General features: G+C 43.6%; 1 non-coding gene across 1 annotated transcript; it reads left to right on the top strand.

The window, feature by feature from the left end:
- The first annotated feature begins 272204 nt into the window (after window positions 1–272204).
- LOC122546359 (U2 spliceosomal RNA) lies at window positions 272205–272389 on the top strand. Its single transcript, XR_006310726.2, has one exon. It is a non-coding gene; the product is annotated as a U2 spliceosomal RNA (small nuclear RNA).
- The last annotated feature ends 15969 nt before the right edge of the window (window positions 272390–288358 follow it).

Below are 288358 nucleotides of genomic sequence, written 5' to 3'. Positions count from 1 at the left end.
TATATTAACATAACACATACTGGGGATTGATTTACAGTCTTAAGTCTACTGGAGGTATTTGGGGTGGTTTATAGGGACCAGGGAGTGAGACAGACAGGAGCACTTTGCAAATAGAATAACAGATATCTGGGAGGAGGCTACAGATAGGAAACTAATGGAGGGGACCATGAGTGGTCTACATACAGAATAAGAAATACCTGGTAATGAGATATACATGGGAGTGCACTCAAGGGATAGATGGACTGAGGGGTGACAGATGGGGTTTAATTTAGATAAATGTAAGGTGTTGCATTTTGGTAAGGCCATTCAGGATGGGATGTATGCAGTTAATGATAGGGGTCTGGAGACTGTTGCAAAACAAAGGGACCTAGGGAGCACATGCACAGTTGCACAAGTGGAGTCACTGTGGTGAAGAAGACATTTGGCATGCTTGCCTTCATTAGTCAATGCATTGATTACAGGAGTTGGGATGTGGTGGTGCGGCTGTTGAGGGCATTGAATAAACTATATTTAGCATACTGCATTCAATTTTCGTCTCCCTGTATAAGAAAAATATTGTTATACTTAAAAGGGTGCAGAAAAGATATACAAAATTCTGTGGCTGGGATTGGAGCGTTTGAGCTATAGGAAGAGGTGAATAGGCTGGGGCTATTTTCCATGCAGTTTTGAAGGCTGAGGGGTGACCTGATAGAAATGTATAAACCCATAAGTGGCAAGGACGGGTGAATCGCGAAGGTCTATTTTCCAACAGCAGGAGCGTGCAAAACTAGAGGGCATAGATTTAAGATAAGGGGTGGGGGATTTAAAAGGGACCTCGGGCAACTTTATCATGTTGAAAATAGTGTTTCTGTGGAGTGAACTGCCAGCTGAATTGATGGAGGATTTAAAGGTATTTGGATGGGTATATGAATAGGAAGGGTTTAGAGAAATATGGGCCACTTGCTGGCAAATGGAACTAGATAACTTTAAGATATGTGGTCGGCATGGACATGTTTCTGTGCTGTATTATTCTGATTCAATGACTTTGCTCTGAGAGCTCTGAAGGACGTCCAAAGACATTTAACATTCTGAAAGAACAAAAACATCCTCATCTAAGTCTTAAATTGCCGTCCCTTTATTCTGAGATGATTCCCTTTGGTCCTTGATTCTCCCATGAGGGAAAACACCCTGTCAGCATTTATTTTGTCAAGCCACCTCATAATCCTGCATGTTTCAAAAAAATCGCCCCTCCTTCCTCGAACCTCTAGTCAATGGAGTCGGAATCTGTTTAATCTTTGGTTATAGAATCAGCCCTTTGGACCAGGGATTATTGTTGTGAACTTCTCTGCACTACCACCAGTGAAATAATATATTTCCTTGAACAAGGGAACCAAAATTGCCCACTATACTCTAGAAATGGCACCACTAGTAGCTTGTATAGAGAGTAAAGCAGTAACACTTTCTGACTCTTATACTCCAAACCCTTAGAAATAAAGATCAACATGCCGTAGGTTTTCCAGATTCCCTGATGCAAGTATGTGTAAGTTTTCTCCAAGTGCAAATTACTGCAAATGCTGGAATCTCGACAAATGGTTCTGCTATAATGTCATAGTTGCGTTCAGCGAAACCTCACTTAACAGACGTAACAGGGCCTAAGGGAAAAGTGGGGTTCGGAGCGAACCAGCAAAAAAAACACGCACGATCGCACAAAAATCACCTAAAAGTATAATGCAAAGTGTAACACAGCATAATTGGAGGTTGAAATCAAAATATACAAAGAAACAAAAATACATTTAACACATTAATACATTAAAAATGTAAGAAAGCTACTCTATATAGTACCTCTGACAGAAAGTTGCTCTATTGGCAGCGAACATTGGTGCAAATGCAGAATGGCATAAAGACTGGAGCTCACATGGTGCATCTGCAGAACAGTGCTGAGGTTTCAGCGCGCACATCTGCGCATGTGCAGGACGAAGTGCACAACTGATCCCTGCTCAAATCGTGCTATTGAAATGTTCTCTAAAATACTGTTGTCTAATTCTTCAGCAACGTTATAGCCAAATCGTGCTGCAAAAATGCATGTTATATTGCAACTACCTGGACTGAAAACAAAAGTGTTGGAGATCACTGTGGGTCAGGCAGCTTCCATGGAGAGAAAGCAAGTTAACATTTTGAGTCTAGTTGACTCTTCATCAGAGCTGAAAACATTAGATTGCTTTCCATGGATGTTGTCTGAACCGCTTTGAACTCCAGTGCAAGCTTTCTTTGTTCATTTACACACTTGTGTTGCAGCTTTCCTTCATTTAAATCGTACTCTGTTGCCTTGTTCTTCTTTCAAAAGTGAATGAGTTCTCAATTCTCATATTCTACTCTATTTGTCAATTTTTTGCTCACTTACAGAACCTCTCAATATTTCTCTGAAATGTTTGTATTTCTCTCACAAGTTGCCTTTCCATCTATTTTCGTATTTCCAGCCAATTTTGCTGCAGTACATTCACTTTCTTCCTCCAAGTTAATGATACACACTATATATGATACACACTGAGATCCATGTGAACCTCACTGGTTGCAGTTACCAGTTTGTAAAATACCCCTTACCCCTACTTGCTATGTTCTGCCCATTAGTCATTTCTCTACCTGTGCTAACATACTACCTCCAACGCCTTGTTCCTTGTTCTCCATTAGTGACTCCCCAGATTCATTTTCTCAGAAGTCTATGTTCACTTTGACCTTTCTCTTCCTCTTCATATATTTAAAGAAACTCTTATTGTCAGATTTCTTCACTAGATTACCCTCATGATTTATTTTCTCTCTTTTTAGTCCTTTTTTGCTGGGTTCTGAATTTGTCTCAGTCTTTAGGGCTGTCACTGAATTTTGCCTCCTTTTAAGATTTTTCTTTCAACTTTGTACTCTAGGTAACTTCCTTGGTTAGCCATGGTTGGTTTATCTCTTCCATGGGTCTTTTCCTCCTTCCTGTGATATATTTTTCAGATAACCATGACTTCCTCCGTAAGTGCCTGCTGCAGCTTGCTTACTACTCTTTCGAGCTAATCTATTCACCCAGTCCACTTTAGCTTACCCTATCTCATTTCAATGTAATTCTCTTTAAGTTAAACACAGTTGCTTCCAACCTATGTTTTTCATTCTCAAATGGAATATTAAATTCTTTCATGTTCTAAACTCTATTTTCTGGGAGATTTTTTATACTGAGATCGTTTATTAAACCTACCCCATTACCACATGCAGGATACGCTTCCTGGTTGAGTCCATTTGTCCCCTGCCTTTGTTGTTCTATTTAGTAGAGACCATTAAGTGTAGAGTATTTTCAAAGTTTCTGTAGTGTCTCTTGTAGATTCTACATATTCTTCTCATTGCGCATCAGGTTCGGACAGAGTGAACAAATATGTTGATGAATTTAAAACTGGTCAAGTAGGCTGCTTTATCTTGGATAACGTTGACCTTCTTTGACTGTTGTTGAAGCCACATTTATTGTGGACAGCCATGGGTGTTTGATCACACTCCTTGCATTATCTGCTAGATGGGCAGGCTTTGATAGGAAGCGAGAAGAAAAGACATCTCAACTCAATAGAGAGTTCCAATTTCCCTGCTCTGAATCATGCGATGATCGAGTTGAACTTCTATTTAAATGGAGCAGCCAGGATATAATTCAGGGATTACATGTCCAGGGGAGTTGTTTAGAGCCAGTATAGCTGGAACTTGCTTAATTTAATATTAATAGTCATTTGGTACCCCAAGCCATTCTGCACCAGCATGGACAGCTCAATTTTTAAAACAATCATTCATGGATGTGAACGTATCTGGGGAAAACTTGAAAAAACTGCAGTTGACTTAGAATAATTAAGTTAGAATTGCATACAGCAAAGGGGGTATTCTAAAACTCAAAAAGAATATTGACAAGTTGGTAAAGTGTGAGGGTAAGTTGTAAATGAGGTTCAATATAGAGAAGTGTGAAATGATGCACTTTTGTCGTATGAACATTGAAAGACAATATAAGGCGCCATAAAATTCTGAAGGGATACTGGAGCTGAGGAATCTGAGTGTACACGTACATAGATTGTTGAAGGTAGCAGCCAGGTAGGGAGAGCAGTAAATAAAACATGGCATTCGTGGCTTTAATAATAGGGAAAGCGTGCAACAACAGGGAGGTGATTTTGAATTCGTGCAGCTTGTGCACACATTAGATCTCAAGTGGATTATTATATACAGTTGTGGATGCAACATGATAGGAAAAACGTAAATGTATTGCTCGTGTAGAAGCTATTTGCAAGCATGGTTCCAGAAATAAGAAATGCCAGTGATGAAGGCAGATTGAAGAATTTGGGACTGTTCTCACTGGAGAGAAGAAGGCTGAGAGGAGCTTTGATACAGATTTCCAAAACTTTGAAAAGGCTGGGTAGAATAGGTATGGAGACACTGTTCCCTAATATAAGAAAAGCGATCAAAGGCATTGGTTTAAAGTGATGTGCAAAAGGTACAGTGGTTGGGTGGCACGGTGGCTCAGTGGTTAACACTGCTGCCTCACAAAACCTGGGACCCAGATTCGATTCCAGACTAGAGTGACTACCTGTGTGGAAGTTACTCCTTCTCCCCCAGTTTGTGTGGGTTTCTTCCAGGTTCTCTGTTCCTCCCAAAATCCACAGATGTGCAGGCTAGGTGAATTGGCCATGCTAAATTGCCCATGGTGTTCAGGGATGTGTAGGCTAGGTGCATTAGTTAGGAGTAAATATAGGATAATAAGGTAGGGGAATGGGTCTGGGAGGGTTGATGTGGACTTCTTGGGAGAAAGGGACTATTTCCACACTTTAGGGATTCGACTTAAAAATGAGGCAAGCTTGTTGAGATTTCTTTTTGCACAGCAAGTAGCTAGGATATGGAATGTACTGTCTGAAAATGTGGTTGAGTCAGTTTCAATTGAGGCATTTAAGAAGCCATTGCATAATTATTTAGATAGAAATGGTGTGCAGGGATAATTGGGGAGTTGGGACGCGTAAGGCAGGAAATTGGCACAATAGAATAGGACTGGTGCTGGAACAATGGCCTCATACTTTACCATAGCAAAGCTGTGAAGTTAGATGAAATGCTATGGACGCAAAGTTCTGTTAGGAAAGCAGAGCTGAACAAAATTTAATAAAAGTTTTCCTCAAAAAAGAACAAGTTATGAAATTTCTGGAACTGAATGCTGATATATATCCTTGATTATCTATACTCCAAGATATTAAATCCCATGGAAATGGTGCATGCATGAGTTGTCATCTTTCAAAATTGTGCAGATTCTGGAAATTCCAGCAGTTTGAGTGTCAAATCAAACGGTATGGTTTAAAAATACAACCAAATCAAGACTTTTACAGGACCATTTGATACACTGTGTTTGTAACAGCTCCCATTATCTCGCCGTATCTCTACAGTTCTCTAAATTCATCACTTGGAAATACATATTCAGCTCACTTTTGTAACTTCCTATGGGATCAGCCGTTAACATTTCCCAGGCAGCACACTCCCAAATTCTAACAATTCTGGATAAAGAATTTCTCCTCGTATTACTCCTATCTCTTTTGCTGGCAGTCTTGAAATTGTGGACCTGAGTTTCTGACATTCCAACTCGTGGAAATAGAATCCTGTCAAAAATGTTCATCATTTTGAACACCTCAATAAAGTCACCACTTAACCTTCTCTGCTCCAAGCAGTACAGTCCAATTTCTCGAATCTTTTCTTGTATCTAAGATCCTTTGTTCCTGCTTTCTTGCCAGTAAATCTCCTTTGCACTCTCTTCAGGGCTTAAATAAGCTGCCCAGAACTGAATGCAATACTCCAAATGTGGTCTAATCAATTATTTGTAGAGGTGTGGAATTACTTCCTTGTTTTATAGTCCGTATTTTATTAACAAACCCAAGGATCCTGTGATGCACCTTAACAACTATTTCAACCTGCCGGGACATCTTCAGAGACACATGCATGTGAACCCTGATGTCTCTCCACTCCTGCACACGCCCCAAAGTTGTACCATTGAGCCAATATTTCCTCATCATTTTAACTTGACCAGAATGCATTACTTCATATTTCTCTGCATTGAAATTTACCTGCCAACTTGTCAATGTCCTTGTTAAGTCGCTCAGCAACATCGTCACAATTCATTATTTTATTTGGCTTCATATAATCTCCAAATGTACAGATTTTGCCCTCAAAACCCAACTCAATCATTTCTATAAATCAGAAAAAGCAAGTGCCAAGAAGGGTTACACCACCTTCAATGCCTCACCAGTCTGTGAAATGTGTTATGAAGGAGTAGAGGTGAACTATATCTTTAAGAGAGAGGAAGCTAGCAAGGACCGACTGAATGCACATAGTGCCCTGAACAATTTAAAATATAACACTTGGTCGAAGCCAATGGTAGGAGTTGTGTGGTCATGGAACAAAAACGAATTCAAATTCTGTAAATCAGTTTAAATTATGCCCCCGATACCAAAATCCAAACGAATTTAAATATTACTGTTTGGGATAACATCAAACCAATGAAACGATCCAATGTTTTGGGATATAAAACCGATCATTTTGAACAGCTGGGGGAGAACTGCCAAGAAACCAACCACATAGATTGCTAACCGAATAGCTATCTGAAAGGTATCTGTTCATATGAAAGATCTGTGAAGCAGAATAGTGAAGAAAAGACGACACAGGAAAAGTTGCAGAGGAAGGTACAAAGGGAAGATTCGGCAGTAGGCTGGTTTTGAAATTTGATTTATTTTTAAATCTTAACTGTGTTTTTTTAACAGATCAGTGTTGTAGAGTGGGAGGTAAAGATAGGTTTAAGAGAAAGGAGTTGTAAATTGTTGTTTAATGTTTTCTTTTGGTGTTAAAAATAAAATTGTTGATTTTTACTTTAAATATTGACCTCTGGGATAGTTCTTTGCCTCTCGAAATTTAACGGATTATGGATTGAGATATGCTTTTCTGCTGGTCGGGTTTACCTCATGTCGGAACAAATACCACTTCTGTACTTACCCTCTATTTCCCATATTTTAGCCAACTCATTGCCCAGGACCTATCAATCCCAAGCATTTCTAATTTGCTAACCAACCTGCCATGTGGCACTGTATCAATTGTTTTCTGAAAGTTCACTAACCTAATCTACTGCTTCTTTCCTATCATCAAAGAACTCAATTAAAATTGCAGACTCGAACTTCCCTTGAACCAACCACGTTGACTGTCCAGTTTTAACTTATTTTTCTGTGCATATTTACCCTCTACTGTATGATGGCTTCCATCAGTTTACACAGTATTCATGTCAAGTTGACAGGTCTAGAATATCCTGGGTTATCTTTTGTCTCTTTTATAAGCATTGACGTCAAACTTACTATCTTGGGACTAATTGTGTGTTCATAGACTAATCGTGTCTGGATTCATTTAAGAAAGAGTTGGACAGAGCTCTCAAAGATAGTGGATTCAGGGTTATGGAGATAAGGCAGGAAGAGGATACTGATTAGGAATGATCAGCCATGATCATATTGAATGGCGGTGCAGGCTCCAAGGGGTGAATGGCCTACTCCTGCACCTATTATCTATTGTCTATTGTCTATTGTCATAGGAGACTGGAAAATTTCTGTCAACAGCTCTCCGATTTCTCTCTTACCTGTTTCAGCTATTTAGGATGTACTTAAGACGGCCCTGGTCACATCTCTACCAGAGATTTTTTAGTGCCTCTACTTTCTCTATCATTATACTGCTCAGTTGCTGAAAACCCACAATTTCAACAGGACCCATACCACTATTTTCCAATATGGTAAAGACAGAAGCAAAGCACTTATTTAGTGCCTGAACAATACCTTTGCTTCAGTGAGCAGGTTACCATTACGCGGGTTGTATCTTTTAGGCCTCACTGTACCCTTCACTAATCTTTTACTAATATGTTTAAAGAACCTTTTGCTGTTTGTTTTAACACAGCTTGCCACCCTTTCTCCTGCCATCCATCTCCTGTATCATGCTTCCTCTCAGCCTTTCGTCTTCCAGCCTTAGCACCTCACCTGCATTTGAAATATTGTCCCTGATTTCTTTTGCTATTACTATTTCAGTTTGCATCACATACTTCCTTTTTCTTCCTTATTTTCTCATCAGTGTCCTTAGTTATTCAAGTTGTTCTAGCTTTGGATACCATGTATTTATTTCGCATGGATATGCACCTAGCTTGCAACCTGTTCATCTCCCATTCAAATGTCTCCTATTTTTCATCCACTGCTTTCTACACCAAAATGCACTTTCGGTCATTGAAAGTTGCTCACGTACAACTTTTAGGCCTCTAAATTTAACTTTTTTTCCAATCTGAGATCTCAATCTGTAATTCTATTGTGTTATATATTATTATATTATGATTGCTAATTCTCTAATGATCCCCCATTATGATGTTCTTCACTTGGCCTGCCTTATTTCCTAGAAACTGGGCCAGCTCAGCTCCCTTCCTGATAGGACTGGAAATAGACTATTTCAGAAAGTTCTCCTTCATGCATCACAGGATTTTCTTCCCTTCCATGTCCACATCAAACCTTGAGGGATGGTACCTGTGCAGCTGCGGAGGAGGGACTGTTCCACATATCCTACAAAGAGGCAGGCGTAGCTCGGACCCGAGGCAGGTACCGATTACTATCCATCTGTTTTGTAGAAATTGGAAGTATTCAAAAGAAAAGTTATTAATAGTGATGTTCAGTTCCAAGAGTGTCGGTGGATAGGTCTGGTTGGATCTGCAGAGGAGTGGGATACAGATGTAGAGAGACTGGATGTCCACGGTGAAGGTGATGTTTTGGGTGCCGGGGAATTGAAAGAGTTGGAGAAGATGGAGGGCATAAGTGGTGTCCTGAATGTGGGGTCGGCGGGGTCGGCATCTGGACCAAAAGGGACAGAACACTTTCTCAGAGGGGAAGAGTCCAGTGGGGCAGAGACCATCCTATGACTGGGGCAATCAAGTTTATGGATTTTGAGTAGGAGGTAGAAACGAGTGGTGCAGGGAAGTATAAGGTTGGAGGCTGTGGATGGGAGATCTCCTGAATCAATGAGGCTGTCAATGGTCGAGGAAATGAGTGGTGATGAGAGACGCGGTTATGATCGAGGGGGCAATACAAGAAAGTGTCAGCGAGTTGGCGTCTGGCCTCAGCGACGTTACGGCCGAAGTGCCAAACTACTACCACAACTCCATTGTCAGCTGTTTGGATATTAGGGTTGGAGTGGAGGGAGCAGGACCTGTGCATTGAGAGGGAGAGAGGTTGGAGTGGGTGAGAGGTTGGAGAGATTAAAGCTGTTGATGATGTGACACAGTTGAGGATGAAAAGGTCAATGGAAGGTGGGAGGCCAGGATGAGATGTCCAGGAGGATGGTGCTTGGACGCGGGAGAAGGGGATTTTGGAGGGTGGGTGGCAATGACGTTCAAAGAAATAGGAACAGAGGTGGAGTTGTCAGAAAAAGAGTTTGATATCTTGAAATTTGTTGACATGTAGGCATAGTAAAAAGAAGGTGAGTTGTTTGCTGAGGACTGACCGTATGCCCTCAGTGAGAGAGAAATCTCAGGGAATGTTAAAGACGTGGCAGGGCTTGGGATTGGCGACTAGTGTTGAACTGGAGTTTGAAGTTGGGAAAGAGATTGGCTCTGTGGAGTGGAAATAACAGCAGAAGCAGCACAGTCGGCAGATTCCATGCAAAGCGGCATGGTCAACAGCATAGGTGGAAGTGGCGTGTTTTGCGGCAGTCATGGGGGTGGCCTGGTCAGTGGAGTCTGAAAGACGGTGTCAGAATGGAACCAGGATTGACATTCACAGAAGTGACGTGGTCGGCGGCAGAGGCGGAAGCGGTGGTTAGTCTGTGCAGAGGCTTTGTGGTTGGTGGGATCAGCGGAGGCGGGTTTCGCAGATGTGACATTGTCAGCGGCATCTGTAGGAGTAAGGCTTGGTTTGTGGCAATGGGGTGGCTGGAGTGACGGTGTGGTTAATGGCATCTAGAGGATTCAGGAGGAGGTTGGGTGTAGGGTTTAGAGTGGTCAAGGAGGTCTGGGAGTAAATGTATTCTTACGAAGTGATTGAAGAGCTTCAGAGTGGCGGACATGACCAGGGAGAGGGACTCACTGAGATCTTTGTAGAGCGAGGAGGGAAACCTCTTCAAGGTGGGTATCCTTGGCAGAGGCAGATATGTGGTACAATCCCGCTTCTGCTGCTACACCGGCACCATTCCCCACCTTTTGCTTAACTGCATTGATGACTGTGTTGGCACTGCCTCATTTTCCCACAAGGAGCTCAAACAGTTCATTACCTTCACCCACACGCTCTATCCTTGTCCTCAAATTCATCCTGACGATCTCTGATACCTCACTATCCTTCTGGGACCTCTCAGTCTCCACCTTTGGGAACCGACTTAGCACCAACATCTACTTCTAATCAACCAACTCCCACAGCTATCTCGACTACACCTCCTCCCAGCCCTTTCCCTTCCAAAAATGCGATCACATGCTCTCAATTCCTCTGCTGTATCTGGTCCCAGGATGAGCAATTCTATTCCAAGATATTTCGGATGTCTTCCTACTTTAAGGACTGTAATTTATCCTCTCCCAGTGATCAACAATGTCTTCAACTGGATGTCTTCCATTTTCCACACCTCTACCCTCACACCCCTACTCTCCACAACTACAACAAGGATAGAGTCCCCCAGTCCACATATGCCATCCCACTAATCGCCAAATCCAACACATCATCCTCTGCTATTTTCACCACCTGCAGTCTGACCGTACAACCAAAATGATATTTCCTTCCTCACCCCTATCTGTTTGCCGTAGGGATCGTTCACTCCGCAACTCCCTCGTCAGTTTCACACTCCCATCCAACATGATTCTCACATCTTTCACGTTTCGCTGCGGTAGCAGGAGGTAGAACACCTGCCCCCACACCTCTCCTGTTACTCCCGTCCAAAGCCCCAAGGAATTATTTAATGTCTGGCAGAGATTTACCTGTATTTCCTAATTTGGTGCATTGTTGATCCTGATGTGGTCTCCTCTACATTAGGGAGACCAAATGCAAAGGGAACATCTATGGTCCGTACACTCCTATCAATCCTACCTCTGGTTGCCAGCCATTTCATCCCACCCTCCCATTCTCCTAAAGACATGCTCATCCTGGGCCTCCTTCACCGTCAAAATAAGGCTGCATGCAAACTGGAGGCAGAACACAGGTAAAAACAATGACTGCAGATGCTGGAAACCAGATCTGGATCAGTGGTGCTGGAAGAGCACAGCAATTCAGGCAGCATCCGAGGACAGGCAAAATCGACGTTTCGGGCAAAAGCCCTTCATCAGGAATAAAGGCAGAGAGCCTGAAGCATGGAGAGATAAGCTAGAGGAGGGTGGGGGTGGGAGAGAGTGGCATAGAGTACAATAGGTCAGTGGGGAAGGAGATGAAGGTGATAGGTCAGGGAGGAGAGGGTGGAGTGGATAGGTGGAAAAGGAGCTGGGCAGGTCGGACAAGTCCGGACAGGTCAGGGGATCGAGTTTCTGGAGGTTAGAAGCTAGGATGAGGTGGGGGAAGGGGAAATGAGGAAACTGTTAAAATCCACATTGATGCCCTGGGGTTGAAGTGTTCCGAGGCGGAAGATGAGGCGTTCTTCCTCCAGGCGTCTGGTGGTGAGGGAGCGGCGGTGGAGGAGGCCCAGCACCTCCATATCCTCGGCAGAGTGGGAGGGGGAGTTGAAATGTTGAGCCACTGGGCGATGTGGTTGATTGGTGCGGGTGTCTCGGAGATGTTCCCTAAAGCGCTCTGCTAGGAGGCGTCCAGTCTCCCCAATGTAGAGGAGACCGCATCGGGAGCAACGGATACAATAGATGATATTAGTGGATGTGCAAGTAAAACTTTGCTGGATGTGGAAAGCTCCTTTGGGGCCTTGGATGGAGGTGAGGGAGGAGGTGTGGGCGCAGGTTTTACAGTTCCTGCGGTGGCAGGGGAAAGTGCCAGGATGGGAGGGTGGGTCGTAGGGGGGCGTGGACCTGACCAGGTAGTCACGGAGGGAACGGTCTTTGCGGAAGGCGGAGAGGGGTGGGGAGGGAAATATATCCCTGGTGGTGGGGTCTGTTTGGAGGTGGCGGAAATGTCGGCGGATGATTTGGTTTATGCGAAGGTTGGTAGGGTGGAAGGTGAGCACCAGGGGCGTTCTGTCCTTGTTGCGGTTGGAGGGGTTGGGTCTGAGGGCGGAGGTGCGGGATGTGGATGAGATGCGTTGGAGGGCATCTTTAACCACGTGGGAAGGGAAATTGCGGTCTCTAAAGAAGGAGGCCATCTGGTGTGTTCTATGGTGGAACCGCTCCTCCTGGGAGCAGATACGGCGGAGGCGGAGGAATTGGGAATACGGGATGGCATTTTTGCAAGAGGTAGGGTGGGAAGAGGTGTAATCCAGGTAGCTGTGGGAGTCGGTGGGTTTGTAGAAGATGTCAGTGTCAAGTCGGTCGTCACTGATGGAGATGGAGAGGTCCAGGAAGGGGAGGGAGGTGTCAGAGATGGTCCAGGTAAATTTAAGGTCAGGGTGGAATGTGTTGGTGAAGTTGATGAATTGCTCAACCTCCTCGCGGGAGCACGAGGTGGCGCCAATGCAGTCATCAATGTAGCGGAGGAAGAGGTGGGGAGTGGTGCCGGTGTAATTACGGAAGATCAACTGCTCTACGTAGCCAACAAAGAGACAGGCATAGCTGGGGCCCATACGTGTGCCCATGGCTACCCCTTTGGTCTGGAGGAAGTGGGAGGATTCAAAGGAGAAATTGTTAAGGGTGAGGACCAGTTCGGCCAAACGAATGAGAGTGTCGGTGGAGGGGTACTGTTGGGAACGTCTGGAGAGGAAAAAACGGAGGGCCTGGAGGCCCTGGTCATGGCGGATGGAGGTGTAGAGGGATTGGATATCCATGGTGAAGATGAGGTGTTGGGGGCCGGGGAAACGGAAGTCTTGGAGGAGGTGGAGGGCGTGGGTGGTGTCTCGAATGTATGTGGGGAGTTCCATGGGCACACGTATGGGCCCCAGCTATGCCTGTCTCTTTGTTGGCTACGTAGAGCAGTTGATCTTCCGTAATTACACCGGCACCACTCCCCACCTCTTCCTCCGCTACATTGATGACTGCATTGGCGCCACCTCGTGCTCCCGCGAGGAGGTTGAGCAATTCATCAACTTCACCAACACATTCCACCCTGACCTTAAATTTACCTGGACCATCTCTGACACCTCCCTCCCCTTCCTGGACCTCTCCATCTCCATCAGTGACGACCGACTTGACACTGACATCTTCTACAAACCCACCGACTCCCACAGCTACCTGGATTACACCTCTTCCCACCCTACCTCTTGCAAAAATGCCATCCCGTATTCCCAATTCCTCCGCCTCCGCCGTATCTGCTCCCAGGAGGAGCGGTTCCACCATAGAACACACCAGATGGCCTCCTTCTTTAGAGACCGCAATTTCCCTTCCCACGTGGTTAAAGATGCCCTCCAACGCATCTCATCCACATCCCGCACCTCCGCCCTCAGACCCAACCCCTCCAACCGCAACAAGGACAGAACGCCCCTGGTGCTCACCTTCCACCCTACCAACCTTCGCATAAACCAAATCATCCGCCGACATTTCCGCCACCTCCAAACAGACCCCACCACCAGGGATATATTTCCCTCCCCACCCCTCTCCGCCTTCCGCAAAGACCGTTCCCTCCGTGACTACCTGGTCAGGTCCACGCCCCCCTACGACCCACCCTCCCATCCTGGCACTTTCCCCTGCCACCGCAGGAACTGTAAAACCTGCGCCCACACCTCCTCCCTCACCTCCATCCAAGGCCCCAAAGGAGCTTTCCACATCCAGCAAAGTTTTACTTGCACATCCACTAATATCATCTATTGTATCCGTTGCTCCCGATGCGGTCTCCTCTACATTGGGGAGACTGGACGCCTCCTAGCAGAGCGCTTTAGGGAACATCTCCGAGACACCCGCACCAATCAACCACATCGCCCAGTGGCTCAACATTTCAACTCCCCCTCCCACTCTGCCGAGGATATGGAGGTGCTGGGCCTCCTCCACCGCCGCTCCCTCACCACCAGACGCCTGGAGGAAGAACGCCTCATCTTCCGCCTCGGAACACTTCAACCCCAGGGCATCAATGTGGATTTTAACAGTTTCCTCATTTCCCCTTCCCCCACCTCATCCTAGCTTCTAACCTCCAGAAACTCGATCCCCTGACCTGTCCGGACTTGTCCGACCTGCCCAGCTCCTTTTCCACCTATCCACTCCACCCTCTCCTCCCTGACCTATCACCTTCATCTCCTTCCCCACTGACCTATTGTACTCTATGCCACTCTCTCCCACCCCCACCCTCCTCTAGCTTATCTCTCCATGCTTCAGGCTCTCTGCCTTTATTCCTGATGAAGGGCTTTTGCCCGAAACGTCGATTTTGCCTGTCCTCGGATGCTGCCTGAATTGCTGTGCTCTTCCAGCACCACTGATCCAGATGGAGGCAGAACACCTCATCTTCCGCTGTGGGAGCTTACAGCCATAAGGCCTCAACATAGAATTCTCGAGCTTCCAAATCTCTCCACCCCCCCTCCCCCCACCTAATCCCAGGTCCAGCCTTCGCTCTCCTCCTGCCTCCTTGGCTCAACTTCATCTGGCCAACGTCCTTCCCACCTGCCTGCTCCACCTTTCCCACTGACTACTCGCAATCACCTCCTACTGCATCCACCTGACACCATGCCACCTATCTTCCCCAGCTCCATCCTCTCCCTCTATTTATTTCTCAGCCCCCTTCCTCCTCCCCAGTCCTGATGAAGGATGTTGCCTCAAAACTTAGACTCTCCTGCTCTTCTGACACTGCTTAACCAGCTGTGCTTTTTCAGCTACGGACTTTATTGCTGGTTTTCGCCCTGTCTTTCCAGAAGTTTATCCAGCTGTTCTCTTATATCTCTTATATTCTGAACCCATACACCTGAGAGGCAACAGACCATAAATGACTCATGATTTCGGCTGCTACTGTTTATCCGTCAAGCTATTGAATCACTCACCTTACCACCTTTTGAATCTGCCTACCAGTCTTCCTCTCTTTTTTTTTCCCCAGAGCAGATTTTGGCACTACGGTATTTTGATAAATAAGGTCAATGAAAATCCAAAGAGATTCTACAAATACATTAAGGACAAAACAGTAGCTTGAGCAACTATGTGTGGAACTGTAGGAGATGAGTGAGACACTGTGCGAGTGTTTCACAACTGTATTTACTGTGGAGAACGATATGGTAGCTAGAGAATTTAGAGAAATAAATCGTGATATCTTGACAATTGCAAAGATCAGTGTGGACTTGTTGGGCCGAAGGGCCTGTTTCCACACTGTAGGGAATCCAATCTAATCTGAACAAATTACAGAGGAGGTAGTGCTGGACAGCTTAAAATATACCAAGGTGGATAACTCCTCATGAACTGCTCAGGTATACCCCACAACTTTGTGGGAATTTAGAGATGTGATTACTGGGCCCTTGCTGAGATATTTGTATTATCAATGAAGACTGGAAGGTGGTTAATTAAGTAAATGAGGTGGTAAGAAAAAACCATGGGTAAATTGTTGGAGAAGATTCTGAGGGACAGAGGAGCCTCGATTATTCAAATATGAATTATATGAAAATCGGATTATCCAAAGCTGATCTCGAGGTTCTGATAGAAACACGTGTTTCCAGTAGTGATCGCGTCTTTTCTTTACAGTGATTAAACAGGCACCATCTCCGAATGGTAGCAAACTTTGCCCGCAAACTTTCCTTGGATTTCTACAGAGGTGTGTACCCTAAACACCCTCTTTCCCAGATAATCTCTCCAACATTGTCCTGTACATGGCAGAGGTGGAAAGTCAAAAGTCTTACTGTCAAAAAGTTGCAGTAAGAAGTTCTGTGTGTGTGTGTGTGCTATTTGGAGATTTACCACACAAAGGCAGCTGCAGCAGTCTTGTTGGTGTACAGTCCTGGTACCCCGGTGAGGGGACGGGGACAGACGGGTGTCGGTATTGGACGAGGTTGGGGTGCCGGTTTTGGCCGGGGCCAGTATTGGCGGCGGGGTCTCGAACGCTGTGTGCTTCTGCAGTCTCCTGAACGGGGAGCAGACTTTAAAAACTCCGATCCCCAGAGGAAAGGCATTTAATCGATTAACTGAATAATCGATTATCTGAAAGAAATAGTGCCAGCCCATCTCCTTTGGATAATCGAGGTTTCCCTGTATTTGGAAAGGCAAGCATTGATTACAGATAGTCAATGTGGCTTTATGCATGGGAAATCATGTCTCAATAACTTGATTGAGTTCTTTGAAAAAGCGACAAAGAGGACTAATGAAGGCAGAGTGGTGGATATTGTCTGTCTGGACTTAAGCAAGATATCCGACAAGATTCCGCAGAGTAGGTTGGTTAGCAAGGTTAGAGCACGTGGACTCCAGGGAGAGCTAACCATTTGGACATAAAATTGGCTTGAAGGTAGGAGACAGAGGAAAGTTGTGGAGGAATTTTTTTTGTAATAGAGGCCTGTGCCACAAGGTTCAGTGCTTGGTCCCATTGATTTTCCGACTTTATAAAAATCAGATGATTGTCAATATAGGAGGAATGTTTAGGAAGTTTGCACATTACACCAAAATTGGTGGTGTAGTGGACAGTGAAGAAACTTATCTTAGAGTGGAAAAGTGCCCTGATCTAATGGGCTAAGGGATGGAGATGGCGTTTCATTTATAAATGTGAGATAAATGTGAGACGTTGCACTTTGATAAGGCAAATATAAGCCAGTCTCATACGCTTAATGGTAGGGTCCTGGGGACTATTGCCGAAGAAAGAGACCATGGGTGCAGGTGCATAAATTGTTTAAATTGGTGTCGCAGGTAGACAGAATAGTGAAAAAGGTTTTCGGTAAACTTGCCTTTATTTGTCGTTGCTTTAAGTATAGGAATTGGGACATCATGTTGCAGCTGAATCTGTGTGTGAGGTCAGTCTTGCAATTGGCATGCATTGTGACATGTAACGTGATTTAGTGACACTGGCGGCACACAGCAGTAACAATTTTGTATAAAGACAAAGTATCACTTTGGAGGCACTCTGAATGATATCTCTGATTCTGTACCTCTTGTCTCAATGCTTGCAGAGCTTTCTCACAAATTGTTTAATTTGTGGATCCTCGATCCTTGTTTCTAACCACAGCATGCCCAGCAATTTCATTGCCCTGATGTCATTAACTCTTTTGGGGTTAATCCATTTGCGCTAAGGTACATGGCAGCAGATCTATCCATCTCTGCCCTGTGTTCTGAATGGCTGTAGCTAATGTTCTCTTCACTGTCCTATTCATTCAAACGACTATTCCTAAGATCTGCAAATGGTAGAGGCTGTGGAACCTTTGTTTGACTCCCAGCAACTAACAAACTTCATAAAAGCTTAACGAATAGGTCACTTAGCCTCTCAAGACTGCCCCGCCATTCATAAGATTGTGGCTGATCTGCCCCGGGACATGAAATACATTTTGTGCTAGCTCCTCATAGCCCTTAACTGACTGATATTTCAACTCTACCTACTTTCTGTTCAGATACTTTCAGTGATTTAACCTCCACAACTATCTGGGGTGGAGAACTCCCAACATTCACTATTCCCTGGGAATAAATTATTCGTAATTAGTTTTAAATAAATGTGTCCTATTCTGAAACCATGTCCCCTAGTTTGATATTCCTCCACCAGTGGAAGTATCTTCTCAACATCTAATATCAAGCTTACCCCATACCCAAAATCTAGCATGTTTTAATAAGATCTTCCCTCTATGTTTCAAAATAATAGAAGAAAGCATAATTAGTTTTACCATCCTTGATCAGTCGACAATGCAGCCGACTGAACTTCTCTTGAACTGCCTCTGATGCTGTTATCTCCTTTCTTAAATACAAGGTACAAAACTCTATCCATCGCCCCAGTAATGAAGACCAAAGTTCAATTCACTTTCATAATTACTTGTGGTCTGTTAATGTCTCCTGGATCCTTTAAACCTCATCGTGACCTGAGTCCATTTTAATCATAGTCCCCATCTCGGGGATTACCTCTTCTATTACTTGAGTGACAGTTATGTGTGAACAGTCTCATGTCAAAGGGGCTTTATCAACATTGTAAATAGGTCAATAAGAACCAAACAATAGATCTTTCTCTGATTCTGTGGGGTGGCCTCAGGAATATATTTGTAACTGTTCCCATGGCTCATTTCGGTCGGGCTGGTGCAACATGGGGGCTTTGATTGGTGTGCCCAAGTTATACAGAGCACATACCATGCATCAAAGCAGTGTTTGTCTATGTCTCTTCCCATTCCTTGTCATCACAAGAATCTGTCCAGCCTTTTCAACATGGCTTCCTTACCTTGCTATGCATGTTTCTAGTATTATGAGGTTATGCTGAATGCAGTTTTGTGTGGTCAGCTTTCCTCTCTTCACCATGCTCACAGAGTCACAGTCACAGAGATGTACAGCATGGAAACAGACCCTTTGGTCCAACTTGTCCGTGCCGATCAGATATCCCAACCTAATCTCGTCCCACTTGCCAGCACCTGGTCCATATCCCTCCAAACCCTCCCTCTTCATATACCCATCCACATTCATTTTAAATATTGTAATTGTACCATCCTCCGCCACTTCCTCTGACAGCTCATTCCATACATGCACCACCTTCTGCATGAAAAGGTTGCCTCTTAGGTCTACTTTATATCTTTCCTCTCTCACCCTAAACCTATGCCCTCTAGTTCTGCACTCCCCCACCCCAGGGAAAAGCCCTAGTCTATTTACCCTATCCATACCCCTCATGATTTTGTACACCTTTATGAGATCACCCCTCAGCATCCGGCACTCCAGGGATAACAACTCTAGACTATTCAATCTCACCCTATGGCTCAAATCCTCCAGCCCTGGAAACATCCTTGTAAATATTTTCTGAACTCTTTCAAGTTTCACAACATCCTTCCGATAGGAAGAAGACCAGAATTGCATGCAATATTCCAACAGTGGCCTAACGTTGTAGAGCTTGATACACCTGAATGCCTTGTCAAGTCATTTCAGTGGGCAGCTCAGAGTCAGCCACACTGGTGTGGGTCTGGAGTCATATTTAGGCTAGACCAAATAAGGATGGCACATTTCTTTCCCTTAAGACAATTGACAATGGATACATGGTCATCATAAAAACTTTTAATTCCAGAATGTTAAAGACTTTTTGCACTTTTTGTTTTCTCCCATTGCTTTTTTTGCCTCTTCCTTGTCTTCTATTTCCCTGCTTAAACTTACTGTTTACACTTCCTCAATTCCATTTATGCTGCTATCATTTGTTGCTTGAGGCCTGTTGTTAATGTTTGCTTTGTGCCTGATTTGACCATCAGTTACCTGGCCTTCACATTTTGGCCTGCATCCCAGGACCCTTTTACGCTGCTGCTCTGGGAATCACCCATTCGCTTTGTTACCACCATGGGACTCGGCCCATGCATCCTCCACTCCTCGATTAGATTAGGTTCCCTACAGTGTGGAAACAGACCATTTCGCCCAAGTTCACACGACCTTCCGAAGAGTATACCACCCACACCCATTTCCCACTGACTAATGCAACTAACACTTTGGCCAATTTAGCATAGTCAATTCACCAAACCTGCACATCTTTGGATTGTGGGAAGAGACCACAGCGCCCGGAGTTAACCCACTCAAACATGGGGAGAATGTGTAAACTCCACACAGACAGTCGCCCGAGGTGGGAACTGAACCCTGGTAACCCTGGGTGCAAGTGCTAATTGCCACCCTTCTGCAAACCGACAAAATGGAAATAAAAGCATCCCCTGACAGAATAGAACATTAAAACCAATCTCGTTCACATTGAAGTCACTAATAAACAACTATAAACTCATTTTCCAACAATGAATCATCCACAATGAGGCATAAACATTGTTGATTGTGTTCTCTCCCAGCCACATCCTGTCCTGTGGTGGTTTGAACAAAGTTCATTTCAATTGGGCAATATAATTGTATTTATGCAGTTTCTTTGGGAAACATTTTGAGGGAATATCCTGCAGATTGCCTCAGCCCTGGGGAAATTCAGCCTCCCAGTGCTGAAAGAAGTCAGAATCAATGCGCACCTTGGCCAGTTTTGCCAAGTTCTTCCCACCAAACTCTTGCTCACTCCGATATCAGCCAGTCATCGCTCTCCCTCTGCTTCCTCCCTCTCCTCATCTTCACCATTTATGGTTTTACCTTCCTGGCTTTACATATTGAATAGATGCTGTTCTTTCTACTGGCAATGTTCAACATCTGAGGACCTCAGTGTCCCGAATCAGAATGCCTGCTCTACCTGTCAGCCTGATGCCAACTTTCACTGCCTATTTCTTGCTCCACAGTTAATACATTGATAATGGTGATTCAGTTTCAAAGAAAGTGTGGTTCCTTCAAATGCACCACCCGGTGACTGTGACAGTGGCAGATTAACTGGTTATATTCCTCGACCTGATTTGAGACACGTTCGATTTTTTGGCATGTTTTATTTCCTGAAGTCCACCCTGTTGAAATCATTATTTTCAACCTATGATTGGTCTGACCCGTCCAAATTCAAATTCATCCTTAATTGATCTCTGGCCATTTGTCTTAAAAATGGTTAAATTCAGAGCAGTATGAGTTACTAAATACAGAGCCTGTCCTACGTGTGTCAGTGTATGTGTGTGTGTGTTTCTGTATTTATGTGTGTGCCTGCATATAAGTGTATCTTTGTGTCTGTCTGCTCATAAATGTCTCTCTGTGTGTGTATGTCTTCATAGTTAAGAGTGTGATGCTGGACAAGCACAGTGGGTCAGTCAACATCCGAGGCGCAGGAGAATAATTCCTGATGAAGGGCTTATGCCCGAAATGTCAATTCTACTGCTCCTCAGATGCTGCAAGATCTGCTGTGCTTTTCCAGCACCACACTCTCGACTCTGATCTCCAGCATCTGCAGTCCTCACTTTCTTCTTTATATGTCTTTGTGTTTGTATGTAAGTTTCTCTGTGTTTCTGTCTGTGTGTATGGATCAGTATGTATATGTTTTCATATGCACTTGTGCACCTGCAGATGTGTGTTTCTGTGAGTCTGTGCATGTGTGTCTCACGATCTGTCTGTGTGTATCCCTGCACGTGTGCATATGCATGTATGTGTTTATGACTGCATATGTCTATGTCTTAGTTTGTTTCTGTCCCTGTATGTGTGTGTTGGGTTGTATATATGCGTCCTTGAGACTGTGTGTGTTGGTCCCTGTGTTCCTGTTCACACTGTTATTTGTGACAGTCTCACAATGAACTGATTGATCCAAAGACGCAAGGTTCAAATCACACAACACCAGGTTATAGTCCAACAGGTTTAATTGGAAGCGCTAGCTTTCGGAGTGATTACATTAGATTACATTACAGTGTGGAAACAGGCCCTTCGGCCCAACAAGTCCATACCGACCCGCCGAAGCGAAACCCACCCATACCCCTACATTTACCCCTTACCTAACACTACGGGCAATTTAGCATGGCCAATTCACCTGACCCTGCACATCTTTTGGACTGTGGGAGGAAACCGGAGCACCCGGAGGAAACCCACGCAGACACGGGGAGAACGTGCAAACTCCACACAGTCAGTCGTCTGAGGCGGGAATTGAACCCGGGTCTCAGGCGCTGTGAGGCAGCAGTGCTAACCACTGTGCCACCGTGCCGCCCGTGCTGCTCCATCACCAGATAGTTGTGACTTCCGGAGCAGCGCTCCGAAAGGTAGTGCTTCCAAATTAAATCTGTTGGTTTATAACCTGGTGTTGTGTGATTGCTAACTTTGTACACCCCAGTCCAACACTGGCATCACCATATCAAAGGCACAAGGGGCTGCGTGGTGATGTCACCCCAAGGTAGCTGCTCCTATATGGAAGGACTTAACAAGGAAGAAGAGGGCCATGAGGGGAGGCAGAGTGGCTCCCTCTGGCGGCCAGGTGGAGAACTCAGCAACTCCTATCTGAATGAATGAAACAAGTTTTCAGAGAAATTACCCATTGGGTCCTCTATTCTCCTTTCATCGTTCAGTAACAAGGCAGACACCCACCCCCTAAAATACCAACATGAATTACTACAATTCAATAAAGTTATAAAAACACAACACCAGGTTATAACCTAATGTTGTGTGATTCTTAATTTTGTCCTATCCAGTCCAACACTGACACCTTCAAATCATGACCACAATTAAAGAGGACAAGTGTACCTATTAGAAACTACAGAAGGATGAAACATTTAACATAATTATGCATAGTGGTCAGGGACGTGCGGGCTGGAGTGGGATGCCATGGGAAATACAGGTTGCAGGGATAGGGTAGGGAGGTTGATTTGGGTGGAATGATCCTCGAAGGGGCAGTGTAGACTCAATGGGCCAAATGGTCTCCATTTGCATTGCAGTGATTCTCTGATTCTCAGTTAGCTGGATGGCTGCTTTGTGATACAGAGCTAACTGCAGGGGCTGTGTTACCCATACCAGCTGAGGTCACCAGAAGGCCTTGCCTTCTCATCCCTGTGATGGCCCTAAGCTAAACTCACCACCAGTTGCCTCTCTGTGGTGAGAAATTGACCCTCCAGGGCAATGGTGACTGGGTCAATGACAAAGTCACAGTGAAGTCAGTCTGCTCTCCCCTGGGTCAGTGGCACAGACACAATGGGGTCAGTGGGGTGTCCCCGGGTCAGTGATAGAGACGCAGTTGGGTCGGTATTCTGTACTAACCCTTCCTTGTGTGGATAGGGATGACGATGCGTTTCATCCCAGATTCAGACGTGCTGCCAGAAGGAGTTTTGGTCTCACACACCACAAGCGAGTCATGGCTGGTTAAGTCCCATCGAGGTCAATGCAACTTACTGGTCATTACCCCTGGGAGTTTTATTTTTCTCAAAGTATTCTCCAGGGTTAGTGATTTGTCCAGACACTCCAATATGACATTGTCTGTGCTGTCCAAGATGTCAGTAGGGAGTGGATGAGAGGCTAGTCTGCTGGGGACTTCACATCACACACTTAAACAATTCTTGGATCTCCAATAATGTCAAACTGTGAGGAATAGCTTGCTGGTCCTTTTGCTGAGACAGTTGTATCATCGAAAGCCACGGGTGAGGTGCTGAAATACTGGACGGTGCCTGGTGGTACCATTATTGAAGAAATGTAGTAAGGAAAAGCCAGGGAACTATAGACCTGTGAGCGTGTCTTCAGTGGTGGATATATTTTGACAAAAACAAAATGATGTGCAGAAAAACAAAGGAGGACAGACAGTTTATATACAGAGCTTCCAGAGATGCGTGCACATGGATGGCACTGGGAAGTTTATTTTAATCCAGAGGTTGAAAGCTGATTGTTGGGTTATTTGTAGAGTATTCTTCTTTATTCATTTGTTCATTTCAGTGTTTGATTTTGTTTTAATATTGTATGTTTAATATTTTCTCTGTATGTTTGCATGGTTCACATCAAACCTGTAGTTACGTTTAGTTTTAAATATAAGGTGCTATTGAGAGATTCTTTTTCGGACTAATGTTCTGAAGGCACACAGGAGACACTGAGTGTGATGACGAGTAGATTTAGAGAAGTGATTACACAGCAGTATCAGTCAGATACATGATTGACTGTGAGGAAAGGGAAGAGGGTAGTTCAGAACTCTCCTGCAGATTTCAACTCTCAAACAGATATTCCGTTTGTGTACTGTTGAAAGAGAAAGCCTCTCAGAGGAAAACAGAACTATTCATCAGATCTTGGACACTAAGAATGAATCCTCTGTTAAACGGGTTTGTCAAGATTTAAAAGAGCAATTGTTGCAGGACACCATCCTGTCAGGGGCACAAAGAAGAGACTTAGCAGCACTGGCGTGATCCGAGGATGGTATGTTGCTTTTCTGGTACCAGACAGAGTGAAAGACATTTCAAAATATTTGAAGCAGATTGTCAAAGGGGAGAGTTTGAAGCCGGAAGTTGTTGTATACATTGGGAGGAATGACATCGTTAGGGAAAGGGTTAGGGCTTTGCAAAGAGAATATAAGAGCTTAGGTATAAGGTTAATGGAACAGGAGATCATAAGTAGTAATCTCTGGTTTACTTCGAGTCCAAATTTCGAATGAGGGAAGAACAGGACAGATAAATCACGCTGAAGAGGTGGTGCAATATGCAAGGATTCTGTTTCTAAGATCATCGGGATCTCTTCTGGGACCGAAAACGCTTGTTCAAAAAGGCAGTGTTTCACATGAAATGGGAAGGGACCTATATCCTAGTGGGTTCTAATTCGAGAGGCTGTAAACCTTTTGTTTTGGGGAGGGGGAGGGTGGGGTTTTTCTATGTAACAGTGAAAATAGACAGAAAGATGAGGATGGTTCCGAATCATAAACGAGCAAGTTAGTTAGAAAAGGTAGACAACAGCAATTCGGAGCCCAAAGTACTTCTGAATAATTAAACTGCATTTATTTCTATTTAGATAAGGCTGATGAACTCAGGGTATGTCTGGCAACATAGAACTCGCCTGTCAGAGCGATTACAGAAATGTGGCTGAGGCAAGGACAAGACAGGCTGCTCAATGTACTGGGTTTTAAATGTTATAGGAAGGATAGAAAGAGAGGCAAGAGAGGAGGGGGTGCAGCATTTTTGATTAGATAAACATTACTCTGTACTTTACTACTGTACTAAGCGTAACTATTACTGTGGGACAATTTCATGAAAATCTATGGTTTGCAACTAGAAATAAGGAAGGTATGATCACCTTGAAAGGATCGGATGACAGCACCACCACCCCCCCCCCTCCCCCCCAACCCCAGTACTCAGAGGGAAATTGAGGAGAAAATATGTTGAAATCACAAATGTAAGAATAATAATGTTGTAATAGCAGGGGAGTTTATTTTCCTAATCCGGCACCATTGAGGAAAGTGTGGTAAGGAGAGTTCAGGTCATGTTGCTCCTCTCAGAGTGAAAGGCAAGCTGATAAGATGAGGGAATAATGGATGAATAAAGGTATTGAATTTCTCGTCAAGAATCAAAAAGCATCATGCATTAGATACAGGCAATTAGTATCAACTGGATCTCTTGAAAGCTATGAACAGTTTTGTGGCATTCTTTGGAAAGAAGTCCGGAAGGCAAAGAAGGATATGAGATAGCCTTGGCAGATAAGGTCCAGGATAATCCAAAAATATTGTACAAAGACATTAAGAGCCAGACAGCAACTCCAGATAGAGCAAGACCCCTTAAAGATTAACAAGGTTATCTTTGTTTTCAATCTCAGGAGATTAATATTTTGCATCAATCTTTACTGTTAAGGAAGAAATGGAGGCGAGAGAACTCAGGGAAATTAATGCTGATGTTTTGAAAACAAGGATGACATTGCAGAAGAGAAAGGGCTGGAGGTCTTAGAAAACATAAAGGTAGATAAATCTCTAGGACCTGAACACGTGTATCCCAGGAGATGGCGGGACATTGGGGAAGAAATTGGCGCCCCAGCAGAAATATTTGTATCACCTATAAACACAGGTGAAATACCAGAGGACTGGAGAGTGGGTCATGTTGTGCCATTGTTTATGAAAGGATGGAAGGAAAAGCCAGGGAACGTCCAGACCTGTGAGTCTGATTTTGGTGGTGGATAAGCTGTTGGAGGTGATTCTGAAAGATCGGATTTATACGTATTTAGAGGGGCAAGGATTGAGTAGGGATAGTCAGCATGGATTTGTGTGAGGAAAATCAAGTCTCAGGAATTTAGTCGAGTTTTTTTTAAGGGCTGACCAAAAAAGATTGATGTGGTCTGAGCGGTCGACATTGATTACTTGGATATCAGCAAAGCATTTGAAAAGGTTCTGCATGCTAACCAAATTAGTAAAACTAGATCATATGGGATTTAGGGTGAGCGTGCTAATTGAATCCAAAATTGATATCATGGCAGGAAACAGACAGTGATGGCGGAGGTATATGTTTTGCACGGGAAGGCTGTGACCAGTGGTGTTCCACGGGGATTGGTACTGGATCCACTTTTGGTTGTCATTTATATAAATGGTTTGGATGAAAATATGGAAGGCATTGTGATGGAAGGTTTGGATGAAAATATGGAAGGTTTGTGGATGATACCCAAATTGGTGGTGAAGTGGTCAGTCAAGAATGTTACCTAAGATTGCAAAGAGATCTTGATCAATAGAGTCAATGGATTAAGGAATAACAGATGGAGGTTAATTTGGAAACGTGTGGGGGTTCCATGTTGGTTAAACAAACAAGGACCTTACTTAATGGTAGGGCCCTGGGCAGTGTTGTAGAATAGAGAGGCCTTGGGGATCAAGTACATCATTCTTTGAAATGTGCGTTAGAGGAAGACAGGGTGGTTAAGAAAGCATTTAACATGCTTTCCTTCATTGCTCAGACCATTGAATATAGCAATTGGGTTGTTGTACTGAGGTTTTACGGAGTGTTGGGGAGGCCTCTTCTGGATTAATGCGTGCAATTCTGGTTGCCCTGTTATAGGAAGGATTGAGTTGGAGAGGATTCAGTAAATATTTATCAAGATGTTGCTGGGAATGGAGGGTTTGAGCTATAAAAATAGACTGGAAAAGCTGGCACTTCTTTCACTGGAGCATTGGAGGTGTAGTGTTTAGTTTTTGAGGTTTATACAGCCATGAGGTGCATAGAGAAAGTAAATGACAAGGTTTTTTCCCTCAGGTGGAGGAATAGGAATATCAAAACAAGGGGTCATATTCAAAGGTGAGAGGAGAAAGATTTAAAAAATGACATGGAGGCAACTTTTTTACACAGAGAGTGGTTTGCGTGTTGGAATGAACTGCCAGAGAAAGTGACGTTGAAAAGTTGCTACGTTGCTACGTTGAAAAGGTAGAGAGTCATCGAGATGTTCAGCATGAAAACTGACCCTTTCGTCCAACTCATCCATGTCAGATACCCTAAATGAATCTTGTCCCATTGCCAGCAATTCGCCCATATCCTTCTAAACCTTTCCAATTCACATACCCATCCAGATGCCTTTTAAATGTTGAAATTGTACCAGCCTCCACCACTTTCTCAGCCAGCTCAGTCCATACAACACCTATTGTGTGAGAAAGTTGCCTTTTATGTCCGCTTTAAATATTCCCTTCTCACCTTAAGCCAATGTACTCTTGTTTTACCCCATCCATGCCCACCTAAATTTTATAAACCCCAGCACGCAGCCTCCGAAGCTTCAGGGAAAACAGCCCCAGCCGATTCACCCTCTCCCAAAAGCTCTTCAATCTTTGCAACTTCCGTGTAAATCTTCTCTGAAACCTTTCATTTTGGACAACATCCTTCCTATAGCAGGGAGACTAGAATTGAATGCAGCATTCCAAAAGTGGCTGAAACAATATCTTGTACAGCCGCAACCTGACCTCCCAACCATTATACTTGAAGAGCTGGCCAATAAAGGAAAGCATTGCAAATGCCTTCTTTACGATTCAATCGACCTGCAACTCCACTTTTAAGGCACTGTGAAATTGGACTCCAAGTTCTCTTTGTTCAGCAACACTCCCCAGGACCTTTCCATTATGTATATAAGTCCTGTCCTGACTTGCTTTTCCAAGATGCACATTTGGGTATGTTCGTGAACAGGAAGGTTTTGGAGGGATATGGTACAAGCATAGGCAGGTGGGACTTTTTAGTTTTGGATGATGGTTAGTGTGGACAAGCTGGCCCGAAGGGTCTGTTTCTGTGCTGTATGACCCGATGATTCTATGACATTACATCAGGCAGAAAAGACAGGTCAATATCTGCACATGCTCAATTTGTCATCCACCCCAGGGCTGGGACACGGCATAGGGAGTATTGGGGAGGATTGGAGACACAGAGGGTCTCTGATATAAAGTGGGTGTGTAATGGAGGATTGCCAGAATGGGCGGTTCAGGGGAGATGAAGACACACAGTGGAGGGCAATTAGATATAGACTGTTGAGATATAGATTTTGACATCTTGCAAAATGTCCAGATTACAGAGGATGTCTTGAAATGCATAAACGTGGATAAATCATCAGGACCTGATCAGGTGTACCCTAGAACTCTATGGGAAGCTAGAGAAGTGGTTACTGGGCCTCTTGCTGAGATATTTGTATCATTGATAGGCACAGGGGAGATGACTGAAAACTGGAGGTTGGCTAACGTGGTGCCACTGTCGAAGAAGGGTGGTAAGGACAAGCTAGGGAACTATAGAACAGTGAGCCTGACGTCGGTGGTGGGCAAGTTGTTGGAGGGAATCCTGAGAGACAGGATGTACATGTATTTGGAAAGTACTGATTGTGGATAGTCAACATGGCTTCGTGCGTGGTAAATCATGTCTCACGAGCTTGAATGAGTTTTTTTGAAGAAGAAGTAACAAAGAGAATTGATGACGGCAGAGCAGTGCATATGATCTATATGGACTTCAGTGAGGTGTTCTACAAGGTTCCCCATGGGAGACTCTTTGAGTACGTTGGTACTCCTCATTCTCCTTGTTCCATTATCGCTGCAGCTAATGTTGGTTTTCAGTTACTTGGATTTGTTCACCAATTGAGTAACTTTTATAACTGGATATTTCACGGCATACTTTAACTGGTCTCTGAACTTTTTCTGCATCACCACATAAATAAGTGCATTTGTGCAGCAACTTAGGTTCCGCAGCATATATGTGACTTCATTAAAGAGACGACGATCATAGTAATCCAAGGAATCAGCAGCTCGAAAGAAGTTTAAAACATGCAGAAACCACAGAAGTGTGAAGCTGGTGGTGATGGCAAAGAGTAAAGTCACAGAATTCTTTCTGCTCTCGATCTCTGGGTCATTCTCTATTTTTCCCTGGGCCCTCAGTCCCTTACGCATCTTCACGGCCTCGAAGATGTGTCTGGCAGTCAGAATGTTGAGAAAGAGAATAAAGGTGAATGGTAACAACGGTGTTAAAAAAATTTCAAAGTATTGAAAACTTTCCCACCGGTCACTGTAATAATTGGACCTAATTTTTCAGTCCCATGGAACATTGTTGATAATCTTTCCAGTTATGTATCGAAAGTAGTTGGGAATGTTCTTTAAAGAAAAGAAAATGCAGATTGTTACTACAACTCTCTTTGAAGTTTTCTCTGCACAATACTTAGCTTTCATCTGATGAAAACGAATGACAACAAATCGATCAAAAGAAAAAGCAACAGTTAACCAGTCAGAACAATCAATAGTCAAGCAGACCAGGACATCGATAATACTACAAACAGGAATGATGTCCAGGAAACACCGGGGATAATAATAATATGAAAATCGGTCAAGAACGATGTGAAAAGCAATGAACAGTAGATGCCATGGCCGCCAGGCCGCCAGGTGGTGAGTGGTGAATGCAGAAAGACCACACTTCCGTCGAGCTAAGATCATTATCACCACGAAACTAACTGTAAGAGACAGAGAAATGAATGGACAGACTGGAAGTTACTGAACAAACATTCTCTAACGCTTGAGCCCAGATGAAAGTAATGGTATAAAGATAATTGTTCTTCCTTGTCATATGAAGTTTTTAGGAATTTGAACTGCAGCAGCAACCTCTCTCTGAATGAATCATTTGCACTTTTAATAGACAGAGGGAAAACATGAACAGCAGATTGCTCACAGAAACACAGTCATGTACTCTATTATTTTACTGAGTTGGCAGCGGTTGATTTCACCTCCTTTATAGATTATTCAGACTAGCTGGAGATTCCCCTAAGACCACAAAATCCACACAATGACACCTTGAATCAGTATAACAGCGAATGGGAAACACCTAACATAGAGATTGACTGCAAATTTCAGTATTTGGTTTTGAAGCCTCCACAGCTCAGATTGGGCACAGAATTGTATATCCACACTGTATGAATGACAACACAGGGCAGTGAATCACTCCACAGTGTCCAGGAATGAATGCTGTACACAATGTGGATGAAAACATGATCAGGCATTGAGTCTCTCCCTCATGGACAGTATTGAACATCCTGGCAATCCGTACCATGGACGTATTCAGTAATGAATCCAACCATCATGAACCACGCTGCGTACCCACTGAAATCATAAGCATTGCAACATTTGACACGGACTCTGCCACATGTCCAACACTGTTGACCACAGCCCACACCCAAATAAAACCTGAATCCATGCTGCGTTATTCATTGCAACTGTCTCATTTAGAAGTCACACATTTTACCAGGTATTAAGTGAAGCGTCCTCCAGGCTCATGCTCCCAAACTCCTCTCCTTACGAATAGAGATCCCCCTCTCAGATTCAGAGCGCACACGAGAGCTGGGAATCCCCATCACCTAACCAGCATTCTCCATGGCAATCATCAGAGACTGTTTCTGTGATAGGATCATAGAAACCCTACCGTGTAGAAAGAGGTCATTCGGCCCATCTATTCTGCAGCAATACTCTGAAGAGATTCCTACCCAGACACCACCAAATGAATGTGGTTTTTATCATGACTGACCTAACCCGATACCATGGGCACGAAAGGACAATTTAGCGTAGCCAACCAATCTAATGGACACACATTTGGTTACGAGAGGAAACCCATGCAGACACGGAGAGGATGTGACCCAGACAGTCACCCAATGTTGGAATGGAACCGAGGTCGTTGGCAATGTGAGATGGCATTGCTAACCACAGTGTCACCGTGTCACCCATAGAACTCTGTGATTCATACCATTACTAAAGATGTTGGAGGACAATGGCCTAATGGACTAATCACGAGACTGTTAATTCATAGACGTAGATAATGATCTGGGGAGCTGGGTCAACGTTTCCCATGGCAGATGGTGGAATCTCAATGAGTCGAATGATGATGATGTAACGGTTGACGGTTGTCAGGAATAAAAAAAACGAATCATTCACTAATATCATTTAGAGAAGGCAATCTGCCATCCTTACTTCACCCACCCTACATGTGACTCCAGAGCCATGAAAACCTGATTAACTCTTACCGGCCCTCTGGACAATTATGGAAGGTTGGTAAATGTTGACCTCACCAGCCACACCCACATCCTTCCCAATGAGAAAATGAAAATAGAGTTCACCTGTTGCAGCTATTGCTCCCTTTTTAGATCTTTCTCTGCGTTTGGATATCCCCACACTGGGTCCATTATAACAAAGACGAAATGACCCACTTCAAACAAGATCAGGAATTGGAGGATAATGAGGTATATATCCTCCGGGCATCGGGTGGTTAGGGTTTGACGATGGAGGAGGCCCAGGACCTGCATGTCCTTGGTTGAGTGCGAGGGGGAATTGAAGTGCTCAGCCATGGGGCGGTGGGTTTGGTCCGTGCAGGTGTCCCAGTGATGTGGAGTGCAAAATATGCGCCCACACCTCCCCACTCAACTCTGCCCAAGGCACCAAAAGATCCTTCCACATCCAACAGAAATTTACCTGAACTTCCACCAATGTCATCTACTGTATCCTTTGCACCCGATGTGGTGTCCTCCAGATCTGGGAGACAGGATACCAACTTGTGGATCGTTTCAGAAAACATCTCTGGGACACCCACACCAGCTAACCCCACTGCCCCTTGCTGAACACTTCAACTCCCCCAACGACATGCAGTTCCTGTGCCTCCTCCATCTACAAACCCTAAACACATGACGCCTAGAGGAATCACGTCTCATCTTCTGCATTGGGAGCTTCCAACCGTACGGAATCAATGTGAATTTAACTAGTTTCCTCATTTGCCACCCTACACCTTAACACCCTCCTCCAACTCAGCACCGCCCCCTTGAAATGTCCTACCTTTCCATCTGCCTTCCTACCTATCTGCTCCACCCTCCTCTCCAGCGTATCACTTTAGTCCCCACCTTCGTCTACCTATTGCATTCACAGTTACCTTCCCCCTCAGCCCCACCCCCCCCCCCCATTTATCTCTAATCCCCCTTGGCCCACGCGCCTCATTCCTGATGAAGGGCTTAAGCCTGAAACATTGATTTTTGTGCTCCTTGGATGCTGCCTGACCTGCTGTGCTATTCCAGCACCACACTCTCGACACTGCACCTGCCCAGTGCTCAGTAAGTCAAAGGTTAAATGTATTCATCATGCAGAGCACTGGACCACGCACCACCCGCATCAGTGAGGAGGATGCTCTGGGGAAGTAAAGACTGAACTTCAAGAGAAGAATAAAAAAAAACTTCAAGGACAGCTCATGACAGAATGTTCGTGCTCCACAAAACTCTGTATTTGGGAAAAATACTGAAAGAACTGCAGATGCTGAAAATCAAAAGCAGAATTAGAAATTTCTGGCAAAGGTCAGCAGGCCTGGCGACATCTGTGGAGAGAAATCACAGTAAATCTGTTCCTGGATCTGAAACATTAACTGTGATTTCTCTTCACAGATGCTGCCAGAGCTGCTGACCTTTCCAAGCAATATCTGTTTTTTGTTGTTATTGGCGATGACACAGTTTTCTGCATTGCACTAAAGTCTGTCATAATGGCAGTCACGTTCTCTGAATCTTCCAGTCTTATCGGATACCACATGAAATTTGTTTGATATTTTCCTACCCAAACGTTACAACAATCACATTTTTCATCAGGTGAACTATTTTGGAATGGAAGATACAGAACCTTATTACATCAACGATTTTGATCTACTGTGTCACTTCCCTGATGTAAAACATACTGTGCCACCTAGACTACACCTCCTCCCACCCCACTGCCAGTAAAAATTTCATCCCTTATTCCCAAATCCTCTGGCTCTGACACATCTGTTCCCAGGATGACCAATTCCACCTCAGAAAGACCCAGATGGCCTCCTTCTTCCATGACCGTAACTTCTCTTTCCACGTGGTTGACCAACCCCTCCAGTGCATCTCCTCCACTTCATGCATCACTGCCCTTGAACGCAACAAGGACAAAACACCCACTGGTCCTCAACTGGCACCTCACCAACATCCGCATACAACGTATCATCCTCTGCCATTTCCGCCAGCTCCAAATGGACCCCAGTACCAGACATACATTTCACTCCCACCCCCATCAGTGTTCCGAAATGACCATTCTCTCAGCGACTCCCTCATCAGGTGCATACATCCCGCCAGCTCACACCCTGCTCCTGGCACCTCTCCCTGCCACCGCAGGAAATGCAAAGCCTGTGCCCACACCACTCTCCTCACTTCTGTCCAAGGCCCCAAGGGATCCTTCCATATCTGTCAGAAATTTATCTGCACCTGTACTAATGTCATCTAATGCCTCCGTTGCACACAGTGTGGTCTCCTCTACATCAGAGACACAGGACACCTTGTTGCGGATCATTTCAAAGAACATCTCTGGGACATCTGCACACACCAACCCCACCGCCCCGTCGATGAACACTTCAACTCCCCCTTCCATTCCATCATGGACATGCAGGTCCTGGGCCACCTCCACAGCCAAACTTTTCCACCGATCCATGGAGGAGGAATGTCACATTCTCCACGTTGGGACCCTGCAACCAGACAGGATAAATGTGGATTTCAACAGCTTCCTCATTTCCCCACTCCCCACATTATCCAAGCCCCAAGTCTCCAACTAGGCACCTCCCTCCAGACCTGTCCATCACCCCTCCCGACCTATCAATTTCTCTTTCACATTCATCCACCCACAGATTTCTAAGCCTCCTTTCCCCAAACCCCACCATCTCCCATTTATCTCTCAGCCCCGACCCACAAGCCTAATTCCTGATGAATGGTATATCCCCGAAACGTTGGTTCTCCTGCTCTTTAGATACTGACTGACCTGCTGCACTTTTCCAGCACTACACTCTCGACTGTGCCATATATGTCTCAGCGAGCAGTATTGATGCAGAAGCCCCGATATTTCCTATGCTCTGTGGGAGTGAACAGCTCAGTGTTATCGTTACTGCAAACATTTATGAACATACAAATCCGAACTGGCAATAACAAGTCCCTTCAATACGAACTCAACTCAATTTCCATCCCTCGATAGCCATAAAACAGTCTGGGGTTTACTCAGCAACTAAATGCGACCTCCTGTAAAGCCCAACCCACCTGTAAACCACAATTACTGTTTGGACAGGCATCCTGTGTGATTGTTGGTGCAATGATGTCCCATGCTATGGGCCAAAGAACATCATGCAAACCAGGATCAAGAGGTAGTACAATGCACATGCTTTTTTGACAATAAAAGAATTCAGCAACACACATCATAATTCATATTCTTTGAGTTGTGTGCTGCTGATGGACATGAATCAACTGGTGACCAGATTTAATATCGATCTCACCAAGTCCCTGAGTTCTGAACATTAGATCAATTGACGGTCCCAACAGCAAGGCTAACTATCAGTCCAAACGGCCGGATGTTCTTGATCTCGATTGGACCCTTGGAGCAACACAACAATATCAAATATCCTAAATCAGCCAGCAGTCACCCCAAACCAACTTGTCAGTCATCAGTGAAGAATGCTGGTGAACCACCCAATGTCCACCGTTCTGAGCCCCGTGGACCTGGTCAAAGAACAGAGATTTCAGAAAATTGACGGAGCACTGCATTCCATGGTGTAACACTATAGCTTCACAGTGAATCATGTTTAAAATATATCCAGATAATTCATCTGACAGTACCAACAAAATAACAATAACAATAATCAAAATAATAAGATTTATCCAAACCGGTAGCCAAAGACTAAATAACAATACCAAACGAAGGTACATGGGAACACCTTCACATTGACCAGTATTGTTTCAGGAACATCAAAGGGTAACAACAACAAAGGGCAATGTGGGAAACATCCCGTTGGACAGACTTGTTTTATCTTCGATGTGAGATCTGCTACCACTGCACTCCAGATCTCAGTGTTTGTCATAAAAATGTCCACACCACAGCACCGTCCAACGTTTTTCAAATGGCACAACTCACTCATCTTTTTGACGATCAAATAATTCAACATTACGAATCATAATTGGAATCTTGCACTCAACGCCTCTCCCAGTGAACTGTCCTCACAAATATCATGCCCCCTGACATTCACTGACTGAAAACAAAACAGACAAGATGGTCAAAGCTATCCGTACTGACATTCATTTATCACTCTCAAATGACTTGCTCAACTGGATCGTTGCTCACCTGTTGTGTCTGGGCTCCCATTTGGAGTGAGCTGTCTGAGCAAGATCCACCAAAACAATCCCTTAACATCAAGGAATGGGAAACACCAGATATCACTAAGAGGTGCGTTGTTACAAAACTCATCTGACCAATCGCAGGCTTTTAATTACCATAGCGGGAGAGAGAATTGTCTTGCTAAACACTTGCTAGACCAGCCAGGGCGGGTGCTCAGTCAAACCCCATCAATGTGACCTCAGGGCAAACCCATTCTACACAGTATAGAGAAACAGACAATGCTGTACATTACTGAGGTATATCTTAATCAAACAACTTTAGACTCAGTCAGTGACCATATTGGCATCTGGCATCAGTATTTGCCTTGCTAAATGGAAATAAAACGATTAAGAGTCAAAGAGTCGAATAAGTCAGATTTAATGCAGAGATGTAGCCAACCTAAATTGTTACAAGACTTACCAGGAATACCAACAACAGCAAGGATGGTGTAGTATACTTTGGCGCCCTTTTGTTCTGGACGCTGCATTTTATTATTTGTGAAACAACCTCTCCCTGCTGCTGACAATCTGTCGGAACGGGAGAATTCTCTCAAAATTGGAACTGACACAGTTCCAGTGATGCTTTTTTTATTACGGTATGGCATCTCCACTGGGAAACTGTGATTATATCTTCAATTTTTTTATATCATTTTGAACAAACAGGTTATGACAATAGGTTTATTTTAATGATGTGATATCATTGAAATTTGCCTCTGTAATTGATCACCCCAAAGATTGGGTTAATCTGATCCTATTAGCCATCAAAGTTAATTTCAATTTGTCGTCGACAACAATACTTGTATTATTTCACATATTATCAACACCATAAATATCTAAATATCTTCTGATTTTTTTCCGTGACCCCTTAACTTTACTGCGGTTATTCCGTCAATCATGCTGTTGAGCTCCTTGAGAGCTGTTCTACTGCACACTGTTATCCCACTGCTTTTTTTGTTCATTCAGTTTTATTACTCAGTTAGTTAATTCTCTCTGTAAACGAGCACTCTAATATAGAACTTGAAGCTGATACTGACCAGATCAAGAAAAGGAACTTATACTGAAACAAATACGAGAAAAGAAACTAATTCGGAACATCCCCTTCAGAATTCGAGAATGACGGAATCACATAGATCAGAAGAAGCTGGTCGGCCGATCATGTTTGTCCCATCAAAATTATACTGAATCTCCATTCGTCCCACTTTCCAGCACTTGGCCCATAGCCTTGAATGTTATGACATTTCAAGGGCTCATCAAGTGGGCAGCACGGTGGCACAGTGGTTAGCACGGATGCCCCACAGCGCTAGAGACCTGGGTGCAATTCCCGCCTCAGGCGACTGACTGTGTGGAGTTTGCACATTCTCCCCGTGTCTGCGTGGGTTTCCTCCAGGTACTCCGGTTTCCTCCCACAGTCCAAAAATGTGCAGGTTAGGTGAATTGGGTATGCTGAATTGCCCACAGTGTTAGGTGAAGGGGTAAATGTAGGGGTATTGGTCTGGGTGAGCCGCGCTTCGGCGGGTTGGTGTGAATTTGTTCGGCCGAAGGGCCTGTTTCCATACTGTAAATAATCTAATCTAATCTATTGTTGAAAGGTTGTGAGGTTTCCCGTCCCAACTCCCCTCCCGGTCAGTGTATTGCAGGCCCCTTCCAACCTCGAGATGAGAAGAGTTTTCCTCATGTCCCTCCCCAAGCTTTACTGCTTAAAGTTATCCTGCCTTGTTATTGGCTCTTCGACAAAGGGGAAACAAATACTGTTAATCGCACTGTCCATGTCCCTCATTACACTATATACCCCGATTCCTGCTCTAAAGCAAGCAGCCCGAGCTTATGAGCCACCCTCTTCACACCTGCAATGTAACACTCTCAACAACATTCTAGGTGAATCTCCTTAGCACTCCGTCCAGTCCAGTCACATCCATCCTCTGATACACTGACCGGAACTACACACAATTTTCCAACTCTGGCCTCAACAAAGTCCTCATTGATTCAATTTTTTGAAGTGGTAACCAAAAGATAGATGAGGGCTGTATGATAGCCATTGTCTACATGAAATTTAGCAAGATCTTTGACAAGGTATCACATGGGTAGGTTTTTGAATAACGTTAAATTTCATGGAATCCAGGAGAGCTAGCCAACTGGATGCAAAGTGGGCTTGATTGCAGAAGGCAGAGTGTTGTGGGAGACAATCGTTTATCAAAATGGAAACCTGTAAGCCGCGGTGTGATACAGGTTCTGGGTCCACTGTTATTCATCATTTATATAATTGAGTTGAATGAGAATTTCAGAGGTAAGTTTTGTAGATGACACCAAGATTGATGGTACAATGGGCAGCGAAGAAGGTTATTTGGGAAAGCATCAAAAACTTGATGAACTGGCCAATGGGCTGAGGAGTGGCAGATGGATTTTAATTTAGAGAAATGGGAGGTGTTGCATTTTGGCAAGGACAACCAGGGCAGGACTTACATCATGAATAGTAGGGTCTTTGATGAGTGTGAGAGCACAAACAGTTTTCTGTCATTGGTCACAGCATTCAGTATTGGGATTGGGACGTCTTGTCACAGCTGTACAAGACATCGGTGAGGCCAGGTTTGGAATACTGCATGCAGTTCTCGTCGCCTGACTATATGAAGGATATTATTAAACTGGAAAGAATGCCAAAAAGATTTCCGAGCATGCTGGCTGGACTGCAAGGTTTGCATTTTATGGAGAGGTGAACTGGCCTGGACTTTTCTTCCCTGGATAGTAAAACTGGAGTGCAGAGGGCTAAGGTGAGAGTGAGAGAAACAAAAGGATTTAGGGGGACAATGTTATCACAGTGAGTGTTGAGGATGTGGAACGGGCAGTCAGAGTTGGTGGTGGGAGCGAGCAATTTTATCAGTTATGAAACATCCAGGCAGGTACATGGATGGGTTAGGTATGGAGGGATTTGGACCAGACCCAGGCAAATGGGACTGGTTTAATTGTGAAAACTGGGCGGCAAGAGCAAATTGGGTCAAAGGCCTGTTTCTATGCTGCAGAACTTGATGACTCTATGACGCCTGTACAGCTCTAACTGGACCTCTCAGTTTTTATAACTATGCCTTGACGGTAAAGGCATGTATCCCATATGCATTCTCAACTACCCTATAAACCTGTCCTGCTGCGGTCAGCTGAACTTCACTGTTCCTCTGAGCTTCCTCATGTCCTGCCATTCACTGAGTACTGCCTTATCTTGCGGCTTCTGGTAAAGTGCATCATAGAACATAGAGCAGAGAACATTAGAGCGTAGTACAAGCCCTTCGGCCCTCGTTGTTATGCAACCCTGTCATACTAATCTGAGGCAACATCCGACGAGCAGCAAAATCGACGTTTCGGGCAAAAGTCCTTCATCAGGAATAAAGGCAGAGAGCCTGAAGCGTGGAAAGATAAGCTAGAGGAGGGTGGGGGTGGGGAGAAAGTAGCATAGAGTACAATAGGTGAGTGGGGGAGGAGATGAAGGTGATAGGTCAGGGAGGAGAAGGTGGAGTGGATAGGTGGAAAAGGAGCTAGACAGGTCAGACAAGTCCGGGCAGGTCAAGGGGACAGTGCTGGCTGGACGTTTGAAACTAGGATGAGGTGAGGGAAGGGGAAATGAGGAAGCTGTTGAAGTCCACATTGATGCCCTGGGGTTGAAGTGTTCCAAGGCGGAAGATGAGGCATTCTTCCTCCAGGCGTCTGGTGGTGAGGGAGCGGCGGTGAAGGAGGCCCAGGACCTCCATGTCCACGGCAGAGTGGGAGGGGGAGTTGAAATGTTGGGCCAGTCCTTTTGGAGGTGGCGGAAATGTCGTTCCCTCCGTGACAACCAAGTCATCCGCTGACATTTCCGTCACCTCCAAAAAGACCCCACCACCAGGGATATATTTCCCTCCCCACCCCTTTCTGCCGGAAGTGGCTGTGGGAGTGGCCATGATGGGGGCAGAAGTGACATCATCAATCAGAGTTAGGGGTGGTAGCGAATCGTCTTGCAAGGATGCGTGCCTTGAAGTAGTTTTCCTCCTCTCTCTACAAGAATCTCAGGGAGTCCCTCTCCCACTGCAACTCCCAGGTCATTTCCTCTGCCCTGAAGCTCTTCAATCATGTCGTGAAACAAACTCGCTATCACAGCCACATTTGCTTCCTCAGTACCTGCCTCCGTAACCAACTCATCCCACACGGACTTCAGACCACCTGTAAACAAGCAGAGTTCCGACCCGAACAGGACAAACAGTACAGACTACCGATTCAAAAACACCAGCAACAGTTCTCCTTCAAGATCCTCCGCTCCACGCTTGCAGCAATGCGCCGGCACCTAACCTCTCTACAGTCTGCCCTGCCTCAGCTGAGGGCCACACTCTCTCAGAATTGCAAAGGACCCACTCTGTACTACATCCTCAGGAGAATTCATACTCTCAATTCCTTCTCAAACATCAAAAACTGTAAGTACAACAAACTTTTATCCACCTTTCCTCCATAACCAGCGCTCCTCAAACATTCCAGAAGATTCCCCTGGCCTCGGAAACGCCATTAGCCATGCGGCGGATGCAGCTACCACTCCCACACTGATTGATGATGTCACTTCTGATCCATCATGGCACTCCCACAGCCACTTCCGGCCCTCACATCATCGCCGATGCCACATGCTCAGTGACGTACGCCACCCCTACCGCCGTGTCTGCCACCACTTCCGACCCCACCAGCGCCACTCACCTGCATTCTGCTGACACGCCCCCCATAGACCCCACTGTCACTAGAACCCCGAGGGGAACACTTCCCCTGCTCATACCTCCACCCCCATTCCCCCCACCATCACATCCACTCCAGGTACTTTGCTCTGACCCCACTCCCAGCTCCACACCCACACCAGATCCCAGCTCCCAGCCCTGCCGAGTTTTCACCATCCCTCCAGACCTCCCACTCACTGAGGACGAACGATCAGTCCTCAGTAAAGGACTCACCTTCGTCCCCCTCCGTCCACGCATCAATGAATTTAATGTACGCCATGACATCGAACACTTCTTCCGTTGCCTCCGCCTCCGAGCTTACTTTCACAATCAGGAACCCTGCCCACCTTCCGAGGACTCCTTCGCCCACCTCCAATACACTGCATCCACCTGGACACCCCACGCTGGCCTATTACCTGCCCTCGACCTCTTCATTTCCAACTGCCGCCGGGGAATTAACCGCCTCAACCTGTCGACCTCCCTCCCCCACTCCAACCTCTTACCCTCACAACGCGCAACCATTCAATCCCTCTGCTCTAATCCCAACCTCACCATTAAGCCAGCGGATAAAGGGGGCGCAGTGGTAGTCTGGCGCACTGACCTCTACACCGCTGAAGCCAAATGCCAACTCGAGGACACCTCTTCCTACTGCCCCCTCGACCATGACCCCACCCCCATCACCAAACCATCATCTCCCAGACCATACAGAACCTCATCACCTCAGGAGATCTCCCACCCACAGCTTCCAACCTCATCGTCCGGGAACCTCGCACTGCCCGGTCCTACCTCATTCCCAAGATCCAAAGCCTGACCACCCAGGCCGACCATTGTCTCAGAATGCTCCTGCCCCACCGAACTCATCTCTACCTACCTCGACACTATCCTATCCCGCATAGTCCAGGAACTTCCCACATAAGTTCAAGACACCACCCACGCCCTCCAACTCCTCCAAGACTTCCGTTTCCCCGGCCCCCAACGCCTCATCTTCACCATGGATATCCAATCACTCTATACCTCCATCCGCCATGACCAGGGCCTCCAAGCCCTCCGTTTTTTACTCTCCAGACGTCCCCAACAGCACCCTTCCACCGACACTCTCATTCGTTTGGCCGAACTGGTCCTCACCCTTAACAATTTCTCCTTTGAATCCTCCCACTTCCTCCAGACCAAAGGGGTAGCCATGGGCACACGTATGGGCCCCAGCTATGCCTGTCTCTTTGTTGGCTACGTAGAACAGTTGGTCTTCCGTAATTACACTGGCACCACTCCCCACCTCTTCCTCCGCTACATTGATGACTGCATTGGCGCCACCTCGTGCTCCCGCGAGGAGGTTGAGCAATTCATCAACTTCACCAACACATTCCACCCTGGCCTTAAATTTACCTGGACCATCTCTGACACTTCCCTCCCCTTCCTGGACCTCTCCATCTCCATTAGTGACGACCGACTTGACACTAACATTTTTTACAAACCCACCGACCCCCCCAAACTACCTGGATTACACCTCTTCCCACCCTATCTCTTGTAAAAATGCCAAAGCGTATTCCCAATTCCTCCGCCTCTGCCGTATCTGCTCCTAGGAGGACCAGTTTCACCATAGAACACACCAGATGGCCTCTTTCTTTAGAGACCGCAATTTCCCTTCCCACGTTGTGAAAGATGCCCTCCAACGCATCTCGTCCACATCCCGCACCTCCGCCCTCAGACCCCACCCCTCCAACCGTAACAAGGACAGAACGCCCCTGGTGCTCACCTTCCACCCTACCAACCTTCGCATAATCCAAATCATTTCCGCCACCTCCAAAATGTGGGAGGTAAGGGTCACCATTAGTGTCCCTACTGACTTCATTTGCGGGACGTGCACCAAATCCAGCTCCTTGAGAACCGCATAAGGGAACTGGAATTGGGATGGATGAACTTCGGATCATTCGAGACGAGGAGGGGTTATTAAGAGGAGATGCAAGGAGGTAGTCACACCTAAGGTACAAGAAAAAGGTAAATGGGTTACAGACATGGACGGAAAGGGAACCGACAGACAGTGCAGTGATCCCCTGTGGCCATTCCCCACAGTAACAAGTATACCGTTTAGGATACTTTTGGGAGATGAATTACCAGGGATAAGACGTGGGGTCTCTGGCATGGAGTCTGTTCCTGTTGCTTAAAAGGGAAGGGGGACTCGATAGTTAGGGGGATACATAGGAAGTTCTTTGTGATCAAGAGAGACTCGCAGTTGGTGTGCTGCCTCCCAGGTGCCAGGGTTTGTGATGTCTAAGATGGTGTTTTCCGGATACTTGCAGTGGATGGGGAGCAGCCCTGGTCCATGTCGGAACCAACGACATAGGTAGGGAAAGGGATGGGGTTTATGAAATAAATTCAGGGAGCTAGGGTAACAGTTTGGATCAAGAGCAAACTGGCTTGTTATCCTTGCAACATGATAGGGAGGGAAAGGAATTGAAAATTTGGCTACAGGTGTGATTCAGGAAGGAGGGTTTCGGATAGCTGGATAATTGAGGCTTATTGTGGGGTAGGTGGGACCTCTGCAAACAGATGATCTCTACCTGAACCAGAAGGGCACCAATATCCTGGGGCGGGGGAAATTTGCTCATGCTTTTCGGGTGGGTTTAAACTAATTCAGCAGGTAAGTGGGAACATAAATTGTAGTTCCAATGTTTAGGAGATTGGGAGTAGTGAGGGCAGAAATAAGGTTTCAAGGTCACAAGAGTGCACTCACAACCACAGAGGTGGTTTGAAGTGTGTCTACTTCAACGCCAGGAGCATCTGGAATAAGATAGGTGAACTTGCAGCATGGGTTGGTACCTGGGATTTTGATGTTATGGCCATTTCAGAGACATGGATAGAGCAGGGAAAGGAATGGATGTTGCAGTTTCCGGGATTTACATGTTTCAGTAAGAACAGAGAAGATGGTAAAAGATGGGGAGGTGTGTCATTGTTAGTCAAGGACAGTATTACGGTGGCAGAAAGGTCATTTGAGGACTCTTCTATTGAGGTACTCTGGGCTGAGGTTAGAAACAGGAAAGGAGAGGTCACCCTGTTGTTCTATTGGCCTCCGAACAGTTCCAGAGACAGTGAGAAACAAAAGATAGCAAAAATAATTCTGGATAGAAGCGAGAGTAACAGGATGGTTGTTTTGGGCGACTTTAACTTTCCAAGTATGACTGGAAATGCTGTAGTTCGAGTACTTTAGATTGGTCAGTCTTTGTCTAATTTATGCAGGGGTATTTCCTGGCATAGTATGTCGACAGACCAACAAGGGGCGAGGCCACATTGGTTTTGGTACTGGTTAATGAACCCAGAGAGTTGTTAGATTTGGAGATAGGTGAGCACTTTGGTGATTGTGATCATAATTCGGTTCTGTTTACCTTAGCAATGGAAATGGATAGTTACATACCACAGGGCAAGATTTATAGCTGTGGAGAGGCAATGATGATGCAATTAGGAAAGGTTTAGGATTCAAATGATGGAGAAGAAAATTGCAGGGAATGGACACAATGGAAATGTGGAGCTTATTCAAGTAACAGCTACTGCGTGTCCTTGATAAGAGTGCACCTGTCAAGCAGAGAGAAAGTGATCAAGCAAGGGAGCCGTGCTTTAATAAAGATGTCGAATACCTTGTCACGAGAAAGAAAGAGGCTTATGTAGAGAAGTGACGTGAAAGTTCAGTTAGGGTGCTTGAGAGCTACAATTTAGCCAGGAAAGAATGGAAGGGAGCAATAAGAAGAGTCAGGAGGGGACAATAAATTCATACTTTTGGACTTGGTCTGTGTGTGTGTGGCTTTCCTGTATACCCTTGTAGTGAATTCTCGGAAATAGAAAAAACACACCGAATCATCAACGCCACACTCACAGGAATCCGATTCACGAGAGAAGAAGAAAAGGATAGCCAACTCCCATTCCTAGACGTGATGGTACAGAGAACGCCGAACGGAGAATTCACTACAAGGGTATACAGGAAAGCCACACATACAGACCTAAACTATGAAAGTAACCACCCCAACACACACAAACTAAGCTGCATCAGGACACTATTCAAAAAGGCCACAACACACTGCAGTACACCAGAACTGCAAAAAGAAGAAGAGGAACACCTATACAAAGTATTCACCAAAAACGGATACCCGCGCAACTTCATCAACAGATGCCTTAGAGAAAGACCATGGAACGAGGACATACCACAACCAAAAGGACTAGCCACACTACCATACGTCAGGAGCATCTCAGAACTGACAGCCAGACTACTGCGACCCCTAGGACTCATAACGGCACACAAACCAACAGCCACGCTCAGACAACAACTCACCAGAACGAAGGACCCGATACCCAACATGAGCAAAACTAATGTAGTGTACAAATTACCATGCAAGGACTGCACAAAACACTATATAGGACAAACAGGAAGACAGCTAACAATCCGCATACATGAACATCAACTAGCCACGAAACGACACGACCAGCTATCCTTAGTAGCCACACACGCAGGCAACAAGCAACATGAATTCGACTGGGACAACACTACTATCATAGGGCAAGCCAGACAGAGAACAGCCAGGGAATTCCTAGAGGCATGGCATTCAGCCACAAACTCCATCAACAAATACATCGACCTGGACCCAATATACCAACCACTACAGCGTACAGCTGAAACTGACAACCGGAAGTGGCAGGGACAGACCACTATAAACACCGGAGGAAACATCAAAGAAGCGCTTCGCAGGAGGCTCCAAGCACTGATGATGTCGCCTAGCCAGGGGACGAAACGTTTGCAACAAAAACTTCCAGCTTGGCGAACAGAACCACAACAACGAGCACCCGAGCTACAAATCTTCGCACAAACTTTGAATATAAAAATATACCCAGAACAGATTGACAATGAGGTTGGTTTGCTTTCTTCAATGTTTCCTTCCCAATGTTGCTCCCATCCTTATTCAGGTGAATTCTGACTTTCAAATTCTTGTTTTCCACATCAATACGTTTCAACTTGAAGTAAAAGATTGATTCTTCATAAAATTCTCACAATGCACAAGCATATCTTAGATATTTTACACACACACACACACATGCACTCTCTCACACACACACTCTTTTGCTTGAGAACAAAATTGACTCTGCTCATCCATAGATCCTTCAATCTTCCCTCAGAGCAAATATGCTAACCTGTCTCATTAAACGTGTTGGACTATAATCTGGTGTTGTGTGTTTATTAACTTTGTACACCCCAGTCCAAAACTGGCATCTCCAAATCAAACTGGACGGTCTCACAATTTATCAGTAATTTCAAGTTCATGTAGTTGACCACTCTCACTTTGCCTGTCTGTATTCATACTCTCTAAAGATCAAACAGAGACAAGTTAATATTTCACTAAATGATAAGTGACAAAATTACTATTATTTGGGTAATTGGAACAGAAATGTTATCTTGGATTCAGAAATGAGCCAGGAAGCCAGACATTGAATGAGCTCATTTCAAGACACTTGAGAAGTATTATTGTGGACTCCGGACAAATTCTGTCATGACAGAACTCGGTTTAAAAATCATTTGGAATGTCTCTAATGTCAACCATGAAACTATCATCAATTGTCGTAACAGTCAAATTGGTTCAGTAATGCCCAATAGGAAAAGAGAACTGCTGCCCGAACTGAAACAAAAGAAGGTGGTGATCACTTTGACGGAATTGTACTACAGCCCCTGACAATAGTCAGTGGGAAAGTTAGGAGTAAATAAGTAGGGAATCGCAGACAGCTGTAAGAATTATCGTGTTGTAATAGTCTGGGACTTTAACTTTCCAAACAGACTAGGATTACCACAGTGTTAAGGGCTTGGATGGAGAGGAATTGCTTCATTGTGCTCAAGAAAACTTTCTCAATCAATAAGTAGATGCCATTACGAGAGATAGGGCAAAACGCTCCATAATCTGCTGAAAAATATAACAGGCTGATGACACCCCAAATGGAGGATCATATATTGCTACAAACACTCATAGGTACAGTTGCACCATTGTTATGGAAATCCTTATATAATCACAAGAGCAGGATGTTATGACCATGCCAGTCGCCCTCAAATTATTCCAAGAGGTTAGCCCAGCAGTTTCTTACTGTTACAATTAAAAGAAGCTAGAAAAAACAGAAATGAGAGGACTCCCCTACTGTTGTTAAAACTAGGCTCCTGCCCAGACATTTCAGCGCCTCTGCTTTTACAGTCTCTCTTGAAAAAAAAGACAAAATAACCTTTGTAAAGTGATAGCATCGTCACACCTCCTATACAAAGATGGCTTCATTTTAAAACAATTTGTCTGACTTTGTAAGTACACTACAGCACGTATATATTACATTGACGATAACCATGTAAATATGCCCTACTACATTCTATTTCAGCCTGTTTACTCCTGCCATTGAACACAGTTGATAATTCATTCAAGTATCGACAATGCAAAGGTAATTATGTTTTCTCATCCTGCCACATGTATAACTTTAAAATTGAATGGCTGCAATAACAAGCTCTATCTAAACAGGCTTAAAATTTTGTCATTAAATTTCTTCTGAAACTTTAATGGATTATGGTCATCATATATGAATGTCTCAGACACATTACCAGCTGCATAAGTGTTGAAATGTTGTTATGCCAATACCAATCTCAAGGTCTCATTCTCAATTGTGGAATAATTCTGTTGATGGATGCCCAAATCTCCTGGAGAAACATCCGATAGGTCTTTCTATTTTAACATCGTTTTCTTGTAAGAGTACAGCACCAGCATCCACATGACTCACATCATCAGCAACCTTGAATGGCTTTGTGTAATTAGGTGTGCCTAATACTGGGGCAGTGGTTGACACAGCCTTCAGGCTGTCAGATGCTTTCTGACAGTCTGCCGTCCACTGAAACATTCTGCATTTCTGCAGTAATTCAATAATATAGCCAACTGCTAAAATTCAGTATGAACTTCTGGCAAAACACACTCAATCCAAGGAAACGTAGTATGTCTGTCTTCGGTGATTTCATGGGAAACTCCCCAATAACCTATTTTCTCAACCATTTGATCAAACACGGTCTGTAATAATTCTACTTCAACTCCCTTATCTGTATCCTGTGATTCCTCCTCCTTTGTGGCAGCACTACCATGTGTGACCCAGCTGTAACGTTAGCAAGGACAAATGTTATTCCTGGTGCCGAGAGGTCATCCATTACTCCTACCATCACTTCCCAACTTTTCACTGGATACGCTGAACTGACTCAACATAAACTCCACGTTATATCACTTTTTCTTATAATGGTCTGAGTTACATATCTCCTCATCTCTCAACATCAAAGATGGACATGACCCTATATCTCAATACTCTAACCTGTTTACCTGCTGCGCCTGAGCAATGTGAGTAAACTTTACTTTTGCACGCAAAAGGGTTAAGATCTGGCAACTTCCTCCTTAACCAACCTCTGACCAACTTGTACATTCTGGTGCAGTTCGTTAGCTTCCACTGTGCTATCCTTTACCACTTCAACAAAATTCACTGGCTTATTCGGTTATCCGTCTTCCTTGTGCTTTTTCTGGCCCAAAAGCACATGTGGCCTACTTTATTGCAGTGAAAACACCGGAGCTTTTTAACTTCTCTTTCTCCTTCAACGGTTTCCGTTTTACCCCGTGGAAAGTTATCTTTATGATCTTCACTAAGGAGAAAGTGAGGACAGCACTGCGTGGGTTTCCTCTGGGTGCTCCGGTTTCCTCCCACAGTCCAAAGATGTGCAGGTCAGGTGAATTGGCTGTGCTAAAATTGCCCGTAGTGTTAGGTAAGGAGTATGGGTGGTTTGCGCATCGGCGGGGCGGTGTGGACTTGTTGGGCCGAAGGGCCTGTTTCCACACTGTAAGTAATCTAATTCTGAAGGGGAGGTTCTGAATTAGTTTCCTTTCTCGTATTTGTTTGAATATAAGTTCCAGTTCTTGTGATCAGTATCACCTTCAAGTTCTGTATGAGAATGCTGGTTCACAGATAGAATTTCCCAAATGTGTTGGAACACTGAATGAACAAGAACAGGAATGGGATAACAGTGTGCAGTCCAACAGCTCTCAAGGAGCTCGACAGCATGAGATACTGAATGATTCAATAACTTCAGCAAAATGAAGGGCTTCACTGAAACGAATATCAGGAGGTATTCAGATGTTTATGACATTGATAGTATGTGAAATAATACAAGTATTCTTGTATAATACTTGTACTGTCGGTTGAAGACAAATTGAAATTACCTTTGATGCCTGATAGGATCAGATTAATCCAGTCTTTGATGTATTCAATTACGGAATCATATCTCAATGATATCACATCATTAAAATAAACCTGCTATCATAATCTGTTCGTTCAAAATGACATATATAATTCGAAGATGTCATTACAGTTTCCCAATGGAGGTACCATACAGTATATAAAAATCTGTAAAAAATCACTGGAACCTCGTCAGTTTCAATTTCGAGAGAATTCCCCCTTTCTGATAGATTGCCAGCAGCAGGGAGAGGTTGTTTCAGAAACAACAAAATGCATCTTCCCGTACAAAAGGTCGCCAAAGCATACCACACCATTCTTGCTGTTGTTGGTATTCCTGGTAAGTCTTATAACAATTTAGATTGTATATATCTCTGCATTAAATCATAATTATTCCACTGTATGAATCTTAAACAATTTATTTATATTTACGAAACAAATACTGATGCCAAATGCCAGTATCCTCACTTACTGAGTTTAAAGAATATAGTTGTTTGATTAGGAGGTTCCTCTGGAGAGTGCTACATTGTCTGTTTCTCTATACTGTGCAGAATGGGTTTGCCCTGAAGCCAAGTTGGTGGGGTTTGGCTGAGTACTGGCTCTGGCTGGTGTAGAAAGTGTTTAGTAAGACCATATTCTCTCTCTGTGAGACTTCAAAGCCAGTATTGGTCAGATGGCCTTTTAATGATGTTTCCCATTCCTGATGTTTCCCATTCCTTTATGTGAAGGGTTTGTCTTGGTGGATCTTGCTCAGGCAGCTCGCACCAAATGGGAGCCCAGATACCACAGGTGGGCAACGATCCAGTTGAGCAAGTCATTACAGAGTGAGAAGTGAATGTCAGCACGGATAGGTTTGACCATCTTGTCTGTTTTGTTCAGTCGGTGGTTGTGTGGGGGCATGACATTTGTGAGTACAGTTCTCCGGGAGGGGCTTTGAACACAAAATTCCAGTTCTGGTGCATAACATTGAATTATTTGATTTAAAAAAAAAAAGATGAGTGAGTTTCTAAAACATTGGATCATACTGTGGTGTGGAACATATTAGGACAAACACTGAGATTTTAGTATAGTGGTAGCAGATCTCACACAGAGGATCAAACAACTTTGTACAACAGGATATTTCCCACCTTGCCCTTTGTTGCTGTTACCCTTTGATGTTCCTAGAACAGTACTGGTCAATGTGAAACGGCTCCCATGTACATTCATTTGGGATTGTTATTTAGTTTTTAGCTACCAATTTGGATAATTCTTAATATTATTTTGATTATAGTTACTATTATTATGTTTGGTACTGACAGATGAATCCTCTGGACATATTTTAAAACTGATTCACTGTGAAGCCATAGTGTTACACCATGGAGTGCAGTAGGCTGTCAACGTTGTGAAATCTCTGTTAAGGTACGTGGTCCACAGGGCTCAGAATGGTGGTTCAACAAGATTTTTCATTGATGAAAGACAAGTTGGTTCACTGTGTAATTTAGGATGTTTGATATTATTGTGATGCTCTAAGGGTTCAATCGGGATCTAGAACAAGAACATTCGGCCTTCCGGACTGATGGTTAGCCCTGCTGTTGGGACATTCAGTTGATTTGATGTTCAGGACACAGGGACTTGGTGAGTTGGATAATATATCTGGGTCACCAGTTGATTCATGTCCATCATTGACACACTGCTAAAAGAATATGGATTATGATGTGTATTGTGGAACTCTTTGATTGTCAAAAAGACATGTGTGTTGTACTGCCTGTTGACCCTGGTTTGCATGACGTTCTTTGTCTCATCGCATGAGACATCATTGCACTGATTGTCACACGGGATGTCTGTCAAACAATAATTTTACAGGTGGGGTGGTTTATTGGAGGTCACATTTAGGTTGTGAGTAAACCCACACTGTTTTGTGGTTATTGACGGATGTAAATTGAATTGGCGGGGGGAGGTCACATAGTATTCAAGGGACTTTTTATTGCCAGTTCGCACTTCGAAGTTTGTTAATGTTTGCAGTAACGATAACACAGTGTTGTTCACTCCCACAGCACTTTGTAAATGCCAGAGCTGCCGGCTGGGAAATAGCTGGCACAGCATGTTTTACATCAGGGGAGTAATACAGTAGATCAAACTCTTTGATGCAATAACGTTCCCTTTCTTCAATTTCAAATGGTTCACTTGATGGAAAATGTAATTGTTGGAGCATTGAGTGGGAACATATTAAACAAATTTCATGTGGTATGTGATAAGACTGTAAGATTCAGAGAACATGACTGCCAAAGTGCCGGAGGTTAGTGCAACACAAAAGACTGAGTCAACAACAATAACAACAATAAACAGTTATTGCTGGAACAGATGGCAGCATCTGTGGAGAGAAATTAGAGTTATTGTTTCAGATCCAGTAACAGTATGCAATGGATCACAAACGGGATAATCTTTGCAGTTGGCTGTATATGTTTGGTGCACAGTTTACACATCAAAATGTCCCAGTGGACATAAACAGATGTGCTATTTTTCATGAAATTAAAATGGCAGATTAACAATGCCCTGTAGACATATTTTGTTAGCTCAAATAATATTTTTGTTAGTGGTTAATCTTCCAGCAATGTTAGGATAAGCTGGGGGACATGGCCACATTATTTTTTTTATTTGCACGTTAATAAGGATGGATACAGAGCTGGACTATTTCACATCTGTATTTCAATCGATTTGGAGAAATAATTGCTGAATATTCAATTCATAATCTTCCCACGGTAAGTTTTCCAGCGATCACTGCTCTTCACATTGAGATGTGTGACCTCCTTGGGAGGAGGAAATGAACCAAGTATCAATCAGGTTTAAGGCAATGTATAAAAGTAAACATACCAACAGAATGGGAAAATAAAAAGCCGGTTTCAACAAAATAGCTAACTTCACTAACTGCAATATTAAGACTATGGTTTAAAATTAAGTTGGAGAACATCACCTCGAATTTACAGTCCAGAATACAGAACATTTAACATGGTGCTTTAATATACCATACAAGCCTCTCCCATTACCTGAATAAGAATTCCACATTAATGAACTTCAGTTGCAGTCTCTCTCATTAGAGCAAATATTATTTCCATATCTGTGTCACAAAGTCCTTTATGCTCTGTATACATCAGCATACTCTATTTCAATAATATTGCTCACAAGTCCAGTTTCCAGCATTAGGAGAATTTCTCTTCTTTTCATGTGATAGTGGCAAACATTCCGACTCTGACAAGATCGCAAACTCTGTCACTCGTTGCTTTTTTATCGTACCGTAGCCTCTGACCTTACAACACAGCTACATATTGCCTGACCTGCTGTCCCTTTCCAGCTTTACATTCTATCGATTGTGACTTCCACCATCTGCTCTGCTTACTATCTGTTACATGTTAACTCTGTAGTTCACCAAACTCAGAATTATTTGCCTTGCACTTACAGAAAGATTGATGATCTGTTTCTCAATCAGTTATTTTTATAGTTAAATTTAAATTAATGAAAATATATCTTCAGCTCTTAAACATATAAGTTATGAACATATGTTCACAATAAGGAGCCTTTGAAAAATTGAACTGAGATTGCAACACACTTTGGTTTCATCCTGACTCCGGGTGAAAATGGTTAGGGCTGTTGCAGGTCAGTCATCTCAGTCACCGTACAACTCTGCTGGGTTCTGCATGGATGAACATTGACCCTACAATCTGTAGCTGCCTCATTAATGCCCTTCCCTTCATCATAATTTCAAAATTAGAGATGTAGATGTATCTTGGATTCCAGCATCTGGAGGTTTCTATCTCTATCAATAACCTGGACCAACCATTGTTGAAAAAATGACCTGGTCCAGCCATAGAAGTGCTGTAGCCAGGGGATTATGTTAGATACTCTGATTACTGTCTTAGTAAGCTCCTTGCCTGCCTTTCCAATCAATGCCCGCCATCCAGGAAGCACAGCACAGAGCTGGGACGGAATGCTCTCCATGTACTGGCTGAGTGCAGCTCAAATGCCGCACTGAGTGTAACACTCACAAACCTCCACCTTGTGCAGGACAAACAGCCGGTCGTTGTGATTGGCACATAGATCATTCAGTGCACACTCTCTTTACCAATGACACCATGACCAGTAATGAATATGACCTAATGATGCAAACCAGGAACAGTGTAAGTAAGTCTCTCCTAAATGCCATCTTCCATGATCTCTTGGAAGAACAAGGATAGCAGATGCATAGATGCACCATCACATGCAAGTTCCCGTTCAAGCTAGAGTTCATTCTGACTGAAAAATATTGTCATTCCTTCACTGTTGCTGGGTAAATATTCTGCAACTGTACCCCAGAAACTCTGTGGGTTTTCCTGTATCTCAGGCAATGTAGGCATTCGAAAAGGTCGATCTCCAGTTCCATCACAAAGCTGAATAGAGCTGGGCAATAAATACTGGCCTGGCCACTAAAGCTCACAATCCAGTGGCACATTTTAAAATATCCAAAAATCCCAAACGTACAAGCGGATATTTCTGAACCTGAGGGGTGGTTAGTGTCTCGTTTCGTTTGGCAGAGAGACGGAGAAATGTCTTGATTTAAAGGGTGGATGCTTGTTGCTGACTGGATAATCCCTGTCACACTTATTTTACTAAATCCAATAAATTTCCCAATTATTCATAGTTTCAAATCCAGGAGATGAATCTTACTGCCTCGGTGTCTGTGCTGGGTACTGGTCTGTGCGTTGATGTTTCAAACTCCACAAACTACGCTGAACTGTGTGGATGATCCCGTGTCTTTGAAACTGGATCAAATTTGGAGAGGATAATTTCATATTTGTGATAGTGGACTCAGTATGGGGATATGCAATCCCTGAGATGGTCTGAAAAGGGAGCAGTTGTCTGCAATATGGAGTTGGCTCTGCATGGGGAGCTGCATCTTTTTTTTCATTGAAGGAATGTGGGTGTCACTGGTTAGGTTACCACCATTTACCACCATTCCCTAAGCATGTGACAGTCAGTCAGGTTGTCATGGGGCTGTAGTCACATATCGGAGAGACAAGGCAAGGTAGACAGATTGCCTTCCATAAAGGGCTTTAGGGAATGAGATGGTTTTACCACCTGACAGCTGTCAACTATTTCATCATCATCTTGATTAGACTCATTGAGATTTGACCATTTGCCATGGGGAATGTTGAACCCAGCTCCTCAGATCATTACCTAAGTCGATGTGTTAACAGTCTCGTGATAGGTCCAATAGGACATTGTCCTCCAACATCTTTAGTAATGGTGTGAATCCAGAGACCTTTAAGAGTGGCACGATGGCACAGTGGTTAACATTGCGACATCACAGTGCCAAGGACCTGGGTTCAATTCCACCCTGGCATGGGTTTTCTCTGGGTGCTCTGGTTTCCTTCTGTAATCCAACGGTGTGCACATTACATGAGTTGGATAAACTGAATTGCCCCACAGTGTCGGGTTAAGTGAGTTAGTCATGATAAAATAAACCACATCCATTTTGCGGGGTCTGTGTAGGATGCTCTTCAGAGAGTTGCTGCAGATTCGATGGGTCGAATGATGTCTTTCCGCCCAGTAGGGATTCTATGATCCTATCACAGAAAGACTCCAGGATGATTGCCATAGAGAATGCCATTTAGGTGATGGGGATTCCGAGCCCCAATGTGAGCTTTGAATCTGTGAGGCGATCTCTATTCACAAGGAGAGGAGTTTGAGAGCATGACTCTGGACATCAGGCGGGAAAATTCACTTTATCCCTCATAAAATATGTGATTTCAAAACCAGAAAGTTGCAATGAGCATTGCAGCATGGAATCAGGTTTTATTCGGTTGGGGGCTGTGGTGTACGGTGTTGGACATGTGGGGGAGTCTGTGTTAAATGTCGCAGTGTTTTTTGATTTCTATGGGTATGCAGATTCGGACATGATGGTTGGATTCACTGTTGAATACTTTCATGGCACGGTTTGTCAGAATGTTCAATCCTGTCCATGAGGGTGGTACTCGATGCCCAATAATTTGTTCATTTACATTTTGGATCGCTTTCGTTCATGGAAACTGTGGAGTGATTCAGTGCCCTGTGTTGTCGTTCATACAGTGTCGATATACAACTCTGGGGGAAATCTGAGCTGTGGAGGTTCCAAAACCAAATATATAAATTTTGCAATCAATGTCGATGTTATCTGTCTCCAATTCTTTGTTTTACGGATTCGAGATATCATTAGTGTGGATGTTGTGGACTCAGGGGAATCTCCATCCAGTCTCAGTAACCGAAACTACAGGTGAAATCAACTGCTGCCAACCTGAAAAAACAGAGTACATGAGCGAATGTTTGATCGTTAATTTCAAGTCTGTTTATTCCTTTCTTTCTCTCTTACAGCTAGTCTTGTGGTGATCGTACTTTTAGCTCGGCGGAAGTGTGGTCTTTCAACATGCACCACTCGCCATCTGGTGGCCATGGCAATATCTGATCTACTGTTCATTGTTGTTTTCTTCATCTTTCGCCGATTCCCTTACTATTATTATACACGATGTTTCGTGGACATCACTCCTGTTTGTAGTGTGATCTAAGGCTCTGGTCTGCGTGACCATTGATTGTTCACTGTTGCCTTTGTTTTGGATGGATTTGTTACCATTTGTTTCCATCAGATGAAATCTCAGTATTGTACAGAGAAAACTGCAGAGTTGTCGCAACAATCTGCATTTTCTTTTCTTTAATGAACATTCCCAACTACTTTCGATATAAACCTGAAGAGATTGTCAATAATATTCAATGGTACTGTAAAATGAGGTCCAGTTTTTATCATGACCGTTGAGAAAGTTTTCAATACTTTGAACATTTTTAACACCATTGTTACCATTCACTTTTATTCTCTTTCTCAACATTCTGACTGCCAGACACATCTTCGAGGGTATGAAGATGCGAAAAGGGACTGAAGGTTCAGGGAAAAATAGAGAATGACCCAGAGATAGAAAGCAGAAAGAACTCTGTGACTTTACTCTTGGCTATAACCACCAGCTTCATACTTCTGTGGTTTATGTCTGTTTTGGACTTACTTCGAGCTGTTGATTCCTTGAATTACTATGATCGTCGTCTCTTTGAAGAAGTAAAATGTATGCTGCGGAACTTAAGTTGCAGTATAAATGCACTTATTTATGTGGTGACACAGAAGAAATTTAGAGACTAGTTAAAGTATGCATTGAAATATCCAGTTATAAAAATAATTCAATTGTTGAATAAATCCAAGTAACTGAGAGCCAGCATTAGTTGCAGCAGATAATGGAACGAGGAGTCCACGTGAGGGATGGTCAGAAGGAAAAGGAGGAATACCAACGTGACAACGTTCATTTGCAAATGGGCAAGGAATGTCTCCATCTGAGGAACAAAACGAAAGAGACTTGCGGAGCAAACCAGTGTAAAGTGCTGTCAGCAACGAGCAACAGTTAGGAGAAAGCTGTACAACAAAAGCAAAACCAAAAGAGGAGTCAGACATGCACGAAAGATCCATTCAACCTGAGCAATCAGTTCTCAGTAGGTGACACGGATTCATGTATAAATGAGCTGGAGGAAAGGATCATTGTTCACTACAGGCCCAGAGTAGGAAATGCAGCGACAGAGTCCTCACCACTCCTCCTCACTGAAATCACGGATCCTCACATCTCGACAAAAGGGGAAAAAGGTGTTATAAAGTGTTATAAAGATTATTTTCAACACTAATTTACTTCATTTCCAGTCAATCCCTGCTATTATTCCGTTTCTTTATTCCTTCCTTTCCATGAACCAGCTGATGGGCTGGCGGGATATCCAAGCCGAACACGAGGGACACCTGGAATCTCTCTCTGCACCTACCAAGGACCCAGCTTCCTCTCTGATTTAAGATGCTCCTTCAAATCCTCCTCTTTATATCAGTTACTGTCACCTGACCTAATATCAGCTTCAGTGGGTCAATATCAACTCTGTTTAATTTGTCGTGACAAAGGTCTTTTTTTAATTGTGTTCGGGGATTATGTTGAGTTAACGTGGACAATGATGGTGCTGTCATGGTGAGTACAGCTGCCTTCCAAACAGGTGACCTGGGTTTGATTCCCGCAATCGCAAGTTATGATTTTGGCATTGATCAATTGGAAAACCCAAAGACAAAAGGAATTTGATCAGGATGAGAATATATACAGCTTCCATTCCAAGACAGTAAAATACTAAGCAGGTGCAGTCAGAGGACAGTCTGGACTAAATTATTTACCTGCTGCTTTCTCTCGCACCTCCCTCCCCCTTCTCTCTCTTTAATCCCACTAAAATGACGCTCACTGTGCTCCATCCCTGGAGAAGGTTTGCCGCAGGGAGAGGGAGCTGGGAGCTGACTGGATAAGTTGGGACTTGGATGGAGAGGGTTTCTTTGAATAACAGACCTGGGGGTATTTCAAGCAGGTTCTGAAAGTCACTGTCCCTTTCACCATGTGCACTGTGCAGGGTGAAAGTGTCTGTGTGTTTCTGCCTGTCTCTGTGTGTGAGAGTGTGGGGAGTGTTTGAATCTATATCTCAGTTTGCTCCTTTAATACCCCCATTCTCTCCCTGAACCAACCCCTTCTAAAGCAAGCCCCTGGAGCAGGGTTTGTCCGCAATGGGAAAGAGGGCGTGTGAGAGACCATCAGGAGAGCTAGGACCAACTAGAATCTCGTCATGTCTGTCCTTAACTCCTGTTTACCTCACTCTGAGTTTTTTTGTTTTTTTCTCTCTATCTCTCACATTCCATATCTCTTTCTCAATCTTTTTCTCTCTCGCTTTATATCTTTCTCTCTTTCTTACTGATAGTCTTTCTTTTTGTCTTTTTCTCTCCTACTTCTTCTTTCAACTTTGTGGATATTTTTTCTCGCTCTCTCTTCCTTTCGTTCTTCTTGTTTCACTTTCTCACTCCATGTCTCTATCTTTCTTTCGTTCCTATTTCTGTCTTTCAATCCTGAAACTGCAGCCCTCCCACCCAACTTTTACACACTCCACTGTAGCATGTTTTGCAGTCTCACAAACTTAGCATCTCCCCCTCCCTAGTCCCTGTCTAATTGCCCTCCACTCTGTGTCTTCATCTCCCCTGAACAATCCATGCTGCAGTTCCTCCATTTATACCCACTGAATATCAGAGACCCTCTGTGAGTCCATTCATCCACAATCTTCCCCATGCCACGTCCTAGCCCCTGAGGTCGATGAAAAAGTGTGCATGTGCAGATCCTAACCTCTTTTTTGACTGCCTTCTGTAATGTCATAGAGTCATAGAACACAGAAACAGACCATTCGGGACAACGTATTCACACTAAGCATCTTCCAAAACCAAAACGTCTCACCTGCCTATGCTTGGTCCGTATGCCTCCAAAACTTTCCTATTCATGAACTTATCCAAATGTGCACCTTGGAAAGGCAAATGCAGGCAGCAATTATACACTTAATTGTAAGGTCATGGCGGGTGTTGCTGATCAAAGAAACTTTGGAGTTCAGGTTCACAGATCCCTGAAAGTGGTGTCACAGGTAGCTAGGATAGTGAATAAAGGCTTTCCTTTATTGGTCAGAGAATCGAGTATAGGAGTTGGGCTGTCATGTTACAGTTGTACAGGACATTGGTGAGGCCACTTTTGGAGTACTGCATTCAATTCCGGTCTCCCTGCTATAGGAAGGATGGTGTGAAACTTGAAATGGTTCAGAAAAGATTTACAAGGATGTTGCTAGTGTTAAAGAGTTTGAGATTTCGGGAGAGGTTGTATAGGCTGGAGCTGTTTTCCCTGGAGCGTCGGAGGATAAGGGGAGATATTTTTGAGGATTATAAAATCATGAGGGGCATGGATAGAGTAAAACACGAGGACATAGTCTTAAGGTGAGAGGGGGAATATTTAAAACGGACCTAAAGGCCAACTTCTTTCATACAGAGGCTGGTGTGTGTATGGAATGAGCTGCCAGAGGAAGTGGTGGAGGTTGGTACAATTACAGTATGTACAAAGCATCTGTAAATGGTCATATGGATTGGAAGGGTTTAGCGAAATATGAGCCAATTGCTGCCAAAAGGGTATCTGGTCAGCAAGTTGGACTGAATAGTCTGTTTTCGTGCTGTATATCTCGATGCCTGTATGACTTCTAAACATTGTAATTTTACCTGCATTCATCACTTTCTCTGGCAGTTCATTCCAATACGCAAACCACTCTATGTGTAAAAAAAGTTGTCCCTCATGTCCTTTTTATGTTTTACAACTCTCACCTTTAAACATGACCCCTTGTTGTGATATTACCCCACCTGAGGGAAAAGACCTTATCATTTCCCTTCTCTATGCACCTCATGGTTGTATAAACCTCAATAAGGTCAACACTCCATCCCCAATATTCCAGTGAGAAAAGTACCTGCCTTTCCAGTCCATTTTTACATCTCAAACCCTCCATTCACAGCAACATCTTGGTAAATCATTCCTGAACCCTCTCCAGTTTAATCTTTCCTGTAACAGGCCAACCAGCACGAAGAGGCCTCTCCCACACTCTGCAAAACCTCAGTATAACATCCCAATTGCTATATTCAATGGTCTGAGCAATTAAGGCAAGCACGCTAACTGCCCTCTTAAATAACCTATCTACGTCTAACGCACATTTTAAAGAATGGTGTAGTTGAACCCCGAGGCCTCTCTGTTCTGCAACACTGCCCAGGGTCTTACCTTTAAGTGTTTTCCTTGTTTTTTTTTAACAAAATGAAATCGCTTACACGTTTCCAAATTAAACTCCATCTGCCAATCCTCAGTCCATTGACCAATTGATCGAGATCTCTTTGTAATCTGAGGTAACATTCTTCACTGACCACTTCACCACCAATTTTGGTGTCATCCGCAAACTTACTAACCGTGCCTTCTATATTCTCATCAAAATCATTCATATAAATGACAAACAAAAGTAGATCGAGTTCCAATCCCTGTGGAATACCGCTGGTCACAGGCCTCAATCCAAAACATATACCTCCACCATCACAGTCTGTTTCCTGCCACGAATCCAATTTTGTTTCAAATCAGCAAGCCAACGCTGAATCCCATGTGATCTAATTTAACTAATTTGATTCCCATGCAAAACCATGTCAAAGGCTTTGCTGAAGTCCAAGTAAACAATGTCTACCTCTCTGCCTACATCAATCCTTTTGGTCACTTCTTTAAAACAATTCAATCAAAATTGTGAAACATGATTTTCCTCACACAATACCACGCTGACTATCCCCATTTAATCCTTGTCCCTCAAAATGCATGTAAATTCACAATCACCTCCAACAACTTATCAGACATCGAAGTCTGACTTATAGGTTTATAGTTCCTTTGTTTCTCTTTAAATCCCTTCTTAAACAATGGCACAACTTGACACCCCTCCAGTCCTCTGGAATTTCACCTGTGTTTATAGATGATGCAAATATTTCTGCTGGGGGCACAACAATTTCCTCCCTAACGTCGCACCATGTCCTGGGATACAATTGTTCAAGTTCTAGAGATTTATCTACGTTTATATTTTCGAAAACCTCCAGTACTTTCTCTTCTGTAATGTCATCCCTGTTTTCCAAATTTATTTCCCTGAGCCTCCATTTCTTTCTCAAAAGTAAAACCTGATGCACAATAGTAATCTCCTGAGGTTCAACAAAAAGACAACCTTGTTACTCTTTAAGGGGTCTTGCTCGCTCTGGCGTTCCTGTCTGATTCTTAATGTCTTTGGAGAATCTTTCTGGATTATCCTGAACTTTATCTGCCAGGGCTATCTTACATCACTCTTTGCCTTCCTGGTTTCTTTCCTATGAATGCCCCAATACTCTTTATATTCTTCCAGTGATTCAGTTGATCCTACTTACTTGTATCGAACATATGATTCTTTTTTATTCCTGACTGGAATTTCAATACTATTATTCATCCATTGTTCCCAAATCTTACCAGCCTTGCCTTTCACTCGAACAGGCGCAACGTGCTCTGAACTCTCCTTACCATACTTTTCAAAATGGCGCCGGATTAGGAAAGTTAAACTCCCCTGCTATTACAATGTTATTCTTCTTACATACATTTGGGATCTCAACACATTTTCTTCTCGATTTCCATCTGACTACTGGGGGGCCTGTAGTCCAATGCCATCAAGGTGATCATCCCTTTCTTATTTCTCATTTCAAACCATAGATTTTCACGAACTGGTCCCTCAGTAATAGCTGCACTAAGTACAGTAGTAATTGAGTGTCTGTGATTCAATGTGTAAACACCCTAAACTCCTCAGTTAGATTCCAGTCTGTAGTTCACTCCCCAGTACTGGTTAATCAGTCGTGAACCACACTGTACCCCTCGACTATACTCCAATCTGTAACTCACTCCCTGGAATCTGTTACTCTGTATATTAAGCACCCTCCTCTCTTCCTCAATCAAAAATGCTCCTCTCTCTTCTCTCTTGCCTCTCTTTCAGTAACATCTAAAACCTAGAACATTCAGTAGCCTGTCTTGTGCTTGCCTCAGCCACTTTTCTGTAATAGCTCTGACAAGCGAAAATTATGTTGCCAGACAGACCCTGAGTTCATTAGCCTTATCGATATAGAAATAAATGCAGTTTAATTCTTCAGAATTAATTAGGACTCTGAATTGCTTTTGTCTATCCCTTCTAATCAACTTGCTCTTTACTGATTCAGAACCATCCTCATCTTTTTGTCTATTTGCACTGTTACATAGGAAAGCCACACCCTTCCCCTCCCCAAAACACAGCCTCTCAGAATAGAACCCACCTGAATATAGGTCCCTTCCCAAATCAGGTGAAACCCTCCCAGTTTGAACAGGCATTTTCTGTCCCAGAAGAGATCCCAATGATCCTAGAAACCGAATCCCATCACATTCCACCATCTTTTCAGCCATTGATTTATCAGTCCCATTCTTCCCTCATTTGAAATTCGGATCAGAAGTAAACCAGAGATTACTACTTGTAATGTTCTGTTTCTTTAACCTTCTACCCAAGCTCTTATACTCATTCTGCAAAGCCCGGACCCTTGCCCTGACGATGTCATTCCTTCCAATGTATTAAACAACTTCTGGCTTCTCACTTTCCCCTTTGACAATCTGCTTCAAATGTTTTGAGATATCCTTCACCCGAGCACCAGAAAAGCAACATACCATCCTAGGTTCACGCCTACTGCTGTGAAATCTCTTCTATGTGCCCTTGACAGGACAGTCTCCTGTAACAATTGTTCTTTTAAATCTTGACAAACATATTGGACATAAGATTCATTATTCGTACCAAGATCTGACCATTACTTCTGCTTTCCTCTGAGAGTCTTGAATACCCTTGCCAACATTTATGGGTGCGCCATCGAGAGCATTGTCTGGAGGTATCACTACCTGGTATGGCAACTGTACCATTCAAGATCGGATACTGTTACAAAGAGTGGTGAATTCGGCCGGAACAATCACAAAGGCCAACCTCCCATCAATTGAATCCATCAACCAGGCCACTGTCAAGGAAAGGCTGCCAGCATTCTCAAAGATGCATCCCACCGTGGTAATGATTTTCTACAACCTTGACCATCGGAGAGAAGGTACAGAAGCCTGAACGCATGCACCAGCTGGTTTCGAAATAGTTTCGACCCTACTGTTGGTAGAAGACCGAATGGACTCACAAACACTCAGCATTTGCCTGTCCCTATGTTTTTGTTTTTGCCGCTGTTTACCTATTATTTACTTATCTCTACTACTTAATTCTGTGTTCTGCCTGTGTTGTTCGGGATTGGACGGGGATGGGGCAAGCGTTGGTTGGGGGTGCGTTTGGAAGTTCGGACGGGGCAGGGATGGTGTGTCTGTGTGGGGTTCCTTTGTATATAAACTACACTGAAACATTCCATAAGATTCCAGCCTGAAGCTCACTCCTGAGTGTCCATTATTCTCTCAATAAATGCTCCAAACCCCTTGATTAAATTCCGGTCTCGAACTGATATTCATTGACCTGTTATTCTGTACATAACACAGTCTCCAAAACTGTCCATTAGATTCTGACTCCTGAGCATCTGTGATTCCACGTCTAAACGCCATAAACTCCTCAGGTAGATTCCAGTCTGTAGTTCACTCCCCAGTATTGGTTTAATCAACTGTGAACGACAACATACCCTTTAATATACTCCTATTTGCATTTTATTCCCTGGTAGCTGTTACTCTGTATATTAATCACCCCATCCCTCCATGAGATTTCAGACTGAAACTCACTCTGTGGTGTACTATTCAAGACAAAAAATCGCTGAGACCATCGATGAAATTCCAGTCTCTAACTCAGTATAAACCAAATGCTTGAATTTTAATTTGGGAGCAGAAACACAGAAAGCTAGAATTTAATTTCTGTCGCATTCTGATTCTCCAAAAATATTAGTTTGATGGAGTGCTGTGGTTCAATAATGCAGCTCACTGACACCTTCTCAGTAGCTGATGGGCATGCGGGATGAATGCTGGGCCCAGCTGGTGATGCTCACATCCCATGAACTAATGAACATGAACAATCCCTTCGCCTTGCGAATCAATCGCTGCTCCTGAAGGCGAAGCAAGGCTTCCTCAATTCCTTAATCTCTTTCCCTGGGAATAATCAGCAAACAAGCCTCATATTTGGTGACACAAGCATATTAGGTTACTGTAATTTGTGAACAAGGATACAGAAAATAATGTTGAATACCTAAGTCCTGGAGTGAAGGAGGACTTGACTCAATATTGCAGGGCCTTAGTATCAGGCAGACAGACTGACAGAGATACATACACACATATGCACACACACACACATGCACACTTGCTAACAGACACAAATATAGTCACACACACACTCACACTCGCTCAAACACACACACTCGTGCACACACAGGCACGTGTGCTTTCACACACACACGCTCAGACACACAGACACTAGCGCTCACACACACGCAGACACACGCACATTCACACTCACTAACAGACATACATGCATAGACACAAACATAAACATACGCATACACGCACATAACACACACACGCACACACAGACACACACACAAACAAACGCTCACACAGAGATACACACACACGCACACACAAGGGCACACTCACATGGGCACACAATGGACACACACAGTTGCTCACACAGTTAGACAGGGATAAAGAATGACAAAATAATGTTGGGATTGACAAATATTAAAGCTCCACTAAACAATCCCTGGGTGTCAGATGAACACAGGACATTCAGACACCTGGGCTGAAAATGTGTTGCTGGAAAAGCGCAGCAGGTCAGGCAGCATCCAAGGAGCAGGAGAATCGACATTTCGGGCATGAGCCCTTCTTCAGGAATGAGGAAAGTGTGTCCAGCAGGCTAAGATAAAAGATAGGGAGGAGGGACCTGGGGGAGGGGCGTTCGAAATGTGATAGGTGGAAGGAGGTTAAGGAGAGGGTGATAGGCCGGAGTGGGGGTGGCGGCGGAGAGGTCAGGAAGAAGATTGCAGGTTAAGAAGGCAGTGCTGAGTTCGAGAGATTTGACTGAGACAAGGTGGGGGAGGGGAAATGAGGAAACTGGAGAAATCTGAGTTCATCCTTTATGGTTTGTGGGTTCCTAGGCGGAAGATGAGGCGCTCTTCCTCCAACCGTCGTGTTGCTTTGGTACGGCGATGGAGGAGTCCAAGGACCTGTATGTCCTTGGTGGAGAGGGAGGGGGAGTTGAAGTGTTAAACCACGGGGTGGTTGGGTTGGTTGGTCTGGGTGTCCCAGAGGTGTTCTTTGAAACGTTCCACAAGTAGGCGACCTGTCTCCCCAATATAGAGGAGGCCAAATCGGGTGCAGCGGATGCAATAAATGATGTGTGTGGAGGTGGAGGTGAATTTGTGGAGGATATGGAAGGATCGCTTGGGGCCTTGGAGGGAAGTAAGGGGGGAGGTATGGGCGCAAGTTTTGCATTTCTTGCAGTTGCAGGGAAGGTGCCGGGAGTGGAAGTTGGGTTGTTGAGGAGTGTGGACCTGACGAGGGAGTCACGGAGGGAGTGGTCATTTCAGAACGCTGATAGGGGAGGGGAGGAAAATATACCCCTGGTGGTGGGGTCCGTTTCGAGGTGGCGGAAATGACGACGGATGATATGCTGTATATGGAGGTTGGTGGGGTGGTAGGTGAGGACCAGTGGGGTTCTGTCCTGGTGGCAATTGGAGGGGCGGTCTCAAGGGCGGAGGCGCAGGAAGTGGAGGAAATGCAGTGGAGGGCATCGTCGATCACGTCTGAGGGGAAATTGTGGCCTTTGAAGAAGGAGGCCATCTGGGTTGTACGGTATTGAAACTGGTCCTCCTGGGAGCAGATGCAGCGGAGATGAAGGAATTGGTAATATCAGATGGCGTTTTTACAAGGGGCAGGGTGGGAGGCGGTGTAGTCTAGGTAGTTGTGGGAGTCGGTCAGTTTATAGTAAATGTCCGTGTTGATTCGGTCGCCCGAGATAGAAATGGAAAGGTCTAGGAAGGTGAGGGAGGAGTCTGAGATGGTCCAGGTGAATTTGAGGTGGGGGTGGAAGGTGTTGGTAAAGTGATGAACTGTTCAACCTCTTCGTGGGAGCACGAGGCAGCGCCGATGTAGTCATCGATGTAGCGAATGAACAAGTGGGGAGTGGTGCCGGTGTAGCTGCGGAAGATGGACTGTTCCACATATCCTACGAAGAGTCAGGCATAGCTGGGGCCCACGCGGGTACCCATGGCTACTCATTTGGTTTGGAGGAAGTGGGAGGATTGGAAAGAGAAGTTGTTCAGGGTGAGGACCAGTTCAGTCAGTCGAAGGAGGGTGTTAGTCGAAGTGTACTGGTTGGTACGGCGGGAAAGGAAGAAGCGGAGGGATTTGAGTCCTTCGTGATGGGGGATGGAGGTGTCCATGGTAAAGATAAGGCGTTGGGGACCGGGGAAGCGAAAATCATGGAGGTGGTGGAGGTCATGGGTGGTGTCCCGAACGTAGGTGGTGAGTTCTTTGACTTAGGGGAACAGGACTGTGTCGAAGTATGCAGAGATGAGTTCGGTGGGGCAGGAGCAGGCTGAGACAATGGGTCGGCTGGGGCAGTCAGGTTTGTGGATTTTGGGCAGGAGGTAGAAACGGGCGGTGCGGGGTTGTGGGACTATGAGGTTGGAGGCGGTGGATGGGAGATCCCTTAAGATGATGAGGTTATGGATGGTCTGGGAGATGATGTTTTGGTGGTGGGACGTTGGGTCATGGTCAAGGGGGCAGTAGGAGGAGGTGCGCATTTAGGTACACGAGCTGGCATTTAGCCTGAGCAATGTAAAGGTTGGTGCGCAAACTACTACCGTGCCTCCCTTGTCTGCCGGTTTGATAGTGAGGTTGGGGTTGGAACGGAGGGAGTGGAAGGCTGCACATTCCGAGGGTGAGAGATTGGAGTGGGTGAGAGGGGTAGAGAAGTTGAGGCCGTTAATGTCGCAGCAGCAGTTGGCTATGAAGAGATCGAGGGCAGGTAAGAGGCCAGCACGCGGTCTCCAGGTGGATGGGGTGTGTTGGAGGTGGGAGAAGGGGTCGTCAGAGGGTGGGCGAGAATCCTGGTTGAAGAAGTAGGCACAGAGGCGAAAGCGTCGGAAGAATTGTTTGATGTCACGCCGCGTGTTGAACTCGTTAATCCGGGAATGAAGGTGAGGTCTCTGCTGAGGACTAATCTTTCATCCTCAGAGAGGGGTAGTTCTGGAGGGATGGTGAAAGCACGGCAGTGTTGGGAGGTGGGAACTGGTGTGGGGCTGGGGCTGGGAGTCGGGACGGGGTTTGCCGTGGAGGCAGGGACGGAGATCGGTGTGGGGACGTGGTTAGGCGTGATGACGAAGATCGGCGTGGGGGCGGGCTTAGGCATGGTGACGGAGATCGGCGTGGGGGCGGAGTTAGGCGTGGTGACGGAGTTCGGTGTGGGGGCGGAGACGCATGCAGCGTGGTGGTTGTGAAATTCGTCATGCCACTGGGGGAGGAAGTGGCTGTGGCGACGACAGGAATGGTGTTATTCGGCGAAGGTCGTCCTGGCGATCGTGGTGTCGGTTGTGTGGGCGGTGATCGTGGAGGCAGCGAGGTCGGTGGTTCGCGGCGGCTGTTGCTGCCATGGTCGCTGTAGCAGCCGCGTGGCTAATGGCGCCGGACTGATTTCGGAGGCCGATGGAAGATTCTGGAACAGCTGAGGAACCCAGAGTGTGGGGGTAAGTACATGAATGTTTTTGGTACTTACTGTCTTTAATTTCCGATATGGCTAGGAAGAACTGTTTGTTTAGTGTATGGATTCTTCTGTGGATGAAGAACAGTAGAGATCCTTTGCAGGTCTGTGAGAGTGTTGACCTGAGCTGGGGTAGATCTAATTGCAGGGAATGTAGGTGGCGGCGCATGGCTGCAAGCGTGGAGGAAGGATCCAGAGGGAGGTCTGTTGCTGGAGGCTTCGGATTTGTTTTAGGTACTGGTTTTCCTGGTTGGGTCCAAATGTTGTTAGTCTGAACGTAGTCCGCTGTCCTTGCGGGGTCAGTCGGTTCTGTAGGCAGGTGCTGAGGAAGGAGACGTGGCTGTGGTAGTGAGTCTGTTTGAGAATGTGGCTGAAGAGCATCTGGGCAGAGGAGATGACCTGGGGGGTGCAGTGAGAGAGGGACTCTCTGAAATCCTTGTAGAGGGAGGAAGAGAGCTTCGTCAAGGAAGGCATCTCTGCAAGAGGATTCGCAGTCGGTTAAAATCTTCGAGGAGAAAGTGAGGACTGCAGATGCTGGAGATCAGAGCTTAAAACGTGTTGCTGGAAAAGCGCAGCAGGTCAGGCATCATCCAAGGAGCAGGAAAATCGACGTTTCGGGCATGAGCCCTTCTTTGAATGAGGAAAGTGTGTTCAGCAGGCTAAGCTAAAAGGTAAGGAGGAGGGACTTGGGGGAGGGGCGTTGGAAGTGCGATAGGTGGAAGGAGGTCAAGGAGAGGGTGATAGGCCTGAGTGAGGGTGGGGCCGGAGAGGTCAGGAAGAAGATTGCAGGTTAGGAAGGCGGTGCTGAGTTCGAGGGATTTGACTGAGACAAGGTGGGGGGAGGGGAAATGAGGAAACTGGAAAAATCTGAGTTCATCCCTTGTGGTTGGTGGGTTCCTAGGCGGAAGATGAGGCGCTCTTCCTCCAACCATCGTGTTGCTATGGTCTGGCGATGAAGGAGTACAATGACCTGTATGTCCTTGGTGGAGAGGGAGGGGGAGTTGAAGTGTTAAGCCACGGGGTGGTTGAGTTGGTTGGTCCGGGTGTCCCAGAGGTGTTCTTTGAAACGTTCCACAAGTAGGCGACCTGTCTCCCCAATATAGAGGAGGCCAAATCGGGTGCAGTGGATGCAATAAATGATGTGCGTGGAGGTGCAGGTGAATTTGTGGAGGATATGAAAGGATCCCTTGGGCCTTTGGAAGGAAGTAAGGGGGGAGGTATGGGCGCAAGTTTTGCATTTCTTGCGGTTGCCGGGGAAGGTGCTGGGAGTGGAGGCTGGGTTGGTGGGAGGTGTGGACCTGACGAGGGAGTCACGGAGGGAGTGGTCTTTTCGGAACGCTGATAGGAGAGGGGTGGGAAATGTATTCCTGGTGATGGGGTCCGTTTGGAGGTGGTGGAAATGACAACGGATGATACGCTGCATATGGAGGTTGGTGGGGTGGTAGGTGTGGACCAGTGGAGTTCTGTCCTGGTGGCGATTGGAGGGGCGGGGCTCAAAGGCGGAGGTGAGGGAAGTGGACGAGATGTGGTGGAGGGCATCGTCGATCACGTCTGGGGGTCATTGCAGTCTTTGAAGAAGGAGGCCATCTGGGTTGTACGGTATTGGAACTGGTCCTCTTGGGAGCAGATGCGGCAGAGACGAAGGAATTGGGAATATGGGATGGCGTTTTTACAGGGGGCAGGGTGGGAGGAGGTGTAGTCTAGGTAGCTGTGGGAGTCGGTCGGTTTATCGTAAATGTCCGTGTTGATTCACACACTTGTGTCAGACTCAGGATTCACCTCCCTCTGACACTGAGAGGCTCCTGTATCACATTCCGGACTGGAATCAGATGCTGTGTTTGGGAGCAGAACGTGGCACCATGGGATTAGGACGACTGTCCATGTGGATGTTCAGAACCAGCAATCTAATGGAATCAGAACAGAATAGAGAAAATTAAACAAAATCCTTGGTGTTGAATTTGTGGAGTAGTTCCATTCTTGTTGTGTCTGTGTGTAAGATGGGGAGAGTACAGAGTCAGCTTAAATCAGAATCTCTTGTCAGATTATACCTGCCTTTTAAAGTTTTGATTCTGATATTATCGAGGGAGCTTGACTCTGTATCAAAACCTGTGCTGTCCCTTCCTGGGATTGGTTGATGGATATACAGTAAAGACAGCTTTATTATGTATCTAACCCCATCCTGTCCCTTTCCTGAGAGTGCATGATGGTGACAGTGTAGGGGGGTCTTCAAGGCTGGTGGTGTTTTCCCAGGACCGTCCGAGGCTGAGGGTGACATTTTAGATGTTTATATAATCATGACAGGCATGGACACAGTTAATAGACAAGCTAGGACAAACAAGAAGAAAGTGAGCCACCAGGTTACATAAACACCAGCTAGCCACAAAAAGACTCGACCCTCTCTTCCTCGTAGCCCTACACACGGATGGAAAAAACCCAACATTTCGACTGGAACATCCCATCTATCCTGGGACAGGCTAAGCAAAGACATGCCAGAGAATTCCTAGAGGCCTGGCACTCCAACCACAACGCCATCAGCAAACACATTGACCTAGATGCCATTTATCAAATCCCCAGAAAACGAACAGGGAATGACATCACCACAAACCCCAGGAACCCCATCTAGGAGAAAGATATAAATAGAAATCAGGAGATAACAGCTTCGCTTCACTTGGAGGTCGCCACTGATGATGTTACCTAGCCAGGTAATGAAACGTCTGGATATCAAACCTATAGCTCAGCTAGCAAACCTGCACCCTAAACCTCAACCTGAGCTACAAACCTTCGTAAACCTTGCAATTCTGTTCTTTTGTTCTCACTTCACAAATTAATAAGTGCAACTTTTACTACATTATATTTTATTTGGCAACTTTTTGCCCACTTAGTTAACCAATAATCAGTGGCTGCCTGTCAACCTTTGTTTTCCATTCACAACCTGCCTATTTTTGTGGCGTCTATAAATCTGCCTGTAGTACACTCACTTCCTTCCTCCAAGATTGTAACATACCTTGAGAATAGTTACAATCCCAGCACTGACCCTGTGGAACCCTACTGGACACAGGTCACCGACCTGAAATGGAACACTCTTATCCTCACTCGCTATTTCCTGCCCATTAATCAATTATCTACCTACACCAGTACTCCAAAGCTGGCCTAAACAATGTCCTGTACAATCTAACTGGGGCCCTACCATTAACTGTGCAACTCCTGGTATTGTTCATTTTACTAAAATGTAATAAACTTCATCTGTGACCACTCAGCCTGTGGTCCCAATTGACCTAGGTTCCTTTGTAATCTAAGATAACCTTCACTGTTGACAATACCAACAAGGAGATGGATATAAGGGCAACAGGCCAAACGAATGGGGATGGTGTGGGGAGAATGATAGATATGCGAGTCTCTGAGCTTATACATGATAGTAATAGAGAGAAAATGGCCTGAAATGAAATTGAAGGAATTGAAGAACAGAGAAAAATGCCAAAGAAGGTCAATTGCATACCGGAAATTTGTGGAAACTTGTGGGAACAAGTTGATGAAGTTACTCGATATCGAGCTGATCAAAGGGAATGGTACAAAGACATTCATCACAGTACTGGCTGTAGCAAGGTAGCTGAATACGACTGGAACAAAGACAAATACACAAAGGCAGCATCACCAGCACTTCGAGAGGTTCTCATACCAACACCACGGTTTAAGTGTGGGTGCACCAGTGTCTATAACCAGCACCCACACAAACATCCCTTCCAACAGCACATGGGCTAGCAGCAGCAAAGATTACGCTATTCACTCCCGGACCGGAGCTGCTGTTTAACAGAGGAATTCCAACAGGACTGTGTCAATGAGCTGAAATAAATCAAGTTTAAATGGGGCTCGGAGACCCACAGGAGATGGTTGGAGGAAGCTGACAGGGATAGGGAGTGATGCGTTCTCTCAGAGAAGATCCCAAGCACTGATTATTTTATTCAGCTCCATGTTGGTTTTCCACTAACTGGTGTAAAGCTTAGTTAACCATGACCGAAATTTGAATGAACCTCCAGATGTTGGGGACTACAGCCAAACCAATTAAACGAATCCTCATTCTGAGTGTGCTCCTTCACCAGACTTGACTAGCCTTTGAACTGACTATCTTCTGACACAAACTGATTATTGTGGTTCTGTTCGCCGAGCTGGAAGTTTTTGTTGCAAACGTTTCGTCCCCTGACTAGGCGACATATCAGTGCTTGGGAGCCTCCTTCGAAGCGCTTCTTTGGTGTTTCCTCTGGTGTTTATAGTGGTCTGTCCCTACCGCTTCCTGTTGTCAGTTTCAGCTGTATGCTGTAGTGGTTGGTATATTGGGTCCAGGTCGATGTGTTTGTTGATGGAGTTTGTGGATGAATGCCATGCCTCTAGGAATTCCCTGGCTGTTCTCTGTCTGGCTTGCCCTATGATAGTAGTGTTGTCCCAGTCGAATTCATGTTGCTTGTTGTCTGCGTGTGTGGCTACTAAGGATAGCTGGTCGTGTCGTTTCGTGGCTAGTTGATATTCATGTATGCGGATTGTTAGCTGTCTTCCTGTTTGTCCTATATAGTGTTTAGTGCAGTCCTTGCATGGTGTTTTGTACACTACATTCGTCTTGCTCATGTTGGGTATCGGGTCCTTCGTTCTGGTGAGTTGTTGTCTGAGCGTGGCTGTTGGTTTGTGTGCCGTTATGAGTCCTAGGGGTCGCAGTAGTCTGGCAGTCAGTTCCGAGATGCTCCTGATGTATGGTGGTGTGGCTAGTCCTTTTGGTTGTGGTATGTCCTCGTTCCGTGGTCTTTCTCTTAGGCATCTGTTGATGAAGTTGCGCGGGTATCCGTTTTTGGCGAATACCTTGTATAGGTGTTCCTCTTCTTCTTTTTGCAGTCCTGGTGTACTGCAGTGTGTTGTGGCCCTTTTGAATAGTGTCCTGATGCAGCTTCGTTTGTGTGTGTTGGGGTGGTTACTTTCATAGTTTAGGACTTGGTCTGTGTGTGTGGCTTTCCTGTATACTCTTGTAGTGAATTCTCCGTCTGATGTTCTCTGTACCATCACGTCTAGGAATGGGAGTTGGCTATCCTTTTCTTCTTCTCTCGTGAATCGGATTCCTGTGAGTGTGGCGTTGATGATCCGGTGTGTTTTTTCTATTTCCGTGTTTTTAATGATTACAAACGTGTCATCGACATATCTGACCCAGAGTTTGGGTTGAATTTGTGGTAGGACTGTTTGTTCTAACCTTTGCATAATTGTCTCTGCTATGAGTCCCGAGATTGGTGATCCCATGGGTGTTCCGTTGATTTGTTCGTATATTTGGTTGTTGAATGTGAAGTGTGTTGTGAGGCACAAGTCCAGTAGTTTAAGTATGCCGTCTTTGTTGATAGTTCAGCGTCGTGTTTTCTATTCTGTATGTCCAGTAGGTTGGCTATTGTTTCTCTGGCTAGGGTTTTGTCAATCGAAGTAAACAGTGCCGTCACGTCGAATGATGTCATGGTTTTTCCATCACTGTCTCGACAGATTGCGCATGAGGTTTGACGAGGTAGAGAGGACTCCTTCCTTCAGCGGACAATCTGGAATGAGAGGATATAGTTTAGGATAAGGGGATGGCAATTTAAAACAGAGATGAGGAGGAATTACTTCCCAAAGGATGGTGAATCCCTGAGAATATGCTGGACGTCAGGACAGAGTACATTCAGTCATAGTGTCATCGAGGTCTCCAGCACGGAAACAGACCCTTCGGTCCAACTTGTCTGTGATGATCGGCTGTCCTAACCTATTCTACTCCTCGTTGCTTGCACTTGACCATATCCCTCTAAACCTTTCCTATCCAAGTACCCATACAGATGCATTTTAAATGTGGTAAATGTACCAATCTCCACCACTTCACAGAAAATAGAACATTCCAGCGCGGTACAGGCCCATTGGCCCGTATTGCGCCGACCTGTGGAACCAATCTGAAGCCTATCTAACCTACACTATTCCATTCTCATCCATGTGCATATCCAATGACTATTTTAATGCCCTTAAGGTTGGTGAGTCTGCTACTATTGCAGGCAGTGTGAGTAAAGCAACTACATCTGACATCTGTCCTATATCTATCACCCCTTAATTTAAAGCTATGTCCCCTAGTGTGAGCCATCACATCCGAGGAACCAGGTGCTCAGTGTCCAACCTATGTAACCCTCTGATTATCTTATTTGTCTTCATCTGGCAGCATATTCCATACACACACAGCTCTCTGCATGAAAAGGTTTCCCCATAATTCCGTTTTATATCTTTCTCCTGTCACCTTAAACCTATGCTCCCTAGTTTTGTACTCACTCACCCCAGAGAAAATACCTCATAGCGCCGGGGACCCTGGTTCGATTTCAGCCTCAGATGACTGTGTGGAGTTTGCATATTCTCCCTGTATCTGTATGAGTTTCCTCCGGGTACTCCCGTTTACTCGAATAGTCCAAGGATGTGCAGGTTAAGTGAATTGGCCATGCTAATTTGCTCATAGTGTTTAGGGATGTGGAGATTAGATGCATTAGTTAGGAGAAATGTAGAGTAATAGAGAAGGGGAATGGTTCTGAGTGGCTTCGTCTTTGGAGGGTCGGTGTTGGGCCAAATGGCCTGTTTCCACTCTGTAATGATTCTATGATTCTATTTACCCTATACCTGCTCCTCACGATTTTATAAACCACTATAAGGTCACCCCACAAAATTTGAAGTTACATAATATCTTTGCTGTAGAACATGTAGAGCTAAGAGCAGCAAGGAGGGGACATGAAAGGTCCTTAGTTGGTATGATTAGGGAAAACCATAAGGCTTTCTATAGGTATGTCAGGAATAAAAGATTGGCTAGGGTAGGAATAGGTCCAGTCAAGGATAGTAGTGGGAAGTTGCGTGTGGAGGCTGAAGAGACTGGGGAGACACTGAATGAATACTTTTCGTCAGTATTCACTCAGGAACAGGACATTGTTGCCGATGTGAATACTGAGTCACAATTAAGTAGAATGAATGGCTTTGAGGTATGTGTTGGAAATTCTGGAAAGGGTGAAAATAGGTAAGTCCCCTGGGCCTGATGTCATTTATCCTAGGATTCTCTGGGAAGCAAGGGAGGAGATTGCAGAGCCATTATGTCCTCGTTGTCTACAGGAGTAGTGCCAGAAGATTGGAGGCTAGCAAATGTTGTTCCCTTATTCAAGAAGGGGAGTAGGGATAACCCTAGTAACAATAGGCCGGTGAGTCTCACTTCTGTTGTGGGCAAAGTCTTAGAGAGAATTGTAAGGGATAGGATTTATGAACATCTGGATAGGAATAGTGTGATAGTCAGCATGGTTTTGTGAAGGGCAGGTCGTGCCTCACAAACCTTATTGAATTCTTTGAGAAGGTGACTAAGGAGGTGGACGAGGGGAAAGCGGTAGATGTGGTGTATATGGATTTTAGTAAGGCGTTTGATAAGGTTCCAAATGGTAGGCTATTTCAAAAAATATGGAGGTAGGGCTTTGAGGGTGAGTTGGAGGTTTGGATTAGGAATTGGCTGGCTGGAAGAAGACAGAGGGTACTAGTTGATGGTAAAGGTTCATCTTGGAGTGCCGTTACTAGCGGTGTTCCACAAGGATCTGTTTTGGGACCATTGTTGTTTGTCATTTTTATAAATGACCTGGAGGACGGGCTAGAAGGTTGGTTGAGCAAGTTTGCTGATGATACGAAAGTCGGAGGAGTTGTTGACAGTGAGGAAGGATGTGTCAGGTTACAGCGGGATATAGATAAGCTGCAGAACTGGGCATAAAGGTGGCAAATGGAGTTCAATGTAGCTAAGTGTGAGGTGATTCACTTTGGTAAGAGTAACAAAAAGATGGGGTACTGGGCTAATGGTCAGATACTTGGTAGTGTAGATGAGCAGAGGGATCTTGGTGTTCATGTACACAGATCTTTGAAATTTGCCACCCAGGTAAATAGTGCAGTGAAGAAGGCATATGGCGTACTGGCTTTTATTGGTAGAAGAATTGAGTTCCGGAATCCTGAGGTCATGTTGCAGTTGCATAAGACTCTGGTGTGGCCTGCATCTGGAGTATTGTGTGCAGTTTTGGTCGCCATACTATAGGAAGGATGTGGAGGCACTGGAACGGGTGCAGAGGAGGTTTACCAGGATGTTGCCTGGTATGTAGGAAGATCGTATGAGGAAAGGCTGAGGCACTTGGGGTTGTTTTCATTGTAGAAAAGAAGGTTTAGGGATGACTTGATAGAGGTGTACAAGATGATTAGGGGTTTAGATAGGGTTGACCATGAGAACCTTTTTCCACGTATGTAGTCAGCTATTACGAGGGGGCATAGCTTTAAATTAAGGGGTGGTAGGTATAGGACAGATGTTAGGGGTAGGTTCTTTACTCAACGAGTCGTGAGTTCATGGAATGCCCTGCCAGTAGCAGTGGTGGACTCTCCCTCTTTATGGGCATTTAAGCGGGCATTGGATAGGCATATGGAGGATAGTGGGCGAGTGTCGGTTAGATGGGTATGGATCGGCGCAACATCGAGGGCCAAAGGGCCTGTACTGCGCTGTATTCTTCTATGTTCTATGTTCTATCTGTCTTTTTCTTCTCTCCCACACTCCAGCCAGGTTGGACATTCTGGTGCACCTTTTTAGCCTCCACTGTCCTTTTTTAACCACTTTAACAAATTTAGTGGCTTATCCTGTTTTCCTACATCCGTCATCCATGTGCTTTTATCTAACCCACTAACACTGTGACTTCATGCAGCCTACTCTATTAGTGAATGCACTGCAGCTTTTGAACTTCTCTTTCCCCTTCATCAGTTTTGTTTTACCTTGAGGTAAATTATTCTTATTCTCTTCACCGAGATCTACTTTTACCTTCCCACCTGAAGATTTCAGTTTTCTCCAGTATCTTACCTCCTGGATTGAAATTGATGTCGGAATCCAAAATTTGTATTATGAATCAGCTCATGACCATCAGCCGTTTTTGCTGCGAGTCTTGCCGTTTTAATTCTCTGCTCTTCCACATGAGGCAACAGTGAGGACTGCAGATGTTGGAGATTAGAGTCAAGAGTCTAGTGCAGGAAAGTCACAGCAAGTCAGGCAGCATCCGAGGAGCAGGAAAATTGATGTTTCTGGCAAAAGCCCTTGATTGGAAATCATTTTGCCCGATTCGGCGACTTTCCTGCTCCTTAGATGCTGCCTGACTTGCTGTGTTTATCCAGCACCAGACTTTTGGCTCTTCCACATGAGCACTAATACCCCACTGCGAATGTTTGAATTCCTCCAAAATAATCAACTCTCCAAGCGTGTCACATGTTTGATCTATTTTTAATTCCCTCATCCACTTCTCAAAATTTCTTTGTTTGATCCTTTCAAGTTCAATGTATATTTGGCTGGAGTCCCTCCTGATATTCCTGAAACGTTGTCTGTAGACTTCTGGCACAAGCTTGATATGCATTGAAAATGGATTTCTTCAGCTCCTCATACGCTCTAGATAACTCATTTATCTGTACCCACCAGCTTGGTCTGGACCAACAAAACCCAAATGGTCACTGGCCACTTTTGCAAATGAAATGAAAAAGACTTAAACATCCTTCACATCAAATGCAGGCAATGCTTGGATATATTTAAACGGGTCCCCACCAGGTCTTTGGCTCATGGGTTTGCTCATCATCACTATCCTCCTCACTAAACTGACCTTCTATCCAAACCTCCATCCTCTTAAGTTGACTTTCCTGTCTAATTCTCAACTTCTGAAGTCCAATCTCTCCCTCTTCTTGCTTTTCTTCTCTCTCTTTTTCCATTTTTTTTCTGCTCGGGCCTTCCTCTCCTTTTCTGTTCGTTCTGCCAGGAGTATTCTTTCCTTGCCTCTTTTCTCAGCTTTTAATTGTAATTAAAACTGTTTCGCTTTTTTTCATGTTTAAGCTGCTTCATCTGCAATTGAATTCAAACAATTTCCAAAAATTCTGATAGCATTTCGGGAAAATTTCAATGTCGAGGTGTAATTACCGTTCCTTTTCTTACAGAAGATAACCCGTTTACCTGCCAATTCCAACATGTTTGCAATGCTAACTTTTTTAAGCCCCTCAAAGTCACTTCTTACACCTCCAGGAAACTCTTAGTGACGGAAAAAGCCGTTACTAACCAAGCACTGTTTAAACCAACCGAATCCAACACCAGGAATACAAGACACTAACACATACCATTCACCACCTTTGAGTCCAACAACCCTAAACACCAACTGAAATAACTGCTGATGTTATGAAAAACGAGAAAACCCTGAATTGGGAGAACTCTTTTTCCATTGTTAAACTGTTTTAGCTTGTAGCACCCTGAAGTCTTCGGCACCTCTGCCTTTGCAACCTCTGTTCATGTGGAAGAGTCAAGAGTCTGGTGCTGGAAAAACACAGCTAGTCAGGCAGCATCTAAGGAGCAGGAAAATTAACGTTTCGGGCCAAAGCCCTTCCTGCTCCTCAGATGCTGACTGACTTAGTGTGTTTTTCCATCACTAGACTCTTGACTCTAAGCTCCAACATCTGCAGTCCTCACTTTTGCCTCATATGGAAGAGCCTCCACGCTGTTTTGGACCAGGCCAGACTCCCTCCAAATAATTGAAGAAGGTAGCCTAGACCCTAACTTTTTTCTTATTTTAAAGACAGATGTGAAGTAGGTGTCCCCGGTCTGATGCCGCTGGTCAAAGCATGGAAAAACATGAACAAAAGAGAGCAGAATTTAGAGTAACTTGATTATGGAAAGGTTAACCGTCACAATACTTAAATAATTAATTGTTGCAATTCAGTAATATTCCACAAGGTGTTTGGTGAAAAAGGAAATTCAATCACAGCTTCTGTCATGCCAGATGGAACAACATCCTGGGAAAGATTTCAGAGAAGGTCAGGCATGAATCACATACTGAAGCTTACAGACCTTCCAATACTCATTAACTCCAAGAATATTCATGATACACCTAGCTAAACAAATGCCAAAGTTACGGTCTGGCTACCTGTTTAAAGATGTTTTGAGTGGTTAAACCTAGTCCATAACGTTGTACACAAATCACAGAAATGTGACAGTGTGACCAAATTTGACAAATCTTCACTCTCCTTTGCTGACTGAATTCCAGATCCATAACTGAAGCCTTTTCTGTTCCTGCTCCAGGTTAACATTGTACCATTCAGTCTCTATTTTCCCCCCTTAGTCGAACATTCACTGTATTCCATCTGCAGGAGGCTGAGATGTGATCATGTACAAACTGTGAGGTGCAAAGCTGGGTCAATGGATTCCGAAGGTGTCAGTCAGTCATCCATTGTAGGTTTGTACAGAGTAGCCGTTTTATGATAGCACAGCGCTGACATTAACTTTATAAACAGGGAAAGGCAAGAAAAAGTGGGGATAGCGAGTGACAATAAGGTCAGAGCGGTCAGTGGTTATTGGGGTGGAAAATGTCAGTAAGAGTGAGGTCATTGATGTCTCTATTGTTGGAAACTGATCTTATTCACTGAGTCCCCTTCCCTCAGGAAAGGCAGTGTGGTCTCCTCACTTGGTCCTTCATGTGACTCCAGATCCTGGGAAATAGGAAATGGAAAATAAATGCTGACCTCAGCAGAAATGCACAAATTCAATTTGTGAGAAGATTCACATTTCACTCATTGAGTGAAATTTAGTTGTTCAAACAGTACAGCTCCTACCCGAGAGAGCAGAAGGACAGCTCTGGGAAATATTTTCAAACTGGAATAAACTATCGCGGCACAGCATCGGTTGAAGTATTTTCTGATCTCGGGACGGGGCCCATGGTGTTTGAATGGACAGTATTATTGCTGGCAGATTCCAGATTCTAATTTTTTGTTCTTTCCTTATGATGTACTGAGCAGCAACACTCCTTCATAATTGGGTTTAAACTTGTTATTGTCATTAGTTTATATGTTGACAGAAATTTGAAAAACAGCAACAAAGCTGAGTGATGCTGTCACCTCACTCTCCCCAAGGAGCTTCCACACAGTATAAAGCAGCGTCTCTGGGAATGCATCAGCTCAGTTTCAAACAAGGTGATTGTCAGCTACCTGAAGGGACACATCACCTCGCACGGAAAAATGCATCAAGTAGATAAGGTGTTCAATACCATCCTTGCTTTTATTGGTATCCGTGGTATGGGTTTAAGACAACTGAACTTGTTTTAATATGCTGCTCATCTGTTGTCTGGTTTTATCTTTTGAACAATAATGCCTCCAGCGCCTGACTGGTCAGCATTATCCACACACCGGAACAGTGACAGCACTTCACTGAGCAACATTCTCCACTGAGAGAAACAGAAGAGAAAGTGGTAAAGGTAGATAAATCTCCAAGATCTGATCTAGTGTATCCCAGGTTATATTGGGAAGTTAGGGAGGAAATTGCGGGGTCCTGAGCAGAAATACTTGTACAATCGATAAATATGGGTTAAATACCAGAGGACTGGAGGGTGGCTAATGTGCCATTGTTCAAGAGGGATGGAAGGAGAAGCCAGGGAACTATAGACCTGGAAGTCTGACTTCGATGGTGGATAAGTTGATGGAGGTGATTCTGAAAGAAAGGATTGATATGCATTTTGAGGAGCAAGGATTATATAGAGATAGTCAGCATGGTTTTGTGTGAGGAAATTCATGTCTCACAAATTTGATTGATTTCTTTTTTTTAAGTGACCAAAAAGATTGATATGGGCAGAGCGGTAGACATTGTTTACTTGGACTTCAGCAAAGCCTTTGAGAAGCCTGTGCATGGTAATCAAATCATTAAAATGAGATCACATGGGATTCAGGGTGAGCTTGCTAATTGGATACAAAATTGGCTTCATGGCAGGAAACAGACAATGATGGTGCAGGTATATGTATCTGATAGGAGTCCTGTGACGAGCTTAACTCCACAGGGATTGGTACGGGATCCACTTTTGTTTGTCATTTATATAAATGATTTTGATAGGAATATAGAAAGCATGATCAGTAAGTTTGCCGATAACACCAAAATTGGTGGTGAAGTGCTCAGTGAAGAATGTTACCTCAGATTACAAAGAGATCTTGATCAATTGAGTCAATGGACTGAGCATGTGTCAGATGGAGTTTAATTTGGAAACATGTGAGGAATTGCATTTTGGTAAAACAAAATAGGATAGGACTTAATGGTCGGCATCTAGGTCGTGTTGTAAAATAGAGAGGCCTTGGGGACCAAGTACATGATTCTTTGAAATGTGCGTTATATGTAGACAGGGTGGTTAAGAAGGCTTTTAGTATGCTTGCCTTCACTGCTCAGACCATTGAATAAAGCAGTTGGGATATTATACTGAGGTTATACAGAGTGTTGGGGAGTCCTCTTCTGGAATACTGTGTGCAACTCTGGTTGCCCTGTTACAGGAAGGTTTAAACTGGACTGTGTACAGTGAAGACTTATCAAAATGTTGCCGGGAATGGAGGGTTTCACATGTAAAAATAGACTGAAAAGGCTAGGACGTTTCTCACAGGAACATTGGGGGGGGGGGGGGGTGGAGGGTTGACCGTATTGAGGTTTATACAACCATGAGGTGTACAGAGAAGGTTAATGACAAGGTATTTTTCAATCGGGTGTGGGAATATAAAAACAAGGGCTCATATTTAAAAGTGAAAGGAGAAAGATTTAGAAAGGATATGAGGGGAACGTTTTTACACAGAGTGTGGTTTGTAAGTTGGAATGATCTGCTAGAGAAAGTGATGAATGCAGGTGCAGTTACAATGTTTAAAAGGCATAGAGGCATAGAGATGCACAGCACGAAAACAGACTCTTCAGTCCAACTAGTCCATGCCAACCAGATACCCTAAATAAATCTTGTCCCATTTGTTAGCAATTGGCCCGTATTCCACTTAACCCTTCCAATTCATATACCCATCCAGATTTTTTAAAATGTTGCAATTGCACCAGCCTCCACCACTTCCTCTGGCAGCTCATCCCATAAAACACCACTCTCTGTGTGAAAAAGTTGCCTTTTAGTTCGGTTTATTAATCTTTCCCATCTCAACCTAAGGCAATATCCTCTTGTTTTAACCTATCCATGCCCATCATGATTTCATAAACGTTTAAAAGGTCACTCCTTAGTGTCCGACGCTCCAGGGAAAACAGCCCAGCCTATTCAACCCCTTCTGAAAGCTCAAACGCTTCAACGCTGGCAACATCCTTGTATATCTTTTCTGAACTCTTTCAAGTTTAACAACATCTTTATTTTAGCAGGGAGTCCAGAATTGAATGTAGTTTTCCAAAAGTGGCCTAATATGTGTACTGTATAGCCGCAACCTGACCTCTCAATCCTATACTTGATGCGCTGACCAATAAAGGAAAGCCTTTATTCACTATTCTATTGATCTGTGGCACCACTTTCAAGGAACTCCAAGATTTCTTTGTTCAGCAACGCTTTCCAGGACCTTGCCATTAATTGTATAAGTCCAACCTGTACTGCCTTTCCAAGATGCATATTTGGACAAATATATGAATAGGAAAGGTTTGGAAGGATATGTACCAAACACAGGCAGGTGGGACTTTTTAGTTTTAGAAGATGGTTAGTGTGGACAGGTTGGCATGAATGGTCTGTTTCTGTGCTGTGTGACTCTGTGACTCTTTGACATTATAGCAGGCTGTCTAAAGGCAGGTTACTCTTGCACATGCTCCCTTTGTCATCCACCACAGGGGCTGGGACAAGGCATGGGGAGTATTGTGGATGGATGGAGACACATAGGGTCTCTGATATTCAGTGAGTGTGTAATAGAGGAACGTCAGAATGGGTGGTTCAAGGGAGATAAAGACCTACAGCGGAGGGCAGTTAGACAGTGCGCATGGAAGTGGGAGGTGCTAAGTTTGTGAGACTGCAACATTTGCCGGAGGTGGTGTGTCCAAAATTTGGTTGTGAGTGCTGCAGTTTCAGGATTGAATTACAGAAGTAAGAAGGAAAGAAAGAGAGAGAAATAAAGAGAGAGAAAGTGAAAGAAGAAGAAAGAAAGGAAGAGAATGTGAAAACATATTTGAAAGAGGTAGGAGAGAAAAAAAGACAAAAAGAATGGCTATTAGTAAGAAAGAGAGAGAGATAGTGTGAGAGAGAAAAAGATTGAGAGAGATATATGGAATGTGAGAGAGAGACAGACGGACAGACAGAAAAGAGGAAAACTCAGAGAGATAAACAGAAGTTAAGGAAATACATGACATGATTAAAGTGGTGATACTCTCCATTCTGGTTGGTCCCAGCTCTCTCGATGGTTCCTCACACTCCCTCTTTCCCACTGGGGACAGACCCTGCTCCAGGGGTTTGCTTTAGGAGGGGCTGGTTCAGGGAGGAAATGGTGGGTATTAAAACGATCAAACTGAGATTAAGATTCAAACGCTCCCCACACTCACTCCCTGCTCAGTGTACATGTAAACGGGACAGTGGCTGCCAGAACCTGTTTGAAATACTCCCAGGCCTGTCACTGAAAGACATCCTCTCCATCCAAGTCCCAGTTCATCCTGTCAGCTCCCACCTCCCTCTACCTGCGGTAAACCTCCCCCAGCGATGGAGCACAGCCAGAGTCCTTTTCGTGCGATTAGAGGGAGAAAGGGAGGTGTGAGAGAAAGCAGCAGGTAAATAATTTAGTCCAGACTGCATTCTGTCTGCTTCTGCTGAGCATTTCACTGTATTCGAAGGAAAGATGTATATATTCTCATCCAGTCCAAATTCATTTGTTCTTTGAGTTTTCCGATTAATTAATGTCAAAATCATAACTTGCGACTGCTGGGAATCAAACCCAAGTCACCTGTTAGGAAGGCAGATATACTCACCACGATAGCATCATCACTGTCCACTTTAACTCAACATAATCCCCAAACACATTTAAAAAAAAAGACCTTTATCATGACAAATAAACAGAGCTGATGTTGACCCATGATATTCGGTCTGGCGACACTAACTGATATAAAGAGGCAGATTTGAAGGAGCATCTGAAATCGGAGGGGGAGCTGGGTCTTTGGGAGGTGCAGAGAGAACGTCCAGGAGTTGCTCTGTTTGGGCTTGGATTCCCTGCCAACCCATCAGCTGGTTCATGGAAAGGAAGAAATAAAGAAACGGAATGATACCAGGAATTGAATGGAAATGAAGTAAATTACAATTGAAAATAAATTTGCACTCAAAAGACACCGTTTTTTGGACATTATTTAGTGTTCAGAACATAAGCTGTTTTGTTTTCCTTTTGTCGAGATGTGTGGATTCGTGAATTCAGTGAGGAAGAGTGGAGTGGACTCTGTCGCTGCATTTCCCTCTCTGGGCCTGCAGTAAACAATGATCCTTTCCTCCAGCTCATTTATTTATGTATCCGTGTCACCCGCTGAGAACTAATTGCTTGAGATGAATGTATCTTTCGTGCATGTCTAACTCCTCTTTCAGTTTTGCTTTTGTTGTTCAACTTTCTACTAATTGCTGCTCTTTGCTAACAATACTTTACACTGACTTTGTTCCACTACTCTCTTTAGTTTTGTTCCTCAAATGGAGTCATTCCTTGCCCATTTGAAAATGAGTGTTGTCACGTTGATATTCCTCCTTCTCCCTCTGACCATGCCTCATATGGACTCCTAGTTGCATTATCTGCTACAGCTAATGTTGACTCTCAGTTATTTGGATTTATTCACCAACTGAATTATTTTTATCACTGGATATTTCACTTCATATTTTAAATGGTCTCTGAATTCTTTCTGCGTTACCACATAAATAAGTGCATTTGTGCAGCAGCTGAGATTCCGCAGCATATATGCACCTTCTTCAAAGAGACGATAATCATTGTACACCAAGGAATCATCAGCTTGAAAGAACATTAATACATATGTCAACGACAACAGGATGAAGCTGGTGGATATGTCAAACAGTAAAATCGCAGAATTCTTTCCGCTTTCTCTGGGTCATTCTCTATTTTTCCCTGAGCCCAGACTTGAAGTTACTGATCAAATATTCGCTGATGCCTGAAACCAGACTTAAAATAATGGCTGAAGATAATTGTTGTTCCATGTCATATGAAATTTAAAGGGTCTGAACCACAACAGCAACCTCTCTCTAAATGAATCATTTGCACTTTTAAAAGACAGAGACAATAACACGAACAGCAGATTGCTAACAAAACCACATCATGGACACAACGTTTTTAGAGTTGACAGCGGTTGATTTCACCTTTTGTACAGGTTACTCACACTGGGTGGAGTTTCCCCTGAGACCACAACACCCACACAACGACACCTTGAATCAGTCAGACAAAGAATGGCACCTAACATGGACGTTGATTGCAAAATTGCAATCTTTGATTTTGCAGCCTCCACAGCTCAGATTGTCCCCAGAGTTGTATATCCACACTGTATCAACAACAGCACAGGGCATTGAACAGCTCCATAGTGTCCAGTAATGAATGCTGTGTACAATGTGGATGAATAAAGTGATCAGGCATTGAGGCCCTCCCTCATGAACAGAACTGAACATCCTGACAATCTGTAACGGGAAAGTATTCAGCAGTGAATCCAACCATTATGTCCAAAGCTGCATACCCACCGAAACCATAAGCACTGCAACATTTGACACGGACTCTCCCACATGTCCAATACTGTAAACCGCAGCCCCCACCCAAATATAACCTGAATCCATGCTCCGTTGTCCATTGCAACTTTCTGGTTTATAAATCACACATTTTATCAGTGATTAAGTGAAGTTTCCTGCCTGATGTCCAAGCTCATGCTCCCAAACTCCTCCCCTTCTGAATAGGGAACCCCGTCCCAGATTCAGACCACACACTGGAGTTAGGAATCCCCATCACCGAACCAGCATTCTCAATTGCAATCATCATAAACTGTTTCTGTGATATGATCATAGAAACCCTACTGTGCAGAAAGAGGTCATTCGGCCCATCGAATCTGCAGCAACCCTCTGAAGAGCATCCTGACCAACTCAACAAACCTGATATCCTGGATACTATGGGGCAATTTAGCTTTTCAGACACATCTAAAACGCACATCTTTGGATTGCGAGAGGAAACCAGCGCACCCAGAAGAAACGCATGCTGACATGAGGAGAATGTGCAAACCCCACACAGACATTCATTCAAGGCTGGAAGTGAACCCAGGTCCTTAGCACTGTGAGGTTGCAATGCTAACCACTGTGCCACCGTGCCACCTTTAAATATCTGTGCATTCAAACCATTACCAAATATGTTGGAGGATAATGGCCTAATGGACCTCTCACAAGACTGTTAATTCATAGACGTATGCAATGACCTGGGACCTTGGTTCAACATTTCCCATGGCAGATGGTGAAAGTTAAATAAATCGAATGATGACTGTGAAATGGTTGACGGTTGTCAGGAAGAAAAAAAAAACATCTTATTCACTGACGTCCTTTGGGGAAGGCAATCTGCCATCCTTTCCTCATCTACCCGACATGTGACTCCAGCCCCACAACAACCTGGTTGACTGTTACCTGCCCTCTGGGCAATTATGGAAGAGTGGTAAATGTTGACCTAACCAGCGACACCCACATCCTTTCAATGAAAACAAAAGAGACTGGAGTTCTACATCCACAGCCAACTCCCTGCTGCAGCCATAGTTCCCCTTTTAGAACTTTCTCTGTGATTGAATATCCCCACGCTGAGTCCATTATCACAAATATGAAATGATCCATTCCAAATTTGATCCAATTTCAAATATCAAGAATTGGAGGAAGATGAGGCGTTCATCCTTCAGGCGTTGGGTGGTTAGGGTTATGCGATGGAGGAAGCCCAGGGCCTGCATGGAGTTGGAGTGGGAGTTGAAGTGTTCAACCACAGGACAGTGGGTTTAGTCCGTGCGGGTGTCCAAGTGACGTGAAGTGCAAAACCTACGCCCACACCTCCTCCCTTACATCGCTCCAAGGCCCCAAACGATCCTTCCACATCCGACATAAATTTACCTGTACTTCCATCAATGTCATCTACTGCATTCCTAACATCCAATGTGGTGACCTCTACATCGAAGAGGCAGGACTCTAACTTGTGGATCGTTTTAGGGAACATCTGTGGGATATCCACATCAACCCACCACCTCAGGGCTCAGCACTTCAACTCCCCCTCCTTGTCCCCAAGGGCATGCAGGTCCTGTGCCCACTCCATCACCAAACTCTACCTACCCAATGCCTGGAGGAAGAAAGCCTCATCTTCCGCCTTGGAACACTGCAATCACACAAAATGAATGTGGATTTCGCAAGGTTCCCAATTCCTCATTTCCCCAACCTTATTCCAGTCTCAAACCTCCAACTCAGCACCATCCTCTTGATTTGTCCATCTTCCTTCCCACCTGTTGCTCCACCGTCCTCTCCGACCTATCACCCTCACCTCCATCTACCTATCACATTTCCAGCTATGTCACACCCCCAGCCCCACCCTCTCCCATTTATCTCTATGCCCCCTTGGCCCATAAGCCCATTCCTGATGAAGAGCTTATGCCTGAAACGTCAATTCTCCTGCTCCGCAGATGCTGCCTGACCTGCCGTGCTGTTTCAGTCTTGACATTGCCTCTGTCCAGTGCTCAGCAAGTCAAGGTTTAAATTTATCCATCTAAAGAGCACTGGATCACACAGCACCCGACATCAGTGAGGAGGATCCTCTGGGGAAGTAAAGACTGAACTTCAAGAGAAGAATAAAAAAAAAAATACAAGGACAGCCCATGACAGAATGCTCATGCTTGAGAACACTCTGTCTTCTAAAAAAAAATGCAGAGAGAACTGCGGATGCTGGAAATCAGAAACAGAAACAGAAATTTCTGGAGAAGTACAGCAGGTTAGGGTAGGTTATTGAATAAGGTTAAATCTCACGGGGAGAAAGTGAGGACTGCAGATGCTGGAATTCAAAGTCGAGAATGTAATGCTGCAAAAGCGCAGCAGGTCAGGCAGCATCCGAGGAGTAGGAGAGACGACGTTTTGGGCATAAGCCCTTCATCAGGACTGATGAAGGGTTATGCCCTACGTCAATTGTCCTGTTTCTCGGATGCTGGCTGACCTGCTGTGCATTTCCAGCACTATACTCTGGACTCTAAATCTCACGGGATCCAGGAGATCTGGCCAATTGGATCCAAAATTGTCTTGGTGGTAGACGGCAGAGGGCGGTGGGAGACAATTGTTTTTCAAACTGGAGGCCTGTGCGCAGCGGTGTACCACAGGTTCTGGCTCCACTATTACTTATCATTTATATTAATGAATTGAATGGGGATTTCAGAGGTACCATTAGTAGATTTGTGGATGGTACAGTGGGCCGTGAAGAAGGTTATCTGGAAATGCAGCGAGATCTTCAACAACTGGGCCATTGGGCTGAGGAGTTGCGGATTGAGATTAATTTAGATAAATGGAAGATGTCATACTTGGTCAGCAATTACACAGTCAATGGTAGTGCCCTGGGGAGTGTGATAGAACAAGGAGTTTTCTTTCAGCGGTCAGAGTATTGAATATTTTAATTGGGATGTCTTGTTGCAGCTGTACAATATATTGGCGACGACACATTTGGAATACTGCATGCAGTTCTGGTCACCTTACTATACGAAGAATATCATTAGACTGGAAAGAGTGCAGAACAGATTTCCTAGCATGCTGACTGGACTGTAAGGTTTGCATTAGAAGGAGAGGTTAAATGGGCTGGGACTTTTCTTCCCTCGGAAAAAAAAGACTGAGGGGTGACCTTACAGAGATCTGTAAACACACACACAGCTGTAAATAATTTTTAGACCTTTTTCCGGAAAACCTTCCTTTGCTTGAAGACACAATTGACTCTGCTCATCCATAGTTCCTTCAATCTTCCCACAGAGCAAATGTGCTAACCCGTCTCCATAGGAAGCAAACTGGATAGGCTAACAATTTATCGTGATTTCAAGTTAATGTAGTTGACCACTGTCACTTCGTGTGTCTGCATTCCATTTTCTAAGGACCAAGCAGATACAACTTGGTGTTTATTTAAATGATAAATGAGCAAATTAAGGTTTCTTGGGTAATTGGAACAGAAATGTTATCTTCGGTTCTTAAATGAGCCAGAAAACTAGACACAGAATCAATTCCATATCAAGATACTTCAGAAGCATAATTCTGGACCCAGGGCAAATTGTATCATGACAGAATGTCAACAAAATACATATACTGAATTATGACTCTAATGTAAACCAAGAAACTATCTTCAATTGTCATAACAACCCAATTGGTTCAGTAATGCTCTATCGGGAAAGAGAAATGCTATCTTTACTTGCTCGGTTGATGAAACAGTGATGATATATGTGTCGAACTGATACAAAAAAAAAGTGGTGATCATTTTGAGGGGATTGTACGAAAGACCCTGCCAATGGTATGTGGGATATTAAGGAGTAATATTCATGTTGTAATAGTCTGAGACTTTAGATTAGATTACAGTGTGGAAACAGGCCCTTTGGTCCAACAAGTCCACACGGATCCGCCGAAGCGAAACTCACCCATACCCCTACATTTACCCCTTACCAAACACTACGGGCAATTTAGCATGGCCAATTCACCTGACCCTGCACATCTTTGTGACTGTGGGAGGAAACCGGAGCACCCGGAGGAAACCCACGCAGACACGGGGAGAACGTTCAAACTCCACACAGTCATTCGCCTGAGGCGGGAATTGAACCCGGGTCTCTGGCGCTGTGAGGCAGCAGTGCTAACCATTGTGCCACCGTGGCGCCCACACTTAACTTTAACTTTCCAGACATAGACTGGGATTACCACAGTATGAAGGGCTTGGCTTGGGAGGAATTTTTTCATTGTGTTCAAGTAAACTTTCTCAATCATAAAGTAGATGTCACTACTAGAGAAGGGGCAGAACTCTCCATTATCTACTGAAGAATGGCACAGTATGGTCCAACTATACATGAGGATTATTGCTCATGTATAGTTGGACCATACTTCTGAAAATCCTTATCTAACCGCAAGAGCAGGTTGTCATGGACCATGTCAGACCCTTTAAAAATAACAAAGTAGCCTAGACCCTTACTTTCACTTATTTTAAAGGTACGTGTGAATTGCATAGTCCAAGTGTGATACAGCTTGTCAAACTATTCGGCTTTAGGCAAAACAGTATTTATTTAAACACTACAGTTGTAACACGAACAAAGGAAAACAGAATTTAGAATAACTTAACTATTTGAAAACCATTCAATTCGTTGCAGCGACTTAATTGAGGAAATGATTCAATTCCCACAGCATCCCATAAACACACTATTTGGCTAAAGGTAAATTGAAACACAAGTTCTTACAGGTAAGAAATATTTCAGAGAGAAACCTTTCTGCTATTCCAGGCAGGTTCTTACTGTTACAATTAAAAGTACCTCGAAAAATAAACAGAACGGGGAGAACTCCCCTGCCATGCTTAATCTACGCTCTCGCCCAGAAACTTCAGCACCTCTGTTTATGGGCGGCACGGTAGCACAGTGGTTAGCACTGCTGCTTCACAGCGCCAGAGACCCGGGTTCAATTCCCGCCTCAGGCGACTCTCTGTGTGGAGTTTGCACATTCTCCCCGTGTCTGCGTGGGTTTCCTCCGGGTGCTCTGGTTTCCTCCCACAATCCAAAAATGTGCAGGTTAGGTGAATTGGCCATGCTAAATTGCCCGTAGTGTTAGGTGAAGGGGTAAATGTAGGAGAATGGGTCTGGGTGGGTTATGCTTCGGCGGGTCGGTGTGGACATGTTGGGCCGAAGGGCCTGTTTCCACACTGTAAGTAATCTAATCTGTTTTTACAAGATCTGTTGAAAAAAAGGACAAAATAATCTTTTTAAATTGACAGCATCGTCATACTTGCAATTCAAAATTGGCTACCTTTTAAATCACTTTGTCTTACTCTGTTAGTACAGTACATTACATTATGTTGACTATAACCATGCAAACATACGCTACTACATTCTATTTCAGTCTGTTTACTCCTGCAGCTGAACACCTTTGTTTATTCAGTCAAGTCTTGACAATGTGTTGTCAATTACATTTTCTCATCCTGCCAGATGTATAATATTCAGATTGAATGGCTACAATAACAAGCTCCAATAATAAGTTTAGTCCTTATTTTTGTCTCGTTAAATTTCTCCAAATCTTTAATGGGTTGTGATCTCTCTCTCTCTATGCTTGTCGCAGACACATTACTGGCAACGTAAATGTTCAAATGTTGTAACGCCGACACGAATCACAAGATTTCCTTCTCAATTGTGGAATATTACTTTTGATTAATGTTCAGTTTCCTGGCGATATATCGATAGGTCTTCCCATCGTCTTGTTGTAAGAGTACAGCACGAACACACATCACTTACATCAAAAGCCACCTTGAATGGCTTTGTGTAAATAGGTGTGGCTAATACTGGGGCAGTGGTTAACAGCTTTCAGGCTGTCAAAAGCTTTCTGACAGTCTGCCTTCCACTGAAACTTCATACATTTCTGCAGTAATTCAATAACTAAGCCAACTGCTAAAATTCTGTCCAAATTTCTAGTAAAACTCACTCAATCCCAGGAAGCATAGTGACTCTGTCTTTGTTGATGGTATGGGTAAATCTCCAATAATATATTTTATCTCAACCATTTGTTCGAAGACAGTCTGTAATAATTCTACTTCAACTCCCTTATCTTTATTCTGGGATTTCTCTTCCTGTTTCAGCTGGTGTCCTTGCCATCTTGTCAACAGACTATCCGGAAAAATCCCAGAATATGCTTCCTCCAATACCTCAGATGCCTGATTTTACACTGTTTTTCAACCACACTAGGCAGCACTTATACCTGTGACCCAGCTGTATCATTATCAAGGACAAATGATGTTGCTGGTGCCGAGAGGTTATCCACTCCTCCTCCCACCACTTCTTCGCTTTTCTCTGGACACTCTAACCTCACTCGACATAATTGAATTCCACACATTCACACTTTTTCTGGGAATAGTCTGAGTTACATATGTCCTCATCTCTCAACATCAAAGATTGATATGACCACCTATCTCTTAATTTGGAGATGCCGGTGTTGAACTGGGGTGTAGAAAGTTAAAAATCACACAATACCATGTTATAGTACAACAGGTTTAATTGGAAGCACACGAGCTTTCGGAGCGACGGACCTTCATCAGGTGGTAGTGGAGGGCTCAATCCTAACACACAGAATTTATAGCAAAAATTTACAGTGTGATGTAACTGAAATTATACATTGAAAAATTGATTGTGTGTTAAGCCTTTCATGTGTTAGAATACAGTGATAGTTTCACTTCTTTCATGTGTAAATCACAAAACTTTTTTTTAAAAGAAGTTGTGTTCTCGGGTTAGCTGTTAACAATGCTGATAGCTAGACAATATGTTGAAGGTGTTGGCTCCCTGTGTTTTCTGTCTATGCCATGATGTTTAGATTGGTTCTAACTGAAAAGTGAGATAACTGAATTTTACATGAATTCATGCAGTTTTGAAGCTCAGAGTTCTACATGAATGCATGCAGTTTTTTGAGCAAATTACAATGTAACTCTGCAGGTACAAATTCACCCCACAAAATATATGTGTGCATGTGGGTATTTTTCTATCTGTGTGTGTGTGAGTGTCTGTCTGTCTGAGTTGGGGGTTGTGAGTGTGAGAAAGTGTATGTGTGTTTCTGTCATGAGTGCAGAGTGTCTTAAGTCTGTGAGGGTGTGTGCGTGTCTGTAAAGCTGCGTGTGGGTGTCTATGTACGTGTCTGTAAAGGTGCGTGTGGGTGTCTGTGTACGCATCTGTGTGTATGTGTATAGGAGTGCCTGTGTATGTGAGAGAGAGAGTGTGTGTACGAGCATCTGTGTGCATGTGTGTATAGTAAAATGGTGGTCACCTGTAATGTGACATGAACCCATGGTCCCGGTTGAGGCTCTCCCTATGGGTAACGAACTTAGCTATCAGCCTCTGCTCGGCCACTTTTCCCTGCTGCCTTTCCCGAAGTCCACCTTGGAGGATGGTCACCCCAATGTCCGAGGCTGAATGTCCTGGCCCTGAAGTATTCCCCAACTGGGAGTGAACCCTCCTTTCTGTTGATTGTTGTGCGGTGCCAATTCATCCTTTGCTCGGTTTCCCCAATGCATCCTTGCCTGCAACGTATAAGATAGACAACGTTGACTGAGTCACATGAATACTTGCCATGTACAAGGTGAGAGGAGTCCCCACGCGCAATGTTGGTATCTATGTCTACACTCTGGCATGTCTTGCAGCGCCTTCCGTAACAGGGTTGTATTGAGTTGTCCTGAGAGCCGGGCAGCTTGCTACGAACAACGAACTGGTTGAGGTTTGGCGGTTGTTTAAAGGCAAGTAATGGGCAAGGTCTTGGTGAGGTGCTCATCCTCATTGATAAGTTGTTGCGGGTCACGAAGAACATAGCGTAATTTTTCACCTACTGAGAACGAGGAGAAACGTCGTGGAAACCGAGCAAAGGCTACAACAACGGATGAATGGGCACCACATAATAATCAACAGACAGGAGGGTTCCCTCCCAGTTGGGGAATACTTCAGTGGTCCAGGGAATTCAGCCTCGGACTTTCGGGTGACCATTCTCCAAGATGGACTTCGGGACAGGCAGTGGAGAAAGATGGCCAAGCAGAGGCTGATAGCTAAGTTCGGTACTCACAGAGAGGGCCTCAACCGGGACCTTGGGTTCATGTCATATTACAGGTGACCACCATTGCACTATACACACGCACAGATACTCTGACACACACAACTCTCTCACACACAGTACTCCTATACACACATACACACGAACACACAAACACACAGGCGTGCACACAGACACCCACACATACCCTTAGAGACACACACACTCCCACACTCATACTTGCACCCCCTCAACAAACTTAAGACACTCTGCACTCACTACACGCACACACGTACACTTTCTCACATTCACTACTCCCAACCCAGGCAGACACACACACATACAGACAAAGACCCACATGCACACATATGTTTGCTCAAAAACTGCATGCATTCATGTAGAACTCCGTTATCTCACTTTTGAGATTAGAATCAATTGAGAACACGGGGGTGGGGGGGGGGGCAACACTTTCAACATATTGTCTAGCTCGCACCATTGTTAACAGCTAACCCGAGAACACAACATTTTTTTTTAAAAAAAGATTTTGTGATTTACACATGAAAGAAGTAAAACTATCACGGTATTCTAACAGATGAAAGGCTGAACAGACAATCAATTTTTCAATGTATAATTTCAGTTACATCACACTGTAAATTTTTGCTATAAATTCTGTTTGTTTGGATTGAGCCCTCCACTACCACCTGATGAAGGAGCGTCGCTCCGAAAGCTCGTGTGCTTCCAATTAAACATGTTGGACTATAACCTGTTGTTGTGTGATTTTTAACTCAGTGTCTCTTAATATTCTAACCTGTTTACCAGCTGTGTCTGAATTATGTGAGTAAACTTAACTTTTGCAAGTAAATGGGTAAAGATCCTGCACGTTCGCCTTAACCAACCTCTGACCAGGTTGTACATTCTGGTGCACCTTTTTAGCCTCCACTGTGCTTTTCATTACCACGCTAACAAAATACTCTGGTTTATCATGTTATACCACATCTGTCTTCCCAGTGCTTCTCCTATCCCTCCAACACTGTGATTACATGCGGCCTTCTTTATTGCCCGGAACACACCAACGCTTTTAACTTCTCTGTCCCCTTCAATGGTTTCCTTTTCACTCTGTGTTAAGCAATCTTTATGATCTTCTCCAAGATCTAATGTTCCCTTACCACACTAGGATTTCTTGTTTCCCTAATTTATATCCCTCACTGATTGAAATTGATGTTGGAAGCCAAAATTTTATTTATGGCCTAAATCAGCCATTTCAGCTGCTAATCTTGCTGCTTTCACTCTCTGCTCTTCCACATGAGCTCTCATTCCGTCAGGAAGTGAATTTTTTAACTCCTCCAAATTAATTGGCTGAGCGAGTCACCTGTTTGATCTATTTTTCATGCCTTTATTTACCTACCAAAATTGCTTTGTTTGATCCATTCAAACTCAACGTAGCTTTCACCAGGGTCCCTCCTTACATTCCTGAAACCTTCTCTGTAGGCTTCTGGCCCCAGCTCATATACTCTTAAAATGCCTTTCTTCACCTCCTCATATTCCCCAGATGCCTCCTCTGATAGTGAGGCAAATACCTCACGAGCTCTACATTCTAGCTTTATTTGGATCAACAAAAACCACATGGTCACTGGTCGCTTCATTTCTTTCGCCACGGTCTCAAATACAATGAAAACGTATTCTACATCCTTCTCCTCAAAGTAAGGCAATGCTTGGATATAATTGAACAGGTTCCCACCGGCCCTTGGCTGCGATGGGTTTGCAAATCCTCACTATTCTCCTCACTAAGTCTACCTTCTACCTTCACCTTCAACCTTTTAAGCCAACTTCCCTGTTTAAGTGACAGTTTCTGAAGATCAAATGCTCCCTTTCTTTCTCCCTTTCCTCTCTCTCTCTTTTCCTATTTTGTTCTGCTGAAGTGATTCTGTTCTTTTCTTTTTGTTCTGCTTGACCATTCCTTTCCATTCCTTTTGTTTTATTTCTCTGTTGAAGCCGTTTGTACTTTTTCTCTTCCGTCTGCTTTTAATCAAAATTTAAACTGTTTCCATTCTTTTCCATGTTCAAGCTGTCTCATGTCCAATTGAATTCCAGCCATTTCCAGATAAATGAAAATTTCCAACAAATGAAAATTCCGAGCTGTTGTTAGAATTATCTCTCCTTTTTTCACAGATGAAGGCGACCCCAACTCCAGCTTGTCTGCCAGTTCGAACAGCTTTGAGGAGAAAGTGAGGTCTGCAGATGCTGGAGATCAGAGCTGAAAATGTGTTGCTGGAAAAGCGCAGCAGGTCAGGCAGCATCCAGGGAACAGGAGAATCGACGTTTCGGGCATAAGTTCCTGAAGAAGGGCTTATGCCCGAAATGTCGATTCTCCTGTTCCCTGGATGCTGCCTGACCTGCTGCGCTTTTCCAGCAACACATTTTCAGTTCGAACAGCTTTGCCTTGCTCACCTTTGGTAAAATCCAAATTTACTTCGTCCACCACCGAAAACTCTTAGTGACTGAAAGGGTCACGACTGCACCCAGCCCTGTTTAAACCAACCGAATTCAACACCCAGAACAAGACACCAGCACCTACTACACACTGCCTACAATCCCAAACTCAAGTTGGAATGATCCAATAAAAACTGGTTTGCAACGTTAATTCACATGGAGAACTGGACTTTTGTAGACAGAACTGGCTCGAAAGGAGGAGACAGATGGTGGTGGTGGAGGGGTGCCAATCAGACTGGAGGCCTGAGACCAGCGGAGTGCCACAAGGCTCGGTGTTGGGTCCACTAATTTTTGTCATTTATGTAAATGATTTAGATTTGAACATAGGATATATAGTTGTTAAGTTTGCAGATTGGAGGTGTAGTGGACAGCAAAGAAGGTTAACTCCGATTACAACAGGATCTTAATCAGATGGGCCAATGGGCTGTGGAGTAGCAGATGGATTTTAAATAAGATAAAAAGTACAGCAAGTCAGGAAGCGTCCAAGGAGCAGGAAGGTTGATGTTTCGGGCATGGGAGGTTGAGAAAGAGGACATAGAGATAAATAGGAGGGTGGGGATGACAGTGGGGGAAAGGTACCTGAGAAGGCAATAGGTAGATGCAGTTGGAGTCTGATAGTGATAGGTCGGAGCAGAAGGGAAGCAGATAGGTGGGAAGGAAGATGGACAGGTAGGACAGGTCAAGGGAGCAGTGCTGATTTGGAGGGTTGGACCTGGGATGAGTTAGGGGAGGGATGATTAGAAACCAGTGAAGTCAGTGTTGTTGCCACGTGGTTGAAGTGTCCCAAGGTGGAAGATGAGGCGTTTATCCTCCAGGCGTCAGGTGGCTCGGAGCTGGTCGTAGAGGAGACCCAGGACTTGCATGTCCTTGGCGGAGTTGGAAGGAGATTTGAAGTGGTCGGACAGGGTGGTGCGGTAGTTGGGTGCATATGTCCCAGAGATGTTCCCTGAAACTTTCCACGAGTTGGTGTCCTGTCTCCCTGATATAGAGGAGAGCACATTGAGACCAACGGACAGAGTAGATGAGGTGTTTGAATATGCAGGAAAATCTCTCATGGATGTGAAAAGATCCTTTGAGGGCTTGGATGGGGATGAGTGGAGCGCGGGTTTTACGTGTCCTGTGGTGGGAAGGGAAGGTGCCCGGTGTGGAGAGTGTGTTGGTGGGGAACGTGGACTTAACAACGGAGTTGAGGGGGGAATGGTGTCTGCGAAATGCAGCTAGGGGTGGGGAGAGAAATATGTCTATGGTGGTGGGGTCTGACTGTAGGTGGCAGAAATGGCAGAGGGTGATACGCTGTATCCGGAGATAGTAGGTTGGAAGATGAGGGCTAGAGGGGTTCGAATCTTGTTACAGTTTGAGGGGTTGGGTTCATTAGCAAAGGTTCAGTTAATGGTGGAGATATGCTGGTTGATCATGTGGGAGGGGCAATTGCAATGCTTGAAATAGGAGCCTATGTGGGATGTCCTGGAGTGGTATTGCCCCTCCTATGAACAGATACAGCGGTGGCAGAGGAATTGGGAGTAAAGGGTTGTGTTTTTACAGAATTGTGTGTTGGGAAAAGGTGAAGTTGAGGTAGCTGTGGGAGTCAGTGGGTTTGGAATAGAGCCTGTATTTAGTCGGTCGCCAGAGCTGGAGACGCATAGCTCCAGGAAAGGGAGGTAGGTGTCTGAGATTGTCCCGGCCACCATGAAAGGTGTTAGTGAAGCTGATGAACTGTTCAATCTCCTCGTGGAGCATAACGTGGTGCTGGTACAGTCATCAATGTCGTGGAGGAAATGTTGGAGAATGGTGGGAGACAGGATGCCAACTCCTGGAACGTTTCAGGGAACATCTCTGGGACACATGCACCCAACAACCCCACCAACCTGTGGCTAAACACTTCAACACTCCTTCCCACTCCGCCAACGACATGTAATTCCTGGGTCTCCTTTGCTTTAACTCCAAGCCACCTGACGCCTGGAGGAAGAACCTTGGGACCCTTCAACCACACGGCATCAACATCGACTTCACTGGTTTCTAATCACTCCTCCACCCAACTCATTCCAGATACAACCCTCCAACTCAGCACTGCTCCCTTGACCTGTCCGACTTGTCCATCTTCCTTTCCAACTATCTGCTCCCCCTCTGCTCCGACCTATCACTATCAGCCACCACCTGCATCCACCTATCGCCTTCCCAGCTAACTGCCATCCCCACCCTCTTATTTATCTCTCTGTCCCTTTTCCTCACCTCCGATATTCTTGATGAAGGGCTTATGCCCGAAACGTCAAACTTCCTGCTCCATGGATGTTACCTGACTTGTACTTTTTATCTTATTTAAAGTCCATCTGCTGCACCTCAGCCGAAGATGGACTGTTCCACATATCCGATGAAGAGACGGGCACAGTTAGCGTCCATGCAGGTAGCAATGGTCTGAAGGAAGTAGGTGGATTTGAAGGAGAAGTTGTTGAGGGTGAGGATCAGTTCCACCAATTGAATGAGTGTGTTGGGGAGGGATACCTGTTGTGTCGGGTGGAGAGGAGGAAACGAAGAGCTTTGAAGCCTTTGCCATGGTGGATGGACGTGTACAGCGAGTGGATCTCCATGGTGAGGATGAGGCAATGTCGGCTGGGGAACCGAAAGTCATGAAGTGGGTGGATGGTGTGGGTGTGTCACGAAAGTATGTGGGGAGTTGCTGGACCAACGGGGACCCAGATGGAGTCGAGATGTGAGGAGATAAGTTTGATGGGTCAGGAGCAGGTGGAGATGATGGGTTGACTGGGGCATTTTTTGGTCAGGAGATAGTCAGTTCAAGGTTAGTCAAGTCTGGTGAAGGAGCTCAGTCATAATGAGGATTAGTTTCATTGGTTTGGGGATACTGTAGTCTCCATCGTCCAGAAGTATATTCAACATTTGGCTATGGTTAACTGAGCTTTACACCAGTTAGACGAAGATCAACATGGAGCTGAATAAAATAATCAGTGTTTGGGATCTTTCCTGGGAGGACCCCATCAGCTAACCCTGCCAACTTCCTCCAACCATCTCTTGTGGATCTCTGAACCCCATTTAAACTTGAATAATTTCATCTCAGTGACACAGTCCTGCTGGAAATCCTCTGTTAAACAGCGGCTCTGGTCCGGGAGTGAATAGCATGATCCTTCCTGTTGCTACACCATGTGCTGTAGGAAGGGATTTTTGTGTGACTTCTGGGTGTAGATACTGGAGCATTCACACTTAAAACACGGTGTTGGCGTGGGAACCTCTTGGAGTGCTGCCTTTATGTATTTGTCTTTGTTACAGTTTTATTCAGCTGTCTTGCTACAGCCAGAACTGTGATGGCTGTCTTTGCGCCACTTCCCTTTAATCAGCTTGATGTGGAGTAACTTCATCAACTTGTTTAAAGTTTTCACAAATTCACGGTATTCAATGGACCAACTTTGGCATTTTTCTCCCGTCTTCAATTCCTCTAATACCATTTCAAGCAATTGTCTCTCTATTACTATCATGTATAAGCTCAGAGACTCCCACATCTATCATTCTTACCCCCCCACCCCCACCTCCATTCGTTTGACCCCTTGACACTTACACCCAGCTCCTTGTTGGTATTTTTGTCAGTGAAAGTTATTTAAGATTACAAAGGGACATTAGTAATTTGGGACAACAGGTTGAGTGGTGGCAGATGGAGTTTATTGCAGTTTTGTAAAATAAGCAAGGTCAGGACTTGTACAGTTATTGGGAGGGCCCCAGGTAACTTTGTTGAATGGAGACACCGAGGGACCCAGACATATTGTTCCTTTAAAGTTGTGTCACAGGTAGACAGAGTGGTTAAGACGGTGGTTAACATACTTGCTTTCATTGCTCAGACCATTGAGTGTAAGAATTGCGATGTCATGTTGATGTAGCACTGGACATTGATGAGGCTGCTTTTGGAGTATTGTGTATAGTTCGATCCACTCTGCTATATGAAGGATGTTATGAAATTGGAGAGGGTTCAGAAAATATGTACTAGGATGGCATCAGAAGTGGAGGGTTTGTGTTGTAAAAACAGGCAGGATAGGCTGAGACTGTTTTGATTGGAGCGTCAGAGACGGAGCGGTGACCTTTTGGAGACTTATAAAATCATGAGGGGCATAGATAAGGTGAATAGCAAAGGTTTATTTCCTTGGATGGTGGAGTTCAAAACTATGCGCTGTATTTTTAAGATGAGAGAAGAAGTTTTTAACGAGGACATGAGAGGGATTTTTAAAAAATATACATGGAGTGGTTCATGTTTGGAATGAACCTCCAGAGGAAGTAGTGGATGTGGGCACAATTATAATGTTTCAAAGACATTCGGCCAAGTAGTTGAATAGGAAATGTTTGGAGGGATATGATTCAAACACAACCAAGTAGGACGAGTTTAGTTTAGGAACATGGTCGGCGTAAACTAGTTGAACTGAAGGGTCTGTTTCCGTGATGCTGATTGATGAGTCTATACAAGAAATAATAAACCGACATTCTTATTCAGGCCAATATATTACTCAGTTAAATATGTTAGTGTAAGCCACACTGTGAAGTAGCATTAGCTGTTAATTTACATGTTAGCCAGGAGTTCTCAATAACAGGAGTTTATTCTGATTGTTTATTAAGTTTAAATATCCTTATACATAATGAATGATCTCATCAAGCTTTAGCAGCAATCAAAGTGCCTGCATTAATTTCAAGCCAAATTATTGCTCTATTTTGAGATAATTTCTTGATGTTCCATGATTCCATAAATCCTCAGACACAAAGACTTAATGACCAGTCAATGACTTTAATGGGGGTTTTACCAACCAGTGTTTGTGGAAACCAGCAGAGATATGGACTTGTGGAAATCTTCCCAGTTATTCCATACACGTCTGCCAAATAGGACGTAACTCTAATAAGTCTACAAGGATCTTTAAATTGTCAGATTTCCTTATTCAAATATGAATAAGAACAATTCTATTAAACAATTGTTTGAAAAACCCTTTCTCTAATTTTCTAAGTCAAAGTCTGTTTGACTATATAGGTTCTATATCACTTAATTTCTCTCGTGCACAGTTTATAGATGTTGTAATATGGGAAACATTGCTATTTTGTTTTAACTGCATTGATGGTTGAAATTTCGAACATGTCCGTGTATTGTTAAATCATGTAAACAAAATGTCTGATCATGATTTCATGATGAATTTCTTCTAAAAGCTGGGAGGAATTGCAACATTTCCAACAATTGTTTGCGAAGGTTCCATTCCCAACACTGCCAAGCCATGGTAACATGATCCCACTGCTTCTTCAATAAAGCTTTGTGCCATTGGCTTTATTCGGTTGAGGAAGAGGATGCTTTCTCATGATAGCGAAATATTAACATAGAAAATGACATTTAACAATGGAACGGTAGCTACAGAAACCAACATTTCATTATCTCAGTCCTTGGCATTTGGGAGCCAGATACTGCAATCCTTCATAATGTGTGTAGCAATCATTTACATTGAGGTGTTTGAGTGTGTCACAGAACTCACTGACATAAGATATGATTGCACAATCTTCAATCCATTAAGCTTAAAAACTTAGAAATCCCAATGTGGACATAGTTAGTGCTTTGATCTGAGGCTCAAAGAGATTTTGCTATGTTGTCAGGAATTTCCGTTTATCAGTTTCGCTTGCTGTGTTTGGAATTTGTTCTTTAACCTTCTCCTTCACCCAATTACTTTGCAAGTTGTTTGATGAAGAAATTGACCCTGAAACTCTTCGAAGGGCCGAGCTGTCAGTGGGAAGAAAATGGATACTGTCTCAAACTGCCCATCTTCCTTGCTATGGGCTTCACTGAGGAGCTTTGGGTTGTTCCTAGGTTCTGGGGTCAGGAATTGTCCGAGAGCCGCTACAAACTCTTGGATGATGAGATGTGGCAATGCGTAAACCACACTGCAGATAGAATCATCTCTCTCCAGAAATTCCATCATGAACCCAGAGAGGAACTGGGAGGATTGCTGGATTTACTGGATCAAATCTCCATTCCCAAACACAATCTTCTTCTTAGAGACTCCTGTGAAGGCCATCTCACCAAGCTTCAGTGACACATCACAGGGATTTTAAATCTGTCGGCCATGGTTTTGCAGGAATATAGCTGGGTGATGGTCCTGGGAACTTGCTGCTGTTTCCTGACTTTTTCTGTGAAAAAGGGACCCAGTGACAGACCGAGGATCCAGCAGTACGAAGGGTTGCAACACATGGCGTACAGGATCTCGTTCTCCTCCACGACTCTAAAAACAGCTGCTGCCACCATCTGATGCTCAAAAAACCTGTAGAAATAATCCTTCCACTCGTCACTAACAAATCTCAAAATTTAAGCCAGCATTATCCAGCAAATGGAATGTAGTGGGATGGCTGGTTACTTGCACTGAATATCCTGGGAGCAGCTTATACTGTACACAATGTCAGACACTTCAAAACAGCCTTCAGGATCCGTGCACTTGAACTAAAGTTCTGTATTTGTCCGACTGTCAGAAAAATCAGTACTATCTTTGGATTCATCCCACCCATCGAATTTCAACAGCAAACCATTTGGGTTCTTACAGACCTCTCCCAGAACATTCCCAAAGTAAGGCTACCGATCCAGTATCATGTTCTTCAGGTTTGTACTACAGTTAATAGCGTTCAAATCCTGGAATTTTAAACTGAAAACAAGCTGAAATTCTGTGTATATTTCCTAAATTACCCAAGAATAAACCACTTTTTGTACCATTATCCAATCTTTTATTCCCAATCACTGCGTCTCCAAACACTGCTACCATACTAGCAGATGTGGAGTTTCTCTGAGGGATAAAAAAAAAAGTGCTTTGGAACAACTGATGAGTTTGTAATTTTTTTTAGGTTCTCTCTGGAGAAGTTTGTCTCTCCACTGTTCATGAGCACGCCCTCTTACCAGAAGTTCATCTTCTATAAATGTCTGATCTCATTCATTAGCGATGAGCAGGAACTCAGTGTATCGAATAGCCAGCTGGAACCTGTTTAAATTATCATTCATTAAGACAGTGTTCACTCAGATTCTCAGTTTGTAGCTGGAGGGTCTCGTTGTGTTTCTGCTGAACACCATCAAAACTGGATCAGAGAGTAACCCGTTGTCAATGTTAGCTGTATTGTCATTACAACAATTTCTCAAAACCATTTCATGATTTAGCATTCAATATTGAGTTAATTTTTGCAGATTTTATTTACTGCTTCAATCAACTTGTGTGGAGCAATTGAACCTGTTAACACAAACACTTAAAAATGGACAATTACCAAGAAATGATGCAATAATCAGCTGTTCTGACTCTATAGTCAACATGAAAATTTCAACGTTGGTGATATTTTCCCTCAGATCTTTAATTCTCAACACCCACGTCGTATTCCAGGCATCTCATTGTATATCGACACATGGCCCTAACAATGCTACAGCACATATGAACAAGGAGCCAACTAGTCCCTGAGGCTGTGCTGCTGTTTAGTAAGAGCATGTCTGAGTCATTCTCAGTTTTCAAGCTGTGTCCAGAAGGATCAGTGCTTGGGCCTTGCTGTGGGGACTGATCGTAATATTTCCAAATTTGCATATGATGTAAAACTTTGTGGGATTGCAAATATTGAGGAGAATGCCAAGAGGCCAAGAGGCTTCAGGTGGACTTCGATAGGCTGACTGAGTGAGAAGAGCATGGGAGATGAAATAGAATGTGAATGAGTAAGAGGTTATCTCTTTTGCTTGGAGGCTTGAAGCTGCAGATCATTTCATAAATGGTAGAAGCTAGAAAATGTCAGGATCCAAATGGACCTGGATATCCCTGTTCACAAGGCACTGAATATAAGCATGCAGGTGCACAAAACAATTCAGAAGGCAAATCGTATGTTAGCTGTTGGGAGTTTGCTTTGTATATGTGAGATCTCACCGGGAGTATCTCTCCTCAAAGACAGATTGAGGAGACTGGGCATGTTTTCTCTGGAGATAAAATCAATGAATAATGTTCTCAGAAAATTTCAACTTCCTGAAAATGGGAAAGACATAGTAGATGTAGAAAACTTCCCACCGACAAGGCCCAAGTAACGAATGTGATGAAACACTCTCCAATTTTGCCTGGATGAGCAACACTCAAAAAGCTTGATATCTGACAGGTCAAATTCCCATCCTGTTTGCATCCCGTCCACCATCTTGAAATTCACTTCCTTCACAACCAACACCCAGTGGCAGCAATGTGTGCCATCGACAGGAATCACTGCAATAATTTATCCAGGCTCCTTAGACAGTCGCTTCCAAACCTGTAACCTCTGCCATGGTGAAGGACAAGGTTATCAGATACGTTGAATCTTCGGCAAGATGCCCTCCAAGTGATACACCATGGAGACTTGGAATGAGATTGCTGTCCCTTCACTGTTGCTCAGTCAAATTAATGCTTGGTGACTAGCAGCAATCCCCATCAAGCTTTCTTTAGAGGCGGAGAAGATGTAGAAACACCAAGAGGAAGAGCTACTCAACACGTGAACAGAAAACTGTTACCACAAGCTAGAGATCAATATGCCTGCATGTTCTCCGAGAGCAGCAAACTACTCTCAACTGGCACAGATCATACATTATTCCTCTCCGCATCATAACTGAACAGTGTTAAAAATCACACAACACCAGATTATAGTCCAACAGGTCCAATTAAACCTGTTGGCCTATAACATGGTGTTGTGTGATTTTTAACTTTGTACACCCCAGTCCAACACCGGCATCTCCAAATCATAACTAAGCAGTATCTTTGTCATGAACATAAAAATCTAACTCAAAATGACAACCGGTCAGTGACTCCTAAACTTTCCTTTCACACACCAATCTCACTCCTAATCCTTTGCTCCCATTTTCTTACAATCGCTATCCCTATCAAGGTGCCCCCCTCCCCAGTCGGTGACTCAGGAAGACCACATAACCATATCGATAGCAGTCCTTCAAAGGGCAAGCGCCTGTATGTGGATAGTTACACCCAACCTCTCACTGACTCACAGCTTCCCCCTGCTCGGTAAATCCCAGCCCACAAGGCTGCCAGGTTTTTACCATCCTGGCAGATCTCCCGCTCATTGAGGCTGAACGATCAGTCCACAGTAAAGATCTCATCTTCATCGCAATACGTTCTCTTGTCAATTCCATATACGTTGTGATATTAAACTTTTCTTCTGCCACAGCCGTGCTTACTTTCTCACCATGACTCCCATCCACTCTCCGAGGACCCCACCCACTTGGACACCCCGTCCTGTTCTGTGGCCCACCCCCTCAACCTCGATCTCCAACTCCTGCTGTGACATTGACCGCCTCAACCTGTCCACCCCTCTCACCCACTCCAACCTCTATCCCTCGCAAAGAACAACCCTCCGCTCCAACTTCAACTGCACCAACAAACCAGCGGACAAGGGAGGGGGTATCGTGGTCGTTTGGCGCACTGATCTCTACACTCCTGAAGCCAAGCACCAACTCTTGTACACCTCCTCCTACTGCCCTTTCGACCACGACCTCACCATCATCACCAAACAATCATCTCCAAAACCATCATCACCTCAGTGGATCTCCCACACGCAACGTCCAACTCATACACCGCCCGTTTCTACCTCCTACCCAAGGTTCACAAGCCCGACTGCCACAGTCTACTACTCATCTCCACCTGCTCCAGAACCACCAAACTTATCCCCTCACATCTTGTCACGCTCCTGTCCCCCCTGGTCCAAGAGCTCCCCAACTACGTTCGGGACACCATCCACATTTTCAACGTCCCTATGACTTGCGTTTCCCTGACCCCCAATGCCTCATCTTAACCAAGAACATCCAATCCCTGAAAACATTCATCCATCATGCTGAAGTCCTCCAAGCCTTCTGTTTCTTCCTTTGTTCCCGACCCAACTTGCATCCCTCCACCGACACACTCACCCAATCTTTGGATCTGGTCCTCACTCTCAACAACTTCTCCTTCGAATCCTCCCATTTCCTTCAGACCATGGGCACCCACATAGCCCGCAGCCGTGCCTGTGCCTTCGTACGATATGGGGAACAGTCCATCTTCAGCAACTACACCAGCACCATTCCCCACCTTTTCATCCAACACGTCGTGCTCCTACGAAGAGCCTGAACAGTTCAACAGCTTCACTAACAACTTTCACCATGTCCTGGACCATATGCGGTTCGGATTCTTTTGGTTTAATCAGGGCTTGGTGTAGTAATGGTTTTTCTATTTACTAAGAGTTTTCTGGGGGTGGATGAAATGACTTTGAGTGTTTTACAAAAGGTGATCAAGGCAAAGCTGTTGGACCTGGCAGATAGGGTGGAGTTGTGGTTACGTTCATCTGTGAGAAAAGATTCCAACAATAGCTCGGCATTTATATTTACTGAAAATGTCATCGGAATCTCTGGAAATGACTGGAATTCAATTGGAGATGAGACAGCTTGAACATAGATTAGAAACAATTTAAATTACGATTAAAAGCAGATCAAAGAGAAAAAGTGCAAAGTCGATCGACCAGAAAAAAATACATAAGGAAAGGAAGGGCCAAGGAGAACAAAACGAAAAGACAGAATCGCTTTGGCAGAATAAAAAGGAAAAGAGAGAGAGGAAAGAGAGAAAGAGAGAACGTTTGATCTTCAGAAACTGGCACTCAAATAGGAACGTTGGTCGAAAAGCATGGAGGTGAAGATAGAAGGTAGGCATAGTGAGGAGAACAGTGAGGATGTGCAAACCCAAGGGCTGGTGGAGATCTGTTCAATTATATCCAAGCATTGTCTTATGTTGAGGAGAAGGATGTAGAAGACTTTATCCTCTCATTTGAGAAAGTGACTAAAGAAATGAAGTGGCCAGTGACCATGTTGGTTTTGTTGATCTGAACAAAGCGGGTATGTAGAACGAGTGAGTTATTTGCCTCACTATCAGAGGAGGTATCTGGGCAATATGAGGAGGTGAAGAAAGCCATTTTAAGTGTATACGAGCTGGAGCCAGAAGCCTGCATCAATGTTTTAGGAATCTAGAGAGGGATCCTGATCAAAGATACATTAAAGTTTGAACGTCGAAACATGCAATTTCGATAGGTAAATAAAGGCATGAAAAATACATCAAACATGGAAAGCTCTCAAGACAATTATTTTAGAGGAGTTAAAAAAATTCACTTCCTGACGGAGTGAGAGCTCAATTGGAAGAGCAGAGAGTGAAAACAGCAAGATTAGCAGCTGAAATAGCTGATAATTTCGAGTTGGTACATAAATAAAAGTTTGGCTTCCAACATTAATTTCAATCAGTGAGGGATGGAAATTAGGGAAAAGAAAAATCTTCATGCGGTTGAGGAATATTAGATCTCAGTGAAGATCATAAAGATAACTTCCCACAGGGTAAAAATAAAACCCTTTGAGGAGAAAGAGAAATTAAAAAGCTCCGGTGTTTTCATTACAATAAAATAGGCTGCATGAAATCACAGTGTTGCCATGTTAGGAAAAGCACTGGAAAGACAGAGGCAGGAAAACAGGTTAAGCCAGTGAACTCTGTTGGAGTGGTTATAAGAAGCACAATGGAAGCTAAAACAACTGCACAGAATGTACAACCTGATCAGGGGTTGGTTAAGGTGCAACCTTAAACCATTTACTTGCAAAGGTAACGTTTACTCACATAGCTCAGGAGCAGCAGGTAAAGAGGTTAGAGCATTAAGAGATACAGGATCATGTCAATCTTTGACGTTGAGAGATGAGGAGATATGTAACTCAGATTATTGCCAGGAAAAGGTGCCAGTTCATGGAATTTATGTTGAGTGAGGTTAGATTGTCCACTGCAAAATGGGGAAGTGGTGGTAGGAGTAATGGATGACCTTTCGGCACCAGGAATATCATTTGTCCTTGATGATGATACAGCTGGGTTACATATGGGAGTGCTGCCACAAAGTCACCAGGCGTAAGAATCACAGAATATAGATAAAGGAGTTGAAATAGGATTATTCAGACCGTTTTTGATCAAATGGTTAAGACAAAACAGGGTATTGGGGAATTTCCCATGCCATCAACGAAGACAGAGTTACTAAGCTTCCTGGGATTGAGTGGGTTATGCCAGAAGTTCATCCTGAATTTTAACAGTTGCCGAAATTATTGAATTACTGCAGAAATGCAGAAAGCTACAGTGGGAGGCAGACAGTCAGAAAGCATTTGACAGCATGAAAGCTGTGTTAACCACTGCACCAGTATTAGCCACACCCAATTACGCAAAGCCATTCAAGGTGGCTTATGATGTGAGTGATGTGGATGTTGATGTTGTACTCTTACAAGAAGGCGATGGGAAAATAGAAAGAACTATCGGATGTTTCTCCAGGAGATTGGACATACACCAACAGACATATTCCACAGTTGAGAAGGAGACCTTGAGATTGCTGTTGGCATAACAACATATCAACACGTTTGTTGCCAGTAATGTGCCTGAGGGAATCATATATATTGATCATAATCCAGTAAGGTTTACAGAAATTTAATGACAAAATTTTAAGACTGTTTAGTTGGAGCTTGATTTGGAGATGCCGATGTTGAACTGGGTACAGCCATCTGATGAAGAAGCAGCGTTCCGAAAGCTAGTGCTTCCAATTAAATCTATTGGACTATAACCTGGCGTTGTATGATTTGTAACTAGATGGAGCTTGTTATTGCAGCCAATCAATTTGAAAATTATATACGTGGCATCTTTGTATACGAGGTGTGACGACGCTGTCACTTTAAAAAAGGTTATTTTGTCGATTTATTTCAAAAGAGGTTGTAAAAGCAGTGGCGTGGAAATGTTTGGGCTGGAGCCTTGCTTAACAATGGCAGGGGAGTTCTCCCAGTTCTGTTTTTTCTAGGTTCTTTTAATTGTAACAGGAAGAAGCTACCTGCAATTTCAGAAAGGTTCCAAGCTTCTGTACTTAGTTCCTGACTAGCTTTCTCTCTGAAATCTCTCTTACCTGTTAGAACCTGTGTTTGAATTTACCTTTTGCCAAAGACTGTGTTTATGGGATGTTGCGGGAATTGGACCAGTTCCTCAGTTAAGTTGCTGCATCGAATTGGATGGTTTTCAAACCGTTAAGCTATTCTGAATTCTGCTTCTCTTTGCTCATGTTTCAACCGTAATGTTTACATAAATATTTTTTGCTTAAAGCCGAGTGGTTTGCCCAGCTGCATCACACCTGGAATATTGACTTCACATGTACCCTTAAAATAAGCGAAAGTAAGGGTCTAGGGTAACTTGTTGGAATATTTTGAGGGGATCTGGCCTGATCTACAACAATCTGCTCTTGTGGTTAGATAAGGACTCCCAGAAGTATGGTCCAACTAAAGCCATGTGGATTAATAGCAATATATGATCCCGCCATTTGTGGTATCATCAGCCTGTGCCATTTTCCAGAAGATAATGGAGAGTTCTGCCCCTTTTCTAGTTGTGACATCTGCTTATTGATTGAGAACCTTTTATTGAATACAATGAACAAATTCCTCCCATCCAAGCCCTTAACTCTGCCCTAATCCCAGCCTAAGTTTGGGAAGCAAAGTCCCAGACTATTCCAACATGATTTTTCTTAAAGCTGTCTGCATTCTCCCTATGTAATTACTGCTCAATTTCTCATCGACTATTGGCAGGAGATTTAGTACCATCCCGTCAAAGTGTTCACTACCTTCTTTTGTTTCAGTTTGACACATCTATCACTATTGTTTTTTTCAACTGAGCAACACAATAATAATTCTAAAGTATCTTGATATGGAGCAGATTCAATGTCTGGCTTCTTGGTTCATTTCAGAATCCAAGATATCATTTCTGTTCCAATTACCCAATAAACCTTAATTTTCTCACTTATCATTTAGTGAAATAACAATTTGTTTCTGTTCAGTCCTTAGAAAGTGGGAATACAGACAGACAAAGTGAGAGTGGTGGACTTTATTAACTGGAAATCGCTGATAAATTGGGAGATTGTACAGTTTGCTTGTGATAGAGACCGTTTAGCACATTTTCTCTGTGCAAAGATTGAATGAACTATGGATGAACAGTGTCAACTCTGTCTCCAAGCAAACAAAGGTACTCCGGAAAAAAAATGTACGTATAATTTATAAGTGTGTGCGTGTGTGTGTGGGTGTGTGTGTGTGAACTGCATGTACATGTGTGTCTATGCGTGCGTGTGTGTTGGATGTGTCTGTGTAGGGTGTGTGTGTTTCTGTGTCTGTGGATGTGTGTGTGTGTTAATATTGTATGTGCGTGCGTCTGTGCATGCGTGTGCTGGGTATGTCTGAGTGTGTGTATGTGTGTGTGTGTGTGTGTGTGTGCGTGTGTGTGTGTCAGTGTGTGTGTGAATTGATTGTGTATGTCTTTATAATTTTCTGTAAGGTCACCCCTCAGTCTTTTATTCTCCAGGGAAGAAAAGCCCCAGCCCATTTAACCTCTCCTTATAATGCAAACCTTCCAGTCCAGCCAGAATGCTAGTAAGTCTTTTTCTGCACTTTTTCCAGTTTAGTAATATCATTCATATAGTAAGGCGACCAGAACTGTATGCAATATTCCAGATGTGGCCTACACCAATGTCTTGTACAGCTGCAACAAGACATCCCAATCCAAATACTCAATGCTCTGACCGATTTAAAAAAAAAGATTCTTTGCTTTGTCAGACTCCAGAGGGCCCTACCAATGACTATGTATTTCTTGCCAAAATGGAACACCTTCCATCTATGTAAATTAATCTCAATCTGCCACTCCCCCGCCCCATATGCCAGTTGTTGAAGATCTCGCTGCATTTCCAGATAACCTTCTTCACTGCCCACTGTAACATCAATTTTGGTGCCACCACAAACCTACTAATGGGACCTCTGAAATTCCCATCCAAGTCATTGATATAAATGATCAATAACTGTGGATCCAGAACCTGTGGTACACCGCTGGTCACAGGCCTCCAGTTTGAAAAACAATCGTCTCCCACCACCCTCTGCCTTCTACCGTCAAAGCAATTTTGGATCCAATTAGCTAACTCTCCTGGATCCAGTGAGATTTATAGTCCAGAGTATAATTCTGGAAAAGCAGAGCAGGTCAGGCAGCATCTGAGGAGCAGGAGAATCGATATTTCGGGCATAAGCCCTTCATCATTCCTCCTTGGTTCCCACTTCAAAAATCTGAATCAATCAGGACTTTATTTCGGCCAGAATTGGAGAACTGTGTGCAGTTCGGGTCACTGCACTAGAGGATGGATGTGATTGGACTGGAAGAAGTGCAAAGGAGATTCTCCCAGAATGTTGCTGGGGATGTCAATTCAGCTGTGAAGAGGGTAGCTCATAAGCTCGGGCTGCGTTCTTTCGAGCAGGAATCGGGGTAGATAATACAATGACGGGCATGGGCAGTGGTGATAAAAATAATTGTTTCCCCTTTGTCGAAGGGCCAATAACAAGGTGGGATAATCTAAAGCTGACAGCCTTAGGGGGTCACGAGGAAAACTCTTCTCACCGAGAGGATGGAAGGGCGACGAGAAACCTCACAACCTTTAAACAATACTTAATGAGCACTTGAAATGTCTAACATGCAAGGCTCTGGGCCAAGTGCTGGAAAATAGTACGAATGTAGATTTAGTATAATTTTGGGACAAACATGATGGGCCACTCAGCTTCTTCTTTTCTGTGTGATTCGGACATTGTGTAATCCTGAAGGAAAGGTTCTGAATTAGTCTCTTTTCTGGTATTTGTTTGAATAGAAGTTTCAGTTCTTGTTGTGGTCAGATCAGCTTCAAGTTTGTATTAGAGTTCTCGTTCACAGATAGAATTTCCTATATGAGTTGGAAAAGTGAATGAACAAGAAAAGCAGTGGGGTAACAGTGTGCAGTAGAACAGCTCTCTAGGAGCTCGACAGCTGGACTGAATAACCTCAGCAAAATGAAGGGCTTCACGGAAAAGAATGTCAGAAGATATTTATATATTTATGGCATTGATAGTATGTGAAGTAAAATAACTACTGTTGTTTGAAGACAAATTGAAATTAACTTTGATGCCTAATAGGATCAGATTAATCTAATCTTTGGGGTATTCAATTACAGAGTCAAATCTCAATGATATCACGTCGTTAAAATAAACCTGCTGTCATAATCTGTTTGTTCAAAATGATTTTTTTTTTAAATGAAGGTATAATCACAGTTTCCCAGTGGAGATGACATGCAGAATAACAAAAAAGTCACTGGAACTGTGTTAGTTCCAATTTCGAGAGAATTATCCCATTCTGACGGATTGCCAGCAGCAGGGAGAGGTTGTTTCATAAACAACAAAATGCATCGTCCAGAACAAAAGGTTGCCAAAGTATACTACACCATCCTGGCTGTTGTTGGTATTCCTGGTAAGGCTTGGAACAGCTTAAGTTGCATACATCTCTGCATTAAATCAGACTGATTCCACTCTATGATACTTAATCATTTTGTTTCAATTTAGCAAGGCTGATACTGATCCAGTATCCTCACATACTGAGTTAGATTAGATTACATTAGATTAGATTACTTACAATGTGGAAACAGGCCCTTCGGCCCAACAAGTCCACATGGACCCGCCGAAGCGCAACCCACCCATACCCCTATATTTACCCCCTCACCTAACACTACGGGCAATTTAACATGGCCAATTCACCTCACCTGCACATCTTTGGACTGTAGGAGGAAACCGGAGCACCCGGAGGAAACCCATGCAGACACGGGGAGAATGTGCAAACTCCACACAGTCAGTCACCTGAGGCGGGAATTGAAGCCGGTCTCTGGCGTTGGGAGGCAGCAGTGCTAACCACTGTGCCACCGTCTAAAGAAAATGCTTGATTAGGCGGTTGCTCAGTAATTGTCTGTTTCTCTATACTGTGCAGAACGGGTTTGCTCTGAGGCCACATTCATGGAGTTTGGCTGGGCACCGGCACTGTCTGGGCTAGAAAGTGTTCAGCAAGAGCACTGGTGTTTCCCATTCCTTGATGTGAAGGGATTGTGTTGGTGGTTCTTGCTCAACTCGCTCCAAATGGGAGCCCGGATACAACAGGTGGGCAGTCGAGTTGAGCCAGTCATTACAGAGTGATCAGTGAATTTTAGCACGGATAGCTTTGACTATCTTCTCTGGGTTTTTTTCAGTCAGTGAATGTGTGGAGGCATGATATTTGTGAAGACAGTTCACTGGGAGGGGCATTGAGTGCAAGATTCTAATTATGATGCGTAATGTTAAATTATTTGATTGCCAAAAAGATGAGAGAATTGTGCCATGTGTAAAACGTTCGACAGTGCTGTGATGTGGACTTTATTAGGGCCAACACTGAGATCTGGAGTACAGTGGTAGCAGCTGTCACGTAGAGGATCAAACAACTTTGTCCAACAGGATATATCCCACGTTGCCCTTTGTTGTTGTTATCCTTTGGTGTTCCTGTAAGAAAACTGGTCAATGTGTAGGAACTCCCATTTACATTCATTTGCGATTGCTGTTTAGTCTTTGGCTTCCAGTTTGGGTAAGTAGTATTACTTTGATTGTTGCTGTTGTTATTTTGTTGGTACTGACAGACGAATCCTCTGCATATATTTTAAAACCCATTCACGGTGAAGCCATAGTATTACATCACGAAATGCAGTGCTCGACAACTTCGTAAAATCTCTGTTCTTCTACCTGGTCCACAGGGCTCAGAACGGTGGATATTCGGTGGTTCACCAGAATGTTTCACTGATGAAAGACAATTTGGTTTGGGGTGGCTGATGGGCGATTTAGGATATTTGATATTGTTGTGTTGTTCCAAGGTTCCAATCGGGATCAAGACCATTCGGCCATACGGACTGATATGGCCCTGCTGTTAGGACCTTCAGTTGATCCGTTGTTCGGAACTCAGGGACTTGGTGAGTTTGATAAAATAAAATCTAGGTCAGCAATTGAATCATGTCCATCAGTAGCACACAGCTGAAAGAATATGAATGATGATGTGCATTGTTGAATTCTTTGATTGTTAAAATGACATATGCGTTGTACTGCCTGGTGACCTGGGTTTGCATGATGTTCTTTGCCCCATAGCATGGGACATCATTGCATCAACAATCACACAGGATGTCTTTCCAAACAGTGATTGTGGTTTACAGGTGGGGTGGTTTATAGGAGGTCACATTTAGGTGCTGAGTAAACCCAGACTGTTTTGTGGCTATCGAGGGTGAAAATTGTGTTGTGGGTGGGAGAGAGTAAGTATTGAAGTGACTTATTATTGCCAGCTCGAACTTGGATGTTCATAAATGTTTGCAGTAACGGTAACACCGTGCTGTTCACTCCGACAGCACATTGTAAATCTCAGAGCTTCTGCATCAATACTGCTGGCTGGGACATATCCGGCAGAGTCGGTAGTGTAGAGCTGGAAAAGCACAGCAGGTCAGCCAACATCCGAGGAGCAGGAGACTCGTCAGGAATGAGGCTTGTTGGTTGGGATTGAGGGATAAATGGGAGGGGGTGGGGTTTGGAGACAGGAAGCTGAGAAATCAGTAGGTGGATGAAAGTGAGGGAGGAGGTGATGGGTCGGGGGAGTGATGGACAGGTTTGGAGGGTGGTGCCGAATTGGAGGTTTGGCGCTGGGATAATGTTGGGAGAGCGGAAAAGAGGAAGGGGTTGAAATCCACATTTATCCCATGTAGTTGCAGGGTCCCAAGGCAGGAAATGTGTCATTCCTCTGCGTGGATCAGGTGATAACGGTTTGGCAGTGGAGGAGGCCCAGGCTCTGCATGTCCTTGATGGTGTGTGAGGGGCAGTTGAAGTGTTCAGCCAAGGGGCGGTGGGGCGGTAGGGTTGGTGAGTGCACGTGTCCCAGAGATGTTCTCTGAAGTGATCTGCAAGAAGGCATCCTGTCTCTCCGATGTCGAGGAGACCACACCGGGTGCAACGGAGGCAGAAAGTGACATTGGTAGAGGTGGAAGCAAATTTCTGACGGATATAGATGGATTCCTTGTGGCCTTGGATGGAGGTGAGAGGAGTGGTGTGGGTGCAGGTTTAGCACTTCCTGTGGTGGCAGGGAAATCTGCCAGGAGCGAGATGTGGGCTGGAGCACCTGCTGAGGGAGTCGCTGAGAGAATGGTCTTTTCGGAACACGAATAGGAGTGGGGAGTGAAATATATCTTTGGTGGTGGGGTTCGTTTGGAGTTGGCAGAAATGGCGAAGGATGATGCATTGTATACTGAGGTTGGTGAGGTGGAAGTTGAGGACCAGTGTGGGTTCTGTCCTTTTTGCGTTGGAACGGGTGGGTTTCAAGGATGGTGGTGCATGACGTGGAGGAGATGCACTGGAAGGCATCGTCAATCTCGTGGGAAGGAAATTGTGATAGTAGAAGAAGGAGGCCATCTGGGACTTTCTGAGGTGGAATTGGTCATCCTGGGAACAGATGTATCGGAGGCGGAGGGTTTGGGAATATGGGATGACATTTTTACAGAAGATGGGGTGGAGGGAGGTGTAATCTAGTTGGCAAAGTGTGTTTTTAATCAGGGAAGTGACACAGTGGATCAACCGCTCTGATGCAATAAGGCCCTGTTTCTTCCATTCCAAAATAGTTCAGCTGAGGGAAAATGTTATTATTGGAACTTTGGATAGGAAAATATGAAACAATAAGACTGGAAGATTCAGAAAACGTGACTGCCATAGTGCCAGAGGTTAGTGCAATACAGAACACTGTGGTCATCAACAATAACAAAAAACAGATATTACCGAAAAAGTTCAGCACGTCTGGCAGCATTTGTGGAGAGAAATCAGAGTTAATGTTTCAGATCCAGTAACAGATTCACTGTGATTTCTCTCCACAGATGTCGCTAGGCGTGCTGACCATTTCCAGATATTTCTAATTCTGTTCATGATTTCCAGCATCCGCAGTTCTTTCAGTATGTTTTTTTTTTCCCGAAGGCAGAGTGTTTTAGAACACAAACGTTCTGTCATGGCCTGCCCTTGGAGTTTTGTTTTATTCGTCTCTTGAAGTTCAGACTTTGCTCCACCAAATGTCCTCCTTACTGATGTCGGGTGCTGTGTGATCCAGTGCTCTGCATGATGGATACACTTAACCCCTGACTTACTGAGAACTGGTCAGGAGCAGTGTCGAGAGTGCGGTGCCAGAACATCATGGCAGGTCAGGCAGCATCCGAGGAGCAGGAAAATCGACTTTTCAGGCATAAGCCCGTCATGAAGAATGAGGGTTGTGGGCAAGGGGGCAGAGAGATAAATTGGAGGGGATGGGGATGGTGGGAACATAGCTGGGAATGCGATAGGTAGATGAAGGTGGGGGTAAAAGTGATAGGTCGGAGAGGAGCCTGGAACAGATACATGGGAAGGCAGATGGACAGGTAGGACATTTCATGAGGTTGATGCAGAGTTTGAAAGTTGGGACTGCGTTAAGGTGTGGGTAGACAAATTAGGAAACTAGTTAACTTCACACTGATCCTGTGTGGTTGAAAGATTCCAATCCAGAAGGTGAGGCGTTCTTCCTGCAGGCGTCAGGTAGTTATTGTTTGGCGATGGAGGAGGCCCAGGAATTGCATGTCCTTGGGGAAGTGAGAGTTGCAGTTTTCAGCCACGGGGCAGTGGGGTTGGTTGTGGGTGTCCCACAGATGTTGAAACGATCCACAAATTGGTGATCCATCTCCCAGATCTGGAGGACAACACATCAGCTACAAGGGATACAGTAGATGACATTGGTGGAAGTACAGGTAAATTTTTGTTGTTGCAGAAGGACCTTTTTGGGCCTTGGACGGACGTGAGCCGGGAGGTGTGGTGCAGGTTTGCTCTCCACATCAGTGGGAGACCTGCACGGACCAAACCCACCGTGCCTTGTCTGAACACTTTCATTCCCCCCACCACTCAACCAAGGACATGCAGGTCCTGGGCCTCCTCCATCGCTAAACCCTATCCACCCAACGCGTGGAGGATGTACGCCTCATCTTTCTCTAATTCTTGATCTTTGAAATTGGAACAAATTTCAAGTTGATCATTTCAATCTTTGCGTTAATGGACATAGTGTGGGGATATCCAATCGCAGAGAAAGATCTAAAAAGGGAGCAATGGCTGCAGCAGGCAGTTGTCTGTGCAAACTCATTTTCTTTTTTTCATTGAAAGGATATGGGTGTGGCTGGTGAAGTCAAAATTTTCCACCCTTCCATAATTTCCCAGAGGGCCGGCAACAGGTTGTCATGGCTCTGGAGTCACATGTAGTTTAGACGAGGTAAAGATGACAGATTGACTTCCCCAAAGGACATCAGTGAACGAGATGTTTTTTCTTCCTGACAGCTGTCAACCATTTCACCATTATCATTCGACTCATTGAGCTTCCACCATCTGCCATGGGAAATGTTGAACCCAGCTCCCCAGATCATTATCTACATCTATGAATTAACGGTCTCGTGATAGATCCATTAGGCCAATGTCCTCCAACATTTTTAGTAATTGTGTGAATCCAAAGGTGTGCACATTAGATGGGTTGGCTAAGCTAAATTGTCGCATAGTGCCCAGAATATTCGGTAAGGTGAGTCAAACATGATAAAAACCACATCCATTGGGTGGGGTCTGGGTAGGATGCTCTTCAGAGTTTTCTTGCAGATTCGATGGACCGCATGACCTCTTTCTGCACGGTCGGGTTTCTATGATCCTACCAGAGAAACAGTGTCTGATGATTGCCTTGGAGAATGTTGGTTCGGTGTTGGGGATTCCTAACCCCAGTGTGCTCTCTGAATCTGGGAGGGAGATCTCTAATCACAAGGAGAGGAGTTTGGGAGCATGAGACTAGACATCAGGTAGGAAACTTCAGTAAATCTCTGGTAAAATGTATGATTTCTTAACCAAAAAGTTGTAACGAACAATGCAGCATGGATTCAGGTTATATTTGGGTGGGGGCTGCAGTGTACGGTGTTGGACATGTGGGAGAGTCCGTGTCAAATGTTGCAGTGCTTATGATTTCGGTGGGTATGCAGCTTGAGGAGGGACTCAATGCCTGATCTTTTTTTTTCAACATGTTCCTGGACACTGTGGGGTGATGCAATGCCCTGTGCTGGCGTGGATATACAATACTGAGGCCAATCTGAGCTGTGGAGGGTCCGAAACCAAATACTGAAACTTTGCAATCAATCTCCGTGTTAGGTCTTTCTCATTCGTGGTTTTACTGATTCGAGGTGTTATTGTGTGGATGTTGTGGTCTTAAGGGAATCTTCAGCCAGTCTGAGTAATCTATAAAATAAATGAAATCAACCGCTTCCAAGCCCATAAAATCATTTAGTACACAACCGTGTTTTTGTGAGCAATCTTCTCTTCATGTTCTTCTCTCTGTATTTTAAGAATGCAAATTATTCATTTAGGGAGAGGTTGCTGCTGAAGTTCAGATTCTTTAAAGTCCATATGGCATGGAGCAACAATTACCTTTGTGCCATTACTGGCATCTGGGCTCAGGTATTAGAGAATACTTGATCATTAACTTCAAGTCGTCTATTCCTTTCCTTGTCTCTTACAGTTTGTCTCGTAATGATAACGATCTTAGCTCGACGGAAGTGTGGTCTTTCTACATGCACCAGCCACTATCTGGTGGCCATGGCAACATCTGATCTCCTGTTCATTGCTTTTGACATCGTACTTGACCGATTTTCATATTATTATTATCCCAGGTGTTTCCTGGACATCACTCCTGTTTGCAGTGTTATCGATGTCCTGGTCTGCTTGACTATTGATTGTTCTGTCTCGTTCACTGTTGCTTTTTCTTTTGATCGATTTGTTGCCATTTGTTTCCATCAGTTAAAATCTCAGTATTGCACAGAGAAAACTGTGAAGAGAGTTGTAGCAACAATCTGTATTTTCTTTTCTTTGAAGAATATTCCCAACTACTTTCGATATATACCTGGAAAGATTATCAACAATGTTCCATGGGACTGTAAAATTAGGTTCAGTTATTACAGAGACCACTGGGAAAGTTTTCAATACTTTGAACATTTTTAACACCAATGTTACCATTCACTTTTCTTTTCATTCTCAACAATCTGACTGCTAGACACATCTTCGAGGCAGTGAAGATGCGAAAGGGACTGAGAGCTCAGGGGAAAATAGAGAATGACCCAGAGAACTCTGTGACTTTACTCTTCGCCATCACCACCAGCTTCATACTTCTGTGGTTTCTGTATGTTTTGGGGTTCTTTCGAGCTGCTGATTCCTTGGATTACTATGATCGTCGTCTCTTTAATGAAGTCACATATATGCTACGGATCCTAAGTTGCTGCACAAATGCACTTATTTACGTGGTGATGCAGAAAAGGTTCAGAGACCAGTTAAGGTATGCCGTGAAATATCCGGTTATAAAAATAACTCAATTGGTGAAAAAATCCAAGTAACTGAGATCCAAGATTAGCAGCAGCAGATGATGAAACAAGGAGTCCATGTGAGGCATGGTCGGAAGGAAACTGAGGAATACCAACGTAGCCATGGAGACTCCCATGGGGAAACTGGTCCAACGCCTCACTGAAGTCCATATAGATTACATATACCACTCTGCCTTCATCAATCCCATTGTTACTTCCTCACAAAACTCAATCAAGCTTGTGAGACATGATTTCCCAAGGACAAAGCCATGTTGACTATCCCTAACCTGTCCTTGCCTTTCCAAATACATGTACATCCTGACCCTCAGGATTCCCTCCAACAACTTGCCCGTCACCGACGTCAGGCTCACTGGCATATAGTTCCCTAGCTTGTCCTTAACACCCTTCTTAAACAGTGGCACCACGTCAGTCAACCTCCAGTTTTCAGAAACCTCACCTGGGGCTATCAATGATACAAATATCTCAGCAAGAGGCCCAGCAATCACTTCTCTCGATTCCCACAGAGTTCTAGGGTGCATCTGATCAGGTTCTGCGGGATTTATCCACCTTTATGCATTTCAAGACATCCTCCTCTGTAATATGGACCTTTTGAAAGATGTCACCATCTATTTCTCCACAGTCTATATCTTCCGTATGCTTTTCCACAGTAAATTAAAGTAGTCATTTACTTTCACCCCAATTTTCTGCGGCTCCACACGAAGGCCGCCTTGCTGATCTTTGAAGGGCCCTATTCTCTCCCTAGTCCCGTTTTGTCCTTAATGTATTTGTAAAAATCCTTTGGATTCTCCTAACCTCTATTTACCAAAACTATATCATGTTCCCTTTTTGCACTCCTGGTTATATCTTCTAAAGATTCACTCGATCTATCCAGTCTAAACCTTATATATAATTCCTTCTTTTTCTTAACCAAACTCTCAATTTCTTTAGTTATCCAGCATTCCCTATAACTACCAGCCTTTCCTGATAACGGTCATTTTCAAATGGACAAAGACTGACTCCACCTGAGGAACAAAATGTCAGAGAGTGGAGAAGTAAAGCCAGTGTAAAGTGATGTCAGCAAGGCGCAACCGTTAGTAGAAAGCGGACAGCAAAAACAAAACGAAAGATACATTCATCTCAAGCAATCAGTTCTCAGTGAGTGACACAGATACGTAAGTAAATGAGCTGGAGGAAAGGATCATTGTTCACTACAGAGTGGGAAACGCAGCGACAGAGTCCTCTCCACTCTCCCTCACTGAATTCGCTGATACCCATATCTCGACAAAAGGGAAGAAAAAAGTAAATAGTACATCATGTTCTGTGTCTTCTGATTGCAAATTTATTTTCAACAGTAATTCATTTCCATTCAATTCGCTGGTATCGTTCCATCTCTTTATTCCTTCATTTCCATGAAGCCGCTGATGGTTTGGCGGTGAATCCAAGCCCGAAAAGAGGGACTGCTGGATTCTCTCTCTTCACCTTCCAATGACCCAGCTTCCTCTCTGATTTAAGATGCTCTTTCAAATCTGCCTCTTTATATCAGTTACTGTCACCTGACCGAATATCACCTTCTGTGGGTCAACATCAGCTCTGTTTAATTTGTCATGATAAAGGTCTATTTTGAAATGTGTTTGAGGATTATGTTGAGTTAAAGTGGACAGTGATGATGCTATCGCGGTGAGTAAAGCTGCCTTCCAAACAGGTGACCTGCGTTTGATTCCCGGCAATCACAAGTTATGATTTTGACATTGATCAATCGGAAAGCCCAAAGAAAAAAGGAATTTGATCAGGATGAAAATATATACAGATTTCGTTCCAAGTCAGTAAAATGCTCAGCAGGAGCAGACAGAAGGCAGTCTGGACTATACTGTTTACATGCTGCTTTCTCTCACACCTCGCTCCCTCGCTTCCTCCTTCTAATTCCACAAAAATGACTCTGGATGTGCTCCATCTCTGCCACAGGGATAAGGAGCTGGGAGCTGGGAGCTGACTGGATGACCTGGGATTTGGGTGGATATGTGTCTTGACCAACCTGTGGGTATTTTCAACAGGTTCTGGCACCACTGTCCTTTTCACCATGTGCACTGAGCCAGGAGTCAGTGTCTGTGTGGTTCTGTCTCTGTGTGTGAGAGAATGTGGTGAGTGTTTGTATCTCAATCCCAGTTGGATCCTTTAATATCCCCAGTCCCTCACTGAACCAGCCCCTAATAAAGCAAGCCCCTGGGGCAGGGTCTGTCTCTAATGGGAAAGAGGGAGTGTGAGAGACCATCAAGAGAGCTGGGACCAACCAAAATTAAGAGAATCGCCACTTTAATCTCGTCACGTCTTTCCTTAACTCCTGTTTATCTCCCTCTGAGTTTTCCTCTATTCTCTGTCTCTATCTCTCTCACATTCCATAAATCTCTCTCAATCTTTTTCTCTCTCACACAATTCGTCCCTTTCTCTTTCTTACTGATAGCCTTTCTTTTTGTCTTTTTCTCTCCTATTCTTTCAACTTTGTGGATGTTTTTTTTCCACTCTCTTCCTTTCTTTCATCTTGTTTCACTTCCCCTCTCTCTCTCTTTCTCTCTCTTTCTTTCCTTCCTATTTCTGTCATTCATTCCCGAAACCGAAAATCCTGAATAAGAAGGGTTTAGAAGGACATGGGGCAATTTCTGAGAAATGGGACAAGATTTATTTCGGGTATCTGGTTGGCATGGACGAGTTGGAACGAACTGTCTGTTTTCGTGCTGGACATCTCTATGATTCTCTGCCTTTTAAATGGTGTAGCTGTCCCTGCATTCATCACTTTCGCTGGCAGTTCATTCCATCCCGCAAACCACTCTCTCTGTAAAAACGTTGCCCCTGATGTCCTTTCTCCTGCCACCATTAAATATGAGCCCATGCTTTGATATACTCCCACCCGATGGAAAAGACCGTGTCATTTACCTTCTCTGTGCACGTCATGTTTGTCTCAACCTCAATAAGACCAACCTTCTATCTCCAATGTTCCAGTGAGAATTGTCACCGCCTTTCCAGTCTATTTTTACTTCTCAAACCTTCCATTCCCGGTAACATCTTGGGAAATCTTTGCTGAGCCCTGTCCAGTTTAATCCTTCTGAGAACAGGGCAACAAGAATTGCACACATGAATCCAGAAGAGGCCTCTCCACACTCTCCTGGCCTCCATTTCTTTCTCAACAGTAAAAACTGATGCAAAATGTTCATCTGAAGTTCATCACAAGATAACTTTGTTAGTCTCTTGCTCTTTTTGGAGTTGCTGTTTGGCTGTTAATGTCTTTGTCGAAACTTTTTGGATTATCCTGAACATAATCTGTTATGACTATCTCACATCTCTCTCTGCCTTCCAGATTTCTTCCAAAGGAAGGCCGCAATACTCTTTATAGTATTCAAAAGGTTCAGTTGATCCGAATTTTCTGTGTCTAATGTATGATTCTTTTTTATTCTTGACCAGAACTACAATACATTTATTCACGCATTTTTCCCGAATCTGACTAGCGTTGCCTTTGACTCTAACAGGAACAACATGTTCTGAACACTCCTTACCACAGTTTTCTAAATGGATGAGGAAAATTAAACTCCACTGCTATTACAGCATTTTTATTCTTACATACATCTGCGAGCTCAACATATATCTTTCTCGATTTCCATCTGACTACTGGTGGCCCTGCAGTCCAATCCCATCAAGGTGATCATCCCTTTCTTATTTCTCATTTCAAACTATAGATTTTCACTAACTCGTCCCTCAGTACAAGCTACATTAAGTACAGTAGTAATTGAGTATCTGTGATTCCATGTCTAAACACCCTAAACTCCTCAGTTAGATTCCAGTCTGTAGTTCACTCCCCAGTATTGGTCAATCAATTGTGAACCACACTGTACCCCTCCACTGTACTGCAATCTGTAACTCACTCCCTGGTACCTGTCATTCTGTATATTAAGTCCCTCCCTCTCTCCCTCAATCAAAAATGCTATCCGTGCCCCTCTTGCCTCTCTATCTATCCTTCTATAACATCTGGAACCCAGAACATTGAGCAGCCTGTGTTGTCCTTGCCTTAGCCACGTTTCTGTAATCGCTCTGACAGGCGAGGTCAAAGTTGCCATAAATACCCTGAGTTCATCAGCCTTATCTCTATCGAAATAAATGCAGTTTAATTCTTCAGAGTTATTTGGTCTTTAATACTGTTGTGTATCTTTTCTAATTAACTTCATCTTTTCTGATTCAGAACCAGCCTCATCTGTCTGTCTATTTTCAGTTTTATTGGAAAGCCCCACACTCCCCCTCCCCAAAACAAAAGGTTCACAGCCTCTGGAAATAAAACCCACCAGGATATAGATCTTTTCCCATTTCAGGTGAAGCCCTCCCCTTTTGAACAGGCCTTTTCTGCCCCAGAAGAGATCCCAATCATCCTAGAAATGGAATCGCTGCACATTTTCAGCCATTAATTTATCTGCCCTGCTCAGACCTCATTGAAATTGGGACTGGATGAAAACCAGAGATTACTAATTGTGCTCTTCTGTTTCTTTATATTTTACCCAAGCTCATACACTCACTCTGCAAAGCCCTAACCCTCGCTCTGACAATGCTATTCCACCCAATGTATACAACTTCAGGCTTCCCACTCTCCTGTTTGACAGTCTGCTTCAAATGCTTTGAGATGTCCTTCACCTGGTTAATCAAATTGTGAACTAAGCTATATCCTTCGACTATACTCCTATCTGTAACTTTTTCCCTGTTACCTGTTACTCTGTATATTAATCCCCCATCCCTCAACTAGATTTTAGACTGAAACACACTTTGTTATGTATTATGTAAGACATAAACTCGCTGAGACCATCGATGAAATTCCACTCTCTAACTCAGTATAACCAAACGATTCAGTATTAAATTGGGAGCAGAAACACAGAACGCTAGAATTTAATTTCTGCTGCATTCTGCTTCTCCAAAAATATTAGTCTGATGGAGTGCAGTGGTTCAACAAGGCAGCTCACTGCCATCTTCTCAAGGGCTGATGACAATAGTGGTTAAATGCTGGGCCCAGCCAGTTATATTCAAATCCCGTGAAGCAATGAACATGAACAATCCCTTCGCCTTGCTAATCACTTGCTGCTCCTGCAGACTGTCTGCAGATGAAGCAACCTTCGTCATTTTCTTAATCCCATGCCTTCGGAATAATAGGCCAACCAGCCTAATACTTGGTGACACATACTTGGTTACTGTGACTTGTGAACAAGGATGCAGGAAATAATGTTCAATACTGTGTCCTGGAGTGAAGGAGGACTTGCCTCAATATTGCAGGGTCCTGGTAACAGGTAGGCAGACTAACAGACAGACGCACAATCACTCACGCACACACACTCGCTCAAACACACACACACTCACACTCGTTCAAACATACACACAGAAACACACACACACACACAAACACTCACACACATACACACACACTCACACATGCAGGCACACACACAGACACACACACACAGGCATACACAGGCACACACACATGTATGCACAGAAACACACAAACATGCATAAACACAGACACACATGCACCCGGACACCCCCAACACACGCACACGGACATACACCCACTCGCTCCCACAGTTGCACAGGGACATAGAATGATAAAATAATGTTGTGATGGTCAAATATTAAAGCTCCTCTGAACAATCCCTGAATGTCAGATAAATACAGGACATTCACACACCTGAGTCAGGCTCAATTCTCACCTCCCTCTGACACTGCGAGGCTACTGTATCACACTTCGGATTGGAATCAGATGCTGTATATGGGAGCAGGACGTGGCACCATGGGATTAGGACGACTGCCCATGTGGATGTTCAGAACCAGCAATCCAACGGAATCAGAACAGAGCAGAGCAGAGAGAATTAAACAAAGACTTTGGTGTTGAATTTGTGGAGCAGTTCTATTTTTGTGTGTGTGTGTCTGTGGGTAAGATGGGGAGAGGAGAGAGTCAGTTTAAATAAGCATTTCTCACAAGATTATGTCTGCCGTTTAAATTTTTGAAATGGATATCATCGAGGGAGTTTCACTCTATATCTGACATTGTGATGTCCCTGCTCAGGAAATGGTTGATGTGGATACAGTAAAGGCAGCTTTATTGTTTATCTACTCCCATCCTGACCCTTTCCTGAGACTGTTTGATGGTAACAGTGTAGGGAGGTTATATTTTGTAACCGGAGTAGACCATTCAGCCTCTTCTTCCTGTTCCATCATTCAATGGGATCATGGCTGATCTCAGGTCTAACCCCATATTCCTTCCTTTGGCCCATATCCCTCAATACCTTCACTTAACAAAACATTACCCATTGCAGAGGATCCAGCATCCACTGCTGTTTGTGAAAGAGTGTTCCAAACATCTCGCATCCTTTGTGTAACAAAGTGCTTCCTTACATCTCTCCTGAACGCTCTGAGCCCTAATTGTCAGGCTATTATTCTGTACATAACCGACCTCAAATCCCTCAATTAGATTCCAGTTTGTAACTCTTGTTTTATCTTAATGTAAATAAACCCCCGATTCATCAACTGGATTCCAATCTGTAACTCATTCATGTATTTCTGTTATTCCATGTATAAACCAACCCGACCGGAAATTAGATTCCAGCTGGCAGCTCACTCCCGAGTATCTGCTATTCCGTATGCAAAAAAACCGACCTTGAATCCCTCGATTAGATTCCAGTCTATAACTGACTCCGGAGTATCTGTCATTCTACAGTTAAACCACCCCAAATCTTTTCAGTTAAATTCCAGTCTGCTACTTACTCTTGGGTCTGTGCTATTCCATATATAAAACAACTCGAACAGCTCAATTAGATTCCAACTTGTAATTCACTCCCATATCTCTGTGACTCCGTACATGAAACATTCCAAACTCCTGGATTTGATTCCAGTCTGCAATTCACTCCCGGGTATCTGTTATTCTATCTATAATCCTCTCAATGAGATTTGAATCTGTAACTCACTTCCATGCATCTGTCACTCTAAATATAAACTACCCCGCATCCTTCAATAAGATTCTATCTCTAACTCTCTCACATGTTTCTGTGTCTCTGCCCATCATCTGCGTTGAAACCCTCGACGATATTCCGGTCTGTATCTCATGGCTGAGAATCTGTTCTTCTCAATATAAACCGCCCTGGAGTCTTCGATTAAATTCCAGTGTGTAACTCAATCCCGGAAATATGTTCTTCTTAATATAAACCACCCTTAATTCTTCGATTATGTTCCAATCTATAACTCACTCCTGGGTATCTGTCATTATATGTAAGAACATTACAAAACTCCGATTAGATTTCAGGCTTGGACAATATTTTACCGATACACTTCCTTTCTCCACATTCAAATATCCTTCTGTCAAACACTCCCCTTTGGTCAGTGTGTCTGTCTTCCGGAATATCAACCAAAGTCATCTGTCAGCCATTTTGAATTGGTTCATGGAGGGGATCAGTTAACAATGGGACACAAGCACAAAGTGCGAGGGGGGAAATTTAAAACAGATGTACAAGGCAAGTTCTTCATACAAAGGGTGCTGCCAGAGGAGGTGGTGGAAGCAGACACAATAGCAGCATTCAGGAAACATCTGGATGAAGACATGAATAGGAAGAGTATAGAGGGATTTGGATGTTCTAAATGAAGGCAGATTTAGTATGGAAGGGCAAGATGTGGCAATGTACACTTGGAGGGCGAAAGGGCATGTTCCTGTGCTGTGTTGTTCTTTGTTCTTATGCTCACAGTTATTTGAAAGTAGAGTTGCAAGTAAATTGGATAATGCAGAATCTCTTTGGTATGCTTGCCTTTATTGGTCAGTGCATTGAGTTTTGGAATTGGGGGTCATGCTGCTGCTGTACAGGACGTTGGTTAGAAAACATGTGGAATACAGCGTGCAATTTCGGTCTCCCTGTTACAGGAAGGATGTTGTGAAACGTGAAAGGGTTCAGAAATGATTTTAAAAGATGTTGCCAGGTTTTGTGAGTTTCAGCTACAGGGAGAGGCTGAATAGACTGGGGCTGTTTTCTTTGGAGCATCGGAGGCTGAGGGGTGGCTTCATAGAGGTTTATAAAATCATGACGGGCATACATGGAGTAAATAGTTAAGGCCTTTTCCCTGGAGTGGGGGAGACCAGAACTAGATGGTATAGGTTTAGGGTGAGAGGGGAGAATATAAAGGGAACTAAGGGGCAAATTATTCCTGCAGAGGGTGGTGTATGCATGGAATGAGCAGGCAGAGGAGGTGGGGAGGTTAGTACAATTGCAGCATTTAAAAGGCATCTGGATGGGTACATGGATTTGAATGCTTTAGAGGTATATGGGCCAAGTGCTGATAAATGGGACTAGATGGGGTTGAGATATCAGGCTGTCGAGTTGGATTGAAAGGTGTTTTTCCGTGCTGTCCAATTCTGTCTCTGTGACATGACATGTCAGTTGAACAGGATGCTGACATTTACTTGACATTTACCAAGAATATTTACCCCTTTAACTGGGCTGGTGCTTAGAATAATTCAATCACTGTAGTTTCCTGTGAACTGAGGGGTGTCTTTGCAAGTGGGATGAAGAAGCAAATCTTTTCCCATCATCCCGACTGGAGAACAGTCTCTCCCTCGTGTGAACTCACTGGAGTACACTGAGTTGAAAAGGACATTTGAACCCAGCCACCCGGTGAGAGCACCAAAATTGTCTCACATGAGCGAACACATCGATGGGAAATCAGATCCCCGCTACTTTTAGAGCATGTCAGAGTGTGGATAGTTCAAAGTTCAGTGTGAACTCACTGGTGTGGCAGATAACCGGATAAATGAGTGAATCCTTTTCCACGTTCTGGGCAGCTAAATGGTCCCCACCTTCAACCCTGCTTCAGACTCCGCCCCTTCACGCCACAGGATCCACCCACGGTCCTGATCCTGCAGCCGCACCCTGCCACACCCGACTCTGCCCTTGGCCATGGCCCTGCCCCTGCCGTATCCATGCCACAGCCAGGTGTGAATATGGTGGGTTGAGCTGGTTACCTCATACTAACTGGTCTGCAGTGAAAACATCTGAGTGGCCTCTCCTCAGCGTGTACACATTGAAGGTGTGTCAGTTCCCAAGCACTTTTACTGCATTTCGCACAATTTGGACATTTAAAAGCCAACTCCCCAGTGTGAATGTGGTCATGTATCAACAGTTGGGATGATTGAGTGAATCCCTTCCCACAGTAAGGAACACCACTGCTGAGTGGTGAGCAATGCACAGTGCTGAGCAATGCCGGCTCAAAACTCGAGGGACGTCAGTGCAATTCCAGGTTTGAATGAAGATATAAGAATGTGGGAACGTGGCTGGTGACATTTTGAAAATGTCCATATTACAGAGGAGAAGCTGTTGAATATCGTAAAATGCATAAAACTGGATTAATCCCCAGTACCTGATCAGATGATACCCTCGAACTCTGTGGAAAGCTTGGGAGGTGATTGCTGGACCCCTTACTGAGATATTTGCATCATTGATAGTCACGGGTGTGGTGCTGGAAGACTCGAGATTGGCTAACATGGTGCCACTGTTTAAGAAAGGTGGTAAGGAGAAGCCAGGGAATTATAAATCAGTGAGCCTGACGTCGTTTATGCACAAGTTGTCGGGGGGAACCCTGAGGGACTGGGTGTACATGTATTTGGAAAGGCGAGGACTGATTAGGGATAGTCAACTTGGCTGTGTGCGTGGGAAATCATGACTCACGAACTTGATTATGTTTTTTGAAGAAGTAACAAAGAAGATTGATGAGGGCGGAGCGGTGGACGTGATCTATGTGGACTTCAGAAAGCTGGTCGACAACGTTCGCCATGGGAGACTGGTAAGCAAGGTTGGATCTCATGGAATATGGGAGAACTAGCCATTTGGACACAGAACTGGCTCAAAGGTAGAAAACAAAGGGTGGTGGTGGATGGTTGTTTTTCAGACTGGACGTGTGTTACCAGTGGTGTTCTACAAGGATCGGTGCTGGGTCCACTACATTTCCCCATTTATATAAATGATTTGGATGTGTACATCAGAAGTATAGTTAGTAAGTTTGCTGATGACACCAAAATTGTAGGTGTCATGGACAGTGACGAATGTTACCTTCGATTACAGCTGGATCTTGATCAGATGGGCCAATGGGATGAGGAGCGGCAGATGGAGCTTAATTTAGATAAATGTGAGGTGCTGCATTTTGGAAAAGCAAACCAGAGCAGGAAATATACAATTAATGTTAAGGTCCACGAGATTGATAGGGTCCTAGGGAGAGTATAGGAGTTGGGATGTCATGTTGCGTCTTTAAAGGGCAATGGTGAGGCACTTTTTGAAATATTGCTAACTGTATAACTGACCTTCCCCCCGTCATAATTTCATAAGTCAGAGTCAGTTAGCTCAGTTGGCCGAATAGCTGGTGTGAGGTGTTGAGAGGCGAGGTGATTCTTCGGTTAAACTCCACACTTGTTCCCCTCTCTCTCTGTCTTTGTCTCTCTCTCTCTCTTCACCCCCATCCCTCTCTCTCTCCGTCTCTCCGTCTCTCTCTATGATAGAGCAGCCCTCTGGAACCAGGGTGATTCCTTCTGTGTCCCTCTGTCAAAATCCTGGCACTATTCATCACAGCATATGTCAATGGAGATTGGATGAAAATTGAGAATATCAGGGTCACACAAGCAATATAAAAGAACAGAGCACAGGAAATGGTAACAGTGTTGATTAACTAGTCCATATGGTTCCAGGTTCCACACCTATATTGGGAAACGTGTCTGATCAGAACAGGGAGAGGAAAACAGTGCTCCTGATGGGTTTTTTTGGGATTGGTGGTTATGGATATTATATAAGACAGGATCAATCTCTTCATTTTATACTTCCTGCATATTTAAAAGATTTTGGTATTCCATAGCTTATTATTGCTGAGTGTGTGATAAATTAGATGACAATGTTAAATACAATTGCGCTGGTATCTGAGAATCGGTCCTTTCAAAATAACAGACTGAAAATGACAATCATTGTTAACATTACGTCCCAATGTGTGCTCCTGGAATCTGAGACATTACAAGACTTAGGGAAATAACTTCACAGAGGATGGTATCCCATTACGCAGTCGCCCTTTACTGACATGCAAAATGTCCTTGGCACTGCTCCAATTCTCTCAGAGTGTCAGGATGTCTGGCATTTGTATTTTTAAGCCAGGGCTTCGTGATTTGAGAAGATTAATAGTCCCACCCAGGGAACTCTTATTCTGTGAGCTCTAGCTAGCTGATGGAACTAAACTTGGGTTCTCCGGAAGTACCTTCCACTTTTGCAGATGCCATGCAAATTGACGATCCAGTGACCAGGGAAGAGAAACATAGCAGACGTTAGGAAGATACCGACAGTATCACAGTCGGTCTGAGGATGAAAGTGCTCCACACTGTTCCTGATGTTTCGCAGTAAAACAGTCAAAGCAAGACATGAGAGAGAGAGCGAGCAAGAAAGAGAGAGTGCAAAAGAGAGAGCAAGGAAGATAGAGAGAGCAAGAAAGAGAGAGAGAGAGAGAGAGAGACTCCTGTACATAGTCTTTTTCCTTTCGCACTCATTGCTCCCTCTCAGTGGTTCTGAACACGGAAAAGAGATATGTCAGCGAGGCATGGGAATCAATATGAGGGTGACCTTGCACATATTTGATCTGATGCAATAAAACTTTATTGGGGCAGGAATCGATAGAAATCTGGAATTAATCTGGAAATGAGGCAGATTTCACAAGCATTTGATGGAGGAGAACGTTGTACACTTTTGGAGATTCAGAGTTACTTTCATATGTGATGGGTTTATGATGGAGGAAATGTGGTGGGGGCGCAGTTCAGGGCGGTGAAGTTGCATGGGGAGAGCAATTAGACAGGGATCATGGATGAGGTGATTCAAAACTGGGAGACAGAATATCCAGTGAATTAAACATCTGATGGGTGTCAGGTTGAAATAGTGATTGTTCAGCCAGGGATCTTCAAGAAAACACATTTATAATCCAAACACAATTCATGATTAACATACCCATCAGTAATATACAAACATATACTTACGCACACTCGTTCTGCAGTGGATTTCTTTATAATATAATAAATAAAATCTAGTGTCCGATGGATGGTTTTGTTGTTGTAGTGAAAAGTAAAACATCAGTTGTGGAATATTATCATTAGCTCCATTTCTGTTTTGTGTATCTTGAAAGCAGTGCCCAAGACAAGTGCCCTTGTATGGCAGACACAGTCTGCTTGGTAATCATAATGTGAGAAGCTCTTTCAGACACTCCTTAAGAAGGAGAAATAAATTTGCCCCTTATCTCAGAAGCGAGTATTTCAGAAACAGGCAAATCAGCTGCTCAGATTTATCTCAGGCATCATTTCCCTCCATTAATTGGAGATATCAGAAGCACTGTCTTCCTAATCCCTGTTCCAAAAAGCTAAACAGGGTCCTGGAGCAGAGCCTGGTTTTCAATTCTCTCAGATATTCCTTGCCATTGGCTCCAGATCTTCCTGCAGACCCCCAACGTGTGGTGCTTGGTGTGCAGTGATCACTCCACATTAAAGGGATCCCTAAACAGGCAGCTTCGATCACAACCCTACCCCATCCCCAAATGAATCTGGGAGCTGGAACGTCAGGAACTTGAGGGATAACACCAACACCAATAGAACTGAATGATACACTGCTGTCATTGCCCAGCATTACAACATTGCCATCACCGCTGTGAGTGGGACATAATAGGCAACAGAACGAACAAGATGGCGATTGCACCTTTTATTGTAAAAGCAAAAACAGGACACCATCTCCATTGGATTGGCTTCACCATAACAAACAAACTAGTCAGACGTCTCACAAAATCCCCCTCTGCGGTAAATGAGCTTCTAATGACCCTCTGACACACCCTGGGCCTGAAGCAGTACATCACAGCCGTCAGTGCCTCTGCCCTGAATCTAGAAACAATGGAGGATACAAAAGATTCATTCACCACCAGCCTCGAACTATCGCTATCCCGCTGAAGGAAGTGTTTCTCAGGCAGTTCCTCACAGCCAACCTGATGATGACCAAGATACCTGAGCCACAGAGTGCCCACAGCATCTGGTCCACCCTAGTCCCCAGTTAGCAGCTGTGTGGAGATACACGGCCTCTAGACCACGAAACTCGAGTACTGGCTCAGTCAGATTAAGCAGGAGATCAAAGATCTCCGAGACCACAAACGTGAGGTATTGCTGAACTGGCAGCTCCACCAAAACTCCAGCTAAAGGAAACAAGCAGAGACACAACTGAAGGCTGAGGTGTAACAAAGAAGCGATGATTTAAAGAATAGATGGTGGGTGGGGAGAGTCAGCAGGATAGTCAGTGACTCACTGACAGCCACAATGTGTGCGGTTTCTTCAGCACAGTCAAAGCCATATACAGACCGAGTACCCAGGGAGAGACCCCACTGAGAGCCAAACACAGAGACTCCCTTATCAAAGACCGAGAGGCAGCCAACACTCGCAGAAGAGAGTACATTGAGGGCCTCCTCCAGCAATTCACAGCCTTAAGCATAGGTGTTCCTGACACCATCCCACACCACGCTACCCACCACTATCTCAGCAAAACCCAACCCACCCGGAGGACAAAAACACCTCCAACAAAGAACAACAACAAGGCCACTGGCTCAGGTGGAATCCCAGGTGAAGGACTAAAATATGGCGAGAGTCATTCTTGACGTGAATCCACCACACCTCATTTTATGGAATGCGGAGAGCACGTTGGGAGTTGTCAGAGACACCTTTATTGTGACCAACGTCAAGAAAGAATGCAGGTTCGACCGTATAGAGAGATTTCCCAAAGTTCGTCAGGGGAAAGGTCATCAAGAGAATCCTCCTCATCCCTTCCTCCCATTGGTTGAAGAGCTCCTTCTGAGTCTTAGCGCAGCTTCAGCCCATCAAGAGGCTGAATGGCCAGGATTGTCAGAGCGTGACAAATCCAAGCCGCGTGCAGGGAACAGCAGAAACCCTGTATTATTCAATCTTCGAGACTTTGACTCTGTGGACTGTGAGGGATTATGGGATATCTTCCTTAAATGTGGATGCCCACAGAATTCTGTCACCATACTCCACCTGCTTCACAATGACTTGCTATCTGTGGTCTTCACCAACACATTCAACACATGCATGAGCAGGACATGACAGCCAGAACTAAGTAATTCTACAACCAACATAATAGATTTAAGCTTGCACTCCTGTCACTCCCAGTCATGAATGATAGTGAACAACTCATTGCAGGAGGAGGAGGCTTCACATATATCTGCAATAATCAACAATGGGTGAGCCCAGTAAATCAATGAAAAGATAAGGCTAAACCCATCACTAAACTCTTCAGACATCTTGGCCTATTCTAGTGGGTAAATACTGGGGCCTTGACAACATCCCAGATGCCATGTGCTCCAGAACATGCTACGCCCCTGGGTAAGCTGTTCCTGTTGAACTACAGCAGTGACATCTACCTGAGAGCGTGGAAATGTGCCTAGGTATGTGCTGTGCATAAATAACAGGACAAAGCCAACCCAGTGAATTACCCAGTGAAATATGATATTGATCATGAAAATGTGAATGACAGCTTCATCAACAGTGTTATGAAGCAACACCTACACACCAACAATCTGCTCAGTGATGCCACTCAGCTCCTGACCTCACTCTAGCCTTAATCCAAACATGGACTGAAAGAGCTGATTTCTAGAGGTGGGTGGGTCTCACTGTAGTTAACATCAAGGCTGTGTCTGTCCTGGTGTAGCTTCAAGAGGCCTGAGCAAAACTGGAGACAATCGAAATCGGGGGAAACTCTCTGATTGGGTGGAGTCATTCCTGACAGCGAAGAAGAAAGTTGTGGTTCTTTGAGGTCTGTCATCACAACTGCAGGACACCTTTGCAGAAGCTCCTCAAAAGAGTGTCTTAGACCTGGACATCTTCAATAATTTCATCAATGGACTTCCCTCCATCATAGGGTCAGACACGGGGAATGATTACACTGTTTTCAGCAGCATTTGCGACTACTCAGGTATTGAAGCACTTCTTATCCAAATGCAGTGAAAACTGGACATTATGCAAGCTTGGGATGAAAAGTATTAATTAGCATACATGACACATTAATTTAAAAATCACACAACACCAAGTTATAGTCCAACAGGTTTAATTGGAAGCACACTAGCTTTCGGAGCGACGCTCCTTCATCAGGTGATTGTCCTGATGAAGGAGCGTCGCTCCGAAAGCTAGTATGCTTCCAATTAAATCTGTTGGACTATAACCTGGTGTTGTGTGATTTTTAACTTTGTACACCCCAGTCTAACACCAGCATCTCCGAATCATGACACATTAATGACAGACAATGATGAACTGTAACAACAGAGAATGAAACAATCATCCTTTGATATTTATTGGGGTTACTGATGCTGATTCTTCAACTATCACCATCATAAGATTACCATTAACGAGAAACTGAACTGGGCTATCCCTTTAAATACATTGGTGACAAGACAGGTCAGAAGCTAGGAATACTACAGGGAATAATGCCCTTCCTGACTTCCATCTGTCCACTGTCTGGAAGACCCAACTCAGAAGTGTGGTGGAACACTCCCCATTTGCCGAGATGAGTGACATTATCCGGGATAATGTCACTCAAGAAGTGTGACATTATCCGGGATAAAACAGTTCAGTTGATGGCCACTGCAACCATCTTATTTCCACCACTGACTCTCAGGAGCGGCAATTTGTACCAACTACTAGATGCATTGCAGAAATTCTCCAATATTCCTCAAACAAAACTTCTAAATCCACAATCATCTCGATGTACATGAGCAGCAGATACATGGGATCGCTATGCACTACAAATTCCCTTCCATGTCAATCATCATCCTGATTTGGAAATATATGACCATTCTGTAAGTATCTCTGCTTCACGGTCCTTCATTAGAGACAAAAAAATTGACATCTCCACCTGCTGATAGTCCAGCCCTGAAGAAGAGTTACACACGAAATATCGACTTCTCCACCTCTTGATGCTGCTTGGCTTGCTTTGATTTCCCAGCTTCCTTCGTGTCTATTTCACAACTCTTCATGACGGTTTTTTCAGCCTATGTCCTGCACATGGACACTGAGATTCATATCCCTGATTAATCACACGTGAGATAGATAAAATCAACTTGATATGCCCACGTATCTGGAAACATAGTTACATTGTTGTCATGAAAACAATTAGGTGTGGAATTTCTATGGAAAAATATTTGAATATTTTCAAAGTGATTAGGCTAAATAATAATTTGATCCTGGGTGCGATAACCAGACTCATCATTTGTGTGCTATGTTTTCATTAGATTTCATTCTTAAAATTGAACGAAACAAATGGGTGGATTTGTTTACTGGACAATCAAGCGGCTATGATCAAAGGATTTATGATCTTCAAAAATGACACTTTCTGTTAATGGTCAATACACTGTTGAAAACATCTGCATAAAATGTCATGTTTGAGTTACACACAATAATGTTCGTTGGGATCATGCTGGCCATCAATGTAGATGCACAATTCTGTTTGGATTATGGAGCTGACATGCACTGGACATTGTTGATGAGGGATTCATTGCAAGATGCCATGTAATCCATCACTTTTCTGACATCTTCCATAAGGATCTGCTCCAAAGTAAAGTATTATAAAGCTTATGTGACACACTAGATATCATCAACATGGAGAAACTTATGAGACATGGTCATTGGCAGATCTTTCGTATAAATGGTGAAAAGTGCGCTGAGCCTTGTGCTAGTCCATTGGACAATCTGCTCCACGCACGTCCCCCTTGTCCAAGGGCAAGTCTAAATTGTCAGTTCTGTGGAAATGTTTCAATAACTGTCCAGATCCAGTTTGGGAGCTGTCTGGAGATATTTCGGAACCAGTCACTCTTTACTGGAGGTGTCAGTTTGATCCAGCAAGATTATATTTAGATTCTGGAATTCGCAAACGTATTTTTGATATATATGGCATTGCAAAGATCATGTGTTTACTCATCTGAACATGAATCGGCTATTTACTGCCGTTATTGAACTGAGCATAATCAGATGTTTACTACAGTTACTAAGTTTAGCAATAATTAGGTGTGCATTCTGATTATTGAAGTGAATAATCTTCAACTGAAAAAATGTTTAATTTTGGTTTGATTTGAAGATTCAAAGAAATAAATTGGGGTTAACTCTTTATTGTAAAAACATAAACCTGACCTGCAGTATATTTCTCACAGACTAATCCAGCAACAATCGAAAATAGTCACACTCACAGAATCCCACTTTCCAGACAATATCCCAAAAAACACTATCTACATCTCAGGGCAGGTCCTGTCCCACTGGCAGGACAGAGCCAGCAGAGGAATTAGCCACGTTGAATACATTCTAGGGGGTGGGGGAGAAACCTGGAAGTGTGCATTGATGCCTGTCCCCATGAAGCCTGATGGCATCAGGTTAAACACAGACATGGAAACATTCTACCAGTTATCAATTACCACATCCCACGAATGTCCCTGTTTGAACACAACATTGAATGTGGAAAGGACAGAGCATGGACTTTGTGTGGGAAGCTTCAGTGTTCATCACCAAGACGGGCTCAGCAGCACCACCTGCTCACTGAGCTCGGGCAGTACAAAAGGTATCGTCACTAATCTGCCTGCCCCACATTTTATAGACACTGCATCATGTGGTGGGGCACTGCCTCTGTGTGAAATGGGGCAGACTTCAAACAGATCGACCAACTTATGACACGGTGTCCATTAAGTTTAGTGAGCCATCTGCAGCATCAGAATTACACTTTTCATTGATAATCATAGACTATCTGCCCGACATGTCTGACTGGAGGGTTTGGGTTATAGGGAGAAGTTAGGTAGCCTGGTGTCTTTTTTTACTGTGGGGGCGTCAGAGGCTGAGGGATGAATTTATAGAGGCTCATAAAATCATACGGAGCATGAATAGTGTAAATGGCCAAGGTCTTTCTCAGGGTCACAGAGTCCAAAATTGAAGAGCATGGGTTTAAAATGAGAGGGGAACAATTTCAAAGCGACCTGAGGGGCATTGCCTTCATGCAGCGGGTGATGTATGTGCGGAACAAAGACATTTGCATGGATACATGAAGAGGAAGGTATTGGAGGAATATGGTTCAGGAGCAGGTGGGTGGGCACAGTTTAGTTTTGGAATAAGTTCAGCTTGGATTAGATGCATCGATGTGTCAGTTTCCATGCTTACCCGATGGCTCTAAGGCGGAAGCCGGTACAATTACAACATTGAATAGATATCTTGGTGAGTATATGAATAGGAAGACTTCATACTGGTTCTTTGAAGAGTAAAACAGAACATACAGACAGCAGCACTGAAAACCAATATATGATATTCCTACCTGGTGAAGCTACAAACCAGGACCACTTTTGTCTGCAACAAGTGACAGACAGCGCTAAGTGATCACACAACAAATGAGATTCTGCTTTCTCCCCACTGATGCTGCCAGACCTGCCCTGTTCCACCAGTAATTTGTGTTTTTGCATCACATCTAAGTTCTAAAGATCTATGTTCTGCACATTTAGTCATAAAAGATGGTGGACAATTAAACCACTGGGTGAGAAGCCTGCTCTCCAACAACTAAACCCTCAGTTTTGGGGAGTCCAGCACATCAATGCACAAGATAAAGCTGAAGCAGTTGACTCAGGTTTGATTCCTGACCATTTCAAGATTCCAATTTTAAATTAGCCACCAAGGGAATAGATGAGGGCTAGGGCACTGGAAATTGTCTATATGGAGTTTTGTAAGGGCTATTACAAGGTCCTGCATGGCAGGTTAATCTTGAATTTTAGGTCACATGGCATACAGGGAGAGCGAGATAACTGGTTTCAAAATTGACCCAATGGTAGCAAAAAGAATTTTTGAAGATCCTTTTTCGGACTGATGGCCTGTGGCTAGTGGTGATGTACAGGGTTCGGTGCTGGGACCTTCGGTGATTGTTAATTACATAAATGATCTGGATGTAAATGTACAAGGCATGATGGGTAAGTTTGCATATGCTACAAAATTAGGAATATCATTGATAGCGAGCAAGGTTATCAAAATTTACAGGAAAGTGGGTTGAGGAGAGGCAAATACAATTCAATTCAGATAAATGTGAGGTGTTGCATTTGGGAAAGTTACCCAAGGTAGGACTTCAACAGTAAATGCTAAGGTCCTGAGGAGTGTTGTGGAACAGAGGAACTGCGGAGTACAAGTACATAGACATTTGAACGTGGTGCCACAGGTACACTGGGTAGTGAAGAAGGCATTTAGCATGCAGCCTACATCATCAAAGCAACGAGTACAGCAGTTGGGGCATTATGTTACAGCAATAAACTCATTGGTGAGAATGCGCTTGTAGTATTGTGTTCAGTTTTGGTCACCTGTTACAGGAAAGACATACTTAATACTGGAAAGATTTATGAAGATGTTACTAGCATTAATGGGCCTGAGTTATAGGGAGAGGTTGGCCAGGATAGAATCTTATTCCTTGTATTGAGTAGAATGATGGTTGAACTTATTGATGTTTGTAAAATAATGCGGGGCAGACAAAGGATGAATGTTTATAATCCTTTTCCCAGGGATGGAGAATTTAAAACTAGAGACCATCAATTGAAGCTGAGAAGAGAAAGATTTAGGAAGGACCTGAGGTGCAATTTCTTCAGCAGACAGTGAATGGAACGAGTTCCAGAGAAAGTGGTTGAGGGAGGTACAATAACAACATTTAAAATTCATTTGAAAAGGTACATAGATGGGAAAGGTAGAAAGATATGGATCAAATGCGGGCATTTGGAACGAGCACAGTGGAGCAGTTTGGGCTAAAATGGTTTAGAGGGATACAGTTTTCATGCTGTATCCCTATAAACCATTCCCATTCAGATGTCTTTAACATGGTGCAGTGTACCCACCTTCTGCACTTCCTCTGGCAGTTTGTTGTATAAACGCACAACTCTCTGTGTGAAAACCTTGCCCCTCAGTTCTCTTTTAAATCTTTCCCCTCTCGCCTTAAAGCTGTGCCCGCTAGTTTTGGACGCCTCAAACTTGGGAAAGAGACCTTGGCTCTTCACCCTACCCATTCCACTTATGGTTTTATAAATCTCTACAAAGCTACCCCTCAGCCTCCGATGTTCCAGGCAAAATCGGCTCCAATTCAGCCTCTCCCTTGTAGATCAAACCCTCAAGCCCTGGCAGCATGTTGGTAATTCTTTTCTGAACCCTTTCAAGTTTCTGAATGTATTTCCTGCAGAAGGGAGACAAGAATTGAACATAGGATTCCAATTGGCCTAACCAATTACCTTTACAGCTGCAACATGGCATTCCTACTCTTATACCCAATGCAATGACCAATAAAGGCAAGCATGCCAAATGCCTTCTTCGCAGTCCTGTTTATCTGCGGCCAGACTTTCAAGGAACTGTGTATCTGCGCTCAAATATCTCTTCATCTGGCATCACTCCCCAGGACCTTGCCATTAAATGTATGAGTTTTCCTCTGATTTGCCTTACAAAAATGGAACATCACACATCTACCTGAGTTAAACCCCCTCTGCCACTCCTCAGCCCATCGGCCCATCTAATCAAGGTTCTTTGGATTCTAAGGCAACCTTATTTGCTGTTCAGTACACCTCCAATATTAGTGTCATCTCTAAACGTACTAACCATCCCTCTGATTCTGATATAAAGGGGTTTGCAGGAGCAGGAGTGCATAGGCATACACGGACTGATGGCATTAATGGACAGGTATAGATAGCACCACACTGAGAACACTGTCTCCTGAATCTTGTTCATAGTAACAGAGGCTGCGACAGCAATGAGATGTTCTCATTCATGTCTCATTAAGAACACTGTCTCTTGAATCTTGTTCATAGTGACAGAGATTGCGAGGGCAATGAGATATTCTTTATGTGATTAGAGAGGGGTATGGGAGACAGCAGCAGGTCAATGGTTAAGCCCAGGGCTGCCCCAACCTTTCCCTGTCCGTCCCCCATCCCCACTGGACACAGACTTGAAATGCGCACAGACACAAAGCTGCAGTAGAAACAGAGCAGCTACAATGCAACCTCACTTAAGACTTTTGCATAAATTAACACAACGTATTTGCAGAAATTAGTGAAATTTGCCTCATAACTTAACACAAGATGTTTGAATCAATGAACACAGATTTATTCCACAAATGAATGCAATATTACTACACACGAAGGCACACAGGTTGTCAGCAATCTTAATGACCTCAAGGCATATACAAATGATGATGTATGCATTATATAATTGAGCACACTGTATGAACAATTTCACACAAGATTATTATGCAAATGAAGATTTTTAACAGAATTGAACAGATTTATGTGATAGAATTGAATGCAAGATGATGAAACAAATGTACTTCACTCCGAGCAACACGTCAGGGTATTTTCAAAGGCTGTTCAGCTTTTTCATCAATAGTTCATCTGTCAATTCTGGGAAGAAGCTGCTTGTCACAAATTGTGTTGACGATGTTTCCACCAAGGACAGTGTCAATTCCTGCACTCACCAACAGCAATATCCTTCTGTCAGACTCTGTGAATAACACACACACACACAGTCACTGTTTAATCGCCCTCTACTGGGTATTGTAAATGTTACACACAATCACTCAGGAAGTCCTACAGCGTCTCCCCATTTCAATTTAGGTCTCTTTATCGATTCTTCCTGAAGAACATCCTACTCTGCTGCTGCTGCCTATAGCCTGGAGGACCGCGATCGAGAGAAGGCAGTTGAGATCCGGTCACTCCAGGGAAAACTGCAGACTGTGTCAGAGCGAGAGCTCTTCCACAAGGAACAGGACAGAACGTTGCAGGAAAGCCTCCCGACACGGGACAGCTCCAGTTCCAATTGGAAAGGGCCCATTCCAGTGGGTGGAGGGCCATTGGGAACCGGAAGCAGCCTCAGGATACAGTGAAAATCTGGAAGAGGGGTGTAGGGAGCTCCCAGCAGCTGCATGCGTCCTGTCTGCCTGCAACACTGAGCAATGCACATCAGGCCCTATTAGGAAAGGCCAGGACCAAATACAAACCCTAGGGATCCAGGTTTCTGCCCAGAATGGGGTAATGTGGGCCTTTGGGGTCCTACATCCACTTGGAGATAGCGAGAGGCTCCACATTGACAGATCCACAACTGAAGCAGTTTGGTTCTGTCCAGGAGCATAAGAAAGAACAAACACTGGAGAATAAATTTTTCACACCAAACAAACGTAAGGCATCTCTTATTTGTACAAGATTATATTCACATACATTTGAGACACTGGGATGCTCAAAACGTTAATCCCATGTGTGCTTCTCCAGACGCCAGATCACTTCATGCAGCAATTTTACTTTGTGATTTCGACTCTGGTTTGCATCCTTATACAATTGCTCCGGGTCAATTACTTTTTTATTTACCGCCGACTTATCGCACTTCAAAAAGATGTTGATGAAATTTCGTTGAGCTAAAATGTTCGCTATGTGTATCCCCACCTGCCTGCTCTGCTGAGTATTTCCAGCCATGCCATTCCGAGAGTTTGACCTTTATATATCGACAACGTCTCACAACGTCTATGGAACGATTTCCAGAATCAAATGAAAGTTTCGCCAGAACCAAGCAGTAATCTGTGGAAAGGTGATGTGCTCTCTGTCCTGGAATTGTCTGGTCTAAGTCCATTGAGAGACATGTCACGCTAATTCTGTCAGATAAATGCTAGTATTGATTTAATTCAGATTCTATAATGATAAGGCCGACATGTTTTTTTTATGCATGACCTCCATCAATGTATCAGTATCTCAGCATTTTTGGCATTTGTGGGTCAGCATTAATTCCAAGGTTAATACCATTCATTGCGTAAAATTTCTTCCTCGCATTCTCCCTGTGTAACATCCCCAAACTGATGTAACTCTCCTGTAAACCTTTTTTTGTCAGCTAATGGAAACAGCTTCACTTCATTTCCCTTTTGCGAAACAATCATAAACTAGTGCTCCCACTCTGTCAAATCTCTTCTCAATGCCGATTTCACTGAAATCTATCATTCTCCAAACCATTCTCCAAACCACCCTGCCGTCCTTCCCAGTATGTTGGGAATCTCTAGTTTGCACAGACCCAGGTGCTCTGTGTTCCTGTGGGCGATGTCATTACACAGTAACATTGACATGGTGACATCGCCCCATCCTGTGAATTCCCTCAAATGTGAGGATTTTCTCTGACACCAGAGTTTGGATAGCTTTCCAGTTGCAGGTTCCACCTGAAACTTCTCTGTTTTTTCTTAAAAAGTAAAAGTACAACGTCTTGAGCTTTCATTCACAACGTCATTCTTTTTGTGCTGTGCTCTGTTCCATGTGTAATATTGCATGCCTCTGGAACTACGATGGCTCCTTACTGTTGGTCCGAATCTCTGTCTTACTTCCACAGTTCCTGATGATCCTATTGCCATTGTCTCCCTTCCACTGTCTCTAATGAGTGTATTTTAGCTCAGTTAGTATTTCACATCTGCTTATTCCAACTGTGGTTAACACCCTCTTGTTGATTAAAGTGATACAATGCCGCCCTCTGCTAAAATAACCTCTTCACTGCACAAGCAGAAGAGTTTTGGGCAGAAAGCGTCGATGTGTGTGAATCTCTCACATTGCACATTGAGTTCATTATTCAAAGAATGTCATTGGAAACACAGAGTAGTTTTGCCTGATCCTTTGCAAAAGCTGTGTCAAGATGTAAGAATTTTGCCAGAGAGGCAAGGAGAGAAGGAGAGGTGAAGCGAGGGCTGCCGGGAAAGGTATGTTTTCCCGCATTGAAAAGGACTTACCTAGGGAGTCGGGCCTCCATTTGCCGAGAGGTACGAGGGAGGAGCCAAGAACTTCTGGGAAATCATATATATGTGTGGTTGAGTGACCCGATACACTGCTCGGGTAGTGTCTCCCACCCATCGTCCTTCTAACCAAAACCAAAACAAAACACCTGTGCACCAGATTGTTAGGGTAACGGGTTTTTAAAAAATTCCTTATTTTTTCATCAGTCTCTTTGGGAATTTAGAATAGTGGGAATGGAGGTTAGTGCAGTTGAATGTTCCTCCTGCAGAATGTGGGAGGTAAGGGTCACCACTAGTGTCCCTGCTGAGTACATCTGAGGGAAGTGCACACAACTCTATCTCCTCGTAAACCGCGTTAGTGAACTGGAGCTGGAGCTGGATGAAATTCGGATCATTTGGGAGGCACAGAGGGTTATTGAGAGGAGTTACAGGGAAGTAGTCACTCCTCAGGTACACGAAAAGTTGGTTACAGTCAGGGGACGGAAAGGGAACGCTGGCAGCGCAGGGATCCCCTGTGGCCATTCCTCTCAACAATAAGTAGACCGTTTTGGATGTTGTTGGGAGGAAAGACTTTCCAGGGGAAAGCAGTGGAGTACAGGGCTCTGGCACAGAGGCTGTCCCTGCTGCTCAGAAGGGAAAGGGGAAGAGGAGCAGAGCAGTAGTCATTGGGAACTCCATAGTTAGGGGGACAGATAGGAGGATCTGTGGGGACGAGAGAGACTCACGGTTGGTGTGTTGACTTCCTGGTGCCAGGATTCTTGATGTCTCCTATCATGTTTTTGGGATCCTTAAGGGGGAGGGGAACAGCCCCAAGTCGTGGTCCACATAGGCACCAACGACATAGGTAGGAAGAGAGATTGGGATTTAAAGCAGAAATTCAGGGGGCTAGGATGGAAACTTAGAGCTGGGACGATGAGAGTTGCTGTCTCTGATTTCTTGCTCGTGCCACGTGCTAGTGAGACAAGGAATAGGGAGAGAGAAGAGTTGACCACTTGGCTACAGGGATGGTGCAGGAGGGAAGATTTTAGATTCTTGGATAATTGGGGCTATTTCTGGGGTAGGTGGGACCTCTACACGCACGACGGTCGTCATCTCAACCAGAGAGGTACGAATATCCTTGGGGGGGGGGGGGGGAATTCGCTAAGGCTATTGGGATGGGTTTAAATCCACAAAGGGCATGGGAACCAAAATTGTAGTCCAAGTATATAAAAGTTTGAAAGTAGGGAGGTTCAAAATCAAGTTACAGGGACGCAAGATGGCACCGGAAAGCAAGATGTTGGCTTGAAAGTGTATCTACTTCAACGTCAGGGAGGGAATAAGGTGGGTGAACTTGCAGCATGGGTTGGTACCTGGGACTTCGATGTTGTGGCCATTTCGGAGACATGGTTAGAGCAGAGACAGGAATAGTCGTTGCAGGTTCCAGGATTTAGATGTTTCAGTAAGAACAGAGAAGCTGGTAAAAGAGGGGGAGGTGTGGCATTGTTGGTCAAGGACAGTATTACAGTTGCAGAAAGGATGTTTGGGGAATTGTAAACTGAGGTAGTATGGGCTGAAGTTAGAAAGAGGAAAGAGAGGTCGCCCTGTTGGGAGTTTTCTACAGGCATCCGAATAGTTCCAGAGATGTAGAGGAAAGGATAGCAAAGATGATTCTTGATAGGAGTGACAGAGACAGGGTAGTTGTCATGGGCGACTTCACCTTTGCAAATATTTACTGGGAACACTATAGATGGGTCAGTTTTTGTCCAATGTGTGCAGAAGGGCTTCCTGACACAGTATGTAGACAGGGCAGCAGGCCAGGCAGTATCCGAGGAGCAGGGGAATCGACGTTTTGGGCATAAGCCCTTCTTCAGGAGGCTTGTCCCCGAAACGTCGATTCTCCTGCACCTCGGATGCTGCCTGGCCTGCTGCGCTTTTCCAACACCACACTTTTCAACTCTGGTCTCCAGCATCTGCTGTCCTTACTTTCTCATAGTATGTAGACAGGCCAACAAGGGGCGAAGCCATATTATATTTGGTACTGATAATGAGCCCAGTCAGCTGTTATTCTTGGAAGTAGGTGAGCACTTTGGTGATAGCGATCACAATTCTGTTATGTTTACTTTAGTGATAGAAAGGGACAGGTGTATACCACTGGACAAGAGTTACAGCTGGGGGAAAGACAATTACGATGCGATTAGGCAAGATCCAGGAAGCATGGATGGAGAAGGAATCTGCAGGGGATAGGCACATTAGAAATGTGGAGCTTATTCAAGGAAAAGCTACTGTGTGTCCTAGATAAGTATGTACCTGCCAGGCAGGGAGGAAGCTGTTGAGCGCGGGAGCCGTGGCTTATGAAAGAAGTGGAATCTCTGGTCAAGCGGAAGAAGAAGGCGTATTTTAGGGTGAGATGTGAAGGCTCGGTTAAGGCGCTTGAGGGTTACAAGATAGCCAGGAAAGACCTAAAGAGAGAGCTCAGAATAGCCAGGAGGAGACATGAGAAGTTGTTGGCTGATAGAATCAGGGTAAACCCTAAGGCTTTCTAGAGATATTTAAGGAATAAAAGAATGACGAGAGTAAGGTTAGGGCCAGTCAAGGATAGTAGTGAGAAGTTATGCGTGGTGTCAGAGGAGATGGGCAAGCACTAAATGAATATTTTGCAGCAGTATTCACTCTAGAAAACGACAATGTTGTCGAGGAGATTACTGAGATAAAGTCTACTAGATTAGGTGTGATTGAGGTTCACAAAGAGGAGGTATTAGAAATCCTGCAGAGTGTGAAAATAGATAAGTTCGGTGGAGTTATGGATAGTGACGGAGGATGTTGCAGGTTACAGAGACATAGATAAGCTGTGGATCTGGGATGAGAGGTGGAAAATGGTGTTTAATGAGGACAAGTGTGAGATGATTCACTTTGGTTGGAGTAACCGGAATGCAAAGTACTGGGCTAATGGTAAGACTCTTCGTAGTGTAGATGAGCAGAGAGATCTCGGTGTCAAGGTACACAGATCCTTGAAAGTTGTCACCCAGGTTGACATGGTTGTTAAGAAGGCATACAGTGTTTTAACTTTTACTAATAGAGGGATCAAGTTCCGGAACGTTGAGGTTATGCTACAGCTGTACAAAACTCTAGTCCGGTCGCACTTGGAGTATTGTGTACAGTTCTGGCCACTGAATTATAAGAAGAATGTGGAAGCTTTGGAAAGGGTGCAGAGGAGATTTACTAGGATGTTGCTTGGTATGGAGTGAAGGTCTTACGAGGAAAGGCTCAGGGGCTTGAGACTGTTTTCGTTATAGAGAAGAAGGTTGAGAGGTGACTTAATATAGATATATAAGATAATCAGTGGGTTAGGTAGAGTGGACAGGGAGAGTTTTTTTCAAAGAATGGTGACGACGAGCAAGAGGGGGCATAGCTTTAAAGTGAGGGGTGATAGATATACGACTGATGTCAGAGATAGTTTCTTTACTCAGAGAGTAGTAAGGGTATGGAATACTTTGCCTGCAACAGTAGTAGATTCGCCAACTTTAAGTACATTTAAGTCGTTATTTGACAAGCATATACACGTACATGGAATAGTGTAGGTTAGATGGGCTTCAGATTGGTATGACAGGTCGGCGCACCATCGAGGGCTGAAGTGTCTGCACTGCGTTATAATATTCTATCTTCTATGTTCTATGTTCTAAGAAGCAGGTGAACATGCCCAGTGCAGATCCCATTCACATTTCAATCCTTTAATTTGAATCCTTTGGATCGTGACTTTTGGATCCGGTTACTCAGTGCTGCTTCACAGCACCAGGGTCCCAGGTTCGATTCCAGCTGGGGCGACTGTCTGTGTGGAGTTTGAACATTCTCCCTCTGTCTGCGTGGGTTTCCTCCGGGTGCTCCGGTTTTCTTCCACAGCTCAAAGATGTGCAGGTCAGGTGAATTGGCCATATTAAATTGCCCATAGTGTTAAGTGCATTAGTCAGAGGGAAATGGGTCTGGGTGGTTTACTGTTCAGAGGGTCGGTGTGGACTGGTTGGGCCAAAGGACCTATTGCTGCACTTTAGGGAATCTAATCTTTCTCGTTTGGAATTAGAGAAATTGAGTTTAAGGTGCAAAGTATGTTGTAGAATTCAGCCTATCTCCTCATGAAATGTTTCACTCGGAAGTGCCTGGATACAACTGCAGTGGAGACATTCTATTTGGTGTGTATAGTGTCAGAAATGCTGCTCAAAGGCAAATAGCTTCCTCATTGCAGAGCGTGCACAATATTTCAATACACAAGCGTGTTCCACGCTGAATAGTCTCAATCCAATTGCAACCCCATCCACACCAGCCTACTGTGTGTGTGTGTGTCAGTGAATGAATCCTTAGGGCTTTCACCCTTCAACAACCCCTCGGCAATGGCGTAGAGTAACCAGCATAGGGTGGCATTGCAGCACTTTCAATACAATGGAGTTGTGTTTCACTTTTTTGACTCTTCACTCCATGAGAGGAAATTTCTGTTTTGGGGATGTGTTGAAGGAGCAGCTCATTGGAATTAGGAAGGTTAATGCTGGAAAATCGGAAGCCCAGCCATTTGTAATAAGTTCTATTTCTTCATAATACGAGGAATTCATACAACTAGGTATTTTGCTGTCATCCTGAACTTTATTCTAAATCTAGACGATTTTGTTGCAGTAATGACGTTTTAGTGGCTGAGTTCTGATAATGTCATGTAATTGCCTGTAACAATTTCTCACATTGAAACACTTCATAGATAGCTGCTTGTGACATTGGTATGGGGTATGTCGAATTGTACAGAGTAGTGAGACCATGTATTTAATAGTGGAACATTTTCTGAATAACCATTCTATTTATTTTCATGAGAAACCTTTGAAGGATTTGATTTTGATGAAGACTTAGAGAGCTGATAGAAATTATCCAGTTGGAAATTCCATTTCTCGGGACAATTACTTTGGTTTGTGCTATGATGTGGAATCTCCAAGTTCCTTGCTACCTGCACTGGGATAGGACTCTCTGTCAGGAGTCTGATGGAACACGCGCCATTTGCCTGGATGGGTGCATCTCCAACAACATTCAAGATGCTCAACAGCATCCAGGACATAATTGCCACCACATCTACAAATTCCCACTGCGCCCATCTCCACTTAGTAGCGTGTGCTATTTACAAGATGCACTGCAGAAATTCACCAAAGATCGTCAGACAGCACCTCCCAATCCAACTAGCACTTCCATCTTGAAAGACAACAGCAGCAGATACATGGGAACACCACCATCTGCAAATTTCCCTCCCATGCATCTCACCATCCACACTTAGAAATATATCACCGTCTGTTCACTGTCGCTGGATCAACATCCTGGAATTCTCTCCTTAAGGGCATTGTCTGCAGTGGTTCAAGAAGGCAGCTCACCTCCACCTTCTCAAGAGACAACTAAGGATGGGTGTTGATGCCCCACATCCCACGAGTGAATGAAACAAAAATATGGTCTAGAAACAACAGGACCCTCCCTACGGTGTTTACTAAGCAGTTTTATTTTCACATAACACAAGGAATCCGTGTAAGCAAGTATTTTATTGCATTACTGATCTTCGCTCTGAATCGGGGCAATGTTGCTTCGGAAATAAATGTGTTTGTGCAACAACTTAGGTTCTGCAGCATCAACCCAACAAAACTGAAGTCAATAATATAAGGTGAGTAATCAACAGTATTGATTCATTGAATGGCATAATGTAAGAAATCTACAATAACGATTAACCACAGGAGGATGAAGTTCCCAGAGATGGTGAAGAGCAAAATCATATACTTGCTTCTGCTCTCCATCTCTGGGTCTCTATGATTCTATCCTTTGCTCTCACCCTTAAGCCTCTTCCACACTCTACTGGTCACTAAAATGTGTCTGACTGTCAGAGTATTGAGCAACAGAATCAAAGCAAATGGCAGTAAAGGGGTCAAAACCGTTACAAGCCAATCTAATGCCACCCACCAAGTCTCAGCATAGTAGCTTGACTTCGTTTTACAGTAGAATGGCACATTGTTGATTATCCTCAGAGGCTCATATTGAAAATAGAAGAGGATGTTTTGCAAACAGAGCACGATGCAGGTTGTTGCTCAAACCACAGTCGCAGTTTTCACAGTGCAATACGTTGTTTTCAGCTTCTGAGAACAAATGGTCACAAATCGCTCAAAGGAGAATGTGACAGTGAACCAAACAGAGCAGTCAACGGATGCACGACCCAGGACCCCACTAATACTACACATAGGAGTGATGTTCAGGAAACACAGTGCGAAATAATATGTGCGAAATCTGCTCAGTATAATCTCAGTCACAATGACCATCAGATCTGAAGCTCCCATAACCACAAGGTAGCGAACAGTGCAAGGGAAAACACCACACTTTCCCCGGGAAAAGATAACAATTGGAAGAACATTAACTATCGAAGACAAGTAGGAAAAGAAGCAGTTAATTTCTGATTAGAAATTCCCCATTCCTGGTTCAGAGAGCAACAATAAAGATTTGGCACCAAACCCCGATCCACTCTTGGACTGCCAGTGGTTGGAGTTGAGTGAGTTTGAATTTTAAGACTTTCCCATCCACTCCAGATTACCCTCCAGCCCAATCACTGCAGTCCCGACTCAGGCGACTGACTGTGTGGAGTTTGCACATTCTCCCCGTGGGTTTTCTCCGGGTGCTCCGGTTTCCTCCCACAGTCCAAAGATGTGCAGGTCAGGTGAATTGGCCATTCTAAATTGTCCATAGTGTTAGGTTAAAAAAAAAGCGGTACATGTAGGGGCATGGGTGAGTTGCGCTTCGGCGGGTCGGTGTGGACTTGTTGGGCCAAAGGGCCTGTTTCCACACTGTAAGTAATCTAATCTAATCTAATCTAAGATTATGGCATTTGGACAGAAACTGAGCTCACGGCCCCTCCTAGGAGGCCACAAGGAAGTCTGTGATTTTATTTGGCTGCAAGGTAGCAATCTGAATGATAATATATTCTTACAGTTCTCAGTTCCAATTCTAGCAGGTACAGAACCCAGTTAGAAACACTGATCCCAATTGCATATTGGAATGTTTATTGGACAGTGAATATCCCGAACACTTCCCTTCTCCTTGGATCAGTTCAGACCCTGCTCTTAGCATTGGATCAAAGCCTGATGGGAGCCACAACAGGCGCAGGAAACAGGTCATAAGAACCTCAAACAATACTACTCCGTGTGACTTACACAAGTGTAGCATAACAGAGTATGCAGGGCTCCCTTAGTGACAATGTGTGAGTGTTCAGACTGCTGTGATATTTACACTGTAAATCTGCACATCCGTACATCACAAACATCTGAATGTGCAGGTATCAGGAGCGAAATCTGTCAAGGCATCAATCCACTGACCAGAGACAGTGAAGAGGAAAGACTCTGATCCATTGTTCAGAATTCCCAACCAAATTGCAATAGTTTATCTTTTCCTGTATGTATCTTGTAGGGCACCACTCAGATCATGACAACCTTATACAATTCTGGAGATAACAGGCCTCATTTGTATAACAAAAACAGAAATAGCTCAGCAGGACTGGCAGCATCTGTGGGAGAGAAAGCACAGGTAACATTTTGGGACCAGTGTTCTTTTTTAAGTGCTAACTTGCCTGATCTCTCCTCATACTTCACACTTTATGAAACCAGAACTGTTGACAGAACACTGAGATCAGAGAATGCTGCAGCAGCGGTGACGTTGGGAGTCTCTGTCAGTGGAGAATTGTACCGAGAATGCTGCTCAGTGAATTACTATCACTGTTCTGGTTTCTGGATAAGGCTGACCAGTCAGTTATTATTATTATTCAAAAGATAAAACAGAGAGCAGATCAACAGCAGTTTAAAACAAGTTCAATTTTGATAATGCCATACCAGGACACCAATAAAAACAAGGATGGTATTGAACACCTTATCCATTGATCAATTGGTCGATGCATTATTCCGTGCGAAGTGCTCCGTCCCTTCAGGCAGCTGACAAGTTCCTTGTTTGGAACTTTGAGCTGATACATTCCCAGAGACGCTGCCTTATACTGTGTGGAAGCTCCTTGGGGAGATCGAGGTGACAACGTTACTCAGTTTTGTTGCTGTTTTTCCAATTTCTGTTGATAAACAAACGAATGACAATGACAAGTTTAATCCAAATTATGAAGGAGTGTTGCTGCTCATACATTATAAGGAAACAACAAAAACAGAATCTAGAATCTGCCAGCAATAGCACTGTCCACTCAAACACCAGGAGAACTCATGATCACAAATCATATCAACCGATTCTGCATCGTTCGTTTACTCCAAGTGTGAAAATATGTCTCAGAGCTATCCTTCTGCGCTCTCGGTTAGGAGCTTCCCTCTTGAAACAAGAACATTTCACTCACTGATTAAAATGTGAATCTTCTCACACACTGAATGTGTGCATTACTGCTGAGGTCAGCATTTATTTCCCATTCACTATTTCTCAGGATCCAGAGTCAAATGAAGGATGCTTTCATTTACATTGAATTGTAGATACATTGTTCCCAATTGTGTAATGCATTTATCATCATTTGCATATATCTCAAGGCCATTAAGACTGCTGACTTTTACTGTTTCGCTGAGGGTGTAGTAATATTGTGTTCATTTGTGGAATAAACCTGTGCTTATTTGTTCAAGCAGCTTGTGTTAATTTCTCACACAAACTTGCAAAAACTTGTGCAAAGACCTTGTGTTAATTTATGCAAAAAGTCTTGTGTGAATTTGTGTTGTAACTGTGTCTTGTGGCTGCTCCATGTTTGACACTGCAGCTTTGTGTCTGGTCGCAGATAAACAGGACTGTGAAGAAGGCATTTAGCATGCTTGCCTTTATTGGTCATGGCATTCAGTATAATATTTGGAATGTCATGTTGCAACTGTAAAGGTCATTGGTTAGGCCAATTGGAATACTACGTTCAATTCTGGCCTCCCTTCTACAGGAAAGATGTTATGAAACTTGAAAGGGTTTAGAAAAGATTGACTAGCATTTTGCCACGGTTTGAGAGGAGAGGAGGGAGGATGAATTGGTTGGAGGCGATTTTTCCTGGAACATTGAAGGCTGAGGGGGAGCCTTATACAGATTTATAAAACCACGAGCGGCATGGATAGGGTGAAGAGCCCAGATATCTTTCCCAAGGTAGGGGCGTCCAAAACTAGAGGGCACAGCTTGAAGCTGAGAGGGGAAAGATTTAAAAGGGATCTGAGGGGCATGTTTTTCACCCAGAGAGTTGTGCGTGTATGGAACAAGGTGCCCGAGGAAGTGGAGAGATTAGATACATTGCACAATGTAAAAGGCACATGAATGGGTATCCGAATAGGAAGTGTTAAGAGGGATATTAGCCAAATTATGGTGAATGGCACTAGATTAATTTAAAATACCTGGTCAGTGACTTGGACCGAAGGGTCTGTTTCTGTGTTGCACATCTCTAATGATTCTGTGACTCTCCACATCTCTGGAGCAGATAGGACTGAACACAGGCCCTCTCAGTTCAGGGGAAGGGACACGATCACCGTGCCACAATTCACCATTTTATATTCCATCATCCACTGTTTTAAATATAATTCACACCATACAGAGAGCAAAGTAAATGATAAGATGGGATGTAGAAAACTCGGTTACAGTTAGTACCTTAATGTTCCAATGTTACAGTATCCAGTCAAAAAACTACCCTTGCACAGGAGAACAATATCACTGGTCTGAAAGTGTAGACTGACCAGAGAATGTGGATGTTAATATGTGCTTTAGCTAGATTGGAAATCTCTGCAACGAACAGAACTTAACACCTGCCTTGTTGTTAATTTTTTAATTTGATGTTGCACATTTCACAACTTGTCAGCATTTAACACGCCAAAACTAACTATTTCCATATTCCCACTGATTGGTCTCACATCTCTCGACATTAATTTGCATCTTCGTCAAGACAGGCTGATGTTGGGTGTGTGTTAATAACTGAAGAATGATACGAAATTAAGTGTCTCTTGGTATTGAATGTATTGGTCTCTGAAACGTTAGTGTATAATCCAATCATAATATCAAAACAACTGACAATGGAAGGTATATATTGGCAGTAATGATGTTGTTCACTCAGACACCTTCAAACCAAGCTCCATACTGTTTCAGGGGTGTCCTTCACTCGGTAATTATTTAACAATGACATTTATTGAACTTATTCTAGAGTTCGGTGTGTTGTTGAATTCAGCTATAAGTGGACAGACAATCCCCGGGCTGTGAATGCCTTCCAGTCTGGAGTCCATTCACAATCGGAAACCAATGTAGGACAATGTTAAGCTGCTGTTTATACGTCGTGTCTTTCAAATTATCCCCCTTTGTGGTGTCGTGTTCGTAAGATGGACTTTAGTAAATCGATGATCCCAAGAGAGTAGCTGAAAATAAGGAAACTGATAAATTAGTTCAATGTCACGACCAAATATAACACCACAAATTTATACACAAATAACAACAGGACCAGTTGACGAATCTCAGCTGGTATGGCAGCATCTGTGGAGAGAGAAAGCATAGCTAACTGATATTCATGTGAAGTGACCATAAGAACATAAGCACGAGGAGAATAAGGAGACCATTCAGCCAATTTTGCCGTCCAGTATGAACTTATATTTTTCCCGACGTGCATATTAAACTTCTCTCCGATTTTGGATTACATCAGTTTTCCAACTGTTGATGTCCAACCAGCAGTTCGGTTGTTTGTTGGCTTCCTCTTTGCCTCTTTCTGTTATTGATCAATCTGTGGGATGTAGGGACTGCTGTCTGGGCCCAGCATTTATTCCTTATTCCTTGTTCCCCTTGAGAATGTGGTGGTGAGCTCCCTTCTCGAAACACTGCAGTCCACCTCTCTCCTTTCTCTCACTTCCCACATCTCTCTCTCTCCCGTCTCTCTCCCTGTCTCCCTCCCTGTCTCCTGCCATCTCTCTCTCACCCCAATGTCTCCCTCAATCTCTCTCATTGTCTCTCTCCAACATCGTTCTCTCTCTTGCTTCGTCTCTCTCTTATCTCTAATACTGTAACTAAGCTTTTCTTCAGCCGTCATCACTACCCTTTTAAGCTGACTTGCCTGTCTCAGTGCCAACAGCGTTCTCTCTCTTGCTTCGTCTCTCTCTTATCCCTAATACTGTAACTAAGCTTCCCTTCAGCCGTCATCACCACCCTTTTAAGCTGACTTGCCTGTCTCAGTGCCAATTTCTGAAATTTGAAATCCCTCTCTTTATTCCTTTCCTGCCTCTCCTTTTCTCTCTCTTCCCTTGCTCTTCCTCTCTCTTCTTTCTCTCTTTTTCTCTCATTCCCTATCTTTCGTTGTCTTTTTCTTTTTGTTCTGCAAAAGCAGTTCACTCTTCTTCTCTTCCTCTGCTTTCAATCGTAATTCAAACTCATTCATTTCTGTTGCCCTTGGTTGTCTGTTGCCTCTAACTCAAGCTGCTTCATTTTCAGTTGGATTTTAGCCATCTCGAAAGATTCTAATGGCATTTTCAGCAAATGTAAATGCTGGGCAATGCTGTAATTATCTCTCCTTTCCTCACGGAAGGAGGCAGCTCCAACCCCAGCCTGTCTGTTCATTCCAGCAGCTTGGTCTTCATCACTTTCTGTAAAACACCTAACGTCACCTCTCCCACTACCAGAGAACCTGTGGTAACTGAAAGAGTCATTGCAATCCCAAACACTGTTTACGCCAACTGAGTTCAACACACAGAACAAGAGATACTGACACCTAACTCACTCTGCCTTCAAGACCAACACCCCTCATCCCAAATCAGAACAATAGGATTTGTTCCTCTAGGGAGGCTGACAAAGTTACGTTACCACAGGAGAGTACAACGCACAATCAACAATAGATTAAAAATTCTAGAGGACCATTCAGCAGTCTAATAACAGCAGGGGAGATGCTGGTCTTGAACCTTTTCGTATGTGTGATGAAGGTTTTGCATCTTCTGCCTGGTGGACGAGGTTGGAAATGATTATATCCGGGATGGGAATGATATTTGATGATATTGGCTGTCTTTTAGAAGTGCAGATGCAGTCAATGGAGAGCAGATTGGCTTGTGTGATCGTCTGGACCTTGTTCACAACTTCCTTACAGTCCTGTGTGGAGAAGTTTCCAGACTAAGCCTTGATGCTCCCAGATGGAATGTTTTCTTTGGTGAATCTGAAAAGTTTGGTGAGACTCCTTATGGACATGCCGAATTTCTCAAGCATCCTGAGGAAGAAGGGCATTATTGTGCCTCCTTGACCATGGTATCTCCGTGGGTGATCCAGGACAGATGGTTGGTTATCGTCACTCCCAGGAACTTGACGCTCTCGATCATAACCACTTCAGCTCCTGCTTTGGTTTCTGATTTCAAGCACTCTCTGTTCTTTTACTTTCCAAGTTTTGCTTTCCGAGTTCCACAGTGTAGTCCTCAGTCATTTTGAAAAATAAGGAACAATTTGAATGATGTATTTTTCATAGAATGGCATACTCAGGCATTAACAGGACAAGTCAAAAATCCATGAACATCATTTCAGCTAGGGTATTTTCTGGTCATAGAGTCACACACTAATACAGCATGGAAACAGACCCTACTGCCCAAACTACTCCATGCTGACCATGTGCTAGTTTCAATTGCCCGCAATTGACCCATATCATTCTTAACCCTTCCCATCATGTACCTATTCAAATGAATTTTAAATGCTGCTATTGTCGCTCCCTCAACCACTTTCTCTGGCAATTCATTCCATTCACTCTCTGCATGAAGAAGTTGCCCCTCAGGTCCTTCCGAACTCTTTCCCCTCTCACCTTAAACACATGCCCTCTAGTTTTCAATTCTCCATCCCTGGGGAAAGGCTACAAGCATTTATCTTAACTCTGCCCCTCATCTTTTATACACCTCAAAAAGATCACCCCTCATTCTTTTACATTCCAAGGTATAAAATTGATGCTGAACTTCACTGGTTGGTAGATCTATTCAAACTCTGCTCCATTTCACACAGAGATAGTGCCACACTACATGCTGCAGTGTCTAAAAATGTGGGGCAGGCGGATTGGTGACAATGACTTTTGGAATGTCCCAGCTCAGTCACCAGGTGGTGGTGCTGAGCCGGTCTTGGTGATTGACACTGGAGCCTCCCACACAGTATCCATTCTCTGTCCTTCCCACCTTCAATGTTGTGTTCAAACGGGGAAATTCGAGGGATGTGGTAATTGATAATCAGCAGATAGTTTTTGCGCCCGTGTTTAACCTGATGCTATGAGGCTTCATGGGGACAGGGATCAATGATGAGCACTTCCAGGCGACCCCCCGCCCGACCCCTTGGACTGTATCCCACGGGGCGGCTCCCTGTTCTGGCTCTGTCCTGCCAGTGGGACAGGACCTGCCCTGAGATGATCATAGTGTTGTCTGGGACATTGTCTGAAAAGTGGAATTCCGTGAACGTGACTATGTTCGATTATTGTTGGATTAGTCTGTGAGAAATATACTGCAGGTCAAGTTTAAGTTTTATACAAGAAAGAGTTAACCACTCTTTATTTCTTTGTATCTTAAAATCAAACCAGAATGAATGTTTTTTTTTCAGTTGAAGATTATTCACTTAAATAATCAGAATGCACACGCAATTATTTCGTGGGCGGCACGGTGGCACAGTGGTAAGCACTGCTGCCTCACAGCGCTAGAGACCCGGGTTCAATTCCCGCCTCAGGCGACAAACTGTGTGGAGTTTGCACGTTCTCCCCGTGTCTGTGTGATTTTCCTCCGGGTGCTCCAGTTTCCTCCCACAGTCCAAAGATGTGCAGGTTAGGTGAATTTGCCATGCTAAATTGCCTGTAGTGTTGGGTAAGGGGTAAATGTAGGAGTATGGGTGGGTTGCGGTGTGGGCTTGTTGGGCTGAAGGGCCTGTTTCCACACTGTAATCTAATCTAATTGCTAAACTTAGTAACTGTAGTAACCAGCTGATTATTACTCAGTTCAATAACAGCAGTAATCAGCTGATTCATGTTCAGATGAGTAAAAACATGATCATTGCAATGCCATATACATCAAAAATACGTTTGAAAAAGGGATAATCTAAATATAGTCTTGCTGGACCACACTAGCACCTCCAGTGAAGAGTGACTGGCTCATATATATTTCCAGACCGCTCCCAAACTGGATCTGGCCAGCTATTCAAACATTTTCCTCTCAATAGAAAATTTAGACTCATTCTTGAGCAGGGGGGAAGGGCATTAAGCAATTGGCCAAAGGATTAGCACAAGGCTCAGTGCAATTTTCTACATTTATACAAATGAGCTGCCCAGTGCATGTCAGCTCCGCAATCCCGATGTCCAAAACAGAATTGTGCATCTACATTGATGGCTAGCATGATCCCAACTAACATTATTGTGCGTGACTCAAACTTGAAATTTTATGAAGATATTTTTAATATTGTATTGATCATTAACCACAACGTGTCATTATTGAAGATCATAAATCCTTTGGTCATAGTCACTTGATTATCCAATGAACAAATCCACCCATTTGTTATTTCAATTTTAAGACTGAAATGTAATAAAATCATGGCGCCCAAATGATGAGTCTGGTTATTGCACCCAGTATCAAATTAATATTTAGCCCACGTACTTTGAAAATAAACAATTACTTTTCCCTTGAATACAAATATCCCACACCTAATTGTTTTCATGATAATAATTTAACTACGTTTCCAAATATTCCAGATAAAAGCACATATTGGGTCGGCACGGTGGCACAGTGATTAGTACTGCTGCCTCACAGCGCCAGAGACCCGGGTTTAATTCCCACTTCAGACAACCGTCTGTGTGGAGTTTGCACATTCTCCCTGTGTCTGCGTGGGTTTCTTCCGGGTGCTCTGGTTTTCTCCCACAAGCCAAAGATGCGCAGGTTAGGTGAATTGGCCATGCTAAATTGTCTGTAGTGTTAGGTGTAAATGTCGTAGAATGGTTTGGGTGGGTTGTTATTCGGAGGATCTTGTTGACTTGTGGACTTGTTGGGCCGAAAGGCCTGTTTTCGCACTGTAAGCAATCTAATCTAAAACAATATTAAATGCTTTCTAAGTATCTCAGATGTGAGTAATCTGAGGTATGAATATCAGTGCCTGTGTGATTCTGTGTATGTAGGCCGTGCTTCTGACAGATTGCTCCAAACAGCATATCGCTTCAGCTCTTCACAAGGAGCAAGGTACTGCCTACACCCACCCAGCTTACACTCACAAAACCTCAAACCCGGTGTCCATCATTAGTCATGATTGGACAGCATTTTTAATGAATTCTGATCTATTCATGGGCATAATTGGCTGGACTAGCATTTATAGCTCATCTCTACTTGCTGTTGAGAATGTGTTGGTGAGCTTTATTCTTGAACTGTAGTTGTCTGTGTGCTATACATAGACTTGCAATAGTGTTATGAAGGGCTGTGAAATAGACAGGCAGGAAGGTGGAAGAACACAGCAAGCCAGGCAGTATCCGAAGGTGGAGATGTCAACATTTCATGTGCAAATCTTCTTCAGGACTGGGCTTTCAGGCGGAAAATATGTGGACTTTTTTGTTTTTAATGAAGGACTGCGAAGCAGAGAAACTTACAGAAAGGTAATATATTTTCAAATCAGATGATTGACTTGGAAGGGAATTGGTAGTGCATGGTGATCTCATAAATCTTCAGCTCGTGTCCGTTGAGATGATTGTGGGTCTGGAAGGTTTTGTTTGAGTAACTTTGGTGAATTTCTGCAATGCAACTGATAGTTAGTACAAATTGTTGCTACGGAGAGTGAGTGGTGGAAATAAGATGGTTGTGGTGGCCATCAAGTGAACTATTTTATCCCGGATAGTGTCAAGCCTCTTGAGTGTCGTTGCATCCTCACACATCTCGGCAAGTAGGGAGTGTTCCACCATACTCCTAACTTGGACCTTGCTTTTGGTGGACAGATGGAAATCCGGAAGTAAGGTATTTTGCTGCAGTAATCCAAGCTTCTGCCCTGCCTTCTCACCACTGGATAGTCTAGTTTAATTCCCGGTCAATGGTAATGTCGAGATGTTGATAGTAGAGGAATCAACAACGGTAACCACTTTGAATATAAAAGAATGATTGTTTGATTCTCTGTTGTTAGGGTTGATTATTGACTGGCATTTATGTGTCATATACGCTATTTGTCACTTTTCATCCCAAGCCTGCATATTGTCCAGGTCTCACTACATTTGGATAAGGAGTGTTTCAGTATCTGAGTAGTCACAAATGCTGCTGAACACTGTGCAATCATTAGCTAATATCCCCATGTCCGACCCTATGACAGGGGATGACATTATTGAAGGTTGTCATTCCTAAGACACTCCTTTGAGGCTGCAGGGGAAGGTGCCATGAGGCTTTTAGGAGTTGGGGTTTAGGAATGAAGGGAGATAGAAATAGGCATGATGGGCAGATGAGTGATGGACGACATTTAACGCTGAATAACAAGAGGTGATGTGTTTTGGTAGAAGTTACAAGACGACGAAGTACTCAATTAAGAGAAAGTGAGGACTGCAAATACTGGTGATCTGAGTTGGGAGTGTGGTGCTGGAACAGCGCACCACAAGACATGCACACCATGACTGTCTGACTGGTCAGGCAGGTGAGGCAGCATCTGAGGAGCAGGAGAATCAACGTTTCAGGCACAAGGAAGCTCAGAGGAACAGAAATCTATTGAGCTACTTGTTAACAGATCCCTGAAGGCAACAGGACAGGTTAATAGGGTCGGTAAGAAGGCATGCAGACACAATCATTTAAAAGTCAAGGCAGAGATTATAAAAGCAGGGAGATCCTGTTGCAGCCACACAGGCCTTTGGTTAGGCCACAGTTGGAGCATTGTGTGCAGTTCGGGTCACTCCACCATAGGGATGAGGGGATTGCACTGGAGGGAGAGTAAACGAGATTCATCAGAATGGTGCTGGGGATGCAGCAATTTAGATGTGAAGGGAGGCTGGATAACCACAGGCTGATTTCTTTAGAGCAGAGAGCGGGGCATGTAAAACTAAGAGGGATATGAACAGGGTGAATAGAAAGCAGTTGTTCCCCTTAGTCGAAGGGTCAATAAGAGTGTGGTATAATTTGTAGGTGAAAGGCTGAGCATCCAGAGGGGACAGGCCACCCAGAGGATGTTAGAGGTCTAAACTGCAGTGCCCAGGGATGGTATCTGAGGGAGATATCCTCAAGAACTTCATGAAGTCCTACAATAACACTCAAGGCTGTTTGCTAAGCGCTGGGGATCGGGCTCATGCAGATTTAAGTATAATTTTGGTCGGGGGCGGGGGGGAGAACAAACTTGATGGTGCGCTGTGCCACCTCTGTCCTGTATGATGTCATCATTGTATGATTTTAAACGTAGGTTCTGGTTTTCTTTCGATCTTTGTTTTGAGAAAATGTGACTAAGTGGGGCTTCCAGCTGTTGGTGTGGTCAGTATCAGCTTCAGATTCAATATTAGGTACTCATTCAAAGATAGAATTTCCCAAATGAGTTGTGTAACTGAATAAACAAGGAAAGCAGTGGGATAGCAGTGTGCAGTAGAACAGCTCACAAGGTGGTCTATAGGATGAGGTACTGAATGACTGAATAACCGCAGCAGAATGAAGGTCATCACTGAAAATGATGTCAAAAGATATTTAGATATGGATAGGAGTGAAATAATATAATTCTTGTTGTTGAATACGAATTAAAACTAACCTTTGAGACCTAGTAGGATCAGATTAACCCAGTCCTTAGGGTATTCTAACACAGATGTAAATCTCAATGATGTCACATCATTAAAATAAACCTGTAGTTGTAATTAGTTTGGTTAAAAAAGTGAAAATGTAATCACAATTTCCCAGTGGAGAAACCACACAATGTAAAATAAAGTCTCTGGAACTGGGTAGGCTTCAGCTCCGAGAGAATTATCCAATTCTAACAGATTGTCAGCAGCAGGAATGGAGAGATTGTTTCACAAACAACAAAATGCATCTTCAAAGGGAAAGGGTTAATATAATGTACGAGACCATTGTTGGTGTTTCTGGTAGGTCTTGTAACAAAATAACTTCAGTAGATCTCTGCATTGAATCATCGTTATTTCTCCCGACAATTGATAATTGCTATATTTAAATTAAGCAAAGCAAATACAGATGCCATGTGACAGCATTCTCACTTACTGAGTTCAAAGCAGATAGTTTGTCGATGAGGAGCCTCCTCAGTAATGTGCAGCATTGTCTGTTTCGCTATGTTGTGCAGAATGTGTTTGCCCTGAGGCCGCATTGATGGGGTTTGAATGAGCACCAGCCCTGGCTGGTCAAGAAAGTGTTCAGCAAGACCGCTCTCTTTCTGTTCGAGTTCAAAGCCTGCTATTGGTCAGATGTGGTTTGCAATAACCACCAGTGATACTGACATTGCCCAATCTTTAAAGTGAAGGGATTGTGTTGGTGGATCTTGTGAAGGGAGGTTACTCCAAATAGGAGACCAGATACAACATGGACAATGGGTGGGATGAGCAGGTCATTAGGAATGATAAGCAAGGGTCAGTACAGAATGGTTTGACCATCTTGTATGTTGTCACCAGTCAGTGAATGTGTGGGGGTATGACCTGTGAGGACAGGTCACGGTGAGGGGTGTTAAACACAGGGTTCCAATTATGATGTGCAATGTTGAATTGTTTGATTGTCAAAACGATGTTGCGTTATGCCATTGGAAAAAGATGCACACTACTATGTTGCAGACGTTTGTAGAATAAACACTGGGACGCAGAAGGTTCTGGAAACAGGTCTTTCACAGAGGATAAACAAATTTGTCCAAGAGGGTATTTACCACCCTGCCCTTTGTTGCTGTTATCCTTTTATGTTCCCCAAACAATAGTGGTCTCTGTGAAGATTATCTCATGTGCCTTCATTTGGGATTATTATTTTGTCTTTGGCTATTAATTTCTATATGCCTTTACTCGTGTCACATGCAAAGCTATGATACAGTGGAGAATGCTGTTAAAACTATGGGGATTCCACGTACACAGAGCTCTGAATGTGTGGGGCGGATCTCAGTTTAATAGGATAGGGCTTCGAAGAGGAACGTTGCAGTATGAACCTGGACAGCTTGTTGAAAATTTTACTTCATCCCAGATAAAGTGTCTGATTTCTGGATGGAGGATGTAGTGTGCAGTCTTGGACAAGCAGCGCAGTCTGTGTCAAATATTGAAGTTCTAAGGATTGCATTGGGTATCCAACCTGGGACATGGTGGTTTGATTCACTGCTGAATACTTTCATAGTTCAAATTGTCAGGATATTCAAGCCTGTGCACAAGGACTCAATACACTATCATTTGTGGAGGACATCTATCCATGGACACTGTGGAGCGATTCAATGTCCTGTTGGCGACCTTTAAGCGGCAATTGGATAGGTACATGGATGGGTGCTTAAGCTCGGACAAATGTTCGGCACAACATCGTGGGCCGAAGGGCCTGTTCTGTGCTGTATTGTTCTATGTTCTATGTTCTGTCGTTCATACAGTGTGGATATACAACTCTGGCGGCAATCTGAACTGTGGACACTCCAAAACCGAATACAGAAATTTTGCAATCAATGTCCATGTTGGTGTATCCTGTTCTTTGTTTTACTGATCCCAGGTATCGTTGTGTGTATATTGTGGTCTTATGGGCAACTCCAGCCAGTCTGAGTAACATATAAAACAGGTGAAATCATATGCTGCCAATCTCATAAAAAGACATTGAGTCAACGACCGTTTTCTGGGAGCAATCTGCTGTTCATGTTCTTCCCTATGCCTTTTAAAAGTGAAAATTATTCATTTCGAGAGAGTTTGCTGTTGTGGTTCATATTCTTTAAACTTCATATGACATGGAACAATAAATATCTTTGTGCCGGTAATGGGCTCAGCAATGGAGAATGTTTGATCAGTAGCTCAAAGTCTCTTATATTCCTTTCTCTCTCTTTCAGTTAGTCAGTTATTGCAGTGTTGGCTTGGTGCAAATGTGGTCTTTCTACATGCAGCACTCGCTATTTGTTGGTCATGGCAACGTCTGATCTACTGTGCATTGTGTTTTGTATTATCCTTCACCGATTTCGCTCTTATTATTATCCACAGTGTTTCCTGGACATCACTCCTGTTTGTAGTGTTACCGATGCCCTGAAACACTTGATCATTGATTGCTCTGTCTGGTTCACTGCTGCTTTTTCCTTTGATATATTTGTCGCCATTTGTTTTCGTCAGATGAAAATTAAATATTGCACAGAGAAAAGTACAATGAAAGTTCGAGCAACAATCTGTGGTTTCTTTTCTTTAAAGAATGTTCCCAACCACTTTGCATCCAAATTTGGAAAGATTGTCAATACTATTCCATGGTACTGCTTTCACAGGTCCAGATATGATTATAACTGCCAGTGGGGAAGTTTTAAATATTTTGAGACTTTTTTAACACCAATGTTCCCATTCACGTTTATTATCTTTATCAACATTCTGACTGTCAGACACACATTCAAGTCCATTAAGGTGCATAAGGAACTGAGGGCTCAGAGAAAAATAGAGTATGATCCAGAGGTAGAAAGCAGAAAAAAATCTATAACTTTACTCTATGTCATATTTGCCAGTTTCATACTTCTCTGGTTGGTGTATGTTTTATATTTCTTTAATGTCGGTTACTCCTTGAATTCTGCTACTTTTGGTCTCTTTAAACAAGTCGTGTATATGCTGCGGAACCTAAGTTGCTGCACAAATGCTTTTATTTATATTGTGACACAGAGAAATTTGAGCGACCAGTTAAAGTATGCCATGAAATATCCAGTTATAAAAACAATTCAATTGGTGAATAAATCCATGTAACTGAGAGCTAACATTAGCTGCAGCAGATAATGGAACGAGGAGTCCACGTGAGGAATGGACCGAAAGGAGAAGGAGGAGTTGCAACATGAAAGGGCCAGGAAGAGCAAAACCAGTGCAAAGTACTGTTTGTAATGAGCGAGTAAGTAGAAAGCTGAAGAACAAATAGAAAACCAGAGGAGGAACTAGATATGCATGAAAGCTACATTCATCACAAGCAATCAGTTCTCAGAGAGTGAACCAGATGCAAACATAAATGAGCTGGAGGAAAGGATCCTCTTTCACTCCAGGCCAGAGTGGGAAATGCATCTACAGGATCCTGTCTGCTCTTCCTCACTAAATTCTTTGGTCCACACATTTGGACTTTTTCATTGTTTGTTATGAAGAGTAAACAATATTTTATAACGATTTTGCGTCTTCTGATTGCAAATTTATTTTCAACAATGACTTATTTTGTTTCCATTCAATTCACTGACATCATTCCATTTCTTTATGCCTTCCTATCCATGAACCGGCTGATGTATTCGTGGGAGAATCCAAGCCCAACTGGAAGGACTCCTGGGCCCCCTGTTTACACCCTCACAATGGCACAGCTCACATTCCTATTCAAAATGCTCCTCAAAATTCACCTCTTCACTTAGGTTATTCGCACCTGACTTAGTACCTTCCTCAGTGAATCAACATTAACTCCGTTGAATTTGTCAGTAATTAAGATCTCTTTAAGTGTGTTTGCTGATTGTATCGTGTTAGAGTGGACAGTGATGGTGCTATTGTGGTGAGTATCCGAGCCTTCCGAGAAGGTTACCTGGGTTTGATTCCTGGCAATCGCAAGTTGAGATTTCTTTTACATTGATCAATAGGAAAACGCAAAGACAAAAGGACTTTGATCAGTTTGAAAATGCATACGGCTTTCTCTCGAAGATAGTAACATTCAAATCAGCAGTACACGAAAACCATCTGCATTAAGCGATTTCCCAGCTGCTTCTCTCACGCGTCCTCCATCCCTCCTTCCCCCCTCCCCGACACTAATGCCACAGAGATGAATCTGACTGTGCTCCATCCTTGGGGGAAATTTGCCCCAGGTAGAGGAAGCTGGATGTGACTGGATGAGCTGGGACTGGTGTGGCAGAGATGGGGTCTTTGAATGACAGACCTAGGGGTATTTCACGCAGTTCTTGCAGCCATTTGCACTGAGCAGGAAGTGAGTATTTGCCTTTCTCTGTGTGTGAGAGTGTGGTGAGTATTCGAAAATCAATCCCAGTTTTGTTCCTTTGACCGCTCCCCTTCGCCAGAACAGTCTTTTCAAAGCAAGCCTGCAGAGTAGGGTTTGTCCCCAGTGCGAAGGAGGGTGTGTGAAAGACATCGAGAGAGCTGGGACAAATCGGAATGATGAGTATCACCACTTTAATCTCGCCATGTCTTTCCTTAACTCTTGTTTGTACCTGTCTGATTATTCCTCTTCCAGTCTCACACTTGGGTTTCATGACGGGTCAACGGTTAGCACTGCTTCTGCACAGCATCAGTGACCTGGGTTAAATTCCATTTTCGGGCGACTATGTGGTGTTTACACATTCTCCCCGTGACTGTGTGGGTTTTCTCTGGCTGCTCCGGTTCCTCCCAATGTCCAAAAATGTGCAGCTTAGGTGAATTGACTGTGCTAAATTATGCCATAATGTTTAGGGATGTGTGGGTTAGATGCATTAGTTAGGAGAATGGGTCAGTGTGGGATACTCTTCGGAGGGTCGGTGTGGACTTGTTGCGCCAAATGGAACTTTCCACACTGTAGGGGTTTTATGATTCCCCACTTTTCTCTCTCTTATTGACAGCCTCTCCAATTTGTCTTTTTCGATCTTACCGCTTCATTCTACCTTCATCTATATTCTTGTCCATTCTCTTTCTCACTTTTTCTCTCTCTCTTTGTCTCCATATTTTTCATTCACAAGATGAGGGCATGGATGTCTAGGCCAGCATTTATTATCAATCCTTAATTGCTCAGAGGGCAGTTAAGATTTGACCACGTTGCTTTCAATCTAGAATCACATGTCAACCAGACCAGGTAAGGATGGAAGTTTCCTTCCATAAAGGACAACTGTGAAACAGATGGGTTTTTCCAATAATTGTCAATGGATTCATAATCATTAATAGACTCCTAATTCCTGATTTTTAAAAGTTAAAGTTTGTTGTGAAGTTGTTGATGTTTACCGAAACTTCAAGGGAGCTGAAATTGCTTGCTGGCACAACGTGTTCTGAATGATTTTAAATTGTAACAGTGGATTGAACCAGATAGCTGCAGATGTGTTGCTATGGTAGACATCAAATTCAAACGTAGCCAATCAGTTTAAATTATGCCCCAACTTCCAAAAATTTAATGAAATTTGAAAAAAAAATTCATGTTTTGACAGCACTAAACCAATGAAATATCCGATGTTTTGAGGGTATAAACATTAGATATTTCGAACAGTTCCCCTGAGCAGCAAAGAGCATCAACAAAAGACAGAACAATACAGACTGCTCGCTGACCTGCTCTCTGAAAGATCCCTTTATCGTTGAAATACCTGCAAAGCAGAATCCCAAAGAAGAAAAGAAAACAGAATACAGAGAAGAACCAAAAGATGCTTGGTTTTGAAATAAGAAGTATTTTTCTAAATGTTATTTTTTTTTATATATCAGACCAGTATTGTAGAGTTGGGAAGTAAAAGATAGATTTAGGAAAAATGCGTTGTAAGTATTTGCTGTCTAATGGTCTCGTTTGGACGTAAAGAAATAAATTGTTCATTTTTACTTTAAATAATGAGATCTGGGATAGTTCTTTGACGTTCAAAATGTAATGAGGTGAACTTATTGCATTATGGCATGAGGTGAACTTATTCTGTGTGTTGGGTTCAAATTAGCAGAGGGATTTACTTCTTGTCAAAACAATTTGGGTGGTTGTCGTCAGGATTTGAACAGTTTGCGTCTCGAATTTGTGGTTTGAATAGGTTTAGATAGAGCCAATCTGAGATGTGAGCATATTTGAATATATTTGGGCTACGAAAAAGCCAAAGTAGAATTAAACGCTTTGAGATTAGTGTTCTTGGTATTTAAATAAAGTTTTACTATTCAGATACAATGTAGGTAAGAAAATTTGTTTAATTTTAATTACCCTGTGTCGTAACAAGTGTAGCTTCATCTCCCTTGAACTGCCCCCTTTAATTCCTCCATGACACAACCACTGCATATAAAAACCCCTCTGTATCTCTGTCCATCCACAATATCCTTGCCCCGCGCCATGTCCCAGCCCCTGAGATGGAGGGTAAAGTGATCATGCGCAGAGACTAACCTTTCTTTCGACTGCCAATGCTATGTTATAGTGTCATAAAGTCACAAAGCCTGGAAACATAACCTTCACTCCTACCAGTCTACACCAAACATAATCTTCAACTAAACTAGTCCTATCCTCCTGTGCTTGATCAATATACCTACGAACCGGTCCTCTTCATGAACTTATCCAATAGTTTTTAAATGTTAAAAATGACATGACACCAGGCTATAATCCAACAGGTTTATTTGGAGTTGCAGACTTTTGCAGCACTGTTCCTTCATCAGGTAGCAAGTAGGGCAGGATCATAGGGAATCAGAATTTATAGCAATAGATCATAGTGTCAGACAACTAATGATATATTGAACAAACCGATAAAGCTGTTTTTAACATTGTAACTGTACCTGCATCCACCACTTTTCCTGGCAGTTCATTCCATACACAAACCATTCGCTGAATTAATAATGTTCATCATGCCCTTTTTAAAATCTTTCTCCTCTCACCTTAATACTGTAACCACAAGCTTTGAACTCCCCCAACATAGGGAGTCATTCACATTGTCTATGCCCCTCATGGTTGTATAAATCTCAATAAGATCACCCCTCCATCCCCAATGCTGCAGTAAGAGAAGTCCTCGCCTTTCCAGTCTATTTTGATATCTCAAATCCTCCATTCCCAGCAACATCTTCTGAACCGTCTGCAGTTTAATAATATTCGACCTAGAACAGAGTGTCCAGAACTGGACACATTAATCCAGCAGAGGCCTCGCCAACATCCTGAACATGGCATCCCCCAAGTCCTATACTCAAAGGTCTGAGCAAGGAAATGAAGCATGTTAGATGCTTTCTTAACCAACCTGTCTACATGATTACAAATTTCTTAGAATTATGTATCTGAACCCCGAGGTCTCTGTGTTCTACCACAATACCTAAGGGCATTACCATTAATTGCAGAAATCCTGTCCTTCCTTGCGTCTAAAATGCAGCACCTCACATTTAACCAATTTAAACTCATTCTGCCACTCGTTAGCCCATTGACACAATTGATAAAGATCTCTTTGTAATCATCAGGAACATTCTTCACTGTCCACGTTACCAAGAATTTTGGCATTATATGCAAACTTACTAACCATACTTTAGATATTCTTATCCAAATCATTTATGTAAATGACAAACGAAAGTGGATTTAATACCTAGGCTTGTGGAATACCGCTGGTCACAGGTCTTCAGTCCGAAAAACAATACTCTGTCTCCCACATAAAGCCAATGTTGTGTCCAGTTGGCAAGCTCACCCTGAATCACTAACTTCCCGATTTATTCTACCATGCCCAAGTCATAGAGTCATAGAGTAGTACAGCACAGAAACATCCATGCAGACCATTTATCCCAAATCAATCCAGTGGCATTTGCCAACATTTGCCAACGTACATTGGCCCATGTACGTCCAAGCCATTTCCATTCATATACCGATCCAGATACCAGATTGCATTCAAGGTTGTCAGTTACAGGCTCTGTTTTTCAGTTCAGGTGACCACTTCAAAAACCTCTGCATTGCAGTCCCTGTCAAACCCATTAGGTTTGACCCCCCTACATTACCATCTAATGCCTTTTTCTTGCTTTTCAGCTCCCAAATTTACTCCTAAAAGAAAGGAAATCCCTCACCTCTCTTTAAAAAAACAGCAAGCCTTATTTTCAATGCAGCATCTATTAATTCTAGACCCACACACAAAAATATTTTTTCCCATGTTTACCTATCAAGACCACTCAGGGTCTAATAAACTCCAGTGTAAACAGGTCCAGCCTGTCCAATCATTCCTCATAAGTCAATCCATTCATTTCCAGTCATCAGCTGAGTAAAACTTCCCCGAGTGACCCACCGAACTGAAAAAAAAACAATTTAACGTTTATGTTGAATTCCTTCTGTCACAAAGCATAGCATTCCATTAGCCATCTTAATCGTTTGCTGTAACTGTATGCTCATGATTTGTGGTTGATGCACTTCGTGACTTAGATCTTGGCCCTGTACATCTTGGCATTGTGTAGCTCTTTTCGATTTAAGCAATTAATACTTTTCTTCACTACACCCCACCTGCCTGTCAATTAATCTATCCATATCTATCCTTCTGATATCAAATTTACAATTTACTTTCCTAACTATCTTTGTGCCATCATTAAACCTAGCTGTCGTGCCTTTTTTATCTCATCTAAATCGGTACTATAAATTGCAAAACATTGAGGGTTCAAGCAGTGACACCCGTGGGACCCCACTTTTCACATCCTACCAGTCTGAAAGATTATTTTGCACATATTCTATTTTTTTCTGTCTGCCAGCCAAACCTGTCTCCATACTATCATGTTACCCTCTTACATGACGACTTCCTACTTTGTGCAATAACCACATGTTTGGAATCTTGTCAAATGCCTTTTGAAAATCCAAGCACAATACATCAAAGAGTTTCTTTGTTCACAGCATATGTTACTCTGCGAAAGGAGTTTAACAAGTTTCATAAACACAGTTTCCATTATAAAAAGAGGATTTGGCTCTTTTATTTGGTGCCGTAGACGGCTTCTTATCAAGGTGTCTAAGCAATAGTTACGTCATGGTTGGGGGGAATGGATTTCTCAGATATTAGAAGGTAGCAATTAAGTTCACTTCTATCGTTTGTTCGTGATTGGGCCTGCAAAGATCCGACATCAATATGACTAGATATTGAGGCCTCCCAGTCAAAATGTCCCTTCATCAGCCTTTTATTCTTTGAAAAAATGAAGATGGTCATGGAATACTGCCATAATCTGATTGTTATTAATACTGTTAAGATGTGGAGGAAAATGCGGCAGAAGGAAGGAATTTGTCCAAAACGTCATTTCTTATCCCTATTGTGGATAATGCACCCTGGAATTAAGCTCTGGGCAGCTAGTGGAATCTCCTGTTTGGTCGATTTATTTGAAGGTGAAATAATGATGTCGTTTGACTAAATAATTTGAAAACATGACTGACTTAGCCAAGACATTTTCTGCTTTTTTTCAGGTCACGGATTTTATTTCGAAAGGGACCAGGCTCTCGACCATTTGCTATGTATCTATTATGGAGAAAAAGGGTATTTTATGGTGATAGTACTCTCTCTATCAGTACGCTTTATCGTATGATGTAGGACGATCTTTCATAAGATGATGAGCAGCTTCGCGAGATTTGGGAGAGGGAATTAGGGGTTGAGATTTCTATGGTAGCATGGGGGCACATTTGTGAGAATGCAAGGAATGTATCGACATGTAATAGGACCCATGCCATACAGCTAAATATTTTGCAAAGGGTCCATTTGGACCAAGACCGTCTCTCAAAGTTTAAGATGGGAGCATCCCCCTTTTGTCTTAAGTATAAGGTAAACATTGGTACTCTCATTCATTGTTTATGGTGTGCCACAGGCTCTGTGGATATTGGAGTTCTGTGGCAGAGGTCAGAGAGAGGGTCTTGAGGGCTGAGGATAAGATGTACCCCTATTTCTCTTCTCATGGGCCTACCTAATACACTCTCTATGTATGCTCTAGGGGAAAAAAATAAATTTCTAATATCTTCCATTTGAAAAATAAATAATATTTTTCAAGGACGGAAGGACGGACGTTAATGAAGGACGGAAACAGCTCACAGAAAGATCCAAACTGACAGCACCATCAACGCAGAGCAGCACACAAACTACACAACACTGGTTTGAAAAGGGTTGTAATTGGATTAAGGTCTCTCAGTGTAGAACATGGTGGAGAAATGTCGTGCTCCCTCTTCAACGTGGAAATGATTTGTCTTTGAACAGTATTCCGAACATTATACACGTTAAATATAATGTTTCGACTGCAATTATATCCAGACACCTCCGAGTGAGCCATTTCATAAGGAGACAGCGTGAATTTTATTGCACTTTCTGCAGCTTAGAATGTTTCTGATGTTCTCTCACAAATTCTAAGTGAGGAAGAATTCAAAGGTGGAGGGTATGAGACTAATACTGGGCATGTTCATCTAATTTTCCTCATATCTCAGGGACTACATCAAAAGGGATCGGGCAAACTGCTCTGTGAAAGACCTTCTTTGAAGAACGTAACAAACGAACAATGTGAGACATTAAAAGACTTTGATGTTCCCCCACACCGACAAAAATAATCTGCTGCCAGTGCAGTGGAATGGGGAGTCCAGCAAAGAATGGTATTGGATCACTTTAAACACAAGATAGACAGAGCGAGAGAGAGAGAGAGAGAGAGAGAGAGAGAGACAGACAGACAGACAGACAGACAGAAAGAGAGGTTTCACCCTCAGAACAATAGATACCACAATTTGGCAGAGACACAGACATACGGAGAAATATAGATATACATGGATACATTCTCAGGCTGAAGGAAACCCCTGGGACAAGGTCTGCCCTCATGGGGGACAGTGAGTATGAGAATCCATCGAGGGAGCTGGGATCAACTGGAATACTGAGTATCACTCCTTCAGTCTGTCCACGTGTAAACTTCTGTTTGTTTCCGTCTGACTGTTCCCCTTCTCGCTATCTCTCTATTCTTCTCTCACTACCCTTGTCTCTTTCTCTTCCCCTTTCTCCACCCCCATTCTTCATCTCTCTCTCTCCCTTACTCGCGCTCTCTTTCTCCCTCACCCTCCCTTTATAGAACATAGAACATAGAAGAATACAGCGCAGTACAGGCCCTTCGGCCCTCGATGTTGCGCCGATCCAAGTCCACCTAACCTACACTAGCCCACTATCCTCCATATGCCTATCCAATGCCCGCTTAAATGCCCATAATGAGGGAGAGTCCACCACTGCTACTGGCAGGCCATTCCATGAACTCATGACTCGCTGAGTAAAGAACCTACCCCTAACATCTGTCCTATACCTACCGCCCCTTAATTTAAAGCTATGCCCCCTTGTAATAGCTGACTCCATACGTGGAAAAATATTCTCACTGTCGACCCTATCTAAACCCCTAATCATATTGTACACCTCTATCAAGTCACCCCAACCCTTCTTTTCTCCAATGAAAACAACCCCAAGTGCCTCAGCCTTTCCTCATATGATCTTTCTACCATACCAGGCAACATCCTGGTGAACCTCCTCTGCACCTGTTACAGTGCCTCCACATCCTTCCTATAGTATGGCGACCAAAACTGCACACAATACTCCAGATGCGGCCGCACCAGAGTCTTATACAACTGCAACATGACCTCAGTACTCCGGAACTCAATTCCTCTACCAATAAAAACCAGTACGCCATATGCCTTCTTCACCGCACTATTTACCTGGGTGGCAACTTTCAAAGATCTGTGTACATGGACACCAAGATCCCTCTGCTCATCCACACTACCAAGTATCCGACCATTAGCCCAGTACCCCATCTTTTTGTTACTCTTACCAAAGTGAATCACCTCACACTTAGCTTCATTGAACTCCATTTGCCACCTTTATGCCCAGTTCTGCAGCTTATCTATATCCCGCTGTAACCTGCCACATCCCTCCTCACTGTCTACAACTCCTGACTTTCGTATCATCCACAAACTTGCTCACCCAACCTTCTAACCCCTCCTCCAGGTCATTTATAAAAATGACAAACAGCAATGGTCCCAAAACAGATCCTTGCGGAACACTGCTAGTGACGGCACTCCAAGATGAACCTTTGCCATCAACTACTACCCTCTGTCTTCTTCCAGCCAGCCAATTCCTAATCCAAACCTCCAACTCACCCTCAAAGCCCTACCTCCATGTTTTTTGAAATAGCCTACCATTTGGAACCTTATCAAACGCCTTATTAAAATCCATATACACCACATCTACCGCTTTCCCCTCGTCCACCTCCTTAGTCACCTTCTCAAAGAATTCAATAAGGTTTGTGAGGCACGACCTGCCCTTCACAAAACCATGCTGACTATCCTTGATCACACTATTCCTATCCAGATGTTCATAAATCCTATCCCTTACAATTCTCTCTAAGACTTTGCCCACAACAGAAGTGAGACTCACCGGCCTATAGTTACTAGGGTTATCCCTACTCCCCTTCTTGAATAAGGGAACCACATTTGCTAGCCTCCAATCTTCTGGCACTACTCCTGTAGACAACGAGGACATAAAAATCAAGGCCAATGGGTCTGCAATCTCCTCCTTGCTTCCCAGAGAATCCTAGGATAAATGCCATCAGGCCCAGGGGACTTATCAATTTTCATTCCCTCATTTTTCTCCCTCATTTTTTCTCATTTTCAATTCTGGAAGTCCGCAACAAATTTTGTATCCCAAAAAATATTTTATCCCCATTTTGATTCTGCTCCCAGACCTATACAGTTTGCTCAAATATTTGCCCCACCAAATGTGCACCCCAAATATTTTCCTGAACCCAATACTGCGCTGAGCCGCATTCCCTGGGGCAGAGGTAAATAAGTCTGTGTGGACTGACTGGCCTGTGCCCGACTGCTTTCATGCCCAGCAAGTTCGCAGTAACAGAATTACAGAAGTTTTACATCACAGCAGGATTTCTTTCAGCCCGTCATGCCTGTAATCCTCAACATCAGCCCCCCACCATAAAATGAACGGTGTCCTGTCCAGATCCTCAGGACTTTCCAAAATGGCATCATTGACTGCCCTTTCGTTGAGACTGCTCCTCTGCTCTGTCTCATACTCTGCCTCTTGTGCTGTCCCTCCTCCATCTGTCTCTGCTACAATAGTCTCTCCCTCTTCTCCACTCAAAAAAACCCGTTAAACACTCCCCCTCCTCTCTCAGGCTCTCCTGGTCTCTCCTTTTTAACCACTCTCCCACTCAGGAATGTCAGGGCATGGCCACTGTCTAATTGATCACTCTTTCCCTCCCCTCGCATACTCACAGCCCTTGGGCTGAAGGACATGGTGCAGAGATGAACTGGCTTTTTGACCGTTTACTGTCATGCACGGCAAGCTCCAAGCCTGCAGATATCCCCTGCCACACAATCAATGAGAAAGGTACTTCATGCCCCTTCAACTCCCTCGTCGAAGTTTTACCGACCCGAAACAAGACTCAGGCAAGTATTTGAATTGTCCAAAACCAATTATTATTTACGCACACACGGGGAGAGGTATTATTAACATATATAGGACGTATCTCCATACTTATTTGAATTACAGACTTTTATCACAAAAGCCATGAGAAAGCCTATACATGACTTATTCACTTTAGTAACAAGCGCAGTTATGAAATAATGCCATGCTGCAAAAACGGAATAACGCTACATTTTTACAGTTACATAGTTAGTATAGTACAGATCACAGCTTGTTCATGTCACAGACACTGTCTTTCTTCCCAAGAATTCTCGCCAAAAGGGCCTAAACTCGCTAAGGCTCTATGACTACAAGATATCTGCTTGATTAACAAGTTGTTCGCTGTAAAATGGTTACTGCTTTATGATTTTAGTTAAATGTCTCTATTGTTAATCCTTCACTATTTTGACATAGAGTCATAGAGATGCATAGGATGGAAACGGACCCTTCGGTCCAACACTTCCATGCCGACCAGATATCCCAATCCAATATAGTCCCACCTGCCAGCACCCAGACCATATCGCTCCAAACCCTTCCTATTCATATACCCAATCAGATGCCTTTTAAATGTTGCAAGTTTACAAGCCTCCACCACTTCCTCTGGCAGCTCATTCCACCCTTTGAATGGAAAAGTTGCCTCTTACGACTTTTTTATATCATTCTCCTTCACCCTAAACCTATTCCCTCTAATTCTGGACTCTCCCACCCCAGGGAAAATACTTTGTCTATTTATCCTATCCATGCCCCTCATGATTTTCAAAACCTCTATATGTTCACCCCTCAGCCTCTGACGCTCCAGGTATAACAATCCTAGCCTATTCAATCTCTCCCTATAGCTCAAATCCCGCAACACAGGCAACAGCCTTGTAATTCTTTTCTGAACCGTTTTAGGTTTCACAACATCCTTCCGACAGGAAGGAGACCAGAATTGCATGCAATTTTCCAACACTTGCCTAACCAATGTACTGCAACATGACCTCCCAACTCCTGTACTTAGTACTCTGACCAATAAAGCAAAGCATACCAACCGCCGTCTTCACTATCCTATTGACTTGCAACTCCACTTTCAACGAGCTCTGAAAGCTGCACTCCAAGGTCTCTTTGTTCAGCAGCACTCCTAGGACCTTAACATTAAGTGTATACGTCCTGCTACGATTTGCTTTCCTAAAATGCAGCTACTCACATTTATCTAAATTACACTCCATCTGTCACTTCTCAGCCCATCGGCCCATCTGATCAAGATCCCATTATAATATGAGGTAACTTTCTTCGATCTCCACTACACCTCCAATTTTGGTGTCGTCAGCAAATTTACGAACTATACCTCTTATGCTCACATCCAAATTATTCATATAAATGATGAAAAGTAGTGGACCCAGCAACGATCCTTGTGGCACTCCACTGGTCACAGGCCTCCAGTTTGAAAAACAGCTCTCCATCACCACCCTCTGTCTTCTACCTTTAAGCCAGTTCTGCTTTCAAATGACGAGTTCTCCCTGTATTCCACGATATCCAACCTTGCTCACTAGTCTCCCATGCGGAACCTTGTCAACAGCGTTACTGAAGTCCATATAGATCACATCTACTGCTCTGCCATCAATCCTCTTTGTTACTTCTTCAAAAAATCTCCATCACGTTTGTGAGGCATGATTTCCCACGCACAAAGCCAAGTTGACCATTCCTAATCTGTACTTGCCTTTCTAAATACATGTGCGTCCTGTCCCTCAGGATTCCCTCCAACTTGTCCACCACTGACGTCAGGCTCACTGGTCCATAATTCCCTAGCTTGTCCTTACCACCCTTCTTAAACAGTGGCACCACGTTAGCCAACCGCCAGTCTACTGTCACCTCACCTGTGACTATCAATGATATAAATATCTTAGCAAGAGACCTCACAATCACCTCTCTCAATTCCCACAGAGTTCTAGGGTACACATGATCAGGTCCTGAGGATTTATCCACTGTTTTGTGTTTCAAGACATCTAGCACTTTGTAATATGGACACTTTTCAAGATATCACCATCTATGTCCCTACATTCTATATCTTCCATGTCCATTTCCACAGTAAATACTAATGCAAAATACTCGTTTATTACCAGCCCGATCTCTTGCTGCTCCAGGAGTTGGGGTAGATACAAAGGTCGCCATGCTGATCTTTGAGTGCCTCTATTCCCAACCTTGTTACCATTTTGTCCTTAATGTATTTGGAAAAAACCCTTTGGATTCTCCTTAACTCCATTTGTCAAAGCTATCTCATGTCTCCTTTTTGCCCTCCAGATTTCTCTCTTAAGTATACTCCTACTGTCTTTATAGTCCTCAAAGGATTCACTCGCGCTATCCTACCTATACCTGACATATGCTTCCTTCTTTTTCTTAACTAAACCCTCAATTTCTACAGTCATCCAGCATTCCCTATAACTACCAGCCTTTCCTTTCACCCTAACATGAATATACCTTCTCTGGACTCTCGTTATCTCATTTCTGAAGACTTCCAATTTTCCTGCTGTACCTTTACCTGCGAACATCTGCCTCCAATCAGATTTTGAAACGTCTTCCCTGATACCGTCAAAATTGGCCTTACTCCAATTGAGAACTTCAACTTTTAGTTCTGGTCTAACCTTTTCAATCACTACTTTAAAACTGATAGAATTATGGTCGCTGGACCCAAAGTGTTCCCCCATTGACACCTCAGTCACCTGTCCTGCCTTATTTCCCAAGAGTAGGTCAAGTTTTGCACCTTCTCTAGTCGGTACATCGACATACTGAATCAGGAAATGTTCTTGTACACACTTAACAAACTCGTCTCCATCTAAACCTTAACACTATGGCAGTCCCAGTCTATGTTTGAAAAGTTAAAATCCCTTACCGTAACCACCCTATTATTCTTCCATTAACTGAGATCTCCTTACAAGCTTGTTTCTCAATTTCCCTCTGGCTATTAAGGTGACATTAATACAATCCCAATAAGGTGATAATCCCTTTCTTATTTCTTACTTCCACCCAAACAACTTCCCTGGATGTATTTCCGGGAATATCCTCCCTAATTATTGCTGTGATGTATCCCTTATCAAAATCGCTACACCCCCTCCCCCTCCTCTCTTGCCTCCCTTTCTGTCCTTCCTGAAGCATTTGTATCCTGGAACATTAACCTGCCAGTCCTTTCCAACCCTGAGCCATGTTTCTGTTATTGCCATGAGATCCCAGCCCCATGTTCCTAGCCATTCCCTGAGTTCATCTGCCTTTCCTGTTCGGTCTCTTGCATTTACATAAATGCAGTTTAATTTGTCAGTCCTACCTTGTTCTCTGCTTTGTCCCTGTCTTCCCTGACTGTTTGACTTGCCCTTGTCCTCAACTGTATCAGTCTCAGCTCGAAATCTTTCCTGACAATCTCCCTGGGTACCACCCACTTTACTAGTTTAAATCCTCCCGAGTAGCTCTAGCAAATTTCCCTGCCAGTATATTAGTCGCCTTTCAATTTTAGTACAATCCGTCCTTCTAGTACAGGTCACTTCTACCCCAAAACAGCTTCCAATGATCCAACAAAGTGAATCCTTCTCCCAAAGATTACTCCTCTGACATGCATTCCTGCCCTCACTAGGTCTTAGCACCAGGAATAATCCAGATATTACTACTCTCGAGGACCTCCTTTTTCAGTTCCTGCCTAACTCTCTATAATCTCCCTTCACAATCTCAACCTTTTTCCATCCTGTGCCATTGGTTCCAATGTGTACAATGAACTCATGCTGGTCTCTCTCCTCCTTGAAAACATTCTGCACCCTGTCTGAGATATCCTTGATCTTGGCACGAGGGAAGCAACACATCATTCTGATTTTTCGCTGCTGGCCACAGAAACGTCTGTCTGTACCTCGGACTAGACAGTCCCTAACACAATTGATCGCTTGGAACCCGACATACCTCCCATTACATTACAACCACTCTTAATACAAGCATCTTGGCTATTGCTGCTACGTACCCCTGAGTGTCCATCATCCCCTACATTTTCCAAAACAGCATGCTTGCTTGAAATGTGGGTAGCCACAGAAGGTTCCTGCACTACCTGCCTAAACCTTCCTGGAGTTAACCCATCTATGTGACTGAATCTGAGACATTCCCCCCTTCCTATAACTGCCATCCATCAAAGCCCCTTGCTGTTGTAAATTCCTCATTGCCTCTACCTGCCACTCCAACCAGTCCATTCGATCTAATAGGATTCGCAACTAACAGAAGGAAGGTTCAGTCAGAAGAAGGAAAGCGACGAGGAGTGGCTGGAAAGAGAGTCAGGGGATGGGAACAGAGGGTATTTGAAATTGGCGAACTCAATGTTGAATCCACTGCTCACTGTTTATACCCAGAACCGCGAAACGGCAGGAGCGGAGTATGAGTTTAGTTTTTAAATCCTTCCACTGACGATAAGAAAACAGATGCGTTTGTAGTCAACAAACTGCTAGTGTGCAGACAGGCTGGCGGAGGTTACATCAAACAAGCGGATGTTATCGCGTGGAAGGAGTCAGTGAGGTCAAAATACCAAACAAAACTCACACAGCACGTAAACAGAACCTTCGGCCCAAAACCAGAATCAGAAATTGCTGTAAAAATCTCAGCAGGTCTCGCAGTACCTGTGGAGGGAAACCAAAGCTAATGTTTCGTGTGCAGTGGCCCTTCCTCAGGACTGACCTTCGGCCCAACTCATCCAGACAGAACTTCCTAAACAAAGTGGGTAATTTTCTATTAGCTAGTTCACGAGGGATTGACAGACTTGTTGACCAATCAGAAGAGGAAGGGATTCTTGAGGCGTGGCGTTAACTGACTATGTGCGAGCTCGCGTGGTGATGCGGCGGTTTGGAGCTTGAAACTGCACATGCGGGCTATTGAATGCGGGAACTGGCAGTGGGTCTTCTGTGTGGGTTTTCGACTGTCTGGAGATAAAATAACTTAAACATTAGTCAACAAACTGACTGCGCAGACATACTAGGGAGGAGGTCACATCAGACCATGTCTCTATCCCGAGGAAGGAATGGAGTCAATGAGACGAAATGATGAAGGAAGAAATCAAACAGCATAGAAATAGGCTCAGGCCTAACCCATCCATCCTTTACGGAACTAGTCCATGTATCTGTGTTTGGTTCATATCTGTCTAAACATCTCCTTTTGAGTGACACTGTGGCTCAGTGGTTAACAGTGCCTCACCACCAGGGACCGAGGTTTGATTCCACCCTTGGGCGACTGTGTGGAGTCCGCATGTTCTCCCTGTGTCTGTGTGAGTTTTCGGCGTGGTGCACCGGTTTACTCCCACAATCCAAAGACGGGCAAATTAGGTGAATTGACCGTGCTAAATAACCTATAGTATTCACTGGTGTAGGTAAGATGCATTAACCATGAGATATGCAGGGTTGGTGTGGACTTGTTGGGCTGAGTTCCCTGTTTCCACAATGAAAGAGTTCTGTATTCTATCCTATCTATGAATCTACCAAATGCAGTTGGTACTCAGAGTTAATGTGTATCAGGACTGAATGAGATGCATCCAAGGAATTTGCGTAGTGAGGGGAGAAATTATGAGCATGAGACTTAACATTACAGCCTCGCCTGGATTCTGAGGAGGTGTCAGGAGACTGGAGGATTGCCAACATTCCACCATTATTCCAAAAAGGGTTCTAAAGCTAATCCTGGCAATTGCAGTCTTGACAGTTTTGCTATGGGAAGCTCTGGGTAACAATAATTTGAAATAAAGCTAGTAGTCATGTGGATAAGGTGGGCTGGTTAGGAAAAGTCAAGGGGAAATTGTGCATAACTAACTTGTTGATTTTTTTGATGAATGTATGGAAAGTGCCGATGAGAGCAATGCTACTGATACGAATTACATGGATTCCCTTAAAGTACCACACACCAGACTGGTGAGGAAATTTGTAGGTCATGATACAAGAGGCAGGGGCAACATTAACTGAGTTTTAGGAAAGAGACACCGTAATGGTCAATGGATAATTGTGATAGAGGAAAGTATGGAGTGAGTTCCCAGAGGATCAACTTTGGGAACGGCTGAAGAAAGGCAAGGATGACTCGGTGAGGGAGACTTGCAAAGCCAGGGCGGTTGTGTCTTCCATAAAAAAAAGGCACGTATCATGTTTAGGAAGCTAAAATTGGACAGGGCCTGTGAGGAATATCAGGAAAACAGGGAAGAACTCAATCAGGGAATTAGATCTAGACGAAGGAAATGAGGGTATTCTGGCTAGGTTTGCAGATGATAACAAATTGGGAGAGGGACGTTTAGCAGTGACGAGGCAGGGAGACTGCAGAGGGATTTAGACTGGTTAGGAGAGTGGGTGAAGATAATACAGAAGGAATACAATGTGAGAAGATGAGTGGTCATACACATTGGGAGGAAGAATAGATGCATGGACTATTTTCAAAATAAAAAGAAAATTTGAAGTGTAAATTACAAAAAAGACATGGGAGTTCTAGTCCAGGATTATCTCAATATAAACTTACAGGTTAAGTCAGTAGTTAGGAAAGTAAATGTGTAGCTGGGAGTTCTAGTCCAGGGTTCTCTCAATGTAAATTTACAGGTTAAGTCAGTAGTTAGAAAGGTAAATGTGTTACGACATGGTCATGAACCTTTCTGTCAATTATACCAAGCACACAGAAAAGTTCAACTCACCTTGTAATCTGTTAAATATGAGTGGCAGCGAACTCCCATATTCCTGTATTTGAAGGAATATGGTAATTTTATTATTTTACTCTAAAAGTGAACATTCAACATCAATTATTCAACAACAACTCTAAGCTCCCCGTTCTCTTAACTGCTTATTATCTGCCTCCAACCCTATCACCATTCAATGTTCCAATGAAATTCTTATTAATATTACATCAACTTAATTTCAAAACTATGCAGCGGCTGTCGTCCTCTTCTTCAATCTGAAGATCTCCTTGGGTCGTTGCTTTTCTACTCACTGTGAAGAAGTTTCATATGAAAAGGTACTTTTGATACAGAGTTTTCTTAACTTCTTGGGTCTGTCTTGAGGAAAGTTACTCTGTCAGATTTTCAAAATGCCTTATTTTTTTATTACCTCAACTTTGGATCATCGCATTGGTTCATGTTGGCAGAACCATAAATTGAAACTCAAATGGGTCTTAGAATCCGGGGGCATGATTTAAACTGGTTAAATGTTTAAACAGCAACAAACTCAGGTATCTATTTCACAAACAAATGTTACATATTTTCAATTTTCCCGCATTCTCTGAGACGGCTGTCTAGTTATATGAAGCAGATGGGTGTAAGCTCTGCAGAACAGCATTCACTCTCTTAAATGTACAGTATACGCCTTCAACTTCATAAAAATGCAATTATGGCAATTATTTTGAGCGGGCTGTAATATAAAAGCAGGGATGTACTTCTGAAGCCCTATATGACTCTGGTTGGCCACATTTGGAGTTTTGTGTGTAGTTTTGGGCCCCATTGTTTTGGGTCCCATATCGCAGGAAAAATGTACTGTATGATGAGAGGAGATTCACGGGAATGGTCCCAGAAATGAAAGGTTTAACATATGAGGAACTTTTGATGACTCCGAGTCTATAGTCAGAGACTAGGAATAGAGGACATAGCCTTAGAGTAAAGAGAAAACCTTTCAGAACAGAAACGAGGTGAACCTTCTCAAGTGACGAATCTGAAATTCGTTGCCACAGAAGGATGTTGAGGCCAGGTATTTAAGACGGCAATAGACGAATTCTTGATTGTCAAGAGGATCAAGTGTTATGGGGATAAAACGGGAGAATGGGGTTGAGAAACGAAAGTTAACCATGACTGAATGGTGGAGCAGACTCGATGGGCTGAATGGCCTAACGTCTATGTCTTATCGTCTTAGGTGAGCAAGATGGAGCCATGAAATGACTTCAGCAATTAGGGTTAAAGAGAATCCCAAGGCATTCTCGACAAACAGTAAAAATGAGAAGATAATAGGTAGAAGATAGGACCAATAAAGGATATAGGAGGGAACCTGTGTTGGAGACAGAGGAGGTGGGTAAGATCATACATGAATACTTTGCATCACTATTCACCCAGGAAAAGGATATGGAAGATAGTGAGATTCATGTGGAGAATGCTCAGTTGCTAGGGCTTTTTGAGACCAAGAAAGAAGTGGTGTAGGGTTTCTTGAAGAGCATTAAGATGGATATGACATGAGTAACTGAAGGTTTTTGAGAGAAGAAAGAAAAGAGATTGCTGGGGCTTTGAACAATATCTTTGCACTTGCTAGAGACTGAAGAGTCCCTGGAGGATTGGTGAGTAGCTAATGCTGTGCCTCTGTCAAGAAGGGCGACAGGGATTATTCAGGAGAATTTCTACAAGTGAGTACCTCATCAGTGGTCGGGAGGGAGCTTTTGGCGAGAATACATCTTGGTGTATATGCATTTGGAAAAGCGTGACCTAAATAGGGACAGTGAGCATGACTTTATTTGGAGCAGGTCATGTCTTACTAACTTGATTGAAGTTTTGGAGGAGGTGACAAAAGTGATTGATGCGGGTACTGCAATAGATGTTGTCTACATGGTTTTTAGTAAGGTGTTTAACAAGGACCCTAATGGAAGGTTCATCCAGAAGGCTAAGATGCATGGGATCTACGGGGACTTGGCCATTTGGATTCAAAATTGGCTTGCGTGCAGAAGGCAGAGTGTATAAGTGGAAGAGTGTTTTGTGGCTGGAGATGCATGGCCAGTGGTGTTCTGCTGGAATCGGCGCTGTGACCTATGCTGTATGTGATACATATAAATGATTTGGGTGTCTGGGTTAGTAAGTCTGCAGATGACAAAAAGATTGGCGGAGTTGTGTATTGTTTAGAAGGTTGTCAAAGGATATAGCAGGATATAGATCAGTTGCAAATATGGGCAGAGAAATGACAGATGGTGTTTAATCTGGACAATTGAGTGGCCCTGCACTTTGGAAATCACATGTTAAGGAAAGGTATACAGTCAATTGCAGGACTCTGAATATATTGATGTACAGGTGAATCTTGGGGTTCAAGTCCATAGATCCCTGAAAGCGGCCATGCAGGTAAATAGTGTTAAGAAGGTATATCACATGCTTGCTTTTATTGGTCAGGATGTTCATGCAACAGTCAGGATGTCATGTTGCAGTTTTATAAGACTTGCTTTGGCTACACTTAGCAATCAGAACTGAATGTAATTCTTTATGTTACAGGAAGGATGAGGAGACTTTGGTGAGGGTGCAGAAGAGTTTTACCAGGATGCTGTCTGGAGTAGAGGATATAAACAAGAAGGACAGGCTAGAAAAAATTGACTTTTTTTTCAAGTCTGCTGGTGAGTAAGAAGAAATTTGATACAAGTTTGTAAACTTGAGGTTAGGCAACATCTGAGGAGAAGGTGGATCGACATTCCGAGGCAAATGCCCTTCATCAGGAATGAGGCTTGTGGGCCGGGGAGCTGAGAGATAAATATGAGTGAGGGTGGGGCTGAGGGGACGGAAGCGGGGAATCTGATAGATAAATAAAGGTGGGGGGAAGTCGATAGGTCAGAGAGGAGGGTGGAGTGGGAAAGAAGATGGGCAGGTTAAGAGGGCGGTGCTGAGTTGGAGGCTTGGGACTGGGATAAAGTGGGTGGAGGGGAAATGAAATAAATGGTGAAATCTATATTGACCTTAAATGGTTGCAGGATCCCAAGGTCATTAAAATTTGGTAATGGAGGCGGCCCAGGACATGCATGTCGTTGGTGGAGTGGAAGGGGAAGTGATAATCTTTGGCTACTGGGAGGTGAATCTGGTTTGAGCGGACGTCCCAGAGATGGTGACCGAAACGATCCAATAGTTGGCATCCTAATTGGTGGAAACCACATAGGGTGCAATGGACACAGTAGATAACGTATGTGGAAGTGCAGGTAAATTTCTGTTGGATGTGGAACGATCCTTCATGACTTGGACAGAGGTAACAGGAGATGCATGGGCACTGGTTTTGCACCTTTTGCATTGGCAGGGGAAGGTGCCGTGAGTGGGGTGTGGGCTGATGTGGAGTGTCATTCCTGACAAGGGATTCGCAGGCAGAATGATCTCTCTGAAACGCACGTTTCCTGTAATGTTGGAGATACAAACTTTTCATAAATTTTGTTTTGGCTAAATGTGTTCTCACTACTTTTGTGTAGACTACAGAGCAATGACCTGGGGGATTAAGGAGTGAAATTACATCTGTGGCTCTCAGGAAACCAAAATGCAAAATACAAGGATCGGAGTAAGTAGCAGAAAGTGAGATTTTTTACAATAACCAGACGGCTGAAAATGTACACTGTTAATTTAGCTATAACGTTATTAATAAAAAGTGTGAAAGCTCGAGTATTGTAAATAAAATGTGTGCAGGTTTAAAGGTATCAGTAACGACATTAATAGCAAACAGTGGAGGTGAAGTTGGACAAGAGTGGAGATGTAAACACCATATTTGTTAACTTTTGCAGGCCCACCCAGTTATCAAACTCTGAATTGATTAAAGCTAAAATCCGGTTGAGCATGGTACAGAAGAACAAAATAATCTCATGTTTTCTGAATCCTTACCAGATCCAATTTCATACAAGGTTTGTTTCTCCCTGCTACCCATCATCCAGTTTTCTTTTCTGATTTTAGTTCCCAGCCTTAACAATAACAACCTCTCAGAGTCTTGAACTGATGATCTCGCCTCTATTGTCAGAACAAATCAGTCACTGATAATTCCGAACCTGGGCTGTATTCAGCTGGGAGATTCAGGAATGAAATAACTGTTTGTTTGTGACTGAGGAATCGAAACTGAAATACACACTCTGCAGTAAGTGCGATGGTATTTGTCATTTCCCCATAGTGTACTGTACCAGTGATGATTAAAACGCACTGCACATTATTAATTTCAATAGAGTATTCTGAATAAAGTATCGGTGGGACTGATCAATACTGTTCATGACTAGTCATATTGGTTAAAAGTGCGTTACTGGTATCGGTAATGGTATTGTCAAATACGGTTTATTTTTATTAGAATAGAATTTCATCCCAATATACCTAACGTTATTACCAGAAGTAACATTGTTCTTTATACTGTAAATACTGCACAGTGATATATGCAGTATCCTGTTCCATATGGAGGTTTACACATGCTCTGTTTTCTGCTACCATTATTTCTCTTGTTTGAGCCAATCCATAGGCTGAATGATGTCAGTGTCAGATTCTGTCCCCTAAGATCTTATCTCTGCTGTCTATGTACATTGGTCCATGGTAGATCAGAACCAAAATGATAACAAGTTATCACATTTGGGATTGAAACTGTTGTCTGTAGCTCTATAGAACCCAAACTGTAAAATACAGAATCTGAGGTAAATACCAGACTGTGTAAGACTATGATAATCAGAACTGGATATCTGTCACTATATGTGATGACTAGTGTCTGTAATTATTTCATTAAGTGTAAATTATTTTCAGTACTAGTAATGATTGTTATTAATAAAGTTGAACATTATTTGTATCAGTGATATTGTCATTCGTTTAAGACAAAAACGAATACCTTGTATAGGTGTTCCTCTTCTTCTTTTTGCAGTTCTGGTGTACTGCAGTGTGTTGTGGCCCTTTTGAATAGTGCCCTATGCAGCTTCGTTTGTGAATTCGACTGGGACAACACTACTATCATAGGGCAAGCCAGACAGAGAACAGCCAGGGAATTCCTAGAGGCATGGCATTCATCCACAAACTCCATCAACAAACACATCGACCTGGACCCAATATACCAATCACTACAGCGGACAGCTGAAACTGACAACCGGAAGCGGCAGGGACAGACCACTATAAACACCGGAGGAAACATCAAAGAAGCGCTTCGCAGGAAGCTCCCAAGCACTGATGATGTCGCCTAGCCAGGGGACGAAACGTTTGCAACAAAAACTTCCAGCTCGGCGAACAGAACCACAACAACGAGAAACCGAGCTACAAATCTTCGCACAAACGTTTAAAAAGGTGTGAGGCACAGTTGCCTTCATTGCTCAGCCATTTGAGTATAGGAATTGGAAAGTCATGTTAATGTGGTACAAGACATTGGTGAGGCCGCTTCTAGAATATTGTTCAGTCCTGGTTGCCCAGTTATACGATGAGTATTAATCAGCTGGAGAGTGTTCAGAAGAGATTTACCAGCATGTGGCTTGGTAAAGAAGGTTTGAATTATAATTAAATGCTGGAGAGTAGGAGATTGAGAGGTGGCCTGATAGATTTTTCTAACATAAGGGGTAAAATAGAAGTGATTGCCCTTTTAACTGGGGAAGGTGATTTCAAGATGATGGCATACATTTTAAGGTGGGAGAGAGATTTTCAAAAGTAATGGGGGGTAAATGTTTTACACAGAGGGTCGTTCACATGTGGAATGAATTTCCTGAGTCAGTAGTGGATCTGGGTCCAATTACAATGTTTAAAAGTCCTTCAGATAGTCACAAGAATATGAAAGGTTTGGAGTGAGATGGGCCAGGAACAGGCATGTAGGACACGTTTAGTTTCGGAATATGCTTGGCATGGACTGGTTGGGCCGAAGGGTCTTTTTCCGTGCTGTATGACTCAATGACTCTGGCCCCACCGCTCTCTGTGGCATGGGGAGTTCCAAAGGCAATCAAGCCGCAGAGAGGAAATGTCTCCTCATCTCAGTCTTAAATCGGTGCCTCTTTATTAGAGTCAGAGAATCAGAGAGATGTACAGCATGGAAATAGACCCTTCAGTCCAAGCTGTCCATGCCGACCAGATATCCCAACCCAATCTAGTCCCACCTGCCAGCATCCAGATTATCTCCATTCAAACCCTTCCTATTCATATACCCATTCATATTCATCCATATGCCTCTTAAATGTTGCAATTGTACCAGCCTTCACCACATCCTCTCGCAGCTCATTCCATACCCGTACCACATTCTGCGTGAAAACGTGGCCTCTTCGGTCTCTTTTATATCTTTCCTCTCTCACCCTAAACCTATGCCCCTCTAGTTCTGGACTCCCCGACCTCAGGGAAAAGACTTTGTCTATTTATCCTATCCATGCCCCTCATAATTTTGTAAACCACTATAAGGTCATGCCTCAGCCTCCAACGCTCCAGAGAAAACAGCGCCAGCCTGTTCAGCCCCACCCTGTAGCTCAAATCCTCCAACCTTTGCAACATCCTTCTAAATCTTTTCTGTACCCTTTCAAGTTTCATAACATCTTTCCGATAGGAAGGAGACCAGAATTGCACGAAATATTCCAACAGTGGCCTAACCAATGTTCTGTACAGCCGCAACATGACCTCTCAACTCCTGTACTCAATACTCTGACCAATAAATGAAAGCATACCAAACGCCTTCTTCACTATCCTATCTATCTCCGACTCCACTTTCAAGGAGCTATGAACCTGCACTACACGGTCTCTTTATTCAGCAACACTCCCGAGGACCTTACCATTAAGTGTTTAAGTCCTGCTAACATTTGCTTTCCCCAACATGCAGCACCTCGCATTTATCCGAATTAAACTCCACCTGCCACTTCTCAGCCCATTGGCTCATCTCGTCAAGATTCTGTCGTAATCTGAGGTCACCCTCTTCACTGTCCACTGCCCCTCCAATTTTGGTGTCATCTCCAAAATTACTAACTGTACCTCTTATGCTCGCATCCAAATCATTTATGTAAGTAACAAAAAGTAGAGAACCCAGCACCAATCCTTGTGGCACTCCACTGGTCACAGGCCTCCAGTCTGAAAAACAATCCTCCACCACCACCGTCTACGTTTGAGCCAGTTCTGTATCCAAATGGCTAGGTCTCCCTTTATTCCATGAGATCTAACCTTGCTAATCAGTCTCCCTTGGGGAACCTTGTCGAACGCCTTACCGAAATCCATATATATCACATTTACTGCTCTGCCCTCATCAATCCTCTTTGTAACTTCATCAAAAACTCAATCAAGTTTGTGAGACATGATTTCCCACGCACAAAGCGATGTTGACAATCCATAATCAGCCCTTGCCTTTCCAAATACATGTTCATCCTGTCTATCAGGATTCCCTCCAACAATTTGCCAACCATTGTGGTCAGGCTCACCGGTCCATATTTTCCTGACCTGTCTTTGCCACCTTTCTTAAAAAGTGTCACCACATTTGCCAACACCCCCCCCCCCCCCCCACAAGTCTTCCAGCACCTCACCAGTGACTATCGATGATACAAATATCACAGCAAAAGGCCCAACAATCACTTCTCTAGCTTCCCACAGAGTTCTCGGGTACACCTGATCAGGTCCTGGGGACTTATTCACCTTTAACCGTTTCAAGGCATCCAGCACTTCCTCCTCTGTAATCTGGACATTTTGCAAGATGCCACAATCTTTTTCCCTACAGTCTATATCTTCCATTTCCTTTTCCACAGTAAATACTGATGCAATATTCTCATTTATTATCTCCCCCCATTTTCTGTGGCTACACACAAAGGCCGCCTTCCTGATCTTGAGGGGCCCTACTCTCTCCCTAGTTACTGTTTTGTTGTTAATATATTTAAAAATAAACCTTTGGATTCTTCGTAATTCTACTTGCCAACGCTATTTCATGTCCCCTTTTTGCCCTCCTGATTTCCGTCTTAAGTATACTCCTACTTCCTTTATACTTTTCTAACGATTCACTCGATCTATCCTGTCTATTCGTGACATATGCTTCCTTCTTTTTCTTAACCAAACCCCCAACTTCTTTAGTCATCCAGCATTCCCTATACCTACCTGCCTTCCGTTTCACCCTGACAGGAATATGCTTTCTGTGGATTCTTGTTACCTTATTTCTGAAGGCTTCCCATTTTCCATGCGTCCCTGTACCTGCGAAAATCTGCCTCCAATTAGGATTCGAAAGTTCTTGCCTAATACCGTCAAAATTGACCTTTCTCCAATTTAGAACTTCAAGTTTTAGATCTTGGTCTATCCTTTTCTATAACGATTTTAAAACGAATATGATTATGTTTTCTGGCTCCAAAGCGTTTCTGCACTGACAACTCAGTCACATGCCTATGCCTTATTTCCCAAGAGTATTTCAAGTTTTGCACCTTCTCTTGTAGGTACATCCACACACTGAATCCGAAAATTGTCTTGTACGCACTTACGAAATTCCTCACCACCTAAACCCCCTTTAACACTATGGCAGTCGCAGTCGCTGTTTGGAAAGTTAAAATCCCCTACACTAACTACCCTATTATTCTTACAGATAGCTGAGATCTCCTTACAATTTCGTGTCTCAATTTCCCTCTGACTATTAGGGGGTCTTATAATACAATCCCAATAAGGTGATCATCCCTTTCTTATTTCTCAGTTCCAGCCAATTAACTTCCCTGCATGCATTTCAGGAAATATCTTCCCTCAGCACAGCTGTAATGCTATCCCTTATCAAAAATGCCACTCTCCCTCCTCTTTTGCCTCCCTTTCTATCCTTCCTGTAGCATTTTTAGACTGGAACATTAAGCTGTCAGTCCTGCCCATCCCGGAGCCATGTTTCTGTCAATGCGATGATGTCACAGTCCCATGTTTCTAACCATGCCCTGAGTTCTTCCGCCTTCCCTGTTAGATCCCTTGCATTGAAATAAATGCATTTTAATTTTTAGTTCTACCGTGTCCCTGCCTGCCCTGACTGTTTGATTCACTTCTGTTCTCAACTGTACCAGTCTCAGATTGATCTCTTTCCTCACTATCTCCCTGGGTACCCCACTCCCGACCCCACCTTACTCGTTTAAATCCTCCTAAGCAGTTCTAGCAAATTTCCCTGCCAGTAAATTACAATTTAGGTTTAATCCGTCCTTCTTGTACAGGTCAGTTCTACCCCAAAAGAGATGATCAGAAAATGTGAATCTTTCTCCCATACACCAGCTCCTCAGCCATGCATTCATCTGCTCTATTCTCCTATTCCTGCCTCATTAGCTCGTAGCACTGGGAGTAATCCAAATATTACTACCCCTGAGGACCTCCTTTTTAAATTCCTGCCTAACTCTCTGTAATCTCCCTTCAGAATCTCAACCATTTCCCTTCCTATTTCGTTGTAACCAATGTGGACAATGACCCCTTGCTGGCCCCTCTCCCCTGTGAGAACATTCTGCACCCTCTCTGAGACATCCTTGATCCTGGCACCAGGGAAACCAACATACCATTCTGCTTTTTCTCTTCTGGCCACAGAAATGTCCGTCTGTACCTCTGACTACAGAATCCCCTTACACAGTTGATCTCTTAGAAGCCGACGTACCCCTCATTGCATTAAAGCCAGGCTCAATACCAGAAACTTTGTTGTTCGTGCTACGTTCGCCTGATAATCCATCACCCCTTACATTTTCCAAAGCAGCATACCTGTTTGGAATGGATATATCCACAAAAGACTCTTGCCCTAGATGCCGAACTCTCTTAACCTTCCTGGAGTTAACCCATCTATGTGAGTGTATCTGAGACTTCCTCCTTCCTATAACTGTCATCCATCACATACTGTTGCTGTTGCAATTTCCTCCTCGCTTCTATCCCTCTCCAACCGATCCACTCGATCTGATAAGATTCGCATCCAACAGCATTTATGGCAGATATAATCCGCAGTAACCCTTAAACTGTCTTTAAACTTCCACATCTGACAAGACGTACATATCACTGCAAAGGCAATTTTTTTGTCCTTCACAATTACAGACCTAATTCTAAGACTATGCCCCTTTGTCCGAGACTCCCCCATCATGGGAAACATCTTCTTGCATTTTTCGTGTCAAACACTTTCAGAATCCTATATGTTTCAAAGAAATCATCTTTCATTCTAAATCAAGTGGGAAATGTCCCAGGGTCTTTAATTTTTTTTCATAAAGCAATCTCAATACCAGGGATCATCCAAGTGAACCTTTTCGGAACTGCCACAGATGAAGTGAAATCTTTCCTTAAATAAGGGGAGCAAAACAGCTCCAGTACTGCTGATGTAGTCTCCCCAGCACGTTGTACCGCTGCAGTTATTCTTTCCTACTCTTACAACTCATTTGGGAAATTCTATCCGTGAGTGAGCACTCTAATCCAGAACCTGAAGCTAGTACGGACTTCACTAACAGCTAACACATTAAGTAATATATTTCGCAAAACAATAGAAAAAACTAACTCAGAACCTCAAATTCGGAATTTTACAATGATAGAATCACATAGAACAGAAGAGGCCTTTCGACCCAATGTGTCAGAGCAAAATTATGCTAAATCTACCACAGTCCCGCTTTCCACACTTGGCGCATAGCTTGGAATGTTAGACATTTCGAGTGCATATCCAAGTACTTTTTTAAAGGTTGTGAGGTTTCCTGTCGCAACTACCCACCTGGCAATGCGTTGCAAATCTCTACCATCTTCTAAGCAAGAAGATCTTTCCTGCAAACCTCCTGTCTTTCAACTTAAATTAATGACATCTTACTTTACGGAGCTAACTTGTTGTTTTCTATTCATCTTGTCCATGCCCCTCACAGTCTCACATGCGCCAATCTCCGCTCTAAAGAAACCAGCCCGAGCTTATTCAGCTTCCCTCTTCACAGCCAGATTGCTACAGTCATGGTTCTGGTGAATCTCCTTTGCACTCAATCCAGTGCAATCACATGCAGTAACTAGAAATGCAAACAATACTCCAATTATGACCGAACCTGTACTGTATGCACATCTTGTCTTGCTCCAACAGGACTTGCCTGCTCTTATAACCTATGCCTTAACTGTTGGAAGGACATGTCCAGTATGCCTTCTGTGCCCCATTAGCCTATCCTGACACCTTTGGGATCTCTGGACAATCACCTCAAGATCTTTCTGTTCCTCTGAATGTCCTCGTGTTCTACCATTCACTGAGTCCTGTCTTGTCTTGTGAACTTTGCCAAAGTGCATCACCTCACGTGTATCAGGGTTACATTTCATCTGCCCATCTGACCAATCTGTTTACTTCTACCTAATCAAAGTCTGTATTCCTCACTGTCAACCACCTGGTCAAACACTGTATCTTACACAAACTTACTCATCATTCCAACCTCCTCCCAACACCCCTACCCGCAACACATACACTCATCATGTATGAGTATTAGAATTATTAACGCACCCAAAACTGATCCCTATTGTATGTCACAAGACACCAGTCTCCAATTACGCAAATAGCCTTCTCTCAACACCTTCCACCTCCTCTGAATGAGCCAGCTTTGGAGCCAACTAGATGGAGCCGAGTAGGCGTTTGATAAGGTAGGCTGATGGAGAAAGTGAAGTCGCATGGGGTTCACAATGTACTAGCTCGATGCTTAGAGAACTGGCTGGACAATAGGAGACCGAGAGTAGTAGTGGAAGGGAGTTTCTCAAAATGGAGACCTGTGACCAGCAGTGTTCCACAGGGATCCCTGCTGGGACCACTGTTGTTTGTGATACTCGAGGTAGGTATAGGTGGTCTGATTTGCAAGTTTGCAGATGACACTAAGATTGGTGATGTTCCAGATAGGAAGGGGATTGTCGGAGAATACAACATCATATTGATATATTGAGAGTTAGGCAGAGAAATGGCAGACGAATTTAAATCCGTGCAAATGTGAGCTGATGCATTTTGGAAGATGCAATTCAAGAACGAACTATATGATAAAAGGAAAAGCTCTGGGGGAAATTGATGTGCAGAGAGATCTGGGTGTTCAGGCCTATTGTAGCCTACAGGTGGCAACGCAGGCCGATAGAGTGGACAAGAAGGCTTACAACATGATTTACTTCATTGGACAGAGTATTGACTACAAGAGTTGTCATGTCATGTTACAGTTATATAAGACTTTGGTTCGGCCACATTTGGTATAGTGCATACAGTTCTGGTCACGACATTACCAAAAGGATGCTTTGGCAATGTTGCCTGGTATGGAGGGCGCTAGCTATGGGGAGAGGTTGAGTAGATTAAGATTAGTTTCATTATAAAGACGAAGGTAGAGGGGGAGGCCTTATTGAGGTCTACAAAACCATGAGAGGTATAGACAGGGTAGATAGCAAAAACTTTTTCCCAGAGTCGGGGACTCAATTACTCGGGATCACGAGTTCAAGGTGAGAGGGGAAAGGTTTAAGGACGATACGCATGGAAAGTTCTTTAACAGAGGTTGGTGGGTGCCTGGAACACATTGCTAGCGGAGGTGGTAGAGCCAAGCACGATAGCATCATTTGAAATGTATATAGACAGATACATGAATGGGTAGGGAGCAGAGGGATACAGATGCTTACAAAATTGGCACAGGTTTTGATGTGGATTGGCACAGGTTTGGAGGGCCGAAAGGCCTGTTGCTGTTCTGTAATTTTCTTTGTTCTTTGGTCTAAGTAAATCTGGATGCCATGTGCTTTTACCTTCGTTATCAATTTCCCATGTGGGACTTTACCAATGGCTTGCTGAAATCCAAATAAACTACATCTATTGCCCTACCCTCATCTCTCGACCTGGTTAGTTCCTTGAACACTCCATCAGATTTGTTTGGCATGAACTCCTTCTGACAAAGCCATGCTGGCTATCCCTGATCGAACTTTGGCTCCAAAAGCAGATTACGTCTTTCGTTCAGAATTTTCTTCAACAGTTTTCCTCATGCTGATGTGATGCTCACTGATCAGTTATTTTTGGTCTCTTGCTATAGCTCTTTTTGTGTCATTTGAGAATGTATTTATCATATCCATTACATTCAAGTCCAAATTATTTCACGTCACAAGCAACAATAGTTCCAGCACCGAAACCTACAGAACTCACTGCAAATTGATATCCGTTAAGATTAGATTAGATTAGATTACTTACAGTGTGGAAACAGGCCCTTCGGCCCAACAAGTCCACACCGACCCGCCGAAGCGCAACCCACCCATACCCCTACATTTACCCCTATACCTAACACTACGGGCAATTTAGCACGGCCAATTCACCTGACCCGCACATTTTTGGATTGTGGGAGGAAACCGGAGCACCCGGAGGAAACCCACGCAGACAGGGGGAGAACGTGCAAACTCCACACAGTCAGTCGCCTGAGTCGGGAATTGAACCCGGGTCTCTGGCGCTGTGAGGCAGCAGTGCTAACCACTGTGCCACCGTGCCGCCCACTAAAACATCATTTAAAAGAATTTAGTTAAAAGAAACATCATTTTACCATTAGTGTCTGCTTCCTCCCTCTCAGCAATTTGCAATTCCAACTTGCCACTTTACTTTCAATCTCATTATCTATTACTTTCATGACTTGTCCACAGTCAGGGGCCTTCTGAAAACGGACCATGTCAAAAGCATTGCTATTGTCCAAGTAGACCACATGAAAAGCATTACTCTTAAAAACACTATTTTCTTCTACCTCCAAGCCGAGCTGAGGATGATAGACAAGTTCCTACCCATGAGGATGGCCTCAACCAAAACTTTAGGTTCATGTCACACTACAGGTGACCCACTTATGATACACTCTCACACATACATATACAGGCCACTCTAAAATACTCACCTAATCACGCAGGCCCTCTCTCATTCACACACTCTGTCTCAGACATGCACACATATACACCCTGTAAGAGGTGCACATGCATTCACACTGGCACACACGCACATTCTTTGTCCCTCATGTGCACGTGTGTGCACACACAAACACGCACCCACACACACAATACTATGGTGTCAATTTGCATTGGCATAACTATAATTTCAGACATATTTTATTTTGTTCAAAGAGCACACATTCTGCAGGCAGTCAATCCATGTAACATTTTACAAATTCTGACCTTGGAAATAGAACCAGTCTGACTCAACACTGAGGGACAGACAGACTCACATCTTTAATGCATTGTCTGAGCTGAGCTGTCACATTTTTTCAAAAAACCTTAAGTTATCGTGAGAATGCGAATTGAAAGAAGTTCTGGGATTTACATATTAATGAATTGTAATCTGCAACCCAATCTGTGAGATAAAACACAACGTAATCTAGGTTTGTTGAACATTTCGAATTAGTTGCATGCATGACACTTACCTTTTGCTATAAATTCTGTGTCTTATGATCCTGCTCCACAGCTACCTGATGAAGGAGAATCACTCTGAAATCTAGAATTTCCAAGTAAACCAATAAAACATAGAAAAGTGCAGCAGAGTACTTGCCCTTCGGCCCACGATGATGTGCCGAGCATTTATCTTAACCTAAGACCAATCTAAAGTACCCACTCTTCAATTTACTGCCATCGATTTTCTTGTCCAGCAGTTGCTTAAATGTCCCTAATGTCTCTGACTCTACTAATGCCGCTGGCAGTTCATTCCACACACCCACCACTCTCTGCTTAAAACCCTATCTCTGACATTTGCCCTATATCTTCCTCCAATCACCTTAAAATTATGAACCCTCGTGACAGCCATTTCTGCCCTTGAGAAAAGTCTCTGGCGATCTAATCTCCCTGTGCCTCTCACTACCTTGTACACCTCTATCAAGTCACCTCCCTTGCTTCCTTCTCTCCAGTGTGAAATGCCCTAGCTCACTCAACCACGCCTCATAAGACAAGCCCTCCATGCTGCATCCTGATAAATCTCGTATACACCATCTTTAAAGTATCTACATCCTTCCTATAATGAGGCGACCAGAACTGGGCACAATATTCCAAGTGTGGTCTAATGAGGGTTTTGTAGAGCTGCAGCAAAACCTTGCAACTCTTAAACTCAATCTTCCTGTTTTTTTAGATTAGATTACTTACAGTGTGGAAACAGGCCCTTCGTCCCAACAAGTCCACACCGACTCGCCGAAGCGCACCCACCCAGACCCATTCCCCTACATTTACCCCTGCACCTAACACTACAGGCAATTTAGCATGGACAATTCACCTAACCTGCACATTTTTGGACTGTGGGAGGAAACCGGAGCACCCGGAGGAAACCCACGCAGACACGGGGAGAATGTGCAAACTCCACACAGTCAGTCGCCTGAGGCGGGAATTGAACTCGGGTCTCTGGCGCTGTGAGGCAGCAATGCTAACCACTGTGCCACCGAAAGCACCATACACCTTCTTAACAACCCTATCAACTTGAGTGGCAACTTTGAGGGATCTATGTACGTGGACTCCAAGATCCCGCTGGTCTAGTCAAGAATTCTGTCTTTAACCCAATTAATCAGCATTCAAATTCAACCTTCCAAAATGAATCATTTTCATTTATCCAGGTTTAATTCCATCCCTTTTTTATGAATAAATATACTTTATTCATAAAATATTTTGAAGATCTGTACAAATGGTAATTTCATACATACCTATACATTCCATTTCTTAACATACAGATATCGGAATTAATCATTCATGTGTACAGGTCTGTACGTTTACCATCCATATATACAGCTAAGGCGTCAGCCAGCCCACTTACTGCGTGGGCCCCCTATTCTTCTTAGGCAGGCAGATGTTACCCACCACACCTTGGTGGCAGCTGTCCCAAGCTTCAGCACGTCCATCAACACGTCGTCCTCGACCTTGGAATGTGCTTGTCCGCAACACTCAGTCAGGTCAGCTCCTTCACCTGGTTTCGGACAGACCAAAGAGCATCTTTGACCGAGTTTAAATTAGATTACATTACAGTGTGGAAGCAGGCCCTTTCGGCCCAACAAGTCCACACCGACCCGCCGAAGCGCAACCCACCCATACCCCTACATTTACCCCTTAGCTAACACTATGGGCAATTTAGTATGGCCAATTCACCTGACCTGCACATCTTTGGACTGTCGGAGGAAACCGGAGCACCCGTGCAAACTCCACACAGTCAGTCGCCTGAGGCGGGAATTGAACCCGGGTCTCTGGCGCTGTGAGGCAGCAGTGCTATCCACTGGGGCACCGTGCCACCCACAATTGATGATCCTCCAGGCACAGTTGATGTTCGTCTTGTTGGGCGTCCTGGGGAACAGACCATAGAGCACAGAGCCCCGCGTCACGGAGCTGCTCAGGACGAAGCTCGATAAACACCACTCTATCTTTCACTTCTCAGCCCAGTTCTGTACCCTGTCAATGTCTTGTTGGAGCCTGCAAAGCCCTCAGTACTACCTACAATACCACCGACCTTTCTGTCTTTGGCAAACTTACTAACTCACCCTTATATTTCTTCATCCAAGTCACTTATAAATAAAAATACAAAGAGCAGAGGCCTAAGAACAGATCCATGCAGGACACCACTTGGCCCCGACTTCCAACCACGACAACTCACTCTCTTATTTCAGCCAGCCACTTCTATATCCAGTTGGAATGTAACCTGGTGCTGTGTGATTTTTAACTTTGTCCACCCCATTCCAAAACCGGGATCTCCTCATCTATCTATCTTCATAACAGTAATTTCTCAAAAATTGAACTGTTCCCTCAAACCTCTTCTGCATTCTCTTGAAAGTGTGCACAATCTTTCTGAGATACCATACCCATAACTGGATGCAGTATTCCAGCTGAGGCCAAACTTGTGTTTTGCACAAGTTGAAAATAACTTGTTTTATAATAAACCTGAGCTTAGATGGACATTTAAACCAATCAGACAGCTCGGCTTGTTGCGTTTACACCAGCATTAACCATTCAGAGAGACGTGGCAGGTTACTGACAGTTACATCTGCAAATCAGGACAAGGCCGCTTGTGACTTACAACCTTATGAACCAATCAGAAAATACTATCATCTCACGCTGTAAACACACGAACTGTTAGCCAATTAGAGCAGCCAACCTTTATCTCGGCTGTTTCAACCAATCAGAATGTCTTGGATTGTAATTGCTATTTTTTTTATCCAATGGTTCTGCTTGCATGCCAGCTGCTTTATCCAATCAGGGATCGCCAAGCTCCCTGGCAGAACCAGGAGCCATGGGACAGATTCAAAACAAATGCTACGAACAGCAGATGCTGGAAATCCGAAACTGGGATTGCTGCTCGAAAGATTAATTGGGCTTTCTCTCCACCGATGCTGCCAGCCCTACACAGTTTTTTTCCAGCTATTTGTGTTTTTTTGTGACCGTGAGACTTAACAGAACAGAGACATAGAGACTTAACAGAACAGCTGGATGACATTGGTTCCATCATGTCCATGCCTACCAACAATTATGAATACAATAATTCCATTTTCCCATTTTTGTTCTATAGCCTTAGTAGCTAGAGCAAAACAATTGAACAGTTAGGTGCTGGTTATATTTTACACCAGTTTCTGACTAAACCACACGATCAAGCAGTAGCTTCCATACTCCAATAACCCTCTAAGTGGCAAACCTCAGAAACTATGCTCTTAGCCTTCACCCTCTTAACATAAATATCTGGCCCTGGTTGTTGAATCCTCAAGTGATGGAAAAAGAAAGTGTCATCTGATGCATCCCATCCATTCCCTTTGTAATCTTACAAAATTCTATCAGGACCCCTCTGAAGCTTTATTGCCGAAGATCGAGTATTTCCTCAGTGTTTGTGGTTGCGTGTGTGTGCACGTGTGTATGTGTGTGGGTGCAGGTCAGGTGTGGTGGTTCTGTCTGTCTCAGTGTGCAGGAAACATTCTGGTGTCTCCAGGAGAATGAATTGAAAAGGATCAGGACATTCCACGTTAAGACATGAATTTCCATCTTAGGAATAAGTGATCAAAGATCAAGTGTTGCTGATGGATGGACATGGCCAAACGTTAAAATATTTTACTGTTGAAATTAACCTGACTCCTGTGATTTGACGGGATAAGTTGCGAATAATTTTTCCGGTCTGGCAGAAGACTGGCTGTTGTTACGCTGCGGAGGACAAACTCCTATGCTAATTAAAACCAAACACCCACAAATGTTCGCGCCTTTTAAGCTGTTAAAATATGCGTGAATGAAATGAGATCTACTGTACAAATAAAAAGTAACAATTTATTTATTTAACCCTAACACTGAAAATGAAGCCTATCTATTATCAAACAAAGCATTGTTTCCCCCAAGTTACCACTACCTCTGAGCCGAACACAATTTTATTAATATTCGAATAACTCAATTATGAAAAGTTACATTAAACTTAATTTCTCAAAGTCCATAGTCTCTTATGCTGTCTTCCTTCTTGTCCTCCGATTCTGCTGTCTTCTCCCTGGGTCGTCTTCTTGCCTTTTTTTGTTTACTCCTTTACAGGAAAAGGTACCTGTTCATAGATAGTGCCTTCTTAATGATTTCTTTGAGTGCATTACATGTTAGATGGTCAGTTAGCTCTCTGGCTCGACGCCAGTTGCTCTGACAGGTTTTCAAAATGCCTGTATTTTTTATACACACGACATTGTTCCAGCTCATTGACCCAACGTCATCAATACAATAAATTCAACCTGAATTGGGTTTCAGTACCTTGGGCATAATTTAAATTAGTTGGTTAAATTTTAATTGTTCTCAAAAGAGCAATCAAAACTAAGGTATCTATTTAACAACCAATTGTTACATGTAACTGTTTTGGAACAGCTTGTTTCTTAGCTGGCAGCTGTTGCTGGACTTTGAATTAAAAAAAACATTCTCTATCTCAAAGTGACCATATACACTTACAACTTCGTAACAATAGACAATAGACAATAGATAATAGACAATAGGTGCAGGACTAGGCAATTCAGCCTTTCGAGCCTGCACCGCCATTCAACATGATCATGGCTGATCATTCCTAATCAGTATCCTGTTCCTGCCTTATCTCCATAACCCTTGATTCCACTATCTTTAAGAGCTCTATCCAACTCTTTCTTAAATGAATCCAGAGACTGGGCCTCCACTGCCCTCTGGGGCAGAGCATTCCACACAGCCACCACTCTCTGGGTGAAGAAGTTTCTCCTCATCTCTGTCCTAAATGGTCTACCCCGTATTTTTAAGCTGTGTCCTCTGGTTCGGTACTCACCCATCAGCGGAAATATGTTTCCTGCTGCCAGAGTGTCCAATCCTTTCATAATCTTATATGTCTCAATCAGATCCCCTCTCAGTCTTCTAAACTCAAGGGTATACAAGCCTTGTCGCTTCAGTCTTTCAGTGTAAGGTAATCCCGCCATTCCAGGAATTGACCTCGTGAACCTACGCTGCACTCCCTCAATATCCAGAATGTCTTTCCTCAAAGTTGGAGACCAGAACTGCACGCAGTACTCCAGGTGTGATCTCACCAGGGCCCTGCACAGCTACAGAAGCATCTCTTTGCTTCTATACTCAATTCCTCTTGTTATGAAGGCCAGCATGCTATTAGCCTTCTTCACTACCTGCTGTACCTGCATGCTTGCCTTCATTGACTGGTGTACAAGAACACCCAGATCTCTCTGTACTGCCCCTTTACCTAAGTTGATTCCATTGAGGTAGTAGTTGAAACTTTATTGCTGGAACAGCAATTCCTGAAGAAGGGCCTGTGCCCGAAACGTCGAATCTCCTGTTCCCTGGATGCTGCCTGACCTGCTGTGCTGTTCCAGCAATAAAGTTTCAACTTTGATCTCCAGCATCTGCAGACCTCACTTTCTCCTCCATTGAGGTAGTAATCTGCCTTCCTGTTCTTGTCACCAAAGTGGATAACCATACATTTATCCACATTAGACTGCATCTGCCATGCATCTGCCCACTCACCTAACTTGTCCAGGTCACCCTGTAATCTCTTAACATCCTCATCACATTTCACCCTGCCACCCAGCTTTGTATCATCAGCAAATCTGCTAATGTTATTGCTGATACCATCTTCTATATCATTAACATATATTGTCAAACGCTGTGGACCCAGCACGGATCCCTGCGGTACCCCACTGGTCACTGCCTGCCATTCCGAAATGGAGCCATTTATCACTACCCTTTGTTTCCTATCAGCCAACCAATTTTCAGTCCAATCTTGTACTTTGTCCCCAATACCATGCACCCTAATTTTACTCACTAACCTCCTGTGTGGGACTTTATCAAAAGCTTTCTGAATGTCCAGGTACACTACATCTACTGGATCTCCCTCGTCCATCTTCAGAGTTACATCCTCAAAAAATTCAAGAAGATTAATCAAGCATGATTTCCCCTTCATAAATCCATGTTGACTCTGTCCTATCCTGTTACTACTATCCAGATGTGCCGTAATCTCATCCTTTATAATAGACTCCAGCATCTTTCACTGAGGTCAGACTAACTGGTCTATAATTTCCTGCTTTCTCTCTCCCACCTTTCTTAAAAAGTGGTATAAAATTAGCCACCCTCCAATCCTCAGGAACCGACTCTGAATCTATCGAACTCTGGAAAATGATCACCAACGCATCCACGATTTCCCGAGCCACCTCCTTCAGTTCCCTGGGATGCAGACCATCAGGCCCCGGAGACTTATCAACCTTCAGACCTAACAGTCTCTCGAACACCAAATCCTGGCAAATATAAATTCCCTTAAGAGTTACACCCTTAAGAGTAAAACTGAACCAATCTAATGAAAGTTGGCTGCATTTTTATAATTTGAATCATCTTTTCTCTAAGTCTTAATGCCATTACTATAAAATATGTTTGTCATTAATCTTCTCATTAATTCTGCCCATATGTAATATTGGAATCGATGCAGTCCAATCTTATCTACACCTTTTCTTTTATATCAGCGATAACACACCTGCAATAATATTTTATGTACCGCAACATGCAAAATTTGTAAACTAAAGGTCAGTAACATCAGACTCCAATAAAATAGTCTCATATGATTTCACTTAATTTTTCCAAAAATATCAGAACATGCACACAACCATCTGTGAAACGTTGTTCGTCACATAAACATCAAAATGTTGCAGGGCCAGGACCAAAGTCAATAACTCTCTTTCAATGGTGGATGTTGTTGTGAAGTGAAGGTGTGTACTGTACCTTTAAGAAAGAGTGAATAGACTCTCTGAGGAAAGACTTTGGTATCACATCAGGATGCTGCCCCACCACTTTAACGACGTTGAAACACTTTGTACCGACAGTCTGTTTGTGCTCTCGTATCAATCACTGATACCAATTGACACTGCTGGAAAATGTCTTTGTCTAATTAACTAACGCGTCATACCGAACATTATGCTTCTTTGCAAACTCAGCTATGATACAATTACTGACAAATCATCGACTGCCTATATTAGGCAGTAAGAACACCAAAACAATTACGATAATGAGTAATTTGGAAGAATTGTGTTGGATCTCAGTGAGGCCTTTCTTGCCATTGAGACTAAAAAGTCTCATTTTCCAAGCAATCCTGAAGGCTGAGATGAGATTATTACTAATAAATGGCAAGAAGCCTATGAACGGAAATTATTGAAAACAAGAAATTGCTGGAGATCACAGTAAATAAGGGTGTAAGGGATGGTGTGAAGGGAGAAGGTGAAGGGGTTCCCCTCCTAAAAAGTTAACAGTTTTCCAGGTGAAACAGCGTTTCATCTGCACCTCCTCCAAGCTTGTATATTGTATTCACTGTATCCAATGTGACCTATTCCACATTGGAGAAACCAAATGCAGAATGAGGTGGTTGACTGCTTTGCAGAATACCTCCAGTCTGTGCACACGGATGTGGCTAATATTCCCTTCAGGCCAATCATTTTAAGACATTTTAATGTCCTGCTCACATTCCCACTTGGCTGTCCTCGGCGTGCTGCAATGCTCCAGCAAGTCACAGTGAAATCAGGAGGAGCAACATTTCATGTTCAAACTGCGCACTTTACAACTTTCTGGGCTCAATATTGAGATAACACCTTCAATCTGTGAATGCATTTCTTCACTTACTTTTAAGTTTGCTTTTCACATTCTCTGTCACTGTGTCCTCTTTCTACCCACCCTAACGAACACACCCGCACCCCTCACAAACCCCATCTCCAGTGCGTCTATCTGGTCTTTTATGTTTGGCATTTAGATCTGCCATTGTTCATCCATACTCACATTCCAATCACTTAATCTGAATGATCAACATCCTTCATCTCACACTACTCGAACTCCCCCCTCCCTCACTATTGCATAAATCCACACAACATAATCTCTGATGAAGAACAATCTGGATTCGAAAAGTCAGCTTGCTTTCCCTCCATGGATGCTGACTGCCGTGCTGACATCTCCAATACTTTTTGTTTTTAGTATAGATTCCAGCATCTGCAATAATTTGATATATACAATGGAGATTATTATCCGGTACGGTGCTCATTATTACTTAACCTAGCCTTATTAATACATATGTTCCTATTCTACCTCCCGCCATATAGGGATTGGGTGCTGAGAATTCTTGTCACAAATGTTCGCTGTTTGCTCCTCCAGACATCCAACTCGGACCCCAGTGTCAGCATCTCAGGGCATGTTCCATGGTAATAGCCACATGCACCCACTGTCTGTTGACACTGACATCCAACATTTAGCATCCCACTCATGCCAGCCTGTCTGCATCATCATGGCACAGCAACAGTCCCTTTACAGCACATTTCTGCAATTTTTCTGTTTGCCTTTTTGCTCATTCTCACAGAGGGTGGTTCGATTATTGAATGAACTTCGTGAGGAATTGCAGATATGGGAACAACTACAACATTTAAAAGAGACACTTGGATAAGTAAATGAATCGGGAAGGTTTGGTGGGATATGAGGCAGGAATGGGCAGGTGGGACTAGTTCAGTTTGTGATTATGTTTGGCATGGACTGGTTGGAAAGAAGCATCTGATTCCGTGCTGTCTGACGATATAACTATGGAGGATGGGAGAAAACTGCGGCTGTAATAGCAGCTCCTTTTTAGATTGTTTTTTCGGTGTTGAAACTGATTTTCTGGATTATTTTTAGTTTTGTTTCCTGGTTTATAAGCTGTTGCATTATATTGGAACTTTGGGGAAAAAGCCAAAACAATGGTGCATAAATACAAGGAGGAGAGCATGTACCACATGAGAGGTGAACAAAAAGAAGCAGTGAACCTGCACAGTTGACTGGCTAAGCAGTAAACTTTCACAGCTGACTGAACAAGCAGGGAACCTGCACAGCGGACTGACCAAGCATGGAGCCTGCACAAAAGACTTACTTAGCAGTGAACCTGCACAGCTGATTGTCTCATCTGTTAAGTTTCAAGCATCTCTGGACTTTGGAAATGGGGCTATTAAAAATAAACAAATAGTGAAATTCACATGTGACCTTGGAGAAACCTACATGGAAGCTGCTCACCGCAGAATAATAGTGAAGTGCCTTTTCTAAAGTTTAAACACACTATTTCTTTTCCTAAATCTCTCATGGTGAGTATGGTGATTTTCTTTTTGTCTTTGTTTAAATGTTATAATGAGATATGTCTCTAGTTTACATTTTGGAAACTATAAGGGTGGTCCGGTGGCTCAGTGGTGAGCACTGCTACCTCACAACGGTAAGATGTTCAACAAGGTTCCACACAGCAGATTGATTGGCAAGGTCAGATCAAATGGAATAGAGAGACCTGGCCATTTGGAATCAAAATTGGCTTGAAGGAAGGAGACAGAGGGTGGTGATGGAGGGTTACTTTTTGGACTGGAGGCCAGTGACCAGTGGTGTGCTTCAATAATCAGTGTTGGGTCCACTGCTTTCTGTCATTTATATAAAAGATTTTGATGTTAATATAGGAGGTATAATTTGTATGTTTGTGGATGACACCAAAACCGATGGTGCATTGGACAGCAAAGAAGGTTACCTCAGAGTACAATGGAACCTTGATGAGATGGGCTAATAGTAAGGGACTGAGGAGTGTTCCAGAACAAACACACCTTGGAGTACAGGTCCATAGTTCCTTGAAATTGAAGTGGAAGGTAGACAAGGTAGAGAAGGATGTACTTTGTACACTTCCATTTTATTGGGTAGTGCAGTACGTATAATAATTGGGAGGTCATGTTCCCACTATTTGGGCATTGGCTAGGACACTTTTTGAATACTGCATTCAATTCCATTCTCCCAGTTACACAAAAGAGTTTGTTAAACTTGAAACCATCCCGTAAAGATTTACAAGGATGTTGCCAGGGTTGGAGGTTTTGAGCAATAAGTGGAAGCTGAATAGTCTGGAGCTGTTTTCCCTGGAGCGTCGGAGGCTGAGGGGTAACTTTATTAAGGCTTATGAAATCATGAGAGACATGGAGAGGGTAAATAGCCAAGGTATTTTCCCCAGGGTAGGGGAGTCCAAAACGAGATGGCGTAGTTTCAAGTTGAGAGGGGAGAGATTTAAAAGGGAGATAAAAGGCAACATTTTCATGCAGAGGGTGGTGGAATGCTCTGCCAAAGGAAGTAGTGCGAGATGGTGCAATTACAACATTTAAAAAGCATATCAATGGGTATATTAATTGGAAGGGTTTCGACGAATATGGGCCAAATGATGGCAAATGGGACTCGATTACTTCTGAATATCTAGTTGGACCAAAGGATCTGTTTCCATGCTGTGCAACAGGACAAATTAAAGCGAATTAATTTTGCCCCACCGAAGGTGATATGAATTCAGGTGGCAATCAATTATTCAAAGAAGCAGACTTTAAGTAGCATCTTAAATAGGAGAATGAGCTTGGTAATCAGAAAGTCTTAGAGAGGAGGTCTATAAATTTCATGACATGGATTCTTTCCAATGATCAGACTTGCTGTTGCTTCTGACAATCTTTCCTGCTATTTCATATTTGACTTATTTCCATGAAACATGTAATTACTTTTCCCATCACACCAGCTGGTAGCATTGTGAAATAACTGCATAGAGGCTGTATCCCGTTACCATGTCACCCAACGTTCTGGTGAGAGGAGCGGCGGAAATCTGATGGAAAAATGTTCCAGCAATTAGCAGTATAAGTGGTGGACATTGAGTGATCGGGTTGCGTCCATTTGGGTGTCCGCCTGGGCCCAAATGCCTCAGGCCCGGGTAATGCTCTTTCCCCACCTCCCTGGAGTGGTCACGCGGATTGTACATTTCATCAAAACATCCGATTTGGATTTTACAATATCCGAACAACACAGCCACTGACGTAACCTGCTTCAACCGGATTTATCTCTGAAACTTCAGTATATTTCCAGGTAGTGCCACTTTTTCACTATAATCTCTCCCAGGCCTAACTGCTGCCGTTCACTTTGGAAGGGAGGCCGGAGAATAGAATATTAGTTAAATGGAGAGAAAGTGAAAACCACAACATTAAAGGGACTTTAGATTACGTTTGCACGAAGCACAGAAAGCTACACAGAGGTGCACCTAGTAATCAGGAAAGTTTGATGGAATACGACTTTTATTTCAGGGGGTTTGTAAAAGATTAGGGAACTCGGACTGCAACTATATAAGGTGCTATTTAGGCTACATCTGGAGTACTGAGAGGAGTTTTTGTCCCCATATTTAAGGAAAATGTAATTTCGTTGGAGGAAGAGGAAGTTCGTTGGTATGATCTCTGGTATTGCAGGCATTTTCTTATGAGCAAAGATTAAACATTGTGGACTGTACTCACTAATGTTTAGAATGATAAGAGGTGATCTCACAGACACATATAGAATCCTTGATAGATTGAGAGGGCATTCCACCTCACGGGAGAGTCTTGAACCTGAGGGAATAGTCTCAGAAGTAAAGAGTCGGGGGCAACGCAACGGTCAGGCTGCATCCGAGGAGCAGGAGAGTTAGCATTTTGGGCATGGGCTCTTTGTTGGGAATGGGCGGGAAGGGGGGGTGAGAGATCCATGGGGAGTTAGGGTGGGGGGAAGGTAGTTGGGAAGGCGCTACCTCTCGATATCCTTCCCCTCCCCCCATTCCTGGTGAAGGGCCTATGGCCAGGGTGTTGTGTCTCCTGTTCCTCGAATGCTGTCTGGCCTGCTACGCTTTTCCAGCGCCCCCACTTATGGACTCTGATCTCCAGCATCTGCAGTCCTCACTTTTTGTCGGAGTTAAAGGGTGCTATTTTAGGAATGAGATGGGGACTATCTTTTCTATGAGGCTTGAGCGTCTTTGGGACTCCTTGCCACAGAAAACTCCGATGGCAGTCCATGTTTATATTAATGGCTGAGACAGAGATTCTTGGTCAGTGGGGAAATTAAGGGTTATGAGGATAATGGACGTGAGGAATGTCACATCTGCCATGATTCTATTGAATCTGTTCACGGGATGTGAGCATCACTGGCTCGATCAGTATTTATTGCCCAGAGGGCAGTTAATAGTCGCTATGGATCTGCAGTCACATGTACACCAGACAAGATGAGGACAGTCGATTTCCTTCCTTAAAGGACATTCGTGACATAGATGTCTTTTTCCTGACAACTGGCAATGATTTCATGGTCATCGTTAGACTCTGATTTCCTGATTATTGGTGAATTCAAATTCTACCAGCTGCTATGGTGGGATATGAACCCAGATCCCCTCCACCTTACCTTGTTCTTTAGATTAACAGTTCAATGCTAGTACCGCAAGTCCATCACTCCCCAAATGGTGGAGCAACCTTGACTGGCAGAATGACTTACTCCCGTTGTTATTTTTTACAGAAAACAACCTGGACTTTAACATATATCATCCCTCTCCCATGGGCTTTTCTTTCCAAGTCTAATTTGTTAAATGTTGACTCATTTTTAAAAATTCCAGTTTTGACTTTTATAGTTTCGGACTACTGTTACTATTATATAATATATAATATACATTATACAATCTGTGATCATCAAGTCATACAACATGGAACCAGAGCCTTTCGTCCAACCGTTCCATTCCTTACCATAATCCGAAACTAAACTAGTCCCATCTGTCTGTGTCAAAGATGTAGGATAGGAAATCATTCAACCACTAGTGGTTGTGCTGCCTCGTTTAGAGGTTTCCAATTTATCAAATTGCCATGTTTTCTTTCCCCTTGGCCTGTTTTGATTTTCCCATCACTTATTTACACAATTCCTTTTTCAATGGTACCATTCAGTGTTTCAATTATTCTTTCAGGTAGTGCATTTCAGATCACAACTCTGGGCAAAATAAAGACCTGTCCATCTTTTTCTTTCAGTCTTCTCAACCATATTCCCATTTAACTTCATCCATGTTTCATTGGAAGCAGCTTCTACTTGTCTGGACTTTCATTAACATTCATTATTTTCCTGTACCTTTGATATCTCAGCTTAACCTTCTCTGCTCTGAGAACATGAGTTTCCCACTTATCTTGTTACATACGTAAAGTCCCTCATCACATGTACCATTCTGGTGAACAACTATTGCGATTTCTCTAAGTCTTTGATGTCTGTTCTGAAGAATAGTGCCCTGAAATGAACACAGCATTCCAGCTAAGGCCATACAATACAAGTTGGCATAACTTCCTCATTTTTATATTATATTCCTCAACAAATAAAGCCATGTGGATCTGAAACCTGGATACAGGCTGAGGTAACTTGTTGTTGTCAGGAACAACCACTTAACACATGCTCTTACGACCTAAAGTGGCAACAAAATGGCTTCTCAACGCAAATAATATGACAAAATGGCTTCGAGGCTGCAAATTGACAAATTTTCTAAAAGATTAATAAAATGGCTTTTAATTCTGTTATAACTGTACAATTGACTAACCAGAGTCTGCCTCAACAGAGATAGTAGACAATGCTTCCTTTACAGCACAGAAGTAACTAGGCTAGCGAAGGTAATACTGGCCATCCTAATTGACCTTCAGATGCAAAGACTCGGTTAGTGAGATACGGGTGGCTTAAGTGTTGGGAAACAAAGTTGGTTCCTAGGAAATATCATTGGGCTGAGTAGCTGTCAATTAAGATTATTTTGTAAGTTTATTGCTAATTGTCTGAATGTACCATATAAATGTGGACTTTACCTTTGTTTATGAAAAATATTAAAATGTCTTTGTTTTAAGCCATCTGCGCAGCTCCTCTGAGGAACACGGAAGTGTATAACCTCTGTGTTTCTGGATGATCTGTGCCCAGCCGTATGAAGAAAATAAAGAATGAAGTCTCAAAGAACCAGACCGATTATGAGTGCTTATTGACTGCTTACAGAATCGCAAGAAACCCCCCGCCCCATAGAGATCCGGATCTTCATCTGGTGCTGTGACTCGGATTCAGTACAGACAGATTGTGGACAGTGGTGTAAGAGCCTTGAGTCCTCCACAATTAAATGAAGAGGAATCAACCAGCCAGATGTGAGTATTTTATCTGTTTGGTCTTCCTCTCATTCAAGTGGAGTCGCAGGTATATGATAGTGCAGAAGGTGTTTGGTTTTGCTTTCCATTATTGGTCGGAGTATTGAGTACAGGAGTTGGGAAGTCAGTGGTTAGGCCATGGTTGGGAATATTGCATGCAATTCTGGTCTCCTTTCTATTGGAAAGATGTTGTGAAACTTGAAAGGTTCCAGAAAGATTTACAAGGATGTTGGCAGGGTTGGAGGATTTGAGCTACAGGGAGGCACAGGCTGTTTTCCCTGGAGCATTGGAGGCTGAGGGGTGACCTTATAGAGGTTTATAAAATCATGAGGTGCATGGATATGATAAATAGACAAAGTATTTTCCCTGGGGTTGGGGAGTCCAGAACTAGAGAGCATAGATTTAGGGTGAGAGGGTAAGATATAAAGGAGACCTACGTGGCAATATTTTCATGCAGAGAGTTGTAAGTGTATGGAATGAGCTACCAGAGGAAGTTGTGGAGGCTAGTACAATTGCAACATTTAAAAGGCATCTGGATGTGTATATGACTAGGAGGGGTTTGGAGGGATATGTTCCGGGTGCTGGCAGGTGGGACTAGATTGGGTAAGGATATCTGGGTCGCATGGATGAATTTTACTGAAGGGCCTGTTTCCGTGCTGTACATCTCTATGACTCTATATGTGGTCTGTACATTGACTCTGACCAGCCAAGGAGAAAGTGAGGTCTGCAGACGCTGGAGATCAAAGCTGAAACTTTATTGCTGAAGAAGGGCATGTGCCAGAAACGTCGAATCTTCTGTTCCCTAGATGCTGCCTGACCTGCTGTGCTGTTCCAGCAATGAAGTTTCAGCTCTGACCAGCCAACTCAAACTCGATCCCTCGAATCAGGAAATTCTCTGAATCCCCTGTTTATACGTGTCAGCCAGGGCTCCTTGATTAGTCCAGGCTAACAACCCAACCAAGAATCTCATAGTGAATGAGTTGCAAGTGGCCCTGGTTCAACTAACAAGGCATTGATAGTACTGCAGAACATCTAACACTTTCAGAAAGATTTTACTAAACAAAATTTACACCCGTCCAAGAAAAAAAGAAATCTACGGATGGTCTTGGAACATTCTGAAGAGACAAACAAGAATTTAAATTTGATAATTTGGAGGGCAGCCAGTGGATAATCAGGAAGCAGATTTGATGGCAAAGCAAACCAGGAGGTGGAATAACTTGCACAATGTGAATGTGTAGAATGTATAACTCAATGTCAGGCTGATGTGGTGCTGGAATACAAGTGTCCAGAGGTAACAATGGAAAAAAATGAAACTTTCATCAATGAGGCAAGGATGGGTTTAAGAACTGTTTGCAGATGGAAAATCTATTTATTGTTGATGATGCAAATCTCTTTTTGAATTGATCTCAGGCTCCACTATCAAAAAATGGTTTCATCCAGAGGCAGTTCCCACTGAGCTCCATGGAGTCATTGAGAGTCACACAACATTTCCACTTAAGCCTGATGATGTCGGTTCATATGCCACATCCAAGCCGATTTACGATCATGAGATCCCATCTGTCATTGAGCTGTCTGGCTTGGCCGTGGATTCCCGATCAACACAGGAACTGATTTGTGAGAGGAAATTATTAAAGAAAGGGAATGATATCAGCGTCAGGCCAGGGGGAATTCAATGGAAACAAGTCAAGTATTGCTGAAAATGCAGTTTGTTATCAAATAACACAGTTTTTTTAAAAAACAGGAATTAAAACTTTTATAATGGAATCCATTTTTAAAAATGTTATTTATATCTGTGGATCAGAGAATTCCAGGAAGAGCCTGTCATTGCTTTCCACACTTTGGCCTGTCGTGAACAATAATACGATCCTTCAAGTCAATTTTGTTTGTACCTGGTTCACTCACTGAAAAATGTTTGCTTGAGATGAACTATTTGTGTGCATGTCCAATTCTTCAGTGATGTTTTTTTTTGTTCAGCTTTCTGCTAACTATTACTCATTCCCAGCAGAACTTTGCACTGGCTTTCCCCCTTCATTCTCTTTCATTTTGTTTCTCAGATGAAGTCATTCCTTTCCCAATAGAAAAGTGGTGTTATCGTGTTGCTGCGTCTCCTCCTCCTTTTCGTCCATTCCTCATGTGAACTCCTCGTTCCATTATCTACCGTATCTCATGTTGACTCTCAGTTATTTGGATTTATTCATCAACTGAATTATTTTTACTACTGGATATTTCACGACATGCATGAACTGGTTTCTGAATGTTTTCTGTGTCACCACATAAATAAATGCGTTTGTGCAGCAACTTAGACTCCGAAGCATGAAGACGATTCGTTCAAAGAGTCTAAAAACAGTGGAATCCAAGTAATAACGAACATTAAAGGCATATAAAATATACCCCAACCAGAGAAAGATGAAGCTGGCGGATACGGCAAAGAGTAAAATCGCAGAATTCGTTCTGCTCTCTGTCTCTGGATCATTCTCTACTTTTCTCTGACCCCTCAGTCCCTTATACACATTAATGGCCTCAATGATATGCCTGCCAGTCAGAATGTTGAGAAAGAGAATTAAAGTGAATGGAAGAAATGGTGTTAAAAAATGTTAAAATATTTAAAACTTATCCACCGATGGTCATAATAATAACTGGGCCTGACATAACAGTCAGCCCTTCCTGAAGAAGGGCTAATGCCCGAAACGTCGATTCTCCTGTTCCCTAGATGCTGCCTGACCTGCTGCGCTTTTCCAGCAACACATTTCCATCTCTGATCTCCAGCATCTGCAGACCTCACTTTCTCCTGACATAACAGTACCATGGAATATTATTGCTGATCTTTACAGATTTAAAATGAAAGTAGAAGGGAATGTTCTTTAAAGAAAAGAAAATACAGATTGTTGCTAGAACTGTCATTGCAGTTTTCTCTGTGCAATACTGAGATTTCATCTGATGAAAACAAATGGCGACAAATCGATCAACAGTAAAAGCAACAGTGAACCAGACAGAACAATCAATGCTCAATCTGCTCAGAACATGGATAACACTACAAACAAGAGTGATGCTCAGGAAATTCCCTGGATAATAATAGTAAGTAAACCGACCAAGGAGGATATCAAATACAAGGAACAGTAGATCAGATGTTGCCATGACCACCAGATACAGAGTGGTGTATACAGTAAGTCCACGCTTGCCCCAAGCCAAGAATACAATCACCATGAGACTAACTGTAAGAGAGGGAAAAAGAAAAAGGAAATTTGAAGTTACGAATTAAGTATTCTCTGTGCCCAAGCCAAGACTGTAAGAGATAGATTTTAGTACAAAGGTAATTGTTGTTCTCCAGAAAAGCAAGGTTAAATAATTTGAACAACAGCAAATCACTCCCATTTTAAATAAATAATTTACACTTTTAAAAGACATGAGGAAGAACATGAGCTGCATGTATTCCCGGCAACATGGTCATGTGTTCATTGTTTTATTGGGGTTCGCAATGGTTGCTTTATAGATTACTCTGGCTGGAGTTTCCCATAAGACAACAACATCCACAGAAAGAACCCCTGGAGGAGTAAAGCAAGCAATGAGAAACACCTCATACAAACGTTGATTGCAAAATTCCTGCATTCGGTTTTGGAGTTTCCACAGCTCAGATTGTCATCAGAATTGTACATTCACACCGTATGAACTACAGAACAGGGCATTAAATCAGGAGAAAGGATGCACAGCACAATATGAAATAAACGCATGATAAAACTTTGACCCATTTCATGCGTATGGGATTGAACATCCTGACAATCTGAACCACAAAGGTATGCGACAAAAAAACCCTGCAGATGCTGGAATCCAAAGTAGACAGGCAGGATCAAGAGGCTGGAAGGACAGAGCAAGCCAGGCAGCATCAGGAGATGGAGAAGTCAACGTTTCAGATATAACCCTTCATCAGGACTGGGGTTGGGTGTGGAGGTAGCTGCAGATAAAGGGAGTGGTGGGGGGGGGGGAAGGTTGGCAAAGTGGTTATAGGTGAAGACAGGTAGAGGGTACGACGTGGTTGGTCAAAGGGAAGAATGGATCTGGTTGGTGGCAGGGCATTGTGGCTTGGTGTGCTCTTCCAGCCTCCTGATGCTGCCTGGCTTGGTGTTTTCTTCCTGCCTTCTGAAGCTGCCTGGCTTGGTGTGTTCTTCCTGCCTTCTGAAGCTGCCTGGCGTGGTGTGCTCTTCCAGCCTCCTGACGCTGCCTGGCTAGGTGTGTTCTTCAAGCCTCCTGATGCTGCCTGGCTTGGTGTGCTCTTCCAGCCTCCTGACGCTGCCTGGCTTTCTGTGTTCTTCCAGCCTCCTGATGCTGCCTGGCTTGGTGTGTCCTTCCAGCCTCCTAATGCTGCTGAGACTAACCTCTGGATTCAAGCCAATGTTAAAGATTATGGGAGTCTAATGATCTTATATTCAACTGATAATTCAGAGAGCTTGGTAATGTTGTCAGGTCCTGGGGGCTGTGATGTACAGTCTTGAACAGGTGGGAGGAGTTCATGCCAAATAATCATGTTCTCATGATTGCGGTGGATATTTAACCAGAGGCATGGTGGTTGGATTCATTACTGAATACTTCCATGGTTCAGATTGTCGGAGCACTATTGCAACTGGTAAAATTTGAATTCTATTAGAAATCTGGACTGAAGATTCCAATAATTGCTGTGAAACATTCGTCAATTATGAGGGGTTAAAAAAACAGTTTTATTCATTGATGTTCTTTAGGGAAGGTAATCTGTCATCCTTGTCTGTCCTGGCCTTCATGTGATTTCACACCCACAACAATCTGGTGAGTCTTTGCTGCCCTCTACGCAATTAGAGATGCGCGGTAATTGCTGACTGAACCAGTGATGCCCGCACCCATTGAATGAACAATAGAAAATGGAGCACTCCCAACTCACCAGTACAGATGACTGTTCACCTTTTAGGGCAACTCCCTAGGAATGGATATCCTCACGTGGTGTTCATTGTCAAAAACATGCAACTCCCAAAAATGACACATTTTCGAAGATAAGAGATCCTCCATTCGGTTCAGCATAGATTTTTGAAGTAGGGAACACCAACATATATACCACTGCCAATGGAGAGAATGCGATCTGTCTTTACGGCAGTAATAGATGGGTAATACATTGGACTCGGCAAAATAAGCTTTGACATGGACCATCTCCAAGGATAGCTGACACTCTGAATTCAGAAACATGCTTCCACCCTTTCCCATTGGATATTTTTCAGGTTCTCTGTCATCTGGGAACTCTCCCTTGGACAATAACCATTGCTCGAGTTCAGAGACACCTTCTTTCAGATGTAGGAATATTGTTTATTTTTAAAGGAGGTCATGAAATGTGAGGCTTGGGAGCCAGGCCAACACTCATTGCCTCGGTCTTTCTGACAGGGCTTGAAAGTGGCATTTTTGAGCATCTGCATTATCTATGCACAGGAAAGCTCCGTATTGTTGGAGAGGAGAGTTCCAGAATGTTTAGACTGCAGCAGTAAAGGAAATATACTATATTTCAATGTCAGACTGAAATCGAGCTTGGAAAGGAACTGGCATCTGGTGGCACTTCCATGCACCTGCTGCCCTTCATCTTCTCAGTGCTGGAGGTGATGGGTTGCGGTGTGCTGGGGAAAGAGACTTAGAATCTAACTGTTTAGCAGGTGGGAGGTGAGATTCGTTGTTGATTAAGCATGTCATTGATGAAGAGAGTGTGTACTGAATGTTCTTATTGACACGCCAATCAACGGCTATTGTACTGCACAATGTGGAGCTTCGTGAATGTTGCTTGACCTGCACTCAGCTAGACATGTAGGGAGCATTCCATCCCAGCCCCGAGGTATGCTTTCTGGGTGACGGGTGATGGACTGGTTTCGAGAGGCAGGCAGGAAGCTGATTACTATAGTTATCAGAGTGTTTGACCTACTCCTGTGGCCACAGCACTTGTCTGGCTGGGCCAAGCAATTTTCTTGTCATTGGCTGGCACAGGTTGTTGGCCATTGTAAATTGCGTAATGGTAATGTCATAAAAGGCCAATGGGAGATTGGTCGATTCTCATTTTATGGAGATGGTCATCGCCTGGAGCTTGTGGAATATGACTGTCAAATATCAGCCCAAGCTGAGCATTATCTCCCTGTATACAGACACAGACCTCGACATAATCTGAGAGACCTGGTTGCTGAACATTGATTGCACAACGTGCAAACCTCTCCACTTCGGAAACGACAATAAAGGGAAGGGCATTGATAAGGCAGCTGCAGATTTTGGGTTGTAGGATATGTCCTTGAAGAATTCCTGCACAGACGAACAGCAGCTGAGAGGACAGACCTCCAATTATCGCAATCATCTTTGCATGTCTTCAGGATGGAACTACAGAGAGTTGTAGTCTCATTGGGTCCAATTTTATAAGGGTTTTTAAATTGTAAATGCATGTTCGCAATGTATATGTTTAGGAGCTGACTATTTCTTTTCACGAACAAAAACTTACCAGGAAAAGCAGGAACATCTGATTGAGATAAATATAATGAATGCTTCTATAAGTTTAAGTCAAACAATCCTGAGATTGCCACACTTTCGAGATTACACGTGGTTGTGTTGGAAGCCCGGGAGATAGAAGACCATTGGGGTAAATTGTTCCACTCCAGTTAACAAACAAACATTCAGTGTACTTTTATTCTGAGGGATGCTCCCAGTAACACTTGGAAACTGGGGTTAGTTGTTCCCCTTTGGCTAGGAACCCATACTTGGTAAAATTCAAATTGAAAGATGTTCACTGGATTACATTGCCACTGGAATCGGATGCTCCCTTCAGGCTATTGACCATCATGCAATACTGTACTAGAATGAAAGATATTCCCAGTAATACTTGCAATTAAGGGCATTCTCCTGTTAATGTTCCAAACTTACTAGAATTCTGCATTTACAGTAACCCACAGGAAAGCAAGAATACTGGGTCAGACATTCCCATTTGAGAAGTTACCCATATTCAGTACAATTCTTTTTTATTCTGCACCCAGATAACGTGGGCATTGCTGACTGGCCATTATTTATTACCCACCCTTAGTTGCCCTTGAGAGGTGGTGCTGAGCTACATTCTTGAACTTTTTCAGTGCATGTCCTGGAGGTTGACCCACAATGCCATAAGTTAGTGAATTCCAGGATTTTGATGGAGTCTTACCTTAAAGCAAAAGTGATATGTTTACAAGTCAGGATGGATAGTGGCTTGGAGAGGAACTTTCAGATAGTGGTGTTCTATTATATCTGTTGCCCTTGTCCTTCTAGATTATAGTGATCATGTCTTTGGATGGTGCTCTCTGGGGACTTTCAGTGGATTTCTGCAGTGCATCTTGGAGATAGTACACAATGCGGCTAGTGAGCGTCAATGGTGGACAGACTGGATGTTTCTGGATATGCTGCCAATGAAATGGACTGCTTAGTCCTCAATGGTGTCCAGCTTCTTGGGTGTAGTTGGAGTTGAAATCATTCGAACGAGTGGGGGCAAATGGGAAATATTCCATCACACATCTGGCTTGTGCCTTGTAGATGGTGGACAGTCTTTGGGAGTCAGGAGGTGAGTTACTCACAATAGTATTCCCAGCATCTGACCTGCTATTCTAGTCACTCTGCCAATGGGTTGAGTCCAGTAAGGTTCCTGCCCAATGGCAACACCCAGGATGTTGATAATAGGGGATTCAGTGACATTAATACAACTGAATGTCAAGGGGTGAAGGATAGATTCTCTCTTATTGGAGACAGCGATTGCCTTGCATTTGTGTGGTTTGAATCTTACTTGCCGTTGCTCAGCCCACCCCAGACGCTCAGCATATCTGGCAACACAGTGGCAGAGTGGTTAGCAGTGATGAGTAACAGCGCCAGGGATCCGTATTCAATACCAGCCTTGGAGGACCATCTGCATGGAGTTTGCGCATTCTCCTCGGGTTTGTGTTGTCTTGGGTTCTCTGGCTTCCTTTCACAGTTAAAAGTTGTGCAGGCTAGGTAGCTTATCCATATTAAATACCGGGTTATGCCAGTCCGGTGGGGGTTTGCGATGGTTGTTGGAGTGTTGTTGCAGACATGATTGGCTGAACGGTCTCTACCTACAGTTTTGGGATACTATGATTCCATGATATTGTCTCAATCTTGTTGCATTTTCAATATCAGAGGAGTTCCGATTGGTGCTGAGTATTGTGCAATCACTGGTGAACATCCAGACTTCTGACCTTAGGATGGAGGGTAGATTATTGATGAAGCAACTGACCATGGTTGGGGCGCCGGCACTACCCTGAGGAATTCCTGCGGCGATGACCTGGAGCTGAGAGGACTGACTTTCAACACCAGAACTATCTCTTTTCGTGCCAGGCTTGACTCCATCCATTGGAGTACATGCACCCTCATACCCATTCATTCCAGTTTTGCTCGGGCTCCTGATACTACACTCAGTCAAATGGGGTCTTGAAGTTGAATGCTGTCACTCTCACCACATCTCCAGAGCTCAGGTCTACAATTCAGCTTCCCCAATGACAGATTCTCCCAACAACAGGACATCAGTACAACCTGAGGGTCGAGCTCGAATTTTGCGATTCCCATTCCATGATCAGTAATGCCATAATTCAGAGTAATTTCTGGAAACATGGGTCAAAATCATGCCTCAATCCAGTAAATCACTGACAATTAAAAGTGCCAGCGAGCCACAAAGCTGTTATTGTTGCTGTTTTCAGTTGAGGAATTACACCACATAGTTAGTTTAAAATGTTAGCTGCACAGATTGATATCACACATTATGAAATCATATTACCCTAGTCCAGTACCCAGGAAGTCAAGGTTTAAATGTAATAGTCATACATAGCTGTGTAGCAGCAATAACTAACATCAATGAATAGGATCATCTGGGGAAGTTAAGATTGAAATTCAGGGAAGAATAAGGATTCCAAGAGAGCCCATTATGGACTAACAATGCCCCAGAACGCTCAATCTTCTGTATTGTACTAACCTCTGACATTATGAGGGAGTAACACATTTTCTCTGAATCTTACACAGTCTTATCGGTTCCGAAATGAAATTAGTTTAAGATCTTGAAACCCAGAGCTCCAGCAACAGCATTTCCCTTGACGTGAAATATTGAAGAAATAAGGGTTATTGCATCAAAGAGTTTGATCCACTGTGTTCCTCCCCTGATGTAAAACACACTGTGCCAGATATGTCCCAGTCAGGAGGGTTGATGCAGCAGCTCTGACATTTATTATATACTTTGTACATTTTCAACTTGGCGTTATTGTTACTGCAAATATTTATAAACTTCAGACCGAGCTGGCAACAGCAAGTCCCTTGCATACTATCTCACTCCCAAAGCCAACATACTTTCCATTGCTCAATAGCCACAAAACAGTCTGAAGTTAATCAGCACCGAAATGTGACCTCCAATGCATCTCCAACACTCAACTTTATACATCAATTCAATCAACACAAAAACCTTCATCCATCCAGAAGGAGCTGAACATACTGAGGTGCCCTGAATGAGGTCAGCTCCCTGAATGGCCATCCACAACCAGCACAGGATCTCGACATAAACAACTTCCCACAAAGTGAACACAGCAGTCACACAGCTCAGTTTTCCAATTATCCAGAATGCAAGGAAGATGAAATAAGCTTTTTCAGAAGCAGGTTAGCTTAAATCCACCAGCGAAGTCTGAAACTGCATTGATGTACCTACAGCAAGTCACATGATAACTATGGAAATTTATATCTCTGTAACTGTTTCTGTACTGTAAATCACAATTACTGTTTGGAAAATGTCAGAAATCACATGACACCAGGTAATAGTCTCAACAGGTTTACTTGAAGTCACATGCTTTCGAAGCTCTGATCTTTCATCAGGTGAAGTGAAGAGAAGTATCCAAGCACAGAATCTATAAGCAAAGAGACCAAAGATCATAGAAATGGCATCAGAGGAGTGTCGACAGGCTGGGTAGCAAGTCTGCAAGTGATCAGAAGTGTCAGACTGTGTGAATAAAACGTCAACAGCTAAACAGTTAGGGAAGGGATGACCTCTCAGCCGAAAAAAAAATGAGCAGAGAAATACTTACATAAAATTAAAAATAAAATGGTGCTAGAGACACGCCAACCAGCTGGAATAAGAGGATAGGTTGAAGAGTCACATGCCAAGGACCTAAGCAAAGGAACAAATAATCCAAAACTATACAAATACTGTGCCTGTGTATTTCTCTTCACTTCAGATGACATCGGAGCTCCGAATTTTTGTGATTCAAATAAACCTGTGGGACGAGAACCTGGTCGTCCGTGACTTCTGACCTTTCAAACTTCAGTCCAACACCGGCACGTGCACATTACTGTGTGGACAGATATCCCGGGTGACAATCAGTGCAATGATGTCCCACATCATGAGGCAAAGTACATCATACAAATCAGGGTCTACAGGTAATTCATGTTCTCTTAGCAGTATGCTGCTGATAGACTATGAATCAACTAGTGACCCTGATAGATTATCCAACTCACCAAGTCCCTCAATGCTGAACATCAGGTCAACTGGAGATCGGAGCAGTAGGGCGGACTATCACTCCGAATGGCCGAATGTTCTTGATCCTGATTCGTCACCTTGGACTCAAATGTCCTAAATAGTACATCAGTCACCCGAAACCAACTTTATATTTCTCAGTGGAAGAGTAGCACTTTGAAAGCTTGTGATTTGAAATGAACATGTTGAACTATAACTTGGTGTCATGTGACTTCTGATTTTATCCACCCCAGTCCAACACCAGCACTTCCTCGTCAGAGATTTCATAAATTGTCCCAGTCTGTTGTGTAACACTATAATCTTAGTGAATCTGTTTAAAAATATATCTATCGTTTTCATCTCCAAAATATCAGTACTGACAAAATAGTAATAACAGTTTCATTGTTATTCTTATTAATAATAACAATAACAATTACATATTTAAATTGATAGTCAAAGGCGTAATGATAATCAAAAATGAACACAAATGGGAGGACCTTCACATTATCATTCAGAGCACATCAAAGAATAACAGCAATAAAGGGGAAGTTGGGAAACATCCTCTTCGGCAAAATCATTTCATCCTCTGTGGAAGCAGAAAACTCCAGATCTCAGCATGCGTCCTAATAGACTCCGCTCAACAGCATTGTGCATCATTTTACAAATGGCACAACCCCACAAGACAATCACATAATTTCAACAATATACAATTGAGTTGAAACTCTGTGTTCAACACTCACTCTGTGTTCTGTTCTCACAAATATCATGTCCCCAAATATCCACCGACCGACAAAAACACACAAGATGGTCAAACCATTCTGTGCTGACCCTCACTTATCATTCCATAGTGGCCTGCTCAACCCACCTATTGCCGACATGTTTTTCTTCCGTCGTTGTGCCATTTGGAACAAGCTGTCTGAACACAGGCAAGCACCACCAAATTCTCTCCAGATCAAGGAATGGGAAACACCAAGTAACACTAAGAGGTGGGTTGTTGCAAAACCCATTTTGACCAATAGCAGGTTCTGAACTCCAACAGAGAGAGTATGGCCTTGCTGAACTGTTTCTAGACCAGCCGGGGCCGGTGCTCAGCCAGACCCCATCAATGTGGCCTCAGGGCAAACCCATTCTGCACAGTAAAGAGAAACAGACAATGATGAACAACACTGAGGAACCTCCTAATGGACAAACTATTTACTTTAAACTCAGCACATGAGAACACTATCGCCTGGCATCAGGATTTGTCTGCGAAATGGAAATTAGCAATGTGCATGAAGTGGAAATGTGGACTGACATACCTTAAGCTGTTACAAAACTTACCGGGAACACCAACAATAGCAAGGATGGTATAGTACACTTTTAAACAAATACCGTTTGAAAATGCATTTTGCTATTTGGGAAAACCTGCCCCTTCTTGCTGCTGGCAATCTCTCAGAATTTGAGAATTCTGTCATAGTTGGAGATGAGACAATTCCAGACACTTTATTTTATATTGTGTGCTATCTCCCCAGGGAAAGTAAGGTTCCACATTCATTTTTTTTAGCATTTTGAATAGCAGATTACGACAACAGCCTTCTTTCAATGATGATATCATTGAGATTTAAGTCTCTATTTGAATACCCAAAAGAATGGAATAATATTAGCTCTCAATTGTTCATTGGAACTTATCTTCAAACAACAATACTTGTATTATTTCACTCACTATCAGTCCTATCAATGTCCAAATCACTTCTGATATTCATTTTAATGACGGCCTTGAATTTTCTCAACTATTCAGCCGTTCAACACCTTATGTTGTAGAGCTCCTTGAGAGCTGTTCTCGGGCACATTGTTATCCCACTGCTTTCCTTCTTTATTCTGTTTTACAGCTTATTTAGGAAATTCTATCTCTGAATGAGCACTCTGCTACAGTACCTGAATCTCATACTGATTAAATCGACAACGACAAATTATACTATGTAACAAATGCAAAACAAAATCAAATTCTGAACCATAACTTCAGAATTAAAGAATGGCAGTGTCATATAAAACACAAGAGGCCCTTTGGCCCATCATGTTGTTCTTTACTCATAGAATAGTAGGGGTGTGGAACGCACTGCCTGCAACTGCAATAGACTCGCCAAATTTAAGGGCATTTAAATGGTCACTGGGTAAACATATAAATGAAAATGGAATAGTGTCGGAAAGATGGGCTTCAGATTGGTTTCACAGGTTGGCGCAACATTGAGGGCCGAAGGTCCTGTACTGTGCTGTAATGTTCTATGTTCTATGTTTGTCCCAACAAAATGAGACTAAATTTACGTGCGTCCCCCTTTCCAGCATTTGGCTTATACCTTTGAATATGATAACATTTCAAGTGCTCATCCAAGTCCTTTTTAAAGATTGTGAGGTTTCCTGTCTCGACTCCCCTCCCGGGCAGAGCAGTGTAGGCCCCTACCATCTCCACGTGTGAAGGGTTTTCCTCAGTACTCTCTAAACCTCCTGCTTTTCAGCTTAACATGATCCCACCTCTGGCAGATTATTGCTTGTACAAACCACCTTCTGTGAGATTGTTCTTATATGGTAATACTATTCTTATAAAACCTGATCTCTGCTCTAAAGAAAGCAACCACAGCTTATCCAGCCTCCTTCATAGCTCAATTGCGACAGCCCAAGCAACATTCCTCTGCACTCCCTCCAATGTAATCCCATCCTCGTGATGGTGCCGTGACCAGAATTGCACACAATGTTCCAAACGTGGCTTACACATAACACCTGTACAGCTGCAAAAGGACATCCCTACTCTTATAATCAATGTCTCAACTGGCAAAGACATGTATCTTATAAGCCTTCTAAACTAATATATTAATCTGTACTGATACCTTCAGGGATCTGTTAGCAAGCATCTCACACTCTTGCTGTTCCTCTGAGCTTCCTAGCATCTTCATTGACTATTCACTTGTCTACCAAAGTGCATCACCTCACATTTACTAGGGTCAGATTTCATCTGCGACCCGATCTGCCCATCTGACCAAACTGTCTATTTCATTCTGTCACCTCAGATTATTTCCCACATCAATGTTTCACCCGGTCAATTTTTGTCTCATGTACAAACTTATTCACCATCCACAACCTCACCTGCAGTACACCACCATCCCACTCGCCGCTGTCCAAACATATACTCGTCTACATCATTTACGCATATGACAAACAATAAGAGACCCATCACTGACCCCGGTTGAATCCGACTGGACACCAGCCTTCAATGATACAAACTGCCTTCTACCAATCTGCTTTGCCTCCTCTGGCTGAGCCAATTTTGGACCCAACTTGCCAAGTTAATCTGGACGTCATGTGCTATTATCACCATTATGAATCTCCCATGTAGGACCTTGTCAAAGGCTTTCTTGTAATCCTTACAAACAACATCAATTGCCCTGCATTCGTCTACTGACCTGGCCAGCTCTTCACAAAACTCCATCAGATTTGTTAGGCATGATCCCCTCTGACAAAGTTGTGCTGACTATCCATGATCAAACCCTACTTCTCAAAGGCAGATTAATTCCCTTCTTTGGATGTTTTTCCAGTAGTTTCGCTAACTCTGAAGCAACACACACTGGGTTGTAATTCTTGGTTTATCTCTGTCACACTTCTTGAAAAGTGGACAACACATCAGCCGTCCTGCAGTCCTCTGGCACCTCCCCCCTCCCCGCCGAGGTCGGAGAGGCATTATAGGCTTGATCAGAGTCCTTGCATTACCTCCCTCCTTGGTTATAACTACTTTTCTGTCATGGGATTTGTCCACTTTTAATCTCCCCAAAACCTCCAAAAGCTGCTCACGTCATATATACGTCTGCTCAAAAGAGACTGAAAGCAAGGTTATTGCCTTCCTTTTTGGATTTTTCCTTCCTCATGCTGTTCCCATTCTTACTGAGATGAGGCAAACCGTGTTTCCTGGTTTTCAAATTCCACTTTCGCAGATAAACACATTACAAACTCCTTTTAGAATAAGTAAACTGGAGAGTTTTTAACAGAGTACATGTGGAAATTATTCTTATACCTTTCCAGTTACTTCATTCTCATGCATGGGAAAACAATTCACTCTGCTCACCCATAGTTCCTCCAAGCTTCACACTGAGCTAAGACGTTACGTATGAAAACTGTGACGTTTCATACTTGTTCATTGTGAATTCAAATTAATGATGTTAACCACTCTCACTTAGTTAAGGTGGCACAGTGGCTCAGCGTTTAGCGCTATTGCTGCACAATACCAGGCACTGGATTCAATTGCAGTGTTGAGTGACTGTCTGCGTGGAGTTTGTACATTCTCGCTATATCCGTGTGGATTTCCTCTAGGTTGTCCGGTTTCCACCCACTGTCCAAAAATGTGCACATTACGTGATTTGGACATTCTAAATTGTCCAGTTCTATTCTAGGATATGCAGACTAGGTGGGTAAGCCAGGGTAAAGGTGGGTGACTGGGATTCGGTCTGGGTGGGACGCTCTTGGGAAGTTCAGTGTGGACTTGATGGTCAAAAGGGCCTCTTTACACACTCATTGGGAGTTTTTGATTAGTCTATAGAACATAGGACATAGAACATCACAGCACAGAACAGGTCATTCAGCCCACGACATTGTGCCAACCATTGATCCTCATGTGTGCATCCTCAAATTTCTGTGACCATATGCATGTACAGCAGTCTCTTAAATGTCCCCAATAACTTTGCTTCCACAACTGCTGCTGGTAACGCATTCCATGCTCTCACAACTCCCTGTGTAAGGAACCCGCCTCTGACATCCCCTTCTATACTTTCCTCCAACCGGCTTAAAACTATGATCCTTCGTGTTTGCCATTTCTGCCCTGGGAAATAGTCTCTGGCTATCGACTCTATCTGTGCCTCTCATTATCTTGTATCCCTCAATTGGGTCCCCTCTCCTTCTCCTTTTCTCCAATGAAAAAAGTCCGAGCTCAGTCAACCTCTCTTCATAAGATAAGCCCTCCAGTCCAGGCAGCATCCTGGTAAACCTCTTCTGAACCCTCTCCAAAGCATCCACATCTTTTCTATAATTGGGCGACCAGAACTGCACGCAGTATTCGAAGTGCGCTCTAACCAAAGTTTTATAGAGCTGCAACAAGATCTCACTACTCTTAAACTCAATCTCTCTGTTACTGAAAGACAAAACAGCATATGCTTTCTTAACAACCCTGTCCACTAGGGTGGCCATTTTAAGGAATCAATGTATCTGCACACCAAGATCCCTCTGTTCCTCCACACTGCCAAGAATCCTATCCTAAATCCTGTGCTCATCTTTCAAATTCGACCTTCCAAAATGCATCACCTCACATTTATCCAGGTTGAACTCCATCTGCCACCTCTCAGCCCATCTCTGCAAACTGTCAATGTCCCGCTGCAGCCTACAACAGCCAACTGTCAATGACACCTCCAACCTTTGTGTCGTCTGCAAACTTGCTGGCCTATCCTTCAATCCCCTCATCCAAGTCTTGAATAAAAATGACAAACAGTAGAGGCCCAAGGATAATGCCCTGTGGAACAACACTCACCACTGACTTCCAGGCAGAATATTTTCCTTCTACTGCCATTCGCTGTCTACTGTTGGATAGCCAATTCTGTATCCAGACAGCGACGTTCCCCTGTATCCCATTCCTCCTGACCTTCTGAATGAACCTACCATTGAGAACCTTATCAAATGCCTTGCTGAAGTCCATATACACCACATCCACAGCTCAACCCACATCAAGTTTTCTAGTCACATCCTCAAAGAACGCAATAAGGTTTGAGAGGCATGATATGCTCCTCACAAACCCGTGTTGACTGCATTTAATCAAGCCATGCTCTTCCAGAAGGTAATAATCCTTTCTCACACCTTGCAGACGACAGACGTGAGACATACAGGTCTGTAATTACCGGGGATTTCCCTATTTCCTTTCTTGAAGAGAGGAATTACATTTGCCTCTCTCCAGGCCTCAAATACGACTCCAGTGGACAGCGAGAATGTAAAGATCTTCGCAACTGTCAAAGCATTCGCATTTCTCGTTTCTCAAAGCAGCCAAGGACAAATCTGGTACGGGCCTGGTGACTTGTCAATCTTAATGTTTGACAACATTTTCAGCACATCAGCTTCCTCTAGCTCTATCCATTTCAGCATGCACACCTGCTTTTCAAAGGTTTCATTCACTACAAAGTTCGTTTCTTTCGGAAAGACAGAAGCACAAAACTCATTTAGGGCTTCCCCTACCTGCTCAGACTCCACACACAAGTTCTCTATGCTATCCCTGATCGGCCCTACTCTTTCTTTGACAATTCTCTTATTCATCACATAAGTGTAAAATGCCTTTGTGTTCTCCCTAATCCGTTCTGCGAAGCCTTTCTCGTGCCGCCTCCTGGCTCTCCTCAGAGATTTTTGAGCTCCTTCCTCGCCTGCCTGTAATCCACTAGAAGAAAGTGGGGACTGCAGATGCTGGAGATCAGAGACGAAAGATGGGTTGCTGGAAAAGCGCAGCAGGTCAGGCAGCATCCAAGTAGCAGGGGAATCGACATTTCGGTCATACGCCCTTCTTCAGGAATGAGGAAGGTGTGCCAAGCAGGCTAAGATAAAAGGTAGGGAGGAGGGATTTGGGGTAGGGCCATTGGGAATGCGATAGGTGGAAGGAGGTTAAGGTGAGAGTGATAGGCCGGAGAGGGGTTGGGGGGCAGAGAGGTCGGGAAGAAGATTGCAGGTCAAGAAGGTGGTGCTGAGTCCTAGGGTTGGGAATGAGATAAAGTGGGGGGAGAGGAAATGAGGAAGCCTGAGAAATCTGCATTCATCCCTTGTGGTTGGAGGGTTTCTAGGCGGAAGGTGAGGCGCTCTTTCTCCAGGCGTCGTGCTGCCATGGTTTGGCGATGGAGGAGGCCAAGGACCTGCATGTCCTTGGCAGAGTGGGAGGGGGATTTAAAGTGTTCAGCCATGGGGTGGTTGGGTTGGTTGGTGTGGATGTCCCAGAGGTGTTCTCTGAAACGTTCCGCAAGTAGGCGGCCTGTCTCCCCAATCTAGAGGAGGCCACATCGGGTGCAGCGGATGCAGTAAATGATGTGTGTGGAGGTGCAGGTGCAGGTGAATTTGTGATGGATATGGAAGGATCCCTTTGGGCCTTGGAGGGAAGTGAGGAGGGAGGTGTGGGCATAAGTTTTGCATTTCTTGCGGTTTTAGGGGAAGGTGCCGGGAGTGGAGGTTGAGTTGGTGGGGGGTTTGGACCTGACGAGGGAATCGCGGAGGGAGTGGTCTTTCCGGAATACTAATAGGGGATGGTGGGGAAAAATGTCCTTGGTGGTGGTGTCTGTTAGAAGGTGGCGGAAATGACGAAGGATAATATGATGTATCTGGAGGTTGGTGGAGTGGTAGGTGAGAACCAGTGGGGTTCTGTCCTGGTGGCGATTGGAGGGGCGGGCTTCAATGGTGGAGGAGCGGGAAGTGGAGGAGATGTGGTGGAGAGCATCGTCAACAACGTCTGAGGGGAAATTGCAGTCTTTGAAGAAGGAGGCCATCTGGGTTGTTCGCTATTGGACTAGGTCCTCCGGGGGCAGAGTCGGCGGAGGTGAAGGAATTGGGAATATGGGATGGCGTTTCTACAGGGGGCAGGGAGGGAGGAGGTGTAATTAGGTATCTGTGGGAGTCGGTCGATTTAAAGTTAATGTCTGTGTTGAGACGGTCACTCGAGATAGAATTGGAGAGGTCTAGGAAGGGGAGGGAGGAGTTTGAGACGGTCCAGGTAAATTTGAGATCGGGGTGGAAGGTGTTAGTAAAGTGGATGAACTGTTCAACCTCCTTGTGGGAGCACGAGGTAGCGCCGATACAGTCATCGATGTAGCGGAAGAAAAGGTGGGGTGTGTGGTGCCAGTGTAGCTGCAGAAGATGGACTATTCCACACATCCGACGAAGGGGCAGGCATAGCTGGGGCCCATGCGGGAGCCCATGGCTACTTCTTTGGTTTGGAGGAAGTGGGAGGATTGGAAAGAGAAGTTGTTCAGAGTGAGGACTAGCTCAGTCAGTCGAAGGAGGGTGTCAGTGGAAGGGAACTGGTTGGTTCTGTCGGAAAGGAAGAAGTGGAGGGCTTTGAGGCCTTCGTGATGGGGATGGAGGTGTATAGGGACTGGATGTCCATGGTGAAGATAAGATATTGTGGGCCGTGGAAGAGAAAAATCATGGAGGAGGTGGAGGGCGTGGGTGGTGTCCTGAACGTAAGTGGGGAGTTATTGGACTAAGGGGGATAGGAAAGTGTCGAGGTATGCAGAGATGAGTTCGGTTGGGCAGGAGCAGGCTGAGACAATGGGTCGGCTGCAGCAGTCAGTATTGTGGATTTTGGGCAGGAGGTACGAACGGGCGGTGCGGGGTTGTGGGACTATGACTTTGGAGGCGGTGGATGGGAGATCCCCTGAGGTGATGAGGTTGTGGGTGGTCTGGAAGATGATGGCTTGGTGGTGGGAGGTGGGGTCATGGTCAAGGGAGCAGTAGGAGGAGGTGTCCACGAGCTGGTGTTTATCCTCAGCGGTGTAAAAATCGATCTGCCGGTTTGATAGTGAGGTTGGGGTTTGAGCGGAGGGAATGGAGGGCTGCACTTTGCGAGGGTGAGAGTTTGGAGTCGGTAAGAGGGGTGGACAGTTTGAGGCAGTTAATGTCGCAGCGGCAGTTGGCTATGAAGAGATCCAGGCGGGTAAGAGGCCAGCTCGCCGTGTCCAGTAATCCTCTATAGCTGAGCTTGAACCTAGCTTCCTCCACCTTTGTAAGCTATCTTCTTCTTTTTGACGAGAAGCTCCTCTGCTCTTGTTATCCAAGGTTCCTTTATCTTACCCCTTCTTGCCTGTCTCAGAGGGACATATTTATTCATCACTCGCAACAACTGTTCCTTAAACATTCTCCACATGTCTATCGTGACTTTACCATGGAAAAATTGCTCCCAGTCCATGCTTCCTAACTCATGTCACATCGCATCATAGTTTCCTCTTCCCCAATTAAATATCCTCTCATTTTGCCTAATCCTCTCCTTCTCCACAGCTATGTAGAATGTGAGGCACTTGTGGTCACTATCACCAAAATGCTCTCCCACCACAAGATCTGATACCTGCCCCGACTCGTTTCCGAGCACCAAGTCTAGAATGGCCTCTCCCCTCATCGGCCTGTCAACTGAGCTAGGACACCCTCCTGAATACACCTTACAAAAACAGCTCCATTCAAATCTTCTGCTCGAAGGAGTTTCCAATCAGTATTGGGAAAGTTAAAGTCACCCATTACAACAGCCCTACTACGTCTACACTTTTTTCAAAATCTGCCGACCTCTGCTTTCTTCAATCTCCCTGCTGTTCCTGGGGGGCCTGTAGTAAACCTCTAACGAGGTGACTGCTCCCTTGCTGTTCGTAATTTCCACCCATACTGACTCGGTAGGCAGATCTTTCTCGACAATGGAAGCTTCTATAGCTGTGATGCACTCTCTGATTAGTAGTGCTACACCCCCTCCTCTTTTTCCCTCCTCCCTATTCTTTTTAAATGCTCTAAACCCTGGAACATCCAGCAACCATTCCTGCCCCTGAGAAACACATGTCTCCGTTATGGTTACAATATCATAGCACCAGGTACTCATCCATGCTCTAAGTTCATCACTTTTACTCCTGATAGTCCTTGCGTTAAAACGAACACACTTTAACTGATCCCATGGTTCCTTCCCAGGAAAATCGTTCCCACTAGCTGGTCTACCTCTTGCTATTACTTCATGTGAATCAACTCTCACCACCGGCATACAGCTCAGGTTCCCACCCCCTCCCATGCTAGTTTAAACCGTCTCGAATTACTCGAGCAAACCTTCCACATAGGACATTGTTCCCCTTCCAGTTCAGATGCAACTCGTCCTTCTTGTACAGATCCCACCTTCCCCGGAAGGCATCCAAATTATCGACATATATGCAAGTCGGTCTGCATTACCATTTTGCAGGGACCAAAATTGACAAAATTAGTATTTCACTCAACGATAAATAACAATTCTTTAAACTTTTAACTAATTGGAACAGAAATTTCAAATTTCATTCTTAATCAGTGTGAAATCAGCCATCAAATCAGCTCTCACAAATATACTTCAGAAGTATTATCGTTGACCGATGTCAAATCCTAACATGACATATAACAAAATTTCAATTTCATAAGTACATGCAAATATAACACTAATGCTGTCGATGGAAACAATTTCAATTATTGTAAAAACCCTTCTGGTTCACTAATACCATTTGGGGATAGCAAACTGCCATCCATACCTGGTCTGGGCCACGTGTGACTCCAGATCCACAGAAATGTTTCTGATTGTTGAAGGTCAGTGAACTACTGCTGGTGTTCTTAAAGGTCATGTCAGAGGCCTAACTATCTTCAGCAACTGTGTAACTGACATTTCCTCAATGATAATGTCACAGGTAAGAGTGTCCTGTGTTTATGTAATGTTCAGCAGCATTCTTAACTCCTCAGATTCTGAAATGCTCCCTGAAACAATGCAGCAAGATCCGGTAACTTCAAGGCCTGGGCTGACAATTGCAATTAAAATTCACACCACACAAACGCCAAGCAATTTCCAACTCCAATAAGAGATCACCTAAATCACGCTTCTTGACATTCAGAGGCTTTGCTGATGCTGAATCCCCTGTGATCAACAACCTGGGAGTTACTATTGAGCCGAAAATGAACTGAACTCACCATATAAATACAGTGCCTGCAAAGAATACTGCAATGAGTAATACATCTTATACCTCAGAAATCCTCTCCAAAATCTACGAGGCTAACTGCAGGAGTATGATGGAATAGTGCTCACTTCCCTGGACGCATATGCCTCCAACAACTCTAAACAAACACAATGCTGGGGACACACAAAATCAGAAATGAAAGCATAAAGTGCTGGAGAAATTCAGCAAATATTTCAATGTCTTGGAGCAAAATAGAGAGTTAACCTTTTAAATCCAATATAACTCTTCTTAAGAAGAGTGCTGAAAAGTAGTCATTTGGACCAGAAACATGAATTATCTTCCCTTCTTCATGGTGATCTCAGCCAGTGTGGGAATTGAACTTGTGCTGTTGGTGTTACTCCATACCATCCCGCCTCGCCACCACAGCTGCTGTGGGCCAGTTGACGCCAAAACTGCAGATTAGATTAGATTAGATTAGACTAGATTCCCTACAGTGTGGAAACAGGCCCTTTGGCCCAACAAGTCCATCACCGACCCGCGGAAGTGTAATCCACCCAGACCCATTTCGCGCCATTTACCCCTTCACCTAACATGACGGGCTATTTAGCATAGTCAATTCACCTAACCTGCACATTTTTGGATTACGGGAGGAAACCGGAGCACCCGGAGGAAACCCACGCAGACACGGGGAGAATGTGCAAACTCCACACAGAGTCGCCTGAGGCGGGAATTGAACCCAGGTCTCTGGCGCTGTGAGGCATGCTGGAATCCAAACTAAACAGGCAGGAGGCTGGAAGATTACAGCAAGCCAGACAGCATCAGGAAGTGGAGAAGCTAACGTTTTGGGTGTTACCCATTTTCAGAACTGGAGCGTCGACATTTCAAGTGTAACTTAGTTCTGAAGAAGGATTATTCACGAATCGTTAACTTCTCTGCCTCCTGATGCTGTCTGGCTTGTTGTGTTCGGCCAGCCTACTTCCTGCCTGCAGTGGGTCAGTTAGCACGGTTGGTTAGAAGGCCATTGTGAGATAAAAAGAAACGTGGTGGTCCTTAGATTATACTCACCACCAGTTGTCTCTCTCTCTCATTGAGAAAACAATCGTCATTGAGAAACTAGAGCAATTCTTTCAGTGTGGCTTTGTGAAAATCCTGGAAAATTCCTCCAGTTCCCCTCTTTCACAGCACCGAACAATTGTTCAAAGACCATCAAGACCGCAGTGGCTTAAGAAAATAGCTACCACCACATTCTCACGGGCAAAATATTCTGACCCAGTCATCGAATACCAAGTCCCTTGAATTAGTTGTTGAAACATGTCTGAACCTAAATTTTGACAGCCGAAATTATGGCATTCAGAAAATTCAGGAAAACGTGTAAATAAAATTGTTGGGTGTGTAAACATTTGGTGGATACTTCCGGATCGATTTTGTGTGTGTATGTGTGTGTGTGTGTATGTATGTATGCATGTGTATACACGGGAAAGGACGTGGCCATTGCTGTAAGGGAACTTAGCAAATTGCCGAATGCTCAGGTCAATCACATTTTCACCATCATCAAATGCAGAGAGTAGTGCTGGCGAAAGTTTCCTTGAAAGGTTTTTGAAGAACCACAGAGTGATAGTCCTACAGTGCAGAGCCAGGCCCTTTGGCTCAGATTGGACAATGCCAACCAAAATGTCCATCCACGCTACTATGAAGCAGTTTCAGACAGCATATTCAAAATGTGGATAGTCCATGTCACAAGTTATAAAATCCCTGCATCTAAAGGCAGGAATAGCTTCCTATAATCCTTAATGATAGTCTGATATTTGGTCAGTCCTTGTGTTTCAGACGTACATATACCATACATGATAGGTCAGTTCTGGTGTTCAATAGCAAACTTAGCGTGCGTGCCAACAGTGCAGCAACTTGATTACTGTCATCACAACCAGACTGTGTTCTCTGACCAGGATTGAAGTTGTATTGTATTAGATTAGATTAGTTATAGTGTGGAAACAGGCCCTTCGGCCCAACAAGTCCACACTGACCCGCCGAAGAACAACTCAACCAGACCTCATTCTCCTACACTTACCCCTTCACCTAACACTACGGGCAATTTTGTTCGGCCAATTCACCTAAGCAGCACATGTTTGGACTGTGGGAGGAAACCAGAGCACCTGGAGGAAACTCACGCAGACCCGGGAAGAATGAGGCAGGAATTGAACCTGGATCTCTGGCGCTGTGAGGCAGCAGTGGTAATCACTGTGCCACCATGTCGTCACCTCTGGTGCAATTGTCGGTGAACGTAAGTGTCAGGAGAGAACAGTAGCTTAACGACTAAGCAGTCTCACATTCAAACTGACAATGATTGATTATTGTTAGTGTCAGGGTATGATGTGGAAAGCAATGACCTCAAGGACATGGGGAATGAGACCTGGGTCAAGACCAGGCTAAGGGTGCTCTGTCTAAGAAGAGTTCCCATCACCTCCCCTGTGGGGATCGGCTCACTGCCAGCACTTCAAATTCTCACTTTCCAGCTGGAAATATTGTCTTACTGAATTATCTAATGTCACTGCCAACTACTGCTTTTAATCTGATGTGTCCAAAACAAACCATACTTGAGTATATTCGCTAAATGTCTGTAAATAATATTTCTGTTTAGTTAATTCAATTGACTCCGAAGAGATTTGATGTTAGAATTAGAACTAGAATTAGATTTTATTGCCATGTGTACTCGAGTATAGGAATACATGAGGATAATGGACAGTGTACGGAGTCGCCATTCTCCATTGCCCTCTTTGTTTCAAAACCAAGATGTCTGCAACAATGTAGATTCACTTCCATTGCTTTGGCCACCCACCAATCAGAACCTTTCATCTTCTAAAAAAAATCCACTCTGATGGAGAATGGGGAAAGTGTTACCATCTGGATGTGAATGAGATTAACAATACAATTCTTGATTGCTCTTTCTGGTAATTCATGGTTCAGCCGCTGTGCATTGGAAGATAGAAGGTGGAAGCCCCACATTATAAAAGAGAGACAGAAATCAGGGAGCAGAGACCAATTAGTTTACCATGCCAGTGGGAAACTGTTGGAAGCAATTAGTTAATCGGATATAGCAGGACGAATTGAAAAGTTCAAATTAATGTGGCAGAGTCGAAATTGATGTTTGATTCCTTTGAGTTTATTTGAGGATATATATCTGCAGCGTTGATAAAGGAAACATAGCAACAAAGAGATTTGGTGCAAGATGAGGCCATTTGGCCCATGAAGCCTGCACCACCATTCAATACGATCATGGCTGGTCATGTCATCTCAGTATCCCATTCCTGCTTTCTCTCCCAACCCCTTCATCCCTTTACCCACAAGAGCCACATCCAGCTATATTAGAATATATCTAATGAACTGAGTGAAGAAAATCTTTCTCATCTCAGTCCTGAATAGAGTGTGGTCCTTAGCTCTGGACTTCCCACCAATGAGAACATTCTTCCCACATCTAGTCTGGCCCGTCGCATCAGGATTTTATTTTTAATTTTTCCATCAGATGCCTCCTCATTCTTCTGAATTGCAGCAGAAACAAGCTCAGTCAATCCAGTCTGTCCTCTCATGACGGTCCCCCTATCCCCAGAATCAGTCTGGTGAACCTTCGCTGGAATACCTCTATGTCCTTCCTCAGACGAGAAAAAAAGTCCATCAGTTTGCTTTCAGTAGACCAGACGACCACATCTGTACACAATATTCAAGTGGATCCTCACCAAGGCCCTGTATAACTGCAACAAGACAGTGTTGCTCCGAAAAGTCAATGATTGAATGGGAGCAATGCGGTTTACTGAAATGGAAAACAATGGGAAATAACACTTACATTCACGATTCTTCTGGGGCTTCAAATTAGTTGCACAATTTCTTGATTTCTTTGTTTCGCCCCAGCTGCTTCTGTTTCACATGGATGTGCACCCCTTTGCATATACATTTCCCAACAGGTGGTCTGAAAGTTCTCTACTTCTTCTTCAAAAATAGTTCTGAATAGTCCCCACCTAAGGGCATCCATATTCACCAGGTTGAGATGATTTGCCACTTTTGTTTGAACTTGTCTCAGCTCTCCATGCGAAAGGTATAGCTCTGGCTACCTTCACGGGTCCCAGTTGTATCAGTGTCTTTTTGAGTTAATGAAATATTCCATTATCCAGTCCCATTTAAGGCTCTGCCCACAGCTCTTTCTCCAATATATTGGTGATGCGATTGGTCCTATCCCTGTTCTTCACAGAATTAGAAAAAAATCCATCAATTTGCTTCCAGTTTCTATCTTTCTCTTATGGTCCACTGATCATTTTCCCTTCCTGACCTCTTTGTTTCCATTTGTGGGGAAGCGTTATTCACCAACGTCCATTTCAAACCCACCGACTCCCACAGTTGCCTTGAATATCCTTCCTCACATCCTGCTCCCAATGAGGACTCCTCTTGGTTCTCCCTGTTACTCCATCTCCATCTGTTCTGATGATGCCAATGTCCACCACCCTCCCCCGTGTATCGAACGTGAGCTCCTTTATCCTAACCTGAGGCTCCCCCTCTGCCACTCTGATTAACACTGCTATACTAAATAAACTAACAATAGAGGCGACAGGGTTCAGCGGAGAACTTAACAAACCGATGGTTTACTGACAATGATCTAATCATCTGAGGAAAACATCCATTCTAATGGTGTCACCTTCCACCGTCCCTGTTTTTCAAACATGAGCTCCTTTGTCCTCACCTGAGGATCCCCCCTCCTCCAATCTGAATTATAGGCTCCTCACTAATATAGATCAATGAATCAGCAATAGAGACGATAGGGTTCAGCTGAGATATTAACAAAACGATGGCAGCCACATGGCTGTGGTTTACTGTCAACGATCATATCCTCTGAGGAAAACAGAAGAGCGGTATGGAAGACAATTCTGAATGTTAAAACAATAGAACAAGAGTAGTTTAGGATTTCATCTCTGAAATACCAATTGGGATCTGAACAGAGTGAAAGGCACAGAGTGAGAACACAGAATTCTTGAATTGTATTTGACTAAACTCTTTAGCACACAAGAGCCTAATCATAGATTTGATCTTCATGAATGAAACTGAGCTTTTTGATATATTGGCGGAGAGCGAGAGAGGCAGAAACTTTAAGATCGGAAGTGTTTCATGAATTTAAGGTGCAGTAACAGCTGCCAGTATACAGAATAGCTAAGAGACTGGCTCTGCCAACATAGATACATGTGATAATTTGTTGGTAAGTGGATCCCTGCGTTTTGGTTGCTGTTTTGACAACAACTTGGATTTAACCAATTAAATTAAATTATGCCCTGGATACTAAAACACAATTGAGTTCAATTTTATGTATTGACAACATCAGGACAATGTGAGGGTATGATGTTGATGGAAAATAAATCTTTGAAAATTATTCAGAGGTACTGCCATCTGAAGAAATAAACATCTTGGTCTCAAAGAAAATCTCCGAAGGCACAATCTATCAAAATGAGCTATTCCAGTAAAAGCAGTAAGGAGTAAGAATACAACCCAGGGAGAAGACAGCAGAATGGAAAGGTCAGAGGGAAGGGACAGGTTGAAAAGGCCGGCTGGAAGACAGCAGAATGGGAAGGTCAGAGAGAAGGGAGAGGTTCAGAAAGCCTGCAGGAAGACAGCAGAAGAGACTATCTAGACTGTGAGAGATTATATTGATTTAATATTTAAGCATTATCTTGTTGGAATAGCCCTTTTATAGAGGTGGGGCAGGTAGTGGTTAGATAGGTAAAGGAGGCTCGGATTAATTAATAGTTAGTTTTTGATCAGTTTTCACTGTTAGCATTAAAAAATAAATTGTTTTTTTCCTTAAATGGTGGAAATCAGGGTTCTTTTTCCTCACACACTTTTAGCAGATTATGAGGCGGGTTTTTCTGTTATTTCCATTTTAATTTTCAGAAGGATTTTGAACTCTGTGCCATAACGAATTAGGGGCTCTCCTGGGATTTGAAGAGATGAGGTGGATAAGGTGCAGGATTTGGACAGATTTGGGGTACAAAATGTACCCCGCACCACCCCGCTCCTCCAACACACACAGACACACAGGGCACCTCCCCCACCGCAGCACACAGACACACACAGGCACACACCACCCCGCCACCCCCACACACAGACACGCACCACCCCGACCTCCCCACACAGACACACACACACAACCCCGCCACCCCCACACACAGACACGCACCACCCTGTCATCCCCACACACAGACACACACCGCCCCGCCTCCCCACCACACACACCACCCCCGCCACACGCACGCACGCTCCACCCCGCCCCTCCACCCACACCCCACCACACACACACTATACCCTGCCATACTCACACACCACCCTCGCCACACACACACCAACAACGCCATACATATCAACCCCCTGCCACACACACACCACCCATTGCCACACATACACACGCACGCACCACCCGTTGCCACACACGCGTGCACACACACACACCACACCACTTCCACACACAAAAACACACACTATTCATCCGAAAGCATCTGCCAAATATTTACACATGCAACAATTTTATTTCTCCATTTATCTGAATTTTCTGGCAGTCATAATCTTAATTTTCCAAAATGTTACGTTGTGTGTTTTATCAATTAATTAAGGAGACTTGGACTTTGAAGGGTGTGCCAGAGTTTATTGCCCTTGAGAATGTGGTGGCAGCTGCTTTCCTGTGTCCCTGCAGTCCTGACGATGTTGGAACATTTGATCGGTGGTGTAGAAGGGTGGAGGAAGAAGGATTTTCCAAGACATTGACAGAGGGACACTGAAGGAATTACCATAAATAGGGCGGTTCTTTCACAGTGAGAAAGGCAGTGAGTGGTCGGTTTAACCTGAGGATCACCTCGTCTCTCTACATCTCACGCCATCCGTCTAGTCAACTGTGTTAATTGACCCCCTGCAGCAGTGGAGGCTGAACGGCTGTTTTCTGATGTGGAGATCACCATGAAAGTCTTGCCTTCTCAACCTCATCCCTCCACTGGGGCATGATGACCTTCAGGTTACACTCACGGGCAGTTGTGTTTCACTGATGACAGAGCAGCTCTTTGATCCACTGGGCCAATGATTAATTTACTGAAGAAATTGATATCCAAGTCAGGATGGTGAGTGGCTTGGAAGGCGAAGATTAGGTCATGGCATTCCCGTGCAGCCAATGCCTTTGTCTTGTACTGGAAAGTAAAGATTATGGATTTGGAAGATGCTGTCCAAGAAGCATCAATGCATTTTTATGGTTTTTGTTGTCAATGATACATAATACTGCAACTGAACATCGGAGGTGGATAATCTCCATGCAGAGATATGGTCCCAATCAAACTGGCTGTGTTGTCATAAAGGAGAATATGCTTGAGGCACTCAACAGGTCTGTTTCAACTGTGAAAACAAAAAGAGAAATAATGTTCCAAGGCCTACCCTGGCTCCTCTTCTGCACTGTTCTGAAGAAGAGTGATTTTGAACTTAAACGATTAACTCTACGTTTCTATGCACTACTGTTGCCAGATTTCCTGAATTTCTCCAGCAGTTCCAACTTTCATTTGAGGTTTTGAGAATCTGCAGCCTTGTGCTTTGAAATGGCTGCTTGGTCATGGTGCTGTTCCATTTTCGGGGGGGGGGGGGGGTTATTGGAGATACACTCGTCCAGGCAAGGGGGAAGCATTCCATCACACTCCTGCTGTGTGCCTTGTAGATGGTGGAGTGGCTTTCAGAGCCATGAGATGCAGTATTCTTGCCCAGAGGCCTGCATTTTTTGCCACCGTACTTATTGCATATGAATACAAATTCATTTTCAGCTCAATGGTAATCCCAGGTTGTTGATTAGATTAAATTCCCTACAGTGTGGAAACAGGCCCTTTTGTCTAACAAGTCCACACTGACCCTCCAAAACATAACCCACCAAGACTCATTCCCATACATTTACCCCTGACTAATGTACCTAACACTCTGGGCAATTTAGTGTGGCCAATTTACCCGATCAGCTCATCTTAAGGCGGTGGGAGGAAACTCACACAGACACTCGGAGAATGTGCAAATTCCACACAGTCACCCAAGGCGGTAGTGTTATGAGGCAGCAGCACTTACCGCTGACCCACTGTGGCGCCCCGGACATAGCGGGATACTGGATCATAAGGGATTCAGCAGCAGCAAAGCCATTGAATGTCAAGAGTTGTTAATTAGATGATTTCATATTGAAAATGGTAATTGCTTGTTATTTGTATGATAAGAATGTTAATTACCACTTGTTAGCCTCGGCCCGGAAGTAGCCAGAATCTTACTACACTGTGACATGGAAAGCTTCAGTATCTGAAGAGAATGCTGCTGAACATGGTGCAATTGTTAACAAACACCCTGGCTTCTAAAATTGTGACTGAAAGAAGGTCAATTATACAATCACTAAAGACAGTTACACTGAGGACATGAAAAAGAGAAACTGCTGCAGTGAAGTGCTAGAGCTTAGATGGCTGAGCTCCAACAATCACAAAATTACTGTGGGTCTGGAGTTACATGTAGCCGAGAACAGCTAAGGACAGCAGTTTTCTTGCCCAAAAGAGTTTTAGTGAGCCAGGTGGGTTTTTATGACGATTGACAATGATGTCTTGTTCAACATTAGAGTTATCATTCCATATATTTATTAAATTGAAGACCTGTCATGATAGGATTTTTCCTGAGTCCATGATATAGTGTTTTAATAAGAGCCGATTCACTGTCTGCGTTCCTGGCTGATTCAGAATACATCTTGATATTACCATTCCACTTACCCAATAATTTTTATTTATCATACAATGTTAATTTGTCTCTATTGTTTCCGAGAAAATGGAAACGCAAACAGACTAAGTGGGAACTGTCAATGACATTAATGTGAACTAATTGAGAAATTGCGAGACTATGTAGTCTTCTCCTTATTGCAATCGGTTGTCTATTTGATCAGTAAGAAATTCGAAGGAGCGATGAATGAACATAGTGAATTATTTTCCCATGCGAAGGAAAGTATTAAGTAAAAAGCAGAAAAAATAATTTACATTCTTTTAATTTACATTCTAGACTAGACGGTATTGAGGGTCACAAGAGGAAGTGCAAAGTTCACACTCTGCAAAGTGTGAAGATAGATAAGTCGCCTGGGTCTGATGTGATTGATTCTAGGATTCTCATGGAAACCATGGAGGAGATTGCAGAGCCTTTGTCTTTGATCTTTATTTCGTCATTTTCTCCAGGAAGAAAGCCAGAAGACTGTAGGATAGCAAATGTTGTTCCGTTGTTCAAGAATGGGAGTAGAGACAACCCTGTTAATTATCTACCAGTGAGCTTTACTTTGCTTTGGGAAAAGTGTTCAAAACATTTATAAGAGTTAGGATTTATAACTACCTAGATAGGGGTAATTTAATGAGGGATAGTCAACATGATTTTGTGAAGGGTAGGTCGTGCCTCAGAAACCTTATTGAATCTTTGAGAAGGTGACCAAACAGGTGGGTGAGGGTAAAGCTATTGATGTGGTGTATATGGATTTCAGTAATGTGTTTGATAAGGTTCACCACGGTAGGCTATTGCAGAAAATACAGAAGCATGGGATTGAGGGTAATTTAGCGGTTTGGATAAGAAATTGGCGAGCTGAAAGAAGACAGAGAGTGGTTTTTGATGGGAAATGTTTCTCCTGGAGTTCAGTTACTAGTGGTATACCACAAAGTTGAGGCGCGGTGTGGTGTCATAGTGGCGCAGTGGTTAGCACTGCTGCTTCACAGCGCCAGAAACCCGAGTTTAATTCCTCCTTTAATCAACTGTCTGTGTGGCGTTTGCACATTCTAACTGTGTCTGCGTGGGGTTCTTCCCACAGTCCTAAAATGTGCAGCTTTGGTGAATTGGATATGCTAAATTGCAAATATTGTGAGGTGTAGGGGAATGGGTCTGGGTGGGTTGCTCTTTAGAGGGACGGTGTGGATTTGTTGGGCCAGAGGGCTTGTTTCCGCACTGTCAGTAATCTGAAATAAGTATTGGGGCAATTTTCATATTGACCGAAATAAGGGTGTAGAAGGATGGATTAATAAATTTGCAGATGACGGTAAGGTCACTGGAGTTGTGGATAGTGCTGAAGGATGTTACAGATTAAAGAGGACGTACATACGCTGCAGAGCTTGGCTGAGAGGTAGCAAATGGAGAATCAATGCAGAACAGTGTGAGGGGATTCACTTTGGAAGGAGCAGCTGGAATACAGAGTACTGGGCTAATGGTAAGATTCTTGGTAGTGTCGATGGGCAAAGAAACCTTTGTGTCCATGTGCATAAATCCCTGAAAGTTGCCACCCAGGAAGATAGGGTTGTTAAGAAGGTACACGATGTGTTAACTTTTATTGGTAAAGGGATTGTGTTTCAGAACCAGGAGGACATGCTGCAGCTGTACCAAACTCTGGTGCGGCTGCTCTTGGAGTATTCTGTCGCGTTCTGGTCACCACATTATAAGGAAGTTTGTGTAAGCTTTGGTTAAGGTTCAATGGAAACTTATTTGGAAGTTACCTGGTATGAAGGGGAGATGTTATAAGGAAATGTTGAGGAACTTGAGGCTGTTTTCATTGGAGAGAAGAATATTGAGAGGTGACTTAATTGAGATGTATAATATAATCAAAGGGTGAGACAAGGTGGAAATGTGAGGTTTTTTTTCCTTTCGATGGTGATGGCTCACATGAGGAGACATAACTTTAACTTGAGGGGTGATAGATATAGGAAAGATGTCAGAGGTAGTTTCTTTACTTATAGAGTGGTAGGGGCATGGAACATGTTGCCTGCAACAGTAATGGGCTGACCAGATTAAAGGGCATTTATAATGTCATTAGATAAAAAAATGGAGGAAAATGGAAAAGTGTAGGATAGATGGGCTTCAGATTGGTTCCACATTGAGGGCTAAAGGGCCTGTACTGCATTGTAGTGTGTGTGTGTGTGTGTGTGTGTGTGTGTGTGTGTGTGTGTGTGTGTGTGTGTGTGTGTGTGTGTGTGTGTGTGTGTGTGTGTGTGTGTGTGTGTGTGTGTGTGTGTGTGTGTGTGTGTGTGTGTGTGTGTGTGTGTGTGTGTGTGTGTGTGTGTGTGTGAAATGTCTCAGACATTCTTCCTCTTTATGAGTGTTTTGTTAAGTCTTAACCTGAAACAACATGGAATATGATGATCTGAAAAATTGGAATTCTAAAACAAAGGTTCTGGGAATACATTTTTCCCAGGCTCAGGAAGGATGGGAACACCATTTCGGAATGGAAAATGCAAAAATAAGACAATTTTGCGTTCACTCTTTCTTGAGCAGACTTATATATGATACGAGCAGGTATTGTAGGTTTGGTGAGCTTAAAAGCGGACAAATCTTGAGGACCAGAGGAGTTGCAAATAAAGAGGCAAAAGATCAAATTACAGTGACTCTGATCCAAATGTTTAAATCCTCTCTAGCCACAGAGGAGGTGCCAGAGGACTTGAGAACAGCTGAGGTGTCCCCACTGTTCAAGAGGGTAGCAGAGATAGACCAGGAGTAACAGGGCTGTGAGTGCCCCATCAGAGTTAGGGAATGTATTGGAGAAAACTCTGAAGGAGACAATTAATATCCACCTGGAAAAACATGGGTCAACTAGGGCTCGTCAGTGTGGCCTTCTCAGAGGCATGTTGCACATAAGAAATCTGGTGGAAGTTTTCACAGAGGTGATGAGGTCTAGAGATGAGGGTAGGGAAATTTATATTGTTCATATGGATTTCATCAAAGCCTTTGATAATGAAGGTAAAAGCACATGGCATCCAGGGAAAATTAGTAAGTTGGCTCCAATATTAAGGGCCTGTGCCCGAAACGTCGAATCTCCTGTTCCCTGGATGCTGCCTGACCTGCTGTGCTGTTCCAGCAATAAAGTTTCAACTCCAATATTGTCCCATCAGAGGAGACAGGAGATTTTGGTAGAAAGCTGTTTGTATAGTTGGCGTCCACTGGTGGACCACAGGGATCAGTGTCAGATCCCTTCTTGATTGTGATATTCATAAATGATATTGGTTTGTGAGTGTGTGTTTGTCTATACTGGCAAACACAGGAGGCAGGTCGCTTAGGGATGACAGGTAAGTTTGCAGAAGACGCAAATATTGGCTCAGTGGTCAGTGAGGAAAAAATCTCAGGTAACAGTTGGATATAGACAGATTGATCAAACGGGCAGATCAACGGTGGATGAAATTTAACCCTGATAAGTGCGAGATGATGAACTTTTGTCAGAAGACACACGACTCAACGAATGGGAGGAAAGTAGGAAGCTCAGTGGAACAGAAAGATATTGAGGAGGTTGTTAACAGATCCCTGAAGGTGAGCAGACAGTTGAATAGGGTAGTTAAGAGGTTTACCTTTAATAGTTGTGGTATAGATTGTAAGGGCAGGGAGGTCACTTTGGAGCTGTACAAGACGTTGGTTCAGCCACAGTTGGAGTAATGTGTGTAGTTCTAGTCACTGGACAATGGGGAGGATGTGATTATACTGGAAGGAGTTTAAAGGAGATTCAGCAGGATGTTGCTGGGCTGCAGCAATTTAGCTGTGAAGAGTGAGACTGGATAAGGTCAGGCTTTTTTCTTTTGAGCAGAAATCAGGTTATGTGAGACTATGAGGGGTGTGGACAGGGGAAATAGAAAGCAATTGTTACTCTCAGTCGAGAGACAAAACAAGATGGCTTAATTTGAAGCTGAAAAGGTTTAGATGGGACATGAGGAAAGATCTTCTCACCTCAAGGATAGTCGAGGCCTAACACTGAGATGGGAAACCTAAGAAAAATACTTGGACGAGCGCTTGAAATGATACTAAATCTACCACAGTCCCACTGCCCAAGTGCTGGAGAGTGGGACTGAGGTAGGACTGAGGTAGATTTAGTATCATTTTGGCTGGACAAACAGAAAGGGCCGAAGGGCCTCGTGTTCTATGTGATTCTGTCATTCTAGAATTCTGAAGTTAAAGTTCTTAATTATTTTGTGTTGTTGTCTTTGTTTTGAGAAAATATTAACTAATGTATGTTCCAACCGTTCTCGTGTCGTGACAGATTCAGTTTCTGTATTAGAATGCTCATTCATAGAAAGAATTTTCCAAATAAGTTCATAGACTGAGATAACAAGAAAATCAGCAGTAGAACAGCTCTCGAGCTCTACAACATGAGAGATTTAATAACAGAATAGCCTAAGCAAAATGAAGATCATTCACTGAAAAGAATATCAGGTATTGATGGGATGGATAAAGTGTAAATTAATGCAAGTTTGAAGATAAATTGTAATCAATATTTGAAACCTAACATGGTCAGACTAATCCAGTCTCTGGGGTATTCTGTTACAGATTTAAATCTCAATGATATCATACCATTAAAATAAACCTGTTTTCATAATCTGTTTGATGAAAATGATTGAAAAAAATGAAGATGTAATAATAGGTTCCCAGTGGAGATATCACAAAATATAAAACATAGTCTCTGGAAAATTTTCAGCTCAAACTATGAGAGAATTCCCCAACTCCGACAGACTGACAGAAGCGGGAACGGAGCTGTTGTTTCACAAGCAACAAAATGCATCTTCCAAGACAAATGGTCGCTAAGATATATTACACCATCCTCACTGTTGTTGGTGTGCCTGGTAAGTCTCATAAGAAATTAAAGTGTATCAATTTCTGCATTGATTCATACCTATTTCCCCTCGATGACTGATAAGTATTTTATTTCCTTTTAGCAAGGGAAATCCCGATGCCAGACAACAGTCTCCTCACTTAATGGGTTTAAAGAAATAGCTTGTCGATTAGGAGGCTTCTCAGTAATGTGCAGTGTTGTCTGTTTCTCTATACTGTTTCTCTATACTGTACTGAGGCCACATTGATGGGGTTTGGCTTAGCACCGGTCCTGGCTGGTCTAGGTCACTCTCTCTCTCTCTGGGAGTTCAAAGCCTCCTAATAGTCAGAGGGTTTTTTAACAACCCATCTCTTAGTGATACGTGGGCTTTCCCATCCCTTGATGTGAAGGGATTGTATTGGTGGATCTTGCTCAGGCAGCTCGCTCCGATTATGAGCCCAGATACAACAATTGGGCAGTGGGTGGGTTAAGCAGGTAATATGGAGAGATAGGTGAGGGTCCGCACGGATGTTTTTGACTACCCTGTGCGTTGCCGTCAGTCAGTGGATGTGTGGGGGCTTGCTATTTGTGCCGACAGATCAATAGGAGGAGTGTTGAGCACAAGGTTCCAGCTATGATGATTACTGTTGAATTATTTGATTGTCAAAAAGTCACGAGTTGTGCTATTTGTAAAAAGATGCACAGTACTGTGGTGTGGAGTTTATTAGGACAAACACTGAGATCTGGAATGTTGTGGCAACAGCTCTCCCACAGAGGATCAAACAACTTTGTCCAACAGGATGTTCCCCACTCTTGCCCTTTGTTGCTGTTATCCTTTGATGTTCCTTGAAGGTCCGATGTGAAGATGTTACCATATGCACGAATTTGGGAGTGTCATTTAGTCTTTGGCAATCAATTTGGTTAAGTATTTAATATTATTTTGATTATTATTTTGCTGGTAGACATTTTGGAGATGAATCCACTTGATGTATTTCGGACGAATTCACTGTGATGCCATGATGTTATTCCATGGAATGCTGTATCCTATCAGCTTTGTGAACTGTCTGTTATTGCACCTGATTTAGATGGCTCAGAACAGACTGTGTTACAACAAGATTTTTTGCTGATAAAAGACAACTTGGTTTATGGTGACTGATTTATGATTTAGAATATTTGATATTGATGCGCTGGTCTAAGGCTTCAGTCAGAATCAAGAACATCCATCCATATGCACTGAGAGTCAGCCCTTCTGCTATGCCCTCCATTTGACATGATATTCAGCATTGAGGGGCTCGGTGAGTTGGATACGATTTCAGGGTCACCAATTGATTCATTGTCCATCAGCAACACACTACTATAAGAATATGAATCAGCGGTCGACCCTGTTTTGCATGATATTCTTTGTCTCATGGTGTGGGACATCTTGTACCGATTTTCTCACAGGATGTCTGTCCAAGCAGTGATCGTGATTTACACAACGGAGGCAGGTTTATATAGATATACAAATTCTCACAGCTATAATGTGACTTGCTGCATTTGCAGCGACGATGATCAAGATCTCGCTGTGTTGTCACATTTTCCTTTCAGTCTGTATGATTGCAAAGCGGGGACGGGTGGGAATGCCTTCTCGTCTGTTTTCACTTTGTGGGAAGTTGGTTATGACTAGACTCCGTGCTTGTTGAAGATGGCCATTCAGGCAACTGTCCCCACATAGGGCAGTTTAGTATGTTCAGTCCCTTCTGGTCGGCTGAAACTTTTCATGTTGGTCAAATTGCTGTATTAAATTTGAGGTAGTTTATTGGAGGTCACATTTAGTTACTGAGTAACCCCAAATTGTTTTGTGATGATTAAGAGTTGGAAAGTATGTTGGGGGTTGGAGTGAGGTAGTATTGAAGGGACTTGTTGTTGCCAGCTCATAATTTGAAGTTTATGACTGTTTGCAGTAACGATAACACTGAGCTGTTCACTCCCACAGCACATTGTAAATGTCAGGGCTGCTGCATGAACACTGCTGGCTGGGATCAGTCTGGCACAGTGTGTTCCACATCAGGGGAGGAACACAGTGGATTTAACGCTTTGATGTAATAACATCCTGTTCTTTTAATTCCAAAATGATTCACTTGAAGGAAAACATTATAGTTTGAGTAATAAGTGGCATGATATCAAACAAATTTCACTTGATAGCTGGCAACATCACGTCATAAATCAGATATGTGTTACTGTCATAATGCCAGAGGTTATTACAATACAGAAGGATGAGTGTTCCGGGGCATGATCATTTTATGATTGGCTCTCTTGGAGTTTTTAATTCTTCTCTTGAGTTCAGTCTTTAATTCATCAGACGATCCTCCTCACTGATGTTGGATGCTGTCTGAATGCTGATCCATTGCACTGCATGACGGATACATTTAACCCTTGACTTACTGGGCACTGGACCGGGGCAGTACGAGGTCCAAATGTGTGATATCAATGTATGCAGTTAATGTTTCCAAACCAACTCTGTGACGAAATTCTTCAATTGAGAGAGAAAATCCGTTTTCTGCATCTCACAGACACTCTGCATTATCCAGTGACTGGAATCTTGTGTAATATTGATCCCGATCTCCAGGAATCACTCTGAGTGACGGTATTACTGACTGGGATTGTACTGAATGGGAATCACGAACCTGAGGCTGGACCCTCTGGTTGCAGTGGCCTCATGCTATTTGGGGGCTGTGTCACTGTAGAATTGTACAGAGTGTGCGTAACTGCTGGTCTTGAATTTTCTGACCCAGTATTGTTCTTTTTCTGTGGGTCTCTGTGAATTCAGCATTATAGTACGTATGGAGCACGAACAGGAGAATAACAGTGACTCCATTTGCAAATGTTACTGGGAATATCTTTCACTTTTATTGCATGTGGGTCAAGAGCCTGAAAAGAACATCTCAATCCAGTGGCAACGTTACTTAGTTGAACTGTCTTTCAATTTGAAGTTTACCAAGTGTGGAATCATCGCCAAAGGGAACAATTAACCTAGTGTGCAAGTATTACTGGGAGCATCTCTCAAAGTGTAATTACACTGAGTATGAGGTACTAACTGCAGTGGAACGAATTGCTCCAATGGCCTTGTATAAATAGGAGTATCTCTGAGTATATAATTTAATTGTTTGTAGGGAACAGAATGAAACAGAATATCTGACCGCAGTGGTAACTAGGACCATGACAATATGAAGCATGTGGTTCTTCATTTATATCGCATTCCTCATTTCTGTTCTGCCCACTGTCAGTGCAGTTTGTAAATTTTGATCACCCTTTAACAAGGCTATGATGTCCTTGATTTTTTTTTCCAAAACTTGTCATGAAGGCAGAGGTATAGATTTGTCTGGAATTGGTTTCTTTGAACAATGGTAGGTATCACCATTTCACGCAGTTCTTTTGTTTTTGTTAGTTTGGTTTGGTTTTAACAAGGAGTCAAAACCTGCTGGCACCAGATAAGCAGCAACAGTGAACAGTGTTTCCATGCTTCAACAGATGGTTCCTGATGGGCTTTCTCTCTGACGTCTCCGCGCAAGGTATTTTCTCTTACCTGTAAGAACCCGTGTTTGAATCTGCCTTTTGCCAAGGGGTGTGTTCATAGGATATTGTGAGTATTGGAACAGGCTCATTAAGCTCCAATAGAGTTGGTTGCGTTTTCAAAGAATTTATGTTAAATTCTGCTTTCGTTTGTTTGTGTTTCAAGTGTAGTGTTTCAATAAATTCTGTTTTGTTTGAAGCCAAGTGGTTTGACCAGCTGCATCATTTCTGGAATATCCACTTTATGTCTGACTAAACATCTAAAACCGTTAGTGTCTGGGCTACCTTCTTATAAAGGTTTTGACGGCGTCTGACCTGGTTGAAAACAATATTCAACGGATTGCAAGTGGCAAAATATTCACAACTGGTTGTGGATGCTTGGTACGAAGTTTAAAAAGTGAAATATCCCATTGGAGGTAAACAGATATGTTTGTAATGTTTATTAATGACTTGGAAGAAGGAGTCGAAGGGTGGGTCAGTAAATTTGCAGACGATACGAAGATTGGTGGAGTTGTGAATAGTGAGGACGGCTGTTGTCGGCTGCAAAGGGACTTAGATATGATGCAGAGCTGGGCTGAGGAGTGGCAGATGGAGTTCAATCCTGTCAAGTGTGAGGTTGTCCATTTTGGAAGGACAAATAAGAATGCGGACTACAGGGTTAACGGTAGGGTTCTTAGTAAGGTGGAGAAGCAGAGGAATCTTGGGGTCTATGTTCATAGCTCTTTGGAAATTGCCACTCAGGTGGATAGAGCTTGTAAGAAGGCCTATAGTGTATTAGCGTTCATTAGTAGAGGGATTGAATTCAAGAGTTGTGAAGTGATGTTGCAGCTGTACAGGACCTTGGTAAGGCCACATTTGGAGTACTGCGTGCAGTTCTGGTCACCTTATTTTAGGAAAGATGTGGAAGCTTTGGAGAGGGTGCAGAGGAGATTTACCAGGTTGGTGCCTGGAATGGAGAGTAGGTCGTACGAGGATAGGTTGAGAGTACTAGGCCTTTACTCATTGTAACGGCGAAGGATGAGGGGTGACTTGACAGAGGTTTATAAGATGATCAGGGGAATAGATACAGTAGACAGTCAGATACATTTTCCCCGGGTGCAACAGAGTATTACAAGGAGACAGAAATTTAAGGTGAAGGGTGGAAGGTATGGAGGGATATCAGGGATATTTTCTTTAACCAGAGGGTGGTGGGGGCATGGAATGCGCTGCCTGTTGGAGTGGCAGAATCAGAATCATTGGTGACCTTTAAGTGGCAATTGGATAGGTACATGGATAGGTGCTTAAGCTAGGACAAATGTTCGGCACAACATCGTGGGCCGAAGGGCCTGTTCTGTGCTATATTGTTCTATGTTCTATGTACTTTCATAAAGTGAAAACAGCACAGCAATAATGTTAATTTAATTAAATGCACGATAGACATATTATATTGACGCAAGTAATATTTTTGCAACTGATTGATCTTCCAGCAAGGTTAGGACAAGTTTTTGGGATATGGCTACACTAAGTTATTATCTTTATATTAGTAAGGATGAATATAGATCTGGAAATGTTGACGCTATTTCTCATCTGTACCTGGTTAATAACTGGTGAATCTGTAACTCATCATCTATCCACAGTAATTTTGCAGTGATCGCTGCACTTCGTTTTGTGGCATGTGCCTTCATTGGGGAAAGAGGTTTTAATGAGTCCTGTGCATCAATTTATTTTAAAGGCATGCATAAAAATAAAAATAATTATAGAAATCGGAATTAGAATTTATGTTTCAACAAATAACTAAACTAAACTAAACTAAACCTGCAATACTATGACTATTGTCTAAGATTGAGTGGAGAGCATTACATAGAATTAACTCGTCAGAGTGCAGAATATTTACCATGGTAATTTAATACACCACACAATTCTCTCCTATCACAATGCAGTCCAACTCAGAATTAGTATTCTACCTTAATGGTATCCAGTTGCGGTCTCTCTCATTGGTGGAAATACATTTCCATATTACTGTCGCAACGTTATTTATGCTTTCCATACATCTGTATTCTCTATGTCACTAACACAGCTCACAAAATCCAATGTCCACGATTGTAAGCATTTGTCTTCTTTTCATTTGACAATGACAATCATTAGGACTCTGTTGGGAGGCCAAACTCTGTCACTCGTTGCTTGGTTTTTGTGCTATTTGACCTTCCAACACAACTACCTGTTTCTTAACAATATATTCATCTGTGGGGTATGGTTGTACCTGGCTAGCCAGCTCGTATTGCTCAATTCTAGTTGGTCTTGAGAAGGCAGTGGGATGCCGCTTTCGTGAACCACTGCAGTCTACCTGCTGTGGTGTTCTAAGGGAGGGATTTCGAGCATTTTGACCCGGCAACAGTGAGAGAATGGTGATATATTTTCAAGTCAGGATGGTGAGCGGCTTGCAGGGTAACTTGAAAGTGGCGATTTTTCCAGTTATTTGCTGCCCATGTCCTTCTAGATGGATGAGGTCATAGGTTTGAAAGGAGCTCTCAGATTACATTTTTTGTTGATTTGCTGCAGGGTATCTTGTAGATGGTACACGCTTTTGTTACTGAGCATCAGTGGCGATGGGAATGGGTGCTTGCAGATATGGTGCCAATGAATTAGGCTGCTTTTTCCAAGATGGTATCAGGCTTCTTGAGTGTTGTTAAAGCTGCGCCCATCCAGCTTATTGGGGAGTGCTCCATCACACTCGGGCTTTACACCTGATAGACCCTGGGTGTTGTTAAAGCTGCGCCCATCCAGTTAATTGGGGAGTGCTCCATCACACTCGACACTTACACCTGGTGGACCCTGAGTGTTTTTAAAACTCCACCCATCCAGCTCATGGGGAGTGCTCCATCACACTCAGGGCTTGTACCTGGTTGACAGTGAGTGTTGTTAAAACTGCGCCAATCCAGCTAATGGGGAGTGCTCCAAAACACTCGGAACTTGCACATGGTAGGCCCTGGGTGTTGTTAAAGCTGCGTACATCCAGCTAATTGGGGAGTGCTCCATCACACTCGGGACTTGTTCCTGGTAGATCATTCATATCATTTGGGAAATCAGGCCTCCCTAGCCTCTGACCTGCTCTTATAGCCAACTGTGTTTATGTCGTGACTCCAGCTGAGTTTCTGGTTCATGAAAATAAAGCAGCCAGTTTATCAGGCATGTGTCCAAGCAGTTTTGTTCTTCACCCTGATATAGCAAATTGCTTTCAACTCCTGTATAACTTTGGTCTTGTCCTTTAAAAGTTCTGACAGATTAATTGTTGTCTCTTTCTGGTTTGTAAAGTTTACTCTTTGTTGATTCATTCAATTCATGAACAGTTATCAAAGTTCTGATGTTTATTAGATCATATGAAAACACTAAATCTCCTTCAACAGCACCTCGCAAATTCATGACCTCTAGCACCTGGAAGAACAAGGGAAGTAGATGCACGGAAACACCATCACATGCAAGTTCTCTTTCATGGCAGATTTTATTGTGACTTGGTAGTCTCTCGTAATTCCATTACTATTGTTGGGTAAACATTCTGCAACTCTCCCCCCAAAACATTGTGGACATCACTGTACACCAGTGAATGAGGATGTTCTCAAAGCCAGGTCTCCGGCCCCATCACAAAGCCAGGTCTCTGGGCCCATCACAAAGGTGAGTAGAGCCAGATAAGGAATGCTGGCCTGGACCTTAAAGCTCAAATTACATGAACAATTTTAGAAATAATAACAATTCCCAAAACTGCAAGATGATATTTCTGAAAATGAGAAGTGATCAGTATTGAAGTGAGTGTCTCATATGGCAGAGAACAGGAAACAGACAAATGTAGAAAATAGGTGCAGGAGTGGACCATTCGGCCTTCTGGGATCATGACAGATCATGCAATCTCAATATCCCATTCACACTTTCTCTCCAAACCCGTTGATCCCTTTAGTCATAAAGGCCACGTCCAGTTCCGTCTTTAATATATTTAATGAATTGGCCCTAACCGCTTGCTGAGGTAGAGAATCTGACAGGGATTATTCCTCATCACAAGGGTGAATGGCATACACCTTATTCTTAAACTGTGCCCCCTCCCCCGGTTCTGGACCTCCCCAACATTCCAATCAATCTTACCACATCTCACCTGTCCAGTCCTATCAGGATTTTATGTGTTTCTATGAGATGCACCCTCATTCCTATACGTTCCAGCGAATACAAACCCAATCGATCCACCTTTCTGTATATGGCACTCCTGCCATTCCAGGAATCAGTCTGGTCAACCTTCGCTTCTCTTCTTCGATAGCAGGAATAGCCTTCCTCAGACGAGGAGACCAAAACAGCACACAGTACTCCAGTTGTGTCCTCACCATGGCCCTATATAACTCCAGAATGATATCCTACTCCGATACTCAAATCCTCTCACTGTGAAGGCCAGCATGCCGTTAGTTTTCCTCACTGGCTATTGCACCTGCAGGCCAACCTTCAGCAAATGTTCCATCATGATACCCACGTCTCGTTGCACCTCAACTTTTCCTAAACAGCCATCATTCAGGTAATAATCTTCTTTTCTGTTTTTGTGACCAAAATGATAATCTCATACTTTTCCACATTACATTGCATTTAAAATGTATTTGCCCTCTCAGCCAGTTCGCCATCTTCTTCACAGTTCACACTGCCACCCACCTCATTGTCATCAGCAAATTTGGAGATATTTCATTCAATTCATTCGTCCATCTTGTTAATGTATATTCTGAACAGCACTAAATCCTGCAAATCCCACTCATCATTACCTACAACACTGAAAAGGACATGTTTATTCCAACCCTCTGTTTCCTGTCTGTCAACCAGTTCTCTAACCACATCAATACACTGCCTCTGATTCACTGCCTCTGATTCAATGTACTTTAATTTTCTTGACTAATTTCATGTGTCAAAAGCCTTTTCAAATTCTAAATACACAACATTACAGACTCATCCCTGTCACCCAAAAGAGAAACATCCACGGTGAAAGGTTGGATATTTGGTGTTGAGGTTTTGATGAATTCAGCCATCAGCTATTACAGCGAATAATCTTTGTAATAGCTTGTTTTCTCAAGTCAAATGAGTTTCCCAACTCCTGCTGGTCTCAACGCCAGAAGACAGATGCTTTAACCTCGTTTGTCAGTGTTGGGTATCGGTCTATGTGTGTCCTACTCCAGGAATTGACACCAAATCTTACCTTAAAACATGGGTCAATTCTGGAAGTCTCTTGTTTATAATAATGGACTCAGTATGGGGATAACTAATTCTAGGGAGTGGCCTTAAAAAAAGGGAGAATCTATCTGTACCACGCAGTGGGCTGTACAGAATTGTTGTGGATCTGGACACATATAAGCCAGGCCAGGTAAGGATGATTTTCCTGAAAGGATATTAATGAATGAGATTGTTTTTTTCCCAACAATTGACAAGCATTGCATCATGAACATGAGACTCTTAAAACCAGTTTATAATTGAATTGAAATTCCACTATCTCTCAGCACAGAACCCAACTCCCAGAATGTCACCTGGATGTCTGAATTACTCGTCTAGATATTGGACCATTAGGCCGTTGTGTCCTCTAACCTCTAACATTGTTTCTATATTAAAGGCCAGTCTCTAATCCAAAGCAACGATGCGATATTTGGGTTTCCTAGAACAAACTATGGCACAATTCTGGTGATTCTCGTTGGAAGATTGGAAAGACTGGGCTTGTAAACCCTTGGGTTTAGAAGGCTGAGAGGGGATCTGATTGAGCCGTATAAGATTATTAAGGGATTGGATACTATGGAGGCAGGAAGCATGTTTCCGCTGATAGGTGATACCGGAACCAGAGGACACAGTTTAAAAATAAGCGGTAGGCCATTTTGAACAGAGTTGAGGAGAAACTTCTTTACCCAGAGAGTGGTGAGTGTGTGGAATGCTCTGCCTCAGAAGGCTGTGGAGGCCAGGTCTCTGAATATCTTCAAGAAAGAGTTGGATAGAGTTCTTAAGGATGGTGGAATCAAGGGTTATGTGTATAAAGCAGGAACATGATACTGATTGAGGATGTTCAGCCATGATCATAATGAATGGTAGTGCTGGCTCGAAGGGCAGAATGGCCTACTCCTGCATCGATTATCTATTGTCTATTATCTCCACAGATAGTGCCAATTGAACGATGGAGTTTTTGAGCCCCAGTATGTGCGCCGGATCTGAGAGGAGTCTCTCCATTCACAAGGAAAAGGCCTAGGAAAGGATATTGGGATTGTGAGCCTGGACATCAGACAGGAAGCTTTGTTTAATCCCAGATAAGGAGTCTGATTTCTAAGCCAGAAAGTTGCAATTACCAATGCTGTATGGATTCAGGCTTTATTTGGTTGGCGGCTGTTTCGTACAGTGTTAGAAAGATACAGAGAGTCCATGCCAAATATTGAAGTTCTTCTGATTGCGCTGGATCCAACCTGGAGCATGGTGGTTGGATTCACGACAGAATATTTCCATGGTTCAAATTGTCAGGATGTTAAAGGAAGAAACTCAGTTTCCGACCATTTGTTCATCCATATTGTGGAGGCCATGAATTCGTGGACTTTGTGGAGTGTTTGAATGCCAATATAATGTTCATATAATGTGGTGTACACTTCTGAGGCAATCTGTACTATGAAGTCTCCAAAACCGAATGCAGGAATTTTGCAATCAATGCCTATGTCAGATGTCTCCCACTCTTGGTTTTACGGATTCCTAGTTTTTTTGTGAGAATCATTTTGTCTTATGGGAAACTCCATCCAGTGTGGGTATCCTAAAAGCAAATGAAATCAATACAAGCCTCAAAAATGCATTGAGTTCGTGACAATACTTCTGAGAGTAATCTGCTGCTCATGTTCTCCCCTGTGTCTTTTTAAAAGTGCAAATGGGAGGGTTTGTTGCTCTGGGTCAGATTCTTTAAACTTCATTTGGCATGGTACAGCAATTATCTTTGCTTGAAAATCCATCACTTTTCGTCTGCGCTCAGACACAGAATGTTTAATCAGTGACTTCATGTCTCTTTGTCCCTTTCTCTCTCTTACAGTTAGCCTAGTGGTGATTGTATTCTTGGCTCAAGGCAAGTGTGGACTTTCTACATGCACTACTCGTTACCTGGTGGCCATGGCAACATCAGATCTACTGTTCATTGTTTTTGATGTCATCCTTGATCGGTTTAGTTCCTATTATTACCCACGGTGTTTCCTGGATATTACTCCTGTTTGCAGTGTTATCTATGCCCTGAATCGTGTGACCATTGATTGTTCTGTCTGGTTCACTGCTGCTTTTACTTTTGATCGATTTGTTGCCATTTGTTTTCATCAGATGAGAGCTAACTATTGCACAGAGAAAACTGCAATCAGAGTTCTGGCAACAATATGCATTTTCTTTTCTTTAAAGAACATTCCCATCTACTTTCGATTTAAACCTGGAAAGATCAGTAACAACATTCCATGGTACTGTTATTCAAGCAACAGCTATTCTAAGGACAGTCGGTGGATAAGTTTTAAATATTTTGAAAAAATTTTAACACCACTTTTCCCATTCATTTTTATTCTCTTTATCAACATTCTGACTGTCAGACACATCTTCGAAGCCATTAAGGTGCGTAAGGGACTGAGGGCTCAGAGAAAAATAGAGGAGGACCGAGAGGTAGAGAACAGAAAGAAATCTGTGATTTTACTCTTTGCCATATCCGCCAGCTTCATCCTTCTCTGGTTGGGGTATGTTTTATACTTCTTTAAGGCTGGTTATTCGTTGGATTCCGCTGCTCGTGATCTCTTTCTACAAGTTGCATTAATGTTGCGGAACCTAAGTTGCTGCACAAATGCACTTATTTATGTGGTAACGCAGAAAAAATTCAGAGACCAGTTAAAGTATGCAGTGAAATATCCAGAGATAAAAATAATTCAATTGGTGAATAAATCCAAGCTACTGAGTGCCAACATTAGTTGCAGCAGATAATGGAACGAAGAATCCACGTGAGGAATGGGCTGAAAAGAGGAGGAGCAGCTGCATGATAACACAACTTTCTATTGGACAAGGAATGACTCCATCGGAGAAGCAAAATTAAACAAACTGCAGGATCAAAGCCAGTTTAAAGTACTGTTGGCAAGAGGCAACTGTTCATAGAAAGCTGAACAACAAAAACATAACTGAAATAGGAATTAGACATGCCCAGACAGAAAGAAAAAAAATCCAAGCAACCAGGTCTCTAAATGACTGGATCCAAAAATAAAAGATGTGGAGGAAAGTACAAAGTTAAAAACCCAGGTTATAGTCCAGCAGGTTTAACTGGAAACATTAGTTTTCGGAGCACTGCTCCTTCATCCGGTGGTTGTGGAGTACACAATTGAAAGACACAGAATTTACAGCAAAAGTTTACAGTGTGATGTAACAGAAATCTTATCTTGAAAAATACCTTGGTTGTTTGTTAAGGCTCTCATCTGTTAGAATGACCATGACAGTTTCAATTCTTTAATATGTAAATCACAAAACAATTTTAAAAATTACATTATCAAGTGAACTTTAACAATTGATGTCAGCCCAGATAATGTATTGAAGGTGTTAGCCCCCGTGTGCTGCTGTCTGTGCCATACTATTTAGACTAACTCTAACCTAAAAAATGAATTAACGCAATCTTACATGAATTCATGCAGGTTTTGATCAAAGTATAACTTAACTCTCAAGGTACAAATTCACACCACAAATATGTATTTGTGTGTGTGTGTGTGCGTGTGCATCTGTCTGTCTGGGGTGGGGGGTTGAGAGTGTCTGTGAGAGAGAGTATGTGTGCGTGTGTGTGTGAGAGAGAGAGTGTGTAAAGGGGTCTAAGTCTGTGAAAAGGGTGCATGTGTGATTGTGGGAATGTGTGTGTCTGTACGAATGAACCTACAATCCTACCTAGCCACTCTCCCCTACGTCAAAGACATATCTGAAATGACTGCCAGACTACTCAGACCACTTGGCATCATGATAGCTCACAAACCCACCAACGCACTAAACCAGCAGCTAATGAACTTGAAAGCACTTATACAGACAATGAGCCAAAATAAAGTTAGTTACAAAAAAACATGCAAGGACTGTAACAAACAATACATTGGACAAACAGACAGAAAACGACCCACGAGGATACATGAACACCAACGAGCCACAAAAAGACATGACCCTCTCTCATGAGTATCCTCACATATGGATGAGGAAGGACACAACTTCGACTGGGACAATACATCCATCCAAGGATAAGCCAAACAAAGACATGCACGATAATTGCTAGAAGCATGATATTCCAAAAAAGAATTCTATCAACAAACTCATCGAGTTAGACCACATCTACCACGCCCTGAGAAAAAGAACAGGAAGTGACTTCACCACAGGAAATAACATCAGCAAAGCAAATGACATCACCAACAAAAAAAACCCAAACATATAAGTAGAAAGCAGGAAGTTTCAGCATTGCTTTGCATAAAGTCCACTGAAGGTGTTACCTAGTAATGTAATGAAACGTCGAGAAATGAACCTTTCAGCTCAGCGAGCAAACCTACATCCAAAACCTCAACCTGAGCTACAAATCTTCTCCAAACTAGTGTAAATCTTGTTTTATAAAATCTCAATAAGAGTATTCGATGTTCTGCTGTCATTAAATGTTAACAGCTGGTTTGTTCGCGAAATAAATACCAGATTTCATAGAATTAAGTTAAATGAAATAGCAGGTAGTAATACCAGAAACAGTAGCATGTCTGACAATCGTGTATCACTGAGCTGTTTACACTTTTGCAACCACACCCAACCGTCCACTCCGTTCTTCTGATTACCCAGCGCCTTCTCCTAATAAAGATGCTCCATAAAATCAATCTTTTTGTATAAGTTATTCTTACCTGATCTAATACCATCTTCGATGGATCAACATAAACTCTATTTAATTTCACATGATAAAGATCTTCCTAAGCAGGTTTCTAGAGACACAGCTTTGAAAAACATGGAAAAAGATCCCCTTAGTCCAACTCATTCTTGCCAAACAGATATTCTGATCTAATCTAATCCCATTTCCCAGTACTTGGCCCCTCTCAATCCTTTCAATTCACATACGTCTCCAGATGCTTTTTTAATGCTATAATTGTACCAGCCTCCATTACTTCCTCTGGCATCTCGTTCCGTACATGCAACACCCTCTGTGCGAAAATGTTGCCCATCAGTTTCCCTTTTAAATCTTTCATCTCTCACCTTTCAATTACACCATTGAGTTTTTGATTTCTCTCCACTGAGAACGACTGTCCATTTCTGCTATCCCTGGCTCTCATGACTTTATAAAATTTTCAGGTCACCTCTCAGCCTCTGACACTGCAGGGAAAACGGCCCCAGCCTTGTCATTCTCTTCCATGTCTCAAATCCTCCAATCCCAGCAACATCATTGTAAATCTTTTCTAAAAACGTTCATGGTTAACAACATGTTTCATATAGCAGAGAGAGCAGAGCTGAATGCACCTCACGTTTACTTAAATTAAGCACCATCTGCCACTCCTAAGCTTATTAGCCCAGCTGATCAACATCCGTTGTTATTCTGCGGTAACCTTCTTTACCCATGTTTATAGATTATATAAGTATTTCTGTTAGGGGCCTACAATGTTCTGGGATACACTTGATCAGTTCTTGGAGATTTATCTGTCTTTATTCTAAGACCTCCAGTACTTCCACTTCTGCCATGTGAATGGTTTTAAAAACATGTATTTCCGAGTTATCTAACACCAATTTCTTTCTTAACAGTCACAACAGACACAATATATTTGTTTGATGTCGATCCCATCTCCTAAGGATTAACGTAAAGACAATCTCATTTATTTTTAAAAGGTCCTACTCTCTCTCAGTTGTCTCTCTTGCTTTTCAATTATTTGTAGAATCTTTTCTAGATTGTATTTAACCAAGCCTACTCATTCGATCTTTGCCTTCCTGATTTCCTTCTTAAGAATGCCCCTACACTCTTTATACTCTTCCAGACATTCAGTTGATCGCAATTGTCAATATCTATTGATGAGAACTTCAATATCTTAATCCATCCGTTCTTCCCTAATCTTACCAACCTTGCCATTCACTCAAATAGGAACATAATGCTTTTGAACTCACCTTATCATATGATTGAACGCCTCCCATTTGTTCGTCATTATTTTTCCTGCAAACAGTTTACTCGGATCAACTATTCAAGCACATTTTTAATACCCTTAAAATGTGCCATTTTCCAATTAAGATCTTTAACTCTTATGGAAGACTTATTCTTTTCCATAACTGTTCTATAGCTAATAGAATTATGAGCATAGAGATGTATAGCATGGAAACACACCCTTTGGTCCAACCCGTCCATGCTGACCAGATATCCCAACCCAATCTAATCCCACCTATCATCACCCGACCCACATCCCTCGAAAACCCTCCCTATCCATATACCTATCCAAATGCCTCTTAAATGGTGCAATTGTACCAGGCACCACCACTTCCTCTCGCAGCACAACCACTCTCTGCGTGAAAAAGTTGCCTCTTAGGTCACTTTTATAGCTTTCCCTTCTCACACTAAACCTATGCCCTCTCCTTCTGGACTCCCCTAGCCCAGTGAAAAGGGGCGGCACGGTGGCACAGTGGTTAGCACTGCTGCCTCACAGCGCCAGAGACCCGCGTTCAGTTCCCCCCTCAGGCGACTGACTGTGTGGAGTTTACACGTTCTCCCCGTGTCTGCGTGGGTTTCCTCCGGGTGCTCCGTTTTCCTCCCACAATCCAAAGATATGCAGGTCAGGTGAATTGGCCATGCTAAATTGCCCATAGTGTTAGGTAAGGGGTAAATGTATGGGTGGGCTGCGCTTCAGCGGGGCGGTGTGGATTTGTTGGGCCGAAGGGCCTGTTTCCACACTGTAAGTAATCTAATCTAATCTACTACCTATTTATCCTATCCATGCCTTTCATAATTTTGTAAAGTCCTCAGGTCACTCCTCAGCCTCTGACACTCCAGGGGAACCAGCCCCAACACGTTCAGCTTCTCCCTTTAGCTCAAATCCTCCAACCCTGGCAATATCATTGTCAATCTTTTCTGAACTCTTTCAAGTTTCACAACATCTTTCTGATATGAAGGAGACCGGAATTGCACACAATATTCCAAAAGTGGCCTAACCAACGTCCTGTACAGCCGCAACATGACCTCCCAACTCCTGAACTCAATACTCTGACCTTTCAAGGAAAGTATACCAAACACATTCTTCACTCTCCTATCTACCTGCAACTTCACTTTCAAGGACCTATGAACATGCAGTCCAAGGTCTCCTTGTTCCGCAACACTCCAGAGGACTTTACCGTTAAATATATAAGTCCTGCTAAAATTTGTTTTCCCAAAATGCAGTACCTTGCATTTATCTTAATTAATCCCCAGCTGCCACTTCTCAGCCCATTGCCCCATCTGATCCAGATCCTATTGTAATCAGAGGTAACCCTCTTCGCTGGCCACTACACCTCCAATTTTGGTGTCATCTGCAATCTTACTAATTATACCTCATATGCCCATATTACATTACATAAATGATGAATACTGGTGGACCCAGCATCGATCCTTGTGGCACTCCACTAATCACAGGCCTGAGAAACAACCCTGCACCACTACCACCTGTCTTCTACCTTTGTGCAAGTTCTGTATCCAAATGGCTAGTTCTCCTTGCATTCCCTGAGATCTAACTTTGCTAACCAGTCTCCCATAGGGAACCTTGTTGAATGACTTCGTGAATTCCATACAGATCTCGGCTACCACTCTGCCATCATCAATCCTCTTCGTTACTTCTTCAAAAAACTCGATCAAGTTTGTGAGACATGATTTCCCACGTACTGAGACATGCTGACTATCCCTAATCAGTCCTTGCCTTTCCAAATACTTTCCTGCAGGATTCCCTCATACAACTTGCCCACCACAGACTTTAGGGTCACTGGTCTATAATTCCCTGGCTTGTCCTTACCTTTCTTCTTAAACAGTGGCACCACGTTAGGAAACCTTCAATCTTCTGCGACTTCGCCTGTGGCTATTGATGATACAAATATCTCAGCAAGTAGCCCAGCAATCACATCCCTGGCTTCCCACAGAGTTCCAGGTTACACTTGATCAGGTCCTGTGGATTTATCCACCTTTATGTGTTTCAAGACGTCCAGCACTTCCTCCTCTGTAATATGGCCATTTTTCAAGTTGTCACCATCTATTTCCCTTCATTCTATATCTTCCATGTCCTTTTCCACAGTAAATATTGATGCAAGGTACTCGTTTACTGTCTGCCCTATCTCCTGCAGCTCCACAAAAAGGCCACCTTTCTGATTTTTGAGTGACCCTATTTTCTCCCCAGTTACCCTTTTGTCCTTAATGTATTTGGAAAAACCCTTTAGATTCTCCTTAATACTACTTGTCAAAGATATTTCATGCCCCCCTTTTGCCCTCATGATTCCCTCTTAAGTATACTCCTACTGCCTTTATACTCTTCTCAGGATTCACTCGATCTATCCTCTCTATACTCGACATATGCGTCCTTCTTTTTCTTTACCAAACCCTCAACTTCTTTAGTCATCCAGCATTCGCTACACCTACCAGCCTTTCCTTTCACCCGAACAGGAATACACTTTTTCTGGATTCTTGTTATCTCTTTTCTGAAGGCTTCCCATTTTCCAGCCGTCCCTTTACCTGCAAACATCTGCCCCGCATCAAGTTTTGAAAGTTCTTGCCTAATACCATCAAAATTGGCCTTTCTCCAATTTAGAACTGATACTTCTAGATCTGGTCTATCCTTTTCCATCATTATTTTAAATCTAATAGAATTATGGTCGCTGGACCCAAAGTATTCCCCCACTGGCACATCAGTTACCTGCCCTGCCTTATTTCGCAAGAGAAGGTCAAGTTTTGCATCTTGTTTCGTCGGTACATCCACATAATGATTCAGAAAATTTTCTTGTACACAGTTAACAAAATCATGCAAAAGTGTTGTCCCACTACCACTTCAGTAACTAGCCCTGCCTAAGACAAGTTTGGCTGGTATAGTGAATGAGTATATAGCGCTGCTACCTCAAAATGAAAGTGTCCTGGATTTGATTCTACCTCGGTTGAAATTCACAGTCATAGATTCAGAGATGTGCAGCATGGAAACAGACCATTCGGTCCAACTCGTCCATGCTGACCAGATATCCCAACCCAATCTAGTCCCACCTGCCAGCACCTGGTCCATATCCATCCAAACCCTTCCTATTCATATATTCATCCAAATGCCTCTTAAATGTTGCAAATGTACCAGCCTCCACCACTTCCTCTGGCAGCACATTCCATACACGTACCACCCTCTGTGTGAAACGAGTTGCCCGTAGGTCTCTTTTATATCTTTCCCCTCTCGCCCTAAAACTATCCCCTCTAGTTCTGGACTACCCCACCCCGGCGAAAAGACTTTGCCTATTTATGCGATCCATGCCCCACATAATTTTGTAAACCTCTATAAGGTCACCCCTCAGCCTCCGACGTTCCAGAGCCAATTTTGGTGTCATCTGCAAACTTACTAACGGTAAGTCTTATGCTCGCAGCCAAATCATTTATGTAAATGACAAAACATAGAGTTTGCACATTCTCCCCATGTCTGCGTGGATTTCATCTGGTTTCCTCTCACACCCCAGAGATGAGCAGGTTATGTGCACTGGCCACGCTAAATTGCTGATGGTGTCCAGGGATGTGCAGGCTAGATGTGTTAGCCATGGAAATTATGGGATATGGGGATGGGATCGTCTTCAAAGTGTTGGTGTGGACTTGTTGGATTGAGCAACCTGCTTCCACATCAAAGGGATTTATGAAGTATATGTTTTTCTCCTTCTCTAGTTGGAATATTTATGTATTGACAGAAAACATTTTCTTGCAAACATTTAACAAATTCTTCACCATCCAAACCTCTAATATTATGGCAGTCCCAGTCAGTGCTCGGAAATTTAAAATCCCCTGTTATAACCTTGTCGTTCTGACATATATTTGAGATCTCTAACTATTTGCTTCTCAATTCCTTCGACTATTGGAGTAAATGTGAAAAAATATTTGCAGAATGGATTTGGCACTTGTTACCTTGAAGTGAATTGAAAAGGAAATCAGGCAGAATGTATCAGTGAAGCCCTTCTGACTATTTCGAATTGCCAGAGCAAGTGGTAAGTGCAGGTACAGTAATAGAGTCATAGAGATGTACAACACAGAAACAGATTCTTCGGTTCAACTCATCAGTGCCGACCCAATATCATAACCTAATCTAGTCCCATTTGCCAGCACTTGGCCCATTTCCCTCTAAACCTCTGTTATTCATATTTCCATCGAAATGCCTTTTAAATTGAAAGTTTGTGACAAGATTTGTAGCTCGGGTGCTTGTTTCTGTGGTTCTGTTCGCCGAGCTGGAAGTTTTTGTTGCAAACGTTTCGTCCCCTGTCTCGGTGACATCCTCAGTGTTTGGGAGCCTCCTGTGAAGCGCTTCTGTGGTGTTTCCTCCGGCATTTATAGTGGCCTGTCCCTGCTGCTTCCGGTTGTCAGTTTCAGCTGTCCGCTGTAGTGGCTGGTATATTGGGTCCAGGTCGATGTGTTTGTTGATGGAGTTTGTGGATGAGTGCCATGCTTCTCGGAATTCCCTGGCTGTTCTTTGTTTGGCTTGCCCTATAATGGTAGTTTTGTCCCAGTCGAATTCATGTTGCTTGTCGTCTGCGTATGTGGCTACTAGGGATTGCTGATCGTGTCGTTTCGTGGCTAGTTGATGTTCGTGGATGCGGATCGTTAGCTGTCTTCCTGTTTGTCCTATATAGTGTTTTGTGCAGTCCTTGCATGGGATTTTGTACACTACATTAGTTTTGCTCATGAATAAACTATTGGATAAACCAATCGGATAAACCAATAGGATTAGCAACAAACTGAGGAACCTACAAAAAAAAACGGACAGATAACCAGGTCTGACCTACAAATAATGAATCCTGAAAGCAACAACACCCCCAGATTCTATGGACTACCTAAAGTGCACAAACCAGACATCCCACTCAGACCCATAGTATCACTACCAGGGACACCATCACACAAACTGGCTAAAGAACTACAGCAGAAACTGAAACACCTGATCAGCGGATCCAGACACTCTATACAATCAACACAGGAATTCTTGGACATCATCAGAAATATACACATAGACAAGGAAGAAACCATGGTCTCATTCGACGTAACAGCACTGTTCACCTCTATTGACAAAGCCCTAGCCAGAGAAACAATAGACAACCTGCTGAACAGACATAACAGACAACAGGGACGTTGAACCCATCAACAAAGACGGCATTCTTAAACTACTGGACTAGTGCCTCACAACACACTTCACATTCAACAACCAGATATACGAACAAATCAACGGAACACCCATTGGCTCACCGATCTCGGGACTCATAGCAGAAGCAGTAATGCAAAGGTTAGAACAAACAGTCTTACCACAAATTCAACCCAAACTCTGGGTCAGATTCGTTGATTACACCTTCGTTATCATTAAAAACACGGAAATAGAGAAAACACACCGGATCATCAACTCCACACTCACAGGAATCCGATTCACGAGAGAGGAAGAAAAGGACAACCAACTCCCATTCCTGGACGTGATATAACATGAGCAAAACTAATGTAGTGTACAAAATCCCATGCAAGGACTGCACAAAACACTATATAGGACAAACAGGGAGACAGCTAACGATCCGCATCCACGAACATCAACTAGCCACGAAACGACACGACCAGCAATCCCTAGTAGCCACACACGCAGACGACAAGCAACATGAATTCGACTGGGACAAAACTACCATTATAGGGCAAGCCAAACAAAGAATAGCCAGGGAATTCCTAGAAGCATGGCACTCATCCACAAACTCCATCAACAAACACATCGACCTGGACCACATCCAATGGACAATGCTCACTTTCTTTTAATGGATGGTCCAGGTGAACATTAATCAATGCAGCCATGCTTTAAATTAACCATGAGGCACTGACACAGTTCATCGACAATGTAATAAGATATTAATAACCATTAATTCTAATTCTGTTATTCAGGACTAATAGAACTGGTTTAAAATATTGACTATTATAAGTATATTCTATAATTGAGAGATGAAAACTGAACAATTGGCTGAGATATTTCACTTTTAATTAATAAGAGCAGACAGATTTTCATATCACAAAAATGATTCAAATCTGCTTAAGGTTGTGTATATTAAATTGGAACAGGAGTGTTCTATTATGCACATTTTCCATTCTGCTATTAAATTACAATTTTCTTCCTATTGAGTATGAGATTTGTTCAGAATCTTCAGTAAAAACTGGAAACTCATTTATTCAAAATCTAATTTTATACTATAATACATGCACAATTTCCAACTTTGAAGTCCATTATAAATATCTGATTTGAGTCTCAATTCAAATCCTAAGTTTGGTTCTTTAGGCTATTCTGATCAATCATTGCTCATTTCTACTGTTATCGGCTGCGAAATGACTGCAGCTGCTGGTCTACGCACAATGCTTTTTGAGAATGTGTTCAGGTTCATGGCAACAAAATGCTTTTTATGCACAAAGATGATTAATCTAAAGACACCGATATTAACAATAGCAAATTTGTTCCAAAATAATGTTGAGCTGAAACTTCAATTCTCAGAGAAGAAGAGATATTGAACTGGGATAAAGCAACGACTGGCATTCCATACTCACAGACGGAAGGTTTTCGGAGAGAAAGTGTTTTCAGCCAGTGGGTGGTGCGGGTCTGGAATGCTTGCCTGGGAGGACAGTAAATGGTGGGTTAAGATATGCCCTTCCTTGAAAGTGGTGTCACAGGTAGCCAGGGTGGTGAAGGCAGTTTATGGCACATTTGCCCTTCAATGATCAGAGCACCGAGCATAGGAGTTGGGACGTCTTGTTGGTAAGGCCACTTTTAAGACACAGCATGGCTTTCGGGACGCCTGGCTTTCGAAAGGATATTAGCAAAGTCGGAGGAATTCTGTAACGTTTATTTTTAGATTACTTGTAGGGTGGAAACAGGCCCTACGGCCCAACAAATCCACACCGACACGCCAAAGTCCTACATTTACCCCTTTAACTAACACTACAGGTAATTTCGCATGGTCAATTCACCTAACCCGCACATCTTTGGACTGTGGGAGGAAACCGGAGCACCCGAAGGAAACCCATGCAGACACGGGGAGAATGTGCAAACTCCACGCAATCAGTCGCCTGAGGCGGGAATTGAACTCGGGTTTCCTGGCGCTGTGAAGCAGTAGTGCTAACCACTGCACCACCGTACCGCCCACAATGAGGTGACCAGGAATGGACAGTTTAAGTTACTGGCTGGAAATGCTGGGACGTTTTCCCTGGCTGCTGTGGTGCCTATCAAGCCGGTTGCTTTGTCCTGGATTTGTCAATCTTCCTGAGTGTTGTTGGAGCTGCACCCATCCAAGCAATTGGGGCGTATTCCATTATACTTGTGCTTTATCAAAGGTGGATAGACTTTGGGGTGCCAGGAGGTGAGTTACTCGCCACAGTTCCCCTAGTCTCTGATCTGCTCTTGTAACCACTGTGTTTATGTGGTGAATTCGGTTGAGTTCTGGTCAATGGTAATCACAAGAGTGTTGACAGCGGGGGATCCCGTGATGGTAATAAAATTGAAGGTCATGAGTCGTGGTAAGAGTGTCTCTTAGAACATAGAACATAGAACACTGAACATAGAACAATACAGCACAGAACAGGCCCTTCGGCCCACGATGTTTTGCCAAACATTTGCCCTCGCTTATGCACCCATCCATGTACCTATCCAATTGCCGCTTAAAGGTCGACAATGATACTGACTCTACCACTCCCACATGCAGCGCATTCCATGCCCCCACCACTCTCTGGGTAAAGAACCTACCCCTGACATCTCCCCTATTACTTCCACCCTTCACCTTAAATTTATGTCCCCTTGTAACACTCTGTTGTACCCGGGAAAAAGTTTCTGACTGTCTACTCTATCTATTCCTCTGATCCTCTTATAAACCTCTATCAAGTCACCCCTCATCATTCGCCGTTCCAGTGAGAAAAGGCTTGGCACTCTCAACCTATCCACGCACGAGCTATTCTCCATTTAGGCAACATCCTGGTAAATCTTCTCTGCACCCTCTCCAAAGCTTCCACATCTTTCCTAAAGTGAGGCGACCAAAACTGCACACAGTACTCCAAATGTGGCCTTACCAAAGTCATGTACAACTGCAACATCACTTCATGATTCTTGAATTCAATCCCTCTTCTAATGAACGCTAATACACTATAGGCCTTCTTACAAGCTCTATCCACCTGAGTAGCAACTTTCAAAGATCTATGAACATAGACCCCAAGATCCCTCTGCTCTTCCACCTTACTCAGAACCCTACCGTTAACCCTGCATTCCGCATTCTTATTTGTCCTTCCAAAATAGACAACCTCACACTTGGCAGGTATGAACTCCCTCTGCCGCTCCTCAGCCCAGCTCTACATCATATCTAAGTCCCTTTGCAGCCGGAAACAGCCATACTCACTATCCACAACTCCACAAATCTTCGTATCATCTGCAAATGTACTGACCCACCCTTCGACTCCCTATTCCAAGTCATTAATAAAAATTACAACAGCCGAGGACCCAGAACTGATCCCTGCGGAACTCCACTTGTAACTGGGCTCCAGGCTGAATATTTACCACCTACCACCACTCTCTGACTTCGACCGGTTAGCCAGTTTTCTATCCAAATGGCCAGATTTCCCTCGAGCCCATGCCTCCTGACTTTCCTCATAAGCCTACCATGGGGAACCTTATCAAATGCCTCACTAAAATCCATGTATACGACATCCACTGCTCTACCCTCATCCACATGCTTGGTCACCTCCTCAAAGAATTCAATGACTTCTAAGGCAAGACCTACCCTTTACAATTCCGTGCTGGCTGTCCCGAATCAAGCAGTGTCTTTCCAGATACTCATAAATCCTACCCCTCAGTACCCTTTCCATTACTTTGCCTACCACCGAAGTACGACTAACTGGCCTGTAATTCCCGGGGTTATCCCTATTCCCTTTTTTGAACGGGGCACAACATTCGCCACTCTCCAGTCCCCTGGTACCACCCCCGTTGGCAATGAAGACGAAAAGATCATTGCCAATGGTTCTGCAATTTCCTCTCTTGCTTCCCACATAATCCTAGGATATATCCCGTCAGGCCAGGGGGAATTGTCTATCCTCAAGTTGTTCACAATGTCCAACACATCTTCCTTCCTAATAAGTATCTCTTCTGGCTTACCAGTCCGTTTCACACTCTCCTCTTCAACAATACGGTCCCTCTCGTTTGAAAATACTGAAGAAAAGTACTCATTCAATACACAGTTTCCCACTACTGTCCTTGATCGGACCTACCCTCGTTCTCGTCATTCTCATGTTTCTCACATACGCATAAAATGCCTTGGGATTATCCTTGATCCTATCCGCTAAAGATTTTTCGTGCCATCTCTTTGTTCTCCTAATCCCTTTCTTCAGCTCCCTTCTGGCTATTCTGTATCCGTCCAATGCTCTGTCTGAACCTTGTTTCCTCAACCTTATTTAAGCCTCCTTCTTCCTCTTTACAAGACATTCAACCTCTCTCGTCAACCAAGGTTCCCTCACACGATCATGTCTTTCCTGCCTGACAGGTACATACATATCAAGGACACGTCGTATCTGTTCCTTGAAAAAGTTCCACATTTCCACGACATCCTTCCCTGACAGCCTATGCTCCCAACTTATGCTCCTCAGATCCTGTCTTCCATCATCGTATTTACCCTTCCCCCAATTATAAAACCTACCCTGTTGCACGCACCTATCTCTCTCCATAACCAAAGTGAAAGTCACAGAATTGTGGTCACCATCACCAAAATGTTCACCCACTAACAAGCCTATCACTTGTCCCGGTTCGTTACCAAGTACCAAATCCAATATGGCCTCCCCTCTGGTCGGACAATCTACATATTGAGTTAGAAAATCTTCCCAGACACACTGCACAAACACCGCCCCATCCAATCTACTTGATCTAAAGAGCTTCCAATCAATATTTGGGAAGTTGAAATCACCCATGACTATTACCCTGTGGCTTCTGCACCTTTTCAAAATCTGTTTCCCAATCTGTTTCTCCACATCTCTGCTGCTATTGGGGGACTTATAGTAAACACCCAACAAGGTGACTGCTCCTTTACTATTTCTGACTTCAGCCCATACTACCTCCAAAGTCAGATCCCCCTCAAACTGCCTTTCTGCAGCTGTTATACCATTTCTAATTAGCAACACCACCCCTCCTCCTTTTTTACCACCCTCCCTAATCTTACTGAAACATCTTTAACCAGGAACCTCCAACAACCATTCCTGTCCCTCTTCTACCAACGTTTCTGTGATGGCCACTACATCGTAGACCCAGGTACCGATCCACGCCTTAAGTTCACCCACCTTATTTCTGATACTCCTTGCGTTAAAGTATACACACTTGAACCTATTTCTGTGTCCGCAATATTCCCTGTCAGTGCTACCTTCTCCACAGCCTCCCTACATTGTTGGACATCCTGACAAACAGCTAACCTACTTGCTGGACTACAAGTCCGGATCTCATCCCCCTGCCAAATTAGTTTAAATCCCCCCGAAGAGTGCTAGCAAACTTCCCAGGTTATTGCTGCCCTTCTGGTTCAGGTGCAACGTCTTCTGCTTGTACAGGTCCCACCTTCCACAGAATGCAGTCCAATTGTTCAAATACCTGAAGCCCTCCCTTCTCGACCATCCTTGCAGCCACGTGTTCAACTGCACTCTCTCCCTTTTCCTTGCCTCACTGTAACGTGCCACCGGCAACAACCCAGAGATGACGATTCTGTCTGTCCTCGCTTTTAGCTTTCAGCCTAACTCTCTGAGCTCCTGAATGACCTCCCCACCCCTCTTCCTATCTATGTCTTTGGTGCCAACGTGCACCACGACTTCTGGCTGCACACCCTCCCCCTTAAGGATTCTGAAGACATGGTCCGAGACGTCTCGGTTCCTGGCCCCCGGGAGGCAACAAGCCATCCGAGAGTCTCGCTCATGTCCACAGAACCGCCTGTCCGTCCATCTTACTATAGAATCTCCTATAACTACCGCTCTCCTCCTCTCTCCCTTTCCCTTCTGAGCCTCAGAGCCGGACCTCGTGCCAAAGAGCCGGTCACTGCAGCTTCCCCTGCTAGGCCTTCCTCCCCAACAGTATCCAAAGCGGTATACTTTATTGCTGAGGGGAACGACCACAGGGGATCTCTGCACTCTTATTGGTGATGGTCATTGCCTGGTATTTGTATGTCGTGAAGGATACTTGTCTCTTGTCGACACTAGCCTGGATATTGTCCAGGTCTTGTTGCATTTGAGCACAGATTGCTTCAGGAGTTGCGAATGGTGCTGAACATTGTGCAATCATCGGCAAACATTCCAACTTCTGACTTTATGACAGAGGGTAGGTCCTTGATGAAGCAGCTGAAGATTGTTTGGCCTCATGAAGGTATCCCCAGGAATTCTCCACATACGTTCGAGACACCACCCACGCCCTCCACCTCCTCCAAGACTTCCGTTTACCCGGCCCCCAACGCCTCATCTTCACCAGGGATATCCAGTCCCTCTACACCTCCATCCGCCATGACCAGGGCCTCCAAGCCCTCCGTTTCTTCCTCTCCCGACGTCCCCAACAGTACCCTTCCACCGACACTCTCATTCGTTTGGCCGAACTGGTCCTCACCCTTAACAATTTCCCCTTTGAATCCTCCCACTTCCTCCAGACCAAAGGGGTAGCCATGGGCACACGTATGGGCCCCAGCTATGCCTGTCTCTTTGGTGGCTCCGTAGAACAGTCGATCTTCCGTAATTACACCGTCACCACTCCCCACCTCTTCCTCCGCTACATTGATGACTGTATTGGCGCCACCTCGTGCTCCCGCGAGGAGGTTGAGCAATTGATCAACTTCACCAGCACATTCCACCCTGAACTTAATTTTACCTGGACCAACTCTGACACCTCCCTCCCCTTCCTGGACCTCACCATCTCCATTAATGACGAACCGACGTGACACTGACATTTTTTACAAACCCACCGACTCCCACAGCGACCTGGATTATACCTCTTCCCACCCTACCTCTTGCAAAAATGCCATCCCGTATTCTCAATTCCTCCGCCTCCGCCGTATCTGCTCCCAGGAGGACCAGTTCCACCACAGAACACACCAGATGGCCTCCTTCTTTAGATACCGCAATTTCGCTTCCCACGTGGTTAAAGATGCCCTCCAACGCATCTCGTCTACATCCCGCACCTCTGCCCTCAGACCCAACCCCTCCAACCGTAACAAGGACAGAACGCCGCTGGTGCTCACCTTCCACCCTACCAAACTTCACAAAACCAAATCAACCGCCGACATTTCCGCCACCTCCAAAAAGACCCCATCATCAGAGATATATTTCCCTCCCAACCCCTTTCCGCCTTCCGCAAAGACCGTTCCTTCCGTGACTACCTGGTCAGGTCCACGCCCCACTACAACTAACCCTAACATCCTGGCACCTTCCCCTGCCACCGCAGGAACTGCAAAACCAGCGCCCACACCCCCTCCTTCACCTCCATCCAAGGCCTGAAAGGAACCTTCCACATCCATCAAAGTTTTACCTGCACATCCACTAATATCATTTATTGTATCCGTTGCTCCCAATGCGGTCTCCTCTACATTGGGGGGAGACTGGACGCCTCCTGGCAGAGCGCTTTATGGAACATCTCCGGTACACCCGCACCAATCAACCACACCGCCCTGTGGCCCAACATTTCGACTCCCCCTCCCACTCTGCCGAGGACATGGAGGTCCTGGGCCTCCTTCACCGCCACTCCCTCACTACCCGACGCCTGGCGGAAGGACATCTTCCGTCTCGGAACACTTCAATCCCAGGGCATCAATGTGGACTTCAACAGTTTCCTCATTTCCTCTTCCCCCACCTCACCCTAGTTCCACACTTCCAGCTCAGCACTGTCCCCATGACTTGTTCTACCTGCCTATCTTCTTTTTCACCTATCCACTCCACCCTCCCCCCCCCCAGACCTATCACCTTCATCCCCTCCCCCACTCACCTATTGTACTCTATGCTACTTTCTCCCCATCCCCACCCTCCTCTAGCTTATATCTCCACGCTTCAGGCTCTAGGCCTTTATTCCTGATGAAGGGCTTTTGCCCGAAACGTCGATTTTACTGCTCCTCGGATGCTGCCTGAACAGCTGCTCTCTTCCAGCACCTCTAATCCAAAACCAGCGCCAATCCTTGCAGCTCACCTGTTGTCACAGGCCTCCAGTCCGAAAACCAAACATCAACCTCCACCTTCTGTCTCCTAATTTCAAGCCAATTTTACATCCAAATGGCAAGCTTTCCCTGGATTCCACGTGACCAAAACTTCCTAACTGTGCTAATAAAATCTCTGAACATTTTACTGGAAAAATAATTTAAATTTATCCAGTCAGGTATGATGTGGTGAAATGTGATTCACGAGTGTCGGAAGGAAAGATAAAATCTGAATGCTTATGTTTAAAATGGTGAGAAATTATGAAACATTGCCATCCTTTGGGAATGATAGGACCCGGTACACAATGATCAGAAAGTTAATGTGATGGTGCAGTCAAAAAGGTGGACAAATGATACGTTCCCAGTTATTGCCAGGCGATTGGAATAGGACAGTGAGGAAGACTTGCTATGAGTATCCAGGAGTTTGGGTGTGAAAATGGATACTTTGCAACAGACATCTGTCAATTCTGGGAAGAAGCTGCGTGACACAAATTGTGTTGACGATGTTTCCACTAAGGACAGTGTCAGCTCCTGCACTTACCAACAGCAATATCCTTCTGTAAGACTCTGTGAATAACACACACACACGCACACACCAAAGGCCAGAGATGTTGGGTAAATGTGAGATTGCTTGTTATCCTCCATGTTCATTGTTTCCCAGTCTGCAGGAGCAATGTCGAAATATGTCGTTGACAGTAAAAAAAAGGGTAGCTAAGAGCTGTTAGCAGTATAGTGTTGAATGTCGGAACGTTATTGGTATTTTGGTGTGGAAGATGGATGGGTTCAGATGAAGTCCAATGTGGAGAAGTGTGAGGTGATAAATTTCGGGCAGAAGAAGAGTCAATCGACAATTTGGCTCCAAATCAAAAAGGGGTTTAACAGGAGCAGGATGTACATGGACTGATGGAATCTATGTAGGCAGGATAGGCTGAGACAACACCCCATAAAGAACATTGTCTCCTGGTCCTTGTTCACAGTGACAGAAACTTTGAGAGCAATGAGGTGATGTTGTGTTTTTTATAATGCACCAGTTCAGGTTCAGCTGGAGCATTGTTTCCTGTTCTGGAAACCACACGATCGGAAGGATTGTGGAGACTGTCGCGACAAGTTGAAACAGGTTTACAAGAAAGCTTTCGGGGATGTGCATGCTAAGTTCGCATCATCGCTTGGACGAGTGGAGATGAGGAAGAGTCGGCTGAGGAATTGCAAAATTTGCGCCCACATCTCCCAGCTCACCTCCGTCCAAGGCCCGAAAGGTGCCTGCCACATCCGTCAAAGCTTCACCTGCACATCCACCAATGTCATTTATTGTATTTGTTGCTCCTGTTTCAGTCTCCTCTACATTAGGAAGACCGGACACCTTCTCACAGAGCACTTCAGACAACATCTCCGGGACACCCACACCAATCAAACCCACTGCTCCATGGCTGAAGCTTTCAATTCGCCCTTCTACTCTGCCAAGGACATGCAGGTCCTGGGCCTCGTCCATCGCCACTTCCTCACCCACCCAACACCTGAAGGAAAAACGCCTCATCTACCGTCTTGGGACACTTCAACCCCATGGCATGAATGTGGATTTCACCAGCTTCCTCACTTCTCCTACACCCCCACTTTATCCCAGTTCCAACTCCCAGCTCAGCACCATCTTCATGACCTGTACCACCTGTTAATCTTCCTTCCCGCCTATCTGCCCCACTCTTCTCTCCGACGTATCACCTTTACCCCCACCTCGACACATTTATTGCAGTTTAGCTACCTTCAACCTACCCCCACCCCATCCCATTTATCTCCTCACCCACGAGGCTCCCAGCGTAATCCCTGATAAAGGGCTTTTGCCCAAAAAGTCGATTTTCCTGCTCCTTGGATGCTGTCTGACCTGCTGTGCTTTTCCAGCACCACTCTAATCATGATGATAACATCAGTATCACTTCTCGATGTTTTAGCTGAGATCATTTCTGTTCTTGTCAGCTTTAATATCTGATCCATCCATGAATTAGGAACTAAATATTATTCTGAATTTTGCAGGAAGAAGTTGGATTAGGAGCTTGATCAACCAACTTCGCATATCAACCTGGTATTGCAGTGTTTCTGAGAATCGTGCACCCCTCATAAAAGAATCCGAAAAGCAGCTTTATTAGTTCATTTTTTTTGTGTGTGTTAGCTTTATTTCTCGTCTCCCGTGTCTGTGTGTAAGAAAGCATACTGACGACCTTTTGGTCAAGTCAGACTCGCATTCGTGCAAAATCAATTTGTTTTCGGTTCCTATTCACCTGTCACTTTCTACATGTTCAGCACTTACTCTCAATGTTATCACTTCATTCCTGCTGCACGCCGCCCCTTCCCACCAACTCCCAACTCCGAACATCAGAAGTAAAACAAAGTTGCCCACCAGGTCCACCTCATGTCAAATGGCATTTCAGAAAACAAAATGGAGACGATGAAACTATTGAAGTAATCAACAGTTTGGATTTTGATGATGATGATGATGACTCGGATTTATTGAACGAGAGATTTTGATAACTCTGTGAAGCAGGAAAAGATCTGATGTTTTTAAAGCACATTGAGTCACAGAGATGTGCAGTACAACTCGTCCATGCTGACCAGATTTTCGAACCAGTTTTGTAGTCCTATTTGCCAGCACTTGGCCCGTATCCCTCTAAACCCTTCATATACTCAACCAGATGTCTTTAAAATGTTGTCATTGTACCAGCCTCCACAACTTCCTCTGGCAGCTCATTCCACACAGAAACCATCTTCTGCATGAAAACATTGCCACTTAGGTTCCTTTTAACTTTTTCCTCTCACCCTCAACCGATGCCCTCTCGTTCTGGACAACCCACCACAGGGAAAATACCTTTTCTGTTTACCCTATCAATGCCCCTCGTGATTTTGTAAACCTCTATACGGTCAACCCTCAGCCTCCGAAGCTCCAGCGAAAAGAGCCCCAGCCTATTCAGCCTCGCCCTGTAGCTGAAACCACTCCAACCCTGGGAACATCCTTATAAATCATTAAGAATGTTTTTCATCAGCGTGTAAAAACAACCAGAATCAATAGGTGTGTTTGTGACGGCTTTACTTTCTCAGTTCAAAGGCCTGAGTTCAATAAGATTGCATATTCACTGATGTAGGACACAACTGTGTGTGGTATCAGAGGCATATTACTCAGAGAGCCGATTCTCACATTAATCAGTTCAATAGATACTTGCAGAGCTGGCGAAATGAGCCCGAGTTTAAAAAATACAGTGCATCAAGATGTACAATTACCTGTCCACAAAGTACACTATTACTCAAAGAACACTACAAACTCTCCAGCGCCTGAGACACGTCCTGCTCGGGGACTGGCACAGCATCTCTGCCTGTCCTTTGCTTTTTTACACTTTGATGCTTCGATCAGAACCTCATGTTTCACAGTGTTCCTGTCTTGCCTGGGTTTTTGTCGCAGACATTAGTCAGGCCCCTTTTCGTTGTTGTTAGCGCTGAACAGTCAAGGGGCTCATCTGTCAGGCACTTCGAACAGCAGCTAAAGCAGCAAAAACGCTGCATGTGCTTCAAACAAATGGGCACGTCTCAAAGCCTCAGGGAACCAGTTCTCAGTTAGGGCAAGAAAGACAGGATTCAGTCAGGAGATCCTGGAACAGCGTGTCCACGGACTTTGACATTTATGGGACAATCAGATCAGGGAATCTGTGTCACTGCAGTCAAGAGAGTTGGCAACACAAACTACTCATAACATCCCCGGAATGCTCCAGTAGATTTTTCAATCTTGCATTTCTGATCACTAATCCATGCAGTCACTGTCCGTTCCTGTCATTTGTGGATCAGTTCGATGAAATTCTCAAGGAGAGATTCGGGGGCCCCTGCAGCAGCAGTGATGTTGGGGAAGTCAGCTCTAGGCAATTGGGGTAGCCTGCTTGTAGGCAGATTAGACAGGCATTGTGGAAGGTATGGGAAAGGCACCATATTAGAGGCGGAGTGAGACTAGGTCGTCGGTTACTGTGGTAGTTCGAGTCACCTTCACTGTCCCAGTTTTGGTGTGGTGGTTGCCATGTGATTGTTGGCATGTCGACACTATAGGAATGGGGTTAGGGGACGGGTAACGTTGTGAGGTAAAGTTTGTAAAGGATAGAGCTGTGTGGGAAAATATAGAAGCTCATGAACTCGACACAAAGTGCAGGGGAGAAAGGAGAGTTAGGATGTCATGTTGCAGCTTTATAAGATTTCAGTTCGGCTTCACTTAGGGTGTTGTGTTGAATTCTGGTCGCCACAATACAGGGAGGATATGAAGGGTGCAGAAGAGGTTTAGCAGGATGTTTGTTGTATTAGATGGTATGAGCTATGAAGAGACTCTGGAAGAACTCAGGTTGATTTCCTCGGAGCAGCGGAGGCTGAGGGGAGACTCTGTGGAAGTGTATACAATTATGAGACACAGAAATAGAGTTGACAGTCAGAATCTCTTTCCCAGAATTGAAATGTCTCAAACTGTGGAGCATACAGTTAAGACGAAAGTGGGAAAGTTCAAACGAGATGTGTGGCAAGGTTGTTTTTCCACAGCGAATAGTAGGCGTCTGGAACATAATATCATGGATGTTAATGGAGACAGATATGATAGTTGTATTTAAGAGTCTTTTAGCCCATAAGCAGATGAATGTGCAAGGAATGGAGGGATGTGGACCAAGTGACCATCAACCAGCTGGAACTGGCAGTTGCGAAATAAATGAAGACAGAAGTGAATGCATTTGCAGGAATGGTGGGCAGCAACCTCAGCGAAAACATAAACTAATCCGAATCTACTCCCAATCATTAGACTTACTATTGTTTATGGTGTTTGTATCTGCCATTTCATTTGACTTACTGCAAATCGATCTGTAACTTATTTCACCATTGCACACGCTGGTAACTTTGACAGCACAGGACAATATCTAACACTTTGATGGAGAGTTTATAAAACAAGATTCACACCAGTTCAAAAAAATAAAGAACTCAGTGGATGAACATGGAAGATTTTGAATTTACAAGTGTGAATTGACAACCAAGAATTTGGAGGACAATGTATCTGTGTTGCATCTGGCAGTCACCAGATAATCAGGGAATATTGGGATTTGTTGGGATATGCAAACTAGGAGAATAGAAGAAATTTGAACAAAAGGTTAGGGGTAAATGCAGGGGTTAGGTAAGCGGTAAATGCAGGGGTATGGGTGGGTTGCGCATCGGCGGGTCGGTGTGGACTTGTTGGACCGAAGGGCCTGTTTCCACACTGTAATGTAATCTAATCTGATCTAAAAAATAAAGTCATGCATTTTGTAATTTGGTATCCTGCTAATATGGCACTGGAATAGAAGGTGACAATGTTACACAGTGGTGACAATATTTCACCAATTATGAGCTGAGGTAGGGATTTCGGAGCCGTTTTGCAGAAGCAAATAATTCTTCATGATGGTGCTAATATCTTTTTGAATTTATCACATTTTTTATGAAGCCACAATGGAAACAGGGTTCTTCCAGAGTCACTAAGAGACACTAAAAATTTTAATGGAAGCAGTAAGCATGTCCACACACCTGCGATATCCATCTTCATTCCCGAGTTCGCATCCCACTTGCCTTTGAGCCCTGTGACTTGGCCTTGGATTCCCCATCAACATAGCAACTGAATCATGGAAAGAAACAAATTAAGATAGGGAGTAGTATCAAGATCAGGCCGGGGAAACTGAATGGAAACAGAAAAAGTAAAGTATTGCTGAAATACATTTGTAAACAGTATATCATGTAATCTTTGTTACAGGAAACTTCTTACATTTTTTAACTTTGGTTCCGATGAGTGAATCAGAGAATTCAATGAAGAAGCGTGGGTCAGAAGACTGTTGTTGCTTTAGCCACTCTGTCGTCGTGCAGTGAATGCTGATATTTTCTTTCAGGTCATTTATATTTGTACTCGCTTCACTCAATGAGAACGGATCACGAGGGAAAAATATTTTTATGCATATCTAGCTCCTCTTTCTGTTATGCTTCTGTTGTTCAACTTTCTATGAACAGTTGCTCCTTGCTATCAACACTTCACACGGGCTTCGCTCCTCCTGTCTCTTTCATTCTGCCCCGCAGTTGGAGTCATTCCCTGCCCATTAGCAAAGGAGTGTTATCATGTTGCTGCTCCTCCTTCTCCTTTCAGTCCAATCCTCACGTGGACCTCACATTCCATTATCTGCTGCATCTCCCGTTGGCTCTTTGTTACTTGGATTTATTCATCAATTGAATAACTTTTATAGCTGGATATTTTACTGCATACTCTAACTGGTCTCTGAAGTTTTTCTGAGTCACCACATAAATAAAAGCATTTGTGCAACAACTTAGGTTCCGCAGCATTAAGGCAACTTGTAGAAAGAGACGAAAAGCAGCGCGATGCAAGGAATGACCGACGTGAAAAATATATAAAATATACATCAACCAGAGAAGTATGAAGCTGGCAGATATGGAAAAGAGTAAAATTACAGAATTCCGTCTGCTCTCTACTTCGAGATCATTCGCTGTGTTTCTCTGACCCCTCAGTCCCTTCCGTACTTCCATCGTTTCAGAGATGTGCCTGACAATCAGAATATTGAGAAAGAGAATGAAAGTGAATGGGAACATTGGTGTTAAGAATTGTTCAAAATATTTAAAACTTGATCACTGAAGGCCATTATAATAACTGGACCTGGTATAACAGTACCATGGAACATTGTTAATGATCTTTCCAGGTTCATACCGAAAGTAGTTGGGAATATTCTTTAAAGAAAAGAAAATACAGATTGTTGCTAGAACCCTCATTGCAGTTTTCTCTGTGCAATACTGAGATTTCATCTGATGAAAACAAATAGCGACAAATCGATCAAAAGAAAAAGCGGCAGTGAACCAGACAGAACAATCAATGGTCAAGCAGCTCAGGGCATAGAGAACGCAACAAACGGGAGTGATGTCCAGGACACATGATGGATAATAATAAAATGGAAATGAAGAAGGATGACCTCAAAAGCAATGAACAGTAGATCAGACGTTGCCATGGCCACCAGATAGCAATTGCTGCATGACGAAAGACCACTTTTGCCCCGAGCCAAGAAGACAATCGTCACGAGACTTACTATAAGAGAAAGAAAGGAAAAAAAAAGGAACTGGAAGTCACTGATCAAACATTTCTGTGCCTGAGCCCACACTGTATGGGATGAATTTTAACACAGAAATAATTGTTGTGCCATGTCATTTGAAGTTTACAAAATTTGAACTCCTGACTGGTTACTCTGACTGGCTGGAGTTGTCTGTAAGACCATAACATCCACACAAAGATATGCAGGATCAATAAAACAAAGAATGGGAGACACGTAAGAGAGACTGGGATGACAAAACTTCTGTTGAGCCTCCACAGTTGAGATTGTCATTAGAATTGTACATCCATGCGATATGAATGGCAGTACAGGGCATTGAATCACTGTATAATATCCAGGAATGGATGGTTTCCAAAATATGAACGAACAAGTAATAGGGCTTTGAGTCACATACTCTGAACACCCTGGCAGTCTGAGCTATGAAGATATTAATCCAACCAGCATGTACAAGATTGGATATCCACCACAATCCGAAGAACTTCAACATTTAGTAAGATCTGCCCAATCCCCACGCCCATACCACTCACCCCACCACGTAACCCAGACTATGTTCCACAGTTCACACTCAAACAAACCTCCTCTCCTTGTGAATAGAGATCCTCCTCCCAGATTCAGAGAACACACTGGGGCGAGGAATCGCTACTGTTCAATCAGAACTCTCCGTGGACTTCACAAGAATTGGACCACAGCTCGTTCTCCAAGATCCAAACAGTGTACTTTAATTTGGTTTCTGAAGCAACCTCCCTGGATTCTGACAAAATGCTAAAGATTGGGGGTCGTGATGGCCTAATAATTTTATCACTGGACTATTAATTCAGGAACTAACACAACGTTCTGGGGAACTGGTTTCAATACCTGCCACAGCAGATAATGGAATTTCAATTCAAAAATAATGTAGACTTATAATTTTGAAGCAATAAAACGGCTGTCAGTTGTTGGGAAGGAAATCTCATCTCATTCAGTAATGCCCTTTATGTAGGGGAAACAGTCATCCTTACCTGGTGTGGTTTACATGTGACTCCAGGTCTAGAATATCCTGGTTGACTCTTTCCTGGTCTCTGGGCAATTAGGAAAGGGTGGTAAGTGCTGACCAAGGCAGTGACACCTTTAATAAATAAAATAAAATGGAGCTTCCCAATACACAGCCAGCTTCCTGGTACAGAATAATGCTCCCTACTAAGACCACTCCATGGCATTTGAACATCCCTGTACAAAAAGCGTTGTCTCAACTCTGAAATTCCCAAAATTGATCCACATTTGAAGACAAGGGAACCGACACTTCATTCAGTGAAGGTATCTGGAGCAGGGAACACCAAAGCATCGATCACTACCAAGCACAGACAACTGAAGCAAAATGTTTTGAGACCAGCAAGAGTTGGGAACGTCATTGGATTCAGAACAATAATCTATGACACGAATGATGCATTGGAATAAATGATGTCCTAAATTCGACAGAACCTCAGCGCCAAGTATCAACCCTGCGGTCGGGAAGTCCAGAACTAGAGGGAAAGATATTTGTGGGTGGCACGGTGGCACAGTGGTTAGCACTGCTGCCTCGCAGCGCCAGAGACCCGGGTTCAATTCCCGACTCAGGCGACTGACTGTGTGGAGTTTGCACGTTCTCCCCGTGTCTGCGTGGGTTTCCTCCGGGTGCTCCGGTTTCCTCCCACAGTCCAAAGATGTGCAGGTTAGGTGAATTGGCCATCCTAAATTGCCCGTAGTGTTAGGTAAGGGGTAAATGTAGGGGTATGGGTGGGTTTCGCTTCGGCGGGTCGGTGTGGACTTGTTGGGCCGAAGGGCCTGTTTCCACACTGTAATCTAATCTAATCTAATCTAATCTAATCTAAACCTAAGGGGCAACTTTTTTACGCAGAAGGTGGTACGTGTATGGAATGACCTTGACCGTTCTCATGCTCGCTGTCATCCAGAACATTCCCTTCGACAGGACCCAGTCATCAGTTTCAGAGATATCGTCTTGAAGATGTGGGGATACTGGCATTTTTAAATGTTGACTTGGAATGTGAGCTTTCATGGCCAGGCCAGTGTTCATTGCACAGCTCTAATCACCTTTGTGATGATTTTGGAGATCTGCCTTATTGAACATCTATATTTCCTGGATTTCCCAGTAACAGTGATAACAATGGTAATATCTTAAAAATTCAGAATGAAATCTTCCTTGAAAGACAACTTTTATGTGACGGTGGTTCCATGCGTCTGCTGCCTTTGGTCATGTTTGTGAGGTGCTGTTGAAAGAGAGTTGCTGTGGTCCTAGTTTGCATCTTGTATGTGGTGTTCATTGCTGGTTATGCGTGTCATTGGTGAAGGGAGTGAGTACTGAATGTGATATTTAGCAACCCGATTCATTGCGTGTTTGTCCTGCACAAAGTGGAGATTTGTGAGTGTTGCACTCAGTGCTGCATTTGAGCTGCACCCAGGCAGATACATGGAGAGCATTCACCTCACCTTGAGCTATTCTCTGTGGCTGGTGGACATGTTTTGGAAAGGCAGGCTTATCATCACAACTATCATAGTATCTGACAAAACTCTGTGACTACAGCAGTTCTATGGCTGGACCAAGTCATTTTCTTGACAATGATAGGTCCAAATTGTTGACAGTTATGCATTCAGTGATGTCACAGGAAGCAAATTGGAGATGGGTACTTATTCGCTTGATGGTCATTGCCTGGTGCTGTCATTTATAAGCTCAAACTTGGATGCGAGCATAACAGGTACACTTAGTCAGTTTGCAGTGACACCAAAATTGGAGGTGGAGTGGATAGCGAAGAGGCTTACCTCAGATTACAACAGGATCTGGACCAAATGGGCCAGTGGGCTGAGAAGTGGCAGACGGAGTTTAATTAAGATAAATGTGAGGTGCTGCATTTTGGGAAAGCAAATCTTAGCAGGACTTGTACACTTAATGGTAAGGTCCTAGGGAGTGTTGCTGAACAAAGAGACCTTGGAGTGCAGGTTCATATCTCGTTGATAGTGGAGTCGCAGGAAGATAGGATAGTGAAGAAGGCGGTTGGTATGCTTTCCTTTATTGGTCAGATTTTTGAGTACAGGTGTCGGGAGGTCATTTTGCGGCTGTACAGGATATTAGTTAGGCCACTGTTGGAATATTGCGTGCAATTTTGGTCATCTTCCTATCGGAAAGATGCTGTGAAACATGAAAGGGTTCAGAAAAGATTTATAAGGATGTTGCCAGGGTTGGAGGATCTGAGCTACAGAGAGAGGCTGAAGAGGCTGGGGCTGTTTTCCCTGGAGCTTCGGAGGCTGAGGGGTGACCTTATAGAGGTTTAGAAAATTATGAGGGGCATACATACCATAAATAAACAAAGTCTTTTCCCTGGCGTCATGGAGTCCAGAACTAGAGGACATAGATTTAAGGTGATAGGGGGAAGATATAAAAGAGACCTAAAGGGCAACTTTTTCACGCAGAGGGTGGAACGTGTATAGAATGAGCTGCCAGAAGACGTGGTGGATGCTAGTGTAATTGCAACATTTAAGAGGCATTTGGATGGGTATATGAATAGGAAGGGTTTGGACGGATCTGGGCTGGGTACTGGCAGGTGGGACGAGATTGGGTTGGGATATCTGGTCGGAATGGGAGGGTTCGACAGAAGGGTCTGTTTCAATGCTGTACATCTCTATGACTCTATGACTCTATATTGAAAGGTGGAGCTTGTTCAAGGAACAGCTACTGCGTGTCCTTGAGAGGTATGTACCTGACAGACAGGGAGAAAGTTGTTCGAGGACGTTTAGTGAATCGTGAAGGCTTAGTTAGCGCGCTTGAGAATTTACTGTTTGCCAGGAAGGTCCTAAAGAGACAGCTAAAAATAGCGAGGAGGTGACATGCGTTCCAAGCGATCAATTGCGTTAGGAGACTCTCCAGTCAAAGGTACAGACAGTTGCTTCCGTGGCCAGCAGCGAAAAATCAGAATGGTGTGTTGCCTCCCTGATGCCGGGATCAAGGATGTTTCAGCAGAATGTTCTCAAGGTGGAGACGGACCAGCAGGAGGTTATTGTACACATTGAACGGAAATGACATAGGAAGGTAATAGGATGAGATTCTGAAGGGAAAACATAGAAAGTATGGCAGGAATTTAAAAAGGAGGTCCCTGAGAGTACTAATATCTGGATTAATCACGGTGCCACAAGCTAGTGAGGGTAGGAATAGGAGGAGAGAGCAGATGAATGTGTGGCTGAAGAGCTGGTGCATGGGAGTAGGATTCACATTTCCGGAACATTGGAATATATTCTGGATAAAAAATGACCTGTTAAAGAAGGATGGTTTACCCCTGAATTGGAAGGGGACTAATATACTGGCAGAGAGATTTGCTAGAGCTGCTTGGGAGGATTTAAACTAGTAAGGTGGGGAGGGGTGGGGGACCCAAAGAGATAGTGAAAGAAACATATCAATCCGAGACTGGTACAGTTGAGAAACATAGGACATAGAACATAGAAAAATACAGCGCAGTACACACCCTTTGGCCCTCGATATTGCGCTGATCCAAGCCCACCTCACCTACACTAGCCCACGATCCTCGATATTGCGCTGATCCAAGCCCACCTCACCTACACTAGCCTATCCAATGCCCGTTTAAATGCCCATAAAGAGGGAGAGACCACCACTGCTACCGGCTGGGCATTCCATGAACTCACGACTCGCTGAGTAAAGAATCTACATCTAACATCTGTCCTATACCTACCACCCCTTAATTTAAAGCTATGCCCCCTCGTAATAGCTGACTCCATACGTGAAAAAAGGTTCTCATGGTCAACCCTATCTTAACCCCTAATCATTTTATACACCTCTATCAAGTCACCCATAAACCTTCTTTTCTTCAATGAAAACAGCCCCAGGTGCCTCAGCCTTTCCTCATACGATCTTCCAAACATACCAGGCAACATCCTGGTTAACCTCCTTTGCACCCGTTCCAGTGCCTCCACATCCTTCCTATAGTATAGTGACCAGAACTGCACACAATACTCCATATGCGACCGCACCAGAGTCTTATACAACTGCAACATGACCTCAGGACTCCGGAACTCAATTCCTCTACCAATAAAAGCCAGTACGCCATATGCCTTCTTCACCGCGCTATTTACCTGGGTGGCAACTTTCAGAGATCCGTGTACATGGACACCAAGATCCCTCTGCTCATCCGCACTACCAAGTATCCGACCATTAGCCCAGTACCCCATCTTTTTGTTACTCCTACCAAAGTGAGTCACCTCACACTTACCTAAATTGAACTCCATTTGCCACCTTTCTGCCCCGCTCTGCAGCTTATCTATATCCTGCTGTAACCTGACACATCCTTCCTCACTGTCAACAACTCCACCGACTTTAGTATCATCCGCAAACTTGCCCACCCAACTTTCTAGCCCCTCCTCCAGGTCATTTATAAAAATGACAAACAGCAATGGTCCCAAAACAGATCTTTGTGGAACACCGCCAGTAACTGCACTCCAAGATGGAACCTTTTACCATCAACTACTACCCTTTGTCTTCTTCCAGCCAGCCAATTCTTAATCCAAATCTCCAACTCACCTTCAATGACATACCTCCGTATTTTTTGCAGTAGCCTACCATGGGGAACCTTATCAAACGCCTTACTAAAATCCATATACACCACATCTACCGCTTTACCCTCGTCTACATCCTTAGTCACCTTCTCAAAGAATTCAATAAGGTTTGTGAGGCACGACCTGCCCTTCACAAAACCATGCTGACTATCCTTGATCACATTATTCCTATCCAGATGTTCATAAATCCTAACCCTTACAATTCTCTCTAAGACTTTGCCCACAACAGAAGTGCGACTCACCGGCCTATAGTTAGAAGGGTTATCCCTACTCCCCTTCTTGAACAAGGGAACCACATTTGCTATCCTCCAGTCTTCTGGCACTATTCCTGTAGAAAACGAGGACATACAAATCAAGACAAATGGCTCTGAAATCTCCTCCCTTGCTTACCAGAGAATCCTTGGATAAATGCCATCAGGCCCAGGGAACTTGTCTATTTTCACCCTTTCCAGAATTTCCAACACCTCTTCCCTCCATCCCTCGAAGCCGTCCATTCTAATTAATTGTGACTCAGTATTCACATCGGCAACAATGTCCTGTTCCTGCGTGAATACTGACGACAAGTATTCCTTCAGTGTCTCCCCAATCTCCTCAGCATCCACACGCAACTTCCCACTACTATCCTTCACTGGACCTATTCCTACCCTAGTCATTCTTTTATTCTGACATACCTATAGAAAGCCTTTGGGTTTTCCCCAATCATACCAACTAAGGACTTTTCATGTCCCCTCCTTGCTGTTCTTAGCTCTCTCTTCAGATCCTTCCTAGCTACCTTATAACTTTCAATCGCCCCAATTGAACCTTCACACCTCATCTTTACATAGGCCGCCCTTTAACAAGAAATTCCAATTCCTTAATAAACCACGGCTCCCTCACACGACCCTTTCTCTCCTGCCTGACAGGTACGTACTGATCAAGGACAGTCAATAGTTGCTCCTTGAACAAGCTCCACATATCAATTGTGCCCTTCCCTTGAAGTCTACTTTTCCAAGCCACGCATCCTAAGTCATGCCTCACCGCATCATAATTTCCCTGCCCCCAGCTATAACTCTTGCCCTGCAGTGCACACTTATCCCTCTCCATCATTAGAGTAAAAGTCACCGAATTGTGGTCACTGTCCCCAAAATGCTCCCCTACCTCCAATTCTAACACCTGGCCTGGTTCGTTACCCAGAACCAAATCAAGTATGGCCTCACCTCTTGTTGGTCTGTCTACATATTGTGTCAAGATACCCTCCTGCACACATTGGACCAACACCGACCCATCTAACGAACTCGAGCTATAGCTTTCCCAGTCAATATCTGGAAAGTTAAAGTCCCCCATAACAAGCACTCTGTTACTTTCACTCTTCTCCTGAATCATCCTCACAATCCTTTCTTCTACGTCTCTAGGACGATTAGGAGGCCTGTAGAAAACTCCTAACAGGGTGACCTCACCTTTCCTATTCCTAACCTCAGCCCAAACTACCTCAGATGGCGAGTCTTCATCCTTCGTCCTTTCCACCGCTGTAATACTATCTTTGACAAGCAATGCCACACCTCCCCCTCTTTTACTCCCACCTCTGACCCTACTAAAATATTTAAAACCTGGAACCTGAAACAGCCAATCCTGTCCGTGTTCTACCCATGTCTCCATAATAGCCACAACATCGAAATCCCAGGTACCAACCCACGCTGCAGGTTCACCTACCTTATTTTGTATCCTTCTTGCATTGAAGTATACACACTTCACCAACCTTCCTGTTTACAGGCACCCTCCTTTGAGATTGATGCCATGTTCCTAACCTCCCTACACTCCAGGTCGTGCACCCTAAAGCTACAGTCTCGGTTCCCATGCCCCTGCAGAGTTAGTTTTACCCCCTCCCTCAAGAGCTTTAGCAAACCTCCCCCCAAGGATACTCGTGCCCCTCAGGTTCAGGTGTAGACCATTCTGTTTATAGAGGTCCCACCTTCCCCAGAAAGAACCCCAGTTATCCAGATACCGGAAGTGAGTCAAGCAGACAGGGCAGGCAGGGACAATTAGAGAACAATGAGGAACTGAAAATTAAACTGCTTTTTTTTCAATGCAACAGGCCTGAAAGGGAATTCAGGGCATGATCAGGAACATGGGACAGGTATATCGTAGCAATTACAGAAACGTGGCTCTGGGATGGACAGGACTGGCAGCTTAATGTTTCAGGATTCAAATGCTACAAGAAAGAGAGAAAGGGAGGTAAGAGAAGAGGCGAATTGGCATTTGTGCTAAGGGATAACATTACAGCTGTACTTAGGGAGAATATTCCCGGAAATACATGCAAGGAAGTTATTTGGTTGAAACTGAGAGATAAGAAAGGGATAATCACCGTATTTGGATTGAATTATCGACCCCATAACAGCCACGGGGAAATCCAGAAACACATTTGTAAAGAGATTTCAGTTTTCCTTAAGAATAATAGATTGGTTATGATAAGGGATTTTAAAATATTAACATAGACTGTGACAACCGTGGCGTTAAATGTTTAGATGGAGAGGAATTTGTTAAGAGTGTATAAGAAAAGTTTATGAGTGAGTATGTGGGTGTATCTAATAGAGAAGGTGCAAAACCTAATTCCTACTCTTGGGAAATAAGGCAGGGCAGGTGACTGACGTGTTAGTGGGGGAGCACTTTGAGGCCAGCGACAGTAATTCTATTAGTTTTAAAATAGTGAAGGAAAATGATAGACCAGATCTAACAGGTGAAGTTCTAAACTGGAGGAAGGCTAATTTTGATGGTATGAGGCAAGAACTTTCAAAAGGTAACTGAGTGCAGCAGGTAAAGGGAGGATAGAAAATGGGAATCCTTCAGAAATGAGATAACGATAGTCTAGAGACAATATAGTCCTGTTCGGGTGAAAGGGGATGTAGATGACGAGAGAAATTTTGCGTTTGCTTAAGATAACGAAGGAAGCATATGTCAGGTTAGCAAGATGTATCAAGTGAATCCTTCGAGGAGTATGAAGGCAGTTGGAGTACACTCAAGAGAGAAATCAGGAGGGCAAAAATGCGACATGAGATAGCTTTGGCAAATAGTGTTGAGGAGAATTCAAGAGGTTTTTACAAATACATTAGAACAAAAAGGGTAAGGAGGGAGAGAATAGGGCCCTTCAAAGATTAGCATGCGGCCTTTATGTGGAGCCACAGGAGATGGGGGAGATACTAAACTAGTATTTTGCAGCAGTGCTTACTGTGGAGAAGGATATGGAAGATATAGAATGCAGGGAAATCGATGGCGAAATCTTGAAAGATGTCCACATTACAGAGGAGGAAGCGGTAGATGTCTTGGTATGCATGAAAATGGATAAAGCCCCAGGACTTGATTAGGTGTACCCTTCAAAGTGGGATGCTGGGGAAGTTATTGCTGGGCCCCTTACTGAATATTTGTATTATTGATCGTCACAGGTGAGATACCGGAAGACTGGAGGTTGGCTACCGTGTGCCACTGTTTAAGAGAGGTGATAAAGACAAGCCAGGAAACTATAGACCAGTAAGACTGCGTCGGTGGTGGGCAAGTTGTTGGAGGAAATCCTGAAGGATAGGATGTCAATGTAGTTAGAAAGGCAAGGACTGATGAGGGATTGTCAACATGGCTCTGTGCGGGGAAAATCATGTCTCACAAACTTGATTAAGTTTTTAGAAGAAGTAACAAAGATGATTGATAGGGCAGAACGGTCGATGTGATTTTTATGGACTTCAGTAAGTTGTTCGACAATATTCCCCATGGGAGACTGATTAGAAAGGTTAAATCTCACGGAATATGGGAGAAACTTACCATTTGGATAGATGATTGGCTCGAAGGTCGAAGTCAGAGATTGGTGGTGGAGGGTTGTTTTTCAGACTGGAGGCCTGTGACCAGTGCTGTGCCACAAGGATCGGTGCTGGGTCCACCACCTTTTTGTCGTTTATATAAATGAGTTGGAGTGAACATTGGAGATATGGTTAGTACGTTTGCAGATTACACCAAAATTGGAGGTACAGTGGACAGTGAAGAAGGTTACCTCAGATTACAATAGGATCTTGAATGGATGGTAATGTCCTCGGAAGTGTTGCTGTACAAAGAGACCTTGGAGTGCAGGTTCATAGCTCCTTGAAAGTAAAGTCACACCTAGATAGGATAGTGAAGGTGTTTGGTATGATTTCCCTTATTGGTCAGAGCAATGAGAATAAGAGTTTGTAGATCATGTTGCAGATGTACAGGATGTTGTTTGGGCCCCTTTTAGAACATTGCGTGCAATTCTGGTCTCCTTCCTATCAGAAGGATGGTGTGAAAATTAAAAGGGTTCGGAAAAGGTTTACAAGGATGTTGCCAGGGTTGGAGGATTTGAGCTATCGGGAGAGATTGAATAGGCTGGGGCTGTTTTCCCTGGAGTGTCCGAGGTTGCAGGGTGACATCACAGAGGTTTTCAAAATCATGAGGAGGATGGATACGATAAATAGACAATGTCTTTTCCTGGGTTGGCAGAGTCCAGAACGAGAGGTTATAGATCTAGAGTGAGAGGGGAAAGATATAAAAGGGACCTAAAGAGCGCGTTTTTCACGCAGAAGGCCATGCGTGTGTGAAATGAGCTGTCAGAGGATGTTGTGGAGGGTCGTACACTTGTAATATTTAAAAGGCATCTGGATGGGTATTTGAATGAGAAGAGTTTAAAGAGATATTGGCCAAGTGCTGGCAAATGGGACCAGGTTAGGTTGGGATATTAGGTTAGATTAGATTACAGTGTGGAAACAGGCCCTTCGGCCCAACAAGTCCACACCGACCCGCCGAAGCGCAACCCAACCATACCCCTACATTTACCCCTTACCTAACACTATGGGCAATTTAGTATGGCCAATTCACCTGACCCTGCACATCTTTGGACTGTGGGAGGAAACCGGAGCACCCGGAGGAAACCCACGCAGACACGGGGAGAACATGCAAACTCCACACAATCAGTCGCCTGAGGCGGGAATTGAACCCGGGTCTCTGGCACTGTGAGGCAGCAGTGCTAACCACTGTGCCACCGTGCCGCCCGATCTCGTCGACATCGATGAGTTGGACAGAAGGGACTGTTTCCGTGCTGTACATCTCTATGATTCTATGACTCTATGAGAAGTCTTTGGCAGGTAGAATCAAGAAAAACTCTAATGCTCTCCAGAGGATAAATGAATGACTCGAGTAAGATTAGGGTTAGTCAAGGACAGTGATAGGAAGTTGTGTGTGGAGTCCAAAGAGGTAATAGAGGCACGAATTTTTTTTCAGTATTCACACAGGAAAAGACAATGCTGTTGAGGAGAATACTGAAATACAGGGTAGTAGACTCGACAGAATGAGGTTCATGGGGAGATGCGTTAGCAATTCTGG

Source organism: Chiloscyllium plagiosum, unplaced genomic scaffold (assembly GCF_037043375.1).
Source record: "Chiloscyllium plagiosum isolate Xiang-an unplaced genomic scaffold, Cpla_swu_hap1 HiC_scaffold_18, whole genome shotgun sequence".
NCBI lineage: Eukaryota > Metazoa > Chordata > Chondrichthyes > Orectolobiformes > Hemiscylliidae > Chiloscyllium > Chiloscyllium plagiosum.
Note: the sequence above shows the minus strand (reverse complement) of the source record. Positions and strands in the feature narration are given on the sequence as shown.